The sequence below is a fragment of the Diceros bicornis genome, chromosome 3, assembly GCF_020826845.1.
Source record: "Diceros bicornis minor isolate mBicDic1 chromosome 3, mDicBic1.mat.cur, whole genome shotgun sequence".
Lineage (NCBI taxonomy): Eukaryota > Metazoa > Chordata > Mammalia > Perissodactyla > Rhinocerotidae > Diceros > Diceros bicornis.
In genome coordinates this window covers 48,163,923-48,442,118 of record NC_080742.1, presented here as the reverse complement: position 1 = coordinate 48,442,118, position 278,196 = coordinate 48,163,923, and the positions used below count along the sequence as shown (strand labels likewise).

Below are 278,196 nucleotides of genomic sequence, written 5' to 3'. Positions count from 1 at the left end.
GCGCTCAATAAATATTTATTAAATGACGAAAGAAGTGAACAAGCTTTTGGGACCCCTCTCCCTGGTCTATGCAAATATAACAAGCAAACTGCATCGGCTTTAAGTCAGTACAATAAAAACTCCTGCGGTATGGTAAGCAGCCATGCAGGCGGTCTTCACTCTGTGTCAATAAGGCTTTGCAACTCTTCACTTCATGACTGAAGAGACCAGCTGGAGAAGTCAGAAACAGGAAAAGATAAAGGGTCCCTAGCTCCTACATCCCCAGCTGCATTTCTTAGAGATTGAGGGAATAATTAACAACCCTGGTCCTTGCCTCCCTCCACACATAGATAACATCAGCATCCCAGAACTTGTTTGATGTATAACCAAGAAATTCTTGTTTATGTTATCTTTATTGTATAATCTAGAGAAAAACCAGATGTGCTCTATCTCTTTTGACATATGTGAAGTGTAGTTGTAAGATTTTGTTTTTCCTACATACACTGTAAAAGATATATAAGCTGCACTTAAACCCACACACCTCAGGGCAGTTCCATCAGAGCACTCTCTTGAACTGTTTTCTGCGGCTTGAGTTCCTCACTTTGATTATTGAATCAACTCCTTCACTAATATTACCTAGACGCTTTATTTCAGTCAACAAAGACTATCACATACTGCAAGTTAAAGGCTTATTACATGGAGCACAAGATTTGTTCTCTTGGGATTCATAAAGCAAAAATACACAGTTCCACTGGTGTCTCCTTGATGTAGAATGCCTGCCTGCTTAGGCTGATTTATTTCTCAGTGTTTGAAGCTAAGATCGGGTGACAGCTCCAGAAATCTTCAGTTAGGCTTCCTCAAATGTTCTATGGGAACATGAATCTCAGTCGCAAAACTTATGAAAATGATTTTTGTAACTATAATTATTCTTTCTAGTGTGTGGTAATATACAGGATTATCTGAAATTGTTCATTATTCTACATTATGAAAACTTTCTACATATCCTTTTAATTTTCTACCTGGATCTATATAGGAATACACAGAGACATGTTTTATGCAAAATAATTCACACTATTGAAGCATTATGCTTTCTCTTGACGAGGACAAACAATATAGTATAACTCAAATGAAAGAGCAAGTGGCATATCAACCTCCATTTTTATAAAAAAATAAGACATTTATGCCTCTGTGCACTTTATGTTTTTTTCTTTTAATCTAGAGGTTCTCAGATCTTCTATTTTAACTAGTCAATAATTTGAGGTTTTAGAGTGGACCCTGGCGATGGGAACCATTTATTCCTAATGAAATTAGAAATGAGGAAAATTTTGTTTACTTTGTTAAATGACCTACAATGCTGAAGAGTAGGACTGTATTTAAACGTTTTTTAATTGAAAGGAAGTGGAAACCTGTCTTCTAACTCTAAGGCCTTGGGAGACACTAAGGATCCATGAGTCAAAGGCAGAAATGTAGGTGATGGGATGGAGTGCTCTTCCGTAACAAGACAAAGGAAACAAGCAACAGCATCCTTCCTCCGTGATGTTGGAACAGTCCTTTCACATATTGCAGAATATAGAACATCAAAGGTCGTGGAAGAACCATAAGATTCAGAGCCTAAAGAGTCCATGGAGGTTCCACAGCACAGAGGTGAAGCATGAGGCTTTGCCCAGATGCAAAGTCAAGCACCCTCACTCTCTGGTTGTTCAACTTTGGGAAAAGTGCTTAACTTCTCTTGTGCCTCAGTCTCCTTATCTGTAAAAATAGAACCTACTGCATGGAACTGGTATAAGGATTACAAACATGCTTAGATTGGTGCCAGCACAAGACAAACAGTATGATTTTACTGAGTTAATGTGTATATTAACTATTATTATTTAATCCAGTATTTCCCTCAGAATACTAGTGGTATGAACCATTCCCCACCTCCCCCAAAAATAGGATCCCTGGGAATACAATTTTGGGAAATAAGTAATATGTCTTTCTTGGAGAAAATCACAAATATATTTGCATATTAATTGTTTGAAGAAGACTTGCTGTACCTACTGCTTGAACCTAATCAACTTTGCTGGGGTACATTGCCTTTCGAGGTGTCAAGTTAGGCCATTCCTATTTTCCATGAATTATTCAATACTCTATCCACTTATAGGATGGGGCCCCAAAGCTGCACTTGTTCTATGGGGCTTTACTTATACTTGGTATCAGCTTATTGCATCAAGATTGAACACCTGAACCAAAGAAAGCCAATTAATAAAGTGGAGTGAAGAGCATCAGATTCTCTCTGGAGACTGGATAGATGGACGCTGGTGAGCTGGCATGTGGCAGTTCTATGGGGAATATGTACAAGGGGCTCAGACAGTCGTCTTTGGATCATGTGCATAGATAAGCAGAGAAAGGCAGTCTGCAGAGACTGCAGAGAGAAAAGAATAAAATAGAAATGCAGAGGAAAGTCAGAGAAGAGACCAGGTGGTGTGTGTGTGTGTAAGAGAAAGAGAAAAAGATACAGTGAGGTTAACTAAGCTTAAAATGCAGGATCTCTAACTTAAACTGGCCCCTTTCAGGGCTGGGATCCTAGAAATGTGTTCACATGGTCATTTGGTTTTGTAAAATTTACAAAACTAAGATATATTAACCACAATACATTGAGTCTGTTATCTCATTTGACTCTGATTTGGCCTCTATCATACTTCTTTAACTATCAGGTGGTGTTGGAGTGGACATGGGTAATTTGGGAACTAATGAAGGACAAATTAGGTTGGGGGTACATTTTGTTGGGGTTTAGTAGGATATAATTTTGTAGATCATAATTACTTCCATATAATTAAAGTATTTTTAGCCCTTCTGATGTAGGTATGGCTTCCAGGAATAGTCCTTAGGCCCACTGTGCCAACTCTGTGCTGTAATGCAAAGATGCAGGGCCAGAGATCTTATCACAATATGCCCTACAGTGCCCAACACTGGAAGTATGTAAGATGTGGAGGAGAAACAAGTTTGAAATGTGTAAAGCCAGAAGCTGGTCTGTGGAGAATTCTTTCAATCTTCAGTTATGTAAAATTGTAAGTAAAAGATTTAGTAGTCATTGAATTCTAGTGAAAAGTGGAAGGCATATACTTGTCATGAATATATTTTACAATACAGCATATAAATTATAAATGTGACCAGAATGGCACATAAAAGCAGCAAGAACACTGGGAAATTGTCAAAATTAACATTTTCAGAATGCTGGAAATTAACTAAAGGCACATCCAACAATCCAATGAATATTGTTCTGTATTTTGTTTTATTTCCTCAATATTATGTTTATGAAGCCCATGTATATGATACTTGTAGCTCTAACCCATTCATTTGTTTTACTGCAATATAATTTTTTTACTGCACCAATATCCATTCTTTATCCATTTTCCTATTAGTGGACATTTGGGTTGTTTAGACTTTTTTCTATTACCAAAAATAGCTATGAACATACTATTCCTATATTTATCTCCTTGTGTATATATACAAGATTCTATGGTCTAGGTGTGGAATTGCTTAGATAGGGAATGTGCATTGTCAACTTTACTAGGTTTTATCAAATTGCTCTCCAAAGTGGCTATACCAAATTATATTCTTGCCAGCAATGGATAAGTGCTCAACAAATTCAGATCCCCAAACCTGTCCACATGGCTCATAGTCATAAATGGTAAGGAACTGAGAGATTTAAGTCGATAACTAGTCTTAATTATTTAGGCCATTTTTTCCTTTAATAAAATTAACAGAAATTAACATTTACTGCGCACTTACTATGTGCCAATCACTGTGTTACATGTGTTCTCTATATTGTCTCCCATCATCTTCACATGGCCCTCTGACCTAGGCACTGATAATTTGGACTTCACAAAAATTAAGAACCTCTCTTTGGAAGGTACTGTTAAAAGAACCAAAAGACAAGCTACAGACTGGGGGAAAATATTTGCAAATCACATATCTGATAAAAGACTTGTTTCTAGAATATATAAATAACACTCAAAACTCAACAGGAAGAAAACAAATAGACCATTTGGGGGTAAAAAAAAAAAAACAAGCAAAATATTTGAGCAAATACTTCACCAAAGAATATATACGGATAGGAAAGAAGCATATGAAAAGATGCTCAACATCATTAGCTAGGAAAATGTGAATTAAAACCACAATAGGATACCACTTTACACCTAAATGAATGTCTAAACTTAAAAAAACTGACTATATCAAGTATTGGTGAGGATATGGAAAACTGGCACTCTCATACACTACCAGTGGAAATGTAAAATGTATAACCACTTTGGAAAACGGTTTGGCAGTTTCTTAAAGCTAAACATATGCCCACTAGATGAATGAGCCATTCCACCTCTAGGGATTTACACAAAAGAAATGAAAGCATATGTCCTTACAAAGACTTGTAAAAAGTATTTATAGAAGATTTATTTGTAATAGCCCAAAACTGGAAACAAGGCCTTGTTCAATAGGTGAGGATATTAAAAGAAAGTGGTATATCCGTACAATGGAATACTACACAGCAATAAAAAGGAATGAACTATTGATACATGCAAAAAATGGATGAAAATCAAAATAATTTTGCTGAGTAGAAGAAGACAGACAGAAAAGAATATACATTGTATGATTCCACTTACTTAATTCTAGAAAATACAAACTAATCTGCAGTGACAGAAGGCAGAACAATGGTTGCCTGGGCTATGGGTTGGAGACAGAGAGGGACAAGAGGGAAGGATTACAAAGGGGCATGAAGAAAAATTTGGGAGAGCTTTAGAGGTGACATCAACAATATGGATGAATAAGACTTCCCTCACTTGTAGCTCCTTTTCAGGAGCATTCAGGATGAATGCTAAACAACAATTTAGCATTCATCCATGGACGAAAGTGCCTTTGCAGAAACTGTGGGATTCAAGGAGAAGATTGTAAAACTCCTGTACAGTCCAAGAATGAGGAGAGCTGTTTTGAGAAGACAGGCCTGTACCCAGGTGGCTGGCCCACCTACCATGGTCCCAGCTATAGACCCAAAAGAGCTCCCTACCCCTGAGGACTTAGCTTCAGCCCCATTTGGCTTTGGTTCTGATACCAGCACTATACACCAAGGGGTCTGGGAGGAGATTTGCCTACTGTGGGTCAGGTAATAAACATACAGACCTCAGTCCCAGCTGTGAACCCTGAAGTGGCCCATGAACTGGCTCCAGCATCTCTCAGGCACAGTCCAGGAGCTCCTGGAAAACACTGATTGAGACAATCACCCACAGATGAGAGAGCCTTTGTGGAACTCCAGCACACTGTTGGAGCAAAAAAAAAAAAAAAAAAAAAAAAAAAAAAAAAAATCCAAGATTGAATGCATTAGAGAGAGTGAAGGAAACAATTTGACTTTACCTGTGTCAACCTTCCTTCAAGGCAGTGCAGCTCAGGCCCAAGAGAGCCCTTCTCAGCCTGTGATTTCCTCTGTGGCAGAAAATGAAAGCATGTGAGTGAGCACCTGACTACCCTACCTGTGCAGATGCTGCCAAAGAGGCCCATTTCTCTCTCATCCCAATCCAGAGTACTGGGTCGTGAGCTGCACGACTGAAGGGTGGTGAGTGGCTGGGAGAATAGCAGCCAGGGTTCAGAATGACTATATCAAAGGGACACAGATCCTACTAACCATGACACCTTCATTGGGAGGCCTGCCCATGAGCCACTTGGGACACTTTGCCTGAAGATCCCCCCAACCAGCCCATAGGCACCCCCAGTACTCTACATGCCTCACTCACACACACCCCCAGTCTGTGGCCAGCTACCTGTGAACACTCCCAATGACAGTGAGAGGGAGCTTTTGCAGACAGCTAGGGAGCACATGCAGAAAGTTAGCCAAAATCTGTGAGCCTGAGAGAGACCACAAACTTGCGCATTTAGTACCACCCTTGGGAAAGCAAAAGGGAGGCTGTCAGGTGTTTTGCAGGATCCAGACAAGGCATACAAGCTTAAGAATTCTTCCACAAGAGGGAGCAAAAAGTGTGAAGCAGACATATCCATAGAAGATCTAAGAAAGACTCAGAATCCCTACCAGGGCTGATGGAACGTATCTCTCTGCCAAAGTCAGTCAGTAAATGCAAAGACAGCAACAGAAGACTTCAAGGAACAGGAAAAATCAAGAAAACATGACACCACCAAAAGATCACAATAATTTTTCAGTAACCAACCCTGAAGACATGATTTACCTGAAAAAGAATCCAAAATAACGATTTTAAGGAAGCTCAATGAGCCACCAGAAAACACAGAAAGATAATTCAATGAAATCAGGAAAAAAATACATGAACAAAATGAGAAATTTAACAAAGAGAAATCATAAAAAAAACAAAATAGAAATTCTGAAGCTGAAGAGTACAATGAATGAAGTGAAAAATGCAATAGAGAGCATCAACAATAGAATGGATCAAACAGATGAAAGAATGGAAGACAGGACCTTTGAAATTATCCAGTCAGAGGAGGACAAAGAGAAAAGAATTTAAAAAGTGAAGAAAGACTATGTGAACTATGGGATACTATGGGATCAAGAGAAGCAATCTGCAAATTACTGAAGTCACAGAAGAAGAGAGAGAGAAGGGAGGCAGAAAGCTTATTTAAAGAAATAATATCTAAGAATTTCTCAAATCTGGGGAGAAATTTGGCCATCCAAGTTCATGAAGCTCATAGGTCCCCCCCCAAATTCAACTCAAAAAGATCTTCTCCAAGACACATTATAATAAAACTGTCAAAAATCAAAGACAGAGAGAAAATCTTAAAAGTGGCAAGAGAAAAGAAGCTTGTTACTTAACAATGTAACCCCCATAGCCTATCAGCAGATTTCTCAGTAGAAATCTTATAAGCCAGTAGTGAGTGGGATGATATATTCAAAGAACTAAAGAAAAAAGCTGCCATCCAAGAATACTTTATTCAGCAAAATGGTCCTCTAGAAACGAAGAACGTAAATACTTTGTCAGACAAACAAAAACTGAGGGAGTTCATCGCCACTAGACCTGCCTTCCAAGAAATGCTGAAGGGAATCCCTCAAGCTGAAACAAAATGATGCTAATTAGTAACATAAAACACATGAAAATATATGACACACTGGCAAAGGTAAGTACATAGTCAAATTCAAAATACTATAATACTATAATATAGTGGTGTGTTTACCACATAACTCTAGTAAAAAGGTTAAAGAACAAAAATATTAAAAATAACTATAGTTACAATAATTTGTTAATGACTAAATAATATAAAAAGAGGAAATCTGTGACATCAAAAACATAAAAGGGGGCCCTGCCCTGGTGGCGTAGTGGTTAAGTTTGCCTGCTCTGCTCTGGCAGCCCAGAGTTAGCAGGTTCTGATCTCGAGCATGGACCTACTCACTGCTTATCAAGCCATGCTGTGGCAGGCATCCTGCATAGAAAGGAAGAAGGTGGGTACAGATGTTAGCTCAGTGCCAATCTTCCTCAGCAAAAAGAGGAGGATTGGCAACAGATGTTAGCTCAGGGCTAATCTTCCTCACCAAAAAAACAAAAACAAAAACAAAAACATAAAAAGGGGGAAGTAAAAGAGGAGAGTTTTGTATGCAATTGAAGTTAAATTGTTATCACTATAAAATAGACTGTTATATCTATAAAACGTTTTCTGTAGCCTCATGGTAACCATGAATAAAAACCTACAGTAGATACATGAAAGGCAAAGAAAGGGAATCAAAGCATACCACTACAGGAAATCGTCACTCCACAAAGGAAGACAGCAAGAGAGGAGGAAAGGAACAAGGGAACTACAAAACAGTCAGACAACAATGAATAAGATGGCATTAGTAAGCCTTGCCTATCAATAATTACTCTAAATGTAAATGGTTTAAATTCTCCACTCAAAAGGCATAGAGTGGCTGAATGGATAAAAAAGCAAGATCCAACAATATATTGCCTACAAGAGACTCAATTCAGCTTTAAGGACATACACAGTCTCAAAGTGAAGGGATGGAAAAAATATTCCATGCAAGTGGAAACCAAAAGAAAGCAGATGTAGCTATACTTATATCAGACAAAATAGACTTTAACTCAAAAGCTGTAACAAGAGACAAAGAAGGTCATTATATAATGATAAAGGGGCAAATTCATCCAAAGGATATAACAACCATAAATATATATGCATCCAACATCAGAGCACATAAATATATTAAGCAAATACTAACAAATCTGAAGGGACAAATAAATAATACAATAATAGTAGGGGACCTCAGTACTCCACTTTCAGCAACAGTTAGACCATCCAGACTGCAAATTAATATGGAAATGTTGGACTTGAACTTACTTTAGACCAAATGGACCTAACAGACATATACAGAACATTCCATCCAACAGCAACAGAATACATGTTCTTCTCAAGCACACACAGAACATTCTCCGGGATAGATCATATGTTAGGTCACAAAACAAATTAGCAAATTTAAGAAGATTGAAATAATACCAAGTATTTTTTATGACCACAATGGTATGAAAATGGAAATTAGTAACAGGAGGAAAATTGGAAAATTCACAAATATATGTAAATTAACAACATACTGCTGACCAACCAATGAGTCAAAAAAGGAATCATAAGAGAAATAAAAAAAAATCTTAAACAAAAATGGAAACACAACATACCAAAACTTATGAGCTGTAGCAAAAGCAGTTCTAAGAGGGAAGTTTATAGTGATAAATGCCTACAGTAAGGGGTAAAAAACGTCAAATAAACAACCTAACTTTGTACCTCAAGAAACTAGAAAAACAAGAACAGACTAAGCCAGAATAGCTGAAAGAGGAAATAACAAAGATCAGAGCGAAAATAAATGAAATAAAGACTGGAAAAAGAAAAAAAAAAAACAATAGAAAAGATCAACGAAACTAAGAGCTATTTTTTGAAAAGATAAACAAAATTGACAAACTTTTAGCTAAACTAACCAAGAAAAAAAAAAGAAAGAAGACTCGAACAAAATCAGTAAAGGAAAGGAGACATTACAACTGATACCACAGAAGTACAAAGGATCAAACCTAGATGATATGGCCTACTATACACCTAGGCAATATGTTACTAATCTTATGGTACCACTGTCATATATGTGGTCTGTCATTGACTGAAATGTTGTTATGTGGCACACGACTGTATATGACAACGAATTTGATAAACTAGAAGAAATGGATAAATTCATAGAAACATACAACCTACAGAGACTGAATTATGAAGAAATAGAAAATCTAAACATAAACAATCTAACAATGCACCTAAAGGAACTGGAAAAAGAAGAACAAACCAAGCCCAAAATCAGTAGAAGAAGGGAAATAATAAAAATCAGAGCAGAAATAAATGAAATAGAGACCAAAAAAACAATAGAAAAAAGTAATAAAACCAAGAGCTGGTTCTTTGAAAAGATCAACAAAATTGACAAACCTTTAGCTAGACTCACCAAGAAAAAAAGAGAGAAGGCACAAATAAGTAAAATCAGAAATGAAAGAGGAGAAATTACAACAGACACCTCAGAAATACAAAAGATTATAAGAGAATACTATGAAAAGCTATATGCCAACCAATTCGACAATCTGGAAGAAATGGATAAATTCTTAGAATCATACAACCTTCCAAAACTGGATCAAGAAGAAATAGAGAATTTGAATAGACCAATCACCAGTAAGGAGATTGAAACAGTAATCAAAAACCTCCCCCAAAATAAAAGTCCAGGACCAGACGGCTTCCCTGGTGAATTCTACCAAACATTCAAAGAAGACTTAATACCTATCCTTCTCAAACTCTTCCAAAAAATCGAGGAGGGGGGAAGCTCCCTAACTCATACTATGAAGCCGACATTATCCTGATACCAAAACTAGACAAGGACAACACAAAAAAAGAAAATTACAGGCCAATATCACTGATGAACATCGATGCAAAAATCCTCAACAAAATACTAGCAAATCGCATACAACAATGCGTTAAAAAGATTATACACCATGATCAAGTGGGATTTATTCCAGGTATGCAGGGATGGTTTAACATTCGCAAGTCAATCAATGTGATACACCACATTAATAAAATGAAGAATAAAAATCACACGATCATCTCAATAGATGCAGAGAAAGCATTTCACAAGATACAGCATCCATTTATGATAAAAACTCTGAATAAAATGGGTATAGAAGGAAAGTACCTCAACGTAATAAAGACCATATATGACAAACCCACAGCTAATATCATCCTCAATGGTGAAAAACTGAAAGCCAGCCCTCTAAGAACAGGAACCAGACAAGGATGCCCACTGTCACCACTCCTATTTAACATAGTACTGGAAGTCCTAGCCAGAGCAATCAGGCAAGAGAAAGAAATAAAAGGGATCCAAACTGGAAAGGAAGAAGTGAAAATGTCACTATTTGCAGATGACATGATTTTATATATAGAAAACCCTAAAGAATCCACCAGAAAACTTTTAGAAGTAATAAACGAATATGGTAAAGTTGCAGGATACAAACTCAGCATACAAAAATCAGTTGCATTTCTATACACTAACAACAAAGTAGCAGAAAGAGAAATTAAGAATACCATCCCATTTACAATTGCAACAAAAAGAATAAAATACCTAGGAATAAACTTAACCAAAGAGGTGAAAGAGCTGTACACAGAAAACTATAAAACATTGCTGAAAGAAATTGAAGAAGACACAAAGAAATGGAAAGATATTCCGTGCTCTTGGATTGGAAGAATTAACATAGTTAAGATGTCCATACTTCCTAAAGCAATCTATAGATTCAATGCAATCCCTATCAAAGTTCCAACAACATTTTTCACAGAAATAGAACAAAGAATCCTAAAATTTATTTGGAACAACAAAAGACCCCGAATAAGTAAAGGAATCCTGAGAAAAAAGAACAAAGCTGGAGGTATCACATTCCCTGATTTCAAAATATACTACAAAGCTGTAGTAACAAAAACAGCATGGTACTGGCACAAAAACAGACTCAGAGATCAATGGAATAGAATCAAAAGCCCAGAAATAAACCCACACATCTATGGATGTGTCCTTTGACAAAGGAGCCAAGAACATACAATGGAGAAAAGAAAGTCTCTTCAACAAATGGTGCTGGGAAAACTGGATAGCCGCATGCAAAAAAATGAAAGTAGACCCTTACCTTACACCGTACACAAAAATTAACTCCAAATGGATTAAAGACTTGAATGTAAGACCTGAAACTATGAAACTTCTAGAAGAAAACATAGGCAGTATGCTCTTCAACATCAGTCTTAGCAACATATTTTCAAGCACCATGTCTGACCGGGCAAGAGAAACAATAGAAATAATAAACAAATGGGACTACATCAAACTAAAAAGCTTCTGCACAGCAAAGGAAACCATCAACAAAACGAAAAGACAACCTAACAATTGGGAGAAGATATTTGCAAACCATACATCTGATAAGGGCTTAATCTCCAAAATATACAAAGAACTGATGCATCGCAACAACAACAAAACTAACAACCCAATTAAAAAATGGGCAAAAGACCTGAACAGACATTTCTCCAAAGAAGATATACAGATGGCCAACAGACACATGAAAAGATGTTCAAAATCATTAACTATCAGGGAAATGCAAATCAAAACTACAATGAGATATCACCTCACGCCCATCAGAATGGCTATAATTAACAAGACAGGAAACAGCATGTGTTGGAGAGGATGTGGAGAGAAGGGAACTCTCATACACTGCTGGTGGGAGTGCAAACTGGTGCAGCCACTATGGAAAACAGTATGGAGATTCCTCAAAAAATCAAGGATAGAACTACCATATGATCCAGCTATTATTCCACTGCTGGGTATTTATCCAAAGAACTTAAAAACACCAATGCGTAAAGATACATGAACCCCTGTGTTCATTGCAGCGTTATTCACAATAGCCAAGACTTGGAAGCAACCTAAGTGCCCATCAAGGGACAAATGGATAAAGAAGATGTGGTATATATACACAATGGAATACTACTCAGCCATAAGAAACGATGAAATCCAGCCATTTGCGACAACATGGATGGACATTGAGGGTATTATGCAAAGTGAAATAAGTCAGAGGGAGAAGGTCAAATACCATATGATTTCCTTCATTAAGTAGTAGATAATAACAACAATAAACAAACACATAGGGACAGAGATTGGATTGGTGGTTACCAGAGGGGAAGGGGGGAGGGAGGAGGGCGAAAGGGATAATTTGGCACATGTGTGTGGTGATGGGTTGTAATTAGTATTTGGATGGTGAACATGATGTAATCTATGCAGAAATAGAAGTATAATGATGTACACCTGAAATTTATACAATGTTATAAACCAATGTTACTGCAATAAACAAAAAATTAAAAAAAAAAAAAAAAGAAAATCTAAACAGACCAAGAATTAGTAAGGAGATTGAATCAATAATCAAAAACCTCCAAACAAAGAAAGGCCAGGACCAGATGGTTTCTCTGGTGAATTCTCCCAAACACTTAAAGAAGAATTAATACCAATCCTTCTCAAACTCTTCCAAAAAATAGAAGAGGAGGGAACACTTCCAAACTCATTTTATGAGGCCAGCATTACTCTGATATCAAAGCCTGATAAGGACACTATAAGAAAAGAAAAATACAGACCAATATTCCTGATGAATATAGATGCAAGAATTCTCAACAAAATATTAGCAAACCAAGTTCAACAGCATTTTTTTTTTTTTTTTTTTGGTGAGGAGATCAGCCCTGTGCTAACATCCGCCAATCCTCCTCTTTTTTTTTTTTTTGCTGAGGAAGACGGCCCTGGGCTAACATCTGTGCCCATCTTCCTCCATTTTATATGGGACGCCGCCACAGCATGGCTTGCCAAGCAGTGCGTCGGTGCGCGCCCGGGATCCGAATCAGCGAACCCCGGGCCGCCACAGCGGAGCGCGCGCACTTAACTGCTTGCGCCACCGGGCCAGCCCCTCAACAGCATTTTAAAGGATCATACACCATATCAAGGGGGTTTATCCTTAGGATACAGGATGGTTTGACATACACAAATCAATAAATGCAATACACATTAATAGAATGAAAAATAAAAATCATACAATCATCTCAATAGATGCAGAAAAAGCATTCAACAAAATACAACATCCTTTCTTGATAAAAACTCTCAACAAATTGTGTATGGAAGGAACGTACCTCAACCTAATAAAGGCCATATATGACAAACTCACAGCTAACATCAAAGTCAGTGGTGAAAGGTTGAAAGCTTTTCCTCTGAGATCAGGAAAAAACAATGATGCCCACTCTCACCACTCCTATTCAACATAGAACTGGAAGTCCTAGCCAGAGCTATTAGGCAAGAAAAAGATATAAAAGACATCCAAATCAGAAAGGAAGAAGTAAAATTGTCTCTGTTTGCAGATGATATGATCTTATATACAGAAAGTCCTAAAGATTCCACCAAAAAACTGTTCAATGAATTCAGTAAAGTTGAAGAATGCAAAATCAGCATATAGAAATCAGTTGTGTTTCTATATACTAACAACAAACTATATGAAAAATAAAGAAAACAATCCTATTTACAATAGCATCAAAAACAATAAAATTCTTAGGAATAAATTTAACCAAAGAGGTAAAAGATTTGTACACTTAGAACTATTAGACTTTTATGAAAGAAACTGAGGAAGACACAAGTAAATGAAAAGATATCCCTTGTTCATGGATTGAAAAAATTAATGTTGTTAAAGTATCCCTAGTACCCAAAGCCATCTATAGATTTAATGCAATCTCTATCAAGATTCCAATGGCATTTTTCACAGAAATAGAAAAAACAATTCTTAAATTTTTATGGAACATAAAAGACCCTGAATAACTAAAGCAATCTTGGGAAAGAAGAACAAAACTGGAGGCACCACACTTCCTGATTTCAAACTATACTACAAAGCTACAGTAAGCAAAACAGTGTGGCACTGGTGTAAACATGGACACATAGACCAATGGAACAGAACAGAGAGCCCAGAAATAAACCCTCACCTATAAAGTCAACTAATATTTGACAAGAGAGCCAAGAATACCCAATGGGGAAAAGATATTCTCTTCAACAAATGGTTTGGAAAAACTGGATAACCATATGCAGAAGAATAAAGTTAGATCCCTAACTTACACCACTCACAAAAATTGACTTGAAATGGATTCAAGACTTAAACATAAAACCTGAAACTGTAAAACTCCTAGAAGAAAACGTAGGGTGAAGACTCCATGACATTGGTCATGGCAATGATTTTTCTGGATACAATGCCAAAAGCACAAGCAACCAGGGCAAAAATGAATAAGGGGGACTACATAAAACTAAAAAGCTTCTGCACAGCAAAAGAAACAATCAACAAAATGAAAAGACAGCCTATGGAATGGGAGAAAATATTTGCAAACCATCTATCTGATAAGGGGTTAATATAAAAAATATATAAGAAACTCATACAACTCAAAAAAATGGGCAGAGGACCTGAATAGACATTTCTCCAAAGAGGACATACAAATGGCCAACAGGTACACTAAAAGATGCTCAACTAAACAACAGGGAAATGCAAATCAAAACTACAATGAGATATCATCTCATACCTGTTAGAATGGCTATCATCAAAAAGACAAGAGATAACATGTATTGGCAGGGATGTGGAAAAAAATGGAACTCTTTTGCACTGTTGTGGAAATGTACAGCAACTATGGAAAACAGTATGGAGAGTCCTCAAAAGATGAAAAATAGAACTACCACGTGATCCAGCAATCCCACTTCTGGATATTTATCCAAAGGAAGTGAAATCAAGATCTCAAAGAGACATGTGCAGTCCCATGTTCATTGCAGCATTATTCACAATAGCCAAGATACAGAAACAACCAAGTGACCATCTAAAGATGAATAAAGAAGATGTAATATGTGTATTATTCAGCCATGAGAAAGAAGAAAATCCTGCCATTTATGACAACATGGATGGACCTTGAAGGCATTATCTAAGTGACGTAAGTCAAACACAGAAAGACAAATACTGTATGATCTCCCTGTTAGGTGGAATATAAAAAAGCCAAACTTATGGAAACAGAGTGAAACGGTAGTTGTCAGGGCCTGAAGTGTGGGGGAAATAAGGAGATGTCAGTCAAAGACTATAGATTTCTAGTTATAAGATGACTAAGTTCTGGGATCTAATGTACAGCATGGTGACTATAGTTAATAACACTGTATTACATACTTGAAAGTTGCTAAGAAAGTAGATCTTAAATGTTCTCACCACACACACAAAAAAGGTAACTATGTGAGGTGATGGAGGTGTCAACTAACCCTATTGTGGTAATCATTTCACAGTATATAAGTCTATCAAATCATCACATTGTACTTCTTAACCTTATGCAATGTTATATATCAATTATATCTCAATAAAGCTGGAAAAAAGAAAAATTTTGATGGTTGGATACATTCATTATCTGTGGTTGTGGTTTTATGGGTGCATACATATGTCAAAAATTATCAAATTGTACCCTTTAAGTATGTGCAGTTTATTGTATGTCCATTATACTTCAATGAAGTTGTTTTAAAAAGACAACTATGAGGTCATGGAGGCTTTTGTACGTATATGAGCAATAACGCGGTTATTCGAGCTGCTTATACTTTTAAAAAGCGTCTAAGGATTTCACAGATTTGACTGTTGCAGCTTGTTTACAAGATTCAAGATATCTTCTCAAATCTAACGTTTATTGAGTGCTTACTCTGTGTGAAGAATCATACTACTATTCTCTTCATTTTATACATAAGAAGACAAGGCTTAGGAAAATTAGGAAACGGCAGTGCCAAGATTTTAAATGAAATTTGCCCAACTCTAGGGCTCAGGTGCGTAACAACCATGCTATATGCCTTTCTGAATAATATTTATTATTGAAATTTGTATACTGTGTGGAAGGTAATCAAGAAATGAACAAACATTTATCTCGCATTTTCTATGTGAAAAATACGTTAGGAGAAGTCCAAGAAATATAACATGGTTCCTGGCTCTCTTGGCCTCCTCCCAAAAGTTTAGATTCTAATTAGGACTGCAAGACACCTGAAAGCATCACAGGCCTCAAGGTAGCAAGTGAAAATAGTCAGAGGAGTGGTTTGTAAGACTGTATCTTTTTATCTATCTCTATCCTCTGCTGCTCTCAGGAGTGAGTGAACGAATGAACACTTAAAAGAAATTGGTTGGTTTTGTTGGAACCATATTGTTTTCTTAGCTTCCCTAAATGTCAGGTGACTTCCTCTGTTCCTTTTGTGAAGATAACTGATGAATAGAGGATCATTCACCTAGAGGGAAGAGTCCTAAGTGGACAAAGGAAGCTGGTAACAAGTTCGGAGACAGTGGAATCACCTTTTAAAAAGAGCTTTAGATCTGGATTATGATGGTGGAACCCTCTGTTTTGGAAACTTTTATCAATACGACAGGCAAAAAATGATTTTGCAGTGTTATTTTTAAATTTCCTAGTGAGATTGAAGATTTTTTCATATATTTATTGGCCATTTGTGTTTTCTGTGTGTGTGTGTGTGTGTGTGTAAATTGCCTGTTTATGTCCTTTGTGCATTTTTCTTTTGGATTTTTGTGTGTATATGTGAGGAAGATTGGCTCTGAGCTAACATCTGTGCCAATCTTCCTCTATTTTGTATGTGAGATGCCACCACAGCATGGCTTGACGTGAGGTGTGTAAGTCCACAGCCAGGATCTGAACCCGTGAATGCTGGGCCGCCAAAGGGGAGTGCGCGACCTTAGCCATCATGTCACTGGGCCAGCCCCTCTTTTGGATTTTTTTTTGCTTATCGATTTGTATGCATTTTTTGTTGAGGTGGGTTTTAGGCAAATCAAATCTGAGTTAACGTATGTGTAAAACATCCAGTAAATCATTGAAGATGCAGGACAAAGTCTCCAAGAAAAGAATATAAATGAGCAAAAGCAGATTACTGATCATAACTCAAGGAGGAAAAGGATCCAGCAGAGGCAAAGAAGTATTCAGAGTGACATGGAAAAACATGTCCTTGTATGATCCTTATCAGCCACACTTCCTTTTACTATACAGTTTAGTGTGGCATGCGTGACTGCAGGAAGCCCAGTGTTTTTGAGTTTTCCTCCTCAAGTCTATCCAAGAAGCCCCAGGGGTGCTGATCCATGTCCAGATGTTTGTCCTTGTAGCTATTATTTTTTCTTAGCAAAGCCAAGACTCAGTATGGCCCCTTGAGGCTAGGAGATTCCACAGAGCCACCCTGATGCTGCAACTCCAGAATGTGCTGCTGATGCAGCAGTAGACTAAGATGCCTGGTGCACTGCCTTCTGAAACCCGAGCAGTCTGAAGGCATGCCCTTACCAGGCCATGCTCCCGTTGCCCAGTGACCATCTGCACCATCACTACTGCTGCTGAAGATGAACCTCAGGATTGCTGTCTGCTGACCCAGGCCTAGCCAAGCAGCTGTGGCTCTAATAATGCCACCAGGGGATATTACAGATCCTGGCCCAGGCTATGGTTGTTCCTCATTGTTTAGAGGAGAAATGCGCAATTTGTTGTCAAGTGAGATCTACACCAAATGTGGACCAGCTTTACCACCTTCAAACTCGTACTCACGCAGGCACTTCCCTGGAACCTGAGCTTGTCTGTTCACTAAGGAATCCAGACTCAGGATTCACCTTTCCCAGGCTGATCGCTTCACCTATCGTTTCCTGTCCTCCTGGTAAATTAAACCCTAGGGATCTTGTTGCTCTTTCCTGTTTCCTAATTTGGGTGGCCGCCCAAGTCCATCACATAATTTTGATTCATTTGAACTTGAGAGGGAAAGAGACAAGTTCTCACTTCCGTTCCTCCCAAGAGCACCATTACACGTTGAGGGCTCTAATTAACACATCCTCATTCCCAGCAGCATCTAAGTTTTCAACAGCAATGGATATGTCTGGGGATGGGAGGGTGGTATCAAAATGTCCTGTTGCATCACAAAAGCACCTTCTGTCACTCTCTTAACCCGGCAAAGTTAACCTGAAATGTTGACTCCCTCAGGCGGGCTTTCTATGATGTTAATGATGCTTAAGTGTCACTTGCCCTGGCCCCTTCCAAGTGACAGGGAGGGCCCTTACAATGTATTCACATGCTCGTATATTTTGTAAAATTTGCAAAAGTAAGATATTTTTGTATCCTTTTTCTTAAAGAAGTTCTCTCTCCCCAGTTACATAAATTTTAGGCTCCACAAAACCTGAGTCCATCCTTGATCTTCGGTAAAATGTTGTGAAAAGTTTTTTGTTATTTTAACTTTGAAGAGGCAAAGGGGCACAATGGAATCAAGCCGACCTGATTCCGTCCCTGCTTCTACTTCCTACTAGCTGTGTAATGCTAGACACGTTGCTTAACCTCTCTGAACCCAAGGTTCCTCGGCTAGACAATAAGGCATGTCTTGCAGGATTGTTGTGGGAGTTAGAGCACTTAGTATGGTGTTTGGCACATAATAGGTCATCAAAAAGTGTTGTGTATTATTGTGGTTGTTATTATTGTTACTCTGTTAACTGCAAAAAGATCTTTCTCGGAGGAGTGGGAACTTATTTCCCATGTTTTCTACATATCTACTTATCCTCACTTCATACCTAGACCTGATCAAAACGAGTCTTGAACATGAAGGAAGAAGCAGACAGAAAAACGGGGCTGTGCTCTGAGCTCTCAACTCAGTAATTCAATTGCCAAGCACTATTTTCTTCTCTCCTATCTCAAATTTGAGGTTTTACGGGTAACTAGCATTGACCAGTTATGAGGTGGACTCTGATAGAGTTAAACAAAAAGAAGTTTATTTGGGCTTTGTTGGGACTGCAGCCTGGGAACACAGATTCAAGCAGCACTTGAACTGTGTTCCAGCAGTTGAAGGGAAAGGGAAGGTTTTATAGTCGTGGCTAACAAAGGCAAAGTAAAAAAGGGAAAGGAATGTCCTTTAACAAATCCCAGGCACAAGGTAATCACTGGAGTGAGGGTCGGTTGAAACAAGCCATTAAAACTTAGGAATGTGGGAGATGACTGATAGGAACAAGGTCTCTGTCCCAATAATCTTATTGTCCTTGGGAATGAGGTCTCTGTCTCGATAATCTTATGGTCCTTGAGAATACTTGCAGACGCATTTCAGGCATCTAATGAGTTCAAGAGTTCATCCTGAAGGAGGAATTTTTTCTTCTCCTCTTCATGTTTGCCGTGCTCCATTTTAGTGCCTTAACATGAGAGACTCTGTCTTTTTTTTTAATTCCACACTAGATTGCCCTGACATTCCCAATGTTATATTATGAAAAAATTTCACATGTAGGCAAGAAGGCTAGAAAATGTCTTTCAAAACTATTCACTTTTCATCTAAATCTCAAAGGGAATATCTGATATTGAAATTATAACATAAGGAGTCAACATTCTTTCAGATGCGATGGGAAAGGGAATAGTGGCGGTCTTCAACCTGTATGCCAATATGTCAATTCAACTGGCCATGCCCAGGAATGTAGAGGTTGTTTTTTTTACAATTAAAATGCCAAACTTATTTGGTCTTCCAAACTCATATGAGTCTTAAGGCAGTGGGTGAGGGTGGGGTGGGGAGTATAATTTAGTCACATCCTCAGTTAAAAAGATATGAATTCTTTGGCCAGCTCCGTGGCTTAGCAGGTAAGTGCGCAAGCTCGGCTACTGGTGGCCTGGCTTCAGATCCCGGGCACGCACCAAAGCACCGCTTCTCTGGCCATGCTGAGGCCGCGTCCCACATACAGCAACTAGAAGGATGTGCAACTATGACATACAACTATCTACTGGGGCTTTGGGGGGAAAAAAAGGAGGAGGATTGGCAATAGATGTTAGCTCAGAGCCGGTCTTCCTCAGCAAAAAGAGGAGGATTAGCGTGGATGTTAGCTCAGGGCTGATCTTCCTCACACACACACACAAAAAGATATGAATTCTATACATAGGTGCTCTAGTGAAAAAGACTCAGGAGTGAAAGACAATATCTCAAATACCCTCAAGGAATTATTTGGAACACAGGGGAAACCCAAGGAGATTGGTACATTTCTTATAATTGCTTAATTGACCATTTTGCTTACCGGCCATACACTAATTCTCTGTAACCACTGCTTATAACTGAAATGCTGTTTTAGTTAAGAAAACAACATGACAATGAATCCTTCTATGAAACGATTTCAGCCCAAGGCATTTAGTTCTGCCTTAGAACTCAGATCAAGCAGGCTGAAGGAAGCACGTTTTTCCTGAATTCCTTCCCACCAAGCTTCAACATCTTTGTTCAGCTTGTCTTGAATATCCGTCTGCTGCCTCTTTCCCCCAGCCTCCTCACCCTTTTAAGGACAGTTATATTTATCTTCCTTCTTCCTCACTGCCCTCCCTTCTATCCCACAAACACACATCAGAGTGACTCCGTAAGGTCAATGGCAATTCTGCTCCCCCACTCCCTTCTCACCAGCGACTTGCAGACTAGACTTTCTGGGTAACTCTTTCCAGCTTCTCTAGACTTATTTTCTATTTTCTTCATCTCCATATTTCCACCTACCTTTCCCCATACTCCACAGGTGTTTCCAACAATAGACAAATGGCAGTGACTTGCTAAATCCCCAAATAGGTTAAATATGTCGACTGAAATGAAGAGTGTAGGCGATATTAGTGAAGGAATTTATTCAATAATCAGCACGAGGAGTTCGAACACCAGGAAAACAGTTCAACAGAGGGCTCTGATGGAACTGCTCCAAGGGGTGTGAGTTTAAGTGCAGCTTATCTCTTTCACAAAACAGTGTACGTGCAGGGAAGAGGAAAAGAGAAAAAACTTACAAGTAGATTTCAAAAAAAAGGGATAGAGTACATCTAGGCTTTTCTCTAGATTACACATTGAAGGTACCATAAACAAGAATTTCCTGGTTATACGTCAAACGAGTTCAGAGATGCTGACATTATCTTTGTGCGGAGGGAGGCAAGGACCAGGGTTGTTAATTATTCCCTCAATCTCTAAGAAATGCAGCTGGGAAATGTGAGAGCGAGGTACCCCTTTACCTCTTCCTGTTGTGAAGACGCCTGTCCAGCTGGCGTCTTCAGTCATGAGGTATGGGGTTGCAAGGTCATTTTGACACAGGGCTGAAGATGGCCTGCATGGCTGCTTCACACTACAGCATGGATTTTATTGTACTGACTTAAACCCTATGCTGTTTGCTTGCTAGGTTAGCCTGTTAGACCAGGGTAGAGGGGTCCCAAAAATCTGTCCACAAACACAATTCCCAAGTATTCCGTTGCTGTACCAACATTCAAAATCTGTTGGGAAAATCTTTCATAATTGTGAACAAATGGTTTAAAAGGACCGCCTTTTGACATGGAAAGATAGCAGAACATATTGACAATACATAGAAAAACTGTCTGGAAACAAAATGATAAACCAAATTGCTAACAGTGCTTATAAACAGGAGATGAGAGAAATTTGAACAGAAATAAAAAAAAATTATTCTCGTAACCCCTCAACATAGGCTCTTCTTATTTTAAGTTTTACTACTAATTTTAGGCAAACAAATAAGGAGTAACGAAAATAGAAAATATAAGGAAGTTACAAATATTGCAAAGTTCTTTCAGAAAAGTCCCCCTGGCCCATTTCTCTTGGCGCAGAGCTTTGGTGTTTTATTATAGAAAGTCTTTGTATTTTATTATAGTAAGACGGTTATACTGATGAATCTAAAAGGTCCAGGTCAGATCCTTCATGGTGGCAGTCAGCTATGAGAGACCGGGAAGGAGAGGTCTGGGGGAGCTGCCTTGAGCAAAATATATATCTTTGTTGGTCACAACCACAAAGGCATCAAAACTATCAGGAAAGCAATACTCTGGCGTGGATGTTAAGATGGATCCCTCCTTCTTAGACAGGGTAGGAGCTAAGAAGAAAGTGACATTAGGTCAAGTACCTGTGAACTTCCGTCAGTCTTTGAAGGGCAGGTAGGTATCTCAGATAATGTGTAAAACAATCAGAGGTTTAAAAACAAAATTCTTGAACAAAGTTATTTGTTAGAATGTATCTAATTTTTCTTCGAATCATTAGTGAGGGAGTCAGGAATAAAACAATTAGACAAAAGAGTTGGTTTCTGTGGATGCTTTCACACACGCACTCACGCACACACAAATGTGTGTACAGTTAGCAAAAGAAAAAATTGCTAATTGAGATGCAAAACTGGTAAACATTCTACAGGGCAAGAAAACCATAACATATTATGGGTTAATTTCTCTGACAGCTCTGAAATCATAACACCTTATCAAATCCTTCAGGGTACCCTCCAGATTTACACGGCTGTAGCGCCTTTTGCCCTTTTATCAGTTGCGGGTTGTTAGTCAAATAAACTTTGAAAACAAAGTTACAAGAGCCACTAGAATCAGATGAGGGTAAACCAGGACTGCATGGTTTCACTCTGCCTTCCTGCTGGAGAGTTTCCTCTCAGTATTAACTCGAAAGTTCTCAAAATTTATCTTTGTAAGGGAGCCAGTATTTTCGTGTACCACTATTACTAGAATTGTGTATAAAGTAGGAATAAGTAGGCTCCAGGAGGCATGTTTAAGAATTCAACCCATGACTTTCAGTATTTGGAATGTGTGAAATCAGTTTTGGCCTCTCAGAAACCTCTTTTGCTCAGCAGCTAATTCCCCACTGAGGTCTCTTTAGGCAAAATGACCATTCCCTTTCTAGCTGCCTTCACATACAGTGCAGCTTCTCGTAAATGCAAGAGTCAGAGAACTGTCTGTAAATCCAGGACCAAGAGAAATCTGGGTGGCAGGGATTTATTCTCCCTCCTTACCTTTGTATCCTTTGTCCCAACACAGGGCCTGGCCCGTAGTAGGCATTCAGTAAATGAAGTAAGCATACACAAACTTAGCTAGATGACAAATACTTCTTGTCCATGAAGTTTACCTAGGACTGGAATGTGGTAAAATTGGATCAATGGAGTTTGTGAATTGTCTGTTCAAATTTCAATATCTTTTCAGAAAGTGTGGCAATCTGGTGTCCTGTAAACTTCACCCTCAGGTCTTTGATTATGCAAAATCTTTTATACATCTTCATCATCTTCATCATCCTGCATTTGTGAGGCTAAGTACCCCAAATTTGTCTTTCATAAATGCTTCAGAAGAGATAGTAACTTAAATGTATTCCCAAATTTGGTCTGTTTGTGATTTCTGAAGGATAACTTCTCTCCTTTGAGGCAATATTAACATCTCAGTGATCAGGAATGAACACGGCATGTTGTTGCTTCCTACTCCCTTGGCATTAACTGCTACTTGCTTCAGACAAAGAGGGAAGAAGCTGTTTTCGAGACTGAAATATAATAATAGCAGTTGACAGGCTCTATAGTATTCCCACAAAGCATATAAAAATTATTCAAGTATATTTTTTTGTCTGGTAATCTGTGATACAGTCTTAGGAAGAATCTTATTATAACTTAACAGCATGTAACTATTTCGTGTGTGCATTCTTGTGTGTGTGTGTGTGTGTGTTGTGTGTGTAAGGGAGAGAGAGAAGGCACTTAAATGTTTGATTAGATTGTCTTTGAGGAATAATCTAGATTTTTAGAGAGATGTCAGCCCCAGGTCACATGAGCTAAGGCACAACCAAACCATGGGACAGGAGCTGTACTCTCTGCCCTCTGGCTGCCTTCCAAGGGGACTGGGAGGATGCCGGAGCCCTCTAACACAAATGTGGCTGTATTTAACTCTTAGATCCAAGAATCTGACATTAGTCATAGTGCTAGTCCTCTGGGTGGGGCAGGATGCAATTTGTAGTGATGAAAACTGCAACTAAGGGGAGGAAACTCAGTGGGGAATTAGCTGCTAAGAGGAAAACTCTTTAGAAGCAAATGATACTTGATCTTCATGGACAAAGCAAAAAAACCCACAGGGGAAAAAATTGTATTTTCTGCTTTGGAGAAAGCTCCAAGGGGTCGTAATCCACAGTTTCAGTGTCCTTGGAGAACACTGACTTCTGTGACTGCTAAGGGGGAGGTTAAAGGAACATTTTACTTCATCCAGTTTGGGAATCCAGTCTGAACCCAGAGGAATGGAGATTGATTGAGACAGAATATTTGATTTCTTGCTCATGGTTCATATCTTGTCCTCATTCTGTTTTTAAAGTGATTTTCCCAAATCCTTGTGGTTTCCCACCCTCTTCCCTTCTCTGGTTATAAGTAAATAACTATCCATACAAGATATAAGTTAGAAATAAGTAAATTAGAATTAAATTGATTTAACTTAAAGGAAATTAAATCTATTTAATTTAAAGGACATAAATTAGAATTAAAATACAAACCTTTGCTTTGCAGCCCACCTCCAAACCCTTCTTCTTTGCATTTGGAAACCTATGTCTCTGTGCTTTTTTATGGGCCTAGCATCTTTTCCTGAGCAGAAACATGGTAGAAAGAAAAACTCCAGCCTATAAGAAAAGTAGGATATAGCAACTCAATATACTTGGAAAAACCAGTATGAACTCAAGACTTTAAAAATACATATTTTCCAGCTCTATGACTTCTCAAATCCCCAGCAACAGTAGCACTCATTTACCACCAACTCTCATGTGTACTTACAATGCCCAGATTTGGGTCTTTGATACTTTTCTCCACTAGAAGGAGCCTGGACTCCTTGGACTGTAGCAGTTTCCAAGATTAGAGGTAGGAAAAAAATTTAAATGGGTAGGAAATATCCTTCTATTGCCAGAAAACAAGGATTCTTTAAAAATACATTAGGGTCAGGGCTAAAAGAGCAAAGGAGCCAAATTACAAGGTGTTCCCATTGGCTAAATTTTGAAAAATTAAGAACCAAATGATTCTTTTTATTAAGTTCATAATGATTCTCAAAAGAAAAAAGGTAAAATAAAGTGTAGGAAAAAAGGTAAATATAAGAAAAAGGAATGGTAAAGATGAATAGATTTTTTCAATTTTTACTTATTAATGAAATTCATTAGTAAATAAGACAGTTGGTAGTTTTTTCTTTTCAATTTACATGTTGTTAAAAAAGAGACAATAGGCCTAAAATGGAGTCACTTGTGCTGTGTCCGCATCAGCAAACCAAGACTTAATACCTAGTCTAATTGCAGTTTCAACCTCCCAGGAATGTGACCTTTAACAGTCAGTCTGGAATTTTCTGGTCAGCAGCAATGAGGTAATTTGCCACATAGACCCTTTCCATTCCCAAAAGGAAGTTGAGGTAATCCGCTCTTTCCTTATCCCTTTCCCCTTCTACCTATAAAAGGCTTCCATTTTGTACAGCTCCTCGGAACTCCTTTCTATTTGCCAAATGGATTCTGCCAATTCATTAATCATTCAATAAAACCAATTAGATCTTTAAAATTTACTCAGTTGAATTTTTATTTAACAATGTCTTGCTAAAGGATAATTTTTTGAAAAGAGCGTGGTATCTATATGACTCTTTCATGTAGATATAAGATGAATCCATGTGAAAAATTTTATTTAACTCATTAATTAATGAGGGAACCAGCCCTATGTTACCACCTGGTCAAAGGAGAATTTAAAGAACCATATATATATAGGCAATAAGGAATGCTGAAATGAATTTACAAATAGATGCAAAATGGGTCTATCCACAGGCAATAATAAATTACATTCAATTGTTAATTTGCTTTTCTATGGACAAAAATCCTTTGTACTGTTATTAGTTTACTACAAGTTGCAGAGTTGTAAAATAGTTTGTAGTGGAGGAAAAATATTATTTTCTTCTACCTTTTTGAGTTCTCAGCTGAGACCTCTGTAACAAAAGACAGATTCACAAGAGAAAAGCATACAAATTTGTTTAGTGTAAGTTCTACATGACATGGAGCCTTCATAAAGAAATGAAGACCTGAGTATTTTAATGCTAGGTTTGATGAAGAGTGGAGAGTGGTGGAAAAATGCGATAGGAAAAAAAGAATATGAGCTAAGTACAGTAAACTTATAGGTATAGTATAGCAAGGCCTGTTTGTTCAGATTCCTCTTGGAATCTTGGAGATAAGGATGTTCCTTTCCTCCTGGTATAGGGAGGGCTCCTCTCACATGAGGGTTGTATAACCTGCTTCAGGCGAAGGTCAGAAAGTCCTTCTTGCACATGCCATTTCTCAAATTCCTTCAGCTTAAAATATTCAATATACCAAGTTGCCATATTTTGGGGTAGCATGTCCCGAACCCCACCAAGTTCAAAGACAATGACACCTGGAATTGTGTGCTAACAGGGTAGCCAATAATTTTTTTTTAACCTATTTCAAAGTCTTTCACAATTTTTCCTGACCATCTGTTTATAATATATTAATGTCCTTATTTCTATGTCTATATGCAGGAAAGAATATACACAGGAAACATCAGAAGAAGTAGATATTGTTCCAAGAAAGAGAGAACTGGTTAATTTCAGCAGACACAAGAAGTAACCAGGAGAATGGAGGTTTGACAATTATTCAGCACACACAATAGCTATGCAGGAAGATAATGTATTCCAAGAAAATAGAAGAGCTTGATATCCCAAAGAAGAGAATTAACTACATAGACTCAATCCCTCATCACCCAGGAGAAGACATCTCTACATCCTTGCTATGTGAAGTATGGTTCAAGAACCAGTAGCATTTGTATCACTTGGGAGCTTGTTAGGAATGCAGAATCTCAGGTCCTACTCCAGACCTAGTAAACCAAAGTCTGTAGTTTAACAAGATTCACAGGTGTTTCACATGCACCTTAAAATTTGCAAAACTCTGATCTAGATATTCCGCTAATTATAATGAGATACTTATAAAACAGAAGTCTCCAACTATACCTTCAGGCCAGACTATTATGCCATAGTGGTAAGACTATTGGTTAGATACTGCTAGACATAGAAAACATGAAAGAATGTATCATTTTGTAGAGAGAAACCATGTATCGAAAAATTAAAATCTATAGGAAAGGCAATTAATTAAAAGTTAAAGTGAGTTTTAGCTATAATAGAGGCTTAATTTAATAACTAGTGGTTTGGGGTAGAATCATTTTCGACTGTGTGATTGAATTCCAAATCCAACTGAAAAGCAATCATTTGACTACTCAAACCCTGCAGTGCTGGTAATCAATAGAATAGTTTGTGTGTGTTTTATCTCTATTACAAATAGCTTAAAACATTTATAAGAACCTGATATGTTAAATTTGTGATTTTAAGTAATTATCTAGAAAGTATAATTAAATAAATTTATAATCAATATTTAAATATCTGGGAAATTTTAACTTGTTAAATCTGTGATTTGGTTTATCAGTTGTATGAATAGTGTATGAATATTTAGGATAATGTTGATTGTTTTGTATTTAAAGACATGCTGTATGATCTCACTCATTAAGTAGTAGATAATAACAACAACAAACAAACACATAAAGACAGAGATTGGATTGGTGATTACCAGAGAGGAAGAGGGGAGGGAGGAGGGTGAAAGGGATAATTAGGCACATGTGTGTGTTGATGGATTGTAATTAGTATTTGGGTGGTGAACATGAGAACATGATGTAATCTACACAGAAATAGAAGTATAATGATGTACACCCGAAATTTATACAATGTTATAAACTCATGTTACTGCAATAAAAAAACAAATAAAAAATAAATTAAAAAAAAAAGAAATGCTAACTTCTTACTGCATCAGGCAGCTTTCTGCTGCAATATTGATGTATAAAGTGCAACCCCCAAATCAGTTGTTTCCTATTCCTAGCCTGTAGGTGGACTAGGGAGGGTCTCCTTCAGACTGTGAGTTGAGTTTAGGTATGTTCCATGTGTTTCTACCGTGGGACCAGTGGCTACTCAGGGCTCTTCCCAAGGCGGATGGCCCAAGTACAAGAGAGAAGAGTGGAAACATGTGACTACCTTAATTCCTTGGCTCAAAACTGGCAGGCTCTCTTTTCCACCCACATTCCATTGTCTAAAGCAAGTCACATGGCCAAAGCTAAAATCAAAGAGGGAGGGAAGAATGCTCTCTGCCTGCAGTGAACCATGACAAAAGTCAGGAGGGAAGGAAGAATTGTGAATAATAATATAATCTACCACACTTAATACATCACGAGATAAAAATATTGGATATTAACCAAAGCTCAAATAGTAGTGATCATTCTTCATGCACAAAAGCCTCTCATAAATAAAAGACTTTATAGCCAAGTTCGGAGTAGTGAAAGACTATTTATTTTTGTGGGGTCAAATGCAATATGATGTAAACTTAACATTATTTGATCTTAGTGTTTTTGTAGCAGGATTGCAAAATTACTCATGATGCAGAAATTTAGAAGAGATTTAGTTTCTTTATTTTGTCTGTAGCCGATTTGGTCTTCTGACCTGGTAGGTAGTGGGAAGGGAAAAACAAAACCAAACAAACTCAACTTAATCTGGGTTAAAATGTATTCCGATCCAGTAATTTAAACCACTTCATTAGGTAATTCTCAGGTTCTCCAATTTCCCACATTTTCACTCCTCACTGCCCTCTTATCTGAAAGTACACGGGGAAGGGGTATAGCTTACTGTATTCTTATGGTGTGGGGTGGGGAGAGGGGTCCCTATGGCCTTGTCCTGGTCCTTGATTGTGTATTTGTCAGTTCATCCAAGTTTTGGCTACAGACTTCAGTGGCTGCTGAAGTTGTCTATTTTTTTCTGGTTCTGTTAGGGCCTAGTCACCATTCCTAGTCACCCCTCTTCAGCTATCTCTGGCTGCAGACCCTTCTGAGTCTCCCCCTCTCTAGCCCCCAGCCAGGCTGTCCATCCTGAATATTTCCACTGTGGGATCAACTCTCCCATTGCCACAACAGGTCCCATGGCAGGCTGCTGGCTCTCAACTCTGTGTCCACGTTACCAAGGTAGGCTTTGGGGTGCAAATTAGGTTCTCTCTCTCATTCTCCCTCACTCTCTATCTCTCTCTCTCTTAGGACCTCAGCACTCCAGTCTCCTAATCATGCTGAGACAACTCATACTGAGATGAAGACACTCAGTGTAGCTTTCCCAGAATCCCACATGGGCAAGATGACCACTTTGGAGCATGAGTTTCTCCCTGTCCACCTTTCCCTTCCTCTGATCCATCTTTTCCTTCTCATCATCCCCTGGAACACAAGAGGAAGGTTTACTTTTACTTCTTTGTCACATCCTCTTTCTACCACAGAGTAGGAAGTTTCTTGGCATAGTTTTAAAGGCAAAGGAGGAAAAACTCTATGATTTGGCTTGCCAAGTCTAGCTCCTGATATGGTAAGTGGGAGCCAAAGGGATGTAGAAAATCTCTTTCACTTTGACAGTTTCTCACTGCAAAATCCTAGTTTACATGTCAGAAGCTGACTGTTACTTCTTTCATTCCTAATTACCACCCTTCCCCCAAAAGGCACCCAGATGGATGCTTTTAGCTCTTTAAAGAGAAGGTCATGACTAGGAAAAGCAAAAGAGAAAAGCATGTGAATTATTCAAAGTTTTGTTGCTGTTACATTGATGCTTTATATTTGTCAGGGCTCAAGTTGAATACTATTTCAGAAAACCGGATTTGTTTCCACTTTTAGGTCTATTATCTTCTTAGACAACATGGTAGAGAGCATCTAGGATATACACGACAAGAAGGTTGACATTCACTTGTAAACAGCCATTAACTTTAAGTATGTGTGTATTTGGGAGATTAGGGGGCAGCCAGAGGTGCTGAGGACTATCTAAGAATAGGAAAGAGAAATAAATTAGTCTTCTTCAAACTACCTATCAATACAAGCTAGGCAACAGGAATCCTTGTCATATTTATCACCCATCCTTAATCTCTGATCAAAAGAAGTCTCATTTGCATCGTCATGATTCCCCGTGCCATCTGTCTGTGGCCAGATTCCGGGATACACAACTTTAGGACAATGAGCTGCTGCTCTGTGGCATTCAGCATCTCAGAAGGAGATACCACCTCTTCCCTTGGTTGACAGCCCCCTGGGAAGATTAGGAGTGCTATTCTAGTAGGATACTTAACTTACAAAATTAATGCTGCTCCTGCTCTTCAGGGTTTTTAAGAAATGGAAACCACTTCATATATAACGAGCAGTTTATCAAATCCTATCCAGGGTAGAGTTTTGTAGAATCTCCTGGAGGAGATTTCAAACCAATCTCCAACTCCATCAGGACTTACCAAGATTTAGGAGATGAACTGATTTCTCCAACTAGAGAGAAAAGCCACATCTACTGCTTCTATTCTATTACTGTGCTGGCACCTGGGGCTAGCAGAGATATCCTGATAAGAAAGCACTTTGATAGCATCATGCCCTGTAGAGTGATACTCTGAGAGTTACAACCTTTTTCGCAGAAGATATTATCTCCCTTATATATCTCCCCAGGACTTTAAAATCCTTTTAAAACTCAGAATCATATTGATATAAACTTTATGAGAAAATCTGAACTCTTAGATTGATTAGCCAATCAAGAAGAGAGCAGCAAATATTTTAGAACCATTTTGGGCAAAGGGAGAAACAGCATTCTAGGGACCACTACTGTATTACTCACCGCTCTCTGCAATTTGAGCACAAAGCCAGTGAGGCTAATGTTGCATGTTCAGATCTCCAGGGTACAGTTGTCTTGACTCTGTTTCGTGGCCTTATGTGAGCATTCCAACCTCAAGCTGCTCCTGGTCATGGGGAAAGCAAATAACTGACTGGAATGATGTCTCAAAGTTCTTTAAAGTTTATTTAATATTATAATATAATTTTGGAACCAGATATTAAATAAACTTTTCCTATTATCTCAAAGTTTCAGCAGAAGCTTCAACGGCCAGAAATAATACAATAGGTTCCAAGTACTCTTACACCCTAAAGAAAAGGCTAGGCTACCTCAGGATGGCCCCGTTCTGCTGCCGTCAGCCCATGACCCACTCATAGACTCTCTCAGAGGATGGGAAGCATTAGAGTTTGAAAAGACTTGGAAAGAGGGGCAGGATGCTGTGCATTTCTTCTTCCTGCTCCAAGAGGGGGGGATGCAGAAGGGAGAGACTTAACTGACTTCATCTGAAGACAGGAGAAAATAGGCTTCAATGGAGCCATTTGGAGAACTTGGCATATATCCCTGGAGTTGGAGGGACATGAAGTTTGACTCACACCTGAAAAATCTGAAGTTGATTGGCTGCACTGAGTCTGACAAGGTAGAAAGCACTTCAGCAGGTCAAGATCACAGACATATTTCCCCTGGGCCTGGGGTGGACCCTGCAGATTAAACCTGGCATGAGTTTTGTTGTTGTTTTGAAATGGCCATGCCCAAGAGGAGCTCCTGATAAGGGTGAGGCACACAGCAGGAAGAAGCTGCAGATGAACCTTCAGATCCAGAAGCAGAGGCAGGGCAGCCTGAGGAGTCATCACCTACATCAAGGGAAGTGGAGACCACTGATCCAAGAGGTCAGAAGGTGCCAAGTGGGCAAAAGTTGGGGCTTCACCAAAGAACCCAAAATGGTGCCCCAGAGAGAAAGAGCAGGCATTTGGAAACTAGCACACCCAGATTACAACTGTACTGGTCAAACAGGACTGTTCCTGCCCCTTATGCTTCTCCTTCACCCCTGCTCCAAACCTGTAGGGGGTTCTAACTTGCAGCCAGCAGGCAGGGGAAAGGCTAACCCGAGACAGAGAGAAGAACCTGTGACAGGACCCCTGCAGGTCTCAATTCTAATTCCAGTGGAGCAGAAAGGAGGGAGATGAAACGTTCTCAATTGAGTGAGAGTTTAGAGTTTTGATATTTCACTGAACTAGATTATTTAAGACCTGGAAAAAAACCCCAGAACATTCCTTTATTACCCGAGAATGGCAAGAAAAGCTATGAGATCTGCCAAAGATATTATCCAAGGGACAGAAAAGAACAAGCAGAGGGGATCTGCAAGGGCAGTGGGGAGAAAAAATTTTGTCGTTTTCTGCTAGCCCCTCATGGAGTCTAGATAGTTTAATAAACTGGTTATAATTTTATATTTGGAAAATACAAGCCCCTATTGTTTTTCTAAAACAAACTACAGAAAGAGTTGAGATACTTATGTTTATTAAAAGGAGGCATAATATAGAGAATCACTAAACACTCTTCTTATAGAGAGAATATATAATACAAATATATAATAGTTATATTTATTTCCCAAATTGCTTTCTACAATACAGGTATCATATGTTTAAAACAAACAAACAAACAATAATTCAGCTCTCAGCTGCCAGGATTTGGGGATGATGATAATCTGGGAGTAGGATAGACTAATGATAATGATGACACAGGTATAACTTTTTTGCTTTTTGTAATATCCTCAAGTCAAAGGGTGTTTCTCATTTAGGTAGATGCTCAAAGGAAAGGACAGTCTTTTAATTCTCTTTGCATGGAAGAGTGTTTTGCATAGAATTTTATCTTCTTTTCAGAACACTTTCCTATAAGTCATTTTATTTTGCTCTGTAACAACCGTGTGAAATCCATCTATAAACTGATACTATTGAAAGAAAGGGAAGTGGAGTGGGTGTTATCATTCATATTTTTCAGATGAGAAAACTGAAGTTAAGTGAGTTGCCCAGGGTCCACCAGATGGTTAGTATAAACTTCTTGAAGGTAGATATAGAGTCTTAAAAATCATCATAATCCCAGCACGTGGCACAGGGCCTAATACAGGAGAGGTTCTCATCAGAGGTTTGTTGAATGAACAAACAAATTTATAACGTAGGGACAGAGAAGGAACTGGGACCCAGCTCAGCCTACTTCTAGCTCAGTGTTCTTCCTGCTCACCAGTGTCTGGACACACAACTTATATAGAACTTACATAGATCAGAGTTTGGCTGCAGACTTTAATGTTCTACACTTTTGGTGACCAGAGGGTTGTTTAAGGGACATCCTATACATAATGGCAAACAGGGCTGGGTAGATGCTGAGGTCATCTCTCCAGTATTGCAAGGTAGACAGAGAGAACTGAAGTACCTGGGACTTGGTGGCCTGGCCTCACCCAAAGCTGCTTGGCCTGTTTCAGGTGGGCGGGATGGTGTTAGGGAAGCTCGTGCCTGTGGAGAGCAGGGGGGCCTGTGAGCATGCCTGTCTGAATCCCTGTATTTGAGTTGTTTGGAATTCTTTCACTATTCACTTATTTTCTTCGTTTGGTAAATGAAGTTTACCAAATTGAGTATACACTGAATACCAGACACTGCTTAGGAGAAGGTGAACCTTCTGCAATTAGTAAATTTTTCTTCCCTGGATACCCCACCATTCTCATCGTCTCTAACTTAATTTTGGCCAGAGAAGATGGGGCTGGAGGTCAGAGACACAGGTCCTAGTCCCATTTCTGTCACCAGCTTCCTGTGAGATCGTGAGTCAGCCACTGTGCTGGATTTCTTTGAATATCCCCTGTAGATGTACTCTCTACTCTCTTCCACCTTGCTCCTTGCCCTGGGAGGCTACCTGGTGAACTGCATCAGGGGGCCCCTTTCCCTCTTGCTTCAGCTGAATTCAGCAAAAGCAGGGCACTGGCTGGAGATAGGAGGGAGGACAGTGAGGTCAGGAGGTTAGCTGGGTCCTCTGATTAGAGCCTTACCCAACTGCAGTCAAGATGTGGTCTCATCTGGAGGCTTGACTGAAGAAGAACTGCTTCCAAGCTCACTTAGATTGTTGGCAGAATTCATTTTCTTGCAGTGGTAGGACTGAGGGACCCAGCTACTTGCTGCAACTAGAGGCTATCCTCAGCTCCTAGAGACCATATAGTTCCTAGAGGCTGCCCACAGTTCCTTTCCTTGTGGACCTCCCAATATGGCTGTGTACTTCATCAAGCCAGCAAGAAGAGTCTCTGGAGGGAGTGTGCTGGCAAGACAGGGTCTTATATAATGTCACATGATCACAGAAGTGACATTGCATCACCTTGGCCTCATGCTATTAGAAGCAAGTCAGAGGTCTTGTCCACACTCAGTGGGAGGGAATTATACAGGGGCATGAACACTGTGAGGTGGGATCATGAGGGGCATCCTAGAGAATCTGTCTGCCACATTTGGGAGAGAAGGTAAGTCCTGCTGAGGGCTTGGATGTTGAATATGGTCAAGATTTAAAGGTTAGGGGTAAGCAGTATCATCCTAGGAGAAGGAAAGAGATAGGAAAGAAAGTGGAAAAAGGAGCTGGCAAGATAAAAAGAGGCAGCAATTAGGCAAAGCCAGTGAATATCCATGGTAGTAGACCGACCAAAGGGTCTTTTAAGAATGAGAGTGCTGGGGCCAGCCCAGTGGTGTAGTAATTAAGTTCATGTGCTCCACTTCAGCAGCCTGGGGTTCACAGGCCTGGATCCTGAGCACGGACATACTCACTGCTCATCAAGCCATGCTGTGACAGCGTCCCATATACACAGTGGAGGAGGATGGGCACGGATATTAGCTCAGAGCCAATCTTCCTCAGCAAAAAAAAAAAAAAAAGGAATGACAGTGCCTATGTTACCTGAGTGTAAACCTTCCCTGTCTCCCCTGAAATCTTCAATAGAATCTACTTTATTCTGGAATGTTGGGTGTGAGTGATTTTGTTTTTGATGTTGTGGAAACTGAAGAAGGTCCCAAGTTTGACACAAGAGGTAATGAGGTGTGGGGCTAGAGCAGCTCAAGAAGAGATGGAGACTGGAGCTGAGGGGTCCTGAGGTGGAGAGGCCTTTAAACTTCCCTTGGCCTGGAAAGTGGCAGGATATTTGAGAGGCTGGGAATGCCTCCAGCCATAATTGGTGTTGCCTGTAAAAATGAGAGATTTAAATAAGATTATCTCTAAATTGGTGAGGGAAAGAGATAGAGATAGAGACAGAGATAAGATAGAGATGAGAGAGAGAGAGAGAGAGGGAGAGAGAGAGAGAGGGAGAGGGAGTTGGGTCAGGGAAGAGAGTGTATTTGTTAAGCCTAGGATGACCATATGCCTTGGTTGCCGAGATCAGTCCCAGTTTAAACAACAAATTATTCAGTCACTGAGTTAAGGCCCTCCCATGTGCCCGAGTCTGCAGAGTCAAAAGAGAGATTAAGTAAGAGAATGCTTTCTATGTGTTTCTGTAAGATCCTAACCACAAATGTTACTAGGTAAGTATTGTTCTTCCTGTTTGACAAATTTCAAAAGTGAGGCTCAGAGGTGTTAAGTAATTTGCTTAAGGTCACACTGCTGTTAAGTGGCAGAGCGAAGATTCAAGTCCATACCTTTCTCATCCTAAAGCTTATCTTCATTTCATTCATTTTTCATCCTGATGTATGAGGGAATTTGGGGATATATAGCAATACAATATTATTATGAGCCTAGTTAAATTGTATACTGCTTATTTCCCCATAACATATCCCTAAGTTAGTAAGTAAGGAACTCTCCTAACTTCACACATCAATAATTTTAGTTTACAACCAAATGGATTATGGTTTGAATTAATTAGGAAGCTTTGGTTGCAAATAACAGAATATCTAACTAAACATGGCTAAACACAGTAGGGGTCTATTATCTAACATAAAAAGAAGTATGGAGGTGGGCGTTTCCAGAAAGTTTATGATCCTTGAGCTCTTGGTCAGCAAGGCTGTAATTCTCTTGGCTTTCTCCTCATGGTCACAAGGTAGCTGCCACTGTTAAACATTACACCCTCATCCGACAACATCAGCAAAAGGAAAGAATTTTCTTCTCACATGACTCTTTTATCAAGGAAGAAAATCTTTTTAATAACCCTCAGCTGATTTTCCCTTATAATTAATTGACTCGCATTGTAATGTAATGTAATTGACCCCCATTACCAATGTAAGTAAAGGGAAATGGGAATACCATGATTGATTTAGGCCAATTATGATTCATTCCCAGAGGCAGACTCGACCTTTCCTGAGCATATTGCTACCTGATACTTGAACAAATCTGACATTTTAGCAGCAGTGGAGAAGGGAAGAAAAGCAGTTGGATCCACAGTATCTGCTACAGGATTCTGTGCCAAGGCTCACGGCAGTGAACCTGCATGGGCAGAGCCACTGTGCTGAGTCACTGTGCTTATGTGTTGGAGAAGATCCTCCTTAATAACTAATGCCTCTCTGTCATCCCTGCCCCATGGCTTAATGCAAAAAGTTAGCTTCAAGTTTCTGATTTTGCATTTGTGGGAAATAACTGCCATTCTTTGGTACATGGTGTTTTAACATAAAACATATTATAGTTCCAAATTCTTACTACTTTGCTTCAAATGCTTTTGAAGAAAGAACAACATGAGTCATCTTTCACAGGATTGGAAACCTGAATACCTTCCTTTGGAAACAGCACACAAATATATAACCAAAAATGGCAAGTACTCTCGTCATTATGTTTTGCGTTCCTGGTATCATAGTAACACAATAATATAATTATAACAGTAATGATGATGATGATGATGATAATAATAGCTACTATTTATTGAATGGTGCCAACCACTGGGCTGAGAATGTTTATATACAGATACATTTTTAATCCTCATAACAATTACGTAAGATAAGGTTAAATATCCTCATTTTACAGACAAGAGAACTAGGAGTTAGAGAGGTTGTAGGACTTGCCCAATTTTACATGGCAGGGAGCTAGACTTTGAATCCTGTCGACTGACTCAGCATGAGCCTGCTGAATGGCTGTGGTGTGCTGCTCTCCCTAAGCTCATGACCTCACCTGCTACAGATGAAGAACCAGGGTGGGAAAAGGGAATGGGAGGAGAGATGTTTTCTAATGGCTGAAACTGACCACCATGGGAGAGGAATTCAAAATTTATTTGTAAGAAGACAAATCCTGAGTTACAGTTTTAGAGAAGCATTATTGTATTGTCAAGTTTACTCAGGGTCAAATCCAAGCTTTACCACTTACTAGCTGCAGGACCCTGGGCAAATTATTTCAGCTGTCACTGCTTCAGTGTCTTCATGTGTAAATAGGGATAACAATAGTACCCCACTTCACAGCGCTACAGGGAAGATTAAATGAGAATGAGTATAAAGCACTTAAAACAGTGGCTGAAACTTAATGGGTCAGTAAGAGGATGTGGAAATAATGTGGGCTTCAGGTCAGATGGGCTTGTGTTTGAATCCTGACTCTGCTACTAAACAGCTGTATGACCTGGGCCAAAATGCTAGACTCTCTGTGCCTAATACATGGTTTGTATTAATAAATGGGTTTTAAGAATATGACCTGTTTTAATATTAGTCTACAACATTACCCTTTCCCCTATAATCATTTCTTCCTATTTTTATAGGTCTAATTGATAACAAGTGACTTATTAAAGTCAGGTTGATGTTGCTTTGAGTATAACGACTCAGACTCCTCTACCTTAAAGATAACTAGACCTCAGTGTAATATCCCAAATTAATGGCTGGCCAAAGGAGCTCCACAAGTAAAACATTTAGTACTAAAAGAAGGGGGAATGTTAGGGAAGGTGGCAACAGTTATCCACTAGGTGTTTTTTTCCTCTGAATTTCTCAGCAAAGGAATCTGCATACTGAGTAGGAGGCAAAGATATGGATTAGTTACTATTGCTGCCTGCAATAAATACCTTGAAGCAGAAATGCTGCTGCTGCAGTACATTTGGGCAATCCCCCAAGTGTCCCAATTCTTTCTTCTTCCAAAATTATTCTTCTTCCCTATCTTTAATATATGTGTCAGAGTATATGATTTCTTTAGGGCCCTATTCTTGGCCAGATGCTACAGAAGTGGGAAATCTGATAAATGATTTCACCCATGGGTGTCAGCGATCTCTAACTGCAATTCACAGTGAGTGAACAGAAAGAAATGCAACTTACAAAATAAACTAAAGAAATGCATTTCTAACAAGAGTGTAGTCTGGGAGAGATTTGAGAGTAGGAGATACTCTAAGGCCCCTCACATCTCATGTGGTCTGCTCTCTCCATCAGAAAGGTCCTAGATGCCTTGGTGGACTAGACTTTAGTATAGGCACCGAGTTATGCCCCGAGCAAGCTAAGCGCAAGGTAGGACTGGAGTGCAAAGGTTCACTTCCTTTGGGTTTATGTCTTCATTTGGGGGCAGGGTCTTTTCCTTAGACACAAACCAAAACAATATCTTTCAACCTGAATAATATGAGCAGTTATGGCTATGATCTTAACTTACAATTATTTTTTCTTTTCTGTTAGCTAAGGTTAGGCCTGCTCAGTGGTGAAGGCAGAAAGTTGTAATTTTATGAAATTTTTATCATAACAGAACCAAATTCCAAATAACTCAAGCCAAAAGAAAAATTACTGTCTTGAAATTGCTAAAGCCATTGCCCTGATGTCCACTTCTCTTTGAGCTTTATGGAAATGGACTAAACATATTTCTACTTTGGTAAGCATCATAGGTTCAGATGAGGATTTACAGGAATCATGATTTGCTGAGCTGCCATTCTGCTTTTTGGGATAAAATGGTAATCAATTTTAAAGCCTAAGACTTTTTACAATGAAACTGACAGGCCAAAAGCAATGTTCGGCTTTTCACAAAGATCCAAGGAGTAGAACTCGCTACCATACTATTAAACGTTTCTTGGCAGCAGCTTGCTAGATGTGCCTGAGAGCTCTTGGCAGAAGCTATAATGGAATTGTCCTTCTTCCCTCTATCACCCCAGGAATTCACAGTCAATTTACTATACTTTCTGAGAAAGGCAATTCTCAGTCTTAAGGGACATCAAAATGAAAAGCACACCAAATGAAGTGTTTAATTTTATCAACCCAAGGATTAAGTGAAAAGTCTTTTTCTCCTTAGGGCTTATAATAGCAAAATAGCCTTCTGTTAGAGAGACTTGATTACATGAGCACTTACAAAATAAACTACTGACATAGATAATGTGTTGTTTAAAATTTTAGTAGAGAAAAACATGGAAATATAAACCTGTTCGATTCATTCCTTATGGGACCACATGCATTTTTTTTATTGTAATAAATAGATCCTACAAATGTGTCAATATGATAGAAGTTTATTTCTTTCTTTTTTTTTTCAGTTAATAGACTATTTTTTAGAGGAGTGTTAGGTTTACAGAAAAGTAGAGAAGGAAGTACAGAGTTCTTATATACCCACTCGCCCTCCTCCACCTCTCCCTTCTTCACAATTTCTCCTATTATTAAAGTCTTGCACTAGTGTGGTAAATTTGTTACAATTGATGAGCCAATATTTATCCATTATTATTAACTAAAGCCCATAGTTTACATTAGGTTTCCCTCTTTGTGTTGTACATTCTGTGGGTTTGAACAAACACATAATGACATGTATCCACAATTACAGTATCATACAGAATAGTTTCATTGTCCTAAAAATCCCTATTCATCTCTCTCTCCCTCCTAACCCCTAACAACTACTGAATTTTTTCTGTCTCCATAGTTTTGACTTTTCCAGAAAGCTGTATAATTGGAATTTGTATGTAGCCTTTTTAGACTGGCTTCTTTCACTTAGCAATATGCATTTAAAGTTCTTCCATGTCTTTTCATGACTTGACAGTTTATTTTTATTGCTGGATAATATTTTATTGTAAGGATGTACAACAGTTTGTTTATCCACTCTCCTGCTAAAGGACATCTTGATTGCTTTCAAGTGTTGGCAGTTATGAATAAAGATGCTGGAAACATTTGTATGCAGATTTTTGTGTGGACGTAAGTTTTCAACTCATTTGGATAAACACCAAGGAGCATGAGTGCTTGGTCATATGTAAGATAAGTTTAATTTTATAAGGAACTGCCAAACTGTCTTCCAAAGTGACTGTAATGTTTTACATTCCCACTGACAATAATGAAAGTTCCTGTTGCTCCACATACTTCCCAGCATTTGGTGTTGTCCGTGTTTTGGATTTTAGCCATTCTAATAGGTATGTAGCGCTATCTCGTTGTCATTTTAATTTGTCCACATGCATTTTAAAGTGTCTTAAAACATATTGCTACCTCCTGATCTGGGGTTCTTTCTTTCTTTCTTTATTTATTTATTTATTTTCCCCCCAAAGCCCCAGTAGATAGTTGTATGTCATAGTTGCACATCCTTCTAGTTGCTGTATGTGGGACGCGGCCTCAGCATGGCTGGAGAAGCAGTGTGTCGGTGCGCGCCCAGGATCCGAACCCAGGCCGCCAGCCGCGGAGCGCGAGCACTTAACCGCTAAGCCACGGGGCCGGCCCTGATCTGGGGTTCTTAACCTGGAGTTGAGAGATAGAATTTAGGACCTTCATGAAATTGTATGTAAAACTGTATATGATTTTTCTGGAACGTGGGATTTATTTTTATTGTTAGAATCTCAAAGAGGTTTATCAACCACAACGATGAAGAGCCTCCATTTTAGAGCATTTTATTATTATTACTTTTAATTTAAATAGTTTTTACAGTTTTGAACAAAAATTCTGAACAGATTCCATGCGTTTTAAAAGGTTACACTAGGGGCAATTACGTTCATGATCATCCAACGCATCTTTGCAGCATCTTTAATGTGACAAGCACAGTATTAGGCACTGGAGATGTAGAGCTCAAAACCACATGATCTCTGTTCTTAAGAAATTCAGTCTAGTGTAACTCATGTTATCAGCCAACAATCATAGAGGAAGACCCAAAGACCTCTCTGTCATTTTGAAGATTAACGTGGGGTGCTCAGTCCTGGTTGTACCAGTAGATGTCATTGTAGTGTAGGCCAGCTAACTGATCAGGAACCTGAAGGCATGAAATTCAGAAATGTCTTTTTTTTTTTTTTGTCTTGATGCATGATGTATATACATGTAGGCATCACGTAGATTTTTTTCTCTTACTGACACAGACAAAGAACTACCATGAGTATAAAATTTTGGTTATTTTAAAAGTTAAAGGAGATTTTGAAGCCTAACTAGAAAATAATTCTGCAAAAGGAATATGTATAACCAACAATATTATAACTCCTAATATATAATGTAGCTGGCAGCTTGAGTCTATTAAGATTTCAACATGATCTTGAGGTTTATTAAAGCCTTTGTGTAAAAAAAAAATTAACAATAACCATTACTCATATTTAATAACATCTGACTTTTTCCTATAAAACTCAAAGACAAATTGAATGCTTCTAGTAGCAGTGAAAGATTTCAATTTTAGCATTTATGACATATATGTTGTTTCAGAGAGTATTCTATTCTGAAATGAGAAGAATTTTGTTGAAGTAAAAATCAAAAGCCCTGTTTTAATTTTTAAAGTGCTCATTCATTTATTAAATACATTATGCTAATGCCCAAAATTTTCCAAGCCTTGTACTAGCATTGTGAATACAGAGATGAATAAGTTATATGCCCTGTCCGTACAGAGATTATACTCTAGTGAGACAGAATTTTATTTTTGTATTCTTTTGGAAACAAAAATTAGGGTAGAAATTACATAGACCCAGATTCAGTTGGATTTAACATGTGTTTTTTGGCTAGCCTCAAGCCAATAAGAGACCAGTGAGGTACCTAATATACAATTGCACTAAGGCTTAGAATTTTTTCTTTAATACTAGGGGGCTGGGGCTTTGGATCCAGTTACTGAACCAATGAGTATGTCTAGCTTACTGCTTGCCATTCACATCCTAAAGAAACTTTGTCAATGCGCAGTCTTTTTCATATAGGGAATCACTTAGAAGAGGCTATTTTGTGTTTAAATGTTCATCAAGTAAGTGAGTGAAAATTGAAAAGCTGTCTTATTTGTACCAGGAGAGTTGGCATGGAAAACTCATTTTATGAGGCCAGCATTATCCTGATACTGAAACCAGACAAAACCATTACAAGAAAAGGAATCTACCAACCAATATCCTACATAAATTTAGAACCCCAAATTCCCAAATAATATTAGCAAATCAAATCCATCAATATATAAAAAGGATAATATATCCTGACCAAGAGGGTTTATCTCAGGAAGGCAAAGTGGCTCAATATTGAAACTAAATCAATGTAATTCACCATATCAATTGACTAAAGATGAAAAACTATATGATTATCTCAATAGATACAGAAAAAGCATTCAAAAAATTCAATATTCATTCATGATAAAAACTCTTATGCAGACTAGCAATAGAAAGGATCTTTGTCTTAATAAGGGACATCTATGAAAAACTTATAGCTAACATCATACTTAGTGATGAAAGACTGAATGCTTTTCCCTTACGGTAGGAAACAAGGGAGGATTGTACACTGTCATCACTGCTATTCAACATCTTACTGGAGGTAATAGCCAGTGCAATAAGGAAAGAAAAAAATGCAAAGAGATGCAATGAAGAAATAAAACTGTCTCTACTTACAGATGACATGATTGTCTATGTAAGAGATCCAAAAGAAATGTACAAAAAAGTTACTGGAATTAATAAGTGAATTTGGCGAGGTTGTAGGTTACATTCTCAATACACAAAAATTGATTGTATTTATATATATTAGCAATGAACAATTGGAAATTGAAATAAAAAATGTGACTTCACAATAGCGCTAAAACCATTAAACACTTATGTATAAATTGTATAATAGGAATCCATTTTTCACATAGGAGATTTTAAAACAGGACAAATTTAAATTAGAGAAAGATGTCAATAAAAAAAAAAATTCTGGATCCTATACTCCTCTCCCCCAATCAAGGACATATTTCTTTGCTTCTTCTCATTCAAATACTGAAATGGAATGGAATCTGAGGCTTTGCAAACGGTGTTCAATTTATGCCTGAAATGTTTCACTAGTCATACAATGGTTACCTTAGAAATGAGATAAATAGAAAGTTGTTCCCTTTTGTGTTTCAAATAATTGTCTTGTTGCCTAGGAAGATAAGTTCTAACCTCAGGCTCTCTGTGAAAGGATACCACCTCTTCCTCTTTGTTAGTTCACTTCATTCTGCTTTGATATTTCCACTGAAATCTCAAAACTTGTTGTTCCAAGTTTTTTTGAAATGCCTACTTCTTCAGTATCTTGTACAATTATAACAATAGTTACCAAGTGTCTACTGTGTTTCAAGCACTGCTAGGTGCTTTAGAGATATTACTTCTTTTAATTCTCATTATCCCAATGAGGTACAAGTTAGTCTCATCATTTTAAAGATGAAGAAGAAGCTCTGTGAGTCTAAGAATCTTGCCCCAGTCCCCCTAACTGGTAAGTGAAAAGAACCAGTATTTGTTCTTGGGTCTACCTAACTCCAAAGCCCTTGAAATGTCCACTATGTTACACTGATTAGATCTATCTATCTGTATATACACAAACAAAACATTTTAATGGAAAATTTTAAGCATAAACAAAAGGAGAGCAGATAATCTAATGAACCTCTATGTATCGGTCACTCAGCTTCTCCAATTGTTAACACACAGCTGATCTTGTTTCCTTTACCCACCTACTTTTTCTCCACTCTCTCCCTCTACCACTGAATTATTTTGTAGCAAATCCCAGACATCATATCATTCTATCTGTAAATATTTTTGCTTGTAGCTTTAAAATATAAATATTCTTAAAAAAACCCTAACCATAATACCATTATTACACCAAAAGAAATAAGCAATACATTTCTTAATATCGTCAAATATATAGTCAGTATTTGTATTTTCCTGATTGTCTTATACATTCTTTTTAACAGTTGGTTGTTTGAATTAGGATGATTGGAGATAATTTTTACTTGAGGTACATTGTTTAAATTAGTTAAAACCCTACCTGATTTTGGTCTATCTATCATCGCATCTACACACACAGGAGCTAGGACAAACTCAATGACAAATTTTAAATGAACTACTGTTAAATGAACTACTGAGTCAGTGAGTGACCTGTGGGTTTCTACTTCTGACATAGACCAGGACAAACATGGCCAGAAGTCAATCCCATTTGCGATCTGTGTGAAATGAATGATCACTTTGGCACCTTAAATATTGTACAAAATTTCACAATGTTTGACCACCTTTGACAAATCAAATTATCTTGGCTTCCTCTGCTAACTGCTTCAGAATCAACATGAAGAATTAAATGAGCACAGAATTTGAATGTAGATCTTCTATCAGATTAAAATGTCACAAAATAAAAATATAAGAGATGTATATATTTAGTTTCTACACAAGATCTAGTAATATCTAGGTATCAGAATGGTGTTCATGTTTTTGGAGTAGGTGATGTTTGTCTCTAGTGCACTCCCTCTCCTTGTCCTTCTTCCCCAGCTCCCTTCTGGCTGGAGTCCATGTGTCCCCACGTCTTCCTAGAGACTCCTACTACAGCACTTAACTTTGGCCTGGTTTGACCCCAAATTCAGCCATTTTCTAAAATTGCCCATCCTTTACTTCATCCTCTAACCAAAACCCCTTTACCCAAGGACAAGTAAATGTAGTGGAAAGCCTTGGGCTTTGGAGTCAGACATACAGAGTAGAATCCCATCTCCACCACTCTGTGACCATGGTCAAGTTGGTTAACTTCTCTAAGCATTGGTTTGCTGACATAAAATGATGAGATTAGCCATTGGGTTGTTGCAAGGCTTAGCATTTATGTACCTTTCAACTTTCAGGTAGCACGTTCATCCAAGCTCTCGTTTATATGATGAATCACAAAGATTAGCTCAGTTCCCAAGCCCTGGAAGGGGGCTCAGTGGGTACAAAGACTAGTGGTGGAGGCTCAGAGGTGGCCAGAGAGAGAACATGCTGTCAACCAGTCTGTCTTTGTTTTCTTTTCTTTTGTTTTAAATAAAGACCAAGACTCATATGCCACTTGCCCACAACTACTTTCCAAATCACCAAAGCCAAGTAAGTAAAACTGCCTTCCCTTACTCCACACGCCCCTTTCAGGCCATATATTGCCCTTTCATGACTGGCAGTCCCTTTTCAGGTCCCTTGGGATGGTCCCTGAGGCCTGATTTGGAGGCAGGGGGACAGCAGGGAGGGGAGCACATGGTATGGTTTGCTTCTTTCCACCACTTATTAGAAAAGGCCCTGCTTAGAGCTATTCATACCGGGAATTGGGGGAGAACAATCTTCTAAATATCCACAGTTATTGGTGTTTCATAGCATGACTATGGGCAAGTAGAGATTGATCCAGGACTGCCTGGGTGGAGTTGCTTATTGGACAATTCAGCAGATTGTTCTGGGGTCTTACCTGTCCATTTGCAAGAAGCCTTCTTCTGGCAGCCAGTAAGTGAGACAACAAAGCTCTCTAGTGTCTGAGCGGCAGATTTTAAAATGGTGCTCTGGGAAGCCCTGGGGTTCTGATGATGATGAAGAAACGATAAGAGAGCGGAAGCAGCTTGAGGCACCCCACTTCTATTCTATGAGTTCTGCTTTGTTCAGTTTCATTTGTTGAGTCTGAAGGAAATGTCATTTGGAAAAAGAACAAAGAGCTTTGCTATTACACACACACACACACACACACACACACACACACGCACACACACCACTGTCTTGGACATTCTGCTCAAGAGGAAATTGAAGAGGGTTACCGGGGAGAGGGAGCAGGCAGGGAGCAAGCAGCCAGGCCCTCAAACTTGTCTAATGAGACTATATTACTAGGAGTAGGTGTTCCCGGTAAAGTTAAGAAAATATGTGTGTTCACGTTCATGTGTGGTTGGTAGAACCTTTTGGATGAATGCTTCTCAACTCTACTTGCACATTGTAACCACCTGAGGAGCTTAAAAAAAATAGTGGTGCTTGGGTTTCACCCTACAGAGTCTCAAGATCCTTGGTTATTAGCCCAGTTCTAGTGGCTAGTAATTAAAAACATATATCCATATTGTAACATTAGAACAGTTATATATTATATTAATATACACATATAAAATAAATTTATATTATATATAAAAATTTTATAGGGAGACTTGGCACAATTATAGAGTTGAATTATTAAGAATAACTATCAATAATGACATTTTTGGATATTTTCTCAATTTCATATTCTTCTCTGCTCATGAAGACAGAAGATAAATGGCCGTAGGCTTTCTTGGCATTGTGTTAGATAAAGAGAGGCTATAAAACAAACTTTTATCATTTTGTGTTTTCTGTATCAACCAGAGGGATAATAACATACATTCATCTTCACGATCTAGTACTGTCTCCTGGTTACAATAAAAGACATTTTAGAGAGTTATTCTCTGGATGAATTATCCGATGTCAAACACTTCCTTCAAAATACGACTATAAGGGGTATTGGTCATGGCCTTGGAAAACACACAGCTGTAAATGTCCACTCTGCTTGAATAATATTGCAAGAAAGTATAAGCATTAAACAACTTCAGAAGCCAGTCATTATAGATTTACTGCTGAAGTCTCTGTTATTCTTCAAGATGACAATATTAAACAGCCTACAACCAACTATAACATTAAAATTTAAAGCAAACATAGGAGCTCCTTAGTTTTCAAGTGTTTGAAAGGGCTGTGTTTCCTAATTTTGTTACTTTTCACTGTTAAAAATGATGTAATGAAAGAGCCATAAAACAATTTGTCCTAAATAATCCTTTAAACTCTATGGAAGTAAATCATGAAATATTTACAACACACACTCTTATGAGCTTGGGGGGTAAAATTATTCCTCCCTTGATGTAGCTTCTTCAACGGAAGCATTCTTTCCTTGGCTGCCATGGCCTTTGTTGTCAGGAACCAAATAGCTTTCCCAAAGCTCTGTCTGTGGGTGCTCTTGCCCCACTATTGTAGGGGAGCCTGTGAAAGGAGAGAGTGGACTCCTTACCCGATAGAGACTGTTCTACTTCGAGATTAACACAGCTTAAGAAGAATACTTCTGAAATTGGGAAATGGTCTTCCAAATTCAAATGTAGACCCACATACCCCACTTGAAAAAACTCTGGGAAGAGATCTTTAGGAGATCATGGATATGGGGGGACTGACAGAAGGTCTAGGGTTATTCTTGTCCTGGACAAAGTTCTGTATCTGAGTTCTTATATCTAGAAAAGTTTTAGCCAAGAAGTTGCAGGTAGAATTTTTCCATTCCTGGTGCTACTTATAAGGTCACTTATGAATGAAAAAACTTGGGGAAATAAATAAGTAAATAAATATTCTAAAATGTTTCTCCCTCATTTAGCAAATAACATTTCCCATGAGGCAAAGGGAAGGAGAATGAACATTTATTGAATACCTGTTATAGTCCAGGTGCTGTGCTAAGCACTATTGTGTTTTATCTCCTATAATCCTTACAAATGCCATGCAAAATGTTGTTTTATACACTGAAAATCAAAGTTTCAAAGAAGCTAAGTAACTTTCCCAAAGTCATAGATCAGGAGAGTGGTGAAGCCAAGATTCAAATTATAGCCTGAATTCAAAGTCCACTGTCTTTTCATTATACTGAGCTGTGTCTTTCCTAAAAAGCATAATGAGCTAAACCATATGAAACCAAATGAGTTATAGAATCATGAAGAGTTAGTTTGATGGGGATGGAAGAGAATTGGCCAGTATAGAGCAATGGCTTAGTAAATGGACTGTGGAGTCAGACAGACCTGAATCCCAGATGCTTCACTCACATGCCCACTGAGTTTGGGCAAGTTATATACTTCATAGGGGCTATTCTAAGTGTTAGATGATAGTGTGCTAAATAAGATCCTCCGCAGTGCACGACACATAGTAGGTGCTCAATAAATGCTAGCTACAATTGTTTTCATTTTCAGGAATTTATAGAGTCTCTGTTCCAATACCCGTAGGAAGTAAAAGCTGGGGTTCAGAGAGTCTAAGTAAATTTCTCGAAGAGGTGGAGTTAATTAATGACAGAATTAGAGTTGGAATTCAGCCCTATGGAGCTCTGATAGAGTCTCATTGTCTTTTTAAAACATAGTACACTCACCAGAGGATTTCAAGAGAGATTTTGAGATAGTCATCTTAACGATGACCATGTTTTGCAAACTCCATGGAATGAAATTTTTGAAACCAGTACTGTCAGTATCTCAAAATACATGACTTCCTCTCCCTCCTTCCTAACATAACCCTGATTTGGTCCAGATGTCCACTCCTTCCCCATTTGCAGGGGTGGATTCTGTTTAGTCTAAAGCAGTGGTCCTCAAACTTTAGAATACATGGAAGACTTGTTAAAACCCAGATTTCTGGACCCTACCCACAGCATTTCTGATTCAGTAGAGAGGGAGTGAGGCCCAAGAAGTTGAATTTCTAACAGATTTCCAGGTTCTCAGAAGCCTAAGCTGCAGTTTGAGAATCACTGGTTTAGGACAATCAATGTCATTCCTATGTTCTGGGGATGGTCAAGTGTAGTAACTTGGTGCAATCTGACTAAAGCCCAGGATTCATAGTCCTTGGTTGGAAGATTTACTCTCTCCTGTTGTAGACAGATAATGAACAATTGTTGGTTGCTGGCAGCCATCTTATTACCATGAGGAGAGAACCAGCCTTAGTAAAAAGCCAGTGCTGTTGATGGCAGAGCAGAGAGAGGGATAGAGCCCAAGCTTTTGATGACATCACTGAGCCACTGAATCAGCCGAGCCTGAGGCTTGATCTTCCTCTGTACCTCCTGGAGTGCAAGATTGTGCAAATTTCCTAGTTTAAGCTGGTTCAAATCAGAACTTCTGTTACTTTGGCCATGCTTAACTACCTAATGTCAGATAAATTCCTAAAACTCAATAAAATGAGAATAAATGTATTTGAAATAAATAACGTTTTTATTTAATGCCAGCTTTTCCTTTTCCAAATAACTGACAATTTTATCTTTCATTAATGAGATAATACATACATAAATAAAAATCTATTTCTGTACTTTAAATCACAGAAAGTGTTCAGTAAAATTATTCTTAATGCTTTCATGGTATACTGTGGGCAGGAAAAACAATTTTCCTTCAAAAGATTTGATGTGATTAGTTAGTAGTTGTCAGTGAGAAACATACTCCAGTACATTACTAAATTAGGAAACACTTTAAATTCTTAGACGAGATACATTCCCTCTGAGGAAGATGATCCACATAATCTTAACAATTGCAGTCTGTTAGAGCCTCCATTCTATTTTATAAGTCTAGGTTGGAGCAGAAGTGACGTAAATTAATTCACCTCCTTTATGTTTTATGTTGCTATTGTAAGTAACTGCAACTATGATAAGGATATTAAAAATAAAAAAGCAAAACTCTGAAATAACATATTAGCTCTTCCTTCTAGCATCACAGAACTGGAATATATATATGTTTACTCAGTTCATTTCTTCCTTGTAGAAATATGCCATTCATTGTTTATGACTGTAAGCAAACATTTTTGTCTGTGATTCTGACACATGTTCATGTAAGACTTCTCTGTGTGAAAGGTCATTTTATTGTGGCATAATCATTTGGTTATCTTTCAGAAAATGAATGTTACTTAAGGATAGATCCTATCTAAGTCTTTAAGTTGTTTTGAAGGGGGCCAATAACAAGTTTTGAGTTTTTCTGTTTCCTCTAAACCAAAGATCATGATGAATAGCAATAATAGCATTTGTTGCTACTTGCTCTGTGTCAGGCGTTGTGCTAAGTGCTTTACAGGGATTATCTCATTTCATTCAATCATTAATTCATTCAACAAACATTTTCGGAACACCTAACATTTGCCAGTCTGGTACTATAGACCATTTTCAGCTAGAATGTTTGTCAGGGTTGAAAAGAACAGGAGTCAGATTTTGGACCCCAGGGCAAGAGCCATATTGCTCAGGAGGTAGGAAATGGAGAAGATAGAGATCATGTTCTCTTCTTTTTATTCCCTGAGTTTCTACTCCCAGTATAATACCGTGTTTCTCAAAGTTGATTCCTTGATATTTGCACAAGAGAATGATAATAGATGTTACTTAAAAAGTTTCCACAACTAAAAATTTTGAGGGGAAACATGAGAATTCAACCATTAAACAGAATTCTTTACTACAGGAATTCTCAGTGCCTTTAATACACTCTGGGGCTCTCCAAGACGGTGCCACACTTTGCTCTATTTCCCAAACTCATTTGACAATAACACCCCCTCCTGTGTTAGAGTTCCATGGCACACACTTCAGAAAAGAATGATTCAAGCTATTCTGGCTTTTAAAAGTGTTTTCATTCCTTTCTCCACTTCAAAGCTCTCTAGTGCTCTAAAAGCTCCAGGTTTTATTCTCCACAATTGCAAACTTCCCCCTCCCTGCCAATCTTCTGTATCTTCAACACATCTGGTTTTCAGACCTCACAGACACTTCTAGTCAAATTCGAGATATCTATAATAGAAATTTAGCTTCTCAAATCCCTTCGTTCCTGGATGATATAATGGCCTTGAACCACGATGACTGAAGGAGAAGGGAAGAAGAGGACCTAGGGAGGAAGGTTATAACCAGAAAGGGGAAAATGTAAATTTCAGTAAATAAATGAAACTTGGCATGGCCCTTCTGAAAAACTGCCAACTCCTGACTGAAACCAAGATGTATGAAAATTAAAGTCGTGGATCATGTTTATCCTGGATGCAAAATAAAAGGGAAAACTTGGAAACTGCCTGCTTAATCTGGTCACGTTTCAAAGTCAAGTCCAATAATTCTTGTTGGAGGAGGTGTGGAGAGGGAGGAAATGGTCTTTGGAACTTGAATCATGTAATTTGGCGTTTATGTTAGCCAAATAACTTAATCATTTCCCAACCTGGATTTCTTTTGTGTGAACTGTGTAGCTGCATATTGTTGTGAATTACTGCACTGAGGAAGACCAGTCGGAAAATGACAGTGTAAGTAATAAAAAAAGGAAACCTCAACTCTGTATACATTTCCCTCCTCCAAATAAGTATATCCATCAGACCTCATCATTCTCTGGAAATGAGAAAAAGAGTAATAGTTAGCAACAAGTGGGGAGAGGGGGTACTTAGGGAGTTCTGTAATTCATAGCCTCTTTTTCGAAGAGGAAGTTTTTGTATGAGCTTGGATCCTGGTAGGAAATCAAATTCCCCACTCAAAATAGTTCAACGGAAGAGGTTTTAGTAAAGGGACCATTTACAGAGATGAGGGCATGGTTAAGGGAGCCAGCAAGGATGTTGATGTACCCAGGGACTAGTGACAGTAGGAAGCTATTACCATTAGCAGGTCTGAAGGATCAAGGAGAGCAAAGGTCTTACCAGTTGGAGGAGGGGCCACCCCACAGAAGCTGGACTTGTGACACCGAAGCAGGAAAGAAATCTCTCTCTCGTTTTTTCTCTCTCTCTCTCATTTTTAGCCCTCCGTTCTGCAGGTATCTCCCACTGGCCAAACCCAGACAGAACCAGAGAGCAAAGGACCCCAGGGGATGCAATGTGAGTGGTGACAGCCTCATGTGGACCAGAACCAGCAAGGCTCTGGGGTGGGGGTGGGGGTGAAAATGAAGAATAACTAAGCCTCTTTTGCCACACTTCTAACCTCTGGGTAAAAACTTTGAGCAAAATCACAATATATCGATTAAGGGAACATTTTACTTCAGATCAGAGTCCAACCCTCTTATTTTATAGAGGAAACTGAGATCCACTGAGCTTGTTCAAAGTCACACATCTTACAAGATCACTGTGAGGTTTCATTCCAATCCTGACCTCGAGTTCCACAGTGCATCTTTTCCACTCTCTCACTCTGCGTCTTTTAGACCCTCTGGGTCCACTCATTATCTCACTTCTGCCTCAAAATTCAGTCTCTCAGATCTCCTGTGTCTCCTAGAGAAGGAAAAAGAGGGATGCAGATTTCCTCTCCGCAGACATATGCCACCAACACTGGGCTATTCATTTGAATAAGGTGCAAATTCCGCAGAAATGAAAATGTGATTATATTAAAGCCCAGCTAGATCTTTTTAGGCAAGCTGGATAGATATGAAAAAACTAGCTCACCAGGAGAGGTCAACGTGATCCTTCCAAATGTACCACGGGTGTGTTGTATGGCAATCTGAGTGGGTAATTAAGGTGGCCAAAATACTGGGTCTATTATTAGGTTCAGTGGTGGCTTTGTCCACCCAGGGAACGCAGGGCACTTTAGATTTCGATACTTCAGGGCCAACCTTAGGCAAAATTGAGAAATGGTTGACCTTTGCCTTAAGTCACCTCATGCCCACTCCTCCTTCTAAGGTTCCTTCCTCCCTTTCCTTCCCTGTCACCAAGAGCTAGTTCCCAGCTCGGCCAGGAGCTGGTCTTCCCCCTCCACCCTCTCCTTGAATGTGGCCTAGCATTGCAGACTGTCCTTGGCTCTCTGCTCGGTGGAGGCCTATCTGTCCTTTAGTGTTTCCCTTTCCGTGAGATTTCAGCAAGAGATCTGCTAAACAAAGGTGTGTCTAACTGTTCAAGGTTGTTACTTAGAGTGTTAATGTGTTACCCTTCCCAAGCACTCTCCCTGTATTCTCATTCCTGGGCACTGTCTCAACATTTGCAGTATCTCAATCTGATACATAGAGCCTAGGATGGAATATTCATATACTCTAGTCAACCTGCGACAGAGGCAGCAGGGGGAAGGACATCTAGCACCAGTTCTTGGTTGAGATGCAGAGGAAGGTAATTTGCAGCATCTTTTTCTAAAACAGAAAAGAGCTTCTCATCAGCCCCTGTTGCCAGCTCTGGAAACAACTCTGCCAGGTGGGATTTGAGGCCAAGCAAACCTTTCTTTGGCCCTCAAAGAACATCATGTTAGAGGAGGTTCACCCACATTTTCAGAGAACCTGTTCTGTCTATGAGTCTTTCAAAGAGAGATCTTTTTAGGAGATTTTTATTTCACAACACCATCAAATACCTATTAAAGTTCACTTTTTCCTTGCTTATGAGGACTAACATTATCTTTATTAGTATTAATCACCATCCTATTTTATGGCCTATAGGTTAAACTATTTAGTTGTAGAAACTGTAAAGTTTGTAAACTTTCAAGCTGTAAAGCTTGAAAACCTAGCTAGTTTTCATTCTCTTATACCCAACTCCTTTTCCACCCCTCTGCCCCTGCCCCTGCTGGCACATTTTTCTCCCAGTAGTGTTCTCTCCACAATGTCAGCGACAATATACCGGAGCTAAACCAGCAGGAATGACCAGAAATCACCTAGTCCAGAAAAATCTCTCACCACCACCTTCAGGCCACATAATCAGAGGCAATTAGTACATGTAGTCTCAGACTCACCTTAGGAACTTAATAGATGATTGTTGATCTTGCAACTGGTAGACAAATAGGTCCTGGAGATCTGATGCACAGTATAGTGAATACAGACAACAAAATTGTATTATAATCATCAAACTCAGTAAGAGTCTAGATCTTCATTGTTCCAACCACAAAAAAGAAATGATAATTATGTGACATGATAGAGGTGCTAATTATAGCTACATATTACAATCATATTGCAATATATAAATGTATCAAATCAATGTTATATCAAATCAAATGTATCAAATCAATGTGTTGTACACCTTAAATTTACTCAATGTTGTATGTCAAATATTTTTCAATTAAAAAAATGATTGTTGATTCTGAATCAAAATGTGGCTGAGGTGTGATTTGCAAGGAAACAGACATGCACAGATGCTTTAAAATTGTGGAGTATGAAAAGTATGCATTAGTCATCAGGGAAATGTAAATTAAAACCTCAGCGAAATACCATTTCATACCCACCAGAATACCTAGAATTTAAAAGACTGGTAACACAAATATTGGCAAGGATGTAGAGCAACTGGAACTCTCATTTTCCACTGATGAGCGTGTAAATGATGCAATTACTTTGGAAATGATTTGACAGTATCATGTAAAGAAGAGCATATGCTGACCCTAGACCCAGCAATTCCACTCCTGGATATATACCACAAAAGTGCACATACCTGTGCACCGAGATTCTCATACAAGGATGCTTGAAGCAGCATTATTTGTAATAGGCCTCCACTGAAAATGTCCATCAGCTGTAGAATTATCAGATACATTGTGGCATATTCATATAGTAGAATACCATATAGCAATAAGAATGAATAAACTATAACTACAACAAGAAATATGTATGGAATCCACAAACTATACAGAGAGAAAAAAGCCAGACTCAAAAATATATATTCTGTACAATTTCACTTATATAAAATTTAATAGACATACATACATTAAAACAGTAGGAGTCAAAACAGAAGTTATCTTTGGGAGAGAGGGAGTGGTGATTGGGAGCAGGCCCAAGGCAGGTTCCCAATTGTTGTCAATGTTCTTTTTCTTTCTTTCGGTGAGGGAGAGTGGCCCTGAGCTAACATCTGTTGCCAATCTTCCTCTTTTTCATGCTTCAGAAAGATTGTTGCTGAGCTAATATCTGTGCCCATCTTCCTCTATTTTGTATGTGGGACACTGCCAGAGCATGGCTTGATGTGCAGTATGTAGGTCTGTGCCCAGGATCCAAACCTGAGAACTCCAGGCCACCATAGCGGAGTGCATGAACTTAACCACTACGCCACCTGGCCGATCCCCAGTGTTCTTTTTCTTGACCTGGGTCAGTGGTCGCAGTGTTCACCTGTGATATCAACTGAGGTAATCATATTTTTGTTTTCTCTGTGTTTCTATATGTATATTATACTTAAATTGAAAAAAAATTGCAACTGCAGAGCTGGCAGGAGTGGTCCAAGTCAAGGTAGCCTCCCCCTCCTTGACCTGTTGAGCATATTTGATTTCCTTCAAGGGTCCCCATGATTCTTCTCAGCTCCCGGTAGTGTCTTGCTGCCCATGGTCTCCAGAGTGTGCGACCTCCCTAAATACTATCCCAGACTCAGATATCTGCATTCCTTTCCTCTGCCCTCCCAATTTCCTTTCCTAAAGTCCTGCTCTTTCTTAGGGACAGGATCAATTAATCTTTGCTAATTTTTTGATGACTGATGTGACTTCTCTTCCTGGTAATCAATAACTCAAATGAAAAAAAGACTCAAGAGTGACTTTAAGGGTTAGTACCATGATTCAGCCGATAGAGGTAGAGGTTTATTAGGGATGACACCCTTTAAATGACACAGGGTAGCTGGGCTGGACATGTATCCCATGCCTGTGCTGAGGACTTGCCTCAGGTAAGCAGAGAAGTCTAGAGAAGATGTTGTTTGGTTCTGCCTGCATAATGGGAATCAATAAAGACCAGCTTGATAGTAGGCTGGGTCACTTCAACATGGTGGCGGAGGAAATAGGTGCCAGACTTGTCCTTACTGAACATTGATGATGCTGTTGAATTCACTCACTAAAACTTTTTCTTGGCATAAATATCAGGGTGTGGTGATGATGACTAAGTAGATGGGAACAAAATTGAAAAATGCAAGTATTAGTCATATTTGGACTCTCTTAACCCAAGAGTTACAGACCAGACTTACAACTCAGAGTCACCAGCCCAGAGGGATGGCAAAACTCTTTGAAAGTGTGCCTCTCCCTACCACTCCTTTTCATGTCTTTCCTTGTGCTGGGCCTCAAGGTCTTGGGCTCATCTACCCATCAACCAGTGCTTGTGCTTGTTGAATTGCTTTGAGGGTGCCACTCGGCAAGGAAACCAAGGAAGTGAGTGGCCCAGTTGCTGCCTCTGCTCTCTGGGTGAGAGGTTAATACATGGGAAACAATTTTGGAAGTATTCAAGGTGATACACAATGAAGTGTTACACTGAATACAGCTGAAATATCTTGCATCTGATGAATGCAGTGAGTGGTCAGAAAGAGGATAAATCATGTTTCCGCTTGGCCTATGGACTCTGGGATAGGTATGCAAACCTGAAAACGATTCATAATCCAAACGAAGACAGAGGAGGAAAACTGCCATCTTTTCAAGTTCTCCTTTAACCTGTGTTTCTGAAGTTCCTCTATGGACAGAGCACTTTACTATTGTAGAGGACCCAAAGATGACAAAACACAGTTCCACTTTGTCTGGGGGGGAGGGGGTGTCACTGTTTATCACAGTTATCTATATACTATTTTTTTCTGTTCTGTGGACCCTCATTTGGAAGAGAAACTCTACAGACAAGTTCATACTTCTATACTAAATACTCACTAGTGAGGTCTTTTGCTTGTCAGCAATAAGAGGTTCTCTGTGGGATTTATGAGAGCACTTTAAAGGATTTTGAATAATGCATTGGCTAAAAGTAAAAGGAAGAGTGTTTAACTGAGGTTCACTTGGGCAGAATTAACAATAAGTGACGTACAGTCTGCTGTCCCTTCAACTTAGAAAATGTGAACTTTTTTTTGGATTATAAAACAAACATCTGTTTGTTGTAGAACATTTGGTAAGTTAAAAACATATATGAAGAAGAAAATAAAATTCATCCATGATTTCTCCATGCTTACATGTTGCCAAAATATCCTCCAGACACAAACATTTACAAAATTGTGACCATGTCATATATGCAGTTTTGTATCCATCTTTTTCCTGTCATAAAATATTTTTCAAAACCATAATTTATAAAAGCTGCATAACAAGACTCTTCCAACAATAATTCTTCTAGAAGATATTGGTGTCTCATTTACCAAATAGAGGAAGATGGGCACAGATGTTAGCTCAGGGCCAATCTTCCTTACCAAAAAAAAAAAAAGTATGTTAATATACTTACCACTAAAGTAACATATTTTTCATGTTTTTTTCAAGACAAAATTCTCCTGACTCTTTCATTTAAAATAGTCATGTTGCATAGAAACAAAGAGTAGATTGATGGTTGCCAAGGGCTGGAGGTTGGGGAAATAGGGAGATGTTGGTCAAATGGGGAGATGTTGGTCTACAAACTTCCAGTTATAAAACGAATAAGTTCTGGGGATGTAATGTACGGCATGGTGACTATAGTCAACAATTGTATACTTGAAAGTTGCTAAGAAAGTAGATCTTAGATATTCTCACCACAAAAAAAAAGAAAAAAAGGTAACTATGTGAGGTGATGGATGTGTTAACTAACCTTACTGTGGTGATATTTCACAATATATACATATCAAATCATCATGTTGTACACTTTAAACTTATACAATGTCAATTATATTTCAATAAAGCCAGAAAAAAATGGTCATGTTACATAGTTGTTTTCCAGCTGACTTTATTAGAAATATAATTGAGCTAAATTTTTCTTAAACTTCCTGAAATAATATCGTAGGGAAAATGTTCAAGCTTTATAATGTTCAACTTGCATTTTAATAAACTTATTTGAAAGAAGGTAAATGCATTTTAATAGTTAATGTAGAATTTTGCCTACAGATATCAGAGACTAGAAAAGATGGGTAGGAAAGGTCTGGAATGTGCTGACTTTCACAAAGTAGGTTAAAAGCATTTCCCTTTTGAAACAGAATGTTCTCAGGCATTTTCCTGGTGCTTTGCTGCTAAAATATAAATGGTTATGTGTTAACCGTTAACTGCAGACTGTTATTGTTGGAAATTATTTTTATATGCACAAGTAGTAATGGAAAGGAGAGTGGATTGCAAACATAAATTTGTGTTTTGGTTGTACTTTGACTGAGAGGAAAGACAACTTAAATTGCCTTCTAGATCATTTTACCACTGCAAAACCGGAAGTGAAATCAGGCAATAAACTGCTTCCTGTCTTCTTGCAGAAAGGAAACAAATATATAAAAATACATAGACAGCCTTCAGTCTCTCTCTACTCAATCCGTCCAACGCCCAGTCCTGATTTAGCATTAGTAAAATGTTATGATGTCATTCCCTTGTTCTCAACCCTGGGTGTATGTTAGAATCACTTGGGAAGCTTTTAAAATAAACCCCATATCCAGGCTTCACCCCCCAATTTTCTGATTTATTTAGTGTGGATGTGGTTTGAGCATTGATGCTTTTGAAGGGCGTCCTAAGTAATTCAGAGGAGCAGACAGGAAGCCACTAGGCAAAAGGACAGAATCTGAACGTTTGAGTTTTCATTCAAGGCACTCTATTATTCATCCCCAGCCCAGCTTGCCGGGCTCTGCCCAGCCCAAATGGCCTCACATACCCACTGTACATTGCTTATGCTTCCCCTCTTCTCTTCCTTCTCTAGGCATTCCAAGAGCTTCCTCCTCACACTTTTTTTTTTGTCTTTCAAATTCCTGTCCATTTTCAAGACGTGGCTGAGTTTTTACCTCCTCTGTGAACCCTTCCTTGACCGACCTTGACTGGATGGCTTGCTCCCTCTTCTGAACTCACACAACAGTTATTGTCTAGAAAATCACCTGAACAATGAATCAATCCCGTACTGCTTTGTGTCATCTCTTCTATTGCTGTGTTAAATGATTAATCTTTGCTTCACTTTTCAGTTTGTTATCCAGCTACCCACACTGTAAGCCTCAAGCGTTCTTTTGTGTCCTTGACAAACCGAGAGCCTTGCATAGTGCAGGCAGTCAATAAATATTTGCCCTTCCCTTCCATCCCCACTTCCACAGGTGTGGTTCAGGCCTTCATCTCTCCTGGAGTCTTGCCCTGGACTCAATGGGGCTTCCTGACACCAGACTCTCAGGCTCTTAAATCAGGCCAACACATTGGTGGCCTACATGGACAATGGCCGGTAAAACCCATTGTGTGTGTGTGTTCTGCTCACTCTTGCTTCTGTCCCCATTTTATGATCTAGCTGACTCTTTGGCTTTCTTTCCCTCTCCGGCCCCTCACTTTCTTACTCCCTGTTCTGCTAGGACTTGACGGCAGAATTCAGTTCCTCGGGTTTTGATTGCTTGTGTTCTCTAAGATTTCAGGGTACAACATACTCTCTCGATCTTCCTCTCTCTATTTCTTTAGGTAAACACTTCCCCTCGCCAGACTCTGGCCCAACTGACCTAAATTATTCTACCAATCCTCCATCAATATCCTCGTCTGATCTGTCAAGACTCCCCTCAAAGAGAACAGACAGTCTCTACACTGTCTTTAGGATTCTCACCCATTAAAAGAAAACTGATGATGCTGTTTACATGATTAAAAGTTTCTGTTGTTCCCTCATTGCCTGTAGAATAAAGTCTAAACCTGAACTGACCAATATGGGAGTTATTAAAATTCAAATAAAAAATTGAATTCCTCAGCTATGCCATATTTCAAGTGCTCAGTAGCCATGTGTGGCTTTGTTTTTAGTGCTGTGGAGTTGGTTCTGACTCCTAGGGAGCCTGTGTACAGCAGAGTGGAACCCTGCCCTGTCTTTTTTGTGCCATCCTCTCATTTTCTGGCACTATATCAGACAATGCTCTGCTGCTATTCATAGGGTTTTCATGGCCTATTTTTTCGTAAGTGTATGGCCAGGTCCTTCCTCCTAGTCTGTCTTAGTCTGTAAGCTCCGCTGAAACTTGTCCACCATGGGTGACCCTGCTGGTATTTGAAATATGGGTGGCATAGTTTTCAGTATCACAATACACAGCTGCCACAATATGACAACCGACAGATAGGTGGTGTGGTTCCCTGACAGGGAAATGAACCTAAGCCGCAGCGTGAGAGCACCGAATCTTAACCACTAGACCACCACATGAGGCTAGTGGCTATCATATTGGACGACAAAAATATAGGACATTTCCATCATTGCAGGAAGCTCTGTTGAACAGCGCTCATCTAAATACCTTAGTGTAGCTTGTGAGGCCTGTTACGATCCCATCTCAACCTTTTGCTCTAGCTTAATTTTTGGCTGCTACTTCATCTTTCAGCCCCACCCACTTTCTCAATGTTCCCCAACCACTCAGTGACCTTTCACAACTCCATGCCTTTAAACATGCTGTTCCCTCTTCCTGAAATGCCCTTTGACTTTCTTCTCTGGCAAACTCCTATTTACCTTTTAAAATCCAATTCAAACATCACCTTCCTTGTGAAGTTCCTTGACTTTCCTAAACACAATAACAATAATTTCTTCCTCTATGTTCCCCTTGTTTGTTGAACCTAGCTCTGTTGCCCTTATCACTGTATTTTGTTATTATTTGCTTATAAATCTGACTATGCTCTTGGAAGGAGAAGCCTGTCTAGTGGTTCTATAGATCTGCCCTAATGATTACCTGAAATTGTTTGCTTGATGCTTTTTTTTTTTTTTTTTTTTTTTTTTGTGAGGAGATCAGCCCTGAGCTAACATCCGCCAATCCTCCTCTTTTTTTGCTGAGGAAGACGGCCCTGGGCTAACATCAGTGCCCATCCTCCTCCACTTTATATGGGACGCCGCCACAGCATGGCTTACCAAGCAGTGCGTCGGTGCGCGCCCGGGATCCGAACCAGCGAACCCTGGGCCGCCGCAGCGGAGCGCGCGCACTTAACCGCTTGCGCCACCGGGCCGGCCCCTGCTTGATGCTCTTTTGATATCAAGTAATGTATTTTCTTGTTTATGTGCTTGTTATTTATGTGTTTGGCACGTTTGAGAAGAGAATGACTTCCTGTCTTCCAGGTTGAAGGTCCATTTTTCTTCTAATTAATTCTTATTGGACTTGAGAGGGGTGTGGTAGGAGGAGCTGAGAAAGACAAAAACAGAGGGACTATATGTAGGAGCTGGTTCGGTTGTGTTTAGGTTCCAGTCGTTACACAAAATGTTTAGTGTGTGTTTGAGAGAAGAGTAGGGAGAGAAGATGGAGAGAAAAAGAACCCATGGAAAGAGAATTGGAGAATTGTGTTTGACTTTTTCCAGGCTAAGGCCAAAAGCAATGATATAATAAGGTGGGAAGCGTTTTTATTACCATTTTGCAAAAACGTACATTTTTCCTCCTAGGATTTGATAAGATTTTGATATTACTTAAGATCGAATTACTGGGAAGTAAATCCTCCTGACCAAGAAATTAAAACATCAGTTAGTTTCTCTTCTGTGATTATGGGTAACATCACTCTGAAAGGCTTATTTTCTTCTGAGAGGGCCATAAATCCTAATGGCTCAGAGTCTAAGAGACCTTCACTGATCACTGTCAGCTAGCAGATGCCAAAAATCTTACAGTCAATCATCTCCCCTTGGGCATCCGGACCACGCCCATTGCTCAGGCCACGCCCACCGAAGGCGCCCTCCCTCCCACCTCATGGAAGATTCTCATTGGCGGAGAAGTTGTTCTGGTCCCGCCCCAGAGGACGGCGATAGGCCGAACTGGCGTGGGGCGGTGGTGGTTGGCTGCCTGGGGACGGGTCCTTAGTTGTGCCTGTCAGAGCGGCTGGCGGCCGTGGCGGCTCTTGGGGCTGGGTTGTCAGTCAGTGAGCGGAGGGGGAAGATGGCTCGCCGGGACCCGTTCTGCTAGGAAGAAGGGGGGCAGGTGGTGCTGCTACTCAGGAGAAAGCCGAGCAGCGGCCGTCGCTGTCGCTGCGAGCTAGACAAGTGGAGGTTCTGGACGTGGAGCTCGGGGAGTCACTCTGGTGAGTCCGGCCGAGCCACCCACTCCGGGCCCCCAGGGCTGCCGGCGACTGATAACTTTTTTTGTCAGGGAGAAGCCGGGGCGAGGCGGCGGCGGGGAGGGGACCGGGACTTTGTCACCGGGGCGGCGGCTTCGTCGGGGTAACGGCTCCCGCGCGAGGCGCCGCGGGTGGGCTCGAGACGGCACTGGGCGAGGGGGGCGTCCGGGGGGCTCGAGCTGCCGGCCGGGTGAGTGGGCTGCGGCTGGCGGCTGCTGGCCCCGAAGTTGGGAGCAGCCCGCCTGCTGCCTGGGCGGCGGCAGCTTTGTGCGCGCGGACTCGGGACTGTCTCCTTCTCGGCGAAGAGCGGTCCAGACTCCGGCGTGACCTGGTGCAACCGCCTCGGCCCCACCGGCCGCGTCTCTGCGGGGTCGGCCTGGGGTGGCGGGGGGAGCCCACACCCCCACCCCGCCGCGGCTGATGCTCCGGCCTGGCCTCTTCCACCACTTCCACTCCCTCCCTCTCACTCCAGTCTAGTGGCCAAAATGGTCACCGTCGACCCCCCTCGTCTTTGAAAGCAGCGTTCCCCTCGGTCTTTGGTTCCCCGCGGGGCGGAGAGATTCAGAAAGCAGCCACGATTCCTTTCTTGGATATTACAGCCCTTGCCCCTTCTTTCTATGAGTTATTCCTCTCCTGAGGCTGATTTTAACATACTCGAGGATCGTCGGGGTTTTGTGTGAAAATTGTTGCATTCAAAGACCCCAAGTTTGCACGCTTCTGCAAAACTGGGTTATCTGCCCTTTAGCGTGCACATGTGTGCTTTGTACCCTCAGAGTTTAGACATTCCTGAAAATTTTAATTTTGCTCTAGTGGTTTCGTACTGTTCAGAATCGGCTCTCGGATACACTATCACACGCTGGGCAGCCGCTCCGCTCTTCAGGTAGGGGGAGTTTGTTCCCCCGGCAGCTGCTAGTTATCTCAGAGACCGTTCTACAGGCTGTAGGGCCAAGCGGTCCTTTTGCAAATTATTTGTCCTTTGGGTCACATAGTAGTTTTTGGTGCAGGTGTGCCACGTCTTTGGTTCATGTAACACTTCACAGTTTGAAATTTTCAGCGTTTAAAATCTTATCTGCATAAAGTCATAAGGATCGGGGTAACCTTGAGTCAACGCGATAGTCCTGGGAGCCTTGTTTTCGGTAAGAGCTTTCTCCTAACGTCCACAGACACAGCCCCCCCCCCCATTTCTAAGCATTTTTTCTTTAGGTTAATACATTTTAAGATTTACAAGATGAATATTAGTCCAAAGCACCATATTTTTGAAGTGCAGGGAAAGGCAAGAAAGAAAAAAAATCTTTAGGATCTGCTTGGCCAATGAATAGTAGCTTTAAAGTCAGTTTTTCAAATAATTCATTTAAACAAAGTGGCAAGGGGGAAAAATCATCACGTATTCAGAAAACAAATTCTGAATTTGGCTTATTTTATCATTTTTTGATTTCCTACAATTATTACCATAGAGGTATTATAAACCCTTTTAGTTATCAGCATTAACACTATCTAGATGGTGGAAACCCAGATGTAGCGTTAGCTAGGTCAGCATATTATCCCCGCTATGCTTCCTTTCTTTGTTGTGTTTCTATTTTATGAAATCTGCTCTTGGTTGCACTTTTTAGAGTGGTGTCATTTTGGCAGAGTTTAAATATATCTTATAGTCAACTGTTTTATTCAGGATCCTGTTGCCTGATATTTATTTTATAATGAAATTAAGAAATGTTTAAAAAATGTTATATCAAGACCATTTTGGGGGTATCAAATTTACGTTTTGTAAATAATTGAAATTATGTCAAACAAATTTATTTTGCACTGCCCCAGGCTGAATAGGTACTACAGGTACAGAAATGAATGTCATAGCTCTTGTCATCAAGGAATTTACTGTCTAATGTATAAGACAGATAAGTGAAGTAACAATTATAATACCATGTAATAAGTGTGAATAGAGATATGCCTAGTGTAGTAAGGGAGCAGAGTAGGAGATGGCTAACTCAGCTTGGATGTAGGTAGTGTCAGGAGCACACAGTAGAATTTTGAAGTGTGATATAATTTTGCCAAGTGCAGGAGGTGAGTGAATAACTTTCCAAGAGGAGAATGTAAGTGAGAAGGCAAGGAGGCTTGAGAAACCAAGGCAGTTTAGAGAAGTCATTGTCAATGACAAGTCCAAAGTCAATAACATGGACATTGACATGACTTGAATGCAGGAGTTAGATAGGCAAATCGTGGAAGATGAGCATATTGAGGGTGGTAGAAGGCCAGACCAGGGCATTGTATCCTTAGCTAAAGAGATTGGATCGAAGGTGATGAAGAAGAAGCCATTTAATGGATTTGTGTTTTAGACCCTCACTCTGGCAGAGTGAGGTAGAATGTGACAGGTCCTATCACCTTTGGGAAGAAAGAAGGAGAAATCATTACCCTGAGGATTTGACTTGGTTCCATTGATTGGAAATGAGGAACACAGAAATGCAGGGAAGATGATAAATTCTATTTTGGATTTTCTGAATTTGAGGAAGCTGTGGAGCATTCAAGTGAAGATGTTGATAGATGTTTGGATCTATGGATGTGGAACTTATAAAAGAAATCAGGATTTGAGAGAAGACTGGGGGTTGAATTGAAGCTGTATTGATTTGGTTATGTTGAAATGACTCAGGGAAAGTCTTTAGCACGATAAAAGCAGCAGCCAGAGAACAGACTGATAAAAAGCAGAAGTAGATAGAAGAATAGTGTGAAAGAGTAGTAGTTAGAAAGGTAGGAAGAACATCAGGAGAGATGCTAAGGGTGGAGAGATTTTCAAATAGGGAGGGACTGGGTCAACAATTTTGAATGTTGGATAGAGGCGTCAAGTAAGGAGAGGACTCCAGGGGCCAGTGAATTTGTCAGGAGTTCATAGGTGACTTTAACAAATACAGTTTTAGCTGAGTCGTGGTTCAGAAAGCAGTCTTCAGAAGATTGAGAAAGAATGGGTGATGATAAAGTAGACATGATTGAGGGAGGCATTTCAAGAAAACCGAAGTAAACAAGGGAGAAAATGATAGCTATAGAGCAGTGGTTCTCAATCTTAGCTGCAAATTTATAATCATCTGGGGAGCTTTTAAGAATCTTGATTTCCGGAGGGAACCCCCATACCAATTTGGGAATGGGATGCAACCCAGGCATCGGTATTTGTTTCAACAGATTTATTGAAGTATAATTGGCATATAATAAACTAAACATATTTAAAGTGTGCAGTTTAACATTTGACATATGTTTACACTTGTAAAGCCATCACCACAATCAAAATAATAGAATATATCAATCACCTCCAAAAGTTTCCTCATGTCCCTTTGTAATCTCTCCCTCTCATCCCCCAGGAAACCACTGATCTACTTTCTATTACTATAGATTAGTTGCATAGATATTTTTGGAAGTGGGTGCCCACGTCCTTCTTCCTAGTCTGTTTTAATCTGGAAGCTCTGCTGAAATCTGTCCACCATGGGTGACCCTTGAAATACCAGTGGCATAGCTTTCAGCATCACAGCAACACAGCAGCCACCACAGTATGAAAACCAACATACAGGTGGTGCAATTCCCTGACTAGGAATTGAACCTGGGCCAGGGCAGTGAGAGTATCAAACGTTAACCACTAGCCCACCAAAGCTGGCTGTTGCATAGGTATTTTAAAGATCCCTGGGTAATTCCAGTATGCAAGCATGGTTGAAAACCACTGCAGAGGGATACAGGTTGAAGAAATGTTATGTTCGTTTCTTTACATGCATTAGGAAAGCGAGAAGTAGGAAATTCAGGAAAGGTGAGGTATGTATTGGAACTAAGTCCCTGAGGAGATAGAAGTGGATGGAATTCAGAGCTTTGACCAATAAGAAAGGAAGACAATTCTGGAACATCATCTCTAACAAAGAATGTGATGGTAAAGATAGTATATTTCTTTGTTATCAGCATCAAAGTTGTCATCATGTTGTATCAAAATTAGTTCTCTGAAGTCCTCACAAAAATTAGAGAGCATCTTAGTATTGTAAAAATGGATGCCCCTCAGGAAAACCCCTTAAATGGAGCCTGAGACCCCTGGTACCAGCAGGTAGTGCTTTGTCATGTTTTGGAGGGGAGCAGATGGAATTAACAGTTTGACTCTTGCTTATTGTTCAGAGCCAAATACTGCCAGAGTCTTTTTGGCCCTCTTAGAGTTAGGCTGCATATCTGCACTGAGGAAAGAGAACATTTAACATTTGAAAATCTCCTGTTTAAAGCATCTTTGCTCAGAAGGAATCCTGCTTGCTTGCCTTTTGGGTGTATGCCTTTTAAATACATTGGAGGAGAAAATCATTCCTCTGTCTCCCAAATGAGACAGAGAAGAATTGTGATTAGAAGTTGTAGAAAGCCCACACTTTCTATCCTGAGAAAGATAATACCTATATTTCTCCCATCCACTTTTTAAAAAAGATTTGTGGCTCAAGATTTGGATGTAGGTAAAAGCTGAGCCATACTGGTTATGAGATCCAGGGCTTCTTCCTCACTCTTGATTCTAACCTTTGGCGGGGGGCTGAAAGCAGAATGACTAATATATAATTATTATTTGACTTTGTACTTGATCATAAACAAAGGTGGAGTGAAAATTTTTGTCTGGTTGTTTCTTAGAGTTCTGAAAATTTCTTCATTGTGATTAAAGTATCGAAGTATGATATGATCTAGAGCGGACAGGCGTCCCTAATTTTGGTGCAGCCTAAAAGAATGGAAATGTCAATGTTAGCATGATTTTGGATACTGTTGTTGCTATAGTCACAGCAATATTGTAAACATTCTGTATTTTCTTAATTACTAATGTAATACATAATAATTGTAGGATGATTTAGAAATTCAGGAAAGCATAAATGATAAATAACATTTATAATGCCTCCACCCAGAGATAATCATTATTAATACTTTGGTGAATATCCTTGTAGGCCCTTTTTGGTATTTACTTTTTTTTTTTTTTAACAAAAAGAAACTGTATTGTACACACTGATATGTTTTTTTTTGTCCATGCTGTTTTGTCACTAGTTTATTTTCGCTTAATTGAATGAATGCTCACCCAAGTCAATAAAATATTATTCTTTTACAACATAACATCATTTTAAATGTGTGTAATATTCCAGCATATGGATTTACCATTGTTTATTTAACCAGCGTTTCTTTTTTTTTATTAATAATTTTATTTATTTATTTTTCCCCCAAAGCCCCAGTAGATAGCTGCATGTCATAGTTGCACATCCCTCTAGTTGCTGCATGTGGGACGCAGCCTCAGCATGGCGGGAGAAGCGGCGCGTCGGTGGGCGCCCGGGATCCGAACCGGGGCTGCCAGCAGCGGAGCACGCGCCCTTAACCGCTAAGCCACCGGGCCGGCCCTAACCAGCGTTTCTGTTGTTGAAAATTTAGGCTCTTTCCAAAAATTTTGAATGAATAGTATAGCAGTTAGCTTCTTGAGAGATTTGTCACTTCCCATATCTTTGTTTCCTTAGGATAAGTTCTGAAGTCGAGTTATGCATATTTTAATTATTTTTGATAGATATTAATAGATTCCCTTCCAGAAAGGTTTAAGTAATATTCATTTTTATTAATTGTGCTTGAGAATGCCAGCAATCTCTCTATATTCAGCACAAGCAATTAAAAAACTGCCATTTTGACATGAAAAGTTGTATCTTCTATGAATTTTTTAATTTGATGGTGACATTAAATATTTGTATTTCTTTTGTGAATTGTGTATTAGTGTCCTTTGTTTATTATAATGTTGGAAATTTATAAAAACTGAGTTATGAGAGCTCTTTGTATATAAAACTGTTAGAACTTTGTCAAATTACATGGCAAATAATTTCTCCAGTTAGTTATTTGCATCCTAATTTTGCTTTTGGTGTGAGTTTTTCTTTTTAAACAGATTTTTAACATTTTTAGTGTAGTTAAGTCTATCAGATTTTCCTTTATGGTTATCTGCCTGCTTAGAAAGGCCTTCTCACATTCCCAAATTATATAACCATTCATCTCTGTTTCCTTATATTACTTTCACGGTTTTTAAAAACATTTTTATCTTTAATCTATTTGGAATGTATTTTACTGTAAAGTGGCAAGTCAATTATTTTAATACTATTTATTGAACAATTATCTTTTCCCAGAGGTTTTAAATGTCATCTTTATTATATACCAAATCATTTCATATATATATGAAATACTGTGTCTCTAATAATGCTAATGAACCAAGTCATTACATCATAATGATGATACACTTGCTCATGCACTTACAGTCCTGCGAAAACTTAAAGAACACCTTGTGTGTGAGAAAGGAAAGTCTCTAAAATGGCAATTTAAAAGGCAGGGATTTAAGAGTACCATGACACGATAAAAGAAACCATTTTTATTACAAAAAAAGTCTTGGACTGATAATAACCAGGGGCTGTTATATATATATAATTTTTTCTAGGTTTTCTATTCAGCTTTCATTGGGCTATTTATTTTTTCTCCAGTAATTCTGAACAGTCCTAATTACTGTAACTTTTTAATATATCTTACTATCTGGTTGTGTGAATTCCTATTATCTTTTTCAAAACATTTTCCAGTATTTCTCATATATTTTTTTTTTCAGATTACCTTTAATTCAGTTAAAATTGGAAAAGAACCCCACTGGAATTTCTAAATTAATTTTTTAGAGGTAGTTGTGATATCTCTATAATATTTTTGTCATTTCTTCAAGTCATCTTTTATGATTCATTGTTTTATAGTTTTCTTCATGTGGTTCTGCCTATTTTTAAAGTTAATTTTGAATATTTTAAAACTTGTTGCTATTGTGAATGAAATCTTTTTTCACTGTACCTTAAAGAAGATTACATCTTCCTGATGGAAAATAGAAAAATTGGTAGTTTGTGTATACTGTTTTCTAACTGGTCATCTTATGAAACTCTTAATTCTAATAGTTTTTATTGGATTTTGTAATAAGGCAGTTATAGCATTTGTAAATGATGATAATTTTATCTTTTTGCCAATATTTAATCCTTATTTCTTCTTTTAAATTACATTGATCAGAACGTCTAGAATAATGTTAAATTATCATAGTGAATAGTGAGCATCTTTGGCTCATTTCTAATTTGAATGAGAATGCCTTTAGGGTTTCACAGTTGTGTATTCTTTTTGACAACTTTTTTAGCATGTTAAGGAAATAGTCTTCTACTCCGTTTTTTTGGACTTGAGATTAAATTGCAAAAAGATATTAAATTTGATCACATACCCTCATAATATACATTGAGATGATCATATGGTTTTTCTTCTTTTACCTATTGGTTGATAAATTATATTAGAAGATTTCCTAGTAGATTTCACTAAACAATTGCTTTCTTTTGGATGCAGGCAACTTGTTAATAGCATACCTCTTTAAAATAGTGTTAGATTTGATTGCTCTGTAAGATTGAGTTTTAGTGTTCCTTTTCTATTACTTTCTTCAGGTTTTGGTTTCTGAATATGCTAGCATTGTGAAATTAAAAAAAAAAAGAGAGAGAGAAGCTTTCCATCTTTTTGTGTGCTCTGGCAATTAATCTCTTCTTTGAAGATCTGACATAGTTTAGCTATAAAAATGTCTAGATCTTTTTGGATTGAATACAATTTATTGATATTTTAGTGTGTGCTACTTTCTAAGTACTTTGCATAATTAATTTCATTTAATCTGTGCACAACTTTATAAGTGTTATTATCCTTATTTTACAGGTAAAGAAACTGAGACTCAAAGAGGTTAAGATACTTGTTCAAGATCAACAGCTAGTTAGGGGTAGAGAGAGAGTTTAAACCCAATTCCTACCTGTAGACGTAACTCATGTTTTTTAATCAGTACCTTAATTTTTTCCTAATCAGGACTCTTCCTGTATTCTCTATTACTGAGAAGTAAATTTAATCATTTTATTTGAATGTCTTATTAAGTGTTTTCCTCTTTGCCTAATTAATTTCAGTTTTTGGTAAGCCAATCATAATTTTTGCTTGTTTGTTCTGTGTTGATATCGTATCTTCTGCTGTTTTAACGAATACACCCAGTATGATTATGATATAAGATCCCAGAATGAGAATGGGATGCTATTTGTGTAATGCACTTTATATAATTCACATTTTAATTTATTTGGTGTTCAAGATCAATTTGCATTCCTGAATCCTGTTTGTACCTTGTAAAGAATGTTATGTTAAGTGCAACACATTTGAGAGATCAAGGAGTTTTGGAAACAGTACTTTTCCATTCTAGTTTAAATATTTGTCATTGTCAAGGCTTCATGTAGCCTTTTAGTAGTAAATGTTAAGTGGTATTTCTTTGGTGTGTGTTTTCTTGAACAAAGAGTCTTTTGAGTAGCTGATGAACATTAGTTGCTTTCTCATATAAATGCATAAGGATTCATTCAGTTATTTTCGCTTGACTTAATGAAAACATTGTATATGAGTTCTTAAACTGTACTATGAAAATTGACGTTTCAGCTGTTGAAATATTTGCATTTACTCTTTTACAGAGTTGACTTATAGGCTTGGAAATTTAAGAGAATAATGTAAGCCTTAAAAGTGTTTAAATTTGGCGAGCATTTATGAACTCTGTTTTTATCTTTTTGAGTTCTTCTGCGTCCCCCCCCCTTTAAATGTAAATAACATTTAGTTAATTCAGTTAGGGTATTGGTTCTAATCAACATACACATGCTGTACTACCCACCTCTGCCTATGAGGAGCATAAAAAGTTGCCAGCCTGGCCCCTGTAAACTTACCAGGCACATAGATACCCTTTTGATCTAAATTTCAAGGTTCCTGCTGATTTGTTAATCCATAGATATCCCTGTGGTGGACGGAGTGACAACGCAGCCCCCAAAGCAGTGTACACTTTAGTAATTTAGAACAGGGAGAGACTATTTTGGGGGAATTATGAAACTTAAAAGGAGTCCTGATAAGGAGACTGAAAGGAAGGTGAAAGTATTTTAGAAATGGATAGCGAGAGAAGTATCAACTAAGTAAAGAAGGTAGAAATGTGCAAATTGAATAGACTGTTAGAGAAGTACAGAAAGTCAGAAGAATGGTTCCATGGGTGATACAACCAGAATACCGAAGTCAGTGAGGTCTTCATAGTAAAGTTTCAGGAAGGAAGATGCTTGTGGCAAAGTTAAAGAGAAAGAATGAGTATTGAGACAGAGCCAATACATTTGTCATTTATAAGGTCATAGAGAGTATATGATGAGAACCAAATATATACTACTGTAAAGGGGGTTAAGCTGGGGAAATAATTGGAGGCAGTGGCAGTAGATTAGGCTACTAATCAGGACGTTAATCAGTGAAGAATAAATAAGGATGGAAATAACTGGAGAGCATTAGAATCTGATGAAGCCTCCCTCTCATTCCTCCCCCATTCCCTCTTTCAGGAACTGTAAGATTCTGACGTGCATTCTTAATTTCCAATTGATAAATACTTTGTTAATAATAATTAGAGCTATATGGTTATTGAATATCTATGGTGTGCCAGTGTTTTATTTGTATTAATTTTAATTCCTAAAATATTCCTGTAATGTAGATGTTATCACCTACTTTTGACAGTTGTGGAAACTGAGACTTAGAATGTTTAAGTAACTTGATGGAAAGTGGGCATGAGTTTTTTGGACTCTTTTTATTATGCCATGTTACTTCTATTTATTGAGCTGTGTTAAAACACTTGGGGAGGTTGTAAAAGGGAATAAGGTGGGATTCCTCTCCTCATAGAAAGGAGTAGGAGAGAAATTTTAGTTATACTTACTGTAATTTGTTAACTATATTTTCTACTTAAAATGTTTTATAAAAGGATCCATTTCAATAGGCTCCTCTACCATATGTGTACTATTTAATTTTTAACAATTACTTTTATTTGAAGATGAGATGTTCTTTTTATTCATGATAATGATAGGTTGAGGGGAAAGAAAGGTGATGGTCAAGAAAAGTAAGAGTAAAGCTTGTTCTTTTCGCTATGAGAACTTCGACTATGTTATACAATTTTAGGTAGCACCTCAGAAAGGCCAGCCTCTTCATGGAATTCCTACTGAGCTGGTCACAAGATGGTAGTCAGGGCAGAGACTTTTCATGTCACTAGATTATAAAGCTCCAGAGTTTATTGTAATGTTATTTTTTGAATTTGAATTCTGTCAATCAGGGATTAGTTATTGACGAAAGGAGTCAAACAGATATTTAGTTTTCTGTTATAAACACTTTTTTCAGAAACAATGCATAATTGAAAAACAAATGCTTGAACTACTTTAGGGATTAAACATTCTTACCGGACTTTCAAGCACTTTGGGAGGAACCAAGATAGAAATTTTTGCTGTACTAATTTTAGCTTCAAATTCAGCTGCAAAGCAATGTCTAAGTTACATTTTGTTATACTAGTATAAGACTTAATATTATTGAAACCTTTATTGTAAAAATAATTTTATATTTCAGCCTCTGCTAAAACAAATTGACTGTTACCCCAGTTAATATAAAGCAACATGATCATACTGAACTATTTATTTCCGCTCTGGTTACTATAATTTTTTAAATCAAGAAAAACAGCTGTATTAATAAGATCCACTAAGTTTCTGATTGAGAAGAATCAAGTAAAATTTTGTAGTACAGTCAAGATCTGTTGCTTTTATTATTATGGCTCTATCAGTACACGTTACCACCATTAACTGTGTTTACTTGCGTTTTCTCATTGCACCCTCCCTTTGCCCCCACCGTTTTCTAACTGAACATCTGAGCCTCTATTGGCAGACTTCATTAATGGTTGAGAGGCTCATTCCAATTTATGGAAGGGCAGTGACTCACCCTAAGACATCAACCCAACCTGCAAGTCAATTGGAATTTAGTTCTCTTAACATTTCTCTCTTCCCTTCTTCAGTACTTTAGACTGTAACCATATTTGGAGATAGAGTCTTTACAGAGGTAATTAGGGTGGGCCCTAATCCAATATGACTGGAGTCCTTATAAGAAGAGGAAATCTGGACATGACTTGTACAGATGGAAGACCATGTGAAGACACAGGGAGAAGATGGCTACAAGCCAAGGAGAAAGGCCTGGAACAGATCCTTTCCTTACGGCTCACAGCAGGAACCAACCCTGCTGATACCTTGGTCTGGACTTTTAGCCTCTAGAACTGTGAAAAAATGAATTTCTGTTGTTTAAGCCACCCAGTCTGTGTTACTTTGTTATGGCAGCCCTAGCAAACCTAATACAGGTGGCTTGTATGCTTGGATGTAGCAAAATCTCAAATACCTTATTTGCCTATCCCTAAGGAACAGTTTGCCAAACTCAGTGCCAAAACCTTAAAACTTTTTATGTTTCCTCCAGGCAAGACATGGAAAAGAGAAATTTGGATGGCTTAATGGAGAAGTAATAACTATTTGGCTCCTTCCACTTCCCCCACAATATAGGCAATGGCAAGCAGTTTGTCCATTATTTAGTTCAATTGAATTTGTTTGGTTTGGCAAGGAGAAAGTGTATTCTTAAGTGTTCAAGAGCCTCCGCCAATAGACCTGGTTACTTTTTCAAAGTAGAAAATGGAAGAGGAAGATTAAATAAAATACTTTTTAATATGATGTTAATTTGAACTAATTGCTTGTACATAATCTTAGCAACATTACTTTGCCTGTGTTATAAAAAACAGAGGCAGCACAATGTGTCTTTTGGCTCATGCCTATTGCTTTGATTGTTGCCATGCCCTCTGATATCAACCAGTCATACTGAGTTGCCACAGCCATTTTCAGTGTTTTTCATTACATACTTTGTCTATAAGCTAAATATATATGCATTTGTTACCATTTGTTTCTTCTTGTCATTTTTTAATTTGGGTCATGTATCAAATAGTGCTGTGTTTAGTCAACTCTTTTATAGTGTTTTGAGATACTTTGCTAAAAGAGAAAATTTTGAACATATACAAGAGCAGAACACTTGCTTTTTTATCATTTGGAAGTAGTTCACCAGAGTTCTGAGAATAGGGTGAACTAAATTAACTAGGAAACTAAATAAAGGTCTCAGTCTCAGAGTTAAAACAAAGATTGTTTTTGCCATAAAGCAAAACAAAACAAACAACAAAAACCTCTAGCTTATCGGCAAGTAAGAATTTTAATTTAATTTTGGAATTTAAACTTCAGTCACGTTCATACAGTCTGGAGCACCTTGTTAACAGTCTGTAGTCACTGTGGTAAATACCTCTCCTTTTCACCTCTTTTCTTTTCCTTCATTCCAGTTGTTGAGAAAAGTACTGAAACCAAGAGTTTCCTCAGAGTCATGGGCTAACAAGTGTCAGAGCTAGGTCTAACAGAAGACTTTCACTCCACTACCCTGCCATGTTCTTTCTCTAACCCTATAGTTCTCAACTTGGCTGCCCAGCAGAATCACCCATGTGATTTGTTTTCCCCTGCCAGTTTATTTTGGAATGAAAATATTCTAGTTTTTAATTTAGAATGAAAATATTAGGAAGAAGAAAAGAATAAAAGAATAAATTATTCATGAGACAGCACATTATAATCTTTGAACCATTATGTGCTGGAGGGTAGGGATTGTTGATAGCATGAATAGCGATTGAGAATGGGGACTCTGGAGTTGGGCTGCTTGGGTTCTAACTCTAGCTCAATGACTTACTAGTGTGTGACCTTGGACAGGTTATTTCTTTAAGCTTAAGCTTCCTTTTTTGTGAAATGGAGATTATATTAATTCACCAGTTAGGAAGACTCTGAGGATTAAGTGAAAATTCCCATAAAGCACTTAGCATAGCGCTGGACATGTAAGTGCCTGAGGAATGTTGGCCATTATCACAATATTATCCCTGGACATCTATCATTGCTGTGTATGACACATTTGACTCACACTAAGTGATTCCAGACTCTATTCCCAATGATGCCAGTTGTGTCTGCACAGTAGAGGATCCCATGGTCAAATACACTTGGGAAAATATTTCATTCTAAATGCCTTTCTTAGAAATTCATAACACAGATTTAGCATATTAAAGGCTCTCAGAAGTCCTTTTTTGACTATGGGCCCTCCAGGACCAGTTCAATTGACCCCATCTCTTATCAGCAGAGTGATTAAGAATTGCCTTTCAGAAAATTTGCAAAGTCGTGTAGCCAGAGCGTGTGCAGAAGAAGAAATCTTGACCTGAAATGACTGCGGGATGAAAGATTCTCCTCCCCACAGAACCAAAAGACTGGGATATGACTGGAATTTAAAAGTTGGACTCTTATCAGAAGTGAGGGGTCCCTCATTCAGGAAGATCCAGCATTAAAATTCCTTCCCCACCTCATCATAAATGTTTAGAACCCCATCATAAAAGTTTAGAACCTCATCATAAATGATTAGAGCCTTATCATAAATGTTTAGAATGTTACCGTAAATGCTTGAAGCCCACCAATCAAAACCTTCCTGCCAGCATTTCTGTGTGCCAGCCTATTCTCCCTAACCTCTTAAATTTCACCTCAAATCCTGAATCAGGGAGACAGATTTGAGGGCACATGCCCCCTGTCTCCCTGCAGATCGATCTTGCAGAACAAAGCTGATCTCTTTTCCCAAAGTCTGATGCCGTAATGAATTGGCTTGTTTATGTGTATCGGGCAAGAGAACTCCAATTTTATGCAGTAACACTTTGATTAAAAAAAGAAAGAAAACTTTAACTTTCTGGAATAGTTAAATTTTCATGGGGAATGCCTTTTCTTCTTCAGTACAAGTGTTAATATCTTTCAGAATAGTTTTCTTATACCATCAGTTTAGGAAGCACTACCTAAACTGTTTATACTTGCAATTACCTGGTTTAATGAAGTAATACAGTGGTCTTCCTATTTTCCGTGATTGTACTCTACAATGACAATATGATGTGTAATTGGAGGGAGCCAGGAGTTGGGATTCTGGTAGTATGTCTGTAACTAACTAAGAGAGTGATCTTGTATTTAACCTCTGTATATGCCTTGATTTCCTAGTGTGAGGTGGGTGGGCTAGATCTCTAAAGTTCTTTTTTTCTACGCCTGAAATTCAGAATTGTGGACTTTACAGAGATTTCAAAGAATAGATCTTTTCTTCTTCTTTTTTTAAGTAACAAAATAAGTGGGGCAAATGACTGTAAAGAATTGGTTACATTAAATTGAAACTTACTTGTTAGATCTGACTTTTTTAGCCTTAGGACCAACTGTCATACAACCAGCCTTGCAAATATGTTCTAGAAATGGGAGCTATGTTCCTGATCAAGTTCCCAATATCAAATTCATTATAGAAATAGTCATAAACAAAACTACAGAAGCGTTGAGAAATCTGGTTATGAAAAATTTCTTAAGCAGTTTAAATTCTGTGTATGGTAAGAAGTTGAGTTTTTTTTTACAAACTTAATTTAGATTACTTTGTCATACTCTCATAAGTTTTGTAGCCTAACAAATAAAAAATAATAAAATCTATCCTCAAAAAGAGATCATTTGTTAACTAGCATTTCCCCAAATCAATACTGGTAATGATACCTTATGTTCATTTATCATTCTACAATTTAAAGTGGTTTCACATGTTTTACTTCTCCTCCTAGCTATTATGTGTGGTAGGTAGGACAGCTATTATTTTTTACACTTCAGTGTCACTTAACAGTCAAGTCACTTAAACTTTCTGAGCCTTAGTTTCCATATTTGTCTGGTCACACTGGAATAATTGGTGGAAACAGAACTCTGGTGCCAGCTGCTGTTCTAGCTTTTCCCTGTGCTGTTCTTCAGCATCCTTGGAATATCATGTTGTGTTGTAGGTGTCACTCGTTCAACTTCCTTGTCCTAAATAACTCCTATTAATGCAGCCCAATGAGGCATTAACTTCTTTGGTGGTTGTGTTACATTTTAAAATCCTTAAGCACCTAAATTATTTTTTTCTGTATATAGTCATGTTTCCCCCATCCTTTTTTATCCAGTTCATTTTTTAGACTCAAGTATATGATCTTCATTTAATTGCTGTGCAGCTTTATCTTTTAAGATTAAGTGCATGATAACAAGCTGTCAAAAGAATGTGCTTGTATAGGTGTATAGCATGATTAAAATGTTTGTGCCTGTTTGAGTATGTGAGGGGTGAGGATGAATCGGCACACGTTATTTGTCTGTGGCAGTGGTAGTTCTCATTTAGTTATGAACTAAACAAGAAAATAGTTTTATTAGCTATTTAGGTTAATATTTTTTTCTGATTGGATTATTTTTGAAAAATTCAGGAATCTTTTCATAAAATAACATTCTATGAAACCGTTTGTCATCTTAGCAGCAGTGCTAATATCTCTTTATTATCATATCCATAGCAGAAAACTTTAAGACCTGTAATTTTAAAATGTTTGAAATGGAAAATATGATATGCCAACTGAATGGCAAAATTCTTGTAGGTAAGATTAAATTGGAGATTAACATTGAGGTAGAATAAAAAATTTAAGTGTCAGATGGGACAGTTATTTATGATTAATATGATTGTCTATCTAGAAAATTTAAGATAATAGACTGAAGAATTATTAAAACCTCTGGATAAGTAATTCAGTAAGATCATTAGAAGTTAAATAAACAGAATACCTAGGAAAACAATGGCCTTCCTAAATACTTGAAATAAGCAATTATGATTACAAAGAATGAAATATGAAGTATAAAAAAGAGATGAGCTCGTTTATAATAGCAGCATAAACTACACCCTATCAGACAACAAAATGCATTTGTAGCACAGACTGCTGGTTGTTCACAAATATTTGGGTTTTGCTTCTTAGGAGTAGAACCCAAATTTTTAGCTGACTGTGTGTGATGATTTTAGCTGACTGCTAAAGATGATTTTACTTAGCCTCCCATAATGCTGTGTGTGGCCATTAATACTAAATTTGGCCAATGAGATGTATGTATAAGTTTATAAGGTGCTTAGGGAAGGAAGTCTATTTAAAAGGAAGGAGGAGGGCATTCTTTTTCCTCCTATCCTCTTTCCTGGAATGTGGGCAGGATGGCTACAGTAGCCTTCTTGAAATGTGAAGTAGCCTTGAGGATGGAAACCATTTTGCTAGGATAGTGGAGCAAAATAGACAGCCGCCACCATATCAGCCCTGTACTGCCAACTTCTTCCCATTCATTTTTAGTGGGAAGGATATAAACTTTATCTTGTTTAAGTCACTATTACTTTGCATTTTGCTATAATGTACACTTAATTAAATTTCTAACCAATAAAGCACTTAAATTATGGTAATTAAAATAGTGTGGTACAGAGGCAGGAATAATCAAAACGATCATTGAAATAGAATAGAGTCCAGAAATAGACCCAACTATATGACAATTTAGTATATGTTAGAAGTACCAATTCTTATCAGTGGGAAATGATTCAATAAATGGTGTTGGTATAATTGGTTATTCATTTGGGGAGAATAAGTTAGATTCACACTGTGTGTGTGTAAAATAAATCCAGAAGTATTAAAGATCTATCACACACACAAAAAAAACTATAATAACTCTAGAGGAAAACGTTGGAGAAAAATTTTATGAAACAAAACTCAGTATTAAAGGAAAAGATTGTCAGACTTGATTACATAAAAATTTAAAACTTCTGTATAGTGAAAAGTACCAAAAAAAAAAGTTAAAAGACAAATGACAAAACTGGGAAAATATTTGTAACATTTTACACTTTAAAAGAAAAAGAAAAATAGGCAAAGTATATGAATAGGCAATTCCCAGAAGAAGGAATAGAGAATAATCAATAAACATTTGAAAAGATTTTCAAAGAAATGCAAATAGAAGTCTGCACTGTGGCTTTTTTGGCCCATAAAATTCCAATAATTAAGAAGATTAATAATATCTACAGTTGGTTAGGGCATAGGGAAATGGGCATTTTCATCTCCTCTAGTGAAAGTATAACATGATATAATCTTTTTTGGAGGGCAATTTAGCAGTATTTATCAAAATTTCAATCACAAGTAACCTTTGACCCAGCAAGGCTGTTTCTGTGAGTCTATCCTATAGAAGTACTTGCAGAAATACATGAAAGTTTGTCACAGCATTGTTCAAATAGCAAAAATTGGAAACAACCATGTTAAAGGACTAGAAAATGTTTCAAAAATGGGAAATAGCTGAGGAGTGACATCAGCATTATGGCAGAGTAAGCTCTTCCCTTAGACTCTCCGCCCTAAGATACAACGAAAAGGACATTCATAAACCAACAGAGGACATTCACCCAACACAATAGATGTCTGAGAGACCCACATAGCCATACATCTGAAGGGAGGTGCTGGACCCTCCAGTAGGCAGTGGAAGGAGATAAGGGGATATCCTCTCCCTCCCCCGACCTAGGGTGTGGGACCTTGCATGGCTGTGAGAGGAGAGGGAGGAGGGAGCAATCCTCTGTGGGAACGCCTTCGCTGTCCCCCAGCCTGTGGGAAAACTCCACATCGAGGAGGCTAGGCAATTGCAGGGATGTATTCGTGAAGCCGAGCAGCCCAGGAGGGCAGATAGCAAGGGCAAAGCAGGAGCACCCCTGGGATGACACGCGAAAGAAAGCACCCCTCCCCCTGCCTGGTGCACCAGTTCTGCCAGTTGCCCAGAGCAAGGGACCCCCACCAGAGTGCTGGCACATACAGTGTGTAAAGCAGTAGTGGGCAGCAGGAAAACACAGATGGGCTCTGTCAGCATAGCTTCCAAAGGACAGGTACAGCTGCCAGGGATCATGGCAGGCTCAGAATACACAGCTCCTCCCCCACCCCCTTGAGTGATGGTAGGTGGAGTCTGCAACCAGATACTACCACTATGCAAAGGCACAAATCCACTCCATCAAATAGTGTGAAGAGGTATATTAATACTCCAGACCAGAAGGGAAATGACAAGCACCCAGAAATCAATCCTGAAGGCACAGACATTTATAATCTAAATGACAGAGAATTCAAAATAGCTATCATAAAAAACTCAATGAGTTACAAGAAAACTCAGAAAGACAGTTCAATGAAATCAGGAATAAAATAAATGAACAGAGAGAATTCTTCACAAAAGAGATTGAAACTATAAAGAAAAACCAATCAGAAATGTTGGAGATGAAAAACATGATGAATGTGATAAAGAAAAATCTGGAGTCCTTAAATAACAGAGCTGATATTATGGAAGACAGAATTAGCAATTTAGAGGACAGAAATATAGAAATGCTTCTGATGGAGGAGGAGAAAGAACTCAGACTAAAGATAAATGAAGGAATTCTCTGAGAAATATCTGACTCAATTAGGAAATGCAGCATAAAGATTATTGGTACTCCAGAGGGAGAAGAGAAGGAGAAAGGAGCGGAGACCTTGTTCAAAGAAATAGTAGCTGAGAACTTCCCAAACCTGGGGAAGGAGCTGGAATTACAAGTAAAAGAAGCTAATAGAACTCCTAATTATAAGGCATATATTAGTAAATCTGGGAAAAGTCAATGCCAAAAAAATATATATATATATTAAGGACAGAAAGACAGAAGAAAATAACCTACAAAGGAACCCCTATCAGATTTTCAGTGGATTTCTCAGCAGAAACCTCACAGGCTAGGAGAGAGTGGAATGATATATTCAAAATTCTGAAATACAAAAACTTGCAGCCAAGAATACTCTATCCAGCAAAAATATCCTTCAGATATGATAGAAAACTAAAAACTTCCCCAGATAAACAAAAGCTGAGGGAGTTCATCGCCGCAAGACGCCCCCCCCCCACAGGAAATGATCAAGAAGGCCCTCATACCTGAAAATAAAAAAAAGAAAATGTTTACCAAGCCTTGAGCAAGGAGATAAATAGACAGACAAAATCAGAAAATTGCAGCTCTCTACCAGAACAGGTTACCGAACACTCAATTATAACATTAAAGATAAAGGGAAGGAAAACATCAAAAATATAAAGGGAAGGAAAACATCAAAAATAACTGTAATCACTGCATTTTAACCACAAACTCACAATAAAAAGTGGAATAAGTTGTGACAATAATAACTTAGACGGGGAAGAGGGAAGGGATGAAACCTGCTTAGACTGAGGAAATAAGAGGCTACCAGAAAATGGACTATCTCATCTATGGGATCTTTTATACAAACCTCATGGTAACCACGAAACAAAAAGTCAGAACAGAGACACAAATGATAAATAAAGAGAAAACTGAGAAAACCATCATAGAGAAACACCAGACTGAATTGGCAGTCAGAAATACACAGGATGAGAAACAAGGGAAGTACAGAACAACCAGAAAACAAGTGATAAATGGCAGCATTAAGCCCTCATATATCAATAATAACTCTAAATGTAAATGCATTGAATTCTCCAATCAAAAGATGCAGAGTGGCTGGGTGGATTAAAAAAAACAAGACCCAACAATATGCTGCCTCCAGGAAACACATCTCAGCTCCAAAGACAAACAGGGTCAGAGTGAAGGGATGGAAGATGATACTCCAAGCTAATGGCAAACAAAAGAAAGCAGACGTTGCCATACTTATATCAGACAAAGTAGACTTCAAGATAGAAAAGGCAATGAGAGACAAAGAGAGGCTATATATAATGATAAAAGAGACACTCCACCAAGAGGGCATAACACTCATAAATATATATGCACCTAACACAGGAGCACTAAAGTACGTAAAGCAACTATTAACAGACCTAAAAGGAGGTATTAACAGCAACACAAAAATAGTAGGGGACCTTAACACCCCACTTACATCAATGGATAGATCATCCAGACAGAAAGTCAACAAAGAAATAGTGGAATTAAATGAAAAACTAGGCCAGATGGACTTAAGAGATATATATAGAACACTCCATTCAAAAACAGCAGAATACACATTCTTCTCAACTGCACATAGAACATTCTCAAGGATAGACCATATGTTAGGAAACAAGGCAAGCCTCAGTAAATTTAAGAAGATTGAAATCATATCAAGCATCTTTTCTGACCATAATGCTATGAAACTAGAAATCAACTACAAGAAAAAAGCTGAGAAAGTGATAAATATGTGGAGACTAAACAACATGCTACTGAACAACCAATGGATCACTGAAGAAATTAAAGGAGAAATCAAAAAATGTCTGGAGACAAATGAAAATGAAAATACACCGTACCAACTCATATGGGATACAGCAAAAGCGGTCCTAAGAGGGAACTTCATAGCAATACAGGCCCACCTTAACAAACAAGAAAAACTCAAATAAGCAATCTTAAACTACACCTAACAGAATTAGAAAAAGAAGAACAAACAAAGCTCAAAGTCAACAGAAGGAGGGAAATAATAAAAATTAGAGCATAGGGCTGGCCCCGTGGCTTAGCGGTTAAGTGCGCGCGCTCCGCTACTGGCGACCCGGGTTCGGATCCCGGGCGCGCACCGATGCACCGCTTCTCTGGCCATGCTGAGGCCGCATCCCACATACAGCAACTAGAAGGATGTGCAACTATGACATACAACTATCTACTGGGGCTTTGGGAGAAAAAAAAAAAAAAAAAAGAGGAGGATTGGCAATAGATGTTAGCTCAGAGCCGGTCTTCCTCAGCAAAAAAAAGAGGAGGATTAGCACAGATGTTAGCTCAGGGCTGATCTTCCTCACAAAAAAAAAAAAATTAGAGCAGAAATAAATGAAATTGAAACTGAAAAAAACAGCAGAAATGATCAATGAAACTAAGAGCTTGTTCTTTGAGGAGATAAACAAAATTGACAAACCCCTAGCCAGACTCACTAAGAAAAAAAGAGAGAAGGCTCAAATAAATAAAATTAGAAATGAAAGAGGAGAAATTACAATGGATACCACAGAAATACAAAGGCTTATAAGAGAAAACTATGAAAAACTATATGCCAACAAATTAGACAATCGAGAAGAAATGGATAAATTCTTAGACTTATACAACCTCCCAAAACTGAATCAAGAAGAAATAGAGAATCTGACTACACCAATCACAAATAAAGAGATTGAAATAGTAATCAAAAACCTCCCCAAAAATAAAAGTCCAGGACCAGATGGCTTCTATGGAGAATTCTACCAAACATTCAAAGAAGACTGCATACCTGTCCTTCTCAGACTCTTCCAAAAAGTTGAAGAAGACAGAGTAGTTCCTAACACGTTTTACAAGGCCAATATCACCCTGATCCCAAAGCCAGACAAGGACAAGAGAAAGAAGGAAAGTTACAGCCCAATATTGCTGATGAACATAGATGCAAAAATCCTCGACAAAATACTGGCAAACCAAATACAGTAATACATTAAAAGGATCATGCGCCATGATCAAGTGGGATTTATACCAGGGATGTAGGGATGGTTCAACATCTGCATATCAATCAACGTGATACACCACATTAACAAAATGAGGAATAAAAACCACATGATGATCTCAATAGAGGCAGAGAAAGCATTTCACAAGATCCAACGTCCATTTATGTTAAAAACTCCCAATAAAATGGGTATACGAGGAAAGTACCTCAACATAATAAAGGCCATATATGACAAACCCATAGCCAACATCATACTTAATGGGGAAAAATTGAAAGTCATCCCTCTGAGAACAGGAACAAGACAAGGGTGCCCACTCTTGCCACTTTTATTCAACATAGTACTGGAGGTTTTGGCCAGAGCAGTTAGGCAAGAAAAACAAATAAAACGTATTTATTTTATAAAAATAAAATTGGCAATGAATAAGTGAAACTCTCACTGTTTGCAGATGACATGATTTTATCTATAGGAAACCCTAAAGAATCCATTGGAAAACTATTAGAAATAATCAACAACTACAGCAAAGATGCAGGGTACAAAATCAACTTACAAAAATCGGTTGCATTTCTATACTCTAATAACGAACTAACAGAAAGAACTCAAGAATACAATCCCACTTACAATTGCAACAAAAAGAATAAAATATTTAGGATTGAATTTAACCAAGGAGGTGTAAGACCTATACAATGAAAACTATAAGACGTTATTGAAAGAAATAGATGATGACATAAAGAAATGAAAAGATATTCCACGAACATGGATTGGAAGAATAAATATAGTTAAAATGTCCATACTACCTAAAGCAATCTACAGATTCAATGCAATCCCAGTCAGAATCCCAATGACATTCTTCACAGAAATAGAACAAAGAATCCTAAAATTCATATGGGGCAACAAAAGACCCCAAATAGCTAGAGCAATCCTGAGAAAAAAGAACAAAGCTGGAGGCCTCAAAATCCCTGACTTCAAAATATACTACAAAGCTATAGTAATCAAAACAGAATGGTACTGGTATGAAAACAGACACACAGATCAATGGAACAGCATTGAAAGCTCAGAAATAAAAACACACATCTACAGACAGCTAATCTTTGACAAAGGAGCTAAGTGCACACAATGGGGAAAGGAAAGTCTCTTCAATAAATGGTGTTGGGAAAACAGGACAGCCACAGGCAAAAGAATGCAAGTAGACCATTATCTTTTGCCATACACAAAAATTAACTCAAAATGGAATAACAACTTGAAGGTAAGACGTGAAAAACTCCTAGAGGAAAATAGAGGCAGTATACTCTTTGACATTGATCTTAGAAGAATCTTTTTGAATACCACGTCTACTCGGGCAAGGGAAACAATAGAAAAAATAAACAAATGGGACTTCATCAGACTAAAGAGCTTCTGCAAGGCAAAGGAAGCCAGGAACAAAACGAAAAGACAACCCACCAACTGCAAGAAAATATTTGCAAATCATATATCCGACAAGGGGTTGATCTCCAAAACATCTAAGAACTCACACAACTCAAGTACAAAAAAAAACAAACAACCTGATCAAAAAATGGGCAGAGAATACAGACAGACATTTTTCCAAAGAAGATATACAGATGGCTAACAGGCACATGGAAAGATGTTCAACATCATTAGGGAAATGCAAATCAAAACTACAATGAGATATCACCTTACACCTGTTAGAATGGCTATTATTACCAAGACAAAAAATAACAAATGTTGGAGAGGATGTGGAGAAAAGGGAACCCTCATACACTGCTGGTGGGAATGCAAACTGGTGCAGCCACTATGGAAAACAGTATGGAGATTTCTCAAAAATTAAAAATAGAAATACCATATGACCCAGCTATCCCACTACTGGTTATTTATCCAGAGAACTTGAAATCAACAATTCAAAGAGATTTATGCACCCCTATGTTCATTGCAGCTTATTTACAATAGCCAAGACATGGAAGCAACCCAAGTGCCCATTGACTGATGAATGGATAAAGAAGATATGGTATATATATATACAATGGAATACTACTCAGCCATAAAAACAGACAAAATCGTCCCATTTGCAACAACATGGATGGACCTTGAGGGTATTATGTTAAGCGAAATAAGCCGGAGAAAGACAAACATAAAGAAACACAAACACAGAGAAAGACAAAATATGATTTCACTCACATGTGGAAGATAAACAAATACATGGACAAAGAGAACAGATTAGTGGTTACCAGAGGGGAAGGGGGCTGGGGGACGAGCATAAGGGGTAAAGGGGCACATATACATGGTGACAGACAAATAATAATGTCCAACCGAAATTTCACAATTAAAAAAAAGTGGGAAATACCCATAGCTTAATAGGTTTAGCTAAAGTTGTAATATTCAGAAGTTTTTTCTCTTTTTCAGAAAGACCAATTTCTCTATGTGTATTCTATGGTGTTTTAGTTATCTGTTGCTGTGGAACAAATTACCCCAAAACTTAGTGGCTTAAAATAACAAAGATTTATTATTCTCTTGATTTTATGGGTTGACTGGGTTCAGCTGGGCAGTTCTGCCTTTGTATAGCTAAAATCAGTCTAGCTGAAATCACTTGTGCAGCTGCTTTCATCTGGGAGCTTGGCTGAGGCTGAAATCCCCAAGATGTGCTCTCGTCCTCCAAGGTCTTTCTCCATGTGGCTTCTTATCCAGATGTCTATCCTGAGCTTTTATAGCATGGTGGCTACTTTCTAAGAGGAAGTATTTCAAGAGGACATGCCCCGGGTGCAGGCTCTTATTAAGCCTCTGCTGGCATCGTGCTTAGTAAAGTCCATTGGCCAAAACAGGTCACGTTGCCAAGCCCAGCATCAATGTTGGAGAGGACTAGGCAAAGGTGTAAATAGTAGGAGAGGTTGTTTGTTGAAGGCCATAAATATAATAGGAATAGTTTGCCACACATGAAAAAAAAGGTCCAGGATATATTAGGTGGAAAAAGATCAAGTCTCAGTGGAGAGTGATTCCATTTCTTTTGGTCAAAAATCAAAACACAAAATTGTCTTATCATATCGTATCAGCTTCAATGCAGAAGCAGCTATGAGGGTCCAACCATGTTCTATTAAGCCAGGACATTAAAAAAAATTGCAAAAATGTGAAACAAAGCCACTCTTCTCAATAATTTTTTCTTTGTTTAGGAAAACTGTTATTTTTAATAAAAATATGTTATCATATTGACATGTAGTGGGTTTGTTATTATAATAAATGTTTAACATTTTGTCATTAAAAATTTCAAATATAAATATCAGTAAGTATAAACCATGAACAAAAGCTCTTTGGGGTTCTCAATTTTTAAGAGTAGAGAGTTTTGAGAACTGCTAATTATACAGTATATGTATAGAAAAAAGTTTGAAATAATACACGATAGTACAACAATGCTTTCTTTTGAAGAGTGGGATAGCAGCAGTGAGAAGGATGAACATTTCTTTTAATTATGGAAAAGATTTAAGAGTAGCAATTTTTTAAAAGTCTCCAATAAAGAAAAATATTAGTGGAGATGGGAGATTAATGTTCTACCAAAATGTTTATAGTTTTTTATTTGTTTTATTTTCTTTCTTAATGGAAATTTTATAATTTTTTTATAGTTGCATAATAAGCAGAACCCTTGTTTTACGCTCTATGTTACGGATTTTGTGTATTTCTGATGATTTTATCATGATTCTATCACTTATAATTATTCTTCTAGAAAATATAGGGTGCTACCTTGATTCCTGTTTCCCCTCATCTATCCTTCTCCCTTCCTTAGCCATCTGGATTACAGGCTCCTAGGGACACAGACCATATTTTAGTATTCTTTTGCTAATAGCTCGAAGTAATAAAAACAGTTTGCATTATACGCAGCAGGCACTGAAGGGCTTGTTGAATTATTAATGTTGCAATTTGAATATATAGTAATATTGACTTTTTGCATATATAAAAATATTGAATGAGTTATCCACATGACTTCCCATCCTATGTCTGTTTTTGCCTAGTCTTGTTCTCTTTGTTCCCACTCTGGGCCTGCCTGGCCTACAGTCTGGATAAATTGTATGAGCTAGACAGGGGATGAATAACCAATTTGTCAACTTGAGGTTCTGGTCTAGTGAATATGTAAAAAGGATTACTAATCACTGTACTACTTATTACTTATACAATAATCATGTCAATGAATGGTATTGAAATAATTTTTGTAGCTTGAAACTTTTACACTTATCTCTTAAAATCTGTCAACATAAACTACAATTTTGTCTTAGGATTTCATAAACTTTCATTTACTGAGGTAATACTTGAATCATTTAGTATATACTATAATTATATTTTGTAAAAGATGCTACAAGCATTTTGGAAAATCTTATTTCAGCCAATAATTGCTCTTGCAGATTTCTACCCAGTGTTAAATTTAAAATCATTCAATTTGTGATACTTTTATTTTTAATGAAATGTGTGACTTATATTAGTGGACTCTTTAGAATTCTTATAAAATTATAATAAGAGATTTTCTAAGCCAATGTCAATCAGTCAATTAATCTTTAAAACAATCAATCAGATAATGCTGTTTTGGATCCCAGATGCAGCGCCATAGTTCTCTCCTGACAGTTTGCCTTGCCAGCCCATAAACTTCATCAACATGGGCCTTGAGTTCTTCCTGAGTAGCCTGTAAAAAGCTGAGGAGTAAAAGGAAGATATAATAGAGAGGAAAAGCATAGACAAAGACATGGAGGTTGGAATGGCATAATGTATTTTGGAGAATAGCAGTAACTAAAATTTAGATAGGTAAATTATGGGTGTATTATAGGAGGAGCTTGAGGTGGAAGATCTGAGAGATATGATGTGGAAAAGTGTCATAGTATGTTTCAGGAGAAAAGCAGTGTTTCAGGAAGATTAGTCGGGCAGTAACGTGCACGGTGCTCTGGAGAAGCAGCAGGAGCAGGAAGGCTGTGTGAACTGAGCATGCAGAGGCAGTACAGGCCCAGGCTGAGGGTGTTGCTGTGGAGATAGAGAGCAGATGGTGAATCTGACAGGCGTTATGAAGGATAAAATTTATTCCTTTATTCCACAAGCATTTATTAAATACTTACTGTATGTATTTATGCTTTTAATGTCTGGACTGAACTTTACCTGTAATTACAGCACAATTCTAAGCTTCAAAATTGTGTAAACTGGTGGTGAAGTTCTTAATATTCTTTTTTCTGGTGATTTGTAATTTTAAAAATAATTCATCTTATAGACCTTTCTAAAATGAAGAGAAACATTTTTTTCTTAATCTTCCAAAATAATTTGTACTTTATTTGAAGTACAAAATTAACAAATTTAACAAATTGAAAGACAGCTACTTAATTATATATATGAGAAATCTTCTGGCAAGCAATGGAAGTTTCTTAACCAGAGGGCTTTATTTTTTAAGAAAGCTTACATTTATATTCATGAACGATTAAGAATGTTCTAGTGCATAAAAAAGTCTTTTCTTTACAGTCTTGTAATTTCAACTATCACTTTGTGCCATACTTCTAGCATCTTGTAAGTATGATTTCTACATCAAGCAGTGCTTAAAATAGGTTGTTAGTTTAAAAGAAACTGTAAAGTGCTTTAAGTTCAAGGTCATTTTCTGTGGTGAAAGACAATTACATGAAGTATGTATAAATTCACTCAAAGAGCCACATTAATCATTCTTACAAGATAAAAGAACATTTTTCTTAAGTAACGTTGATAATACTTAATAGTTTCCATGTTGGAATACAAGCATCAGGGCAGAGTGAGGCAATGGAGGTAAATCATCATGCTATAAATAATTTATACCTTAGTTTGCTGATGGGAAAGTCACCTTGAAATTTTCAACCTAATGGTATTATCTTCATTTAGAATAAGCTAATATACTTTTTTCTTCTTATCTTCATAACTGTGAATATACTGCCTATATCATTGCTTTTATTTTTCTCTCCATTAGATCCCAGTGAAAGCTTTCCATGATTTCCATGATTTCATTCCATTGGAACTATTTTGTTTTCTGTGTTGTCTTCCTATACATTTTTATTGCTTTCCTCCTTGATATTTCTCCTGTTATCTATTTCAGAGATTTCTATTTCATTGGTTTGTCTGGAATCTTCCTCAGCATAGACCCCTATTCCTTCTCCATGCTAAACATAGTAAAAATGGATTTTTACCATGGATATTTACTTAGATTGGAGGCTCCTATACTTAGCTTATGTCCAATTTAGGAAGTCGTTTATTGTTATTGCACTAATAATTACTTGTACATGGATGGCTTTACGATATATCTCTAGCTCTCATTCCTTACTTTTTCTCTAGTACAAAATTTCTTGCATTCAGTATGACTCTTATTGCATACCACGATGTGAGCTACCATGGGGGACTAATTAATAAGGTAAATGTGACATTAAAAACTCAGAATGTAATTCAGGGCCCAAAATAGCAAAGATTCAAAAGTTTGTTCATTTATTCATTCACTGGGAAAATGTTTATGTATCTAATTATGTGCGAGCCAATTTAAAAAGGCTAAATTGTAACTTATATTTTTAAGAATTGATTGGGTAAGTACAAGATAGGAGTGACCTGGTGTGCAAGCAATTTGTATGAAAAAGGTCTTGGGGTTTAGCTGACTCCAAGCATAATCTGACCTCTTTCTGTGAGACTTGATTGCTAAGGAAAGTAAAAAATTTTAGGTGTCCCTGACTGAAATGTTGTGTCCTCATATTCAGCTTGTTAGATTTCTCCTAGAACATTATATTTATAGTAGATATGAGATATGTTTATCATTTCTTCCCATGTAAGGCCCCTTCTCAATAAACCTGTATCTATGAGTCTATACCCTTGATCTCAGCTGTTGGAGCAAGGTGAGATATCTGTCCCAAGAATGGCCAATCTCCAAGCTGGCTAGTGAGTTGTAGTCAGGATCAAAATAAGAAACTGGCACAATCAGAGATTTATTTAAAGAATTTAGATTTGGGAAATTGAGAAATACAGGTTTGGTGCAGGGGAGAGTGTGTGCCTAGAGCAGAAAGGTCATGATAGTTAGGACTAAAATAGTCATAATAGGCCATAGGCAGGATGAGTAAGTTAGGAAGCCATTCAGCAAGTAAAGAATAGAACAGATGCACTGAGCAAAGCAGAGAAGTTACAATAGACTGACTGCTTTTAGAAGATAGGGATCTAAGTTCTAGTTCCTAGTTTTTAGGTTCAATTTCCTTAAGCCCCTTTTGTGCTACAGTTCCTGCCCTTGGATTTCTGCAAGACTCTTTGCAAATATTCTCCCTCTTTTTTTTTTAGCTAGCATTTAAATAGCCTTGACTAAAATAATGTGTAATTAATGACAAATTAGATTTCTTTTAGGTAAGAACAGCCAGGAGGTGAGATCTCTGGGAACCCCATTGCTGAGATGAGCACTTCTTGTTGAGATTAACATAACATATACCTCAGTGGTTCAACATTATTTTTAAGTGTTTATTTCATACTGTGGTTTGTGATGGGTTTTATGACCTGTGGCTTCCTGAGGGAATGAAAATGTGTTTCTTGGTGGTTTTATTATACAGTTACCATTTCTGTTGTCTCTGTCTTTTCCCCCCAGCTTTTGTAGAATGGGAGAGTTTGTAAGCTCCAATATTCAAGATTAGTTTAAAAGTATTTTACATAGATTTTTGCTCTGAATTTTGCTAATAAATTAATAAAAATCATCCTTTTGGAAAACATCAACACTATGAAAGCAACGTATATTCATCCTGTGCTTTGAGATAGGGGTATTGGACATAGGGGTTTTGTGGTCTTCTACCTATATCTCTTTCTGTAACATTAAGATGGTACATTGTTTGGAAATGTCTAACAATGTAATAACATGGTATTGAACTTTCTTTTGAATAATTTATTGTTATATATGGATGTAGGATGAGCAGGGACTTTAAGAATCTTCTAGTTTATCCCCTAATTTTCATGAGAGTTTTACTTAAAAAATCCTAGACAGATGAAAAATCTATCACAACCTCAAAGAATTTTGGAAATTGTATGTTTTCTCTCATTAGCCTATTTTATATTGAAGTTCCCAATAATAAGTGTTAATTATTTTATCAAATCTGAATCCCTTATTGTATTGTCTGACTTTTAAAAATTTGTATTATATTAATTGCCTCAAAGTTTGCAAAGATCTTATACTATAAAGCAGAAAATTGAGATGAAACTTTATTTTTTTAACTGAAAATTTAAATGAAATCATTTGACATCTCAGGAAAATAACTGAGGTGCTGGTATCAGGATATGTACAAAATAAGATTGTTTATACCTCATGAATAAAAGCAACTTTTATATAATATAGTGGAAACTGTGATGGTTACTGTGATATGTTGGTTCCATTGATTAAGCATAGCATTTATGATAGGATGGTTATTAGTGAGTTTTGTTTTGTTTAGTGGCTATGGACTTCTCCAAACTTTGAATTCTAGCCAACTATTTCACAATGTGTGCTGTTATTAATAGTAGAATCAGGCAAAAAATTATGCATCAGCAGAATGTAATAACATTTATTGGACATTCATAGATTATCTCCTATTTACAATAGGTATTACTACAAGTTTTCAGAGAAAGATCTGATTCCTTGATGGCAAGGACCATGACTTGGTCAATATTATTCTCTGATAGGAGTTAACACAGTGCCTTGCACTGAAAAGATATGCCCTAAATGTTTGATTAAGACAATGTTTTGGTTATCTATTGCTGCCTAAAAAACTATCCCCAAACTTAGTGGCTTCAAACAGCAAATATTTTTTCTCTCTCATAAATCCGAGGTTGACTAGATTTAACTTGGGAGATCTGCTCTGTGTTGTCAGCTGAAGCTTCAGTCGTCTGGAGGCTTGATTTGGCTGGAATGTCCAAAATGGCTCAGTCACATGGTTGGTACTTGGTCCTGACTCTCAGCTGGTAGCTCAGCAGGGGCCTTGGTTCTTTTCCATGCAGCCTTTGAAGACTTTCATGGTGGTTTGGGCTTCTTACAGTATGGCGGCTGGATTCCAAACGCATGAAAGTGTAAGTTGCAGATTTCTTAAGGTCTGGCCTCAGAAGTTTCACAGCTTTGTGTTCACTGTGTTCTTTTGATCAAATTCTTTTGACTCATAGGGCCAGTCCAGATATCAAAATGGTTGTTGACAAATAGGTTTTTTCTAACCTCTATTATTTGAGTTCAAATCAGATATCCTCTCCCTGGACAAAATATTCTTCTGAATTCCTGGAGGATTTGAAAAGAATAAGAAGATGGAAATGGGAAATGAGAAGAGGGATTGCTACCTTTCTTCTAATTGTTGTAGCTTTTCCAATAGAAACATACTGGCTTAGTTGCTATATCCCAACATGGTTTTGTCTTTGGGGTAGGCAAAAGATGCTTTAGTCACAAAACATTTCCCATAGTAAAAATCTCTGCTTCATTTTTGATAACCAGATACTCATTTTGTGATTTACGGGGAAAATAGGCCGAAGTTATGGGTCTTTGGAAAGACTTCCCACATCTCTCTTACTGGCCTATAAATTATATTCCTTCTCCCTGTGCGTTGAGAGGAAACTTTATTCACTTCAGGACGCAGGTAGGCAGTGAGGCAATCAGCAGCACTTCTTTTCAGGCAACAGCGCAGATACCCTACTCTTTCATAGGGCTCTCTTGTTGATTGGTCAGTTTCTAAGCAGTAAAATCCCTAAGATTAAATTAATTTTATTCTGTAACATAATCTGAACATTTCCTTCTGCTTTGTTTTCCTGAAATTCAACTAAGAATCTTGATAATCTTCTGGTGGTGCTTAATTTACTACAATGGCCTTATTTCATATGAAGTTTAAAACTTTGTGATATGTCACAATCCATTTATAGAAATTTGGTTGTTCTAGAGATTTATAGAAACTTGATTTCATAATGACATATAAAACAAATGGTTATAAAAGATTTGGTAGTAAATTATAGTTAATACTTCATAATGAAGGGGATGATGGGAAATAACTAAAAATAAGGAAATTTTTAGAGTTTTACTATGAAAGTTATAAATACTTTTTTTAATGTTCTTCCTTAATTGGATAATAATAAAGCAATTATAATAAGTTTTATGTTTCTGATGACAACACTTCTGTGGTATGCTTTCTGGAAAGCTTCTTGAAGAATTTGGGAATCGTTATTAGGGTTAAAATAAGTTTCTAATGTAGAGATTGAAGAATAAGACACTAGATTTAGAAAGATTTTATTATATACTGAAAATATAAAAAATTAATTTCACGTAGACTAACTCCGCTTGTGAAATACTGTATTGAAGAATCCTAGCAAGCTTTCCAATATAATTTTAAATATTCTTTTCCAAGATATATTTGAGAAAAATAAGAAGTTAGTTATTCAGCGAGAAACATCTATTTTAATTTTGTTCCTTTTGTCTTTGAGAAAGAGTAAAGATTTTTTTTTAAATCTGAGAGCATATTTTGAATATTACTTGAGATATCTAATTAGGTTTATAAAGCTGAAAAGTTACTTAAGACTTTGCCATAAATGTTAATAGGTTACATATTAGATATGAAATGTGGGGGTGGGTGTAAAAGTAGAGAACCTTTTACTGAGTGCTGGTAGAGAGAAACGGTTTTTAAATTACTGTTTGTATTTTGTGGTCACTTTGCTTCTTGCCTTACCTAGTCTTTAGTGGTGCCTTTAGTCATAACTGTTACTCATCTTGGAGCCTGAGGCTAATGGAAAGAAATTTTTTACAATGTTACAGTGTGTGGTAAGGACAAACAAAAGCTTCTATCAACTGGCAAACACTGTTGGCTTTTCATCTTCTATTTCTTTACTTATCCTACATTTTATTGAATTCCATTGTTCTCTTTCTCATATAATGCATTAATATTTCAGGTCTCATTTTTAATATTTATACATTTTCTATTTTTCTTAAGATACGTTTCCTTTTCTGAAATTTTAAAAAACTTGTCACTTGAAAGAATTTTGTAAGGTTTACCATATTTAGATTTGTTTTGAACTGGCATGACTTGGTAATTTAAAACTATATGGGGCCGGCCCCGTGGCTTAGCGGTTAAGTGTGCACGCGCCGCTACTGGCAGCCCGGGTTCGGATCCTGGGCGCGCACCAACGTACCGCTTCTCCAGCCATGCTGAGGCCGCGTCCCACATACAGCAACTAGAAGAATGTGCAACTATGACATACAACTATCTACTGGGGCTTTGGGGAAAAAAAGGGAGTATGATTGGCAATAGATGTTAGCTCAGAGCCGGTCTTCCTCAGCAAAAAGAGGAGGATTAGCATGGATGTTAGCTCAGGGCTGATCTTCCTCACAAAAAAAAAAAAAGAAAAAAAAACTGTGAATGTCATTTGAATTTTTCACTTCTTATAATTTTATGGGCTAGTTTAATATTTCAGTGAAATTATATGCTTAATTAAAAATATTTCTACATTTTACTGAAGATTTTTGACTCACTGTAAAGACAACTAAAATGCTTAATTATGTTGCTGTTCTTAAAAAGCAACTAATGACAAGTCAACATTATTTGAATTTTCATTCATGTTTGTAAATCAGTACTATAATTATTTTCCTTTTTTTTTAAGTTACAGCAACAACTACTGAAGAAATAGTACATCTCTTTTATAAATTAGTTTCTCTGTCGCCTCCATTTAGTGAGGAGAATAACGTATAATGGAAAATAATGTTCCCCGTAGGCCTCTGAGAAGCACTTGTGTAATCAAATATTATGAAAGTATTGAAATTGAAGCTTTGTATGCTCATATATTTTTAAAAATAAGAATGATATAGAATGTTATCAGAAGACATGAATGTCTTTGAAGTGATCTTAATCTCATTGTTGGAAGGTACTTTCAGATTACACTTGTGGCAGATAATATACTACATTATTCTATATCTGATAAAATAAATTTACCTTTAAAAATTAGAAATGTCTGTACTAATTTTCACTTCAGATCTGTCCCACGCAGGGGCTGGTATCTTTCCACAGATTTGGAAATGAGATCTGGGGTATGATCTTGCAGTTAAAACATTATGCAGACGTTAAGCATAAAGTAGCCATTAGAGAAGTGGAAATTTAGGACCACAGTGAGATATAAGAGATATAACCACACACCCATTAGAACAGCTAAAATGAAAAGTAGTGACTACCAGATGCTGGCAAGGATGTGGAGAAACTGAATTACTTATACATTGTTGGTGGGAACATAAAATGGTATAGCCTGCAAGATACTTTATTTGGAAAATAGTTTGGCAGTTTCTTAAAAAACTAATCATGTGACTATCACATGAACCAATGGTCATATTCCTAGACATTTATGTCAGAGAAAAATGAAAACTTATGTTGGCACAAAAACTTGTACTGGAATATTCATGGCTGCAATAATAGCCAAAAAACTGGAAACAAACCAAATGTCCTTCTGTAGGTGAATGGTTAAATAAACTGTGGTATATTCATATCATGGAATACTACTCTGCAATAAAAAGGAAGAAACTATTAATACATTCAACAATGTGGATGGATCTCAAGGACATTATGCTGAGTGAAAAAAACACTATCTCAGGGCCAGCCTGGTGGTGTAGCAGTTAAGTGTACACGCTCTGCTGCGGTGGCCTGGGGTTCAGATTCTGGGCGCGCACCGACGCACGCTTGTCAAGCTGTGCTGTGGCGGCGTCCCATATAAAGTGGAGGAAGATGGGCATGGATGTTAGCCCAGGGCCAATCTTCCTCAGCAAAAAGAGGAGGATTGGCAGATGTTAGCTCAGGGCTGATCTTCCTCACCCAAAAAAAAAAAAAAAAGACTATCTCAAAAGGTCATTTATTGTATGATTCCATTTATATAACGGTCTCAGAAAGACAAAATTATAGAGGTTTAGAACACATTAGAAGTTGCCAGGAGTTAGGGATGATTGAGGTGAAGAGGGTGGGTGTGACCATCAGCAGGTAGCACTAGGTAGATCTTTGTGGTGATGGAGTAGTTCTGTATCTTGATTGTGCTGGAGGTTACACAAATCTACACATGTGATAAAATGGCATAGAACTATACACTCACATTGTACCAATGTCAATTTCCTGGTTTTGATTTTGTATCATATTTACCTAAGATGTAACCAATGAGGGAAACTGGATAAAGGGTACATGGAATTCTCTACATTATTTTTTTTAATGGGGTAAAATTCACAGAAAATTAACCATTTTACAGTGTACAACTCAGAGGCATTTAGTACATTTATAGTGTTGTACCACCATTCCCTGTATCTAATTCCAAAACATTTTCATCACCCCAAAAGGAAATCCCATACCCATTAAGCCTCTCTACCTCCTCCCGTCCCCCCAAGCCCTGGCAACCACTAATCTGCTTTCTGTCTTTATGGATTTACCTATTCTGAATATTTCATATAAATGGAATCATATAATATGTGACTTTTTAGGTTTGACTTCTTTCATTTTTCATAATATTTTTGAGGTTTATTCGTATTTCTCATGTATCAATCCTTTATTTCTTTTTATGACTGAATAATATTCCGTTGTATGGATATACCACATTTTGTTTATCCATTCATCAATTGATGGATATGAGGTTTGTTTCCACCTTTTGGTTATTGAAAATAGTGCTGCTATGAACATTTGTGTGCAAGTTTTTGTTTTTTGTTTTTTTTTTATAATTTTATTTATTTATTTTTTCCCCCAAAGCCCCAGTAGATAGTTGTATGTCATAGCTGCACATCCTTCTAGTTGCTGTATGTGGGATGCGGCCTCAGCATGGCCGGAGAAGCGGTGCGTCAGTGTGCGGCCGGGGTTCTGAACCCGGGCCGCCAGCAGCGGAACGCGCGCACTTAACCGCTAAGCCACGGGGCCGGCCCAGCAAGTTTTTGTTTGAACATTTGTTTTCAATTCTTTGGGTGTATTCCTAGGAGTGGAATTGCTGGGTCATATGGTAATTCTATGTTTAACTTTTTGAGAACTGCCAAACTGTTTTCCATAGTGGCTAAAACATTTTACTTCTCTTCCAGCAGTGTAGAAGGGTTATAATTTCTCTACATCCCTGCCAACACTTGTTATTTTTTTTTGAAAAAAATTATTATTGAATATTTGAAAGTTGCTAAAAGAGTAGATCTTAAAAGTCTCATCACAAGAAAAAAAATTTTATAACTATGTACAGTGATGGATATTAACTAGACATGTGATGATCATTTCACAATATATATAAATATTGAATCATTACATTGCACACCTGAAATTAATATGTTATATGTCAAATATACCTCAAAAAATTATAGCCATCCTAGTGGGTGTGAAGTGGTATCTCATTGTGGTTTTGATTTGCATTGCCCAGTGACTAATGATGGTGAGCACTTTTTTCATATGCTTGTTGGCCATTTGTATATTTTCTTTGGAGAAATGTCTATTTAAGTCTTGAGTCTATTTTTTAATTTGGTTATTTGTCTTTTTGTTGTTGAGTTGTAAGAGTTCTTTATATATTCTGGACACTAGACCCTTATCTGATATATGATTTGCAAATATTTTCTCTCGTTGTTTGAGTTGTCTTTTCACTTTCTTGGTAATGTCTTTTGATGCACAAAAGTTTTAAATTTTGGTGAAGTCCAATTAATCTATTTTTTTCTTTTGTTGTTAATGCTTTTAGTGTTATATATAAGAAACTATTGCCAAACACAAGATCATGAAAATTTACCACTCTGTTTTCTTCTAAGAGTTTTATAGTTTTAGCTCTTATATTTAGGCCTTTAATCCATTTTGAGTTACTTTTTTATTTGGTGTGAAGTAAGGATCCAATTTCATTCTTTTTCATGTGGATATCCAGTTGTCCCAGCACGATTTGTTGAAGAGACTATTCATCCCATTGCACAATCTTGGCACCCTTGTTGAAAATCAACTGGACTCTTAATTCTGTTCCATTGATCTATATGTCTGCCATTATGCCAGTACCACAGTGGTTTGGTTACTGTAGCTTTGTAGTAAGTTTTGAAGTTGAGATGTGTGAGTGTTTCAATTTCATTTTTCTTTTTCAACATTGTTTTGACTACTTGGGGTTCCTTGCAATTCCATGTGAATTGTAGAATCAGCTTGTCAATTTCTGCGAAAAGGCAGTTGGGATTTTGAGAGGAATTACGTTGAATCTGTAAATCGATTTGGGAAGTATTGCCATCATAACAATATTAAGTCTTCCAATTCATGAACATGGATAGTTTCCATTTATTTAGATCATCGTTAATTTCTTACAATAATGTTTTATATTTTCAGTGTACAAGTGTTGAATTTCTTTTGTTAAATTAATCCCTAAGTATTTTATTCTTTTGATGGTATTGTAAATGGAATTCTTTTCTTAATTTAATTTTCAGATTGTTCATTGTTAGTGTATAGAAATACAATTGATTTTTTTAAACCTTGATCTTGTATTCTGAAACCTTGCTGAACTCATTTATTAGCTCTAGTAGCTTTTTTGTGTGGATTCTCTAGGGGATTCCAGGTGGCTTTCTATGTGTAGGATCATGTCATCAGTAAATAGAGATAGTTTTACTTCTTCCTTTCTAATTTGGATGCCTTTTATTTATGTTTTTTATTTTTATTTATTTATTTTTTTGTTTAATTGCTCTGGCTAGAACTTCCAGTGCAATAATGAATATAAGTGGCATTTTGTCTTGTTCCTGATCTTAGGGGGAAGTTGTCAGCCTTTCACCACTGAGTATGTTAGCCGTGGGTTTTTCATAGATGCCCTTTCTCAGGTGAAGGAAGTTCTCTTCCATTCCTAGTTTATTGAATATTTTTTTCATGAAAGGGCGTTGGATTTTGCCAAATGCTTTTTCTGCATCAACTGAGATGATCCTGTGTTTTTTCCTTCATTCTATTAATGTAGTGTATTACATTGATTGATTTTTGTAATTTTGAACCATGCTTGCATTCCTGGAATAAATCCTACTTGGTAATGATGTATCATCTCTTAAAATGCTGCTGGATTTGGTTTGTTAATATTTTCTTGAGGATTTTTGCATCTATATTCATAAGGGATATTGGTCTATAGTTTTCTTATGACGTCTTTGACCAGCTTGGTATCAGCGTAATGCTGGCTTCAGAGATAGAGTTAGAAAGTATTCCCTCCTCTTCTATTTTTGGAAGAGTTGGAGATGGATTGGTGTTAATACTTTAAATGTTTGGTAGAATTCACCGGTGAAGAAGGAGCTTTAAAAGCACTTGTTATCCCATGTGTCTCCTTTCCCAACCTCTTCCTTCCCAGGCTTTTCAGTCTGTCTATTACTTATGCTGACTATTATCCCTAGTTGAGGCTGCTACGGGCAATACTTTTGCCTTTAAATGCTTTCACCATATGCCACTCAGGAAGCTGCCCCAGCCCTGGAAATACTCTGTATTGGGCAAAACAAAAGCAACCCCTTGCAGCAGTCCTTCAGGGAACCACCAGACAGTTTGAAACAATTACAGTTCTTTGAGTATATGGTCCATATTGCTTCCTCTGTCACTAGCAACCTGCACCAGGAATGCGGGCTTCTGTCTTCATGGCCACTGCTGATCTGCGAGGTTTGGGATTGTAGATGGGCAATTTAAAAATGCCCCAGTGTTCTCTTACCACAGTGCAGCAGCTTCTTTCTTCAATAATCTTTCCCCTGGTTTTTGTAAATTTTTGACTAGATTACAGAGTTCTGCAAGAGTTGATTTGACAGTTTTTGCTAGCTTATTAGTTGTTTTGGTGGAGAGATGGAGCTCTGGAATTCTCTACTCCTCCATTTTGGTGATATTACTCCTGTACTATTTTTTGCAACTTCCTATAAATCTATGAGTATTTCAAAATAAAAAGTTTAAAAAATTATCTAAATTCTGTGACCTTCAGAGGTCAGGGGAACAAGGTGTGATGAATTCATAGAAAAGTACCCTGGTTGTGGTCAGACTTTAGCTGTAGAAAATGTTTTCTTCCTTCTTGAATAATTTGGTTTAGAATATGACAGCAAAAGAGGAATTAAAAGAAACAAGTAGAGATTATTGCCCTAATTTAAAGATCTCTCAATCTCACTCTCATTCTTTTCTTGATTTCCTAGTTCTTATTATACTCACCTCTCATTTTGGTGAGATCACTGTCAGTTTTCCTTGTGTTAATTCAGGCATTACCTGGATGAATATCCTTCTGGGGAGATTGAAGAGGTAGGTGTGATACAATGGAGTGGAATTTGAAGGATATTTTATGAATAGTTTCCATATTGAGAGTAGGATAAGTAGATATGAATAGCAAGTAAGAAAGGTGTAATTAGGATTTGAGTAGAACTGAACTCAATTACTTTCATTAGTGGTTATTGACTTTCTTTTTAATTTTTGATTCCTTTCCCATTTAACACTTGTTACTTCTTTGCAGAAAATAAAATAAAAACCTATAGTTATTTGCTTTGGAATTATCTTTTAAATTGTTGGTTCGGGTTGGAGTCAAGAAATCTGAGCAATTTTGAAAAGTTGTTCAACTTGCTCAACTAATGTGTATCAGCTTTATTATATTGACAATACCTATGTATGTGTATAAAATAAATAGATTTGTTTTAAGAAAGAGCTTACAGTTATATGTAAATAGGAGCCACTCATTAGCTTAAGAAATCTTTCTTGAATATCTCCTATCTGATAGGTACTAGATTAGGTGCTGAGAATACAATGTGGGCAAACTCCGACTTGGTTCCTGCTCTTAAGGCACATAGAATCTAGTTGGTATATTATTTACCTATGTTGCCAAAACAGACTGCCAAACAAATCTCTACCTCAATAATTTATTTCTTGCTTAGATCACCTGTAGATGATAGTTGATTAGTTGTGGCTCTGTCCACATGTCTCCCATTCCAGGATAAAGGAGCAGCCCTTATCTGGGACATTTGCTTCTCCCCTCACTCTCTGCACTCTAGCCACATAGATTTCTTTCTTTTCCTTGAACAAGCCTGATGATTTATTTTCCAGGGCCTTTTCCTAGAAGATTGACTCTGCCTGGCACACTGCACACAACACCTTCTCATCCCCTCTTCTTTTTGTCGTAGTTAACTCATATAAATCTCAGCTCAAGTGTCAGTTACTTTGGGAAGCTTTTCCTGACCCCGAAGTCTATTTCAGCCTACACTAATTCAAGGTGATCAGCTAGTAATTGAATTGATTACTACAACAAAAGTCAACACTTTTTAGAGGATTATAACAGAAACCAGAGTCTCTACAATATATCATCCACAGTATCCAGTATATATCAAAATTTATAGGTATGCAAAGAAGAAGGAAAATGAGACTGATACTCAAGAAAAATGAGCAGTCAATAGATACCAACCCCAAGATGGTCCATAAATTGGATTTAGCAGAAAAAGGCTTTAAAACAGCTGTTATAAATATGCTCAAAAATTAAAATAAGATATGTTTGAAGAGTTAAAGGAAAATAAGATCTTAATGAATTAATAAGGAATATCAGAGAAAAATGGAAAGTGTAAAAAGAGAACCAAATGGAAATTCTAGAACTGAAGAGTAAATAAATAAATGAAAAATTCACTGGGTGAACGTAACAGCAGATTGGAGATAGCAGAATAAAAAGGATACATCAATAGAAATTATCCAATCTAAAAAACACAGAGAAAAAAGATTAAAGAAAAATGAACAGAGCCTCAAGGATCGGTGGAAAAATATCAAACACTCTTACATATGTGTAATTGGAGTCCCAGAAGAGGAGAGTGACAATGGGTAGGAAGAATATTTAAAGATATAATGGATAGAATTTTCACAAATTTGATCAAAAACATTGATTTACTGTTCCAAGAAACTCAGCTAACCCAAAGCAGGATAATTTCAAAGAAAAACACATGTAGGTGTATCATAGAGAAACTGCTGAGAAGCAAAAATAAAGGGAAGTCTTTATAGAAGCCTATTTCAGATGTCCTGTGGCACCCATACGTTAGATGATTCACTAGAAGAACTCACAGGAGTCAGAGGCAGTTAAACTTACTATGCTTTATTACAATGAAAGTATATAATGCTGGGTCAGTAAGGGAAAAAGATGCATCAGGTAGAGTCAGGAGGAAACCAGGTACAAACTTTCAAAGTCGTCCCTCATGGGGGTCTCATGGGACACACTTCTAACTCTTACAATGAACTACAGCAGCACATGCAAAGTGCCTCCTGCCCAACTCACCAAAACTGACGTGAAAAGAAATAGAAAATATAAATAGCTCTACATCTATTAAAGAAATTGAATTCTTTGGGTAGGCAATAATTTCTTAGATACAACACAGAAAATATCAACCATGAAAGAAAAAATGATAAATTGGACTTCATCAAAATTAGAACATTCTGGGGCCGGCCTGATGGCATAGTGGTTAAGTTTGCATGCTCCACTTCGGTGGCCTGGGGTTCGCAGGTTTGGATCCCAGGCACGGACCTACGCACTGCTTATTAAGCCATACTGTGGCAGCATCCCATATAAAGTAGCGGAAGATGGGCACAGATGTTATCCCAGGGTCAATCTTCCTCAGCAAAAAGAGGAGGACTGGCAATGGATGTTAGCTCAGGGAGAATCTTCCTCAGCAAAAAAAAAAAAAAAAAAAGACAAACAAACAAAAACAACAACCCATTGTAAAAGGGCCTTGACCTTACAATGTTTGAGAACAGCTGATCTAGGTTATGATCATAGGATTGAGTAGCTGAGGACAATATTGTTGGAGGAGATTTTTAGAAATTAAGAGTTCAGGAGATGAGAAAAAAATCACTAAGAATTTAAATAGGAGTAGTTTGAAAGAGTGACAATGAGCCAGAGCTAAGGTCATCTAGAAATGAAGGGGAGGGATGGGGAGGATTGACTGATAGATGACAGCTACATGCATTTCAAAGCAGCATTGAGTGGATGATTCGAAGGGAGAGAGGGAGAATGATCTAGAATAGTAATAAAGAGGGAGGAGGACACTTACCTTACCTCTAGGCCTAGTGGTTTCTTCCAGGGTCATGTGAGGAAAAGCAGTCACTCTTTGAAAAGATTTCAGGGAAAGCAGTGTCTTCAGAGAAGAGGTACACTTCTTGTTAGAACAAGAAGACAGCGACAATCAGAGAACTGTTGAAGATATAGAGGATTTTGCTGGTAACAGATTGTCAATTCCAAAAGGCACGGCGAAAGAGAACCTCCTTCCAGAATTAGCGTAGGATGGGAGATGGGGGTAAAATAGGGGGTGTGCAGAGTTATGGAGATATAGTGTGCAAGGGCTGAGTGTAACCTGGAAGCTGTAGTTTCTTGTGGTTCCTGACATAAACAGAGATAAAGGGAATAATGACTTGAGTCCTGGTGTACCTGAGACAGATAGTGGTGGTGAGGTTGTGAAAGTTTCAGGGTAGGGAGGTGTTTTGAGGACTCCCTTTTGAGCTCTGCAGAAGGAGGCAAAGAAGCGTGGAGAGGAACAATTTTACTTTGAGCTTGCATACATGCTAAACTAGTGAGTAGTCATGTGAACTCAGCTATGCAATTGAGGGCTCCTATTTGATTTCTAAGTGGAAGTTAAGAGGCCTGAGGCTGTCTGGTGCTACTAATGTATAATAATCACCAAGAAAAATGCACAAATCATAAGTGTTCAGCTTGGTGAATTTTCACCAAATGAAGACACCTTTTGTAGCCAGCACCTAGATCAAGAAGCAGACTATTACCAGAAACCCAGAAGTAACTCCCTTAAGAGCAATCACTGTCCTAACTTTTAACACACTTGACTAGTTTTGCCTGTTCTTGAAGTTTGTATAAATGTAATTATATAGTATGCACTCTTTTATCTACCTTCTTTTTTCCAACATTGTGACATTGATGTAGTTATAGTTCATTGTCGTCGTATAAAACTCCATGTATGGTATACTATAATCTATCCTTTCTACTCTTGGTGGACATTTGGTTTGTTTCTACATGTTCCAGCAAAAATTGCTGCTGTGAGTATTCCTGAACACATCTTTCAGGGAACATATATCCACATTTCTGTAGGGTATATTTTTATGGGTAGAATTGTTGGGTCCATAGAAAATGCATGTGTTCAAGCTTATAGGATATTGCCAAAGAGTTTTCCAAGATATAGTACCAATTTACATCCACACCAGCTGTGTATGAATATTCTGGTTGCTCCATATCTTTTTCAACACTTGGTATTATCTGTCTTTCATTCTAGCCATACTTGCAAGTGTCCTTGTGTGTGTGTGTGTGCGCACGCGCGATGTATTTCATTATGGGTTTTAGTTGACATTCCCTGGTGACTAACAAAGTTGAGCACCTTTCATATGTTAAGTTTCCATTTGGATAAGTAGTGTGCTTATTTTTCCTGTTGGATTGTCTGCCTTTTTCTTAGTAATTTATGAGTTCTTTATACATTCTGGATTGCGAGACTTTTGTCGGATATATGAATTGCAAATATCTTCTTCTATGCCATGGCTTTGCCTTTTCATTCTCTTAGTGGTGTCTTTTGATGAATAGAAGTTCTTCCTTTTATTCCCCCAGCTTTATTGAGGTATGACGGACAAATAAAAATTGTATATATTTAAGGTGTACTTGATATTTTGCTATAACACAATCAAGCTAATTAACATATCCTCACCTCACGTAGTTTTTATTTCTTTTGTGTGTGGTGAGAACACTTAAGATGTACTCTCTTAGAAATTTCAAGTATACATTATTGTTAACTATAGTTACCATGCGGTACATTAGGTTGCCAGAACTTATTTGTCTTATAACAGAAAGTTTGTACCCTTTGACCAACATCTCCTCATTTCTCCCACTCCCCAGCCCCTGGAAACTACCATTTTGCTCTCTGTAACTATGAGTTTGACTTTTTTAGATTCCACATATAAGTGAGATCTTGCAGTGTTTGTCTTTCTGTGTCTGGCTTATTTCACTTAGCATAATGTCTTCCAGATTCATCATGTTGTTGCAAATGGCAGGTTTTCCTCTTTTTAAAGCTGAACAATATTTCGTTGTATATATATACACCACATTTTCTTTATCCATTCATCTGTCAATAGATAGAAGCTCTTATTTTTAATAAAGTCCAGTTTATCCTTTTTTTACCTCCTTATCATTAGTGCTTCTGTGCCTATTGTTTAAGAAACTTTTGCCTACCCCAAGGTTATGAAGAAATTCTTTTATGTTTTCTTCTAAAGCTTTATGTTTTACCTTTCACAATTAGATCTACAGTCCAACTGGAACTGATTTTTGCATATGGTATGAGCTAGTAGGTCCTGGTTCTCCCCACCAACACATCCTACCCTATGTAGCTGTCCAGTTGACCTAGCTCCATTTATTATAAAGACTATCCTTTCCCTACTGAATTACAGTGTCGCTTTTGTCATAGATCAGGTGACCATGTATGTATAGGTCTGTTTCTGGCCACTCTGTTCTGTTCTGTTGGTTTTTTTTGACCCTTATGATAATACCACCCTGGCTTAGTGACTACAGTTTTAGTAAGTTTTATAGTAAGCCTTGATATTTAGAAGTCCAAGTCCTCTAGCTCTGTTGTTCTTCAAAATTGCTTTGACTATTTTTGATCCTTTGCGTATCCCTCTTGATTCCTTTTAACATTTTAAAATTTAGTCTTAACTAGAGAGTTATTTTGAATTTTTGTAAAAATTTTACCTTCCCAATTCTCTGTAATTTGATGTAGCATGGTTCTAGTTGTGATAACTTTCCGTGCTAATTTACTAGATAAACAATGGAAAAATACAAAGAAAATTCATGTGTGTGTTTATATTTACTTTGCAAATATGGGTAATATAACAGGATAAAAATAAGTAGATCCAGGCAGAAAGAAAATAAGGGTAAGAGTATAATATAAAACAATAGAAAAGATTAATCCAGGCCTACTTTTTTTGTGGACAGAGTTCGGGCAGAAACTTTGACTCCCATTTTAGTAGAATCAAAGCAAAGAGAGTCAGTTATGAGATTCACAGTATCCATAATGTAAAAGCAAATCAGTTACTGTCAAGAAGAGTTTTTCCTGGTATTGAAAAATGCAGATGTGAATTTTCTCCTGTTAGATTTTAAAGGGGTAATGTGATCTAGCAGTGTTTTCAGTAATATTTTGGACATAATTCCAAAGCCCAGTTTATCTGAATAGACAGTTATATAAAATCAATAATATGGTACAGATATGTGGTTTTCTGATAGACTGACTTGATCCAAGGATAAAATTTAGAGTAAAAAAATAAAAGAGTTATTTTTTATTTTGAAAAATAAAATGCGTATCTCTCAAGTAATTCTTCATGAATGAATGTATATATACCTATATATATATTTTTTTTTCTTAACTATTTTTTTATGGGAATTAGACAACAGAGACTTTAGAATGTATTCTTTGGCAAGAATCTGTGTTGTTCGTTAAGGCGTATCTGTATACTCTGATAGACAGCTGAGCAGAGGCTATAAGAATTGATATTCTTCAATAATAATATTGCATAGTACTAATACTTGATTGCCAGGTACTGTAATAAGTGCTTTTGTTTGCATTTTTTCATTTAGTCCTCACAATAACCCCTGGAAAGTGGGTACTGTGATTATTCCTATTTCACAGATGAAAAAAGTAAAGCAAATAACTTGCCCAAGTTTATACTATAAGTAAGCAATAGAATCAAGATTCAGTTTCTGGCAGTTCTGCCTCAGTTTCTGCTATGATAATGCTGATGAAAATTAAGAAGCCTAATGCAGGATTTGTGCCTGAATTAGGAGGTTAGGAAATTCAGATAGAGCTAAGATTTTCCCTCAAGAAACAGTTTCTAAGTCTACTCTCATATAGGTGGATGGGGGAAGAAAACTACATTGTACTTTGACAGAAATTTTGCTTGAGATAAATTTGTTTTGCATTTTCCTTTAGCTTCCTTTTTTTTTTCGTTAATGCTTAAGTAAATCCCAGTCGTCTGAATTACTATTGTTGAATATGGCGTTATGTTGGATATTATCACTTTTACTTTTGTTTTATGAATATTAAACTTTCAGGGAACCAAGTGGCTTGCCTAGATAGATTGTTACTGTTATAAAGAAGTGAAATATAAGCAAATTAAATTACTTTAATGCTTTCTAAAAGGCAATTTTGGATGCATGTCTTTTTTATATTTTCACAGTTTTAAAATATTTTCTTAAGATGCATGACCTATTTGGAATTATTTAATTGAAACTAGGGGAAAATGTCCAGTAGGTTTTGCAGCTGGCATTTCTGAGAGCTAAATGAAAATTGCAGAACCAGTTGCATCATGTTATGATATTTACACTTTTGCCAAAATCCTTGCATTTTAATGCTTGTTTGTGCATGTTGGTTTTGAAATTACCCCAGTAATTTATGTTTGAAACTGCCTTAATTTCACAAAATAAGAAGTAACTAAATTTGATAAGATTGCTTCTATCCATAGTAATCTGACTACAAAGAAAATATATTCAAAATTTTAACATTTTTCTATTTTAATTTTCAGGGTGAAGTTTTAGAACAGATGTGGAAAGATGTTCACTTCAGAGAAAGGGGTTGTGGAGGAATGGTTGTCAGAGTTTAAGGTAATATTTACTGTTTTAATATAATAATTATATTCCAAAGAAGTTTTCCCTGGGGTTTAAATTTCAGTGTTTTTTTTTATTTTTATGACTGAAAAGCTAAATATCTGTGGAAGCAGAAGTATGTTCCAACATATCTTAATAAGGAATTATTTAGACATAGTAATGTTTTCTAAGAAATTGATTCCTTTTTTGTCCCAAGTGGTTCAAAGAGTTTGTTTGCTCCTTTTTGTGGCAATGCCACAAAGAATAAACTCTCCGAATGTTGATGTCACTCTCTCCAACCACCATCAGAGATTCAGTGCTGAAATGTTTCTCCCAATTTGGGGGGCAATGGGAGTGGGCATGATCAACAATGAGGAGAAGATGGGAAGCTATTTGCCCAACTTTCTACCAGTGGATCTTTCTCTACTTGACTAACCCAGTGCCTACATATGGGGTGTATGACTTTTGGTTAGTTGATGAAGAAAATAAAACTTCTGTTTTATTGTCTCATGAACTCTTCTCTGTGGTAGCAAAAATTGTGTTCCTTTAACCAGTTAATTACCTTCTCCTTGTCCTCTGAGTCTCATTTTACATAATTAGGTGAGCTTCGTGATCCTAAACCACAGGAATGAAGAGTTTGGGCTGAAACTGTCGCTTTTTTGTCTGGCTCAGTCAGCCCCAGACCTTCAGGACAAACACATAGCCTGACAAAGTCAGACTTACTGGCTTGTTTCCGTGTGGGAGATTACACAACAGGTACCATGTGGGCATCTCACCAAACAAAGAAAAAGATAAAATTCTTATAGGATTTGGAGGCAGGGTGGAGTTTAGATGAAATTTGAATGAAGCAGTTTTGATGGGCTCAATATAAAGCAGAACTGTGTGTAATGGGGTCAAAATCTGGTCTGGACTGTGGAGTGGACCCAGGTTCCTGTTGTATTGGAAACTACAAAGGTAACATCTATGTGGAATGTGTTCAGAAACCCTTTATCTGAAGCTCTGCACCTAGGCTGGAAATCGAGCCTGCTTCTCTGCATCAAGGTGACTTAGATCCTCCAGGCAAGAGTGGGATGTTTCATTCTTATTGATACATGTTAAACAGCAAGGTTTTTTTTTTTTTTTTTTATTGATATTTTAATGGTTTCTAACATTGTGAAATTTTGGGTTGTACATTTTTGTTTGTCCATCACCCCATATATGACTCCCTTCACCCCTTGTGCCCACCCCCCACCCCCACTTCCCGGGTAACCACAGTCCAGTTTTCTCTGTCCATGTGTTGGTTTATATTCCACATATGAGTGAGATCATACGGTGTTTGTCTTTCTCTTTCTGGCTTATTTCACTTAACATAATACGCTCCAGGCCCATCCATGTTGTTGCAAATGGGACGATTTTGTCTTTTTTTATGGCTGAGTAGTATTCCATTGTATATATATACCACATTTTCTTAATCCAATCGTCAGTCGAGGGACACTTAGGTTGCTTCCACTTCTTGGCTATGGTGAATAATGCTGCAATGAACATAGGGGTGCATAAGCCTCTTTGGATTGTTGATTTCAGGTGCGTTGGATAGATTCCCAGTAGTGGGATGGCTGGATCATAGGGCATCTCTATTTTTAATTCTTTGAGGAATCTCCATACCGTTTTCCATAGAGGCTGCACCAATTTGCATTCCCACCAGCTGTGTATGAGGGTTCCTGTTTCTCCACATCCTCTCCAACATTTGTTGTTTTTTGTCTTGGTGATTATAGCCATTCTAACGGGCGTGAGGTGGTATCTTAGTGTTGTTTTGATTTGCATTTCCCTGATGATTAGTGATGTTGAGCATCTTTTCATGTGCCTATTGGCCATCTGTATATCTTCCTTGGAGAAGTGTCTGTTCATTTCCTCTGCCCATTTTTTGATCGGGTTGTTTGTTTTTTTGTTGTTCAATTGTGTGAGTTCTTTATATATTATGGAGATCAACCCCTTGTCAGATGTATGTTTTGCAAATATTCTCTCCCAGCTGGTTGGTTGTTTGTTCATCTTGATTCTGGTTTCATTTGTCTTATAAAAGCTCTTTAGTCTGATAAAGTCCCACTTGTTTATTTTTTCTTTAGTTTCCCTAGTCTGGGTAGGCATGTCATCCAAAAAGATTCCTTTAAACCCAATGTCAAATAGTGTGTTGCCTATATTTTCTTCTATGAGTTTTATAGTTTCAGGTCTCACCTTCAGGTCTTTGATCCATTTTGAGTTAATTTTTGTGAATGGCGATAGCACATGGTCCACTTTCATTCTTTTGCATGTGGCTGTCCAGTTTTCCCAACACCATTTATTGAAGAGACTTTCCTTTTTCCATTGCATGTCCTTAGCACCTTTGTCGAAAATTAGCTGTCCGTATATGTGTGGTTTTATTTCTGGGCTTTCAATTCTGTTCCATTGATCTGTGTGTCTGTTTTTGTACCAGTACCATGCTGTTTTGATTACTATTGCTTTGTAGTATGTTTTGAAGTCAGGAATTGTGATGCCTCCTGCTTTGTTCTTTTTCTTTAGGATTTCTTTAGCTATTCGGGGTCTTTTGTTGCCCCATATAAATTTTAGTATTCTTTTTTCTATTTCTGTGAAGAATGTCATTGGGATTCTGATTGGGATTGCATTGAATCTGTAGATTGCTTTAGGTAATATAGACATTTTAACTATGTTTATTCTTCCAATCCACGTGCATGGGATATCTTTCCATTTCTTTATGTCATCGTAGATTTCCCTCAATAATGTCTTGTAGTTCTCATTGTATAGGTCCTTCACCTCCTTGGTAAGATTTATTCCTAGGTATTTTATTCTTTTTGATGCAATTGTAAATGGTATTATCTTTTTGAGCTCTCTTTCTGTTAGTTCATTATTAGCATATAGAAATGCAACTGATTTTTGTAGATTGATTTTGTACCCTGCAACTTTGCTGTAGTTGTTGATTGTTTCTAACAGTTTTCCAACAGATTCTTTAGGGTTTTCTATATATACAATCATGTCATCTGCAAATAGTGAGAGTTTCACTTCTTCGTTACCTATTTGGATTCCTTTTATTCCTTTTTCTTGCCTAATTGCTCTGGCCAAAACCTCCAGTACTATGTTGAACAGGAGTGGTGAGAGTGGGCAGCCCTGCCTCGTTTCTGTTCTCAGAGGAATGGCTTTCAGTCTTTCCCCATTGAGTATGATGTTAGCTGTGGGTTTGTCATATATGGCCTTTATTATGTTGAGGTACTTTCCTTCTATTCCCATTTTATTGAGAGTTTTTATCATAAATGGATGTTGTATCTTGTCAAATGCCTTCTCTGCGTCTATTGAGACGATCATGTGGTTTTTATTCTTTGTTTTGTTGATGTGATGTATCACGTTGATTGATTTGCGGATGTTGAACCATCCCTGTGTCTCTGGTATAAATCCCACTTGATCATGGTGTATGATCTTTTTAATATATTGTTGTATTCGGTTTGCCAATATTTTGTTGAGGATTTTTGCATCAATGTTCATCAGCGATATTGGCCTGTAATTTTCTTTCTTTGTATTGTCTTTGTCTGGTTTTGGTATCAGGGTGATGTTGGCCTCATAGAATGATTCAGGAAGTGTTCCATCTTCCTCTATTTTTTGGAATAGTTTGAGGAGGATGGGTATTAAATCTTCTTTGAATGTTTGGTAAAATTCACTGGAGAAGCCATCTGGTCCTGGACTTTTATTTTTTGGGAGGTTTTTGATTACTATTTCAATCTCTTTACTTGTGATTGGTCTATTCAGATTCTCCATTTCTTCTTGGTTCAATTTTGGGAGGTTGTATAAGTCTAAGAATTTATCCATTTCTTCTAGATTGTCCAATTTGTTGGCATATAATTTCTCATAGTATTCTCTTATAATCCTCTGTATTTCCATGGTATCCGTTGTAATTTCTCCTCTTTCATTTCTAATTTTATTTACTTGAGCCTTTTCTCTTTTTTTCTTAGTTAGCCTGGCTAAGGGTTTGTCTATTTTGTTTATCTTCTCGAAGAACCAACTCTTTGTTTCATTAATCCTTTCTACTGTTTTTTTGGTCTCAATATCATTTATTTCTGCTCTGATTTTTATTATTTCTCTCCTTCTGCTGGCTTTGGGCTTTGTTTGTTCTTCTTTTTCTAGTTCTGTTAGGTGTAATTTAAGGTTGCCTATTAGGGCTTTTTCTTGTTTGTTAAGGTGGGCTTGTATCGCTATGAGTTTCCCTCTCAGGACCGCTTTTGCTGCGTCCCATATGGTTTGATATGGCATGTTATCATTTTCGTTTGTTTTCAGATAGTTTTTGATTTCTCCTTTAATTTCATCAATGATCCATTGGTTGTTCAGTAGCATGTTGTTTAATCTCCACATTTTTGTCACTTTCCCAGTTTTTTTTTCCTGGTTCATTTCTAGTTTCATAGCCTTATGGTCTGAAAAGATGCTTGTTATGATTTCAATCTTCTTAAATTTATTGAGGCTTGCTTTGTTTCCCAACATATGGTCTATCCTAGAGAATGTTCCATGCGCGCTTGAGAAGAATGTGTAGTCAGCTTAAACAGCAAGGTTTTTGATATCTATGGTTTTAGATAACAAGGCTTCTCAGTGAGTAAGAATACAGTAGTTACTCAAAAAAAGAGATTATGACACTTTTCAGCTGCAGTGTGTCCTTGAGAGAAACAATGTTTCCTGTTAATTTTGCAGCTGGCCTTATCTGTCATTGTTATGTCATCCTGGTGAATGGCTGGGCAGATTTTTATTTTGTCAGCTTTTATAGTCATAAATTGAGTATTCTTCTATGGATGCCCTAAGTCGTCATAAAGTGATGGTAGAATATTATAAAAGTGCACTGTATATAGTACTTTCTACATATTTTAATAGTTTGATTAAATCTTGTGTGTGCTTTTTTCCTGCCTATGTTGTCTTTGTGAATAAATGTTCAAGGTGTTTTTAAGCTTTTTTTCTGCTTCAAGAATGTTTAATATGGTTCATTATATCATGATTTTTTTTTTTAAGCGGGTTGATGGAAATTGTCAAGTTTGACAGTTGAGTAACACTTCTAGGATATTCTTATGTTTAATGGTGAAGTCAAATTTGCGAAAGCAAATATAGCCAGTTAGCATTCTTTAATATAGGAGTTTGGAAAGAGGGCATGTTAAAGGATTTGGCAGAGAGGAGAGGGCAACTATTAAGGCAAATAATTGAAAATCATGACTGATTCCCTTCCCTTCCATCTGTTTGTTTATTCCCTTCCCTTCCTGGCTTCGATATGTTGGTACCCTAGGAAGTGTAGTAGTGATGGGTAAAGGGACAGTGCAGCAGTATGGGCAGCCATGTGCCCTCGTGTTTGAGGAAGTGGGTGGTTGGAGTGAAGGGTTGCAGAGGTGGCATGTAGAAGAGTCAGCAGAGCGGTTACATTGGTAGTTTGATTACCTTGAGCAAATAAGTAAACATGTGGAGAATAATGGGAGTTAGGTTTCTGCGTGTCTAAGAAAGGAATTAGAATGGGGAAAGGCAAGAAAGAACCCTAAGGTGTTGGATTAGAATCAGAAGAATCAGTATGAACTCATGGGCCTAAATATGTTTATGATGTATTTATATATGTGTATCCGTACATATATGCATACATATATTTCCTAGCTTTGTTAGCTGAAATACCAAGCAAAACTAGCAAGCAAAAACACCAAGCACTCGGATCTTGTTTTCTAAATACCATCTTCTAGTAAAAGAAACTAGGATGTGAATAAACAAAGTATTATCTAAGTAATATTTTATCAAAATTTTTTTTTTTTTGGTGAGGAAGATCAGCCCTGAGCTAACATCTGCCAATCCTCCTCTTTTTGCTGAGGAAGACTGGTCCTTGGCTAACATCCATGCCCATCTTCCTCCACTTTATATGGGATGCCACCACAGCATGGCTTGACAAGTGGTGTGTGGGTGCACGCCTGGGATACGACCCCTGGGCCACCACAGCGGAGCGCATGCACTTAACCACTAGGCCACCAGGCTGGCCCCTATTAAAATTTTTGTAAATTTAATTCAAGGGTAAGGAAACTTTTCCACTGAGAGGAGGGGAGTGAAATCCTGGACCTATGAAATAAAAAGTAGTTTAATTTAATTTTCCCCTAACTCCCCAAGATTAAATTTACCCAATTTTTAAGCAGTTTGATATAACCAATGTTTTAAATTATTGTCAGATCTATATTATAGCCAGTTTAAGGGAAGATATTTCTTATTCCTTAGTTAATTTGATAGGCATTCCTGAAAATTATTTTGAGAGAGTTATTCTGAATTGTGTTAATGTGTTGTTGAATTCAGCTCTGTTTGTGTTTGATAAAGAGATTAAGGCTATCAGGCAAAATCAGCAGCATACTAAATGTAATAGAAGATAGAAAGTTCTTGAGAACAAATCTCTTAAGTACTTTTAAAATTACAGTAGCTAGTCTTTTGAAATGGTTTGTGATGTTAATTACATATTTTGGTTAAAATATTTAAGAAAGGAAGTTTGGGAGTATACATATATATATATATATATATATATATTTTTTTTTTTTTTAAGAAGCCTCTGCTTGGTTGTTTAATTTAATAACCATGGTGCTAAGAAGGCCAAGGTTGTGATGATTGATGAAATGGTACAGAGTACATTGGGCTGAGAAGTCAGAAACCCTTTGATCTAATCATAATTCTTCCACTAGGTGGTTTTATGATGTTGGACAAATCACGTGCTTCTTTGGGTCTCAGTATTCTCATCAGAAAAATTGAAGTAGGTGGTCTGTGAAGATGATTTTACCTCTGCACTGTTCTATGGTCACAGTCTGAACTCTCAACCTCACATACCAACAAAGTGATTAGACTGGGATTTCATTATTTTAAGATTTCACTCTCAACCTCACATACCAACAAAGTGATTAGACTGGGATTTCATTATTTTAAGATTTCACGAATAGTTCAATCTCTGTGTTTTCAAAAATTTATTTGTAAAATATTATCTTTCAGATTGTATTGTATTTTTGTTAGTGCTATGTGTAGATTAATCTAGCAGATTTCCAGACTCCTAATTTTTTTGATTTTCTGATAGTCACTGAATCTCATATGTGACTCAAAATCCTGTCTTATGTGTGATGTTGTTGAACAGAGTTGTTTTATTTATTGATTCCACCCATCTGTCTGTCTTCATTAATTCTCTTCCACCCAACCCATATCACCTCCTCACATTTTTAAAAAACCATCTGCCAAATGATACTTTTATTAAGCATCTGTCTTTTTCAAATTTTGCCAAGACTAATTTCCCATTATTACTTTTTTTTCCGTCTCCAGTTCTGTCTTCTAAAAAGTGAGAAAGCTTAGCTGGTATTTAAGAAGGCCAGTACTTTTGAACTAGTACAGTGCAAAAAAATTTAAAGGTTTGCTGTAACAGTATTTAATCCATTAGGCTCTTTTAGATCTTAAGTTTTTCAGAGCACTTTTTATAAACACAACAATTATATTTTCTCTCCTTCTGTAGACAAAAGTTACTTTTCCCACATTCACAAAATGAAATAATGACAGAATTGTGATAAAATATAATACTTCACTGCACTAATTTCAGGAGACCCCACCTTTCATTTAGCAGTGGTAGCCCAAGTCTAGAGTCTTTTCTAGAGCTTGTCCTTTCAGGGAGAGAGCTGTCCTTTTGCCTTTGGCTGTTTCACAGAAAATATTTTACTTCATGAGGGTTAATTGGTACATAAACTGGAAATTGTAATTCACATTTTTAATGTTCCAGTTTTAGCCTAGAATAGTACATGTAATATTATAGTAGTCTTTCTATTCACTAATAATTTTTTTAAGATTTATATTTCAATTCACTTAGTATTAAATTTTATAGACACACAGACACACATATATATAATAATGTATTTTACATATATAATTCAGATGTATTTCCATTCAGGGGATTAGAAATCTGCTGTTTATTTGACTATTATTTCCTTTTGTATAAATTCCCCCACTATTAGGTTACTCTTGATCAAATAACGAAAATGGAATGTTGCCTGGAGATCTTTTGTTACCTGCTTTTGAAATATTGAAGAATGCCCTAATCTCCTCTTTATGTAAGCAGTTGCAGTGAAAGCTTTTTTTTTTTTTTTTTTTGCTCTGGAGAATGGTAGAAGGTTCCCAGATGGTTCACATTTACTTATCACTCTGGTAAACAAAACTATCTTATTAAATTAAAAAAAGAATCTATTCACTTATATATCCTAAGGTGAGATGTGACCTATTTTTAAAGAATCTATTCAGGTGTAAACAGTGACAGTTTTTATTTCTTATTCTATTCGTCCATAATAAATTCCTTCAGCAAAGTTTTGAGGCCTTGTGCTGAGTGCTGTAGATGGAGAGATGAAAAGATAGTTCTTGCCCTCAAGGAGCTCACAGTAAAGTAAAAATGAATCAAATATCCTTATTATAAAAATTTATGCTGTTTAGTTTTCTATGTCTACTTATGCACACATACTCCTACATACATTAACCATAACCCACTTTAAATCATGAAATGCTAGGATATGGGACATGTAAGAAATAGAGTATATCTTGGAATGACTGTTAGCAATATCTTGAGACATTATATCTACTACAGGATTAACATTTGTTGATTGATTGATTGATTGAAGGAAGTAATTTGCATGAGAAAGAATAATGACTTGGGAGACAGATGTTGTTAAGGAAGGGGTATACTCTAGAAGGATAGGTTTTTATCATTTGTTATAATGAAGTGTTTTGTTTCGTTTTCAGATTTCCCTACTCCTTTTACCTAAAATCATCTGACTTACTACTGGAGTTTTCTCTTCCCATTCCTCTCAGTCATGGTGTCCTTTCTGAATGGGTGGTACTGGCAAGCTGTTATTAGTTGTCCATATTTTAAATGGCATTGGGAAAACTAGTTTGTTGGTAGCATGACTATCTTTTTCTCCAGGTCTAAGATGTCTAAAATTTCCCAGTTCCATAAAGTACAACAGCCTTGCCTAACTTAACAGTCACAATATGTAACTCAGGAGTTACTTTGATAATCTGTGGCTTTAAGGTTTGAAACATTATTAGATCCTTATACAACATATTATATTAAGAAGCAGGATCAATACTGCTAATGAAATTTATAACTTGTATAATGCTACAAAAAAATAACTCTGGCTTTACACATGGTTTGTATTCTCATTTCTAACCCCAAACTATGATCAGAGATGAAGTATTGATATTAATTTATGTTTCTGTTGATGATAAGAAGATTAAATATATTTTCGTTTTATTTTTGCAAATTTTTTTGTTGAGATATAATTCACATAACATAAAATTCACTGTTTTAAGGTGAAAATACAGTTATCGTTAGTATATGCACAATGTTGTGCAACTAACACCAGCATCTAATTCTAGGACATTTCCATCACCCCAAAAAGAAACTCCATACCTGTTGGTCACTCCCAATTCCTCCTACCCCCAGTCTCTGGCAACAAATAGTCTACTTTCCATCTATGGATTTGCCTATTCTGGAAATTTCATAAAAATGAAATGTATTTTTTTAAATTTGTTTAGACACTACCAGAAACATCTTTACCAAATTATGCCACAAATTTGAAAGACAAGAGTTCTTTAGTTTCATCTCTCTATAAAGTTATCCAGGAGCCACAAAGTGAGGTAAGTACTCTTACAGTTTATTGTGCTAGTAGTATCCAGTTGATTATATATAAAAGAGTAAGAAAAAGTGTATGTTTAAAGAACTATAATATATGTTATGGAGTGTTTAGCTGATTACCTTTGAGAAATGAGGTAGAAGGTATAAGAGAAGAATACTCTATGTCAAAAAATGGCAGAGTGAAAAAAAAAACCAGAACTATAATAAAATGAACTCCAGTGTACTGTCCCCCAGGCCAAGAAATAGAATTATTACCATATTCCAAAAGCCATCTCTGAACATATTCCGCCTCCCCTATCTATCTATCTACCTATCTTGCTGGAGGTAGCCTAGAAAAGTCTGGGTCACTACATTCATTTATTCATTCAGCAAATATTTGTGTGCCCATTATGAGCCAGCTGCAATGCTAGGTGATAGAAAATCAAAGATGAATAACACATGGTCTTTATCCTGAAAGAGGAAAGGGGGAGAAAATAAGTAAACATATGCTTTCAAGGCAGTGCTTAACTGAGTCTAGATGGATATGCACAAGTTTTCCAGGTGTGCAAGGTGAAAGGGCATTCCAAGCCACAGGGATAGTATACAGAGGCCTGAGAAAATGCAAGGCGTTTAAGGAGTGGCAAATAGTTTGGTCCAGTTGGTGCTTTCCCCAGTCCTTCCTTCTTTCCTCTTGCCCTCCATCTCCTTTCCTTTTTTTAGATAGCAAATTTAGTTTGAAGATGATAAAATGGTCTATACTCTGGATTCTAGTGCTTATAAATCCCATCATTCATAGTAGAAATAGAAAAGGATTGGAAATAGTGTGGAAAATAAAAAGACATGGCATTTGGGTAACAGCACATAGGCTAATGCAGTAGTTAATCAGAGGATAAGACTGCAGAAGGAACTGAAGCTGGAAAGACAGGTTTAGATTGTAACCATGGTGGGCCTTGAATTCCGTCCTAAGCAGTTTACACTTTTTTTTTCCTGCACTGAAGGGATGGTTTGATTAGATTATTATTTTAGGAAGGTGCCTATTTTGAGGCTAGAATGGAGAATGGAAAAATAAGGAGCAAGAAGACTAGGAGGCTGTGACAATAGCCTAAGAGGGCGCTGCTGAGAACCTGAACTAGGGGAATGTCAGTGGGAATGGAAAGAGGTGGAGCAGAGGGGAGGGATATGAGGTGTGTAATTCTTGCTACGTACGTAAGGTACGTAATAATTTCTACGTCCCCTTTGAATCTGTCTTCATTTGGGTTTTAAGTGGGTTATAAGGCCTTTCGAGGGTGTTTTGATTAAAATTTGTTGTGTGTTCATGCAGACTATTGAATAAACTTTCAACATAAGGTTTCATAATTTTGCAAATACTTGTTAGACTATATCAATTGATTTAATCAAAAATACTTTCCCAGATATTTAGAGATGAGAGATGTTACACCACAATACAAGATTATTGACACTGGGCCACAAAGAAATTTTAAAAACTCTACCCTGAAAGCTAAACATTCCCCTACCAGTCTTTCTTCCTACCACCCTCAACCTTATTCTTTCAAATTCCTGCCCTAAAAACTTTTCTTGCTGTCTATGAATGGGGTTACTTTGCCTCTGACCCTCTAGTTTCCTGTTACCTTTGCCATGCCACAGTGGACACCTGTTGCCTTCTAATTACCATGTTGAGAGTGGAAAAAAATATTCCTTAACTGTCAGAAGTTAGATAATTTTTCAATAGGAAAGATTAGTTTGACTTAGTCAATGTTTGCTGAAGTGTCACTTTTGCTATACCTTTTATAAATAATACTGACTTTAATTATACCAAGTTTACTTTACATATTTAACTTATTTGAAATCAAAATATCCACTGTAAATTAGTTTCTGTTCATTAGAGTGGAAAATATGTTTAGTAAAATGACTTAAATCTATTGCCTAAGTTAGTGAAGTGAATGAATTATGGTTCATTGAAAATATAAGAGCCTGATGGTTTGAAAAATCAGTACCCTGTGAATTTCTTGACATATTTATTTCTGACTTATGTGTGATCATTGTATATACTTTAACATAATACTTACCTATAAGAGTCTCTCTTATCTTGACTTTCTAATTTTAAAAAAATGTCTATTTTTTGTCTATAAACATACAATCAGCTCTATTAACTAAATAATGCTGAGGGTGTGGTGGGAGAGGAAAAGGTTATAGATAACTCCAAATCATGTTTAAAACAAAATGACAGGGGGCCGGCCTGGTGGTGTAGTGGTTAAGTGCGCGTGCTCCACTGCGGCGGCCTGGGGTTCTCAGGTTTGGATCCCGGGCGCGCACCAACGCACTGCTTTTCAAGCCATGCTGTGGCGATGTCCCATATAAAGTAGAGGAAGATGGGCACGGATGTTAGCCCAGGGCTGATCTTCCTCAGCAAAAAAAGGAGGATTGGCATCGGATGTTAGCTCAGGGCTAATCTTCCTCACAATAAAAACAAAAAACCCACAAAATGACAGCAATGTTTACATTATCCAGGGGCAGTTAACCATGGTTACAATAGGGATTTAGATCTAGGGGCTCTATAATTATTCAACTACTCCACACACCAGGTATTGCGGTCAAATGCTGCCTAGTTATAAGCTCAGGAGGACGATATGACAGTAACTATTCCCATTTCAGTTTCTCCAACCTTGTAGCCAATCTATTTATATATTGGCGTGTTTTATCAGGAAGAAAGGATATTAAGGAAGAAACTTACAACCTAGCTATTTTAAGAAGTTAAAAAGATATGGTTTTAATAACAATACTATCTTAGAGTTATAGAATATTTTAAAATTTACAAAGTGCTTCCATATACACTTGCTTTGCACTGTTTGGCCTTCCACTAGAGTTCAAAGGTTTACTAAATAGCTTAGCAGTGAATAGTTTTGCTCCCCCCCCCAATGCAAACACATATATTTCAGTAATTACCGATCAGGGAAAACCTTTTATATTTCTTATATCAGTGTCATTCAAATACAGTGTAATCCTTGAATTAGCATTTCATCTTTCTTCCAGTTGCTAGAACCTGTCTGTCACCAGCTCTTTGAGTTCTATCGCAGTGGAGAGGAACAGTTGCTTCGATTTACTCTGCAGTTTCTTCCAGAACTGATTTGGTGCTACCTTGCGGTCTCAGCCAGCAGAAATGTGCATAGCAGCGGATGCATTGAAGCTCTTCTTCTAGGGGTTTACAATTTGGTTTGTATTTAATGTAGTTAACAAAATGTTTTATGGCAAAAGCAATTATATAACCTTTTCAGCAAAAGCAAATAACATAATAGCAGCTACTTTTCATTTTAGTAAAGCTAATATTTGTTTTTCGTACATCAAATGACTCATAGCTCATTCTCCCAAAATTAACTTTATGGAAGTTGAGGGCTATATGGGCATACATATAATTATGTAAATATACCTTTCTGGATTGATTGAAGACTGAAAATCAGACCATTTCAATTCTTTTATAGAGGTATCTGAAAATATCAATGTTGACTTTTAAATTTTTTAAATTTAGAATTCATTATCTATAAATTGTCTGTGACTTTCACAAAAAGTTTGGGAGAAAAGATCTAGTCTGATATCTCACTAATAATTTCATAAAATCTGTCTCCAGAGTTCACACCATTGATTTAACATATAGTTTGTGTTGCTAATTGTGTTTGTATATTAATTAGTATGACATTCTACATACTTGGGGTTTATACTTTTTAAAATGGAAAAGAAATTTAAGGGCCTTTTCTTGATATATTTCATAATTATATTAATGGATTTAGAAAATATGACTTTTTACATGAGAAAAATCAATGATTATGAAGATGTTACATCTGTATTTCAGCCATCCTTAAAACTATATGTTACTTATATTTTAAAAGTGGAAGGTTAACTTCTGGTATTGATGAATACCTGATAATGGATTATCATAGTTTAAGATTTTAGTTCATTTTAAAATTCCTTTCTTAGGTATTTTTTATTAGACTAACAATTTAAATTTAGCTTTTAAATTTATGTGTAAAAAATAGATATTTTAAGATATTTTCTTTCACTTTTATAGGAAATAGTTGACAAACAGGGACATAGCAAAGTATTGAGTTTTACGATTCCATCTTTATCTAAACCATCTGTATATCATGAAGTAAGTGACATTTTATCAAAGTAAGTGTATTGGTTCTAAGATTTGAAGTTGCTATAAATTAGGGTCTGGTTATTGAGGTAAAAAAATTTGATCAATGGGCTGGCTGGGTGGTGTAGCAGTTAAGTGCACGTGCTCCACTTCGGTGGCCTGGGGTTCACAGGTTCGGAACCCCGGGCATGCACTGCTTCACCAGTTGTCAAGCCATGGTGTGGTGGTGTCTCATATAAAGTAGAGGAAGATGGGCACAGATGTTAGCCCAGAGCCAATCTTCGTCAGCAAAAAGAGGAGATTGGCATCGAATGTTAGCTTAGGGCTGATCTTTCTCACACACACACAAAAAAATTTTATCAATTTATTAGTACCTTAAAAAGTATAAAATACCATACAAAGTATTTGCTATTACCAAAGCGAAATGAGAAATCAAAATCATTAAACTTTAAACAAAAATCTGATTGTAAGAGATCTATTGAAAGTATTCATTTTGAAATATTTTTCTTTCCTTCCGATGGATAAGACTAGTCCAATTTTTTCTTTGTGGCAATTATGTATTTCCGTGGTAGAATTTTTGAAGTTGAACTATTCTTTATTTATATTTGTGGTTTGGTTTTTAATTATTTGTTAAATCTTTGAGCAGAAAATTAGTAGGCAGTCTGAATATTTTTAAGATAAATGATGCTTACGACAATCATTCTTAGTGGTGTGTATATTCTAAATATCACATTTTCCACAGAATGGCTTTTTTTTCTTTAGCCTTCCAGCATTGGGTCCATGGCTCTGACCGAGAGTGCACTATCCCAGCATGGTTTGTCAAAAGTTGTATACAGTGGACCTCACCCCCAGAGGGAGATGCTGACAGCACAGAATAGGTATACTGTGGAGACAAAACCTGCTATCCTACTACACTGATTTTTTAAAAAATTATTTTAGTAGATTTATAAATAAGGTTTAATGAGTTGTGTGTAATACTTTTAAAAAATATTGAGTCATTTTATGCAAGAGAGAAGCACATCTTCCTGATTTATCAATTATACTGTGCTTCAGGTGTTATTTGGAACGTTGAATTTTTAAGGTAATTTTCATGACTGTTACTTGGGAAGTCTTCTTTTTACTTTTAGTTTTGTATTGTTATTGGTGTGATTACATTGTACAGGTCTGTTCTGTAACATAATATCTTTCCCCAATGCCTGCTTAGTTATGGTTGACTTCTTAGAATTCTAAAGATTTGTAAATATTCTTTTGGTTTATCTTTAGATTTGAAGTGTTGACATTCCTTTTGTTGTGTTACAATGCTGCCTTAACGTATATGCCCAGTGTTTCTCTTCAGTCGCTGTGTCAAATTTGTTCCAGGTAAATTAAAATTCAAATGTTTTTAATATTGAAATATATGAATCTGGGATTGCTAGTTTGATACATATCTAAGTTATTTCTGTTTTATTTAATCATTTGTTTAAATAAGTTAACATGAAGCTCAGCCTGGCCAACACATAATCCATAATTCCACCAATTATCATGGAATTGCTCCCTATAAATGATAGTCGCAAAAAACACAACGAAGAGGGTAAAGCTGAATAACGCTTCAATGGAATATTTAATCAGAAAAGGATCATACTATGTAATTAAAAGGATAGAACTGTTACGACCTTTCAATTTTGGGCATGTGGTTGGTTTCTGTTTTGTTTGCTTTTTAAAAAATTATTATTTATTTTTATTGTGCTCTAATTTGGTACAAGAAATAAGTATGAGATGCTGGTTTTTAAACTTTCCTTGTTTAAAAAAAATTTAGCTAAGATGTTGGTTAAATAAATTATGATAGTCCTTAGGTGTACTATCAAACATTTAAAAATTCTTATTTAAAAGAGTATTTAATGATAGTATATATGGTGTGATTTTAGCATTGACTGCATATGACCAGAATATTAACAATAGTTATGTCTAATTGGTGGAATTATGGCTTAATTTTTTTCCTGTGTGATTTTCTTTTATTTTCTAAATTTTCTATGATGAACATGTTACCTTTTTTAAAAAACAAAAGAAAACAAAACAAAAAAGACACAGAGAATATGCTTTTGGAAATTCAAGTAAATAAAGGAAAATATAGAAATAAGGAACTTGTAGAATAATTTAGACTTGGGGAGCTTATTTAGAAAATGCAACTTTGGAAAGTTAGTAAGAGAGAGGGTGCCTGGAGCAATACTTAGAAATCAAATTAGGACAGAAGAAGCAAAAAAGCAGAAATTGGTACTGAGTAAGATAGAAAACCATACAGGACCAGAGGGAGAAGGGAGGTAATAAGGCAAGGGGCTTGTTAGAGAAGATAGAGAAGTGAGAATCTTTCAGGTGATTCCTGAGTTGGATCATAATTACATTTCCTAGGCCTTTGAAGATGGTACTGATGTGCCATCTCTCCCACTTACTGAATCTTTCCAATGTGTTTCTTGTTTTAAATCTTTTAAAGGCAGAGGTGCCCAGAGTTTTGAATTTCACAGATCTGTAAAATTTCAAAAAAGCTGGGGCAGGTGGCGTACCTACATGATTTGGTCAACTTTTTATTTTTGCCAAGTCATTATATTTTAAATATCTGCCATCCACATTATAAACAAAAGGGAGACTATTTTAACACCAAAAAGCAGGGGGAGAGTAGAAGGGAAGCACAACAATTTATAAATTAAAAATGGGATGTTGGGGCCTGCCCCATGGCCTAGTGGTTAAGTTCAGCACGCTCCACTTCAGCGGCCCGGGTTCCTGGGTTCAGATTCTGGGTGTGGACCTACACTACTCGTCGGCCATGCTGTGGCGGTGACCCATATACGAAATAGAGGAAGATTGGCACAGATGTTAGCTCAGGGCTAATCTTCCTCAAGCAAAACCAAAAAGAGGAAGATTGGCGACAGGTGTTAGCTCAGGGTGACTCTTCCTCAGCAAAAACAAAAAACAAAACAAAACAAAAAGGGATGTTAAGCTTTCCTTGTTTCTCTCCTGTTTCACTATGGTCCAGTGAAAACTTGTTTTGGATTAAAATGAGTATAAGGACCAGTACTTAAGAAAGGTTGGTTTAAGGAGTAACTTGATGCAGCAACTTTCACCTATAGAACTTAAAACACACTAGAAAGCCCAGGTCCTACTCTGAAGTAGTGTCATAGATAGGTGGGACCCAGGAATGCATATATGTATATATGTAACCTTTAAAAACAAAGAGATACATAGATTATTTAAAAACTAGCTGTAAGATTTTGGCCAAGGAAGATTTTAGTAGAAACATATTAGATTAATTCTATCCCACAAGGAAAACTAATTCTGTATAAAGGTTCACTAGCTGTAAGAAAATGAGGGAGGCAAGAGATCTAAGTAATTCAAAAGACTTAAGCTATTTAAGTAACTCTTAAGCCACAGAACATGATATGAGAGGAACTCCATCAAATTTATCTTTCCTGTCTTTTTAGTTTGCTTTTGTTTTTTTTGTTTTAAATTCTCCATTACTGTATTCTCAATGGTTTAAAATCTAGTTATTCATTTCTCTTAACTCTTGGTTCCCTTAATAATTTATCAAATACTCTGATTAAGATGTTTTGTAAGTTTTTAAGATGAATAGAGAAGAATTAGAAAGCACTTGTTTCTAATCAAGCAAAGACTAGTCCATATCTATGGCAAGAACATTGGTTATAGAACTGTGGGGATAAGTAAGTTATAAATGGCTATGAGAGTTAAAGTATAAAACCTTCCTGATGATCTTAGTCCTAGTGCAGGTTTTCCTGAAGAATAAAGTGATCACTTTTGTTATGGCTAATCCAATCCTTTTGGCCATATGGCGGTTGTTTTAGATTGCTGCTCAACTTGGTTGATGATGATTATTCCAGAATGATTGACTGGGTTATCTAGGAGGAAGGATACATAAATAGGACCATAAAAATTTCATGGAATATCTGAGCTAGATTCAGTGACAAATGTGTCCCATTCTTTTTTCAACCTTCTGATCGCAATGAATTATGGAAGTAATTAAAACAATATTGGACACTTCCCACCCTCCACCCGTACATACAAATCCGTTCTGCTGAGCAAAAATCTGTTCAGTTACTATATAAGTTTTACTTTCCTGATTCAGACTGATGGCCAGCTTGGTGGCCTGTTTTCCTCCTACATAGTATGCATGGACCTCTTGAAGAAGAGATCTGAAAGGAGGCAAGAGCTAGACTGAATGAGTTTTAGTCAACAGTTTTTATTTTCTGCTAGTACTAAACATTATATATGGCCCTCCTAAAAGGAATATACCCACCAATACTATGAATGTTTTGCTAATATATACCAAAGTCCTCTAAATTGGGGCAAATAATTTTCTTTCTTTTTTGACTCTTGAACGTCTCTTTTAATACAAGATCTGTTTAACAGATCTTGTCTTTTGATGTGAAATATAAATATTAATGATGAAACTGTACTAAGCTAAAGTTAAATTCTCTTCCATTGTCTAAGTGACTCTCCTGATTTTGTTCACTGGGTGAGTCACCTAGCTAACTGACTTGGATATATACTGCTATGGATTCTCGATCAGTGTATTTGTTCCTGTGTATCCATAATGAAACTCTGCCCCTCTCCTCACTCCTAAATCAGCCTTCCTGACCACTGAGACAGATTTCTTCCTATTTTCTGTCTATTAAGGACATTTTTGTGTAAATAAACCATTTTGCAGATTAATTGTTCTGACTGATAAAAATATATATATATATGAATATGTATATATATATGAAGCACTTAACACTGTGTATTCCACTTTGTTATCATCCAATAGATGACAGCTATTATGTATTGTACCCTAATGATGAGCACACACATTCACTATGGATTCATAGCATCTCTTTCTCTTTTCTCGCCTGTTTGCTATTACCAACAGTTCTAGAGCATATCTTATACTACGTCATTCCTTGTTGAAAGAACGTACAGTTGACTTTTCATTGCTTATTATTTTATTTGTAAACTTCTTTTTACCTGTCTAAATCTTCTCCATCCTTCACAACCCAATTAAAATAATCTCTTCTCTGACAACTTGAGCACTATTTTTCTGTGGTATTCTCTTGAGGAAAGCAGCCTTTATTAGGCTCCGAATTTCAAAGAGCAGATGCATGAGAACAGAAAAGTGCTCGTTATTGTATGGCAATTCTTCCATTTTCTCTTTTCTCCCTTACTTCCTCTTTTTCTGCTCTCCTGGCCTTCTCCTCACCTTCCCTCTCTTCACTACTTAAAAAGCAGAGCAGAAAAGGAAGAGGTTTTGAAATTGTTTAGTTTTATTTCATAGTCTATATCTTATCCAGATGGATAGGAAATAGAACTGGACCAAATTTTAAATATTTCTCAAATTAAAAATTAGAAAAACAATTGTTTCCCTTTTTCTGGCTAGCTTCTACTCACTTGTCAGATGATAGTATTTAATCTATTTACTTTTGTACTTTGGGTTCTGGTATATTCATGAATAAATGCTCTCTCCAGTTAGCCTCACTGGAAGTGGGCCTTGTAATGATTTTGTGGTTTGTAACTCAGAATATATTGACAATAATCTCAAAAGTTTACTTTCAGTCTAAGAATGAGACAATGTCTCTCAATAGAAAATGAGAATCATGACAAGAATTTTCCTCACTTACAAATTGATACTTAGAACTTCTCCCAGATATGTTTTGACAAAACATGCCTTCCAAAAGGATTTTTATTTTAACACAGTTTATGAATTTGGGAGATAACTATATATGACCACAGAGTAAATTTAATACAGAAATAGGAATGATACCACTCAGCTGCTCTTTTTTAAGGTTGGGTCCTTATTTTTTGGAATTTTTGTAAAGGGAAATCAGATAACTTTAGGATAGTCCTCTGATGAACAGAGGAGTCAGGCATCCGTGTGGCATGTAGCTTTTTTGATTGTTTTTGTTTTGTTCTGCATTTTATTTAAATTCAGTGAATGATCTATGAGAAAAGAATATCCTTGAATAGAGAGATCAGAGAACTGAAGAATAAATCAGAGAATTCTTAATTATTAAAAGAAAGGAGTGGAGAAAAGAGGGTAAAGAGATAGCATTATCAGTTCACGATGCAACTGGATAGGACTAGCTTATTTTGGATCTCATCTCAAATGTTACCTCCTTGGAGAGGGCTTCCATGACTATTTTTTCTAAAGTAACATCTTCCTACCCCAGTTTATTTTCTTTTAGCGTTTATAACACTGTAATTACCTTGTTTGTTCAGTTGGAACAAATCAACTAGTCAACTGCTAGAACTTCATGAGGTCAGGAACTTTGACGCTTTGTTCACTGCCTATCCTCAGAGTTTAGAGAAGTGCCTCGCATACAGTAGAAACTTCATAACTATTTGTTGAATGAATGAATGATAGATGATCTCTTTCACTTCAGAGTTATGATCCATTATGTACAATTATGATTAAAGGAAATAATTCAGTTTTTACTTTTTAAAAATCTTTCATCGATAAATGTAAAATTCCTTCAGTCAGTTGCTACAGTTTGAGTAGTTTTAGTAGTTATGAAAAACGAACGTTATCGTCTGAATGTTTGTGTCCCCTCAAAATTTATATGTTGAAATCTAAGTGCCCGATGTCATGGTATTAGGAGGTGGGGCCTTTGCGAGGTGCTTAGGTCATAAGGGTGGAGCCCTCACGAATGGGATTAGTGTTCTTGGCCAAGAGACCACAGAGCTCCCTCACTGCTTCTGCCATGTGAGGGCACAATGAGAAGTCTGCACCCCTGCAGAGGGCCCTCACCCAACTGTGCTGGCACCCTGATCTTGTGCTTCCAGACTCCAGAACTATGACAAATAAATTTCTGTTGTTTATAAGCTACTCAGTCTGTTGTATTTTGTTATAGCAGCTGAACGTACTAAGACACCAACCCTTTGCATTTCTGAATAACGGTTTTAGTTCAGCCTCTAATAGATGACTGCTAATTTCCTTGTGAGTAGCTAGTAGAGAAAATGAGAGAACCTGGAGTCTTATTTTCCTTGTGGATCTTTCAAGTGTGTTGGTGTTTGAGAGAATTGTTTCTCTAGTTCTTACCTAAAGTAAATTTAAAAGTTGATTGACCATCCTAGAGCTATGACAAAGTTGTTTAAAAAAATTGTATAACAGCTTATTTTTCTGACTATATCCTCTTTCCTGAACCCTATAATTCTTTCCTTATTTCTAAACCTGTATATCCAATCCAGTAACCATCTCTATCAAGATGTCCCATAGATGCCTTGTAAAAGTTAGAACTCTTTCTGTTGCAACTAATTGATATCTACGTGAAACTAGATTATACCAAAGGGAAAATGTATTGGCTTTCTGTACCTGGGAAGAGCAGGGATGGAATTGGCCTCAGGGTCAACTAGATCCAGAGGCTCAAATGTGTCAGGGTATTCTCTCCCATTTCTCTCATCTCGTCTTCTTCATCTGTTGGCATTATACTTTCTTTTTGATGATAGGCTTCTTCCATGTGGTAAGAACAGTGACCACAGGCAGCTAAAAGCTGACATTTTCTACCTTTAGTGAACTCAGAAGAAAGAACATCTCTCCTAGCTTCGCTATGAAAAACAATCCAGCAAAAGGCTCTGACTTTGCCAGCCTGAGGCTTCTACAAACCCCTCTGGGGCCATGCTGGGTAGTGTTATTGGAAGAAGACTGTATCAGTTTAAATATTGGCCTAGCTGTTTTATTTTTATTTTATTTTATTTTATTTTATTTTATTATTTTATTTATTTATTTATTTATTTATTTATTGTGAGGAAGATCAGCCCTGAGCTAACATCCATGCCAATCCTCCTCTTTTTGCTGAGGAAGACCGGCCCTGACCTAACATCTATTGCCAGTCCTCCTCCTTTTTTTCCCTTAGTAGATAGTTGTATGTCATAGTTGCACATCCTTGTAGTTGCTGTATGTGGGACGCCGCCTCAGCATGGCTGGACAAGCAGTGCATTGGTGTGTGCCCGGGATCCAAACCCCGGCCGCCAGTAGTGGAGTGTGAGCACTTAGCAGCTAAGCCATGGGGCCGGCCCCCCTAGTTGTTTTAACAGAGATAAATAATGGTAACTTAAAGTAGATATTTATTTTTCTTTCACATAAAAATCCAAGCTGCTACATGGTCTGGGAGTGGATTGGCTGTGTTTCTAAGGTGTTTAGGCTCCTTCGTTCTTGGGATTCTGCCATTCCCTAGGGTGTTACTCTTGTCTGTATGGTGATGGATCACTACTATTACATCTGCCTTCTATCCTGCTGGCATGGAGAAAGAGAGAGTGGAAGGCATGCAGCTGCTTTTTGAGGGTACAACCTAGAAGTTGCACCACTTCAGTTAACAGAGCATTGCACAGAACTAGTCACATGGTCACACTTAGATGCAAGGAAAGCTAGAAAATGTGGTCTTTAGCAGGTAACCCTTGTTCTAGCTAAAATTGTTTGGTGAGGGGGGAGTGTGCTTTATATATATTATTAAAAGGAAAAAGGGAAAAATAGATATTAGGGTAGTGATCTCCTGTCACAGATAATTTTATTGGCAGCCTCACCATAATTACATGATTATACTTGATGATATAGAGGAAGACTAGTTCCTAAAGGTAAGAGGGACAGAGGTGCTATTAATGGAAGACATTGGGGGTCTGGGGAGAGGACGTGACAGACAAAAGTGACATCTATACCATATATCTAAAAATCAACATATCTGAAACTCAGCATCTTCCAAAACACTATGTCTTATTTATCCAAATTCATTTAATGACACTGCCATCCAGCCAGCTATTCAAACTACATGTAGGAATAATTATACACTCTTCTTATTCCTTCAGTCTCACCCCATGATTATACTTCCTAGATGTGACTCCAATTCCACCCTTCCTCCTTCTCCCCACAATTACTTCTTTAGTTCAGGCCCCCTTCATCTCACTCATGGGATATTTAGATACTCTCCTCTCCAGTTGCAATGAACTCTTCCAGTATAGCCTGAGTGATACTACCAAAAGACCAATTTGTCATGTAACTCCCTTGCTTAAAACAACAAAACAAAAACTTTTAGTTGCTTCCCATTCCTACATGATCAAGCCTAGCAGGTTATAAGATACTCCATGATCTGACCCCTAGCTAGCTAGCTTCTCTGTTATTTTCTAGTGTCCTGGCATTCTATCCTACTAAAATTTCTCTAGTCTCCTCTATGTCATGCTGTTTCACCCCTCTATGCTTTTGTCCTTTCCTATATTTTCACCTGGAAAATACCACTTTTTCTTCAAGGCTCAATTCAAAGGAATCTCTTTCTGAGAAGCCTTCTCTGACCTTCTACTTCTTCCACTAGAGTTTACCACTCTCTCCTTTTGCCACCTCTGTAACTTGTTCATGGCAAATATTTGTTTACTACACAGTATCCATGATTAGATTGTGAATCCTTGTGGGAACTACATCTTTCATCTATATCCCTACTGTCTGACAGCAATATAAATCTTTAATAAGTATTTAGTGAATGAATAAATGAAATAATTGAAAAATCCTATCTTTCATATATTGGTTCTCTATTCTTTACTACCATCCCTATCATAAAGGTGTAAGTGTAAGAAAATAAAATTTTTCTAAGTCTGCTTCCTTAGATAATAAGAGTATATTATAGGGGCCAGCCCGGTGGCTCAGCGGTTGGGTGCGCGCACTCCGCTTTGGCGGCTGGGGTTTGCATGTTCGGATCCTGGGCGCGCACCAGCGCACCGCTTATCAAGCCATGCTTTCGCGGCGTCCTATATAAGGTAGAGGAAGATGGGCACGGATATTAGCCCAGGGCCGATCTTCCTCAGCAAAAAGAGGAAGGTTAGCGTTGGATGTTAGCTCAGGGCTAATCTTCCTCACACACACACACAAAAAGAATATATTATATCTAGTTTGGATATAAGTTTTTGTAATATAAAACAAAATTTGAGTTGGTTTTATTTCATATACAGCTAATTTTTCTCAGTTTCTGCCTTAGTCATCTCGAGCTGCTATACCAAAATACCATAGACTGGGTGGCTTAAACAATAGGCATTTATTTCTCACAGTTCTGGAGGCAGGGAAATCCACGGTCAAGGTGCCAGCTGATTCAGTTCCTAGTGAAGGCCCTCTTCCTGGCTTGCACGTGACTGTCTTCTTGCTGTGTCTTCACATGGCAGAAAGCGAGCTCTAGTCTTTCTTTCTCTTATTATAAGGACACTAATCCCATCATGGGGGCCCGGTCCTTGTGACCTCATCTAAACCTAGTTACTCACAAGGGCCCACCTCCAAATACCATCATATTGGGGGATTAAGGCTTCAACATGAATTACAGGGGACACAAACATTCAGACCATAAGTATCCCTGCTCCCTTTTACTCTTGATTCTAAAGAGTTCTAAGATCCACTCAATATCAAATGAATTTATATTTATTCTTTAAAGTTGCATTGAATTAATGATATCCTCAGGGAGATATTTTTGAAATGATTTATGGTATACTTGGGCATGTTTAAGTGAAGGCTTTGATTTATTGAGTAGAGAAAATATTAAGTTTCAAGTAGTAATTGCATGGGTGGAAGGGGTAAAGAATTACAGTCTATTGACTAGCACTATGTTAAGTAAGGGTTGTATTATAGCAACCACAAAATTTATGAGAAAACAGATATTTCCAGTTTTATTAAAAATAGCAAGTTCGGGGCTGGCCCCGTGGCTTAGCGGTTAAGTGCGTGCGCTCCGCTGCTGGCGACCCGGGTTCGGATCCCGGGCGTGCACCGACGCACCGCTTCTCCGGCCATACTGAGGCCGCGTCCCACATACAGCAACTAGAAGAATGTGCAACTATGACATACAACTATCTACTGGGGCTTTGGGGGGAAAAACATATAAATAAATAAAAATAGCAAGTTACTGTTTATTTTAAAAGCAGCACCTGTTGATCATAGAAAATTTAGAAAATACATGTAAATATAAAGAAAAAAATGTCAGTAATCCCATAGCTCAGAGATAACTCTATGACTTTGTATATGATCTTTTTGCAGTGACATACACCATTCACCTATTTGTTTATTATAAAATGGGATTAGGCTGCATGTGTCATTTTGTGCAGTTTTTTCCTCTGTCGTTTAAATAGATTTTCAGAATGTCCTGTTTAATTGTTTCATAGTATTCTCTGAATGATTTATATAATTGGTCCCCTGTGTTGGATTTTTAGGTGGTTTCCTATTCACTATAATAAATACTCCTTAATTTTAGTACTCTTTAAATATTCTTCACTATAATAAATACTTCTTTACATTTCAATTTTCTTTATAGTAGTTTCTTTAAAAGAGTTAGTAAAATATATTGACCTTTCTTTAGGATTCTACCTTTAGTGTCATGTTTAGGCATGCAAAGAATATATAACTATTTGCTTATGTTTTATTTCTCTTATGGTTTTTTAACATTAAAAATTTCAATCTATCTGAAATTTATTAAGGTGTACTGTATGAGGTTTGAGTCTAATTTTAGAGTATTTTTTTGGAGCCTACAGTTTGTGACAAGAACTTTGTCAGGAATAGAAGTTCATGCCACAGATTTATTTATGATAAATGGTGCCGAGTTCCATGTAATAGGTTTTACAGTAACTGAAAGTTATTAATAATTGAATTGACCAAAATTAGTGAACCAACTCTGAGAATCTGATTCACTTACTATATATTAACACACCTCTAGCTTTATACATTTTTTCCCAGTCTAACTTACTCAGGAAAATGTTACAGACATATATTTTGTTTGGAAAGATTCTTTATTTCATAGCTGTTAGGTTTGTTATGAGAGCATACCTAGTACATTCTAGACTTATAAATGCTAAAAAATAAATTACCTACATTTTTACCAATTTAACAAATGTATTTATTTTGGTCTTTCTAGAATCTGTGTTTGTGGATATCCCCGGCAACATGTAAGAAAATACAAAGGTATAAGTAGCAGGATACCGGTTTCTTCAGGATTCATGGTACAGATGTTAACAGGGATTTATTTTGCCTTGTAAGTTTATTTCATATACATAAAGTAAACCTTTGGTTTCTTTGGAAAATTATAGTCTGTTTTATTGTTATTACATTATAATCTCAATAGATAAAAAATCAGAATATTTTTGTGAAAGAATATTAATCAAGATAGTTTTACTATTTAAAACATACCTTTTAACATTCTGAAGAATTTGTAATCAACTAAAACACTTCATCGTCTTTCTTTAATTCAAGGAACTAAATATACTCACATTCCTTTCTCCATTACTTTTTTTTTTTCTGTAATTTCCAAATAGCTTTTTTTCTCCAATGAATATCTTTTCCATTTCTAGAAATTTTCTCTCAAAAAACATCTTAGAGCCTCTTTGATCACAAATAGATTATTATTAATTTGCTATTAATTTCTAATATTGATGCTCAGTCTTAATGCTTTAGATACTAGTATTTTTCTTTGAACCCTATCTTTTACTTTGTAATTCTCTTACTACAGAAATCTTACTATACTCTGCATTATATTCACTTCATATTTTAATTTTCCCTAGTAGATTATAAACTTCTTGACTGAAGACAGAATTTATGATCTTTGGGCCAAGTCTGGCCTGCTGCCGATTTTTTTAAAGTTTTATTGAAACACAGTCACATGCATTTGTGTACATATTGTCTATGGCTGCTTTTGTGCTACAGTGACAGAGTTGAGCAGTTGTGATAGATAGAGACTATATGGCCCACAAGCCTAATATATTTATCTAGCTGTGTAAGAAAAAGTTTGTTGATTCCTGTGTTAAACTGTTAATATTATTCCACAGCTCTTGGATGCGCTGATCCATTTTATTTTCTCTTTTTTTTGCTTTTTGTTTCAGATTGAGTAATTTCTGTTGATCTATCTTCAGTTTCAATCATTCTTTCCTTGACTGTGTGAGTCTACTAATGAGCCCACTGAAGGGGTTCTTCATCTCTGTCACCATGTTTTATGTCTAGCCTTTTCATTTGACTCTCTCTTGTAGTTCCCATCTCTCTGCTGAAATCTCCATCTGTTCATACATGTTGTTCATCTTTTCTGCTAGAGCCTTTGATATATTAATCATAGTTATTTTAATTTCCATGATAACTACAATATCTAAGTCATCTCTGAATTTGGTTCTATTGTTCCTTGTCTCTTGACAGTGGGTTGTTTTCTTCTTGCTTTTTGTGAGCCTTGTAATATTTGATTGATCATCATTTTGTTCACGGATAGGACAGTAGAGACTGAGGTAAATATTATTTATGCCTGGAAATGGGCATGCCTTTTTTCTTCTAGGCTGTTAGTGGAGTTATTATAGGCAGGAGTGAGCTGGGATTGGATTTTGTTGTTGCTATGGTTACCTTCACGGCACTACCTATTTCAAATTCCTCTCATGTTACCTGATACTTAGGGTGGGAGCTGGATCGCTGGAGGGTTTTTCTTAATACTCTTGCTTCATCCTCAGCTTTCAGCTTTCCCTGTGTGTCTGCACCTCAGAGGGAGTCTCTCTCCGTGTTCTTGCCCCTCCTCCAGCGGTAGAGTGCTGTTGCTTGTTTCTAGATGTGTATCAGCCTGGTTGGGGCAGGGCAGGGGAAGAGGAAGTGGTGTTCTCTGTTGTCCTGGTCTGGCCTCAGTTCTAAGCAGCTCCTATGTCCCTGCATCTCAGGGGAGTATGGGTGGGGGCAGCTTCTTAGGGGTCCTGTCCCTCCTCCAGTGGTAAGAGACCTCTACTGGTCTCAGCATAAGGCCATTTTCTGATCCTCCCTGACAGGAAGAAGTTTCTTTTTCTTTTTCTTTCCCCACACAGCCACAATCTGTCTTCATCTCTTCCCTCAGGGTGAAAGGGTTTGCTGCTCCTTCCCCACAGGCTTTAAAACTTCTGTTCCAGGTGAGAGAAGGTCTGGCTGGATTTTCATGCCTTTCCTGCTCGGGTGGCCACTCTTCTTCAGGCTTGCACTACCAAGGGCAGCTTTCTTTGGTTGCTCTGGTCCCCTGCCTTGCCCCATTCTTCTTGTGAGTGCCTAAAGGTTTGTGAAGTAGAACTTGTGAGTGCATATGAGCTCCCCTTGTATCTACTCCCAGAGATTCTATACTCTCCTGCTGGCCCACACTTGGCTTTTAGTAATTTGTTAAAAAGTTTAGCTGAATTCTTCTTGTCCACTTGCATTGTGGCCTATCTCTCCTTAGAGGCACCTGTCTGCTCTCACGTTTTAGGCTACTTGGTTGACCTATGACCATAGCTCCTTGCTGGAGTCATGAACAGTTATGATTTTGTAAATTACCTGGCTTTACCTTGTTTTTAGGGTGGGAGCAATGCTCTTTCCATTTTTTTAGGCCTCACTTGTACTCTTGATGTAACTCACACTTCTTTATTTTGTTGGCAGATGACCAAGCCATTATTTCTCTGTCCATTTTCATCACTTAGCCAATTTTTAGGAAGAGTTTGGCCATATCTTTGAAAAATAATATACACACACACTTTTTTCCCAATATCTCTCTGATATTTGTGACATAAATCATGTACACTTCTAAATGACTCTCAGAATACAAAGAAGTAACTACTTAGGATACTGCAAGCCACAGTAGTTGTAGATTCTCATTAAAAACCGTGGGAGTAATTTGACCATCAAGTGTTCTGAACATTATTCTAAGGTATATAATTTATTATGCTCTGACTTGTTTTGTAAAAAAAAAAAAGTATAAAATGCTTTGAAATTGCCTAGCTTTTTTGATATCTGTTCTATAAATAGGAATGTTCTTTAGAGAAGAAATGTACATCTATAAAATTTTCTTTGTTATTAATAGGATTTCAGATACAATTGAAAAGAATTCAAAGATTTAAAAATATTTTTTTAAGGAGGGTGGAATGCTAAGCAATGTGCTAATATGATCTATTATTTTCGTCAGTAAAGATAAACAGTTTCTCATTATATTTCGTTTAATTATATAGAGTTAACTAAAGATAATTATACTTTCTTCATTTAATTTTACAGTTATAATGGAGAATGGGATCTAGCTCAAAAAGCATTGGATGATATTATATACAGAGCCCAGCTAGAATTATATCCAGAGCCATTGCTGGTAGGTGCCTCACTTATGTAAATTTTATAATTTAAAATTTCTCAATTTAGAACTATAAATTGAGAAGTAGCCATTCATGGTGCATTAATATGTCATTAATACTCAGTGATTCATGCTTCTGTTATACTAGGAAAATTTTGTACTTGAAAATGTGTATATAATAAAATTTGAAAATTTCATTAGGCTAAATTTTTAGATACCTGAGTAATAGTCTTTTTAACTTCTAAGAATGTTCTCCTTAACATACTAGAGCTGCATTTATTAGTTAGCATTAGGCATTTGGAAATATAATTTAATATTTTGGAATTTTTAATTTTGTCACTTATGTATTATTTTTAACCATAAGTTTCCTTCTGAGCTCTTACTCCTTATTCTAGAGGATTTATGCATCATCTTATGAAATACCCTGGAGAAAGTATTCTTTTTTAAAACCTGTTAAAATTTAGCATCTTGTTTTATTTAAGGGCATAATAATACATCTGTTAATATCAATCTTAAAGTATATGTTTCCTTCTTAGGTTGCTAATGCAATAAAGGCTTCATTGCCTCAAGGTGCCATGAAATCTAATAAGGAGGGTACAAGGTGTATTCAAGTTGAAATCACACCAACTTCCTCTAGAATATCAAGAAATGCAGTAACCAGCATGTCAATAAGAGGTCATAGGTGGAAAAGACATGGTAAGAAATAAAAAACTCTTCAAATTAGAGGATTGCTGATGCTATCACATTTTTCTATGTACTTACAACTCTATAACTTCTAACTTTAGTAAATAGTATTGTAGTGGCATGGAAGAAAGAGCTGTTGGATCACCCTTAACTCCTCATTTATTATCCATACGTGACAAGGAATAAGGAATTCCCATAGATTGGGAAGCAAAAAGCCACTTCTTTGCCCCAAGCAAACATATGTATTAGGGGTAAAACAAAATCCATTCTCTGTTTACTTCTTCCTATAAATTGTGATGACAATGGTAGCTCCTTTTGGCATATTTGGTTCCAGTTGTCTCTATGGTCTCTATAGAGAAAATGCAAAAGTGAGAAGAATGAGATTATTCATTGTGAAATAGAAAGTTGATGGTGAAAACAGTTGCCATTGTTTCTGTTCAGAGAATCTAGGAGATAGTAGGTCAAAAAAGAATGATGATGAAATTTTCCAGCTTAATGATCACTTTCAGTTTTTTTCTTTTTGAAAGTAGTGTGACAATTCTTAAAAGTCCTTTAGGAAGGCATAAAAGAGGTGGTAATGTTTGCCATTAGCAGGGAGATTATGCTACTACTTAAAACATACAGTCAGAGTCTAAACACATACTTCAGTTTCTTCAGTGAAAATTATGTGACTGAATGGGACTAAATTACAGGTAGAAAGTCATTTAATTAGATATGCTGGTATCCTAGAGATCAGTTTTCTGTTTTGGCATTAATAGGTGAAAATAGGCACAGAGGCAATGAACCAGATCATATGGGTCATTGTAGCCATAATCGCTCCCAAACTACCACTACAGGAAATGTAGGAATGAATTTTAATTCCTTTTCCACTTTCCCTACTTGCTGTTTAGGTGGACATATTGGGAACTAGGGGGAAAAATATAGGTCCTGCAGTTAAAAATGTGAAATATTGAAGTTCAGTTGTATTTGTGCATGTGTATGTGAAAAAGAGACGGTATGAGTATGTGTCCGTGTATGCATTTAACAGAGTAAGGTGTGTACTCTGCAATAAAATAGAAGCCATTTTACAGAAATATTTTATAGGAATAAATTACCAAAACAAGAGGAAAGTCTACTTGAATATATTGTATCTATTAGATTCTCACATATCTTCCATATTCCATTTTGGCTGCCACTTGAGGGGTTGGCAATGTGTCTTAGGGCTATAACCTCATTAAAGGAACCTTCCTTATCGCCTACACTCCTACAGTTATTCAACATTCACGACCCTAACACTTGGGCAACTCCTGTTTATGGTAACAAAAAAGTCACAGATGAGGGTTTAGAGAAGAATGAACTATAAAAAGCAAGATAGGTGCATGGAGTAAGTACAGAATATAGCTTAGTCTTGTTTACCACTCTTCTGTAGTGTGAATTCCCTTTATCCAATGCACTCTAAAATATTTCTAGTCTAAGGTCCTTATCTCTACAGGTAGATTGCATTCTCTCTTTGTAGGGTAGTCTTGGCTTTCCTTCCTAAAGCAGTATTTTTCATTGTTACCCCGTTCTGCTGAATTAAAAACATTTGTTTTCTGTCTTCATGGTCCTGATTCCTACTTGAGCATATTATTGTTCTGGGCTCTTTAGCTGACACTGGCTTCTTGTGGAGAAAATAGATATCTTAGCTATAGTTCTTAAATATACAGTCACATACTACATAACAATGTTTTGGTCAGTGGCAGACCACGTATACGGTCCCATAAGATTAGTTCCATATAGCCTAGGTGTGTAGTAGGCTGTACTAGGTTTGTGTAAGTACACTCTATGATCACACGATGACAAAATTGCCCAACGACACATTTCTCAAAACGTATCCCTGTCGTTAAGTGACGCATGACTGTATATACAATTCTCAAGTTATAAATGGATTTTTAAGTTAAATTTATACATGAATTATATTTATTATATTGCATTTATATATAAATTATAACAAAATGTAATTTATTTATACATTGCAGAAACAGTGTTAAAGTGCTTGTCCATTCCAGGGTGACCCACAAAAGCCTTTTAATGCCACAATGTTTCTGAAGCAGAGTCCTGTAGAATGTAGGTTTAGTTTATGACTGTGCGAAAACACATTTAGAGTTCCTTTATTTGATGGAACTCTAAGTGCGTTTCTTGTTCCACCTGTATCCCTACCATTCCCTTACCATACCAGCCTCTCTCCAGACTGTATCACCCAGTAGGAAGATGGAATATGCAACTTTAAGCCAGTGATGATGAGGGTTGGGGAAGGAGAAGGGACAAGAAACATGACTTTTAAGGAATATTCATTTTTTTTCTCCTTGCCTCTTTCTCTGTTACTGCCAGTGCCAAGAAAGAAGAAAGCAATTGGCCCTTTATTTTTCCTTTCCTTGGGTCTCTTGCCAATTTCTTCTCTTCTTTTATTTATGTCTTTTTAAAAAAACTGAGATATAATTGACAAATAACATTAGTTTCAGGTGTACAACCTAAGGACTCAGTGTATGTACATATTGTGAAATGATCACCACAGGTCTAGTTAACATCCGTCACCATACACAGTTACAAATTTTTTTTCTTGTGATGAGAACTTTTAAGATCTATTCTCTTAGCAACTTTCGAATATACGATGCAGTATTATAAACTATAGTCACCAAGCTGTACATTAACATCCCCGGGACTGACTTGTTGTATAATTGGAAGTTGGTACCTGTTGACCACCTTCGCCTATTCCCCACCCCCAACCCCTGCCTCTGGCAACCACCAATCTATTCTCTGAATCTATGAGTTTGTGTTTTTTGTTTGTTTAGATTCCACATGTTAAGTGAGATCATACAGTATTTGTCTTTCTCTGTCTGATTTATTTCACTTAGCATAATGCCCTCATGTAGTTGCAAATGACAGGATTTTCTTCTTTTTTATGGCTGAATAATATTCCGCTATGTATATACACATACCACATTTTCTTTATCCATTCATCCACTGATGGACATTTAGGTTGCTTCCATATTTATGTCTATTTATTGCCTCTTTCCTTTTTCTCCTTTTTTCAGCCTATCTGGGGAGAAGAGGGAGAGGTGTACATGAGGTTCTCTCATGGATGCACCCAAGCAGAGCTTTCTTTTTTGCGCTTTTTTTCTTTCCATCTCTCTTTATCATTAAGGAATGTAGATAATTAAGCCAGGTGAACATATTGGTGTGTTTGCATTTTGGAGTCACCAAAAATTACACATGCAAACAAATACATTAAATTGGAACAATTAATCACATTTATTCTTTTCTCTTATTTGTAACAGAAAAATCTCTTTATCTTTCCAGCCAAAACTTATTCATATAAGTCTTTTTAAAATTAATTTGGAACAGTTTTAATTATTTGCATTTAAAATTTTTTTTCTGAGCTCTTCTAGAATGTATTTCAGCATTCTCTGAAGCTTCACAGATCTGCCATTCTTTTCTTAAAGTTAAGAATTATCCAGAGCTTATATTTTAATGCAAAGAATTCTTTCAGAAGGTAAAAAATTACCTTAGCTTTAACATTTCCACACATTTCAGAACATGTATCTCTTGCCATGGTCTTGTTATTGTTGAATAACAACCCAAATTTCTAGAATTGTATTTTGACCAGTTTTATTATTTGCTTGGCCCTGTGTTTTTTTTAAATTAATATACTTGATTTTTTAGAGCAGTTTTAGATTCACAGCAAAATTGAGCAGGAAGTACAGAGAGTTCCCATATACCCTCTGACCACCCCCCAGCCTCCCCAACTATCAACATCCCACACCAGAGAGGCATATTTATAAGGCCCTGTAATTTTAATTTTGACCAGACAGTGCATTCTCATATTGACTAAATAGGGTGATTTTTAAAGAAAGATTGGGTTCAACTGAGGTATTATATTGGAGAGACACGTTTGACAGTAGTATATTTGCCTGATTTTCCCCACCTTTCACTTGATTATTTTAATATTGTACTGACATGGCTTAACTTAATGTTATGTTTTCAAACTTTTTAATGACTGTATAATTCCATGTCAATACAGATGTTTGGAAAGTAAAATCACAATGTAGAATTGCTGCTTTTGACTTTTGTGTGTGAGAAAGATTCTCCCTGAGCTAACATCCGTTGCCAATCTTCCTCTTTTATTTTTTGCTTGAGGAAGATTATCCCTGAGCTAACATCTGTGCCAATCTTCCTCTATTTTGTATGTGGGTCACCGCCACAGCATCGCTTGACGAGTGGTGTATGTCCACGCCCAGGATCCGAACCTGTGAACCTGGGCTACTGAAGCAGAGTGCACCAGACTTAATCACTATGTCACAGGGCTGGCCCAGCTTTTGACTTTTAAGGGTCTTAATTTCAGAATTAATAGCTTTATTTATGTATTGTTAATTCTTTTAAGCATATTGTGTTTCATTTAGTGTGTATTTTTTGAACCTAGATTTTCAAACCACCTACAGATTGAGGGCTATTTAGAAGTCATAATTTGAAAGTAAAATGCAATTAGAGAAGGAGAATAATGGAATAAACATTTAAAAAAATCATTAAATAAGCTAAGAGAAGAATGAGTAGATTATGACCATAACAAGAATCAAAATGAAAATACCAATAAGAAAAATAAAACAGTGAAATAATCTATTAATTTTTAAAATTAATAATAAAAATGCAATTTTATTTTCTTAAATGTTTATTTCCTTTAAAAAAATAAACTGAATAGCTGAAAGGAAAACAGAAAGTATTTCTTTACAATTATGCTTCAATTCTATAGTCATTCTTAAATGTTGCTTCTAATGCTATTTTCATCATCTACCATTTCAGCTATAAGAGCTCTTTTTCTTTTTCTTTTTCTTTTTTTTGTGAGGAAGATCAGCCCTGAGCTAACATCCGTGCTAATCCTCCTCTTTTTGCTGAGGAAGACCGGCTCTGAGCTAACATCTATTGCCAATCCTCCTCCTTTTGTTCCCCCCAAAGCCCCAGTAGATAGTTGTATGTCGTAGTTGCACATCCTTCTAGTTGCTGTATGTGGGATGCTGCCTCAGCATGGCCAGAGAAGCGGTGCGTCGGTGTGCGCCCGGGATCCGAACCCGGGCCGCCAGTAGCGGAGCGCGCGCACTTAACCACTAAGCCACGGGGCCGGCCCATGAGCTCTTTTTCTTAAATCCGCAAATGATTCTCTACTACTTCAAGATTTTATTATACAATCTATACTTATCTATTTCCTTGTACTTTTCCATTCTCTCTCCTCTTCCAGAGCAAATTTAATTGCTATTTTTTTGTCCCTTTCCCCACCACCACCACCAATATGACTCACTCTTCTTCCACGTTTTAAAACAATTATCTATACTTGGAACAATGTAACCAACTTTCCTCCTTTCTTTTAAAATAGTTGTTGAAATACCACTCCCTCGTTCTATAAAAGTTCCCTAATTAAGTTATGGTTGCAGATTATGAGTGCTTATAATTTTTGCTAACTATCTAATAAAAAGCCTTGTCTAGTGACATCCCAATTCTTTATTACTGCCCACAATTCTTTTGACTTGGGCATTTGTGAGATCATGAGACAAGTAAGTGAAAAGCTTTTGGTATACTTTAAAGCACCACATAAAGGCTGATTGTTAATCAATTAAGAACTATTTAATTTGTTTTATTAGCTACACAATAATTGTATTCTTGATAAGTTTTTATTAGCTAGCTTGCTATTTGAATGGTCCTGTGATTGATCAGCTCTTTCATAAAACTATAAGTTTTTGAAACTTATAGTTTGAATTTTCGCAATTTGAGATAAACGTGTTTAGTTTGAGTGTAGTGTCAAACACAAAAGGATACATATGTTACATAATACTAACAGTCAGTTTAACAATTTTTTTGTCATTTCTGTAGCCCTGAAGTACAGTGCTCTAACTCTATTATCTGACATTTATATCACCATTACAGTCAGGATTCTTTAGAATGTTGTTTTAATACCTGTTGTCTCAATTCCAAATTAACGTGAAAATAGAATAAATTGAACTTATATTTCTTATTTGTATATGGTTACAACTGTTTGCAACAGGTAAGTCAATAATAAAAGCAATACTTGTAAACTATAGATCCTTTGGATTTTGCCTACTAGTTTTGGTCCTGGTATATATTAAGTGGTTTATTTTTATAACATTGCATTTCATTATTTTGACTTAGGGGATTCAAGAGTACAAAGTTTTAAGTCGTGAAAATGAATTGAAAATAATAACTACATATATTTTAAGTCTTCTAACTTAGTAATACAAAATAAGTACCCTGAGAATTTTAGAGTATTGAATTAATTATATGGAATATTTAAATGAAAAATCAAACAAAATACAGTTTACATAGATTGAATCTAAAGAAAGTGAAGTTTCATATCGTTGCTGTAGTTTTATTGCATTTTCAGCATTGTTTGTAGTTCAAAGATGCCAAGGTATTTAAATAAATTTAAATGATTATGACAAAATTCGAAGAGACCTGTGATTATATTTTTAAAAAATGACAAAAAATGTGATTTGTTTCAATTTTATCAGTGGTTTAGTACTAACTTATTAGATGAGAAAAGAAAAAGAACAATAAAAAGATGCAATTCCTGTTGGAAAATAATTTATTTAAAACCGATTATTGGTTTTGAAAAAGTTAATAAATTTCTATCATATAGTGACATATTGATGAAACAGCACATTACTAGCTTTCTAACTGTTGCACAAATCTGAGTAATTATAAGAGGTATATTTCAGTTAAATATTTAAAAAATAGTTATTTATAAATATTTCAAAACATTTAAGGTAGTATTTTGAGATATTGCAGAAGATAAATGTCGTAAGTCTTGAGATGGAACATTTATTTTGTGAATCTGATTTTGTGACTTTATAAGAAAAGCATTTAGTCGAGGAGAAACAAAGTTGCTGATAGTTACAAAAGTGCTTTGAGAAATGCAGAAATGGTCATTTTAAACTCAAAAGTAGCAAACTTGAGAGAATTGGCTATTGGACTTTTATATCTGCAATTAGAAATTTATAATGCTTATGCTTTTATTTTAAAAGTTGTCCATACTTATTAAGGAAATTTAGGGGAAAAAACTCCTATCTGCCAGTTTCATAAAAAGGCTTAGATGATTTTAGTATCATTTTGAGAAGCTCCATTATTTTCAGATTCTAAAATGCTATTTGAGGAACAAATTTTCCTTTCCCAATACAGATGATAAAACATTCAGGCCAAAAATAAGCATTTCCTTCTGACCAAAGTTAGCATTGCATGAATTGTAACTGGCATTCTTGATATGGAACTTCATACTCATGGAGGACAAAATAAAATATTGGGAAATATTAGATGACTCAGAGGAAAATGACATATTAACCAAAAAGCTAGAATATCACATTGGTACAATGGACACACATGAACATTAGGTTTAAAGAGGAAAGACGGTAGTCTCAGAATTCTGGCTTAGCCAACTTTAGAAGAAAACAAAGTCTTAGTCTATTTCTAGGTAAAATAAAAGAAAATATTTTTCAACACAGAGAAGCAAGATATTTCAGACTTATTGGTCTTATGAGGCAAAAACACTTGTTTGTAAATTATTGTGTTCCAGATTTTTTACTAAGGAGGCCTTACAAATTTTTGCTGTAGTTAAGGAAGTTGTTATTTATTGTTACTTGTTATTGAGCACTATGCCCCACATTTTAGGAGTATTTGTAGCACATTGCACACAGAGCAAGAAATAAGCTTTTATAGATAGTTTTGTAATAGATGTTGCTTACCTGTTTTTGATCTGTCTGATTGTGAGCATCTTTAATTATCGTGCAGGATTCACCAGGTCCAGCAGCATCCATATGTTGCAATTCTTGCAGGGATTTTTTTTTTAACTTGAAACTTAAGATGACAAAAGAAGTTATTGAGAGTGACTGAATCTATCTTGATAAGGAGAATTGTATCATTTACTATGCACACAACAAAAGCTAAAGATTTGACTGTTCTTTACTTGAGGAAACTGGTAATAGACTCCTAACCACCGTGCCTATAAATAAATCGTTTTGGTCCATACTGCGTTTTTCTCTGTGCCCCAGGCTGCTCTTTTCTTTTCTGGAAAGTCTACTTCCCGCTTCAGGACCCAGATTTCTAAATCTTAGCCTTCGTTTATGTCCTTGCTCAGAGTGCAGCCCTTTAACTGCCAGGTCCTTATTCTGTGTTTCTTTGGCAGCTTTGCTTTCCTCTTATCTGCCTTGCAAATTACTGGTCCAGGCTGTGGATTGTTACAGTGCTGTTTTTTCTAACCCAAGACACAACTTCATGGCCGATATTTTGTGTTACACAAATGTGACTTCTGTTAATAAAAAAATGCTAAAAAAGTATGCAAATAGTTTACCTGTGTACCTGTCAATGGCTGCCCATTGCAGTCAGAACGAAATCCAAGCTCTGTACGATGGCATAGGCGGCCCTAGTGATATGACATCTTGCCTACCACTTTGACCTCACTTGAAGACCACTGTCACCCTCACTTCTAGCCCTTCCACATACTGGGCTGTTTCTGCCTTAGGGGCTTTGAACTAGTGGTTTGGGATATTTGAGCTGAGATTTGAATGATGAAAAAGTGCTAGCTTGAACTCTGTCCCTCCACATCGTTGTGTAGCCAGTGCTTTTTCATCATTCAAATCTCAGCTCAAATATCCCTTCCTCAAAGAGGTCTTCCCAGGCCACCCATCTAAAGTAGACTTTCTCCCCTACCACCCTGCTTACTCTTTCCCATTATTCTTATTTTCTTCACTGCCTTTTCCACTGTCTAAAATTCTCCTGTTGACTTAATTTTCGTACTACAGTGTAAGCTCTGTGAGAGCAGGGTCTTTGTCTGGTTGGCCATTGTAACCGCAGCACCTACAACAATGTCTGGCATATAATAGATGCTGAATAAATAGTAGTTGGATGCATGAATGAGTGAATTGATGGTAAAGAAATTTATAATATAGACTGAGCAATTTCTTCCTTCTTTTCTTGTTTTGTTGAAAAACAGTGTAACGACACAATAGTAAACTGTGTAGAGGGTTATTCTCTTCTAATTCCAGTACTTAAAGAGTTATCATATTACAGTTTTTTTCCATATGTGTGTATGTTTTTCATAGTTATGCTCTATTTAATTTTTTTTGATATTTTGCTTTTCTTCAGTTAACATTGTCAAATATTTTCCCAAGTTCTCCTAGTAAGTCCAGTTATTTTAATGGCTACGTAATACCACATTGAGTTGATATTCCATCATTTACTTAACCATTTCCTTAATATGTTAAATAATTTGTTTCTAACTTTTTGCTATTATAGATAACACTGCAATGAATAGCTAAATGAATATATGTAGCATTTTTCTTTCATTGACTAGAATAAATTATAAACATAAACTGATTGGATTAAAGAGTATGAAGTTGTTCAGGTATTTTATGACATTTAAAAATATTTATATCTTATAAATTGCAAAGGAATGTGTATGACTTTCTTTTGGGGTTTACTCCAAAATGCTTTTTGTAATTAATGTCAAAAATTGTATGATGCAGACATTTAAGGTATAGATTGTTTTAGAGCTTCAACTTATTTTATTATTTTTGCAAATAAATTTGTAAGTGCCTTGGGTCATAACCAGACTCCTTTAGACTTATAAAGTAGTCTGAGTACAGAGCTGTGTAAATTCTATGAATAGATAAATTGTTCCTTTATTTAAATTGTCACTTTTACTAAACAGGGCAGCTGTAAAAAATAAAAGCTAAAGCTAAGATAAAGAGTTTCATCTGTGACATAATGAAATAAATATCTGGGATTATAAAATTACATGAGAGAAATTACAATTTTTCATGATCAATTTTAATGATATTTGCAATTTGTTTCACCTTTTTTCCCCCTCAAAGCCAGAAGAAATTTTGTAGGGAGAAATGATTTGATCGCCTTTGAGAACCAATTTGGAAATGTCTATTAAAAGTATTCTTTAACTCTCCTCATTTTTGTATATGGAGAGAAGGTTACCTATTAATAGAGGTTATACAGATAAAATATTCTCTGAAAAGTTTCTCTTTGGATCTTTTTTGAACTTTTTGAATTATTTGAAGTCAAATGTAAGTATTGTTTTTTATAGGTATAGAACAATCATGACACCTTTTGCATAGATTTTTAAGTTCTGGGCTTTTAAACAGATTCTGTTTTCTTATGCTCTTGTATTCTCTTAAAACATCTCTTCTATAATATTCTTTTGTGTGTGTGTGAGGAAGATTGGCCCTGAGCTAACATCTTCCAATCCTCTTTATGTTGAGGAAGATTGGCCCTGGGCTAACATCCATGCCAATCTTCCTCCACTTTATATGGGACGCCGCCACAGCATGGCCTGACAAGTGGTGCGTCGGTGCGCGCCTGGGATCCAAATCGGCGAACCCTGGGCTGCCTCAGCAGAGCGCGTGCGCTTAACTGCTTGCGCCACCGGGCTGGCCCTCTATAATATTCTTAAAGAAAGAATTAACTTCCTCTCCTTAGCTATGTATGTTATCCTCTAGATAATAGAATAGAAGAACTATAGTTTAAAAAAAATTTTTTGACATTACTAAGCATTTTATTAAACCTACATTTAGAGGTGGCTACTTCACTTTTCCAAAACAAAGAGCCTTTGCTTTCCTCTGCCATCTGAAAATTCTTATTAGCATAAGCTGTATGTTATTTATTCCTTTTACCAAGTCAAGTAACACATTCCCAGCTTACCTTTCTTGTGTCTTCTGCATGTTTTTCCATCTTTATTTATTTTAATAATCATTTCATCTCATAACAGAAGATTCATTCAATTCTTCAAACAAATATTTATTGGGCACCTACTCTATGCCAGCTGCTTTCCCAGGTACTAGGTATATAGCCGTGACCCAACGAAAATCCCTGTCCTCACGGAACTTACATCTAATAGACAAGATAAATAAATAATTGTAGGTCAGGGAGTGATTAAATGCTAAGAAGAAACAAAGTAGAGAAGAGGGTATATGAAATATGAGGAATATTGAAACTTGATGGGATGATCAGGGAAGGCTTCACTGAGAAGGAAATTTTTGAGAAAAGAGCTAAGGGAAGTAAAGAGGTGAGCCATGTAGCTATGTGGGAAGAGCATTCCAGGCCTAGGGAACAGCAAGACCAGGAAGAAGGTGTGTGTGGGGGGTGGGGTCACCAAGTTATATGGGGGAAGAAGTTGGAGAAATAGGAGAGAGCAAGATCATGTAGTGTGTTTGTTTGAGTTCCCTAATTATCTTTCTTTATTCTATGATTTTCCTGAGAATTATGTTTCTGTTCTTTCTAGCTCTGTACAGAATTACATGCTTTTCTTTTTATGAATTTACTTTAATAAGCAGTTAAAAAATTTGCCATTTTTACCATTTTTGCGTGATCACATACACAAGTTAGTCAAAGATTTGTGCTTGTGGAAAAACATATGATGTCTTTTTTCTACTTGCTATTTAATTTCATGATTAAAAAAATTTAATATCATTGTTTCTTGGGCTGCAGATCTTTACCACTATCCCAGTAAAAGTGATTAGCAATCCAGTTGCCTAGTGCTACTTTACATAATATTTGTCTTGTCATTTTCTAGTTTTTCTCACAAAATTCTAAATTTTCACCCTGGCAGCACAGTTTTAAATGAATAATTTTCAATGGCATTTTTTAAAAAGTAAATCCAACTTAAAAAAAATAAACTAACCTTGAGAGTTATGCCTTGTTTAGGTTTTCTTAGACACTTTTATTTTCTCTTGCTCTCTGTTCAGCCAAAGTAAATTATTTGCTTTCCATGAAATGACCAGGAATCTAAGCAGATAAGTTAAACCAATTGAAGAATGTCAGAGGCTATTTAACTCAAATTGACTTTAATGAATTGATGAGTTAGAATTTATAGTATGTTAGAATGGGCATTTGAAATCAAAAGATTTTGCTGCTTAGCTCCCTCACTGAATAGTCGTGAAGCCCTTTCTGAACTTCAGTTTTCTTGCCTGTAAACGGAAGTCAAATTGCCTACTTCAGAGGCTCATCAACACATTGTTTTGAGAATATGATTGAATAATATATGTGAACAATCTCAAAAATGTAAGTAGTGTTGTTTTCTATTCTGTTAGACCACTTATGCTTATCTTTTAAAATTTTGTTAAATTTTAACATTCATTGGCTTTGTTACGTCTAGATAATGTCAACAGTTTATAATTTTTTTTGACTAATGGTCCCTTTAATGGATCTTTTGTGAAACTGCTCTTACAATGTAGTTGGACAAGTCTTGGTTGTCACCCAGCAGTGCTGTGGTGATTTTACTCTCAGTTGCGGTGGCCTCTGGCATTTACCTCAATTAGATTTTACTTGCCCTCGCTTTGAAGACAGCTGTTAGCAACACGGAATAGTGAGTAGTACCTAGAAGCAGCAGTGGGATACTACCTCACCAACCTGCTTTGGCCTGTTTGGAAATAAAAATTTCATTTAGAGAACCTTCAGTCAAAACTTTATGAAACACTAAGTATATGGGAAATTATTATACCAGCACATTGGCCCACCAGCCCAGGGCAACGTGAAGCTTTGAGGAGCTCTAGAAGTGCATATTGCTGCAAGGTCTGGAGTACCCAAGGCATCCATAATAACTTTTGTTTTAAGTTTTTGAAATTTGAAAGAATCAGAATAGAGCAATGCTTCTCAAACTTTGCTGCATATTAGTCTCCCAGGAGTTTGTAAAAACCCCAGTGCCCAGGTCATACCTCATACTAATTAAATTAAAATGTATAGAGTGAGAGCCAGGCATCAGTTCTTAAAGATGCCCAGGTGGTATCAATGTGCAGCAATGTTTGAGACCCACAGGAATACATGGCTCTGGCCTCCATTCTTTTACTACCCATTACTGTTTCACATGCTTTAGCACCATTAGTGAGAGCTTGATAATCCTTTCAGGAAAAACATTTGAAAGTAGTAGGTAATGTCCCTCAAGCAGATTTGTGGTCTACATTTTTTAAGAGTATGTACTGTTTTACATAGTCTCATGTTGCTTTGAACTTTAACTTTCATTAATGTCCATGGTAGATATGTTCATGTTATTTTTTCCCACTTATTACAGATATTTCCTTGACAACTTTAAATAAAACCATGCTTTTGTGATTTAAGACACTGAATAAAATGTCTACAAGTATTAACTACTTAGGAATTTCATTCCCTTTTTTTGTTGTTGTTGTGAGGAAGATCAGCCCTGAGCTAACATCCATGCCAATCCTCCTCTTTTTTTTTGCTGAGGAAGACTGGCCCTGGGCTAACATCTGTGCCCATCTTCCTCCACTTTATATGGGACGCCGCCACAGCATGGCTTGACAAGTGCGTGGTACGCACCCGGGATCCGAACCTGGGCCGCCAGCAGCGGAGCGCGCGCACTTAACCACTACGAACCACTATGCCACGGGGCCGGCCCCAGGAATTTCATTCCTTTGTTTTGATTACAATGGCCGTTTTCAGAATAAAGGACCAACAGCCATTTCGTTTTTCCAAATCCATTTTTATTTTTCTCCGGTTTAGTAATAAACTGTTACAAGCTGGCCTAAATTTATGAAATTAGTATGAGCCTGAAGGAATAGACTGTTTAATTATATCACAGCCGCATTAATATTTACTAATACAGAAGATGATTGGTGAGTGAAACAAATACTATACCTGTAGCATTACTAACCATGTCATAGGGAATAAGTAGTTTTCCGGTATGGTGGTTTAAGTCAGCCTCAATGTAATCTAATAAAAAATAGAATTTTAAGTGTGCAAGAGGAATTCCTGAGTGGCTTGTTTTCTCATGTTGACAAGAGCTAGAGTTTTGGCTGTACATCCTTGAGCATTTGCCTAAGGCTTGACATAAGTTCAAGTGGTCACAATATTATCTTAAAAACAATAGAAATTCTATTTTGATTTATAAAAAAATTTCTGTTTCATAGTCCCTGTCAACTGTGTGTGTGAAAAAATGCAGAACATGAATTGATGCTCTGTGAGTTTTTTCATTGTCATTTAAAATTGAAGAACATGACCCTATTGTCTCCAGTGCTGTCAAAGTATTGTAAATTATGGAAATTTTACAATGCAAATATTTGGCTTAACTCATAACATTCAGTCATCCAATTTTTGTTTTGGATATTTTGTTTTTCTTGTTTTGCATTTTTATTTTGTTTTGTTTTCAGCCATCATTATGTCTTATCATCTTCAATTCTAGAGCAACCTGACAACAATAATGATACTACTGAATTGGGCATCCTTGTCATTCCTGAGATTAGTGTCACAAATGTGGCCGGAGAGAGAACCGGGAATGGGGAAAAAGGCAGAACACTAGGAGAGATTGATGCTCAGCATATACAGGGTGTACAGGAAACAGCCACAGATCCTAGAACTGAGAGCAAAGGCTTGCCAGAGATCAGGAGGCAAAAATCTGTAAGAAAAATGATGGAGGATGGAATAAACTCACCTGGCAGAGTGCAGTTTTAGCAGAGCACTTTATAGCTGCACTCCAAGGTATCTCATGGCAAAGGGCCACTGCTGCATGTTTCAAGCAACAGTTGCACAGTTACAGAAATTTTGCATGTCACCTAATAATCAAAATGCATGAATTATGCACCACAATTTCTCAATGACTCTTAATGCTCTTTGGAATGGTCATACCTATATTGTCACTGAGTAAATGTTGTGAAAACTGAGGCAGAAAATTGCTTCCAAAATAATTTTCTGCTTATCTTTTGAGATCTAAAATTACTTTTTCATCTGTGTATTTTTGCCATCTTTGATATGAAGGATAATGTATATAGAATTTTAAGTTTGAACTTGAATACTTAATGTTCTATATTTTTTTATCTTAGTAAAATCTAAAATGTAGAATGCAACCTTTTTAAAAAAAAATCTTTAAAATATTTATTACCACTTTTTAAGAAGTTCCTTAGTAAGACCTTTGATTTTATATTCTTTGCTACTGGGGGAGAGTTTACCCCTAGTTTTACTGTGTGATATTTTTCCTGATTGTTTCTGATCTTTTGCATGAATAGTAAGAGAACTCTCTAAAAACACAATGGGGTATGGTTTATGGCATGCTTTTTGTTTAATACACTCTAAATTACTCTTATTTAATTACAATGAACTATTTTTGACATTTTATAGAATGTTTTGATTTATCCTTTGATTTTGGTCTATAATCTGTTGCTTTACGTAATTATGCTAAAGTTTAATTTATTTAAAGTATAATTGATTTGGTATTGATCATGAAAAAAATTACTTAAAATACTTAATGTTAATTAATCTTTGTTATTTCTTTGTTTAGGAAATACAGAATTAACAGGTCAAGAAGAATTGATGGAGATATCTGAAGTTGACGAGGGATTTTATTCCAGGGCTGCGTCTAATACCAGCCAGTCGGGTTTATCAAACAGTAATCACAATTCTAGTAACAAGACAAGTGTAGGAAAGACTCAGAGACGGTCAGGAGGAAGCAAAACTGGAGGAAAAGAGAAAGAAACTGCAGGGGAGTCTTGCAAAGATCACTTTGCTCGAAAACAAACTCAGAGAGCCCAAAGTGAGAATCTTGAGCTTCTGTCTTTGAAGAGACTTACGTTAACAACCAGCCAATCCCTGCCTAAACCTAGTAGCCATGGTTTGGCTAAGACGGCCACAACTGTATTTAGTAAATCCTTTGAACAAGTCAGTGGTGTCACAGTCCCACATAACCCATCACCTGCTGTTGGCTCTGGGACTGGGACAGATGCCAATAGGTTTTCTGCTTGTAGTCTCCAAGAAGAAAAGCTTATTTATGTTTCTGAAAGGACTGAACTTCCAACAAAGCATCAACCAGGTCCGCAGAGACCTCCTAGTATTAGCATTACTCTGTCTACAGATTAATTTGTAATCATTTTCTTATGTAACCAGTGAATCTGGAAATACGACTGCTTCTTTGTGAAAGTGCCCAGGGCCTTTCATTCCTGTTCCTGACAGGAGCCCTGATGGCTTAAAGTCTGACGCTACTTTGACTTTATGAAGGGAATAATGTCTAGGTGGCAGTAAGTTGAAATAGTGGTTTTGTTATTCCCCTTGATTTGAGTCTTTTTTCTGTATTGGTTTCTGTTGCCCTAAGATTGTCAGTGTGACAATACATTTTGGCAGATTGTCATATCAGATTGGTTACATCTCATGTGAGGTTGTTAGTTTTTTTTTTTTTTTTCTTTTTTAATAACTCCTATTTTGGTAGTGTATGTTGGGCCTTCAGAGTAAAAGGGAATCTCCATGTATGGGAACTGTTTTTTAAAGGACAAGGCAGAGGTGTAACTCCAGGAATTCTACAGCTGGCTGTTCCGCAAGCCAGTCTGAAAATCAGGCATGTGAAAAAGCAAAAATGATGTGTATGGAAAGTCCCTGATAAAAATGTTTGTAACCAGATCATCTTTAAGATCAGTAGAACAGTTTATGTAAAGCACTGGAAAATGCCTGGTAACTCAGTATGTAGATTATTATATGATTCCAGAGGATGGATAGATGGATTTCTGTTGTTATCTTTGGAACATTTTTATATCAAAAATCAGATTGCTAGTAGATGTGTTGTTTTGAAGTGTTTGATCTGGATTGAGCAGGTAAAAATCCCTTTCAATTCTTAAGATGTAATAGGCCATAAAGCTGACTTACCCTGCTGGTTGGCTTCAGAAATCCTAATTAGTTTGGATTCCTATAATTCAGAGAACACATCACTGAAGACTTCCTGGAAATCGTTGTAAACCTTGCAACACAGCTCTCAAGATACCAGTGTCAACCATGTAATATTGAATTGTTTGTCTGCAAATGAAGGAAATTAGGTAATTTTTTCATCTATAAAATGTCATGAAAGAAAATAAATATAGTGAAATATGGACAAAGGACAATTATGTATTAACTAATTTAGGGTTATTTATGTTTGTGTTCTTAAATTTAAAATGACAAAATATGGAAAAATCTAAATGTGTTTCTTGTTTTGTGAACAGGCCTATTTTAAATGTTCTTGTTATGACAGAAAGAATAATCAATGTAGTTACCCCCAATCAAAAAATAAAAATAAAAAAGACAATATGGCAGAAAAGCTAAACAAACTTGTATGTAGCTATAGAGAACTATGTGACCTCTAGATCAACGTACAAGTTTGGTGTTTGCTAGTGGTGGTCATCTGAGCTATGGTTGAGGTTCCTTGAAAATCAAGAATACATAGGTAATAATTCAGAGTGAGAGAGAAAGCAGGGCTGAGGAGGAGAGTAAGTTAACTGGGGAGGAAGGCCTAGGGGGCTGTCCACTTGGTCTCTTTCACTGTTAGTACATGGTGGTTTCCTTATTCACAGTCCCTAGCTATGGTCACACAGAGAAAATGCTAGTTTTCCTCTTGTACCTGCTTATGAAGAGCTCAAATATGTGAAAAATTTGTATGTCTTGAAGAGTGCTAACGCATGTACACTATGAATGCAGTTTTGACCATAACTGCTTTGGCTACCATTTTAAATCTAATTCTTCAAAAAACATGAGCTAATTTTCATTCATTAACCCTGAATAGAATATGACTTTTAACATAAGTGAATTTGATTTTTTTAGTTCCAGTGATAAAAATGGAATAAGATCTACTAGCATAAATTGTAGCAAAAAAAAAAGTAAGGCAACCAGACAGTGAAAGTTGATGTAGTATTAATTTAATAGGAATCCTGTGTACAATTTAAAATATTTGTAAAATGTCACTGTGAATTTCCTATTGTCTTTTTATAATCCTTTAACAAAGAATTTCCCCTAGGCATAGCTACTAACAGTATTAATAGTCTTAGCTAATTTAAAAGATTGGCATTTTAAGCAAGTTAAGGTGCTTAGGAAACATTGTAGAGTAAGTTTGAGGAAACATTAGCTGGCACAAGTGAGAGACCAGATTTTAATGTTTAACCACTGTAATGGAACCTCATTTTGGTAATATTCTAGATCATTGCTACTCCTGTGGTCTGAGGACCAGTAGGTAGCATTGGCGTCACCTGGCATCTTGTTAAAAATGCAGAATTTCAGAGCCACCCCAGATCTGCTGAATCATAATCTGCATTTTAACAAGATCCTCAAGTGATTTTTATGCACATTATTGTTTAAGAAGAGAGTATCAAAGTCCAAGCAAATCACTTACCTAATATTTAGAATTCTCAGTGGTCTCACAACCCTAGATCAAATGTTAGATATTAGATCATTGTAGTCATCATTGTTTTTAACAGCTAATTAATTTCTTAATAGTGTCAACGATACTTCTTAAGTCCTCTAATTCTAAATTTTTAATGATTCTTATTTATTTTTACAATAAAAATGTAACATTTTGTATTTTTCTTGTTAACCATAAATGGAATCAAAGCTTGTAAATGCCTACAATTTTAAGTATGAAAGGGGTACTACCCTTGTACACAGTGAACAACAAATCTGCATGTGTATATTCTTTTAAAAACTCTGAAGGCTTACTCAGTGGAGCAGCTCTGAATTTTTGCTCCAAGTAATTTACACCAGTTGATTTTCTGGAGTGTGGAGTTATGTTAACAGTAAAATTATTTTTTGGTACCTTTGATACTATGTCAAATAAGGATTATACATTTGAAAATTTTTATAGCAATTATAAATTTTGGATAATACTTACTATGGTAATAATTGTAATTATCCCTACTACTGTCTTTCCACTCATCTTTCCAAATTTGAAGGTTAGGGTGGCTTTTGTAGGTCATTTTCTCATGAAGAGGCTGATGTGACCATTTAGTCACAGACTGCCTATACATTCAGAATAGTCCCTTTTATCACAAGAAGGATTCTGCACAAAATCAGGGTCTTGTACCCCATAGCTCACAGGATCTGAGCAGAAGTTTTGGCTCTATTCCACACTTTAAACCTCTGGAAATTCTTGAAATTACCCAACCTCTTGTTCTTCAAATACCCAGCTGTCTGGGGTATTCTAGTGAAGCTGGATCCCAGAATTTGCCTTTTGAAATCCAAGTGGGGAGAGAAACGAAGTAGACTTTTCAGGGGAGTGTCCCAGAGGACCCAGGGCAAGTGAGTACCCTGGAATTCCTTGTACAGCATCATGGAACTTTTTAAGGCAGCTCTGTAGACTTGAAGAGCAGCAATTCTCAATTCTTAAATGATGGCAAATTGTGTTTTGAAAAAGCAAGAATTTCATTGCCCTTTTCAATTATGGAGCAACTGTTTAGCAAACATCACTCATTTAAAAACAAAAAGTTGAATTGAAGGGAAATATATTTTTAAACCAAAATAGATAAAAATGATCCCAGTTTTAAGGGATTTTGGCTATTTTGGAAGAATAAAAATGTTAAAACTTTTACATTTGAATTATAGAAACAAACGTACTCTGAGACATAATTTTAAACAAATGTTTAAAATAAGGCTGTTTAACACTTGAGTCTCTAGGCACGATAAATCTACACTTTATTAAAGGGAAGCACATCAAGGAAATATAGATGTTAAATAATGTAACTGAAAAAATATTTTTAAGAAGCCATTTAAAAAGAAGAATAATTTGATGGGTAGTTAAATTAAGCATTGTAGATAGAAATTAATGTATAATAATGTCTTCCCAATCTTTGGATAAAATTAAAACTCACTAGTCCTTTAATTAGCATGAATTTATACTTTTAGATTTGTTGCTTAGTAAAATTATACTCAGTACTTTGAGTTATTCACATTTATGTTTAATACTGTTAAATTCTTCATCAGAGTACATAAATACGTTGTCTTCTATACTTTGTAATTTGTGCATATCTAAAGAGACTAGCAGTGAACATTTTGGAAGATGTTTTTGTGTTTTTTTATAGTAGAGTTCTAGAGTATCTGTGTCTTGATATGAAGTTTCTACTGGTAAACTCAAGATCCTCTTTTGCACACTGTTGCTTTCTCTTATGTGCAGTTTATTGTGTACCTCTTATCTTTGCTTCTAATCGTGTAGTGATACTAATCTTTTCATAGTAGATATACTTGTTTCTAATTGTGTTCCTAGAGTTTACATTCCTAAAGGATAAACTATGACTTTGGATATTTTTATGTGCTCTCTACCTTTTTATGGCTATGGAAATAAACTGGAGTTTAGTTTTTCAAGTTTTGTATTTTTGTGTAAATGTTCTCCATATGCAATACTTATACAGCAGTGTTGCCTCTTGTTTTATTGAAATAAAAATTGAAAAAATATTTTTTTCCAGATCATTTTACTCATTAAAAAATCATCATAAGATTTTGCAGAAGTCATGATGTAGAGGAAGAAAGTAAGGGAGGAAGACTTAGGTGACTTGAGCCATTGAGAGCTTTGGGGAGTAAGCCGTAGGACAATGACATCTCGTTCCTGGCTTTATGTTTTACATGGCCTAAGGATGAGGAGTATGACAGGCCCATTAATGTCCATCCAAAAGAAGATGAGCTCCATGGGTCATGCACCATTGGCTGATTATTTGTCGCATCAGAAACACAGGCAAATTTAGGTAACAATGCTTTGCCTTTTTATCTTTAATATGAGTCTTTATCTGTTGAGTGCAGAGATTATGTGCTCCTAGTACCTAGCATAGGACTTTGTGCACGGTAGGTATTGAGACATTTAATGAATGAGTAAATTAGGTTGATGTTAGTTTGGGGAAGGAATCAAGGGTAAGGTCTCCAATGTATTATTTAATAGTAAAACTTTAGAATTTTATTTATTGGCTCTAGGAAATCTCCATGGCATTACTTGAATTGCACTACTGTGTGTGCTTAGAAACAAGACCCTCTTGGAAACTTGAAAGAAAAATCCCGGTGTGTAGTTGATGATATATTTGGATAATTCCATTTCATCTAACGAACTAAGTAATTTAGGAAATATTTTCTGAACTACTGTTAGAGGAGCATTTGTAGAGAACCAGCGCAGTGACTTTGTAAGCAGTATGTTAGCGGTATGAAATGTACATTCTTCTAGTGACTTTAGTAATCCCAATAAATCGTCAACTCACCTGACAGAGTCTGACTTTTTGGTAATACCAACATAATTATTTTATAATTATTAAGAAAGACTTTAACAAACAGTTCTAGTCATTTGGTAATTTCCCTTGCATTGTTATTGTAGTGGTAGTAATAGCTAATATTTATAATTAAAATTATAATCTCCTTTAATCTTCAAAACAATCATAAAATGAGTGGAATCCCCATTTTACAAAAGAGGACACTGCAGCTCTCAAAAGAGCAGGTGACTTGTCCAAGGTCACCTAGCTGCTGGGTGGCAAAGCTAGGGCTTGAACACAGTTCTTACGACTCTCACTTTTCTTTTATATCACTTGGTAAAAGAAGATACTTAGTAAATACTATGTAATGGACATATATTTGAAATTCACTCATCCCATCTGTCTTATAGCTAATAGAGTTAAGTTTTAAGATAAAAAATAAATGTTTTCCAAAAATAGATTATAATATGTTTTATAGAACTTTAGGTAATTTTGTTTCAGTGGTAAACTGAATGCTGGTTTTCTAATATTAAAAACATGGTAAAATGCAAATTATGATAATTTTTTTAACCTGTCAGATAAAGATTTAAAAGATTAGTACTAGTATTGGTATAGATGTGGGGAAATCATTATTCTCTGAGACCATTTGCAGGAATGTAAATTGGTACAACTAAATTGGTGAGCACTTCAGCAGGATCTGTCAAACTTTGAAGTGCACATAATCTTCTCACCTAGCAATCCTACTCTTCTGTGTTTATTTCACTCTCTATATTCTACAGAAATTTTAGCACAAATGTGTAAAGGTATTCATTGCAGCATTGCTTGTAATAGCAAAAAAAAAAAAAAAAAAGCAGCAATCTAAATAGAGGACTGGATAAATTACGGTACATGCATGTAGTGGAATATGATGTAGCCGTTAAAAACAGTGCAGATCTGTATGTGATGATTCAGAAAGATTATATAATATTGCCTGAAAAAAGCATGTCATAGAACTAAATATATATATATATAGTATGATCCCATTTTCATATGAAGTGTTTGGAACATTTAATATGAACGTGTATGTATGTATAATATGTTTATATATACATATATATGTAAGATATGTTTATATATATACATATACACACATGTATGTTTGCTCGTATGCAGAGAGTAAAGCATGGTTTCTCTAAGTGTGATCTAAAGACAGCCTGCATTAGGAAAAAACTGGTGCTTTTTAAAATAGATTCCTGGGCCTTGTACTAATCCCCCTTAATCAGAAAAATTGTGAGTGAGCATGGAAACCTATATGTCTAACAAGTTCCTCAGCTGATTCTTATACAAACTTAATGTTTGGCCTAGTAGCTGACACCAATGAATTGGTTATCTTTGTGTCTCTGGTAGTGGTTTGCAGTTAGAAAGGACAAACTTATTTATTTATTTATTATTGAGGTATAATGGACATATAATCTTATAGTATTTTCAGGGATACAGCATAATGATTAACTATTTGTATATATTCCAAAATGACCACCACAATAAGTCTAGTTAACACCCGTCACCATTCATAGTTACAAAACTTATTCTCTTGTGATGAGAACTTTTAAGATTTACTTTCTTAGCAACTTTTAAATATGCAATACATTATTATTAACTATAGTCACCACACTGTACATTCCATCCCCATGACTTATTTATTTTATAACTGGAAGTTTGCACCTTTTTTTTTTTTAAGATTAGCCCTGAGCTAACATATGTTGCCAAACCTGCTGAGGAAGATTGGCCCTGGGCTAACATCCGTGCCCATCTTCCTCTACTTTATATGGGTTGCCGCCACAGCATGGCTTGATAAGTGGTGCATAGGTTCGCACCCTGGATCTAAACCTGTGAACCCTGAGCCACTGAAGTGGAGCACGCGAACTTAACCACTACACCACGAGGCCGGCCCTGGGAAGTTTGCACATTTTCGACCCCCTTCCCCCATTTTGCCCACCTCCCTACCTCCACCTCTGACTTATTTCACTTAGCATAATGTCCTCAAGTTCCATCCATATTGTCACAAATGGCAAGATTTCCTTCTTTTGTCATGGCTAAATAATATTCCATTGTGTATATATACCACATTTTCTTTATCCATTCATCTGTCAATGGAGACTTAGGTTGTTTCAGAAAGGGCAAACTTCTTGAAGAGATCTTGTATTCTAACTGGTGCCCTCCCTCAGATAAAACCAATTAGTGTTGATTAACATCATCAATATAGACCTGTTAGTGAAAGATGAATGGGCCTGACGTAGAAAAATGATTTGACTGTATACTACATGCGAGTTAAATGAGCAATCCTTAAAAAAAAAAACTTTGTTATTGTTTAACTTTCCCAAATATCAACAGACAACCTGTTAATAAAGCAAAACTAAGTACTAAAACTTACTGCAGTAAGAGATTGCAATACCTTGATATGCTTAGCATATCAACATTGGAAAATTAGATCTTTGTAGAGCTTTGGGGTCTGTGCTCAAGTGGTTTATGGCATATCGGTCAAGACAGGAAACTGATTGGATCTGGCAAAGTTAATGAAATGATTGAGGATTGGTGGACATAGCAAGCAAGGGCCTTGAAGAGTCTTGATAAGTAAACTTATTTGATAAGCCTGTTGTTTGCAAACTGTTGTTGTTTGCCCAGGTAAGCAGATGATTGTCTCTATCCTGTAGGAACTTCCTTATGCAAACAAAAAATTAGAGATTGTTTCTGTTTGCTTTTTGTTTTGGTTTGTTTTGTTTACAATCTTATCTTTCCTGGGCAAAGGTTTCCTGGAATGAACAACTAAGTCATGTTGACATAAGTGGGCTACAATCTTTATCTAAGCCATAGTGACACTGATGGTTTCAGGTCTGTTTATCTCTCCCTATTCAAACATTCTAAGTCCATATTATAAATACAGCATATTGACAAGTCTTTAGAAACTTCCTAGGGTTCTACTGAAGATCTCAAAGATTTCTTCTGAAGCTTCTTGACCCCTATCACACTTAGCTCACGGTGGTTAAGTGCCCTAATATAATCCTCATCACATTGTACTGTGATTATCTTTTTATATACCTTCTCCCTTGCTAGACCATTGCCCTAGAGGAGCTTAGTATAATACCTAATACATGACAGTGAATAAAGATTTGTTTTACTAGACAGAATGTGAATCCAAGCCAGGAAATGAGTGGCAACATAGGAGATACTGTGTTTGCTCCCCTTCCATTCAAAGGAAGTCTGTGAAACTCCTTTGATTCTCTAAAGTACATCTGCATGGGGAAGATGAAGTTTGTAAAACTTGACTACTTTGGTTCTTTGAAGTGTATCTGCATAAAAGTTTTTTTAGAAGTCAATTATGATACATCATGTTTCTTTTTGCTTAATGTAGTGAGTAGCATGAAGATTTTTCTGGGCTAGTGTTTGACATTTATTTTTTTCTTGTTTTCTATCATATTCTCTTCTGAATGTCTGTGGTACACGTGAGTGATATCTAGACTCATCAGAAAATAAAGTAGGAAAGACCTAACTTCAACACTACGACTTCTCACTTCTTGCTTCACTTGCTTCCTTTTATAGAAGCTACAAGTATATTTAACTTTGTATCCCAGGTCCACTACTGCCTAATGAAGGCCTGTAGTGCATTTATCTTAAAACTTTTACTCTCTTCATTTAGCTGAGATGCTTCTACTTCTGTCTCACCCCCTGTGCTGTATAATTTTTACTAACATTTTCTTCTTTAAATGTCTTGAAATGTAACCGTCTGGAACAACATGTCACTACTACTTCTATTCTAATTCCACTCTGGTGTAGAATCTTGTTTCAATATTCATTTACATATGCCAAGTTGAATTTAATGAGGCAGGATATGTTTGAAAGAAGGAAAAAACAAGCAAGGAAGCTAACCATGAACTATATTTATAATTGGACAGAATATCATATTTCCCAGTTCACTGAGGAGGAAAAAGTTGAGCCTGCTTATACAAGCAGTACTGCACAGTATGCTGGTATAGCTAGAAGTAGACTATGGTACTATAACCCCACTCAACAGTGGTTGTAGAAGACAGTAAGGAAAGGAACTCTTTACAGTAAGAATAAATCTGAGCAGCATTTTTTGTTGTCTGCTCTGCGCAGAAGGTGGGATATCCCAAGGTACAGATCTGCACCATTTTATGACTCATGCTGGCCAGGTAGTAGAGAACATGGAAGTAATAAGCTTGGAAGATGAGTGATAAAATTTGAGAGCTAAATGTATGGTTGATCTTCTCAAAATGGGCTCTGATTGTAAGAATAATTGTTTCCCACGTAAATTCCAAACAAAGGCTCCACTGTGTAGGAGATGCTAAATAATCAGATGGTCAAGATGATGCTGAGGATGTCAGTAGATCTCTTTTTTTGATATCCCAGTCCTTGTTCAATCAGCTTATGAACAAAGTGACTATACTGGAAGGATCAGGGCTATCCATGGACTTCAACAAGATGGCCCTCCTTTTATCAAGGCTATCCTGATTACTGCCACTGCTAAGAGCCCAATCTGCCAGCAGAAGTGATCAACCCTAAGATATCATGCCCTAGGGTGACCAAATAGTTGCTTAGTGGCAGATTGACTATATCAAATCTCTTTTCTCATGGAGAGGCAGCTATTTGTCCTCATAGACTAGATAGTTACTTGTGAATCTGGATTTATATTTGCCTTCCCTGTATGCTGTGCTTCTGTGTGCAATAGTGAGCACCCTATTTGCCATCATGATTTTCCTCAAAATATTGCATCTAAAGAACTTATTTTATAGTGTAAGAAGTAAGGTAGAGGGAAATTCTGCTTCCAGTACTGGCAGACTCGGTAATTAGCATCAAAATTTCCATGGACAACTAGATAATCTGAACAAAATCTTTTTAAAATATGACAATCTAGAGAAGCAAGCCCAGCATTGGGGCCCTTTCTTACCTGGAGGTATTGGCTGATTCTAGCAGAAGCACTTAAGGGGATAAGTAGTGCTTTCTACTAACCCTCGGAGGCTAGGAGGACAAAAATTGTGTACTAGTACCTGCCAAGTCATAGAGAGGGCTTAGAAAACTCCCAGGCTTTAGTTTGGGACCCCAAAAATCTCCACCATAGAAATAAAAGTGAATTGAAGGTACATTCCCCCCCACACACATACACAGGGAATTCAGTGAAGCCTCAAATCATCCCAATTTCTTATATTGTATTAAAGTAATCCCCAAGGTGCCTGGTGATAAACAAACAAACAAACAAATACTACACGGAGGAAAAAAACCCATCATCTTAAGCCTTAAGTTCTACAATTTTTCAGATTAAATGTCCAGCAGAGAAGAAAAAATAACCAGACACTTCTACATTAGAGCAACACTCATCGGGAACAACTAGCAGCATTGGATAAAATTGTTTAAAACCTCTGTTTGAAGCCATTGAAGAACTTTTAGGCAGGTGTTCACAAAAGAGTTAACCGCAGGCCCAAGACACTACCCTTAGAAAGCCCTGCTTGCAAGGTTGGCCTTTGGCTGGCATCTGGGAACTTGGATTACAAGAATGTTCCCACCATTCCCTAGCTTATAAGATAGTTTACTCTGTGTAAACTCTTCGTACAAACAGCATGGTGTATGCTGAACACCTACTTCTCTCCTGGGAGTCTCTAACTATATGTGCTAGGCATAAGGTGCCTGTGTGACCAGCTCCCAACACAACCCCTGAGCAGTAAGTCTCTAATGAATGTCCCTGGCAGAAACATTTCACATATGTTCTCACAATTCAATACAGGGGGAATTAAGCACATCCTGTGTAATTCCATAGGGAAAGGATTCTTGGAAGCTTGTGCCTGGTTTCCTCTGGATTTCTCCCCATGTATTTTTTCACTTTGCTGATTTTGCTTTGTACTATTTTGTTTTAATAAATCATAGCCATGACTATGACTGTATTCTGAGTCCTGTGAGTCCTTCCACAGAATCACTGAATTTGAGGGTTGTAGAGGCTCTCAACACAGAAGATAACCACAGAAGTGAGCACTCTGCAGCTGCTTCTTCCTTTATGGAATTTGCCAGTTTTTGACACAAAGCTGGGTAGAAGGCCCAGGAAGAGAGTTACTGCTAAGAATCAGAGAAGCAAACAAATTATGGCAATTATGGACTGGAGAGACAAAAAGTTTAGGATTATCAAGTCAACCGGCACTTGAAAAACCTAAGATCCCAATAAGGTAGGAAGGTTCCAAGAAGTGAGCCTGATGCTGCTGGTCTTCTCCTTGAGTATTTGCTGAGTTTTTGCACTGCTTCAAACAGAAAGATTAAAAAAAAAAAAAGTCAGAAACCTGCTGACAGCCGAAGCAAAGGTATGTTTTAATATATATTGCATCATGGTATTGAAGAGGCAAAAATTGGATTTTAGGACCCATCAAGAGGGAGAGGCTCTAGTATATACCCCAGAATCTCATTCAAGAACTCTGAGGGCTACACCCTAGAAACAGGAGAGAATCAGAGTAAATTCAACCTTATAAAAATTGCAATCTAGTTTCACGTCCACTGAACTATAGATTAGATTAATAGGATCTGCCTGCCACCACTCTATCTTCTTACCAGGAAATAGGGTGATCCCTCTCTACATGAAGATAACTTCCAGAGACTTCCAGAGACTGCAGTGTATCATCTACAATATGTAGCATTAAATCAAAAATTACAAAGAATGCCAAAGAGCAGAACCGTGAAGAAAAAGGCAATAAAATCAGATCCACAGATGACCCAATTATTAGTGTTATCAGAGATGGACTTAAAAATAGCTTTGATTAATAAGTCAAGATGGAGAGCTTCATGAGAGCCAGAATCTGTTTTCTTTTTAATTAATTAGAAAATCTAGAAATGAAAAATGCACAACCTAAAATTAAGAACTTAATATATATGTTTAAGCCAATTAGAGAATGGATTAAACAATCAAAAGAGAGATTTTTAGACTGGATATAAAAAAAAGGTCAAACTATATGGTGATTACAGAAGATGTGCTTTAGATTCAAAGACACAAATAGGTTGAAAATAAAAGGATATGAAAAGATATACCATGCAAACAGCAACCATAAAACAGCCAGAATGGTTATGCTAATACAAAACCATTAAACTTTAAAACAAACAAAAAATATTACTAGAGATAAAGAGAGGCATTTTATAATGATAAAAGGGTCAATCCATCATGAAGATGTAACAATTATATATCCATTAGCAACAGAGTCCCAAAATACTTGAAGCAAAAATTGACAGAATTGAAGGGAGAAATAGACAATCCAATAATAGTTGGAAACTTCAATATCCCACTTTCAATAATGAATATAAAAATGAGGCAGAAGATCAACAAGAATTTATCCTAGTAATTCAAGGTTGGTGTATTAACTTCCTAGAGCTGCAGTAACAAATTACCCCCAATTCTGTGGCTTAAAGTAACAAATTTATTCTCTCACGGTTCTGGAGATTCAAAGTCTGAAATTAAGGCATCAGCAGGACGGTGCCCCCTCTGAAGGCTCTAGAGAAGAATACTTTTTTGCTTCTGACTAAATTCTGGTGGCTGCCTGAAGATCTTGGGTTGTAATTTCATCACTCCAGTGTCTGCTTCTGTTGTCACATGGTCTTCTTATAAGAACACCAGTCACTGGATTTAAGGTCCAACTTAATCGAGTGTGACTTCAACTTGACTAATTACATCTCTAAAGAACCTATTTCCAAATAAGATTACATTTTCAGATCCCAGGTGGACATGAATTTTGGGGGGTCATTATTAACCCCATATAGTCCTACACGTGACCTCCCGAAATTCATATCCATCCATGTGGAAAATACATTTACTTCATCTCAATATCCCCCAAAGTCTTAGCCCATTCCAGCATCAACTCTGAGTTCAAATTTTCATCTAAATACTATCAACTCAATAAGTCCTAAATCTCATCATCTAAATCAGGTGAGAATCAGAGTATGTACCATTCTGGGGCAAAATTCCTCTCTATCCGTGGACCTGTGAAACTAGAAAAGTTATCTGCTTCCAAAATACGATGGTGGGACAGGCATAGGATAGACATTCCCACTCCCAAAGGGAGAAATTGGAAGAAATAAAGGGGTCCTAGTTCTCAGCAAGTCCAAAACTCAGCAGGTTTCCAAGTTCCATTAGGCATCAGATCTAAGAATAAATTCTCTGCGGCTTGATACTCCATCATCTGGGCCCGCCGCAGTGGAGAGCCCAGCCTCTGCATTCATGACTTGAGTCTTGGAGTCATTCTTCTTTCATTTCATTCCATCTCTGTCCCTTTCACTCCAGACTATTTCCCCAAAATACCCTCTCATGAGGGTCCAAGTCATCACACAAGAGGGGCATTCACAGATCTTTCCTGGATAACCCCATCTCTATTCCTGGCTGCTGCAGAGATGGTTCATTATATCCATAAGTCACACAACTAATCTCTTCAGCAAAATTTTGTCCAACCACACTCTTGGTGTTCTCTCTAAATCATGCTTTCTAATCTTTTGCAATCTGGGTAGACAGAATTTTCCAAATCATCAAATGCTAGTTCTTTTTTGCTTAACAGTTCCTCTCTCAATTTATCTCCCTCCTCTCACCTTTTATAATAGGCATCAAGAAACCAAGTTGCACCTTACACGCTTTGCTTGCAAATCCCCACTAAATATCCAAGTTTATCACTTACAATTTCTGCTTTCCACCCAACACTAGAACACAGTTCAGCCAAGTTTTCTTCCACTTTGTAACAGTGATTGTTCTTCAGTTTCCAATAATATGTTTCTCCTTTCCTTCTCACCTGATCGGAAGCATCTTTAATGTTCATATTTCTACCAACAATCTGTTCATGATGATATATGTATTCTGTAAGATGATAGAAGCTTTCACTACCATCTTCCCTTCCTTTGAGCTCTCACCAGAAACACCTTTAACATCTCTATTTCTGCTAACAATCTCTTCAAGGCAATCTAGGCTTTTTCACCGTGCACCTCAGAATTGTTCCAGCATCTACCCACTACCCAATTCCATAGCAAGTTCCATAGTTTTAGATATTTGTTATGGCAGCACCCCACTTCCTGGTACCAAAATCTGTGTTAGCTCCCTAGGGCGGCTCTAACAAATTACCACAAATTGTGTGGCTTAAAACAACAGAAATTTATTCTCTCACAGTTCTGGAGGCCAGAAGTCTAAATTTAAGGTATCAGAAGGGCCATGCTCTCTTTGAAGAGGAGAATCATTTCTTGCTTCTTCCCAACTTCTGGTGGCTCCACGCAGTCCTTGGTGTTCCTTGTCTTCTAGCTGCATCATTCCAATCTCTGGCTCTGTCATCATATGGCTTTCTTCCCTGCGTATGTTCACATGACCTTCTTATAAGGACATTAGATTTAGGGCCCACCCTGATCCAGTGTGACCCATCTTAACTAACTATATCTGCAAAGACCCTGTTTCCAAATAAGGCCACATTCTGAGGTTCAGTCTTTCACCATTATGATGCTAGCTATGGGGTTTTAATACATGCTCTTTGAGGAAGAGGAAGGAAGATTGAGGAAGTTCCCTGATATTCATAGTTTGGTGAGTGTTTTTAACAAGAAAGGGTGTTGGATTTTGTCAAATGTTTTTTCTTTCTTTTTTTGAGGGGGTGTGGATGTTTCTTTATCTTTTTTATTTATTTATTGAGGTATGCATGTCATACAATAAAGCTGTACGTATTTAATGTATACATCTCAATGATTTTGAAGATAAGTGTATACTCATGGAACTGATACCATATACAATGCCAAAAACTTAACCATCACTTCTACAAGTTTTCTCCCTCCTTCTTTTTTATGTAAGTACATTTAACATAAGATCTACTCTATTAACAAATTTTTAGTATACAATACAGTATTGTTAACTGTATGCACAATGCTGTATAGTAGATCTCTAGGACTTATGTTGCTTAAGTGAAACTATGTGCCCTTTGCCCAACACCTCCTCCCTTCCCCTTCTCATCTGTCAAGTGCTTTTTCCTACGTCTGTTGAGATGGTTATGTAGTTTTATTCTTTATTCTGTTAGTATGGTGTATTACATTTATTTTTAATGTAATACCAACCTTGCGTTCCTGGGATAAAGCCCACTTGCTAAAGCTGTAAAATCCTTTTTATAGAATTTGTTGTGTTAATAACAAATATGTTATGCTTGTTTTATGGTCTAACATATGGTCTATCCTTGAGATTGTTCCATGTGCACTTGAGAAGAATGTGTTTTCTGCTGTTGTCGGGTGGAGTGTCCTACAGATGTGTGTTAGGTCAGATTTATGTGTAGTATTGTTTAAGTCTTCTATTTTTTGTTGATTGTCTGGCTAGTTGTTCTATCCATTATTGAAAGTGAGTTATTGAAATCTCCAACTATTATTGTTGAATTGTTTACTTCTTTTTTCAATTCTGCCAATTTTTGCTTCATGTATTTTGGGGGCTTGTTGTTATGTGGATATATGTTTATAATTGTTATAGCTTCTTGATGGATTGATCCTTTTATTATTATAAAATGTCACTATCTCCAGTGTTTTTTTTTCCATTTTAAAGTCTATTTTGTCTGATTTTAATATAGCCACTCCAGCTTTCTTGTGGTTGCTGTTTGCATGTGTATATTCTTTCATACTTTTACTTTCAACCTATTTGTGTCTTAGAATCTGAAATGTGTATTCTGTAGACAACATATAGTTGGATCTTGTGTTTTATCCAGTCTGACGGTCTCTGCCTTTTGATTGCATCATTTAATCATTCACATTTAATGTTATTATTGATATAGTTGGATTTACCTGCCATTTTATTTTTTGTTTTCCATATCTCATGTCTTTTTTGTTTCTCTATTCCTTCTTTTCTGCTTTCTTTTGCATTAAGTGAACTTTTCCTAGGGTAACATTTTAACTCATTTATTTTTTTCACTATAGGTTTTTGAGTTTTTCTTAGTGGTTGCTTTGGATCTCACCAAATACAGATTTACACTAACAATTCTATTGAGATATAGAAAAGTTACTCCTTTCCCTCTTCCCCCTTTTTTGTGCTATCATTGTTATATATACTAAATCTTTATATACTACACACCCAAGAGTACATTGTTATAATTATTACTTTATGTAATTTTATACCTATTAAAGAAGCTGAGAAAAGAAAGGAGGGAATGTATATATGTATAGCATTTGTTATATTTAACTTCTCATTTACCATTTTGGTACTCTTCATTTGTTCTTGTTGGTTTGGTTTAACATCTAGCGTCATTTTCTTAGTCCAATACTTTGCTCCAACCCACCTTCTTTGCACTGTTATTGCCAAATATATTACATTTCTATATGTGATAGGCCCAACAACACAATTATATACATATTGTTTTATACGATTGCTTTGCAAATCAGAGAAGAAACATGCATTTATACTGCAATATACTTTTATAATTACATTATTGCCCTTATCCATGTCTTTGTTTTTTTCCAGTGGATTAAAATTTCTACCTGGGTTTACTTGCTTTCAGCCTGAAGAATGTCTTTTAGTATTTCTTGTAAAGTCAGTCTGCAAGCAATGGATTCTTTCAGGTTTTCTTTATCTGGAAATGTCTTTATTTCACCTTCATTTTTGAAAGATATTTTTGCTGAATATGATTCTTTGTTGACAGTTTTTTCTCTTTTAGCTTTTTGAATATGACATCACATTGCCTTCTGGCCTTCATTGTTTCTGCAATGAAGTCAGTTGTTAATCTTGTTGGGATTCCTTTGTATATGATGAGAAATTTTACTCTTGCTACTTTCAAGATTTTCTTTTGTCTTTGTCTTTTAGCATCTTTATTATCATATGTTAAAGTTTGTATCTCTGCATTTATCCCACTTAGAGTTTGTTGAGCTTCTTGCTTGTGTAGATTAATGTCTTGCCTGTCCTGGCATGGTACCTCTGCCTTTTGAGTGAGCTGGATAAAAGGTAATTGGGGCCCCAGAATTCTTGGCCTGCTACATCTGGGGTAGAGTCTCTATGCTGTGGATGTGTGCTGAGTGGAGGAATGGAGCCCCAACCTCTCGGCTGCACTCTCTAGGAATTTTTCCTCTTGAACTTAGAGTAGGAGGAGATGAGAAATGTTGGTGGCCAGTCCTCTTGGTGAGATATATTGACCCTTGACTGGGAGCTGAGGGGAGAGGGAGCCCAATATTCTTGGCCATATCCACCTAGAATGGAGCTTTTGTCAAGGTGATCTGGGAGGCGTAGTGGAGGCAGAGTGTCATAACTCAAATCCCCCATACTGTTTCTGTTTTTTTCTGAGTTTTAGTGGATTTTCTTGAACAAATGTTTCTTTACTTGCTGTATGCCCTTAGGGCAATTTACAGAGACTTTAAATGGTTGTCTTTTAGATAGTTTTCACTAGCTGTGCTTGTATACTGGGGAGTAGGTCCTCAGAGCTCCTCATGCTGCCATCCTAGAAATGGAACCTTCACTTAAGTCTAGATGATGAAATGCCATCAGCATTGCCATCAACTTGCAAATGTTCTGCAGTCTCCTCCTATGAAGCCAATCACTATAATTTTATGATATGATCACTAGCCAATCTTCAAACACATTTGTCTCCTCTTATCTCACTATTCATTCATTTTGAAAAAAGGATGGATATCTTGCTTTGCCAAGTTGGGGCTATGTGACCAGAAACACTTAGCTAGAATACACTTCAAAGATATAGTACTAGGATGAGAAACATTTCAAAGAAGTTTGACTATAATGTAGATATGAGAACAATAAATGATTTCTCTCCAGGGACTATTTTAAGGGTATATTACCTTGCTCTCAAAGGCGTTGCTATAGTTTTTTTTTTTAAAAAACATCAAGACTTATTATCAAAGATTATCTGGTATAAAAATAAAACCAAACAGAACTCTAGTACCAGGGTAATTGGTTGTGATTAAAAATTAACAAATGAGGACCGGCCCTGTGGCTTAGCGGTTAAGTGCATGCGCTCCGCTGCTGGCAGCCCGGGTTCGGATCCCGGGCGCGCACCGACGCACTGCTTCTCTGGCCATGCTGAGGCCACGTCCCACATACAGCAACTAGAAGGATGTGCAACTATGACATACAACTATCTACTGGGGCTTTGGGGGAAAAATAAATAAATAAAATTATAAAAATTAACAAACGAGCCAAAGAAAAAACAAAAACAAAACATCGCAACCCGCATATTGCTGCTCTCACACACAAGGACCCTGTTTACCTGATACCTTCTAGGGTTAAGACCTCTAAGCAGCCATGAATTTGATGGCAACCACTAAGATCCAATTTCAGTAATTGTCTCCAGATGCTACCATACAAAGCCAAAAGATTATGAAATTCTTCTTCTGTTCCTGAAGCCAAAACCCATGTAAATGAGCACTACGCATGGTTATTAATTTAGCTTTTCCATGAAATGTTATTAGCTATAGGCTTTGATTGAACTAAAACTCATGTACTCAAAATGTAGAAGTCTAAACAGATAAGCCCTAATTGAGTAGCTACTTTAATATAATAAAACATAAGCATTAACATGAAATAATGAGAGCCACATAATTCCTGTAGATTTTTGCAAGATTTTTTTTTTTTTTGAGTGAACATACTTCAGAAAGAATAAGCACATTCTTGGAATACTTTCTTATAGTAAACTCAGTAGAAGTTAACTAAAATTGGTTGGCCAGGAAGATGTAATGACATATTTTATTTCCCAAAGTAATTGGATTACTAAAATAAATCTGCTTATGAATTTAAAATATGAAAATTTACCCATTTTAGTAACATTTTACACATCATGTTTGAGACCTCCTAATTCTGCAATCATCAACAGGATTCTGGTTCAGCAGGTGATGCATGTGGGGATTGGAACACAGGAATCTGCATTTTAACAAGTACATCAGTCTGGATCTACCTATGTGTCCTTCAGTCTGGATCTACCTATGTGTCCTTCAAAATGTTTTACACACTCACAATATTTCTTTATGATAATTTGTTTAGATAAACCCCGGGAAAACATCTGTTTCAATGAAGTGTCTGACACCTAGAAAGCCCACAAGAAATGTTTTTTGAGTAGTTTTTGGCTTTCCTGTTCTAACAGATCTTCTAGATTCAAGGGTCTAGATGGAGAGGCTGAGGGATTCTGTGTAGAGGTCACACCAGAGCGCAAAGGTAATGTGCTAGTCTCAGCCAATCTCTGGCTAGATGTCACCAGGTGATGATACTTTTTTTTGTTATTTTTTACCTTTGTTCATAATAAAAGTTTGTTTTTAAAAATCCAGGCATGTTTTATCTGAACCAAATAAGGAGACAAAAGAAGTTTCCCCACCTCTCTTTTGGTAGGAGCTTGGACCAGCCTTGGCCAGATGACTGACTTGCACACTAAATGTGAGAACCATGGCTTCAGCCCAACCCATCACATCTAGTTAAGAGCAACAAAACCAAGAGCAGTTAAACGACTTGTTCAGGGTTATAGCAATACTCTGAACATCCTGGTTCAAATTAATACTTGTATAGTCTTCTAAGTGGAATCACCAACTTAAAGACGTCAGTTCTTTTATGGCTCATTGCTAGGTAGATTTTCTGAACAATAAAAAATTTGAATTGCTGCAAATTATGTGTTACATCTATGCATTAGCATCTATGCATTACTCTCCCCACCCTCCAAACCCAACTTCCACCAGCCGTGCTTCCAATCTTGAGTTTTAACTCATTTTTAATTTTTAATAGGTGTTTGTGCCCTAAAATGTCCATTTCCTTATTAAAGAAATCCACCAAGGCTGTGCATTTTTCATCTTGGTAATTTGATGCCTGCAAGTCTGCTTGTGTAAATGGTTTTTCCATGTTGACTATAGGTCAAGTAGAATAAGGTACTAATCTTATATATTTGAAATTGTTGTTTGATAATTTGGGTAGTAAGCTTTTATCAATAGTTTATTACATACTTCTCTCTTTTATTGCTTTTCTTTTGATATTTTATACTCTTAAAAAATTTTATTATGCATGCATGAAATGGCATCCATTTTGTGATGTATCATTCTTCCATTGCTGATATAAATATACCAGTCTGTTTTTTTCTAGCTTTTAAAATAGTTTTTAATGTTTAATGCTAACCTCTTTGGAATTACTTTCAGATTTAGTACATCAGATTGTGACGTATTAAAAAATCTTCCATCCCTCCTCTTGAATTATTCCTAGCCCATATTGCTTTTTTGTTTATGTTGGTATGTGAATTTTCTCTTCTTGACTAAGGAGTCAGTGGAGATGGAAACAATTGATCTGAGTCACTGAGTAAATGTCATTCTGGAAAAAAGGGTACCAGCATTAAGATGATGATGATATTACTATTACTACTACTACTACTATTAATCATCATTATCACCATCATTATCATCAAATAATAATGGCACTGTATGATAATCTGGTTCACCAGTCTTTCCAGGTAAATTTCACTATTAATTTGTCAAGAGAGTAGGCTGGAGACTGTAACTGGTATTTAATTTAATCTAACAGTGAACATGTTAATATTTTACTTAGTCTTCTCAGACAAGAAGAGGGCATATGTCTTCAAAAATTTATCCTTTTTTTTGTGTGTGTGAGGAATATTAGCCCTGAACTAACATCCGTTGCCAATCCTCTACTTTTTGCTGAGGAAGATTGGCCCTGGGCTAACATCTGTGCCCATCTTCCTCTTCTTTATATGGGATGCCTGCCACAGCATGGCCTGACAAGCGGTGTGTAGGTCTGGGCCCAGGATCCAAACCTGAGTACCCCGGGCCGCTGAAGCGGAGTGAGCGACCTTTACCGCTACGCCACCAGACCACCTCAATAAATTTATCCTTTTTTTCCCCTTTATTAGAGTTTTGTATGTTCCTGTAAATAAATCCCTTTTATTAGATGGTGAAATTATTAATCATGTTAAACAAATCCTCCATAACTAATATATTTCATTTTTATTAAATAACATGTAGAAATGAAACATATTTGATGTTCTGTGTGAAAAATAAGAATGCATAATGCCATGTAAAAATACATCTGCATTTGGGAAAATATTAGAAAGACATATAAAATAGAAACTTATGAGATTATAGTACTTTTTCTTTTTGCCATGTTCACTTTATGTATATTACACATATAAATTATATTTCTCCTATTTTTAACTCTCTTTTATATTTGTTTTCTCTTTTCTGCTTTCATTAACTTGTTCTTCAATAAATATTTATTAGGTAGCAATTCATTCTACTAATTGGTGCTTTTTCTTCCCTTTTCATTATTTGAGCTAATAAGTTTTTCATTAATTTTCTTTTGCAGGATCAAATGTTGGTGTTATTAATGTTGTTTTCTCTTCTCCTTAGGATATATTTACTCTTAGTTTTATTATTTTCTTTCTTTCTCTTGACTTGCTATTTAGTTTGTTTTTTCTCAAACTAAAGTAGGAACTCAGTTGATGTTTCTCTTTTTATTTCTTAGTACTAGAAACCTCTGGAACAACACAATTTTCCTTAATGTTCTGCTTTTGCAATATCCCATAAATTTTGACATAAGGGATTTGTATGTTTTGTTATTTTGTGATTTAGCTAAGCATTATAAAAGCGTATGTAAACATACTTCCATTTGGACACCTTTAAGTTCTACAGTTGTCACATACAATTTTGTTGTGTTCTGAGTACCTTGTTTGCAGAATTTCTGCCATTGTGCATTTCCCAGTTATATCGTTTCCTAAAATACAGTTACTTTTTGTGAAAAACTTATGATAACTTGAAAAGAATGCATGTTTTCTTGCCTTACCATTAAGTTTTTTAATGAATTGAGTTATTAATACATTATTTATTATTTTATTCAACTTTTAATTTTTAAGAAGACATTTGTCTTTGTGCGTGTTTTGTCATATTCTGAAAATGGAATGTTGGATTTTTAATTATACTTTTATTACCTTTTATTTTTGCATTTCTGGCACTTTCTAGTTTATGTATTTTGTTGCTATATTGTTTAGACATATAATTTCAGTATTGTCAGGTTTTCTCTTTTTATTATACCTTATACAATAATATAGGGAGCTTGTTTACTTCATAATGCTTTTGCTAAGAAATATACTCTGCTCACTATCATGATAGTAATCCTTAGTTTTCTTGTATCAAGACAATTCAGATCGATTACAATTTAAATCACCCTAATTTTTAGCGCCTCTGTGTATTTTGGTTTTTATGATGCCCCTTGAAGCATCAGATTTATTGGATTTCTTTTTAATCCAGATATTTATCTTTTTTTAAATGGAAGTTTAGCCAAATCACATTTCTTATTTTAATCAGTTCCTCTGCATTCACATTATTCCATCTCTACATAAGCTTAAATATTGTTGCTATATTTTATTTTTTCTTTTCCTTAAAGGAAAACTAAACACGTTTTCTTGTGCCTCCTTATCCCTCCCTCTAATTCCATTCCTAGGTGATCATTGATCTGCTTTCTGTCACTAAAGATTAGTTTTCATTTTCCAGAATTATATAAATGGAATCATAAAGTACATACTTTTTTTCTTGTATCTTTCATTCAGCATAATTATTTTGAGATTCATCCATGTTATGGTGTAAATCAAATAGTTTGTCCTTTTTGTAGTTAAGGTAGCTTAATAGTATTCCAGTGTATGGATATACCACAATTTGTTTATCCATTCACTTGTTAATGGACATTTGTGTTGTTTCCAGTTTTTGGATATTACAAATAAAGCTGATATGAACATCTGTGTACAAGTTTTTATGTGGATATATGTTTTCATTTTTCTTGGATATATGCCTAGGAGTGTGTCTTAGACTGTTTGGGTTGCTATAACAAAATGCCACAGACTGGGTAGTTTACAAACAACAGAAATTTATTTCTCACAGTCTTGCAGTCTAGAAGTCTGAGATCAGGGCACCAGCATGGGCAGATGAGGGCTCTCTTCAGGGTCACAGACTTCTCATTGTGCCTTCACATGGTGGAAGGGGCTAGGGAGCTCTGTGGCATCACTTTTATAAGAACACTAATCCCATTCATAAGGCCTCTGCTCTCATGACCTAAGCACCTCCCAAAGGCTCCACTTCCTAATACCACCACATCAGGTATTGAGATTTCAACATACGAATTTGGGAGAGGACACAAACATTCAGACCATAGCAGAGTGGTATTGCTGGGTTGTATGGTAACTCCATGCTTAAACATTTGAGAAATCACTAAACTTTTTTCTGTGTGGCTACACCATTTTATACATCCTCCAGTAGTCTGAGAGTTGCAATTTCTTCACTTCTTTACCAAAACTTGTTATTTCTGTATTTTTTTATTCTAGCCATCCTAGTATGTGTGAAGTGGTATCTTATGGTTTTGATTTGCATTTCCCTTGTGACTAATGATATTGAGCATCTTTTTATGTGCTTATTGGCCATTTGTGTATCTTTGGTTGTTGATGTACAATTTATCATTTTTTCCCTTTATGATCCATGTTTTAGTGTTCCTATCTAAGAAATTTTGTTTAATCCAAAGTCACAAAGATTTTCTCCTAGAAACTTTATAGTTTTAGGTTTTATGTTTATGTCTGTGATATGGTTTGACTTAACTTTTGTGTACAATTTTAAGAAAGAGTGGATGTTTCTTTTTCCTCATATAGATAGACAATTGTTCTAGCACCATTTGTTGAAAGATTTCCTTTTCCCATTGAATTGCCTTGGCACTTTAAGAAAAATTAGTTAACCATATATGTATGGATCTATTTCTGGACTGTATTCTATTCTATTGGTCTATATACTAATTGGTATTCTATCTTTTAATTGGTGTATTTACACCATTTACATTTAATGTAATTATTGGTATGTTGGGATTTAAGTCTGCCATTCTAGTTTTTGTCTTCTATTAGTTCCTTCATTTTTCTTTATTTATTTTATTTTTTCTGACTTCATCTAGGTTGCTTAAATGTTGTTTTAGAATTCATGGCATATTTTTTTATGCCTTTTTCTTTCAAACCTATTTATTTCAAACCTGTGTCTTTTTGTTTAAAGTATGTCTTTTGTAGGGAGCATATAGTTGGGTCTTGATTTTTTATCCTTTCTGATAATTTTTGCCTTTTAAATGAAATGGTTATATCATTAACCTGGTGTAATTACTGATATGGTTGGATTTAGGTCTACCATTTCATCATCTCATCATTTGTACCCTCTGTTTTTTGTTGTTCTCTTCCCACTTCTTTTTTTCACTTTAAAATTTTTTTCTCAGTATTCCATCTTAATTTACCTGCTGGCATTTTAGCTATACTTTTTTTTGTTTTTTTTAATTTTTTGTTTATTGCAGTAACATTGGTTTATAACATTGTATAAATTTCAGGTGTATATCATTATACTTCTATTTCTGCATAGATTACATCATGTTCACCATCCAAATACTAATTACAACCCATCACCACACACATGTGCCGAATTATCCCTTTCGCCCTCCTCCCTCCCCCCTTCCCCTCTGGTAACCACCAATCCAATCTAATCTCTGTCTCTATGTGTTTGTTTATTGTTGTTATTATCTACTACTTAATGAAGGAAATCATATGGTATTTGACCTTCTCCCTCTGACTTATTTCACTTTGCATAATACCCTCAATGTTCATCCATGTTGTCACAAATGGCTGGATTTCATCGTTTCTTATGGCTGAGTAGTATTCCATCGTGTATATATACCACATCTTCTTTATCCATTTGTCCCTTGATGGGCACTTAGGTTGCTTCCAAGTCTTGGGTATTGTGAATAACACTGCAATGAACACAGGGGTGTATGTATCTTTACACATTGGTGTTTTCAAGTTCTTTGGATAAATACCCAACAGTGGAATAGCTGGATCATATGGTAGTTCTATCCTTGATTTTTTGAGGAATCTCCATGTTTTCCATAGTGGCTGCACCAGTTTGCACTCCCACCAGCAGTGTATGAGAGTTCTCTTCTCTCCACATCCTCTCCAACACATGTTGTTTCCTGTCTTGTTAATTATAGCCATTCTGACGAGTGTGAGGTGATATCTCGTTGTAGTTTTGATTTGCATTTCCCTGATAGTAATTTTGAACATCTTTTCATGTGTCTGTTGGCCATCTGTATATCTTCTTTGGAGAAATGTCTGTTCAGGCCTTTTGCCCATTTTTTAATTGGGTTGGTAGTTTTTTTGTTGTTGAGATGCATGAGTTCTTTATATATTTTGGAGATTAAGCTCTTATCAGATGTATGGTTTGCAAATATCTTCTTCCAATTGTTAGGTTGTCTTTTCGTTTTGTTGATGGTTTCCTTTGCTGTGCAGAAGCTTTTTAGTTTGATGTAGTCCCATTTGTTTATTTGTTCTATTGTTTCTCTTGCCCGGTCAGACACAGTGCTTGAAAATATGTTGCTAAGACTGATGTCGAAGAGCGTACTGCCTATGTTTTCTTCTAGAAGTTTCATAGTTTCAGGTCTTACATTCAAGTCTTTAATCCATTTGGAGTTAATTTTTGTGTATGGTGTAAGGTAAGAGTCTACTTTCATTTTTTTGCATGTGGCTATCCAGTTTTCCCAACACCATTTGCTGAAGAGACATTCTTTTCCCCATTGTATGTTCTTGGCTCCTTTGTGAAAGATTAGCTGTCCATAGATGTGTGGGTTTATTTCTGGGCTTTCGATTCTATTCCATTGATCTGTGTGTCTGTTTTTGTGCCAGTACCACGTTGTTTTGGTTACTATAGCTTTGTAGTATATTTTGAAATCAGGGAGTGTAATACCTCCAGCTTTGTTCTTTTTTCTCAGGATTCCTTTAGCTATTCGGGGTCTTTTGTTGTTCCATATAAATTTTAGGATTCTTTGTTCTATTTCCGTGAAAAATGTTGTTGGAACTTTGATAGGGATTGCATTGAACCTATGGATGGCTTTAGGAAGTATGGACATCTTAACTATGTTAATTCTTCCAATCCAAGAGCACAGAATATCTTTCCATTTCTTTGTGTCTTCTTCAATTTCTTTCAGCAATGTTTTATAGTTTTTGGTGTATAGATCTTTCACCTCTTTGGTTAAGTTTATTCCTAGGTATTTTATTCTTTTTGTTGCAATTGTAAATGGGATGGTATTCTTAATTTCTCTTTCTGCTACTTTGTTGTTAGTGTATAGAAATGCAACTGATTTTTGTATGTTGAGTTTGTATCCTGCAACTTTACCATATTCGTTTATTACTTCTAAAAGTTTTCTGGTGGATTCTTTAGGGTTTTCTATATATAAAATCATGTCATCTGCAAATAGTGACATTTTCACTTCTTCCTTTCCAATTTGGATCCCTTTTATTTCTTTCTCTTGCCTGATTGCTCTGGCTAGGACTTCCAGTACTATGTTAAATAGGAGTGGTGACAGTGGGCATCCTTGTCTGGTTCCTGTTCTTAGAGGGATAGCTTTCAGTTTTTCACCATTGAGGATGATATTAGCTGTGGGTTTCTCATATATGGTCTTTATTATGTTGAGGTACTTTCCTTCTATACCCATTTTATTCAGAGTTTTTATCATAAATGGATGCTGTATCTTATCAAATGCTTTCTCTGCATCTATTGAGATGATCATGTGATTTTTATTCTTCATTTTATTAATGTGGTATATTACGTTGATTGATTTGCTAATGTTAAACCATCCCTGCATACCTGGAATAAATCCCACTTGATCACGGTGTATACTCTTTTTAACGTATTGTTGTATGTAATTTGCTAGTATTTTGTTAAGGATTTTTGTGTCGATGTTCATCAGTGATATTGGCCTGTAATTTTCTTTTTTCTTGTGTTGTCCTTGTCTGGTTTTGGTATCAGGGTAATGTCGGCTTCGTAGAATGAGTTAGGGAGCTTCCCCCGCTCCTCAATTTTTTGGAAGAGTTTGAGAAGGATAGGTATTAAGTCTTCTTTGAATGTTTGGTAGAATTCACCGGGGAAGCCGTCTGGTCCTGGACTTTTATTTTTGGGGAGGTTTTTGATTACTGTTTTGATCTCCTTACTGGTGATTGGTCTATTCAGATTCTCTACTTCTTCTTGATCCAGTTTTGGAAGGTTGTATGATTCTAAGAATTTATCCATTTCTTCCAGATTGTCGAATTGGTTGGCATATAGCTTTTCATAGTATTCTCTTATAATCTTTTGTATTTCTGAGGTGTCTGTTGTAATTTCTCCTCTTTCATTTCTGATTTTACTTATTTGTGCCTTCTCTCTTTTTTTCTTGGTGAGCCTAGCTAAAGGTTTGTCAATTTTGTTGACCTTTCAAAGAACCAGCTTTTGGTTTTATTAATTTTTTCTATTGTTTTTTTGGTCTCTATTTATTTCTGCTCTGATTTTTATTATTTCCCTTCTTCTACTGATTTTGGGCTTTGTTTGTTCTTCTTTTTTCAGTTCCTTTAGGTGCATTGTTAGATTGTTTATTTGAGATTTTTCTTGTTTGTTGAGATAGGCCTGTATTGCTACAAACTTCCCTCTTAGAACCGCTTTTGCTGTATCCCATAAATTCTGGCATGTCGTATTTTCATTTTCATTTGTCTCCAGGTATTTTTTGATTTCTTCTTTGATTTCTTCATTGACCCAGTCATTGTTCAGTAGCATTTTGTTTAATCTCCACGTATTTGTGGCTTTTCTGATTTTCTTCCTATAGTTGATTTCTAGTTTCATACCGTTGTGGTCAGAAAAGATGCTTGGTATTATTTCAATCTTCTTAAAATTTATAGAGACTTGTTTTGTGGCCTAATATGTGATCAATCCTGGAGAATGTTCCATGTGCATTTGAAAAGAACCTGTATTCTTCGGTTTTTGGATGGAATGCTCTGTATATATCTACTAGGTCCATCTGTTTTAGTGTGTCGTTTAAGGCCAATGTTTCCTTATTGATCTTCTGTTTGGATGATCTATCCGTTGGTGTAAGTGGAGTGTTAAAGTCCCCTACTATTATTGTGTTACTGTCTATTTCTGTTTTTATGTCTGTTAATAATTGCTTTATATATTTAGGTGCACCTACATTGGGTGCATAGATATTTACAAGTGTTATATCATCTTGTTGGATTGTTCCCTTGATCATTATGTAATGCCCTTGTCTCTTTTTACAGTTTTTGTTTTAAAGTCCATTTTGTCTGATATGAGTACTGCTACCCCAGCTTTCTTTTCATTGCCATGTGCATGGAGTATCTTTTTCCATCCCTTCGCTTTCAGTTTGTGAGTGTCTTTAGGTCTGAAGTGTGTCTCTTGTATGCAGCATATATATGGGTCTTGTTTTTTTATCCAATCAGCCACCCTATGCCTTTTGATTGGAGCATTTAGTCTATTGACGTTTAAAGTAGCTATTGATAAGTATGTACTTACTGCCATTTTTTAACTTTTCTTTTTTTTCTCAGTGTTTTAATAGTCCTTCTCTGCTTCTTTATCTTCTATACAGAATTGATGGTCACTTTAGTTTGACCTCTGTCTGAAAGCTGTACTCTTTAACTCCCCTCCTCCCTCTTTTTATGTTTTTGATATCATATCTAACCTCTTTTTTGTGCATTTGTATCCATTACGTTCTTATCATGGAAATAGATAATTTTTCCTATTTGTGGTCTTCTCTTTTCCCCTTAAATCAGTCCCTTTAACATTTCTTGTAGCACTGGTTTCTTGTTAACAAACTCCTTTAATTTTTGCTTGTCTGGGAAATTTTTGATCTCTCCTTCCATTTTGAATGATAACCTTGCTGGGTAGAGTATTCTTGGCTGTAAGTTTTTTCCTTTTAGCACTTTAAATATATCGTGCCATTCTCTTCTAGCCTGTAAGTTTTCTGCTGAGAAGTCAGCTGATAGCCTTATGGGGTTTCCTTTGTATGTAACTTGACTTTCTCTTGCAGCTTTTAGGATTCTCTCTTTATCTTTAATTCTGGACATTTTGATTATGATGTGTCTTGGTGTGGGCCTCTTTGGGTTTATCTTGTTTGGGGTTCTCTGTGCTTCCTGTATCTGGATGTCTGTTTCCTTCCTTAGGTTAGGGAAGTTTTCATCTATTATTTCTTGAAATAGATTCTCTGCCCCCTTGTCTCGCTCTTCTCCTTCCGGGACACCTATAACACGGATGTTAGTGCACTTGATGTTGTCCCAGAGGTCCCTTAGACTGTCCTCACTCTTTTTAATTCTTTTCTCTTTTACCTGTTCACCTTGGGTAATTTCTTCTAGTCTTTCATCCAGCTCACAGATCCGTTCTTCTGTATCCTGTACTCTGCTTTTGAGTCCCTCTAATGAATTTTTCATTTCCAGTATTGTATTCTTTATTTCTGATTGGTTCTTTTTTATATCTTCCATTTCTTTGTTGACATTCTCACTGAGTTCATCTATTCTTCTCCCCAGATCAGTGAGCATCCTTAACACTCTTAGTTTGAACTCTCTGTCGGGTAGATTGCTCATTTCTGTTTTACTTAGTTCCTTTTCTGGGGTTTTGTCCTGTTCCCTTACTTGGAATGTATTCTTTTGTCTCCTCATTTTACCTCTTTCCCTGTGCTTGTGTCTACGTATTAGGTAGGTCAGCTAGGTGTCCTGCTCTTGGATAGGTGACCTTATGTAAGTGATGGCTTAGGAGGCCTGCAGTGTGCTTCCCTCAGTTCTCAATGTTCCAGGGGTGACCCCTATGTGGGCTACGTGTATCCTTCTGTTGTGGCCTGTTTGCTCTCCCTGTAGGTGCCCAGGGAGGCCGAGTTATGCTCCTGGCCAGCTGTTGTAATGCTGAGCTGCTTGTAGTTGTTGTGGGCCCTTCAGTCTCTTTATCAGGTGTGGGGAGCCCCAGCACAGTTGGCTGCAAGTTCTAATACCACATTTGTGTTGCAGTATTTCTTTTAAGTGAGTAGGCCCGCAGTGTGGCAGGTTGTTAGGCTCAGGGCCTTACAATTGCTATAAGCCTCTAGCCTATTAGGTCTCTTGTCAGCTCTCTGAGGATTGCAGCTGGGTGGGGCTGGCCTCAGGCACAGGAGCACCCAATTGTTTCAGGCTTTGGAAGGTGGGGCAAACCCCCTATGTGGGTCTTTGAGAAGCACAAGTCTTCTGCAGCTGACAAGCCCTGCCACCCACAGGTCCACACACACAGACAAGCCCTGCCACCCACAGGTCCTGCCCCGTGTGTGTGCCCCGACCTCCCGAAGCGGACCCAGTCTCTCCATGGCGGGAGCCCCACACACTCTGCCACCATCCCACACTCTCCACCTGCTCCTTGTGCACGCCCTGCCCCACTGAAGTGGGCTCAGTTGCCAGGCTGCAGAGAATCCAGTCACCAATCTATGCAGGCCCACAAGTTGCCTGAGGGCTTGTTGTTGGGTGGGGCCAGTCTCTAGGGTGGACTGCCTGCCCTGGCTGAGCTGGATTAAATCGGTGCTCTAGCGGGTGGGGCAGACCCTGGGATAGCAGGCCCCAGGGAGAACTCCAATGGCGTCTGTGTCAGCACGCCCACACCAGGCCACAACAATGGCCGCCACCAATGTCCCAGTCCCTGGAGAGGTCTCACCTCTCACCAAGATGCACTCAGGGCCTATTAGGTGAGTCTCTTTTCACCACAGCACTGTGCACCTTTCTTTCTGGTGATTTTAGGATGTTTTCTGAAACAGGTGAGTTTGCGTGCGGACCCTTTAAGAGCCGGTTTTAGTTTCTTTGTGAACCAGCTTTTCTGGGGGTACTCCCCAATGTTTTAGTAGCAGGCAAAGTCAGATATTATGCCACTCATCTTGACTGTGCTGGGTCCACAAAATGCCCACAGCGGAGGCGCTCCCCGGCTCAGGGCCCTGCGGCTCCAGGGAGGGCTGCGTACCTGTGTGCTGCTCCCGGGCGGCCGTGAAGCTGGCGGCTTGTGAAGGCGGCGTTTCTCCTCTCCAGAAGGGGGTCTGTGCCTCTTCTACCTCAGTTAGGATTGTCCGTTGTTGCAGGAGTTCCTCAGAGTTTTCACTTCTGTCTCAGGGGTAATTTTTCCACGAGTAGTTGTGAATTGGCTGTGTCCATGGGAGGAGGTGAGTTCCAAGTCTGCTTACGCCGCCATCTTGACTTCTCTCCAGCTATACGTTTTTGTGTTATTATTTTTGGTGTTTGCTCTAGGAATTACAATATGCATCCCTAATCAAAGTTTGTCTTTTTATTATTTATTTATTTATTTATTTGTTTATTGTGTGTGTGTGAGGAAGATCAGCCCTGAGGTAACATCCATGATAATCCTCCTCTTTTTGCTGAGGAAGACCGGCCCTGAGCTAACATCCATTGCCAATCCTCCTCCTTTTTTTCCCCAAAGCCCCAGTAGATAGTTGTATGTCATAGTTGCACATCCTTCTAGTTGCTGTATGTGGGACGTGGCCTCAGCATGGCCGGAGATGCGGTGGATGTGGTGCGTGGGTGCACGCCTGGGATCCGAACCCGGGCCACCAGTAGCGGAGCATGCGCACTTAACTGCTAAGCCACGGGGCCAGCCCCCAAAGTTTGTCTTTTTAATACAGTGAATTAACACCTATCTTGGAAGCCCACCCAGCAGTTGTCTACTTACATCCTATTGCCTAAAACTGGGTCTCATCACTACCTTTGTAGCAATCATTGTCCACAGGTAGTGACTGGGTTAGACAAATTAAGATTCATATTCTGGAAATGGAGGAGGAATCCATCTACACTGAAACAGAAAGATCTCTACCTGCTACCTGAATAAGTTGGTGTTTGTTAGCAGGAAAGAGGGGGAGTGAATATAAGGTAAATAACAGTCAATTCTGCCACAGTAGTGAATCTTATCTAATATACTGAGATAATTGACAAATTTTTAACCTCAGTACATTTTAACACAATCCTTTATTTGTTATTAATAATTTATTTTACTAAGGAAAACTATCCCCTTCAAAGAATTACACAAGGTCTAGCTTTTAGTGTTTGTTGCCCCTATACTTCCTATTCCCATTTTGTTGTTTATTTGGGCTAAGAGTGCCCTTTAGAATAAATTTTGAAAGTTTGTACAAAACTGGCCTACGGTAGATAATAAATATAATCTATTAGTGAGAGAGAGAACAATGAATGAATGCGTAGTAGTAGCTATTTTCTGACTACAAAAATGAAATTTGATTAAAGATCAGTTCAATTTTATTCTAGCAGATCAGAACTTCTCCCAATGAGATTATTTTGTGATAAAGGAGACAATCATAATAATTAAAACAAAGACAAAGCAAACAGAAAAAAACTTAATTTGTGCCATTGAGTTGTTTCCTTTCCCATTTTTAAAAGAAGGTGGGTGTCATAAACAATGTTCCTTGTAATTTTGACTTAAAAAGGCTAAGTAGCATTTTGCATATCTTTTACTTAATATGTTTTAGTACAATACGAATATACTTGGGAAAATATGTTCAATTAAAGGAAAAAAAGAATTGGCATTTGCAAAGTTTAATTAAATATAAAATGTTTGGTTTGTGAAAACCAGGCCTGTGATTTTGAAAGCACATTTCCTACTTATTCTCTAATGGGAGCTTGCAGCTCTTTGTTAATGATGATTGAATTATAAATTCTCTAGGGCAGAGGCTGTATTTTCTATCTCATTAGCAACTTGCGTGTGCAGAGAGATGGGGGTTGTTCAGCCTTATGATGATTTACAATTTAATAAATGCATATACAGGCATCAGCTTATTGAATTTCCTTAACTTCCCAAGGAGGTAGTCAAGGAAAATTCTCTCATTTTGTGAATAAGGAAGCTGATGCTCAAAAACGATGAATGAAATATCTAAATTCACGTGACTCATATTGTTAGAGTGGTTGCTGAGACCAGATCCTCATCTCAATGATCTTTCCTCTATACTGGCATTCCCAGGTCCCCCCTCCCCTGCTGCACAACTTCCTTGGAGTTGGGCTGTGTACAACTTGCATGGAGACTCTCCTGCCCCCTAAGTGTTTCCCAGTGGGATGGCATGGGCAGTTTGGGTAGGAAATCATTTATTGTGCAAAGTTGTCCCATTTAGCATCCCCAGACCTCACCCACTAAGTGCAAGCACTGTCTCCCTCTCATTGTGACATCCAGAAATGGCCCCCCACATTACCAGATGCCCCCTGGGAAGTGGTACTATACCAGAGCTCTCTACCACACTGTCTCTCTGCTGTCATAAATGCAGGACTTACAACCACAATGAATAACAATAGTCTTGAGAAAGCATTTTGACATCTTTGACCAGAAACATGAACCCTCTTGTATGCAAGGCTGCTCTAGGACACAGGAGGAAACATTTAGAGGGGATAAAGGAGTATTTGGAATCCCTCGAGCAAAGGGAGTGCCAAAGCTTAGAAAAGGAGCTACCAATTGGGGTAGAAGAATCACCCCAAAATGATCATGATGATAACAATAGTAATGCTAACACTGAGTTATTGCTTCATGCTAGGTGCTAAGTTAAGTTACTTACGTGTATTATTTCTCTTAATTCTCACAACAGTGAAACACAGTTGTTGCTACCATCCTCCTCACATTATAGGTTAATGAACCACCATCATCCCTTGCCACAGATTTTATTATAACCTCCTTTCTGGTCTTTTTGCTTCCATGGTTACCCCCACATAGTCCATTCTCCACCAAATGAACCTGAGCTATCTTTATAACATGAAATCAGATCATTTCACTCCTCTGCTAAAACTTTCCAACTACTTCCTGTCACTGAATAAAATCTAAAGTCCCACAGTGGCCCACAGGGCACGTATGCCCTGGCCCACAGACCCCTCTGACCGCATCTCCTAATCTGCCCCACACTGACCACACTCCAGCCACACTGGCTCCTTGCCGTCCTTGGAACAGGCCAAGTTGTTCCCATCTGTCGCTGTTCTCTCCCCAGATATGACTCAGTCCCTCACTTCAGTTAGTCTCGATCCAACCTCACACCCCAGAGAGCCCTTCCTGATGGTTCACTCTTCCCGTACCCCCTGCTTTCTTTTTTTCACAGTGCTTAGTGCCACCTGACTTTAGATTAAATGCCTCCTTGTCCATCTGCTCATTGTTTCTCCTTTCACAAGAAGGCGAGCTTAGTAAGTGTGGGCTTTGTCTTGTTCACCTCTTGGAAAACTGCTTGGCAAGTCGTAAATTAGTATTCATTGAATACGTGTGGCTTAGAGAAGTTAAGTCACTTGCTCAATGTTCAGAGCTAATAAAGGGTGGATTTGCACTCTGAACTCCCAGACCGACAGAGAAGACTCCTCTTTGGGAAGGAAAAAAAAAATACAGATGGCAGAGAAGCTTAGGATGGGAGATGGGAACAGAAGGCCTTTCTTCCCTCTGCCAGGGGATTCTCCGTGGAACTTTTTTGTGTGTGTGTGTGAGGAGGACGAGCCCTGAGCTAACCGATGCCAATCCTCCCTTTTTTTTTTTCTTGAGGAAGAGTGGCCCTGAGCTAACATCCGTGCCCATCTTCCTTTACTTTATATGGGAGGCCGCCACAGCATGGCTTACCAAGCGGTGCGTCAGTACGCGCCCAGGATCGAGTCTTCCAACCCGAGGCTGCCGCAGCGGAGCGCATGCACTTAACTGCTTGAGCCACTGGGCTGCCCCACCTTTTTTTTTTTTAAATCCATGCAATAACCAAAGAGAACGGTACAAAAGGCAAAACTAAGGTGCAGACACTTTCAGAGACTTCATCAAGTCAGGAGTTTGCAGGTAAACTGAGACCAAAGCCCACTTCTCTTCCTGGGCTGTGCGTTTTGCTAGTCAGCTATAGGCTTAAGGCTTGCTGCTTACTTGTCACATGAAAGGAATTCATGCCGCTGGAGAACTGTGTGCCCTTAAAACAGCTCTGGAGGGGTCATTTTGAAAAAATTAATTCAGGGTTAGTTTAGAAACAGCTAAACCAGACTTGCAGTCTGCCCATTAATGTTTACTTTATTTCCATTGCTTTAGAGTCATATTCAGGTTATGAATTTTCCTCTTCCAGTTCTTGGCGTGGTGTCTTTTTGTCCCTTTCTCCTTCTGTACCATATCTCCCAGGGAGCCTAGCTAGCTGTATGCTGAATACTTAAAAAAATTTTTTTTGAGTAATTATGAAAAATTTTTAAATGGTTTATCTTTTTGGCTAGGAGGAAGCAAAGGAAGTCGACAGAATAGATCCTCAAGCGATGTGGACTCAGTTTCTTGCTGGAATTTGCAAAGCCGATTTAAATCTGATCTTAGTTTTCAGAAGATTGTTTTTAAAATATAGAAAATCAAGAAGACAGCCTTTGAGAATGCAAATTTTGCAGAACTTGGAATCTTTGCTTTTTCAAATATAATATTAACCACAGAGCTTGTCTAGCTGGATATCACAGTGTGTACAACACAAGGAAATCACAGTAATAAAAACAGCCTCTCTGCCTTGCTGGTGTTCGCTGCTATCTTTGCCCTACACGGTTTCCTGCATGTTATCTTATCGTTTAGGGAAATAGCAGTGCGCACGAGAGATCTAAAGGGTGGAATATTAAATTACCATGACTAGCTGAGAAGTGATGAGTGGATTTCAGCAGATGCAATATGATGACTTGCAATATGGAAATGACGCTTCCAAAATTTTTCAGGGTTGTTTGCCTCACTGTCGGGGGCAAAATAAGGTTGATGTGAGGAAAAAAGTGATAAGAATGCCTGAAAGTCACATAGCGGTTAAGACAAAAATGCAAAGCAGTTCACAGGGAGGGATAAAGGTGAAAGGAAGGCCTTGAACTTGAGATGGCTCCCATGCCTGCGGAATTCAGGGGTCTGGGCTCCCAGAGCGACACTCGGTGGGTTTCAGAACTTGTCGGGTTTTTCTCTAAGACTATTTGCATAGCTTTTAGATTTCTGTAATTTTCCCCAATACCTCTGGAGATGTCTTGGCAAGATAACATTTACATATAAACGCCTCAAATAGAACTAAATTTTAACAGAGTCTGGTACTGTGGAAAGGGTTGCAAATGAATGAAAATGAGGAAGAAAGGACCTTAGACCTTTTATTCAATTTCACATATTCTTCTTTCCACCTACTAGAATGCTCTTAGTCATAGTGGAAACAAAATAGAATTCTAAAAAATTTATTAAACACACATACACACACAATATACACGTGCATTTTTAACTCTTTATGTAAAATGAAATCTGTTTTCAATAATTCAAATATTTTCACTTAAAAGGGAAATTTCAAGATTAAGCCAGTCAAAGCTTTTTCTGCCATCAAATTAATATAAATGGAATGATTTATCAGAAAAGGAGTGTATGTATACATGAGCAGTCTATATGGAATATTTTTGAGAATCTCAGCCTAACACAGACATTAGTAGATTTACTGACTGCTTTTTAAAGTCCACAGTATTTTTGCCAAAGTGTGCATATAATCCAGTTTTAGTTTACTGATGATTAGACTTGTTTTCAGTTTACATAAAAGATAATTTATATGTTCTAATCTCTTGTGTTTTGCTGAACTGTAGGCAATTTCATTCCCTGATTACAGCCCTCCAGTTTTGAGGATGAAAAGAGATTTTAGGGAAATTCATTCATAGAATAATGAATTTCCATTCTTACCAGGGCAATGTGGGGAGATTTAAGGTGCTTCAGAAAAAACTTATCACCTAAAACACTCTAACCCCCTTTCACGTGGTAGTGTCTGAAATATACCATTTAAGACAAATGTGGGGTTTTTTTTGTGAGGAAAATTCAGCCCTGAGCTAACATCCGATGCCAATCCTCCTCTTTTTGCTGAGGAAGATTGGCCCTGGACTAACATCCGTGCCCATCTTCCTCTACTTTATGTGGGACGCCACCACAGCATGGCTTGACAAGCGGTGCATCTGTGTGCACCCGGGATCCGAACCTGCCAACCCCAGGCTGCCGAAGCGGAGCATGTGCACTTAACTGCTGCACCACTGGGCCGGCCCCAGAGACAAATTTTTTAAAACATTGTCTCCAGGGACCCTCTTATACGATGTCACTCCCTTGGGAAGTATGGGGCAGACATCTATTCCCAGGGCTCAGAGATGAGGAGGATGTATGCATCGATCCCATCCTTTTCTCTGTGGTCTGGACCATTAACAAGGACCCTGGGAACGGGCACTGTGATGACTGGTGAGGCTGAGAAGGTTCTCCTGCAGTGGGGAGCCTGGAATCAGGACCCTTGGCATCCAGAGGCAGTGGGAGAGCACAGGGGGAAGTCACTGCAAAGGAAAGGGAGCAAAAAACCCAATGAGACTACCTTACAGTTTTACTTAAGACCACTAGACTTTGTCTCTGCAGGCTCTAAACTGTTGTGGTTAGTGTGAGGAGGCTTGGGGGTGGGTGGTGGTGGGAGATGAGGCAAGGGAAGATTTGCTCAGCCCTTCATGGATTTATGTTTAGCATCCTATGAAAGAAAACTAGGGTCTATTCCAATGTTGGCTTTACTATAACTCTGTTTGATGCAGGTAGGCAGGGAGTCTAAAGGCTGGAGACTGCAGATTGACTTCTGTAGTCAACTAGAGAACCCGATGAGGCTGGGAGGTTCTGTGCTTGTATCTCTAATCCCGTAGACAAGGCTAATCCTGGGAGTGAAGTAACAAATAAATTTTGGAGCCCCTAAAACTTAGAGCTCTGGGATTGCTTCTGTGGAGTGGGAATGTGGTTTCGGATGTGAACTGTTCCGACAGAATGTGAGAGTGTAGGGCAAAGGAGTGGAACTTAGCTTCTCCGAAGGCTCAGCAGCAGGGAGTGTGGGACAAGAAATGCTATGGACTCCCCAAGTCTTTACAACCTACCGCAGTTCAGAGAGTAAAGGGAAGAAGGTAGGTGAAGGTTTGCTGGGTCTCCATCTTCCCCTCGTCCAACATTGCAACCCTCACATTCAACCTCCCCACACACACTAAACCTCATCACTGTTCATCTACACCATAATAGGTCCCGGTTTTCTATTTTTTGATGAAAGAATGTTTCTTTTTGGTCTCAGTAATGATAATTTAAAAAATATATTCCAGAAACACTGTTAAGAGTATTAAAATGGTTATTGTTAACCACCCCTCTCTCCTCTATTGATTAAAACATTAATGGTGAGGTTGAAGGGAATCTCATTAAAAAGACGTGCTGACAAGTAGCTCTTCAAGGCTTCATCTGAACTCTCCAGCAGCAGAGTACGTTGGTGATGGATTGGGGAGCAAGAGAACTACTCCATAATGCAGACAGCCTTTGGATGGAGAACAGGCAATGGCTGAGATTTTGGAAGCACAAAGGCTAACAATCTTGGTTCTTTATTTTAATATCTCCACCACTGGACATAGTGGGCATTGAATAAATGTTGAAAAAATAATTGAACGAACGTTTTTAGGGCACTGCAATCCCTCCCTTTTAGCACTCACTTTCCCAAATTTGCGCTCTAACGCCCTAATTGCATCCCCCAATAAACAGCCCAGCTGCAATTACTTTCAACTAAATTCTACCAGAAGAATTTGTGCTTCTGTGACTACTCAGGAATATCTTGACCCTTGTGATGCCAAAGCCCTCATACTATTGAATACAATGTGCACATTAAAAGAATGAGGTAAGCCAGACTTTAGTTTATAAATGGATCTAACTTTGTGGAAAGCACATACCTATTTGCAGGAATAACCTCTTCAAAAATCATCAGCTTTTTCCACTCACACAACTTTCTTCATTCCGACAGCTGGAGGGAGTAGCTTTTCTGTCTCAATACCCAAAACCCTGATTATTGTAGCTGCATGAGAACTTAGAAACCATGTAATCCAATTCTCTCATTTAATAGATAAAGGAACTGAAGTGCAGAGTGCCTTAATGATTATCTCAAGGTCTCACTTCTAGTTAGAAGTGCTAGAACCAAAGAACAAATCTCCAGACTCCCAAACTGGTGGCATTTCTCCCACAAAGCAACTGCTTCTGGAACAGACAGAAGGGCCAGGGATGGATACTCATCAGACCTATTGAACCAATCCATTCGATTATTAGGAATAAGCATACATTGAAAAGAATGAATAAACTAGAATTATTTATATATATTAACATGGAAACATCTCTAGACATCATTGAATGAAAAAAGCAGTTGCCAAATATCATATGAGTCCATTTATGTGAACCAAATGAACAGTGTATATTTTCTATGGACGAGGTCTGAGGGTTGCATTCCACCCTGATGACAGCGCTTATATCTGGGGAGGGCTCTAGAATCGGGGATGGTGGTCAAAGGAAAGTTTGTCCTTATCTATATTGTTCTAATTTTTATGAGGAAAATCTATTTATGCCCTAGTTATTTAAGAATTAATTTAAAAGAGTAAAACTACATTTTTTATTGTGCTCTATGTCACTCTGATGGCTTTGTTCCTATCAGTATGGATCATGTTCTGAGGGACTCAGCTTGTTACCTTAATCCCAGGGGAATGCCTAAATTAATCCCAAAACTTTAGGGATGATGGGCTGGCATAGAGAGAAAGGAGAGAAAATGTTTGGGGGTTTAATTTTATCTTCCCAAAACTACTTATTATCTTCCCAAAACTACCCCTCATGTTGATTGCCATTTCACACTTTTACCTCAAGTCAGACCAAACTCCTTGAATGTAATAATAATGATGATGATGATGATAATAATAATAATTGAAAATGCAATACTGCTAATAATAAATGGCAATAGCTATGCTCTTTTGAATACTAACTCCACCCCAGACACTCTTCTAAGCACCCTTGTGCATTATCATTCCTGTTTAATCTTCATAACCCACTCTGAGAGGTAAGTACTATTATTATCCCCATTTGAGAGGTGAGAAACTGAGGCTTGAAGAAAGCAATGAACTTGACTGCAGCCACACGGCTGGTGGGTGGAGGAGCCTGGATCTGAACGCAGGCGGTTTGACCGAATCTGTGCTTGGGCCCAGGTGTCAGCAGTTCCTGCGCTGGGAGGAAAGCTGACCAGTGTCTGTAGGAGGAGTGCGGCCAGGCTGGGAAATAAGACTGGTCTGAACTGGGATGTGCATGCCTCTGGGGAGACCTTCTGTCTGATCTGGTTCCCCATCGCTTCCTCCTTGTGCTCCTTTGAGCCATTTAACTTAAAGTTTCAATTGCCGCAGGGTTACTAAATCAAGTGTGAAATTCTATCTGGCAATGTGTAGTGAGGGCAAAATTATTCTCCTTTGGAGAGTGAAAACCCGTCTACTACTATGTACGAGCCTCACAACAATTTCTCAATTCCCAATTCCTCTTACTTAAAACAACAACAAAATAAGAAATATCTTTTAAAAGAGAGAAGGGCTGGCTTCCCCGGGGCCAGGGAATAATCCCCTTTCTCTTCTTTTAATATTGACTTCGGATATGTCAGTTTTGTTCCTTAAAGGTATGGAAAGCATAAAGTGGTAAGTTTTGAAATGATTTTTATAGTTTATGTAGAGAAAGTTACTTTTAGGATGCTGGTTGTCTTATGCTAAATAAAGAACAGAGTTCTTCCCGTCCCCCGCTTCAGTCCAAACTTTGGGAATCATTTCATTATTTCTCTATTCATGATCAAAGTATCTTTGATTTATTATGGAAAGTTTGAGGTAGATCACAGGAATTTTTGTTTAAATATATGTACTGTACATATACTTACGTACATATGCATGTATATACTGTGTATGTATATGCATATAGATACATCTATAATATAATGTGTGTGTGTGTGCCATTTGATAAGTACTGCAACATTCTTATCCCATTCCCAAGAACCAGCAAGTTTCTGCCTAGTGTGCTAAACTGGCTTTTTTGACTCCAGCCTCATCCTGCTTAGGGAAACCGCCTGCAGCGTCAATGTTGTGTTAATATTTCCGTATATTGTGAATATTTTCCTTTTGAAAAGAACTACTCCACCTGCTCCTTTTTTCCTCCACGTGGCATTACACGTGTGTACATCAAAGATGAAGTGGCCACATATCTTTTTTATTCTTTGCCCTACAGGTCAGGCCTGGTGATATTACTATATTTTTACACACGTAAATATAGCAAATGGGCTCATTTCTTGAGTGCTTGCTCTATGTCCAGCCCTGTGCATGGGACCTGATATAGGGTGGTAAATAGAGCAGGTGTGTGCCCTGCCCTCATGGGGCTTATGTCATTCCCTGCCAGCCCCCCAGTCACCAGGACTACAGCACTTTCAGATGGGAGAGGAGCTTTGACAAATGTGGGGTATCATACACATTTCTGCAAACATGACCATTTATTTTAGGCTAAAGCATTTGCAGAAAAATTTAAATAATTTATCTGGAATGTGTCAAATTGAATGTTTTCATGATGTCTTTTTGGCTTTCTTTGGTAGAACATTTATTATGTAAAAGCTTTCTTAGATTTCTCAACTAACTCTCTGCCGTTAACTGTGAACAAGATGCAGGGACTAAACATGGAGGCAGTCTTAAGAATCTGAGCCTGTCTGAGAGAAATATTTTAGGTCATTATTGAAGTCAATCAGGGCCTCAAGGATCCTTTACTCATTGTTCTAAGGTTTTGGGACAGAAAAAAGAAAGATTTGTTGGGCCACAGCTGCTACTAAGTGTTATCCATTATGTTATGAACCAAAGAACTGGAACCATCCCCAATCCCACCCTCCTCCACCCAAGAGAAACTACTGATTCCTGAAATTCCTGTAAAAAAACTGAACACCTTTTTGTTAGGTTTACATTGCTCTTCGAAAGAAGGCCGATCAACCCTGGAGGACCAGCCCAAGACTTTTGCTTGGCATTAACCTTTAGTAGGAGTCATCTGTTCAGGGCCTGGCCAGTACTGTTTGCTGAGGGAATGCGGCGCCGCAGATGAGCATCAATGCTTCAGGGCCTGGAGGGAGAAAGAGAAAGGTGCTGGGCAGCCAGCCGTGGGAAGGCCTGGGGAGCCATGGTCCTAAGGGGACACTCTCTAAGCAGGGAGGCCATCTGGAGGTGTGTGGCCACTCTGGCTGTGCAGAGGGCCAGCTCTTGTTTGCCGCTAAGCAATTTCTGACATATTTCAAAGTGCAAAATGAAACTTTCTTCTTTAAAAACCTTAACGAATGCTTCTGCGTGTGTCCTAGGTTTTTTTAAGACAGGGATGTTTTGGACATCTCTTGCCCTTGTCCATGTTGAGGCAAGAGAGGCGATGTGTCCTCTTTTTCCAGTGCAGCGACCTCCAGGCCAGAAGGGCCCCCACCAGAGCATATGCTGTGCCGTGAAGTCACTGGCAGCAGAAACTGCTGGCCTCTTTCTACAGACCACAGGAAATATTTGCACCTCCAGCACTTGCTGTACAAAGTGGTAGCAACGCCCATGTGTGTTCAGAAGCCGTTCCCTCATTGCTTTGTAATTCATCTTTCTATACGGCCTCTGGGGGTCCAGCGAAAGATCCAAGCCTTCCTGTTGTCTATGCTCGGTAAGCAAAATGTTAAATTTTTAGAAATTCCTCTTTTTAATTCCATTTAGAAGTAAAATAGTCGTTAGCAGAAGCAAGCATTTGCTTCTCAGGGATACATGTTCGTGAAAACATAACAAAGATTTTATTTATGGCTTGAATTAGTTATACTAAGCTTAACAAATTTGCCCTTTTGAAAAATTAAAGTTGAAAAAATAACATGTTAAAGAAGGATAAATTACTTATACCATTGTTCTTGGGTTGAAAGGTAACACAGATAATTTGGTCAAAACATATCTTTAACCATTTTTTTGTGTGTGATAAATTTGTGAGTCTCTGATTATAGCTAGCTGAGTATTTCTCCCAAAATAACTGGTTTTGAGCATAATAATAGGCCTCTATCTGTCAACAGATATGTTGATAGCATAGCATGGGAATGCTATGACTTTATTCATATGCAATAAAGCCCTGATAATAAATTACACAATTAACTTTCTGCAGTTGAAGTAAATGAAATATTAACAGTTTTAGAGGAATCCAATTGGAATTAAGCTAAAGTACATTGACTTCTTCCAGTTTATGACCATACTAGAGTAGTTTAAATATATTTTTCATTATTTAAAATCTTTTTCTCCTAGCATTTGGTAATGGTGGGAGAATTAAATGAAGGTGAAAATTCTGGAAATGAAAAAAAAAGACAAACTAAAACCACAAGAACCAGGTGAATAAAGAGAGAGAAAAGTGGTTTAGGTAAATCTCTGGTCAGACATTACCCTAGAAAGCTCTACTTGAGAAAGGGGGCACATGGCCTCTGTGGCTTTGTGGAGCCCACACTGCTGCATTCAGATCATCAATCTGAAATTGCACAGTTCCTCTGAGCACTGTGGTTTTAAGTAAGTAGAATGGGCAGTTAAAGAAATAAGCAAAGATAGGCAACATTGGTCCTTTTACATAACAATATTTTACAAAAATCTCAATTGATTTCACTAATTTAAATGTCTGTCACAAAACAATTAGCTTTGTTTTCTCATCTGTCTCTCCTCCAGAGTGTGGTGGCATCTTAATTTTTCCTAATTATGTCTATAAAGAGTGTTGACTATTCAAATACAAAATTAGCATTATAATTACTACAACCGTGGGTTAAAAAAATGTCATCTCCTGTTCCTTTTTTCACACTGTTACACGTAAATTGTGGAGTGGGATGTGTAGGGTTGTTTGGGGAGGAGGGATAAAGTAGGCCTCCAAATTAGAGAAACCTGCCTCCCAGAGATGATGCTTTACTCCGCACTGACTGTTCCCAGTCCTTTGCCCTGCTGTCTAATGGAGAAGCGCATTAGTACACCAGGAGCTCAATCCCAAGTAAGTTTCCAATGGGAATTCTTACAATACTTTTGAAAGATATGTGGCTGAGGCTATCAGGTGATCTGTGACAGTCTTAACTCCAAAGCTTTATTCAGATCTTCCCAGGGGCTCTCCTGGGCTCAGAAGTCATAATGGCCTGGAGAAGGAAACTTTGTTGTTACGGGAGGAAGGAGTGGTGAATTTTCCTTTTTGACTAAAAGAAGAAGAAAAAGTAAAACAAAATCCCAAGTCCCATTTGTACCATTTAAATGGAAGTTTTCTCTAACCACAAAAAGACGTTTGGGGCATAACATGGACTAGGTCTCAGATCATATCAGAGAATTAGTAATATTTTTAGGAAGGATAATGGCATTGTGGTCATGAAGGAAAATGTGTTCATTTTTAGGAGATATATGCTGAAATGTTATGATGTCTACAACTTATTTTCAACATATACAAAAATACATGTACGCACAGAGATAAAGCAAATGTGGTAAATATTAACAATAGTTAAATTTAGATACTGGGAATATGGACAGTCGTGGAACCAGTAATTGAAGGTCTGTGTATCTGTTGGAAATGTTTCTGGCTGCGAGTAAAAGAAAAGTCAACTGACAAGCGCTGAAACTTAAAGAACATTCATTACTTACTAAATAAGAAGTCCAGAAGTTATCCAGTCAGGGTTGGTTCAGCAGCTCAGCAATGCCATCAAGACCCTGGCTTGTTCTGCCCATCTGCCCTGTCACACTCAGCCGATTGGCTTCTGACACGGTCAACTCATGATTGCAAGGCGGCTGTGGCAGTTCTAGGCATCACGGACACATTCAAAGGCAAGGGCCTGGACGGGGAACAGCAGAAGCAAGCTCTTCTCTTGCACTTGCCTCTTTTATCGAAAGCAAAATCTTTTCCAGAAGCCCCCAGGAGACATCTGCTTACTTCTCAGTTGCTAGAACAGTCAGAGGCCAATCCCAGCTATAGGGCATCTGGGAAATGGCATCGCAGTAAGTGACTTACATCCATTGTGATTCATCCCCTTGGGCTATGGGTGCACTGTCTCCCTGAATAAAATTGATGTTCTATTAACAAGAAAAAGAGAAAATGGCAGCTGCTTTCCATTTGCTACATAGATGTCCTTTTTCTCTAGAGGGGAAATTGTTCTTTTTCACTAGGTAACAGAAATGATTTTAAACGAAAGTAAAACTAAAACTCATTCTTCACTATATCATGTTGCTGTTTAACAGAAAAGAGAAATGGTGCCTGTGATGCTGTGATTTATAATAAGAAATATATATTTGGTCTTCATTCCCATTTTGGCACAGAACTCCTAAAACCTTTGGAATTTCCTAAATGATGAGAGTGATAAAGGCGTCTTTTGTTATGTTAATGAGGTAAGTTTCGGAAAGCACCTAAGGGTGGGGTCTGGTTGCCAGTGGAGCCGACCATATGATTAGATGGTTGGAACTTTCAGTCCCAACCCCTAACCTCTGGGGAGAAGGGAGAGGGACTGGAGGTTGAATCAATCACCAATGGCCAATGACTTAATCAATCATGCCTATGTAATGAAGCCTCTATAAAAACCCAAAAGGACTGGGTTTGGAGGGCTTCTGGGTTGGTGAACACATGGAGGTGCTGAGAGAGTGGCTCACCCTGAGAGGGCGTGAAGCTCTGCACCCTTCCCCATAACTTGCCCTGTGCATCTCTTCCATCTGGCCACTCCTGCATTATATCCTTTTATAATAAACTGGTGATCTAGTAAGTAAAATGTTTCTCTGAGTTCTGTGAGGCGCTCTAGCAAATTAACCAAACCCAAGAAGGGGGTTGTGGGAACCTCTGATTTATAGCCGGTCGGTCAGAAGTACAGGTAACAAGCTGAGCTTGCAACAGGCATCTGAAGTCCAAGGAGGGGGTCCTTGGATCCTCCAATCTGTAGCCGTTGGTCAGAAACACAGGTAACAGCCTGGGCTTGTGACTGGTGTCTTCAGGTTGTGGGGTGGGGGGACAGTAGGACTGAACACTTAACCTGTGGAATCTGATCTATCTCTGCGGAGATAGTGTCAGAACTGAGTTGAATTCTTGGACACCCTGCTGGTGTCTGAGAATTGTTTGTTGGTGTGGGGCACTCCACCACCATATTGGAAATCGGGTGCTCAGAATACCGAGACAGTGCCCCAAAAGAGACTTGAGGTTTCTTGTTTTCCTGCACCTGGTCTCTTTAGCCCAGTGAAATGGAAACTTTTTAACCATACATGAAATTATCTTTTGTTTCACTTTCCAGTTTGGTAATACATTTCAGTATACAGTTTACTTTTAAGGGTTGTTCTCATTGTGAGAGACATTATGCAGCAGAATAGAATATGTACTACTTGTCATCACATTATTACCACAGTTGATTGAGTGTTTTCTATATGTGAGGCACTGTAATAAGTGGGCTGCATGTTCTCTCATTTATGCAAGGAGGATGTGCCTGGCTGTTACAAAAAGCTCCAATTCAGTCTGAGTCATCAGACTTAATAAAGAAAGAGAGAACTGAAAGCTTTCAGCAGCTGTTCTAATTTTTACTTTCTCCTCAGCCTGTGTGAGGCCAATATAATAGGATACTCTCGACATCTGGGATCTTTAAACAGAAGCCCATTTATTGATCACGGCAAGTAATAGTCATAACTCGAGTTCCCTCTTGTCCTCTTCCCTATCCCTTGGTCCAAGAGGAGGCTTTCTTTTAGAAAGGATGCTGCACGCTCATTGTAGATGTATTGGAATGAATTCCCAGACCAATAATAGCCACCAAATCATCACTGAGGGCCATAATCATGTGTCCTTGGAAGGTACAGAATTGCATGCCTGGGCTCAGAAGGTCTTTGAGTGTTCAGAAGTCCTTCACCACCACAATGGGCCATTTGTCTGATGATTTGGCATTTGGTGTTGATTGCTGGCATTGTTCTCGTGTATATTATGGCTGGCTGTCCCATTTCTGAGTAACATCTGGGACGTGACTGACCGTGACATTGACTGCTACATGGAAGATCTATTGCAGGGCTGGCTTAGAGCAGGCCTAAGAACACCCCTTCTCTACCATGTCAACCAGGCCCACCAGGCTCCCTGACTCAAGTATCTTATTGGGGCTGCATCTGTAACCTATTGCTCTGTCTCCCTGTGGTGACCCTTTGGAGCTGTCCTATCACTGATAGAAGCCATGTGACTGTTCTACCTTCAAATGTAGATTTCACCCTTAGGATAAATATTTTAAGTGATTTTCCCCAGTGTTTTATATGAAATATTTCCTTTTGATCTAACCTTAATATAATAAGGATATATCACTTATGTATACATCTTATATATCAAAAAGAATTGATATACTCCTGAAGGAGGGGAGAGAGGTGTGGTGAGGAGTTGGTTTTGTTGTAAGTGGTGCAGACAGGTGCCCATCGGAACAGGAAGGAAGGCAGAGCACAGTTGTGGGTAGGTGGGCAGGTGCGATGATGGGAACTCAAGGAAGTCCTCTTCCACTGCTTTTATATCTTTAGTGACATAGGAAACAAGGCCATCAGCTCAGAGTGAGGATAGGAAAGATTTCAGGAGAGAAGAGAAGTCAGTAGAGTGGGAAAGTAAAGGGATGAGAAAAATGCAGTCTGAGGGCGGAGTAGCCTAAGGACCCACTTATGGTTAGTGATATGAATTTGAAGTGAGATTAGCCAGGGAGGGGTAATATACCCCTTGCCAGACCCTCCCCACTGGCTGGGCCAGATGGAAGATCTGGAAACAGTCCAGGGAATTCCTGATGTGAGAGGCCAGCTCCCAAGAAGTTCTTGATACCAGCTGGGGACCAGTGGGGCTGACCTGGAGCAGGCTGTGATACCCGCCAAAGACCCTGCTCTTCAATGCAGTGCCTGTCACTGGAAGATTTGTCCAGTGCTGGGCTGTGACATGAACAGCAAAACCCTGATGCCTCAGGCATTGCTGAGGCGGTAAAGAATGGGGGTGCGCTGGGGAGAGGCCACAGGGTTGGTGATCTCTACAGGTGTGAAGGACTCAAGGCGCTAGTCTTCCAGCTTTGGGGTGGGTGGCTGGGTAGTGCTCCTGTATCAAGAGATGGTATGTCCAACTTTGACGTCCTTCCTCAGTGCCTTATGCTGCCCTTTGGGTTCCAGAGGGCCTCTTAAGCGACCTGCCATGGTTCCTCCATGACTGGCTTGTGGCGTTACCGGGTGGCACCAGCCCCATCTAACATGAAACTCATCACACTGGGTTATAGCTCATTGTCTATTGTCTGTTATCCCTGGATAACAGAAGAGTAAGAACCCTGTCTATCTTTTTTACCACTTTACTCCCAGTGCCTGGCAAAATACTTGAAAGATAGTAGACGCTCACTAAATTTAGAATGCATGAATACATAAAGGAGAGCATGCAGGCGTGAGGAAAGGAAGGAAGGAAGGAAAGAATAGATGTGGAATCCCTGCCACTATAGTAGGGCTGTTCTGGATGAGGGTTGCAAAGATGGATCTGACTTGGTGGTAGCCTCTATAGAAGATACAGGAACACAAGTAGATGGAGGGTGGTGGGAGCAGATGAAGAGGACTTTCAACAGGGATCTCTAAAACAAGAAGGACACACTGGAGGTTGCAGGAGGAGACCAGGAAGACTGGGATGGCAGTGGCTGGCACAGATGGGGATCAGGAGTCATTTTGGCGAGGATGTCAGGAAGGTGAGAATAAGGAGTGATGGTCAAGATGGGCAGGAGGGAAGCAGGAGAGGGTTCCTGGGTGAATACCTGAGACAGAGTCTAGCCCACAGCTCCACGGGGAGAGTGGGTATGTTTTAAAGGCCAGAGATGAGGCCCCTGCAGCTGGGAATCCACACAGGGGCACAGTGGCTTCATGATCCACCTCTCTTCTGTTTCTTCTGGGAAAGAGGGAATCCTCGTTTGGACTTGCTTCCTCCTCCCTCCTTCCGACTCCCTCTAACTTTTACATCCCAACCTCTGGATTTTCTTGTTTGCAGTTATGCTTTCTCTTTTCTCTAGACCTTTGAACCCGTGGTTCTCCCAACCTAGAAAGCTATCTCCACCTCAAACCGCCTTGCTAGCTCAACTCCCTCTTGGCCCTCAGATGTTCCTCAGGGGTTACATTCACTCAAAGCCCCTGTCCTGCCTTCCCAGGTTGAGTTGCTGCCATTTCTGTGTTCTTCCATCACACTTTGGGCTACATTTAAAGCATGTATTGCAGTGTAATGGTTTGCTCACTTCTCTCCCTCCATCTCTAGACTTGAGAAGAGGAATATGATTGAATATTTCCCTAGTGGTCACTCAGTGACAAATGAAGACTGCTTTGAACCAAAGAAAAACAAAGCAGAAGCCCTGAGAATCCCCTAACTTGTTGAGCAAACCCGTGTGCTTTATTGTTGCCTGTGTTTTTGTTTAGCACCAGGCTACTCTCTAAAAGCAAATTAGCGCTAGACAGGATTTTACTTCCTCTGAGTTAAAAGGCAAAATTTGCTTTAAAGAAATACATATTTTTTTACTATTTAATAATTAATGGATATATGCATTTTAGGAGCAACTCTGATCTACCTCATTAGTCCAAGATTTTTGATTTATATAAATTGTACCTTATCAATATGAGAAAGATGAATCAAAATGAAATTAATGTATTTTTAATAATTAAAAGAACTCTAATAGATAATTAGAATGTCTCAAAGTATTCAATGCAAAATGTATGTATATTTTTACTATAAAATATTTTGGGGGGCCGGCCCAGTGGCACAGCAGTTAAGTTCGTGCTGTCTGCTTCGGCAGCCCGGGGTTCGCAGGTTTGGATCCCAAGCCCAGACCTATGCACCGCTTGTCAAGCCATGCTGTGGTGGCGTCCCATATAAAGTGGAGGAAGATGGACACAGACGTTACCCAGGGCCAATCTTCCTCAGCAAAAAAGAGGAGGATTGGCAACAGATGTTAGCTCAGGGCTAATCTTCCTCAAAAAAAAAAATATATATATGTATATATATACAGACACACATATATTTTGAATTACCAAATAGAGGAAAGTGCATAAAACATATACGCGTGTAAGGAATGATTATAATAAATAATTATAAAGCGAATACATGAAACCACCAGTAAAGTCAAAAACTAGGATGTAACCAGCACCCAAGAAGTCCCTCATGGGGCCCTTCTCAATCACAGCCCTTTCTCATCAATGAGGGCTGGCCAGGTGGCGCAAGTGGTTAAGTGAGCACACTCTGCTGCGGCAGCCCAGGGTTCGCCGGTTCGGATCCTGGGCGTGCACCAATGCACCGCTTGTCAAGCCATGCTGTGGCAGCATCCCATATAAAGTGGAGGAAGATGGGCATGGATGTTACCCCAGGGCTGGTCTTCCTCAGCAAAAAGAGGCGGATTGGCAGATGTTAGCTCAGGGCCGATCTTCCTCACCAAAAAAAAAAAAAGAAGTAGCCATGAACCTCACTTCTGTGACATTCACTTCCTTGCTTTTCTTTATAGTTTTACTACTGGTTTAGGCATCCCTAAATGCTACAGTTGAGTTTAGTTCAAGTTTAGTTTGAACTTTCTATAAATGTCTTGGTTCTTTTGCTCAACATTATGTTTGTAATACACATGCTGTTGCAAGCAGCCCTGGGTTGGTACTTTTCATTGCTGTACAATATTTCATTGTATTTGTTGCTAGTGCCTTCGAGTCACTTCTGACTCCTAGACACCCTGTGTAGAGCAGAGCAGAACCCTGCCTGGTCTTTTCGCACCATCCTCTCACCTTCCAGTGCCATATCAGACAATGCTCTGCTTCTATTCATAGAGTTTTCATAGCCAATATTTTCAGAAGTGGGTGGCCAGATCCTTCTTCCTAGTCTCTCTTAGTCTGGAAGCCCTTCTGAAAACTGTTCACCACCGGTGACCCTGCTGGTATTTGAAATACCAGTGGCATAGCTTTCAGCATAACAGTAACATGCAGCTGCCACAGTATGACAACTGACAGACAGGTGTTGTGGTTCCCTGACTGGGAAACAAACCCAGCCTGCGGTGGTGACAGCACCAAATCTTAACCACTAGACCACCATGGCTGGCTATTTCATTGTATAATAAACCACAATTTATTTTATTAGTTTTTCCCAAGAGCCAGATTTTGGCTTTATTAAGCCTTTCTATTGTATCTCATTTTTCTATTTCATTAAATTTTGCTGTTACCTTCATTATTGCTTTTCTTCTGTTTTCTTGGATTTAATTTGCTGTGCCCTTTCTAACTTCTTAATATATATAGTTAGCTAAATTCAGCCTTTCTTTTCTAAAATATACATTTAAGACTATAAATTTCTCTTTAAGCAGTACTTCAGCTGTATTTGACAAGTTCTGATCTGCTTTGTTAAAAATATTTTATAATGTCCTTTATGATTGCTGCTTTGACCTATGGATTATTTAGAAATGAAGTCCTTAATTTACAAACATATGAAGAATTTCTGATTTTTTAAAATCAACTTTTAGCTTAATTGCCTTGAAGTTAGAGAACATCTTCTGTATGGTTCGATATTTTGAAATTAAGATTTGTTTTATGATCCATTGTCTGGTCAGTTGCTACAAATGTTTCATGTGCTTAAAAAGCACGTGCACTCTGAAGTTGTCAGGGACGGTGTGTTTTATGTAAACTTTAAGTAGAACACACATCCATCTCTCTATATAATATATAAAATACATCTAAGTATGCCCTTAATATGTATCTATATTTTTTGCTTGTGCTGTCAATTACCAAGAGGCAGGTGGTGAGTTAAAATCTCCCACAATGATTGTCTATTTATTCTTTTAATTCTACACATTTTCAAGTCATATATTTTGAGCCCTTGTTATTAGATACATACAAAACTGGAATTTTTGTGTCTTCCTGATGAATGGAGCCTTTACCATTAATAAGTGATCCTCTTTATTTCAAGCAATGCTTTTTTTGCCTTGAAGTTTACTTTGTCTGACATCAGTTTAGTGACATGGATTCTTTCGGGTTAGTGTTTGCATAGTATATCATTATTCCTCCTTTTACTTGCCATCTTTCTTCTTTTGTCTTAATGTGTTTCTTGTAAAGAGCACCTAGTTGTATTTTCAAATCCAATTTGTCAATCTTCATCCTTTAATCGGAACATTTAGTTCATTTAAGCTTAATGATAACTAGTGATATAGTTAAGCTAAATCTACCATGTTATTTTGTGTTTTCTATTCGTCTGGCCCGTTATATTTTTCTTTTTCTTCTTTTTCATCTTCTGTTCTTACCCTCTTTCCCTCAATTTGTCTTTTTGTGTTTTATTGTGAGTTTTTCTTCAGACATAGCTACAGTTAACTGACTTTTCTAATTAGAATCTGCTAGAGAACCAATTTAATTTTTAATTTTAATTTCTATGGCTATATTTCTCAGCCCTAAAATTTATATTTAGTTCTTTTTCAAACTGACTATGTTACTTTTCATAGTTTCCAATTCCTTGCTCAGATTGTCAGACTTGGCATTTATTTCTTTAAATATAGTAAGCATTATTATTTTACAGCCAGTGTGTGTTTCTATTGTCTGTTATTTATTGCAGAGCTTGCTTATGGTGCTTCATTTCCTTGTATGACTGGTTATCTTTGACTACATGCTGGGCATTGTGTTTTAAAATTATTGTAGGAGTATTTTGAAGCCTAAGATGACAGTATCTTCCTTTAGAGGGGATTTTAATTGGCTTCTACCAAATGCGTAGTGGGCACTAGCCATTTGGGACCAGTTTCATCCAAGTTCAAGGCTTGAGATTTACCATCAGATGAGGTAAGCTGGACTATAAGTCCAGGCAAGGGTTGGCTTACTTGTAGTTTAACCTTACTTACCCTGCGGGTGGAGTTATGTGGGATCTCAGCTTAAAGTGGGAACTATTTTATCTTTGTCTCCTCTTTGATGGGCATGGACTTCAATCATCTGACTTTCTGAGGCCACCAAAATTGTAGCTCTGTTTCACAGAGTAACAGCATTTACTCTGTTACATTATAGGTGCCCCCATCCCCGGCACCTGAAAAAAAATTTTTTTTTTATTTCTTTGGAGTCAGCAGATATCTCAGGGTAGCCTGGGTTTACTTCTTGGGGTTCTGAAGTTCTCACGAGTGTTTTTCTGATAGTTTCTCATGGGCTTCTTGGCTCTTTGATGCTTTTAAGATTGTAAAACATATTGTGTCCAGCTTTTTAAAGTATGACTACGTTGCATTAAAAAATGTTATAGCTGTATTGCATAAAAGTATAATTTTGACATTCTGATTTTAAATCCTGCATATTACATGTCCTTTGGGAGAAATGTACCTTTCTGGATTCTAACTTTGTTCTATCTTTTTGGTCAATGATTGAAACATGCTTTGCTTCTACTGCCTTGCAGGGAGACCAAATGTGAAACTTTGCCATGTCTGTGTTCCTGATAGAATTATATAGACACAGGGATTGGCTTAGTAGTGGCTGGATCTGTATTAGTATTTGGGGTCTTAATTGGTGATTGGATTGACAGGAAACCAAGAAATAAAGGTAGTACTCTTACCTATGACATACATAATTATGTGGTAAATTATGATCTCACTAGCTGTTCTGGCTTATTTAGTAAAATAAAATACAGATATGAACTTACCAGCAATAGAATACAACGTTTAAAAACTAGAAAAAGAGTTATACAGCCATGTGTCTTTCTCTAGTACTACATTTAAAATATTTTATGGTAGATTTTAGATTCTCACTCGTTACATGTTTTTAATATTAAATTCCTGAAAACATGTTTTCTTTTTAATACCCTGGTGTTATCTACGTATAACACACTAGTGTTATTTTTATTAAAGAAAATTTCCATGTGTAAAAGATATCTTTTCTGCCAAGTAATCTGTCTAAAGTAGGAATTAATATCTGGAGACTTATTTGTTCAAATGTAGATCCACTTTCAGCTTTTGGCTCTACTATCTCTTTAACTCTCCTTTACCCAATAAGAAGGTAGAATTTCCTAAGTTTTTCCTATTCTTTTGATTATTAGTCAACATGATTGTTTTCATTCCACCTAGGAGGCTTGGAAAGGCATTCTCTGAAGCCCCACCATTGAAAAGGCTAACATTTAAAATCTAGTCTGTTGGTCCTTAGGCCATATTGATAACTTCAGTCATAAATTAAATCCTGAAGAGTGTGATATGTCAGTAAAAAATTTTAATTTTTTTGATTTGTCTATTATCTCACTTTTTATGTATCATCCTTCTCTCAAAGTATGTTTTCATTTACTTGCAAACCCCAGCTCTTTTTTTTTCTTTTGGTTGCAAAGGCTTTGCCTTTAGCGAGCACATGAGCCTGCTCTTTGCCTTCTACTCAAGGCTGCGATTGCCGATGGAAACGATAACCCTGGTTGGCACAGAGATTTGGTCAAATGCTGTTACTCTGCATTAAATGATGATGTAGCTGCAAGCTGTCACTTAAAACCAAGAGTAAATATTGTTTCTATTCACAGTTGCTTATGCCTCGCTCTTCACTCAGAATGCCTCTGTCACCGCCTGCTGTGTTGTCCTGGTGCTTGTGTTCTCCTACAAAAGGGAGATGGAACAAGTCTGGCATGCCTGGTTCACTGTGAGTGTCCTCCCCCCGTCCTGCGCCATGAGAGTGAACGTCAAAGTCAAGACCTGAATGCCCTTCAGTGTACGGTTCAGTGTACAGCAAAACCTGCTCGCCGGTTTTGGATCTGGCTAATCTTTCTCCAGTGTTCTCCTCACCCCTAATTTGTGAATCAGAGCCTAAATCCCACAGACATGAAGACAGTAGAACAGCAGAGTCTGTCTGCAAGGTACAAATTAGCATCAGATCTGATGCTAATGGGATAGGAAGAAGAAAATGTTTAGAATCAACAAATTTGGCTCCAAACCTACATTGAACCTCTTTCTCTCAAAAGTCTGTGTGTTCATTTAGATGCTCCTCAAGCTGTCAGATAAATAACCGGATGTACCACAATGGGCTGAGAAAGTCTATTCCTGGGTTCCAAACTCCTTTTACCCTCCTTCTGTAGGTGGCCTGCTCTGCAGCCGTGATCACCCTGGCGGCCTTGGCAAATCTGCCCAGCACAGCGCTGACCATCATCATTCAGAGGGACTGGATTGTGAGCTTCACAGGTGACAACAGAGGCCAGCTGGCTGGTGAGCTGTGCCACCGCAGGGTTCACAGGTCATCACGGGTTACCTACTCAGCTGAGAAGTAGGCCTGGCTTAGTGAACAGAGTTGATGAGCCAATCAGGGCTCCAAGCGAAGCAGCCAAGTAACCTTTAGGAGAAAGGTATTTGGAGTCAAACAGACCTGGATTTGAATCCAGCTAAAACTAGCTAATGCTCTTGCCAGCTGCAAGTTACTTAATATCTCAAGACTTTACTTTCCTCATCTGTAGATTGGGAGAAATAACGACCACCCTCCCTCTCCCTGCCACCAGCTCATTTTTGCAAAGGATTCTGAGATATGAGAATTGTAAAGCACTTGGCTGGTGCTACGTCTGCTCATAGGAAGCACATAAGAAATGGATGATATTGTTATTATCAAAAGGATATATAGACTGTACTTTAGGGAAAGAAGCTACTCAGAATACATTATAGAAGTTCCTTGGTAATTTTAGACCTGGAAAATAAGTGAATCAAAAGATTTCTTAGGGGCCGGCCCCATGGCATAGTGGTTAAGTTCGGCACGCTCCGTTTTGGTGGCCCAGGTTCCTGAGTTCGGATCCCGGTGTGGACCTACACTGCTCGTCAGCCATGTTGAGGTGGCAACCCACATACAAAATAGAGGAAGACTGGTACAGATGTTTGCTCAGGGCTAATCTTCCTCACACACACACAAAAAGATTTCTTAATTCTGGCCAGGGATAAGCTTCTACTTTCCTCCAAATATTCATCCCCAAATGTGACTGTTGATTATTACTTATCACTGATAGTGGGAGGTAGATTTTTTTTCAATAATGGAGCTAAATGGAAGAATCTGGCATCTTCTTTGTTTTTTTCTTCCGTTTATAAAACTTGGACCATTCACACTGTGAGATATTCAAATTGCCAACTTAAAGCTGGAGATCTTGTCCTACCCTGTATTTGTGCAATTGGTACTCTCTGCTAGAAAATGTTCGTGAGTTTTGATAGCCAAGATAAAGGAAGCTATTACAGAGGAGTCTATTAAAATATACTCCTTACAAAGAGTAGAAGCCCCTTATAATCATGTTTTCTTTCAAACTACACTTATTTGCATGTACTGTGGCTTAAATAACTACCCAAAATAAAACAGCTATGTGGTAAAAGCTGGATGACATGGTGTTGAAAGTGTCCTCTGTCTCTGGGTGAAAGAAACTCTTCCTAGTGTCTGTTAGTTAATTTTAAAGAAATCTAAAATAAAATACAGATTCTGGTTTGGGGTTCATTGTAATTTTTAAAATGATCTTGTAAATATATTCTTCAATGATGGTGGGATAGTTAAGAGAATAAGCTTTGTGGTCAGACTGCCTGGGTTTGAAGCTCAGCTCCACCGTTTACCTTCTCTGTGACCTTGAGCCAATAACCTTACCTCTTTCTGCCTCAGTTTCCTAATTTGTAAAAGGGAGATACTATTGACCTCTTAGAGTTACTGTGAGGATTAAGTGAGATGGCTCTATGTAGAAGGCTTAGAATCATGCACCTGGCACAGAGGAAGTATCCAACTACTTCTGTCCTCTCTGTTTGTTACCTCTCTCCTCTGTCAGCATGTTAGTCATAATAATGGCTATGAATATTATCCTTGTTAAGACAGTGAGATGTGATAGAAAGAGCACTGAGATAGGAGTTGCAACAATTAGCTCCAAGTAACCTAGTCCCTCTAGTTCTCAGTTTACTCATCTGTCAATTGTTCAAGTTCCAACAGAACTGATCTCAAAGGTCTTTTCCAGGTTGAAAATCCTATAATTAATCCAGAGTTAGACTGAAAGGGATAATTCTTGTTTTTACCATCATTCACCCTGTGTATGGCAAGCAAATCTAGCAAATGCATGACGTTAAAGTCATCAGGAGGACAGACATCCACTAAGTTGCAATATTTCCTTCCTCTCACTTACAAGGATGAATGCAGCAGTCCAGCAGCTGGACCAGATCATCAATATATTTGCTCCCCTGTCTGCGGCCCAGGTGATGACATGGGCATCTCATGTGATCGGTTGTGGTTTCATTCTTGGCTGGAACTTGGTTTCACTTCTTGTAGAGTTTCTGTTTCCATCCAGTGTTTTTCAACTAATTCCCCAATTGGCAGTAAAACCCCAGCAACAAACAGGGGAGCACTTCCTAGAAAGGCAACAGGAGGCTGTGAACATTCAAGGTAATGCAAACTCAGAGACAGCTCTTTTTCCTTCTTTACATCAGTGTTTCATTTCTTCTTTCCAGAGCTTCCAGTGTCTAATTATAATCTAAACATTCTGTCTGCAAACATGCACAGGAACAGTGAGAAATGAGAAGGCACCAATTGTGCCACTGGTCATGCAGTTCATATGGCTGATCTCATTGGTGGGGGCAGGTCTGCCATGCACAGTCACAAAGGTTGTACACTGTATAACTCCAGGGTATCCATCCAGAGAGACTCCAATGTAAGTAGCACTCCCATGGGACTGTGCAGTAAATAACCTGCACAACCTATTCCGTGGTCCTAGGGGAAAATTATTGCTTCTTATCTCACTGATATATCTCCTCCCTAAAGATGGTAGGCTAGAGAGACAACCATGTCAGAGAATACGGGCTGCTCTTTGGTCAAGACAATATGATGAATTGGCCATCCCTGCTATCAGCAGTTTGTTTTTTCTTTTTAATCATAAATTCCCTAACATTAGAGTGAGGATGGCAAGAAGGGGGACCTGCCAATAAATATAACCTCATTCTCCCAAGATAAGAGCCATCCCTGCCTATTGATGATGTTGCCCATCTGCCTGGTACAACACATCCCAGACATTGCTTCTGACCTCAGTTTTTCTTTCTGGACTTCTTATAATTAATTATCTTTTCTCTCAAGTTTTTCTGTAGTTAAACCCCACCATATCTCATTGTATGAATAAAATATATGTATTTATAGAGATAGATAAATAGATAGATATACGTATTCAGATGACGGATGGATAGATAGATAAGTAGATAGATACATAGATAGATAGATAGATAGATAGTGCTGTATCTTCCCATCTGTTACTTATTAGCCGTGTGACAATGCAGGGTTAATTTATTCAGAATCTCCGTGTCACTCTCTGTAAAGTAAGGACAATAATAACAGAACTGATCACAGAGATGTAATTAAACAAGATAGTCTATGTAAAGCCCTGTTTCACTCCTTGGCATATATTAGCTATATATCAATATTAGCTGTTGTTTCATTGTTATTATTATCTTATTTTTAAAAAATCTGCTCCGGCAATAAATTCTTTTCTATAACCAAGAGCTTCGCCGTTCCCGCAGTTCTTAGGCTAGAATGGATTTGGCCCACCTGATCCTTTCTCCTTCCTCCACAGCCACATTTTGTTCTTTAGTCCTTTTCAGAGCTTGTCTTAATTTGTGCTAAATACCTCTCACAAACAGATGTAAGTATATTTTAAAAATGTGTTTACAATCTTTGCCTATTCTATCCTGGAAGACTGACAGGTATTTATCATTTTCTTTTAATAAGTTATCTGTTTCTTCAGACAAATAACCCAAGGAAATATCCATCACTATTTCCAATAGTTCATTACCACGTCTCAAGCATGTGAAATGCTGTCTTTCACCCTCCCCTGTGTCTTCCCTTTCCTGTCAACACCCACCTTCTTGACTTCATTGTGTCTCTTAGTGTGGGTTCTTTCAAGAGCAATCCTTGAGACAATGATTTGGGGAGAAAAATAATCTGTTTGGAAGGCAATCCAGGAAGCATGGTGAAGGAATGGGAAGTGAGACAGGGAAGGGAGGATAGCCTATAAAGTGGGTATTAATGTATGGGTTACTGCCAAGGGGAATTGGGGCTTAATCCTGCTGGGGCCCTCTAAGAAACTGTGTAGGACATACCTCAGAATTGTCCCACCAAGGACCAAGGAAACTGGGGTGTTTCTCCACCAAATCTTGTCACTCATCGGTCGAGGGTTGTTCCCAGGGGTGTTGACTTATGGGCACCTACAGGCTGCTGTCTTGTTCCTGTGTCTGGAGAGAGACCCTCAGGTAGACAGACACAGGTGCTTGGGATAGGAAGCCATTGGTGCACACAGGTGTTGTCCAACAAAGAAGCAGATGAAGTTGGGGATGGGCTGAGGGCATTAGGGCAGGGCACTGATATAAAGCTTATTTGAATTTTATTTTAGGTGAAATGGACTCTTGGGAAACCAGTTATGGATTCATCAACAATTCCAAAACTTTGGGAGAGCCAAAGGGCCACAAGTCTAACCTTGAAGGACAATAGACTACAATCATAGGGTTTCCTCTCTGGCTTCAAAACACTTTAAGGCTGCTTCACATGTGCCATCAGGAGTGGGAAACATACTGTAGGCAGACTGTCTTCTTGGCTGGCTTGGGCTTGGCCTTCCTCTACACAACGGTGCTGGGATTCCACTGCATCACCGTGAGCTATGCCTCAGCCAAGGGATCAGAGCCTCCCTGCTGGGCGTCCTCATGGCCCTTCTAGCTTTGTCTGGCCTGATGGGTACAATTCTCTTGACCAGGCTCAGGGGGCACTATGGCTTGGCCACCATAGCAATCATGTCCAATGGGCTCCACCCACGTAGGTTGTCTGATGCTCTGGGTGTTTTGTATCTTTGCTCCTGGAAGTCCTTTTATTTTTTTGGTGAGGAAGATTAGCCTTGAGCTAACATCTGTTGCCAATCCTCCTCTTTTTGCTGAGGAAGATTGGCCCTGGGCTAACACCTGTGCCCATCTTCCTCTACTTTATATGTGGATGCCGTCACAGCATGGCTTGATAAGCGGTGCGTATGTCCACGCCCCAGATCCGAACCTGCGAACCCCAGGCAGCCAAAGCGGAGTGCGCAAACTTAACCACTACACCACTGGGCCAGCCCCTGGAAGTCCTTTTGATCTGGCTATTTCCCCACTTCTGTTAAGCAAAAACTCTTCTTCAAACTATGATTGCTAAAAGAGGACTAGGTTCACCTTTATTCCTTTGAAAGAAATGTGAACCGACTTATCCTTCTGGACCACTCCTCCATCCACTGGACCAATAGGACGGTTCTGTTTGAAGGCGAGCAGGACACCAAGCATCTTGAGTCTTGCATCTCCACCATCTTACTCTTCTTGGGTGTGATCCTGGCAAGAATCGGTGAGCAGTGGGTCATGTGTGTTGTGGGATTCTGCAGCCTGTGATGTTGCTAAGCAATCTTAGAAGCATTTGATGGTCTTACCACTGTGTCATTGTAATTCTTCATCATTCATTCAACAAGAACTTGTTATGTGACAAGAGCTGTCCTAAACACTGGGGATACAAGAGTAGTTTAATCAGACAAGGTCTTAGCCCCATGGAGCATACAGTCTGGATGGGAGACCAGTGAGTATGTATTCAACAATAGTCAATGATACAAAGTGATAGGGGCTATGTTAGGAAAGGACAGAAGGATTGGGAACGTATAGGAGGGACACCACATCTGGTCCTGGGAGTTGGGATGCCTTCCTAAGGGAGGCACAATTAAGACATCCATGAAAGGCAAGCTAGGCAGGTGACACAGAGAGGGAAGAGTGCTGTAGGCAAGACAGACAGTTGTACAAAGGCCAAAATGTGAAAATGTGGAGATTTGGGAAAGTGAAAATAGTTATTTCCTGGGTGTCAAGTACGTAAATGCCACAAATGGCATCCACATTATAGGAGTATTTTGACCTGGATCCTTTCTCTGTAGAACTGGGATGGGGAGAGGGGAAAGAGGGCAGTTTGGTGGGGCCAAAGCTTTCCTTAGTGGCCTGAGGGAAGGGAGGGAAATCCTTTCCCAGAGACAGAGTGCCTAACTTCGAGGGTCTACAAGTTTGTCTGCCCCGAGAACTTGGTCCTGGAACTCTGCCACCAACCATATGTCATTCATACCTGGCAGTGAGGATATATCTGATTTAGTTAGAGTGTTTAAAAAACTTTTTTTTTTTTTTACATTTTGGTCATTTGATGCCTGATGAATCCAACAGTGACATGTTGAGGATCAACAGTGATGGCAACAGCAATCACCTAACAGCACATTGGCCTGAGTGAGTAGACCTGCAGATTCCCAGTCTGGGAAAGGTCTGGGCCTTGCTCCTGGACATGGAATCCCTGTGATCAGGTTTCCACCCAGAGAGCATCATTTCACTGCCCAAGCCCTGTTCTCTCCCCCAAATCCAAAGTCACCACCTTCAAAATCCCTCCCTGAGGACATAGCTCAGAGCCGGGGGGTTCCCTACTCCCAGGTCAGAAATGGGGGGAGTGGAAAGTGTGATGGTGTGTGGTGGAAGGATTGGATCAAAAGCTGAGTGTGTCTTCCTCATTCATTCAACAAACTTCCCTGCACGCTTCCTCTGTATGTGTCATCCACTACTCCACACACTGGGCTTTAGCAAGGTCCCTGCCCTCTTGGGGCTCAGAGCTTCACCGTCTCACATTTGGGGCCACACTGGGGTGGGAGCATGGCGTTTGGGACTCCTGATTTCTGCCATGGAGATCCAAAACCCCTTGGTCCACAGAAGCTTTGGGACTGGGAGAGGGGAAATGAGAGTTTAGTAGGGCCAATTCAGGTTGGACCTGGAGGTTATAAAACCATGGGCTAGCCTGGGAACCTCCTTTCTCTGATATAATGCATATGTATGTTTCTTTCTGTTGTGTTCCTAATTCCCAATAGCTGATTAGAAACCTGTTCTTTCATCTGGAGATTACCTCACATCTAAAATATTTTAAGTGTAGTACCTGATGGGTGGATGATCTTTTATTAGGGTATTTGGCTTGCACTTCCAGCCTTTAATTGCACAAACAACTGAGAGCAGATTGGCCATTTAAGATTTATGCAATTCATATTGTATTATGAAAATAAAGTTTTTAGTTCAAAGAAAAAAAAAGTACACCAGTGACTCCTGTCCACCGGATAACTTGACTCTTCCTGACACAAAGGAAATGATCACACTTGGAAAAAGTGAAATCTCATGGGCAATGCTTGCAATCTGGAGAAGCATTCATTATGAAAGAAACTTCAGGCTTTTCTCTGCTGCAATAGCAATTCTTTTTGCTGATCCTTGATAAGGATTCCAGAGACACAGAACACTCTTGATGCTCGTGAGGGAGACAGCTCAGGACATAGAGCCAGGCTGCCTGATGATGTTGGCAAGTTACCTGCGCTCCCAGTGTCACTGTTTCCTTATCTGTAAGGGGATAATAATGATAGCACCTACTCGTTATGGAAGTCCTGAGGATGCATTGAAATAATTCCTGTAAGTAATGTGTTTAGCATAAAACTTGCCCAAGTATAGGAGCTACTTGTTAAAAGTGAATATTAACTCTCGTCTTCAGTCTTCATCATCATTATATTCTGGGTGTAATTTTGGTGCTTTCATGAGCATTGTTGCGTAAGGGTGGAGTGTGGGATAGCTGGTGAGACAGAGAACCATGATGCTGAGTGGAAGGGATGCTGTGTGACTCCCGCACTCCCAATGCCAGCAAGTGCCATTTATATTTATTCCTAGCAGGATTATGAGTGACCCTGGGGTTGGTGGTGTGGGGTTGAAACTGCACACTTTAAAAGCACCAGTGCCCAAAAGGCTATATTGTGGCTTGGTTAGCGTGGTTAGCATGGTCAGGCCTGGTGGCTGTGATGAGTGCTCCTCTCACCGGGACCAGTGGCCTGTGGCCTGCCTTTGTGTCTACCACGTACCCCCAAGCTCAGAGCGCATCCTAGGCATTTGCTCAGTAAACAGTTGTTTGCATTCTGATGCAAACTAAGTTACAGAACTCTGGCAACAACAAGATTTGGCACATTGGCCAAAAGTCACTTTGCTTTTTAAAATCTAAGAACTGTAATTCTTTATGCCTTCAATTTAGAAATAATTCTGTCAGTGCAAATTAGCCTTCACTTCTTTGAGTGCCGCACACTGTTCCACTGCAGCATTTCACAAATACTCGCCGACTCTGTAAGCACTGCTTGTTAAGGGCCGGGTGTGGGGATTTTACAGGTGAGCTCCAGGTCAGAGTCCAGTGCAGGGCCCGGCCTTAGGCAGGCCAAGCCCGAGAGACTTAGAGGCCATGCCGTGTGGTCAAGACAGCCCAGGAGGATGGGGGGCCTGGTCAGGGTCCCCAGGTGGAGGTCACATCAGGGTGGCAAGGCCAGCCCAGGAGGACAGAAGGCCTGGCCAGTGCTCTGCAAAGGCAGACAGTGGAGAACATAGCATATTCAATCCAAGTAAATCTTGAGTTCAGAGCTAAGTCTGGGGATCAGGACAGAGGCAACCAGGAGGCCTCTGCAGGGCCAGAGCTGGATCTCAGGGAGAATCCAGAAGTCCAGCTTGCTGGAAAACCAACCAGGCAGCCATAGCTGAGAGCAGGTGCCCATGGAGGCAGGCACCAGAACCCCAATGCTGTCACTTAAGGACAGCATTGTTATCACCATGGCTGGCTTTTGCCCTACTTGATGCCTGGATAGCAGGTCCTGAGGATGCTTCTGAAGTGTAATCAAATGTGGCCTCTTCATGTAGTTGAAAGTAGGGGCTGTGGGGAGAAAGGAGGCTGATTCCTTCTCTGCTAAACCAAAAGCAAAGAGGAAAAATCTGGAATTGGGGCTAGATTTGAAGCTCAAGACTTTGCTCTCTGTCCTCAACATTTTTGGAATGAAGTGGAGGCATAAATAAATACATCCACAATGAAGTTATATTGCTATCTAGTGATGATGGTGGTGATGGTGATTCAAAAAGATAATTGTAATACCACAAATTATGACAGTAACTACCACGCACACAGGGCCAGGCATCATGCTACACATTTCCCAATACTATCTCATGTTAGCCCCCCGTGAAGTAGTGCTCTAAATATTCCCATTTCACAGATGAGGAAACTGAGCCCCAGAAAGCTTCGTTTACTCAACTCCACAATGCCAGTCAGTGCCAAAGGTGGAATTCCTCACTGAGGTCTATGACATCTATTTACATTTATTCTTCCCTAACACTGCTGCCCTGTAGGTCTCTGGTCCTTTGAACTCACTGTGACCCAGTTTCTTCAGGAGAACATTCCATAAGTGGAGACGGGTGGTGTGAACAGTGTGCAGTGCTCCCTGAACTACCTCACAGATCTCATCCACTTCATGCTTGTCATGCTGGTCCCGCAGCCACAGCAGTTTGGCATGCTGTTCTTCATCTCCACACTGTTTGTAACCATGGAGCTTGTGCTGTATTTTTTTTGTGCAAGAAAGTGTAAGATTATAAATGCCCACGCTCAGAAGACAGTGAAGAAAGGCCCTTTAACCTGAGAGGTAGGCAGTACCTCTGACCACTCAGAGCTCTAGTAACACTGGCCCCATCTCACACTGTTTCCAGTGACTTCCCTGCATTGCTCCTGGGTTTCTACCTTGTTCTGCTGCTACATTTGAGAGCAACTGTGTCATCCATCACCTTTTGCTGATAGCATCAATTGCATTAAATGCATTTTTGCAGTGATAGGTACTAGCCTGAGTTGGAAAGGGTTCTGACTCACAGCAAGCCTATTAACTAAACTGGATTCCACTCCAGACAACTTGAAGGGGCTTGTTTTAATTTTGCCAATATAATAATTCAACATTTTCAGGTTTCGGGTTTTTGTTGTTCTTCAGGTTCTAAAATTAGTCAGAATCTTCTGGTCAATGTTGAAATAAGAGAGGTGGAACATGGTCAATGATGTTTGGTCTCAATTCCTTGGGTGTGGGCTTTTGTTCTACTGCTGGTTCATGAATGTTCTTTTGATGTGTCAAGTGCCCCTCATGAAGATTGAAGCTATTTGTTGGAGAAGCAGATCCTGGCTACAACCTTCGAGTGGTTTCTAGACTCTAGGGCCAGGCCAGAGATCTGACAGTCCCTCAGGAGACTTGGGCAAGCTTTACCTCAGCGATCAAGCTAAGACCTCCCTTTTGACCAACTCTGATTAAGAAAACCACGGGGCTGGCCCAGTGGCATAGTGGTTAAGTTTGCGTGCTCCACTTTGACAGCCCAGGGTTCGCAGGCCCGGACCTACGCACCACTCAAGCCATGCTGTGGCGGTGTCCCACATATATAGTAGAAGAAGATGGGCACAGATGTTAGCTCAGGGCTAATCTTCCTCAGCAAAAAGAGGAAGATTGGCAATGCATGTTAGCTTAGAGCCAATCTTTCTCACCAAAAAAACCCCCCCCAAAAACCCCACTAGTTTGTGATGAGCAAATTTTGAGTTCAGGTCACTTATAAACAACACTAAAACTAGCTTTTGAGGAGCCTAGAAGAAAATCCAGGTAGCTCTTTGCTCAAAATAATAATGAAATGCTATTTTGTAAATGCTCTAATATATAAGTTCACTTAGAAGAACGAACCATGATGCTAGCAATTAAGCCCACTGAGGCCTTAAAGTAGAGAACTTTTCTGTGTGTGGGAAAGTCACATTTTAGGAATAGTCTGTAGCTTATTCAGTGGCACCTTAGCAGGTTGGCCTTGTTGGAAATGACATTTTCTAAGACAGGGTTTCTCAACCTCTGCACTATTGACATTTTGGGTCAGATAATCCTTTGGTGTGGGGGCTGTTCTGTGCATTGTAGGATATTTTGCAGCATCTCCAGCCTCTACCCAGTAGATGCCGGTAGCATCCCTCCCAACCCAGTTGTGACAATCAAAGTGTCTTCAGACATGTCCCCCAAGGAGGACAAAATTGTCTCCCCTCTAGCCATTCTTAAGAACTAGTGCTTAAGAGAAATTGGAAACTAAAGGAAGAATCCATTTACTAACGAAAATGACAAAAATTCATTATTACAGTCTTGTGTCGCTTAACGACAGGATACATTCTGAGAAGTGTTGTTGGGTGACGGTGATCTTATCATTGTGCGAACATCATAGAGTGTACTTACACAAACCTAGATGGTACAGCCTACTACACACCCAGGCTGTATGGTACTAATCTTATAGGACCAGTGTCGTATATGCGGCCCATCATATGTGGCGCATGACGGTGGTAGTAAGGACACTACAAAAAGGGGATTTTACACAGACTTGCTTTTTAGAGCTAAGTGACAATGAGAGAAGGAGAGAATTTTGTGGAACATTTTGCTTAACATAAGGTAGTTTTAAAAATTATACTTTATATACGTTCTTGTAGTATTTATGGTGCCACTTCCCTCAATCTCTCCCTTCCATAAAAAAAACCTGAAAGACTACATTACTACAGACACAAATACATACACACACACCCCAAACTAACCAGGTCAGGGAACCAGAACTGTTCTTCATATGGATTCTTCACTAAGGAAGTTGTATTTTGACACGATATGGCATACCAAGTCCCTTGGCCCTTGATTATTCTAATGAACACACGAGTACTTGCAGAGCAGGCACAGAACAAGAGTGTTTAATAAATACATTCTGAAGTCTTTTATTTAGAATCCCCAGAAGTGCTAGCAGTGTGAGCATAGAATTTATGTCAAGTCTTCTAAGTAGCACTGGCTGCCCACACCTGCACCTTCTGCTCACCTGTAAAGTATGCATTTTAAGCGCTAATTTTACTCTTACTTTTCCTCAAGGTCCTATGTAGAAGGAAAGTAACCTCTCTCTACTGGATTGTGGAACCACTATCTGCATGCTTCCACGATCATTTTGATTCATGTTTTAGACCAGTGTTGCTCAATAGAAATGCAATGTCTATCACATTTACATAATTTTAATAATATATTTCATTTTACCCAATATATTCAAAATATTATCTCAAAATTGAGATATTTCACAATTTTCTAATGTATTAATTCTTCCAAATCTGATGTTTTTTATACCTAAGCACATATCGGTTTGGACTAGCCACATTTCAAGTGCTCAGTCGCCACAGGTGGCTAGTGGTTACTGTATTGGAGTGTGGTTTTTGAGTCTGTGGTTATTCCCAATGTTCCATGTATTTCTCCACTATAGGAGGTTGATAAATGATACAATGGGCTCTATTCTGCCTTAAAGAGTGGAGGTAACATGCCAAGGCATTTGTCCAACTGGAAAATCAATGGTGTTAGGCTGCGTTCCATCAACTACAACATTCTGCTCTGTTCCCACAAACAAATCCCGGTGACATACATCAAACTGATTTGACTGGATTTTATCTTTTCATCTCTGAGACAGACTGATGTAGAGCAGTCCTTCAGGAAATGCAGATGGCAAGGATTGAGGGTACCTCAAGACAACTGGCCCCTTGCAATACACATAAACTCCACTAGGGGGCCTCTAGTCGTGATTGCATAGTCCCCGATTGTGATAAATCACAACTTTATAACAAAATATCTGAATCAGAACTTTTCAGTTTATGCATACAAGGTAAATTTCAGAAAGGGGACCTTTATGAGTATAAAATAAAAATAAGCCTTTCAAACACATCTCTGTTTATCTGTTCATACAATCTAAATATGGCTTTTCTCTCAAAAGGTGTTACCCCTGGCTTTGAGTATGCCCAGGCTCCCAAGGGTCACTGGCCAACTGACCTCACTCCTCCAGAGCCAAATGCATCCGTCTCCATGATCTCTAGATCCCCGTTTAGTTATCTGGACACCTTCTCTGTTCTACTTCTCCCTTCAAGGTACTTGAGGTCAAGAGGGGAAAAATGTATCTTCTCACTTGGGATCCTGGGAGCCTAGAATGCAAATGAGCCCTCCTCTCCCTTCTCCCCCTCCATTCTAAAGTTCTAGTCAAGTACCAAATTACAAATTTGGCAGCTAGCTCTTTCCTCTGGCCCCTAGGAGGCTCAGAACCAAATTGGCAGAAGCCTAAAACCCCAGGTCCAATGGCTTGGTTTTCTAACCCTGCTCTCTCCTCGCTGAGCTTTTACTCCCTCTTCTAATTATTGTATTGTTTGCTATTTGTTTATAAGCCACCCCAAATCACTCTGGGAACATGGTGATGTGGGGGATGTAAACCGATATAATAGTCTCTTCACAGTTTACCCTAAAATTGAATCTTCAGATATTAGGTGAAATTCCTCATAATAGAAGTCGACTGAGGCATTCTAACTGGCTCCATTTTACATAGCAATATGGGTAAGTCACACCGTGTAAGCTCCATAAAGTCAGGAATCACCCACCATGGGACTTAACACATAGGAGAAAGAGTAAATATTTGCCAAGTTATATGATTAAATATTTAAGGTCTTAAGAACCTCAAAAAATACCTAGTTTAGTTTGGAATATTCATTTGAACTACAAAGATTTGCCTGGTTTTAAGAAAAACTACTTGTATCCAAGTGCTTAGGAACACTACTGTACCTCAAACAACAAAGGGATATGCCCATTCTTGAAATCCAATTATGTGACTCAATTTACCTGAACTGACATAGCAACAGCATAACTGTGATCCTGGGCAGGTCACATCAGGAGAGGTTAGCGACTGGAGTCCTCAAGATTTCATATTTTCAATGAAATCATAACCATTAGCATAAAATTGTATTCTGATCACATTTCCTTTCTAGTCATAATCAGATATTCTCTTCATGACCAAGCTCCTCCCTTGGAACTAATAAGTCCTCCTTGAAAACACTGCATTCAACTCCAGATTTGCTTCACTTCTCTTCAGGGCACTCAAGCACAAAAGAACGGCCTGGTAGTTTAACAGTCAGGTTGGCATCTTTCCATTCCTGCTTTAGCTCTGCTCAACATGTGAGTGTGTGCTGTGCCAAGGAGGGCAAGTTGACTCTGCAGAATCGTGTGACTGGCTGCAATTCCTCATCCCATTTTCTTTGGTGATGCTAGATTCTACGTAAGGTATTGTTCAATTCTATGCTGCGATGGTATAGGGAAGGGGATTTAGGGGAGATGGAGCAGGGAATGTATCAAACCTGGAACCACATGGGGGCATCTGAAGGACATTATTTGCTCCTACAGGCAAGATGGCACAACTTAGCTCATCAGAAGTACCCATGGTCATGGGGGCCGGGCTCAACAGGCTCTGTGTTCAGACCTATTACCTACAGGAAAGAACAATGACTCACAAGCAATACTTGGCCCATCCCTTTCAAAAGCATCTTTGAATATCCCAAGAGAAACAGGGACTGAGTTCAGACTGGTTTTTTCAGGAGTAAACCATGTGGCTTATGCATCAAGCTTTGAAATCAACCCAAGCCCAATTATTCAGCACCTAGAACCTCACTTCATTTCCCCAATTCCCTGGCTAGTCAGGAACAGCCAAGGCCATTCTCAATTTTCCTGGAATGGAAAACTGCCAGTGTGAAAATGCAAGGCTGCAAGGAACCCAAAGTAGTACTAACAAAGGTACAGGGCATATGGTTAACAGAATTTCCACACTCCATTTTCTGCTGCCATGTGGCCACTAGAACGGATTGTCAAGAGACTGAGGGAAAAGTGCCATGCCACAGATGAGATTTAAAATGCAGCTGTTAAGACAATGAGGAACATGTTGTTACCTGAAACATCCATAGAGAAATTTTATATCCTCGATGGGTGGGCCAACATGTACCCTTTGGTCTCGTTTCTCAGGTATTTATTGTGTGCATGAGTTATTTATGTGACTTATACCCCAAAGCAATTTTTATGTTTTTGCCACTTTTAACATCTCAGTAAATCACTGAAATGCTGACCCAAGATTGTTTTCCCATAGATTTCATTGGAAATGTCATTAAGATGCCAGAAAGGATAAGTTTTTAATGTCACATTAGAATATAATTTACATTCAGTAAAATTCACCCCTAAAGCTGACCAATGCAATCACTACTATAAGCAAGATGTAGAATACTTCCCCCTACAACTCCCTTATGCCCCTTTGCAACCAATCCCTCCCTGATCCCTAGGGATCCACTGATTTGTTTTCTGTCAAGGGTCAGATTTAATCATTTAAATGATGTATTATGGAATAATTTATAAGGATACAGAGCCAAGTTTTTAAAAAGACACTTTGAAAAAGTTTTCTTTAGTATACCAACAAAATGAAGGCAGCTTCATGTTTTACTCCACATATGCAGGATCTTTTGCCCAGTGCAGAGATCTCAGGCAGAATTAAGCCAACATTGTCATATATATGCCTCAAAAGTAATATTTAAGTAAGAGTACACCACAAAAGTACATATAATCTTTAGTCAAAAGAATAGGATTTAAAAGTAACGTTTGTGAATTAAAGCAGTTGACAAAGCTATCTTAAAATAGTTGTAGAAGAGCTAGTCTAGCTAGTTACTGTGTCCAACTTCAGGCTGGGGCCAGTTGATAGAAAAACTACTTTAAATGGAATTTAATTCTATGGAAATTCTCTATAGGGCAGATATATATTCCTACAGATACTTGGCACCTACCTTCTCAAAATTCACCCCTGCTACCACCATAGAAGGGACAAAGAAAAAAAACCTCTATTCTGTGTATATCAGTTGTCACATGTTCAAATACTCCTTATCTACTTGAAAAGCTTCTTTCAAGCACAATTCTGTCCTTCAAGCACCAGCCCTGTAAAAGAAGTATCACAGAGGTAATTAGATCAGAAATTACTCAATAAAAGATTTACTATTAAGAGAAAGACAGTGGTTTCTAAATCATATTTACAAAAGCTGTGCAGACAAGTAAACAGAATTCCCCGATGTGCTGCTACACATTGCCAACTCAGACATAGTGATGTTCCTAACAAAAAACAAATTTTTTACTCAAAATCCTATCTTACTAATGCTAACAATTCACCTCAGCCTTCCATAAGACTCAAACTCAAAAGCTTCTCAAAAGACGTTAATTTACCAAAATAGCCACCATTGAAAAAGATAAACATTTTGAAAGATTAATGTCAATCACTTAAAAATCCACCTTTTCTAAAATAATCTTTTCCTTGGCATAACAAAGTATTATGTATTTACCGGAGACTTTTTTTTCTTTTTATTTAAAACATACTTTTTAAATGGGGGGGGGAGGGGATGTGACTGCATGTAATAAATTCCTCCCTATCAAGTTGGCCTCAGGTAAATCCTTCAACCCATCAGAGCAGAAGCATATCCGATCAGATTCGAGTTCTCATCCTTGGCCAAGACTTCCATTCAACTATTTAGTAATTCAAGCCAAATTCTTTCCCTTTGGTCCATACCTTAATTCATCAGTATCTTGAACTGCACTGAACCTGGTAGAAAAGGGAGAACAATGTTAAGGGTATCATGCAGTTAACTTTTCATGGTTTTTTTTTTGGAAAGAGTGGCTTTTATTGTGGCTATCTACTAGCTACTTTTGATGAATAAGTAAAAAACTACCTTTGAATACAATTCCCGTAAAAAAGCTACATTCTCCAAATTTCCTTGGGAATCACCTATAATTTCCAGCCAAGAGTAAAATGAATAATGAATTAAATTCCTATACTCAGGGAATCCACTTAATAGAATATCAGTAGTCATAATCTTTCCAACTTTATCTCTTTGTTACATTAGCATGGAATAGTATCAATGCTAGGAAAAAAAAATACTGGCAACAGGAGGAAGATGGGCACGGATGTTAGCCCAGGGCCATCTTCCTCAGCAAAAAAAGAGGAGGATTGGCGGATGTTAGCTCAGGGCTGATCTCCTCACACACACACACAAAAAAATACTGGCAACAGTATTTACCTAGGAAGAAGTGAAACAAACGTTTAACATTTAAAAACCAAAGGAAGCCTGAAACTTGTTTACCTCTCAGAGGTGGAAGCAGAGCCCAGAGGCCGGGAACAGTCCTCAGCACCTGCTCAGTTTCCATAATCCTCAAATAGACGCTGGCTCAAGCCGCTTCCCGGTCATGCTGCCTGGCTCTCTCACATGGAATTGTTTAGTTTGGCTCAACAGGAGCCCCCACACCTAAAGCAGTCGTCAAACAGCTTGACCGTGGCATTTCCGTGTTGTACACTACTGACCAGATGGAGCATTAGGGGCAGGGAAAGCTGTCCACGGGCTCTGGGCCCATGTATATGGCTGGAAAAAGGGTGCCTAGAGCACAGCCTGCAACACGACACTTATTCCTCTGTAAGAGCATGATAAAATTGATATCCCTTTTGGTTTCCTAATCAGTAAAATAGTCTCTCACAATTCTGAGGAGAACAAGTAAACCCCACGACGCTCACATTTCAAGAGGTGACTAATAAGTGGTACCTATGACAGCTTCATTCACTCACTTTAGATATTTAAAAATTTTACTAAATTCGGAGAATAACCATTTGTACAGTAATGTGTACCAGTCAAGAACACTTAAAATGTTGGATGAGGGTCCTGCGGCGCGTAACGCACTGGTCACTCCTAAAAAGGTGAACCTGGGGGAGAAAATTGCAGGCTCCCCCATTAAGGCTCACAGCAGTTATCCGCTCCCGCAAGACTCACTACCAGACGTTTTGAAGCCCAACCACCGTGCAAAGTGGCAGCTGAAAGGCATTTGTGGCGGAGTGGCTGTGTGGGCGAAATCACCTCGGTTTGTTGCTAACACCGGAATTATACTGTTCGCAGGGAAACGGAAAGCGCTTCAGATCTATAACCACATGCGCTTCCTAAACTGGCTGTGTGCGGGTCAGGGGAACCGCTGGACAGGCGGGAGCCCCGAGGGCGCCAAGGACTCGGACACCGTCCCGGGCTCTGCGCCTCTGCCCCCGGTCAGTTTGATTCTTGAAATGTTATCTTTTCATTGAAAAAGGAGCTTGAAGCTCCCTGTGGCCCGGATCCCTTGAGCGTCGGGGCCACATGCACGAGATGCTGCAGGCGCCCCGGCCACTGGGGAGAGGAGGGGCCTTAGGCGCCACGAGGGTGCTTCCCGGGAAGGGCCCCCGGCACCACGAAGACGTCCCCACCCAAAGGGGGCCCTCACAGGGCTCCCCAGGGTGATCCTTCCCCGGGCCTGGGAGGGCCTCTCCCGAGGGGACACCGAGCTGAGGCCGAACCCGGGTCCCGGCCGCCCGGACGGGGCGGGCACGGGGACAAGGAGGGGCGCGCCTAGTAACTGCCACCGGAGAGACCCCAGGCCACGTGGCCGGCTCCGGCGTCGAGCCCGTCGGAAGCCACTTACCGAGTCGCGGGCCGCGGCTGAAAGGGGAGGGCGCCGAAGAGACCAAGTTTAAAAGGGGCCTGGGCCGTCAGGGCCCGGCGGCAGCCAACCAAAAAGTTGCCCAGGCGCCCCTTCCGGCCCAGCGCCCGCCCCGCCGGCGGCGCCCGGAGGCCCTCGCGCGCTCCCTGCCGGCGGCCTGGGGACAGCGGGGCGGGCGGCGGCCCGGGCTCCCCAGCCCCGGCCTCGGAGCCTGCGGACTCGGGAACATCTGCCCCCAAACATTTCCCTGAGTGTGGTGTCCACTTCCCTCGCCCGGCTCACATAATGTTAGGTATCTCCGTCCCCCACCCCAACCCCTCCTCCTAAGTATCCCATGCCGGTGGCGGTCTGCAAGCCACAGGACTCGCAGTCCCCAGCCTTGCTCTTACATTTAGTTTTATCCTTAATCTGTCCTTGGAATTTTGAGATTTGGGGCTTACCAGAAACTGGAGCACTTGAGATCATTTTGGTTGGAGGGACAGTTTAGCGCAACAGATATTTATGGAGTGCTGACTTTGTGCCAGGCACTGTAATCCGTGCTGGGGAGTCCTAAATTGAATGAGAAACTGCCCCTACCCTCAAGGAACACAAAGTGAGGTTCACCTGCTGATGGAAGCGCACAGTGCGCCAAGGGCACAGCACAAAGCCACGGAGCCCAGCCTGCTAAGAGGTCAGGGAAAGCTACCTGGAGGAGAGGGTACCCACGCTGAGTCCAGCATTACCAGCAGGAAGCTGACAGCACATCAAATATAGGAGAGGGAAAAATCAAAGAGACCAAGCGAGTTATAAAAAGAATCATAGAGTACAAGGGACTTTATAGATCATCTAGATTTCTTTCTGGTGGAGTAGAGCCCACCTTAGAGTGCTGTCCAAAGGCAGAGTTGTCTTGATGGTGGAATGTAAGTTCCATGAGGACTGTACTCCATCCCCAGAATTCAGCATAGTGCCTGAAATATATTTGGGTAGAGGGGAAATGGCTCCAGGGAAAGAGATTCGCTGTTTATTCTCCCAAAGCAGTTGAGTATTCATACACTAAAACTCTTCAGGGCTCATCGTAGGGGGGTGGGGGGGGTTCTTATCTCAGGCTGTAGCATTTCTGGGTCACCTTGAGTGTGAGGGTGAGTTTATCTCTGCATACCCAGTACATGGCCTGGGTTGGTGCACTGTAAGTGCCTGATAAAACCTGCTGATTTCCTTTCTTGGTGCGTATTTGGCGTGCCTTTCACACAGGTGATGAACCAGTTAAAGAGCAGGCATCCTGGGGCCTCAGGAGGCCTTTGGCACTTCTCTGGCTAGTATTGCTGCTGCTAGAATGGAGCCTTCCCCCCACCCGCCCCCACCCCGTTTCTCCGTGGAGGAACTTCTGCTGCATAATGCCAGATAATGTGGAGGAAGTTCTGCTGGATAATGCCCTGAGCTTCTGCCCACCCTTTCCTCATTCCTTTCCAGAAAAGGAAGGAATTTCAATAAAATCCTGTGCTAACAGGAATTTGTAGAGCATGCAAACTGGGGTAGGCTCGTTGGCTTCCATCCTCCGCCTGCCCTGTGTTCTCAATGGAACAGGCTAAGATTCTGATCTTCTCTGAAGGGAGGGGGAGACAGAGGATAAGAAGTGACCACCTGGAAGCCATTGAGGGTTTCTTGTTCAGTGTACAGTCAGTTGGGTACAATATGTGTGTCACTACCTTTATCTTTGTGCTTTTTCGATAGTCCAAACCAAATGAAAGATAGTGTTTCTCATTAACCTTGCAATAACATGATCCTGCATTTTACTCATTTAAAAATTTTGGCCCCCACATAAGTTATGGCTGGTGACATCCAATGGCTCATCTTTCTTAAAGAAGAGCAAATCCATTAGAAGGTTGTAAGCTGTGAGGATTCATGTTCTTTTTTTTCCCTCATTGCTCAGCATCAGTATAAGGCAATGGTGACCCAAGGTTTAAACTGGGACCGGGGTAGAACACACTCAGCTCTGAAGAGATGATCTTAGTAGCAAAGCTAACACTTTAATTTCCATTCTATGTCTTATGTATGAGTGGGTTCTGGATGTGGAAGGGGAAGAAAGCACATTATTTCTCACCCTTCCCCAGCCCTGCAGTTGCTTGATCCCTATTCCCAGACGACCTTAAGACTTGTTCTCAATGGACTTACATCAGACACAGATCTAGGACATTTGCTTTCGCAAATTAATTGGCCCATTCATTTACTTCTGTCTCTGTGTTTAGTGCACATTTTATTGTGTTGTTGTAATGTAGAGTCAGAAGATAAAGCAACTGCAGACATTATTTATGATTTAAATGATCACTCTAGTGGGGGAACGTTTTAATTGGCGTCATTGGGCCATTTGCCACATGAAGGTCTCTGCCCAGCAGGCTGCCTTTTCCAAGCAGCTGTGGGCTTGTTTTCCAGCCAAGAGAGAACGTCTGCTCTCACTGAGGCCTGTTGGTTTCATCTGCCTGGCTAAGCCTGTGTGGCTGATTTCAGCACTTAGAGGGTGTACAGGTGAGTGTCCTGGAAGCCCTGAGACGCAGATGCGCTTGCTTCTGACCCCCACATGGGTACAAAACAGACTATTAAAAAAATCCTCATAACAAACCTGAGCATCATTGTTCACAATGCTTCTAGGAAATACATGACTAAAGGTATAAAATAGAAGTCTATTTAGTTACATATTCAATATGTCAAATATATCACCTTTATTGATAAGAATGATCTGGTTTGTTGTAAAACAAATAAAATAAAAACATTCTTTAACTCTACGTCCTTCTGCAACTAACCCCTCATTTGTTTCTCTTTACAGCAAAACTCCTCAAGAGTGTTTTCTATATTTGTCTCCAGTTTCTCTCCTCCATTCTATTCTCAATCAGATCATGTTGGGCAGCCTCTGAGATGGTTCCCAATGGCCACATCTCCTGCTATTCATGCCCTTATGTTACCCTCTCCCCTTGAGTGTGAGCTGGACCTAGTGAATTTCTTCCAATGAACAGAAGACAGCAAAAGTGATGGGATGCATATGAAAAGATGCTCCACGTCACATGTCATTGGGGCATTGCAAAGTAAAACAACAATGTGATACCGTTATACATCTATTACAATGGCTAAATTCCAAAAACTGATAACACCAAATGCTGGTGATGATGAACTCTCATTTGTTGTTGGTGGGAATGCAAAATGGTACAGCCACTTTGGAAGACAGTTTGGCAGTTCCTTACAACACTAAACATTCTCTTACCATATGATCCAGCAATCGTGCTCCTTGGTATATACCCAAAGGAGTTGAAAACTTAAGTCCACACAAAAGCCTGTACCCAGATGTTTATTATAACTTTATTCATAATTTCCAAAGCTTGTAAGCAACCAAGATGTCCTTCAACAGGTGAATGGATAAACTATGGCACATCCAGACGATGGAATATTATTCCACGCTAAAAAGAAATAAGCTGCCAAGCCATGAGAAGACACGGAGGAAAGTTAAATGCATATTACTAAGTGAAAGAAGCCAATCTGAAAAGCTTACCTACTGTATGATTCCAACTATAAGGCATTTTGGAAATGGCAAAACTAGGGAAGCAGAAAAAAGATCAATGGTTGCCAAAGATTTGGGGGGAGGGAGGACGAAGAGGTGGAGCACAGCATCCAGCATCTCATCTGCATTCCAGGCAAGAAGACTGGGAAGGGTGAAGGGCAAAGGCAAATGCCAACTGAGGTAGGTCTTTTAAAAAGTGCTTTCCCAGAAGCCCCATTTGGTGATTTCCAGTTATATCTCATTGGCCAGAACTGTGTCACATGCCCTCTTCTAGCTGCAGGTGATACTGGGAAATGCATTAAAAAAAAAAAATGCTGGGCACATTACCACCCTGAAGAAAAGTGGGGTGCTTTATAGAAAAGAAGTGCAGAGTCATGGAAATTGTCCAGGTGTCCAACAGTGTGCGACTCTTCCTTTTGCACAAGAAAAGCAACTTCCCCACTTTTCAGTTTTAAAAGAATGTAGCCCCGACACCAAGATCCACGTTTCTACTTTAATCTGGATGGAGTTTCAGGTGGTGAGAACAGTGTGCACAGAATTCCTGAGTGGACACAAGAAAGAGCTGGATCTCAGAGTGGGCATGTGGGATGCAGAATAACCACGGATGTGCTTTGTTCAGTTGTATATTTAGGTAATTGTTCAGATCAACACCGCCAAGTTTCAATTTCAAGAGGGTAGGGATTATGACTGCTTAATCTCTGTACATAAAACCCAGGCTGCCTGGACCTCATGGAGGCAGTTGCTAATAAAGGCCCTTCATAAAAGGATGATAAATACGTGGAGCCGCTTGATTGTATTGTCCTTTTTGATTAACGCATCTGTACGACCCACATTTGGAAGCCTGGAAATAGCTGCCAGGCCCATCCAAATTTGTGCTGGGCGATTGAATGCAGCAGTGCCACAAAATGGCTTCCCCGGGCCTGCCCCGTGGCTTAGCGGTTAAGTGCGCGTGCTCCGCAGCTGGCGGCCCGCGTTGGGATCGGGGCGCGCACTGACGCACTGCTTCTCCGGCCATGCTGAGGCCGCGTCCCACATACAGCAACTAGAAGGATGTGCAGCTATGACATAGAACTATCTACTGGGGCTTTGGGGGAAAAAATAAATAAATAAAAAAAAATGGCTTCCCCTAAATCATGCTTTAAGCTTTAGAAAAATTATAGTGAAGCAATGAATAATCCTTTTGTTCTCTCCAGAGATGTACATATGTGTGTTTTGTTCTTGACTCTTGACATGACTAAACATCTGTGCACTGTGACTATTCCACCTTGAAGGAGAGCAACAGGACCTGTTTAGCTTCTCTTGCTACCATCCTGTGTCGTTTCCCCTCTCCACACCAAATGTAGCCTTCAAGTTGGGGCGGCAGCTCACAAATGCTGTATCGAGAGCAGAGTTGTTCTATATTTTTTTCCGTTACTCCCTTAAGAGCCCGTGTTCTGCTACACGGGGCGCGAGGTGCCTACAGGGCTTTACATTTTAGTGGAGTCAAGTAAACTTATTCAGATTCAATGGTTTAAACAGACTTTTGAGGTAAACTTTCAGTCTATTTTGTAAAAGGTCCAGTCTTTTGGATTTCTGCTCCCCTTGCCTTCTCCTCTCCATGGTACCTGGTGAATGACTGTGGGAGGTGCTTATGGCACAGGATGGGAGACAGGCTGACACCCATCTTCTACATTCCAACTGGTCTTTGCTGCAGTGGGGGCTGCCCTTGGACAGTGACCACTGAGATGCGACTGTTCCCAGGCCTGGGTCTTCTCTGGGGTTTGCTGCTAAAACCTGGGACCTGGTCACTCATAGTCATACTTGCTCAGGTCTTGGGAATCTGTCGCCTGACCTGGCCACTCTATCCAAAAAAACCTTCCTGCCGTCCCCATTGCTTTCTATTTATTTATCTTGCTTTCTTTATAGCACTTATCCATCTATTCATCCATCTGTCTCTCAACTGGCATCCTCTAGTAAAACTTTAAGTTCCTTTCATGATTATTTACTTAGGGATCTCCTGTCCTCTGGGAAGGTGGAGAGTTATATCCTTCTCTATCTCTGTCTCTATCTCTATCTCTATCTCTATCTCTATCTCTATCTCTATCTCTATCTCTATCTCTATCTCTATCTCTATTTCTTTCTGTGTCTCTGTCTCTATCTTTTTCTCTGTCTCTGTCTCTTTCTCTATCTCTATTTCCATCTTCATGCCCATACCCATACCCATATCTATATTAATCTATATCAATTAAAAACATGGACTCTAAGATTCAAATTCCTGGGTTCAAATTCTTGTTCTGTTACTTATTAGCTGTGCATACTTGGACAAGTTACTTAGCTTGCCTATGCCTCAGTTTCCTTATTTGTAAAGTGGGGATAATAAGAGTACCTACTGTATAGGTTGTGATAAAGACAAAAATGAGTTACTACATGGAAAGGGTTTAGAAGAGGACCCCACACATATAAAGCACCAGGTAAGTATTTGCTGCCATTTCTATTACTGACTGCCTTCTTGACTAGAATATAAAGTCTATGAAGGCAGAAACTTTGCCTATCTTTTTTATTGTTCTATCTCCTGGTCCTTAAGCAACGTCTGACACAGAGCAGACACTTAATAACTATTTTTTGGCTGAATGAATAAATGAATGTATGGAGAAACAAAAAAGAGAAAAATACAATATATTTCAAAACATATTACCACACTTTCACACTTCGTCTAGTAAAAGTTTATGTCCCTCTCAAGATTATTTACTCTTGTTTAGGGTATTCCTATCCTCTAGGAAGGTAAGAACTAAGTTTTAGTCTTTAATGGAATTTTTTATCCCCAAATCTACCCTACCCCAAGGCCTCCAATCTTGTTGGGTAACCTGGTCATGGGGAAAGTCACACCTCTTGATACTCAGGGGTTCCTACTCGTTCCTTCCAGAGTTTTGGCTACATCCTAACACTGACACTACCGTTATTCTCTCCTACTCCCAGGGGGGTGGGAGTGGGGTACTTAGAGTCATCATGCCTTGTTTGCTCATGTCTGTGTGTGTGTGTGTGTGTGTGTGTGTGTGTGTGTGTTAGTGAGCGAAGGAGACAACAATGACTGAACAGCTCTCATTGTTTATCAGCAGCTATTTCCCCACCATGCTGATGGAAATGAGCTTCCCTATTTGATAAGAGGCTCAGAATTTGAAGCAATTTCTTTGAATTTGAACTGAATTTGAATTGTGATGAATTCTGTTATTACCTCTCTGTCTTTCTTCTGCTGGCTTTCTTTTCTCTGCTTCTGCCAGGCACACCCCTTTGCAGGACTGGGTTCAAGATGACCTGGCTATTTAGTTTTTAAACTAGGGGTTTGTAATCAGCCCACAGGGCATAGTAGTGAGCCCCACATGTAGCAAGGGAGGATTTGACCACTGTCTGGTCCCACCCAAGTGAAGTGTTAGGACTCCATCCCTTCGGGTATTAAGCATCCGATTCTGTTCAGGGGTGTCCTGGGGCACCAAAGATGTGTTCACACTTGACAGTTTGGAATGGCTCAGCAAAGTCTTGGGGCATGAGTGGGCTTTCTTCTGCTGGAAAAACTGTAGGCATCATGCAAGTCCCTATTGACAGAAGGCCTTCACCCCACAGCAAAGAAAGGAACAACTAAATCAACTTTTCCATCCCAAGGGCATAGGCTGGTCTGCAGACATTAGCATGGTGTTTAGGTTCATGTGGCCAGAGACGGTGAGAGCTCGTAATCTCTAGTGAATTAATTAATTCATTCTTTCTAAAAGGCAATGAGAGAGGGATTCTCTCTGGGAGAAAGATACACAAAATTTTCTGCAATTTAAAAATATTTTTCTGTTCTGAGGGATTATGCATGCTTGCTACTGTGAAATATTTCTTTTAGAAGACAGAGTAATGGTTACTTAATAAGATGTTAACCATGATGGCTTCTTAGCCCTCTGCTGAGGTCACTTTTGTTTCAAAAGTCTGAATGGTGGTGAATCCCTGCTCTCCATCAGTCTTAGGAGGGGCACACGGAAGGTCTTCCGTGGTAAAGCTCTGTGATGTGACCCAGCCACAGCTTCCCAAGGGATAAGGTGACCCAGCCTTCTCTTTTAAAACCAAAGTTACTGTCGGTGATGACATCTAATTTCAACTTTCCTGTTTTCATCTGGGTCCTGGAGGGGAAACTTCTACCTTCCAGTAGACACATTACCCTGTAGCAAGCACGCAAAATTCCTGAGAAGAGAGAGGAATGTATACGTGATAGTGCAGAACCTCTTGTATTTTTGTTCCTTTCCCTTATCATTTTCACTAGAAATAGAAAGTAGGATCATAGGAACTCTGCACGTGTTAGGAAGGTCAGGAAAATCAGGGAAATGGACTAGAAAGAGGTGGAGAGAGGAGTTCCTGTTTCAGACAGGATGGTCAGGGGATGCCCCTCTGAGAGGCCACATTTCTGAAGAGACCTGAAGGAAATGAGGGACTGAGCCGTGGGAAGAGCATTCCAGGCAGAGGGAACACAAATGCAAAGGCCCTGAGGTGGGAAGGCGGGGAGCATGGTGATCTCCCAATATGATCCCCCAACCTGGTGCACGGAGCAGGCCCTCTTTTCTCCAGGTCAGGGCTCCTGTTCCCCATCTCTGACCTCCTTCCCCACCCCTCAGCCCTCCCCCAAGTCTCCTGGGGGCAGGGTTCTCTTCCTCTTCTTCTCTCTCCCAGACTCCATTGCTTTGTTGTCAGCTCTGTAACATACTCCCTGGCTCCTCCCCACATCTGATATTTTAATTTGCAAAACCACTTGTGGAATTTTTTTTTCCTGGGGAAGATTGGCCCTGAGCTAACATCTGCTGCCAATCTTCCTCTATTTTGTATGTGGGTTGCCGCCACAGCATGGCTGATAAGTGGCGTAGGTCTGTGCCCAGGAACCGAACTGTGAACCCCGGGCCGCCAATGCAGAGTGCACTGAACTTAACCACTAGGCCACAGGGCTGGCCCCTGGAAATTTTTTTAAAAAGCTGAAATGCTTTCCATTTCTTTTCATCAGCTGTAACAATCCTGCTTCTCTTTGAGGCAATGCGAATGCCTCTGCCTGACTATCTATAGGCACATTCAAGGCAAGGGGTGGGGGCATGGGACATAAAGAATAATAGCTTAGTATCTTGACTTTTCACCAACACCCCCCTCCTTAGTCTCTGGAGATGTAGTTTGTATGCCTTCAATTTGACAAAATCTTCTTCCAGAATTGTGACCTGTGACTTCCTAATTTCCAAAAGCAATAGCTTTGTTCTCAGTCCTCATCTTATATGATTTTTCTACAGAATCTGACACTGTGGGCCACATAATGCTTCCAGAAACTGACTACCTCACCAACTAACTGACTAACTCATTAATTCAAAGTGAATCTGTTGAGCGCCAACCATGAGAGATGCTGCTGCAGATGCTGGGTATGGAAGTGAAACACACACACTCCCGTTCTGGGAGGAGTTACAATCCAATGGGGGTGACAGCCAACTACAGGGCAGCTGAGCAGACTGAGGGTGCTAAGGGAGTGCACAAGAAGGGCCCCTGGCCTGGCCTGGGGCTGGGGCTGGGAAGGTTTCCCTTGGTCTCTGAGCTTGAGTGTGCTGGGACTCCAATTGTACGCAGCCCGGCTTCTCCTCCTGCCTGTCCTTTCTGGCCCACCTGGTTGCCTCTGTCTTCTTGTCACGCGCTCTCAACTGGGCATTTTATGTGAGTCCTTCTCTGGCCATGTTCTCTCTCTGCATTCTCTCCCTCGCAGATCTTATCTTTTCTTATGACTTCCACCCTGCTGAGTCCCACATCCTTGTATTTAGTCTCTGCTTGTCTTCAGAGTCAGTCCCTGTCTCACCTGCTCTCTCCAGCTCCTCACTCTTGGACTTCTGGAGTCTCCTCCCTTTTGACTTAATTCAGCCTCATTTTTTAATCAACTCTGACTAAAGTTCTCATCCTGGCTTAAAAGTGCTGTTGGGAGAGAGACTCTGCCATGGGCCCTGGGCATCCCTGTGTGTTTTTTCAAGTATGCCAAGAATGCAAGGCCCTGATGGTTCTTTGCCCACACCGTTATTTGGGGTTATGTGTGCAGCAAGCAACCTTCAGGGAGAAGGTAATGCCTCCTCCCAGACAAAGAACTGCCTTGCTTCTGCTCATTACAAAAACAGTGAATCCCTCCAGCTCAGTGTTCCTCTCCCATAACACAACCCTCTGCATGGACAGGCATCCTAGATGGGTCCTTTCTGTCATCATTGTGGGATTTGGGGGGTATGGGGAACCCCTGCAAAGCAACACAAAGCTCTGGCTACTTCTTTTGCCACATATAATAAAATCTTTGGTCTCTGACCCAGGAGTCTCATGTCTTTTGCTTGAGTCCGTGAAAGAGTAACTTGTAAGCTTGTATGTAGGGTAAAATTTCAGGCCCTGCACAGTTGTTTTTGTTTTTTTTTTGTTTTTTGTGAGGAAGATCAGCCCTGAGCTAACATCCATGCCAATTCTCCTCTTTTTGCTGAGGAAAGTCTTCCTCAGACTGGCCTTGGGCTAACATCTGTGCCCCTCTTCCTCCACTTTATATGGGACTCTGCCACAGCATGGCCTGACAAGTGGTGCATCGGTGTGCGCCCGGGATCCGAACCCGGGCCGCCAGCAGCGGAGCGTGCGGACTTAACCGCTATGTCACAGGGCCAGCCCCACCCTGTGCAATTTTTAACAAGTGTTACCTCTAAGACCCTAACTCCAACATACCATTTGATATTGCTACGTAACCGGGTTTCTTCCTATATCTTGAATGGCTTTTGAGCACTGTTTTTTTCCATTATATCCTTCCCCATCCTGACTACCACCATTGTTGGCCTGCTTCAGTTCTCTTCTAGGTTTAAGCTGAGTATTCTCCAATTATTTCCTGTCCTGGTATCCTGCCCTTTAAACTTAACCTTGAACTTTCTCTTGGAAACCCAGTGTGAGCTGTTCCTCAGATTTCACCTGATCTGTTTACTCACCCACTTACATGTCCAGGGCCCGATGTGGCTTAGTCTGCCTAAGTGGACTCTTCCAGCCTTGCCCCAAACATCTGTAAGACATCCTAATGCCTTGACCTGGAACCAGCAGCCATGGCAAGTAGTCCTGCACTTCAGTTGGCTAATAATAAGGGCTGACATTTATAGAGCACTTACTATGTATTGCCTAAGACTATAGTAACACATCCAAGCCTACACAGCTAGTGAGAGCTGCGAAGCTAAGGTTTGCACTTGGACTGCCTGACTCCACCATGCAACAGTGCCTCCTGCTGGGAGGAGCTTTCATTTATATGTCTTGCCCTCATCGCCAACTTTTGACCTATCTTGCATAGAAAGGAAAACATTTCAAAACGCTGTTTGGTTAGTTAGCTGAACAACTTGTAAACCTTCATCATCACTTATGAAATCAATACCCTTTAATAGCAATGCTTCTCAGAGAAGAATTTGATTATAAAATGAGAACTAAATTTATTAATAGGTCATCAAGAAAAGATTTACATATCAAACCAATTAGACTGTGGCTTTAATAAATTTTTTGGTTATTCTTATGAAACAATGGACAGGATGATGTATGTAGAGTACACTGGACTTGAATTTTATTTATTTATTTTTTTAACGATTTTTTATTTATTTATTTTCCCCCCCAAAGCCCCAGTAGATAGTTCTATGTCATAGCTGCACATCCTTCTAGTTGCTGTATGTGGGACGCGGCCTCAGCATGGCTGGAGAAGTGGTGCGTCGGTGTGCGCCCGGGATCCGAACCCAGGCCGCCAGCAGCGGAGCACATGCACTTAACCACTAAGCCACGGGGCCGGCCCTGGACTTGATTTTTAAGCACCTGGGTCTGCAAAATCTTAGCTAGACGACCTTGAGTGGGTCACTTCACCTCTGGGGAGCACAGATTTTCCATTTGTAGAATGAAAACCTGAAGATCTCCAGGTTTGTGTTCCGATATGATTCTATGCCTCACAAAGCAGCGTTAACTGTCCCACAAAGCACAGCCCTTAATCCAGGGATGTTATATTCTTTTCCTTTCATTTCTTTTCCTCTCCCGTCCCTTCCTTCTCCATTTGTGTTAATAGCATCAAAATACTCATAATCACTCAAACTTGAAATCTCATAGCCTGTTTGAATTGCTGCCTTCCAGTCAACATTTCCTTTAATGGGTCATTTACATCCTTACTTTCATTTCCATTTCCTATGCCACGTTCAATTTCAGGTATTTACCATCTCATATTTCCACATCTATCTTTTGTTTGTTCGTTTGTTTCTTTTTTCTCTTCTCTTCCAGCCTTTAAATATATTTAAACATATTTTTATATAATTGTAACCCAAGATCTCATAAAATTTTGTGTTGTCCTTGTATCAGTTAACAACCCTTTAAGCCTGTTGCTACATGGTCTATGTAATGTGTGTTTTCAAAGGCTGCACACCTGTGTATGCCAGCATCGATAATGATTCTTCTGCTGCTGAACACTGAGGTTGCTTCCAAGTCACACATCATGCTGCAATGAATATCTAGGAAAGCTATTTTCTAGTTACATTCTTTAGTTGCAAGAAACCAATTCAAGTTACCTTCAGCCAATTGGTGAAGTTTTGGTGATGATAGAATGGGTGTCACAGAGAGGGAGGAAAGACAAAGGGCCCTGGGAAAGGACTGGACTCACTAGCTAGATGAGCCTTTTCTGGGCGCTTTTTTTTTGGATGTGCTTCATTTCTCCCATTGCCAACCAGCTTCCTGTTACTTAGGCGGTGGTAGTGGGAGAAAATGGCTCGCTTCCCTCTTTCGACATTATATTGTTGTCTTTCAAAAGCCCATTTTAAACTGAAGTAGAATCTCTTTGTCCCAATTCCAAACTCTGGGAAAAAGATTCTGATTGGCTTTTTTTGAGTTGGGAATCTATGCTTTGTTCAATCAACTGTGGCCAATGGTGTGGTCACAATGGTGAGCCAATTGTGAAGGAGCTGCTGGGGACCCAGCCCTATGCGTGAGGAGGGCAGTGAAGATGATCATAGTGAACTGACACCTTCCTCAAAGTGTCCATCATTTCCTTAGGACAAATCCTGAGAAGTAGAACTCCTGGATCCACGGGTATAAGCGTTTATCTGGTTAATACCACCAATGCGGGGCTAGTGAACAGCTATGAAGATTTAAATAAGCTGTTCTTCTCACTGGGCTAGCGGACACCCACTTGGAGCAAGATATGTGCAGCAAGCAACTCTGCAGGAGGAGCCAAATATTTTCTTAGAAAAAAAGGCCTTGAATCTTTCCAAGTTCTGCACCATAGAATACTGAAGAGAAAATGTTTAGCTTGAAAAAATTTAAAGGCAGGTATTGGCTATGTAGTTGTCTTGTTTTGGAGAAATTCAACTTGAAGTTCCCTTTGGGAAAAAAATAAAATCTGCACTCTGCTTTCCAGCCCAGCTGAACCAGTGTGGATGTGACTTTTGCATGCCATTCTAATTGGTGGAAGCCAATATTTTGATTATCACTCCTGAGTGAGACCCCTTTGGAATGTCTGTTTTTTAAGTAAAATTGTTTCTTGATGTGTCCAACAGGATGATTTGCGTGCAAAATGTACTATTACCTAGGAGTAAACCTGTCGGATGGGTTATTAAACTGTACTTTTAAATGGCTATTAAATGAAAATGTTTTATTTATCACTATTACTTTGTGCCACCTTCTGACAGTCATTAGTGACTGGATAAAGAAACAGAAGGGCCCAGAAAGTAATTTTATTTTAAATGAAAAATAATACGGATTAGGGTGCAGCTCTCTGACACTCTTTAAACTGAGATTAAATCTGGCATGAGATAACTCCTACTATTTCTGATTGCAGATAGAGGATTATGACACAGGCTCCAGGTGACAGTCATACTTGCCAAACCTTTTGTTTGCACAGTGGATTCAACTTAAGTAAGTAGTGTTCCATCTGTCATCTCATATAACCCTCAAGATAATTTAAAGGTAACCAGAACAGGTAATCGCAATGTCACAGATGAGAGATCCCAGACAGGAGGGTTAGGTGACCTGCTCAATGTCAACCAACTAGTGAGCAGCAGACTAGGATGAGAACAGGATTCTCCTCATTTCCCAGCCACTGATTTCCCACTAGAATCTTTATTGTGGTTACATAGTTTGGTACAGAGACCACTCTTAACCACGGAGTCAAAGACCAAGCACACAGAGATGGACACTGTACCAATTTTGAGGAATTTAAAGGAAATCTGAAATATTTTGCTTTCGTAGGGGACAAGTTAAATATTTTATTTATTAAAAGTACTACTATGCATCTATAAAAAAGGAAGCTATTTATGTAGTGATACGCAATAATCACTAAGAAATATTCTTAATACTTTTTGTTTTGACATACTTTATGACTTACAAGAAGTTCCAAAAATTGTACACAGAGTTCATGTGCACCAGGAACTCTCTTCACCCAGCTTCTCCCAATGATAACATTACACATAACCATAATACTTTGTCAAACCAAACAATTGACATTGGTACCATACTATTAATTCAAATAAAGACTAATTCAGGTTTCTAAGAAATATTTTTAAATAAAAAAGAAGGGTGAGATAGTGTATAGTATGCATCTCATTTGTTTATTTCAAAAGAGAGGGAAGGATGTGTGAGTTTGTGTTAATTTGCTTCCATATGCCTAGAATATGTCTGGAAGGATATATAAGAAACTAGACACACTGAGTTGCCTCCAGGGAGAAGAATTGGGCAGCAAATTGTAAAAGAAGTAGAGAGAATTTGAACGTATGTTCTTTTGTACCAATCCATCTATTTTAAAAAAAGGCCATGAGGAAACTTTTTATGTGTTCATGCAAAATAATCTCTAAGTTATATTTTGAAGTGACAAACCCAAGGTAAATCAGTGCATATGCATCCTATTTACAAAAAAAGATGGGGAGGAATGTGTGTCTTTGCTTCCACGTGCATAGATATCTCTGGAGGGAGATAGAGGAAACTGGTAACATTGGTTTGCCTCCAGGGATAAAAATGGCTCGGCTGCAGGGGACAGAAGTAGGAGGGAGACCTTTCACTATATACCCTTTTGTGCCTTTTAAATTCAGACTCTGTGAACCTATTTCCTTTTCAACAAAATAAAGAAAATTGAAAAAATTGAACTCTAAAAATAAATTGCTTACACCTTGTAATTTTTTTTCCCTCTAAAATATTCAGCGGCTTTCCAGCTACACTCTGGCTAAAATCCAAATTTCTTAACTTGACATTTAGGTTCTTTTTATAACTTGGTCTCATTATTTCCTGCCTGGAGCTTTCTGTTCCACCTAAAGTGTTTCACTCCCTCTCCTCATAATCATGCACTTTCTGGCATTTCTTTCTTCTTCTCTTCCTCTTGCCCAGCCACCAGAAATCAGCTCAGGCTCACTTCTGTGAAGTTTTCCCTGAACAGTCCAGCGCTCTGTGACTTCTCTCTTTTCCCAATTCCTATAACAATATATAGTCTTCCCTACATACTTGCCCTTTATCCCATACCCTCTTGTCTTATCAAGGTTATGTGCAGTCTGTCTCCAAAGAAAATTACCAAATCCTTGTGGGTAGTGGCTGAGGATAATAGTTTGCTGAATAGTTTTCCCTGCAGAGCCTTACATTTGGTTGATGTCCCAGTGATGCTTTTTGACTAATCTCTTCTTTGCCGATATTTTATTCCATGCATATGCTTGCCTGATGTGCTTAAGAGTCCCAAGCTGTATCACGGCAATAAGAAATTGTGTATCCACCCAAAAACACCCTAGCAGAAAAAAGAGAACAAAGTAAGAGTTAAAACTCAAGAAAGCACATGGTGTTTGAATATTGATATATTTTTAAATATAACATTTCTGAAAAACAAGATGCATGATGACGTTTTTCCTTCTTTCTCATCTTGGCTCATATATTTGGCTGTGTTTTGGAAAAGAGGCCCTATCTTCCTGGTAACCATGGTGAATTAATTAGCTTTTCTGCGTTATCAACTGGTTCTCGAGGTTCTCATTTTGAGTAAATGGCAGAGTTGGATTCAAATCTTGGCAGGTCTGGTCTCAGAACAATGTTCTAAGCCTATATTCTTCTCTTCACAGCAACAGATATGTGTTAGGTTCCCTCCGTTCCCTCCATTGCATAGCATTGTACTAAGATTTAATGGAGATGTATATTCCTCCAGGAGCTTACACTCTATTGCGTATTGCATTAGTCTATCTGTTGCCCACTCTATGGCAGTGTATGTGGTAGGTGCAGCTGGTTCTTGGGAGGCTCCTGATGGGTAGCCTTTTTTTTTTTTTAATTTTTTGTTTATTGCAGTAACATTGGTTTATAACATTGTAAAAATTTCAGGTGTACATCATTGTACTTCTATTTCTGCATAGATTACATCATGTTCAGTCCTGATGGGTAGCCTTAGAATTAGAAAAAAGACTTCTGAAAAACGTCTGATCTCTGAAACTGGAACTGGTAAGAATGAAGAAACAAACAACAAACAATCAAACTATAAATCAATAGCTTACTTTGATTGTCTTTACTTAGCTAGGCATGTATTTCAGGCATATTATCTCTTTATCTTTACAGTAACTGATTGAGGTGGGTGCTGTTGTTATCCTCTTTTGCAGATGAGAAAAGAGACTCAGAGAGGTTAAACAACTTGACCATGATCACACAGCTAAGTGACAGAGCCAGGATTCAAATGCAGACCTTTTGCCCTCTGGGTCCCTGTTCTTAATCTTGACTTTATGTTATCGTTTTTCTAAAGATTAGTCACATGGACAAGTAACTTATTAATATACTTGTCTTACTCTAACTAGATCATAAAATCTTTAAGTGGAAGACTGCACCTCATTTTCTTGTTTCTCCACATGTAATGATCCATAGTGCAGGGAGGCGCACATTGTCAGTACTCAATATTCTAGAACGAATAAATGCATAAAAACAATTACGGCTTATAAAAGTGGCGTTAATAAGACTCTGATGTTCAGATTCGAAATTCAACAAACCAACTATGTACCAGGAAGTGTAAGGTGGTGAAAAGAGCATGAGTCCTGGAAGATTAGAGATGATGTACTTGAAGTGCCTGGCACACGGAGGTGCCTAACACATCTTTTTTTTTTTCCCTCAGTTCTTTTTTTGTTTTTTTATTGAAGTAACAGTGCTTTACAACATTATATAACTTTCAGGTGTACTTCTTTATATTTCGACTTCTGTACATGCTACATCGTGTTCACCACCAAAAGTCTAGTTTCCATCTGTCACCATGCAAATGTCCCCCTTTACCCTTTTCACCCTCCACCCACTCCCTTCCCCTTTGGTAACCACCAATCTGTTATCTGTATCTATGTGAGTTTTTTTTAATCTTTCACATATGAGTGAAATCATACAGTATTTGTCTTTCTCCGTCTGACACATTTTGCTTAGCGTAATACCCTCAAAGTCCATCCATGTTGTAGTAAATAGCAAGATTTCATCTTTTTTATGGCTGACTAGTATTCCATTGTATATATTTACACCACATCTTCTTTATCCATTCATCTTTCAACGGGCATTTAGGTTGTTTCCATGTCTTGGCTATTGTAAATAATGCTGCAGTGAACATAGAAGGGCATATATCTTTTGGAATTAGTGTTTTCATGTTCTTTGGATAAATACCCAGAAGTGGAATAGCTAGATCATATGGTAGTTTTATGTCTAAATTTTTGAGGAATCCCCATACTGTTTTCCATTGTGGCTGCACCAATTTACAATACATGGTACTTTTATTAATACATTTACATTATCTGATTTAATTTTTCTCACACACAACCCTGTTAGGTAGTGTATTAGTCAGCTCAGGCTGCCATAAAAGAACACCACAGACTGGGTGGCTTAAACAGCAGAAATTCATTTTCTCATGGTTCTGGAGGATCAAAGACCCAGATAAAAGTAAAGGCAGGTGAGGCCTCTCTTCCTGGCTTGCAGACGGCCCCCTTCTCACTGTGACCTCACATGGCCTTTCCTCTGTGCATGCACATGGAGAGAGTGCTGTGGTGTTTCTTTCTCTTCTTATAAGGACAACCCTTATAAGGACGCCCCACCCTTATGACCTCATTTAACCATAACTACCTCCTTAAAGGCCCTATCTCCAAACCCCTCCACTGGGGGTTGAGGCTTCAACATATGAATTTTAGGGGGACACAGTTCAGTTCATAACAATTAGTTACTCCCTTCCCATTTTACAGATGTGGAAATAGATATTCAAAGGAGTGGTTCCTGTTCTTCTGTGAAGCCTAGCTGTGCTGTCAGAAATGTCCACCACCCATATTTCCATAGGTTTCTTTCCTCCTTGCAACCTAAAAGAGCTCAACCATTTAATCCTCTCCAGAGGCATTTTTTTCCTAAGAAAACAGAGTCAGCAGCATCTTTTCTTCAGATGGTGCTGGTGAAACCAAACAGTTGATTTTTTTCCCTGCGATTCTCACCTTTTTGCCTTCGCCTCTCGTTTGTTATTTTATAATTAGCCAAGACCATGAGGATTATAATGTAATGGATTAGTTCCACTTTGTTTTACATCACAGAACAGGAACCACGGCATATCCAGGTTTACCAACTTTGGAACAAAGCTGGAGAATGGAAGATTGTTCAGTACACAGCAAACTCTAGGTGGGATTATCTTGCTTTCTCACCAGAAACCATGTTATTCTTCATCCAAGGACTTTGATATCATTATAACTCTACTTCATGGCTTCTGCCTACTTGTGCCTTCCACTGCTTCTTGTCTTCTATTCTGTCTTACCAGCTTCAGTCAAATTGTTATTTCTTTCTGTCTTGAGTTCAAATATCACTTAGAGAGGACCTCACTGGTTCAGCCAGTCAGCATCCCTTTAGGTCACTGGCCAGCTTTTGGTCTAATCTAATTGCTCCAGTACATCGGAAAGAGTTCTTTTATCTATCACAGCCTGAGGAAAATGTTCTTTGAGAATTTACAACAGCTTTTCTTCTAGGCCTGTGTTTATTCTCTCCTATAAGGCAGTCTAGTGCTATTATCATAGTCTACTCTATGTGAAAGGCCATGAGGACCTGAATCAGGAGGGCATATCAAGAGTAAAAGGAGACCTGATATCAAGAGTAAAAGGAGAGATTTTCAATCTTTTTCCTTCAATAACAAATGTACCCAAGCAACATAACATACCTGCAATCTTTACAATGTTGCCTGAATCCCCAACCCTATATGTAGGAATCACTGTGGAGGTGAATCTATATAACTTAGACTTTGTGGAGATTGAGGAGTGAGACTAACTCAGTAAGTTGCACAAGTTCAAAACTGGGCAGTCATCCTTAACCACCTCTTTCAACTTTGCTCTCCACATTCATTTGGCCAACAAGTCCTGTTGATTTTACCTCGTTAATGATTCTCAAATTTATTTACTCTTTTCCAATTTGACTGCCATTGGCTTCATCAAAAGTTCCTTGACTCCTCTAGGCAGTGTTAGGTGTCCTCCATCTGCTTTCCCATCATATTTTGTGCCTAACTTTATTGTGGGACTTAGCACATTTACATTGCCTTGGAATCATCTGTTTAGTCACATCTTTTCCACTCAAACATGATATTCTTAAGGGTAGTACCTTTAAAAAAATCTTATATCTCTAGTGCCTAGCATACACTAAGGCTCAATGAATGTCTGGTGAAGGCAAATGACCTTGGTTTTGTTCAGCCCAATTGACAGACATGCATCCTTACTATGTATCAGGCATTTGGATAAAAAAGATGAAAGTGTCCTGATCTGTAAAATAAGGCCTATAATATATACATTTTATTCCTTACAAGAATCAGCAAAATAAGCTTTAATGCAACGCAATATTAAATTCTTTTAAGGATTAAAAGGAACTATTGTATTTGAAACACTTAACACAGTGACAGGCATAGTAGATATAGGTTGTTATTATCACAAAGATGAGGGGCCGGCCCCATGGCTTAGCGGTTAAGTGCGCATGCTCTGCTGCTGGCAGCCCGGGTTCGGATCCCGGGCGCACACCGACGCACTGCTTCTCTGGCCATGCTGAGGCTGCGTCCCATGTACAGCAACTAGAAGGATGTGCAGCTATGACATACAACTATCTACTGGGGCTTTGGGGGAAAATAAATAAATAAATAAATAAATAAATAAAGAAAGAAAGAAAGAAAGAAAATTATTATCATGAAGATGAGTCAAGTACAGGAACAGCCATAAAGCCAGAGGAAATTTTTAGGTGCCATTCGGCACTTTAAGAATTTAATAGAAAATGTCATCACCTATCTTGAGGATGAGCCAGGAAAGGCTTCAAGGTCAAAACCTTAGAAATCTCTTACAGCCTTAGAAATCAAGAAGTCCTAGACCTGGGGTCAAAAGCTCAAATACCAACAGCAGCCAGGCAGTTACCAATCAGAAGTTGGGAAGTCTGACTACACATTAAAATCACCTGGGGAACTTCAAAGGCAAACCAATGAAGGGTCAGGCCTCATCCCCAAACTAATCAGAATACCTAGGAGTAGGGCCCCTGCAGCAGTAGGTAAGTCCCCAGCAGGAGTACGCCTTTAACTCTTAATGTGTGCTGCCGGGGGTGAGAACCACTGCAATTCCAAGCCAAGGAGGGCAAGATGGGTGAACAGGAGTGTCATTTTCCACTTACTCCTGTTGATTGTTGCAATGGGATTCGCCAGATTCTCTGAAAAAGTCCACATTTTCATGTGAAATTTTCCAAACTTTAAAATATTGGCAAGTAATTTAAAATGTTAAAACCCAAAACAGACCGACCAAACACTCTGGGAGTCAAAGAAAACACGGAGAGGGGCCCTATTGGGCGTCAGTTCAGAATCTCGGAAACTTCCTTGCAGTTACACCTTCGGTATGAAGAAACAAACTGACCCTGAGAGAAGTTAAATAACTTGTCCAAGATTAAACAGCAAATCAGAATAAGAGTGGGGACTAAAACCCACTCCTTTTGAATTTAATGTTCCTTCTGCATCAGGCAAGGAACACTTGGAGATACACTTCAAAAAGTGGGTGTGTTTCGGGAAGAGAGAGGGCCTTCCAGGCTGAAGGACCCCCATGAGCACTTCCTCAAGGATCCTGCAATCACGAAACCAAGCGATTCCTAAAACTTAAGGAAAGTGAACTTGAAACTCCGAGCGAGCAGAACCAACAACGGACCACTTGACCAGCGGCGCCGCACACGAGCGAAGCAAGTTAAGGGCGACGACTTACGACCTCTGCTGGCGACACTCACGACTCCTGCCGTAAAGGTCCGCGTGGGGCGCATGCGCATCTTCTTTCTTTTTTGGATTCCCGAGGCCCTGGCTGGTGTTGTGGTTCCTCGCTGTGTAGTCCCGGCCGTCGCCATGGTGAAGCTGAGCAAAGAGGCCAAGCAGAGGCTGCAGCAGCTCTTCAAGGGTGGCCAGTTTGCTATCCGCTGGGGCTTTATTCCTCTCGTGATTTACCTGGGTCAGTGAGAGAAGAACCTGGGAGCTCGAGAGGGGAGGGAAGGGAGTGCGGAGGCTGCGACTCCATTTTTGTTTTTTTCGTGCGGGAGAGAGAAACGGGACCACGCTGTGCGCGTCCTTTGAGGCTGGCTGTTCAAGTGGGGTGGGTCTAACCTGAGTTTGAGTTCCTGTTCTATCCTTTACTATTTTTATGGTGTTTAACAAATCGTGTAATCCTTCCCATTTCTGTTTTTACATCTATAAAATGGAAGTAACCTGTTTGTCAGGATTGTTGGGAGAGTTAGACGACCTGGTGTATGTGAAAGCGACTAATTCAGTCTTTGGCACTAGGTGGGTTTTCAGGGCGTTTGTCCTCACCTCTCCAGGTGAGCCTAAGTGGAAAGAGTCCTATAGACCTTGTGGATATGCCATTGCCTTGAAGCATGGTTATGACAGTAGTTGTTGGATGCCTCTGCTTTCTCACCTGTATAATGAAGGGTTTGGATGACTTTTGTTATAGATCTCATTTTACAGGTGAGAAAACCGAGTCGTAGAGAAGTTTTGTTCGGTGCTGAAGGCCGCACAGTTGTTAAGTCGGGGAGCTATGAACTCAAGCAATAGGGCATTAAGGCCTGTGCTCTACTGCAAAGGTTTACAAGTGCTCAGGCAAATGTTTTCACCTAGGGGCTGCACACTGGGACTCTATCTTATTTGTAGCCTTGGGTGGTTTTTTCTTTTTAATCTTATTACCGTACTCAGGCAATATGGTGGAAAGGAAAGAGCCTCAGCACTGTCAGTTTGAGCATCAAGTTCGACGTTTTCTAGAACTCAGTTTCACACTTTAAAATCCTATGATTTTAACAAGGTGCTGCTTCGTGTTTGTTCTAGGTGTCATGCATTGTCTCAAAGTACACTCATTCTTAGTCTTGACAGAGCCTTTGATTATGTTGGACATTCTCCAGGCAGCTGTGGCTCCTGTTTCCGCATGAATTGCAAGCCTGCTGATAACCTGGGGATACTTCAGTATACAGGACTTAAAAAGATTTTTTCTATCCTTATTTTGAATGCAATTTAAAAAAAAAATATTACCTTCCTAGGTTTTAGTGACTTTGTCTAGGTATCAAGGAGTAGAACAAATAAGACAGCCTGCTCTTATGCGTCCTGTTGTTCCCCCCCTTCCTCCCAAATTTCCCGCCTCCCAGACTTTCACTTAATGGTAGAAACGCCGAGTTTGGCTAGTCAAATGCTGGGACTAGTTCTCCTTTAGCTAAGAAAGGTATGAAGGCTTTGATTCTTCCCCTTCTTTATGCCGCTTCCTTTTCCATTGTTGTGTATGTGGGAACACATACAACATATTTTAGCCTGCTCTTGCTTTCTTTGTCACTGTGGTTTCTTTGCTGCTCTATAAGTCTTTTCATCTACCTTTCTCTCCTCCTCTCCTTTTTGAGATTCCTTTTCCACTACCAGAAAGCTGTAGCTGGTTGCTGCAATCTGTGTATCAAGGGCTTAGGTCTGAAAAGTAGATAATGCTTTCCTCTTCTACCCTAGCGTTTATTTTCCTTTTTGTGCACACTGGCTGTATTCTCTTCCTTAGGACTATTATTATGGTGTTTTTCACCCTAGCATCCAGCTCAGGTTGAGATTGATGTTAAGGCTACGTTTTTAGTACTTCCTTGTTAGTCATTGTCTTTTGCCTTACACTGTATATAAATTTAATTTTATGTCTAACCTGGTTCCCAGGTTGTTTCATTTACTTCTCCACCTCAGCTCTCACTAAAACCTGCAACTGTAGCTTGAATTTCTTGTGTAATTTGGGTTCAAACATACCTTTCAGATCTTCAGGGAGTATAGTGGGAGTATAGTGCTATAAAATAGGACAGACAGTGACATGATGATAATCTGTTTGGACATTTGCCAACAAAAAGATTTTAATGAGTCATCTGTTGGAAGACAATTCTCCATGGTCTCTTGAATTTCTACAAAAATTGTGAGCAGAGGCTGTGACCATCTTTTGTTTCATCTTATCTTTTTAAGGATGTTTGTAGAGTGAATAGCCTTGGAAAATAGTACCTTCTTCCAGAGCAAAGGAGAAACATGCTTACTGCCCATTATAAAAGATTCTGGTTCCCTGAACTTAGGGTTCATCTCCTAAATGATGACACTCTGACTACAGCTGTTGCTGAGAGTAATAAACTGTCCTTCGTTTCTTACTCGGAATCTTGTGTCTTCTACCGGCGTCTGTGAAATTGTTAGGCTAGTTTGTTGTCTTGAAAAATGGGGTAAAATTTCATACTCCTCACAGTTCTTGATGCCAACTCTAATTTTAATCAGTTATTTCAATAAATTAGCGTATATGTCATCCAGTTAATTAATAAATATATTTTAAATGGTAAAAGGTTTATTTAATCATACTTGTAATAAGAGTGTTGACTTAATTAGGTTGTTAAACAACAACTTGAATGGTTTTTTCTCTCTTTTTTCTATCACCAATCTTTGCTTTATAAAAAGAGATTTATGGGGAATAAAATAAGATACTGTCCTCAATTTTTTTAAAAAAAGTTCAGTTTTTTAAAAAAATCTTTTTGCTCTTGGTGGTCTTTCATCCAGTATGATTTGCTATTTGTGTTATCTTTTTTCTGGGTAATGACTAATAATGAAAGATAGTGCATGCTAAGGGCTACTGTGCTAATTGTGTATAATAGGAATAAGGTAGTTTGTACTCCCTACTGATTAGTCCTGGACATAATCTCATACCCTAGTCAAGATTCAAGACCGTTCTGTAGCACAGGTAAATCCAGATAGTGCTGGTCAATGTGGATATCATTCTAGCTACCCTAGGTTGATTTAAAAGAAAAAAAGTCTTAATAGTAAATTTTTTGTCTGTTAGGTTTTTAATTAGTATTTATTCTCTTTCTCTCTCCTCCTTCTGCTTCTCCCCCAGGATTTAAGAGGGGTGCAGATCCTGGAATGCCTGAACCAACTGTTTTGAGGTACTGCTGTTACAGTTAAACATTTCAGGGGAATTGTTATTACTAGTACTGAATCATGGGGAAGCAAAAGACTACTAGTGGAGGCACTGTTATGGAGCTTTACCAGTCAGGATAGTTGTGGGCTGTTGGAAAACTGCAGCAGTTTGCAGACCAGTCTAGCTTATGTTATCAGGTAACTGCTTTCTTTCCCCTTCGTAATTTTTATTTCCTGTCCCATATTATAACCATAATGAAGCACATTTTAAAAGAAAAAGAACTAATTTATTATCTTACCACTTTAAAAGGTGAAGTGTTGTTAATTTCCCATATTCCCATCTTATCCTCATTGAGATAAATACAATCTTGAATATCATTCTCACAAGAATACATAGGATTTTGTTTTCTTCACCTAAAATTACAATTGATAGCCCATATATTTTCCAGTTGTTGATCACTTAGGTTTTTCAATTTTTTAGTGTTTTACATAACAATATAATGAACATTTTTATGCACATAGATTTTATAGGTTCTGATTATATCCTTATGATAAATTCTCATGAGATTAATAAGTCAAAGTGTATGAACATTTATGGCTCTGAAAACGTACTGTCAAATTCCTTTTTCAGAAATAACCTCACCAGTGTTGGATAACTACTCGTGAAAACTTCACACGCACACGCACACAGTATACATAATCATATACTCACACATATATGTATATATATGTATACTTGTGAAAACTATACATATATATGTGCAAATTTCATATGTATTAAGGCAGAATCTGGAACAGGCAGGTTTGCTCTGTAGGAATGACTAATATTCATGGCACTGTGATGATCAGGACCCTTGCACAGGTGCTGTGGGATTTCAGCTTGATCCTCTGTCTTATAGACATTTCTTGTGGATTTCCCTAACAGACTTTTCACTGGCTAGTCTAGGTCTTCAGTTTCTTCAAACTCCTACTCTAAGCCACTTTTTTTCTAGAATGTGCAGAAAATAATAATAGTAATATTACTGACAGTCACCTACAATGTGTCAGCCACTGTTGTAGATGCTTTATATACAATATCTCTAATTGTCACTTCAGTCTTTCAGAACAGGTCAAGCAGTCAGTAGGTAGTGAATATGTCTGTCTCCAAGCCTATACTCTTTCCGCTGGGCCACGTGGCCTTCCCAGATCATCTTACTTTTTACTTAGCACAGTGCCATCTGATATGAATTTCCTCCACTTGCTCTGCCTTGCCAGCCTCTCCTTTCTCAGAGGAAGGGGTTTTTCTTCTCAAAGGTTACTGCCCTGTGTGCCCTCAGCGTGTCCATTTCTGCATTCACTCTCTTTTCCTTGATAAAGTTCTTTAATAAATGATCTTCACTCACTGCTTCCTTTCCTCACTTCCCTCTCTCCCTTTAACCTTTTATGGTATGGCTTATTAAAACTGTTTTCAGAGATCTCCACTAAGTTCCTTTTTTCTTAGCTTTTACTCTTTGAACTGTCACTTTCCTTTTCTGTAAAATGGGGACTTCAGGTAATATCTAGCTGATTGACCTTAGATCAGTTATTTCCTTATGGAAACATTACCGTAGGAAACGTTATCAGAGATAGCACTACCTGGTCAAGTTGTGTGAACATTTTCCAAGCACTGGAAATTGTCATCAAATACCTTTCCCCAAGAGGCCATTAACCTTTCTAGGATGAAGTTTCCTCATATAAATTGGGCATAATAATCTACTTTATAAGGTTGCCACGAAGATTGAATAAGAATATTGTATGTAAAGTATTAACAGTATTTGTCAATTAATATGTGAGCAAGAAACTGTTATAGTAATTTTTAATCTTTTCTATGTCATCTCGTTTACCTCACTTCTTTCTCCTATTAGAACTATGCTCTAGCTACAAGAAACTGCATGCTAATCCCAGAATTAACTGTATATTTTCATGCCTTTGTCCATATGCTTGTGTTCCTTCAGCCTGGAATACTCTTCAGTTGCCACTTGATGAATACCTGCTTCTAGAAAAGCCCAATCTCAGATATCACCTCATCCCTAAATCTTTTCCCTCATTCTCTTGGCTGAAATCACTCCAGTTTTTCTGTTCCCACAGTGTCCTTTTGTGTCTTGTCATTTTCTGCTTTGTTATACCTGTTGCTTATTTACATTCTATTTTGTCCTGTAAGCACCTAAAGTAGCTGCCAGCAAGTGTTGAGTTAACTTTTAAATGACCCTAACCTCTCCGTGGCCCTTTGGACAGGAGTCAGTACAGCACTGCATCTTTTGGTATGCTTTTTAGACTGGACCTGCATTTTGGGAAGTAGCATTTTTTGTGCCCTAGGTGATCTAGGATCCAGAGGTGGGGATAAAATGTGCCCTTCTGTTGCACTTCCTTTTGGTTTCAAGTATCCCTCCAAGAGTTGACCCTTCAAAATGGCAGACTAGATGAAGCAACCACCTCCCTGCTTTTTCATTTCTTCACCTTATTGTCTTCTCAGTGTTCCTCTCCTTTCTGGTGCTGGCTCTCTCATTCTTTTCTGTCATTGGGGACATCTTCTGGTTTCCTTCCAGAGGTATTTGCAATTTAGGAAAGAATTGATTGAGTACCTGAAAAGAATTATCCAGTTATGGAATTTCATATACTATTCTGCTTGCGCTGGGGAGACTGATTAGAGAGGTCTTCCTGGATTGCCTAGTTTGTACCCTGAAAGAAACAGAAGTGTATTTGCTAGGATTTTTATTAATGTAAGTGTTTTATTAATATAAAGTATATTGTTGATTACTATAAAGTTTATAGTCATGTGCCACTTAACAGCGGGGATATGTTCTGAGAAATTCATAGTTAGGCAATTTTGTTGTTGTGTGAACATCATAGAGTGTACTTAACACAACCCTAGATGGTATAGGCTACTACACACCTGGGTTATATGGTGCTAATATTATGGGACCAGCATCATATGTGCGGTCCACATTCCCTCAAATGTATAGCACATGACTATGTTGTTTATGTATAAATTTATTTCTATAATAATACTTACGTGAATAATATAGTTATGATTTACTGGTCTGTTTCCCTTGCTAAGTTGTTGGGTTCCTTGGGATTAGAACCACGTTCATCTTAGTATCTTCCTCTTTCACCCGGATGGTACATTGTGCATGGTCAGCAAATGTTGGTTGATATGAATGCCTTATTCAAAATGCAGTACTTTAATGAATAAGGGTCAATATCTTAGTAAAATACTATTTAGGAAAAATATATGAATACTAAGTTTAACTAAGAGAATCATTGTTCCCATTATCTGTATAAGGCCAAGGAAGATTTTCTTTTCTCTGTTTTGGGTGCTCATTACCATTGAGGAGGAGACCTTAACATATGAATAATTTATTTTCATATCTTAACTATGCAAAAATGCTTGGGGTTAAATGGAGATTTTAACACGTTTGAAAACTGGAAATAGATGCATGTTGGTTTTTTTCCCCCAGACAAAGGGAAAATACTTTTTAAAAATAAACTTTATAGAATGCTCAAATTGTCATTTTGTAATGCAGTTTTATTTAAATTGACATACTACAGAAATCACATTCTTAATGAACAAGACTGAGCAATAAAACTCTTGTCTCCTTCCTGGATCCTGTTGCTTGTCAGCAAATGGTTTGGGAGTTTGGGCTAGTTAATGGCAGGGATATTTGGGTTAAGAATTAGTTGAGGTGGAAGTGAAGGCTGATTGCTCCTGGGATGTGTGTGAACTAATGATTAAGATCACCTGGGTCCCATCCCGCTCCACCACTTAAGATATGTAACTGTCTCAAAGCCTCGGTTTCTACATTTTTTTTTTTTTATTTTCCCCCCAAAGCCCCAGTAGATAGTTGTATGTCATAGTTGCACATCCTTCTTGTTGCTGTATGTGGGACGCAGCCTCAGCATGGTCGGAGAAGCGGTACGTCAGTGCACGCCCGGGATCCGAACCGGGCCGCCAGCAGCGGAGCGCGTGCACTTAACCGCTAAGCCACGGGGCCGGCCCTCTACATCTTTAAAATACGGATCCTAACTGGGAGTTGTGAACTTTCCGCACAGTGTCTGACCCATAGAAATCATTCAATAAATGTTATTTTTAGTTTTACTGATGTTCATCTAAGAATGATACAGCTTTATTTTCTGGGTTTATCTGTCCTTCATGTTGATGAAATGGTTAATCATTTATCTTTTGACTGACTTCAACTTCCATTTTCCTTTTTGTTTATAATAGGTAACCACACTCAAAAGTAACAAAACTGTATTTCTTTAAATATAGGTCTTTCATGTTTGATTTTTTTGCTCAATGAGGTTGATCCTTGTTTTCTAGTAACTCTGAATTTGATAGATGAGTAAATACAAATGTAAGTGTATAAAATCTTCTAGTTCTTAAACTGTTTAAGAGGTTTTTAGTTTGGGGTTTAATTTATTTCTCCTCTTCACAAACATTTTAGCTTACTTTGGGGATAAAGGACCATTTGGTCTTCTGGATTTGGAAGCAGTCAATGGACAGGAACAACATGGAAGGTGTGCGCACTGGCTGGGATAAGAGACGAGACATCGTTCCGACGTTCACCAGTTGAATGACACAGGGCTCTTACTTCTCAGATGCATTGTAGCAGAGTGGAACCTCTACTGACTTATTTATGATAGACTATCAAAATAAATGGTTTTAACAATGTTATGTCTTGAGTTTTTTTTGAATTGAACATAATAGGACTATTAGGTAAAAATTTGGTCCTTTGGTACTTTTTCAAAATAGGGAATTTATATACGTGTCTAGATGCTACCTTAAAAAATAAGAGAATTTCCAAGTTAATTCCTGGCCATTCACTTAACAAATGGATTCCAGTTTCCCTTTGCATTGAAGCAGTAACTCCCTCTGTGATGTTATGCGGTAGTAAAAGTATAGACAGCTCTCAGTTTGTGAGAAATTGGGCCCTTACTTCCTGCACTGGATTGGAGTAAAGTTCTGATTGAAAGAAATATGGGTTCTGTGGTTCTGTTGGTAGGTGATGGGAATGGCCTTGGGGAATTGTGTGTCTGAATTATTTGTGAGTTAAATGTGAATCTAAGATTCCCTCAGTGGTGTTTGAAAAATAGAGCTGGCTGGGCAAGAGCTCATGGAGAGCTACACAGAATAGTAGTACTGTTTTCTGATAGAAGAAAAGGCAGTTAATGGGAACTAGTTTTCAGTTCTAGGTCCTTGTTTCCTGGGATCTTTACCTGTATTTGAAGCCTATTTTTATTATTTAGCTTTTTCTGTAATTCTAACAAAATAGCTCTTTTTTACTTAGTTTTGGGAATTGTAATTAATGTAGGAAAGTAGGCCTGAAACATGATATGATAACAGTTTGGGAGGAGCTTATTGGGTTGAATGTTTTAAACATTCAGTGTTTAAGTAGAGAATGATCATGAGTGTAATATTAGGTGACTGGAGCTATCATTACCAGAAAGTTCTTCCTTTCTAATGTAAAACCCTCTTACGTATTTAAGTCTATTTCCTCAAGTTTCGTTGCCTTTACCGTGGAGGCATAGGAGACTGTTATGGAGGCTTATTGCCTAAGGGGATTTGAAAGTGGAATTCTTGAGAGCTAACTACAGGAAAATCATTTTTGGTAAGCACTTAATGTAACTGCTTCAAATCTCCGTGAACCCAAGCACGTATGATTTTGCTAAAAAACTCTTAGCAGTTTTTAAATCCCATAGAATTGCTTAAGGTTGTGGCCATCCCCTCCTCCACTGCCCACCCCCCATGCCCCAGTTTTTTCTGTAAATTTCAGTGTTGGCAGTGAAGCTTTTGTTCAGTTAGTATTTTGGTGTACATTTTCTTTCCTTTCTTATTCAGGATTTCCAGAAATTGAGAGAGTAAAGCTATGGCAGGTGTCCATTTTGATAAAACACTAACATGGATAATAAACATATTTGGTTTTGTGTTCTTTTAGGGGTTAACTTGTAGCTGTCTATAAAAACCCAGTAGATTTTAAAGTAAGGAATCCAGAATTAAGCAGTTCCCTGCTCTCACATCTGAGGAAGCTAAGGAGCAGAGTTGAAGCACTTGTTCATGGCACAGGATAAGAGCTGAGGCTAGTACACACTTTAATGTGTGTGTATGTCTTAAAAGTTTGTGAAATATTTACAACTAAGCTACACTTTATTGAATGTCAGTTTTCAGGGCAGTGCAATCCAATTCAACAAGCATTGGTCTCTTCTGTGCTAGACACTAGAGAGTCCTTACAATTAAGATTATTCCTGACCTTGATTTACTTAGGCAAAAACTCTGAGCTGATAGGACCTAATTTGAGTCCTGGCCCTGCCACTTAGTTCGTACACCTTTGGTGGAGAAGTCACCTAATTTTTAGGCTCAGATTCTTCCACAAAATAGGAATAATAATACTTGCCCCAAGGTATTATTTCGTAAATTAGTGGGTCTCATAGCTGATCCCAGACTAGCATAACCTAGAAACTTGTTAGAAATGCACATATTTAAGTCTGAAAACTCAGGGTGAGACCCAGCAATCTGTGTGTTTTAATTACTTCAACCATTATTTTAAATTACACTTGTTATTTTGAGATAATTGTGGAGTTGGATGCAGTGTAAGAAATGATACAGAAGGATCCCTGTATCCTTTACCTAGTTTTCCCAGATGGTGATATCTTGTAAAACTATAGATAGTACAGTATCAGGATATTGACATTGATACAGTCGGAACTTTTCCATCACTGCAAGGATCTCTCATGTTGCCCTCCTATAGGCAACCTTCCTCACCCACACCTCACCCCTGTCCATAACACCTGGCAACTAGTTATCTGTTGTCCATTTCTATAACTTTGTCATTTCAAGAAAGTTATATAAATGGAATTGTATAATAAGTAACCTTTTGGGATTGGCTTTTTTCACTCAGCGTAATTCTCTGTGGATTCATGTAGGTTGTGTGTTTCAGTTTGTTTCTTTTTATTGCTGAGTAGTATTCCATGGTATGAATGGACATGGAGGACATCTGTGTTGTTCCAAATTTTTAGCTGTTATGAATAAAGCTGCTATGAGTATTTGTGTGATCGATATGTGTTTTAACAAGTCCTCTAGGTGACTGATGCACCTCAGCTTTGAGGGTTGCTGCCCTAGAGGTACAGTAGCCCTGCTTTTTCCCCCTCCACATTAAAGTCTGTTTTCCATGTAATATCCAGAGTGATCCTTTTAAAAGTCAGATCACATTACACCTTAATCAAAACTTTCCAGTGACTATCCCTGGGAATAAAATCCTGAATCCGTACTTTCTGTGACTTACAAGACTATATAATCTGGCTTCATGTGCCTTTGTTCTCTCCATTGCCTAGGACTCTTTCTGCCGTGTTCACTTGCACTCTTGCTATTTTGATCTCTTGTCCCTCAGAAAGGCTGGGCACGTTCTCACCTTGTTGTCTGAGTTAGCTCTTCTCTCTGCTGGAACTCTTCTCCCAGATATCCACATGCTTGGCTCCCTCCCTTTAATCTCTGCCCAAATGTCACCTTGATAGAGATGGCTTCTCTCATCCTTATGTGTAATAGCAAACCCTACACCTGTCTTGTCTCTCCATCATTCTCTCCCTTAACCTCGTCTTACTTTTCTTCAAAGAACTTTGACCCACCTGATTTTATGTATGTATGTAAATAAATAATCTTGACTCTCACTTCTAGAATGTAAGCTCTGTAATTGCAGGACTGTGCTTGTATTTTTAGAGGCCAGCAAAGGTCCTGGCACATGGTAGATGTTCAGTAAGAATGAATAAATGAATTACAGGATTGTATGTATTAAGTATAAAATACTTTGAGAACTGGAAACTTGCATAAGTGAATCATTGTAAAGGGCTGGTATTTTTCTCTGCGTTAGTCATAATTGGTAATACAATCCTAGCCAAGGGCTTAACAGCAAAGATGTTGGGAGGATGTGAAGTGAGAAAGGAAATGCTGACCATGACTTTGCACTTTACTCATCTAGTCACCACAACAACCCTGTGAAGTGGGGCCTTATCTCCATTTTGCAGATGAAACAGAGGCTTGGGTCATTGTCCCCAAATCACAGAAAGCTTGGATTTGAACCCAGATTTGCTAACTAAAAGCTTAGGATCTTATTACTGATATATGCTACATTTAAAAATAATTTTTACAGCTGATGAAATGGTGTAACAGACAATTACAACAACTACAAAATGTTAACATTTTAGGTTCCATAGAGAGGGCCCATCTACTTTACCCAATATTCAGGGCCCTGTGCACAGCAGCACACAGAGTAGTCAACTTCAAATCATAAATTTAATTTATTTGAAATTATGCCAGCTATAATAAACTCTAAACATTTCTTTTTATCTTTCTTTGAATAGTCTACATTTCTATCAAGGTATATTTTACATGCAATAAGATGAACAGATCTTAAGAATACATTTTGATAAGTGTTGTCAATTGTATATGTCCTGTAACCACCATACCAAGATGGAGACCAGGATCTCCTTGAACCTAAGATCCTTAGTGCATCACATGGTAGGTGCTCAGCTAATGTTTTTGAATTAAATGTAAAAAACAATTTTTTGAGGTTGACATAGATGAACCGTATAGGGAAGTTTGAATTGATATTCTTTTTCTTTCCTGTAAGAAACAAAGATATTTAAAGTTAAATAATAACAATCTTAGAGTTTTACTCAACACTGGGATGATGAAAAAGAAAAGTACTACAGCGCTTTCTCTCTTTCCTGTTGCATCAAGGACAGTCCAGAAGAGGAAGTAAGGAAAAGGGCATGGAGACAGGAAAAAATACATTTTTTTCTGAAGAAAACTGAGACTTGTACCACTAACAGAAAGTGAGCTATGAAATGTCACCAGCTCCCTGGTGTTCCCTAATGCCTATTGAGGATAAGGCCAGGGACAAGAAAGAACCTCCTAGAGAGTAAAACTAGAGGCCCCAGAAGGAGTTTCTTAGAAAGCAGAACTGAAGGCCCCAGACACTGCCAGGAAAGGAAGTCTCTTTCTGCCCTGAGGAATTTCATACTGCTATAGACAAGTGACCACTGCAGGTTTTCCTTTCTCCCCTTTGCTGAATCACAGTTTTAATGTGGTTATCTTGCTCCTACTCCACCTTTGTATATTGGGTGAGTTGGGGGCCATCTGGACCAGATGCGAGATATACATTTCCCAGAATTCCTGAACTTTGACCTGGATGCAATATATAGATGATACTTGAGAATTGTATCCCTGGGAGAGGATTCATTGTGTTCTATATGTGAGAGTTAGTATGTATGAATATTTGGTCAGCAAAGAAGTAGACATGTCAGAGAATGTTAGTTGCCTATCGAAAATCCATTTTCTGTTCCTCTTTCAAATTGTCACATTTAGCTGCTCATATTGCAGCCAAGCTAAAAGGTTCCCAGATTCCTTTGCAGTTAGGGGTGGCTCTGTGACTAATATTTGACAATTGAGATATAAGCAGAAGTGTTATATGGTGCTTCTGGGAAGTCTTTCTAAAAGGGAAGTTTGTTTCTTAGAATGGACATGAAATGACTGGATCACAGCTGTTTTGGACCATGAGGATAAAGGCCATGCCCTGGGAATGGCAGAGTGGTGTGCTGTTAAGAGTCTAGGTCTCTGAAGACTAATGAGAAGCCCCTGTTTCTTCACACCTTCACTGACTCATGTGTTATCAAGTTTTCCCGTCTTTCCCAACAGATGAAATATGGTGTCTTGTAGTTTTAATTAGCATTTTTCTCATGAGTGAGGGAGAGCATCTTTTCATATATTTAAGAACCATTTGTGTTTTCTTTAGCCCATTTTTCTGTTGGAGTTTCATCTTTTCCATATTGATTTATAGGCACTTTATATTTTAGGGAATCATATCTGTGATAAGAGTGGTAGATATTTTTCCCACTTTGTCATTTGACTTTGCTTATGACTGTTCTTGCCATGCAGAAGTTTTTGAATTTTGTTAATCAAATTATTGACTTTTTAAAATGCCTTATGAGGTTTATTTCATACTTACAAAGTCTTTTTCTCTCTTGAGATTGGAAAAAATATTTTCTCAATGCTTCCTTTGGTATATTTTGGGTTACATTTTTATATTTTGTTCCATTTGTAATTTATAACTAAGACAGTTTCTCATTTTCCTTTGCCACAACTTTTCTTAATGATCTTATCTACTACCCTGACTTTAGGTTCCAGGGAGGAGATAACATCAGATAGATCTTATCTAGAGTAGATAGGATCAACTAGAGAAGGTGTAGGTGAAGTGAAATGAGAAGAGGTTTTAGTAGTATTAGTTTCTTGTGAGAGTCATACTCTTTTCCCTTTGGGCCTCAACAAATGCCCACGAATTCTTCCTCACTATCCTGCTGCCTCCCTCAACCCTCCCCATTTACCTAGCTTTCTCACCGTAAGGGCAAGGACCTAGTTGATTTGTTCGCTGCTATATCTCTAACACCTAGAATATTGCATGGCATGTAGTGGGCTCTCAATGTTTGGTAGGCAAGTAGACATGGCATAGAATATTAGTTGCTACCAAAAATCCATTTTTGTGCAGCCTCTGAAATTTCTGCTCAGCTCAGTTCTCTGGTGTCCCAGCAACTGTTATGTGCTGGGCGTCCTGGAGTCTCACTCTGTGCTCATACAGCTCAGGGCCAAGGATCTGAGAAAAGTTTCTATCAAGATTCATCGTTGGATGCATTTTTTAATGAGCAGTATATCCAAGAAACAGGAACTGTTCTGATGTGAGGAGAACTATATGTGAGGGGCTATAGTTAGAGAGACGTGGATAATTAGATGGAAGCAGATAATTGGGAGTCTAGAATGTCAGAAGAAAGAGTTTTGACGTCTTCGGATAGACAATGGAGAGCTATTATTATGATTTAGTTGAAAACTAAAAAGAAGAGCTACAAGTGCATTTTATTAGAATTAGAAAAAAACTTTATGAAATGCTTTGTGCAACAAGTTTATGATTAAAAATTCTGTAACAGTGTGTACTTACCATCTTTGAAGAACTCTACCCTTGTGATATCATCCTCATTATCATTATTATTATTTAAAATAAAGTTTCTCTATTTTAAAGCATTGCCGTCTTCGCTGGCATGTCTTAGAGTACCAAATTCCAACCTCAGTAATTCACTCCTCTGCGTTATGTATTGTATTTCCAGGATTACCATGTTAAATGATAATCTATAGGGGCTAGCAGATGAATTGCGTTATGTTCATTGGTATATTCATTTGCTCAATACCCAAAGCTTGAGTGAATGGGACACAGGATGGGCACCTTTTCAAATGGAGGGTCTGAGACCCAATTTTGGGAGAGGAGGCAGTCTAATGGAGATCCTGAACCTGTTGAAGAGGAGCACAATGGTTTGGTTTCTGGACTTTGGATGTGGAAAGGGTGAGGGCCTGGAAAGGGGGAGATTTAAATTGTCCAGACATTCTTTCTGCTTAATTTTTTTGCCCAAGGCTAATTCTTAATTATTAGGTCGATTATAATAATAATAATAATAGTAAAAAAGTTCAGTTTATGGCAGGAAGGCAAAGTCTAATATCGACTATTCTGTCATGGCTGAAACTGGAAGTCAAAGACAACTTTATTTTTTTGATTGACAGTTGTCAATGAGAGGTGGAGTTGGTGTATATGCTTGGCTTATTCTTATTTGTCTTTTGTTTTTTTGGTTATACTTCCTTTTAAGTAAAAGGAGGCTCTAATTAACAGTGTTGATGTGGGTGGGTAGCTAGATTATTAGAATTTTCAAATGCTTTGAAGGGAACTCCTACAAGTTATTTTTCATTGAAAGGTCTCCAAAGAACTATTAGTTTAATTTCTTTTTCTTAAAGAGTAAGACTCCTTTCTGAAAGGCTGTAGCTGTAGGAAATTCAGCGTATGTCAATCCTTTTTTAAAACTCAGTTGGAAGAAAATATATTACTGTGGTTTTGCTTTCTGATGAGAATGCCTAGGGTACACATAGATCTAAAAGTGGTGACAAACAAAATAGGTCTAATCTCAAATAAAACAACTTTTTGATATACAATCAATTAGGACACATGGGGGTGAATCTAAAAGTCTTTTTAATGTTCTGCACTCTGCGAACTTAAGTTTTGAATGTTTAAGAATGTTAATTCTAGAAATTGACATCTTTGCAAGTGACTGTTTAAATCACAGCGGTTACAGTTTCCTGAATACAGATTTATTTAAGATTCCTTAATAGGCGTCAAGATACTGTTGCATAATGGAGAGTGCCAAATGTGTCCTTTTCTGCAAAAGCAGAGGATCCTCTTAAAAGGTGATTGCATAAAAGGGCCTTGACAATAAACTAGTCCAAGATCCTCTGTGGCAGCTTCTAAAATGGCTTCCAGTGATCCTGGACTCCTGGTATTCATGCCTCTATTATTTTGCTAGGGCTGCCATAACAAAATACCACAGACTGGGTGACAAACACAGAAATGTATTTTCTCACAGTTCTAGAGGCTGAAAGTCCAAGATCAAGGTGTTGACAGGTTTGGTTTCTCGTGCAGCCTTTCTCCTTGCCTTGTAGATGGCTATCTTCTCACTATCTTCACAGGGCCTTTCTTCTGCCCACACATCCCTGGTGTCTCTTTCTCTTCTTATAAAGATATCAATCATATTGGATTAGGACCCTACCCATAAGACTTAATTTAACCTTGTTAGCTTTTTAAGGTCCTATCTCCTAATATGGTCCCATTCTAAGGTACTGGGGGTTAGTACTTCAACATAGAAATTTTTGAGTGACTCAGTTCTGTCCATAGCAATGCCCTTGTGTAATCACCTCCCCTTGCGTGTGGGATGGACTGAGTGATTTGCTTCTAATGAATCAAATATGGTAAAAGTAATGATATGTCACTTTTGATATTAGGCTACAAAAGACTGTGACTTCTGTCGTGCTCAATCTCTGTCTGGCTCTGCTTGTTTCCTTGTTCTGATGGAAGCAAGCTGCCAGGTTGGGAGTTGCCCTCTGGAGAAGCCCAGTTGCAAGGAACAAGGGTTGTCTTACAGCTAGCACCCAGCAAGGAACTGAGGCCCTCTGTCCAACAACCTAGTAGGAACTGAATTCTGCCAAGAGCCACATGAGTGAAGCTTAGAAGCAAATTTTTACCAACTTGAGCCTTGAGATGACTGCAGCCTCAGGTGACACTTTGGCTGAAGTCTGGGGAGAGACTGAGCCAGAGGACTCAGCTAAGCTGCACCTGGATTTCTGGCCCATAGAAACTGTGAGATAATAAATGTTGTTTTAAGCCACTGAGTTTTGGGGTAATTTGCTGCACAGCAATAGATATACTCTTTAAAAACTCTCTATAAAATGAGAGCAACTAATATACTCTCATTTTATTATTGTTGAGAACAAATAATAGTTATTACTTATGGATACTATTGTGTAGTACAATGCTGTTTCTCTTCATATATTATCTCCTTTAATCCTCACAACAACCTGTTTTTATCCTCAGTTTACAGAAAACAGATTTAAAATGGGTTAGATAATATGCCTTAGGTCATACTCCTGAAAAGTGGTAAGTGGGGATTTGAACTCATAGGCCCCCTCCAGACCTGGCACCAAGACAGGCTCCATAACTTGTGTGGCCCTGTGAAAAACAAAACTGTGGGACTCCTGGTTTAAAAATTGTTAGGAATTTCAAGATGGTAACAGCAGAGCATGAAACAAAGTTCAAGGTTCTTTTCAGTATAGGGTTCTGTGTGACCACGCAGTTTGCTTGTTCCTTAAGCCTGCCCTGGCTGGCACTCTTACCTACTATGCAATATTGCCCCCTACCTCTAAGTAGGAAAATATTACTGATGAGGACCCTGAAGCTAGTTAGACAAAATGACATAGTTAGGATCAAGTGTCCTCATTCTCAGCCTATAATTCCTTTCTCTACAGCACACTGCCTTCCTAGGGCAGTAATCCCGTGTTCTACCTAACACCTTACCTGGGCCTTGAAGCCTCTGCGAAGTCTTCTTCCCACTGATGGACTCGTAAGCAAGGATGATAAGAACACTGATACCCTTCCTGCTTGACTGGCCATATTCTAGTATGTGTTCTACTGAGGGCACATGGCCTGCATGGGAAAGGGGCACACAGAACTAAGGAGCTCTGCATTCAATTCCAATACCATCTGGTGAGCTTCTTCCTATCTAGGCAACAGTTTCCTTGATGGCTTCCTATGTAGTAAGGGGTTAACTCATCAGGCCTGGGTTGTCCAAACCCCTTACGTTCCACAGGTCGTTAGGACTGGTCCTTGACCATCACCTGAGAGAGAACCTCTAAGCCCTTGGAATATCCTGTCTGATAAAAGTGTATTTGTATACCTGGGGTCTTGGGCCATGCCAGATAGTTTATACTAACAATGTGATTTATGATGAGCATCTGTTTTTATTTACCTGGGACCCTGGACCACACTGTATCAGCCTGACTTCTGGAAGGGACTGGAAACTGAGTAGCTAAGGTTAGTCATGTGGGTGCTCCATAAAAACCCTGGATATCAACCCTTGGGTGAGCTTCCCTAGTAGGCAACACTTCACACGTGTCACACATCATTTCTGAGAGAATTTAGCACTGTCTATGTGACTCCACTGGGAGAGGACAACTGGAAGGTTGTATCTGGTTTCTCCTGGACTCTACCCTATATGCCTTTTTCCCTGGCTGATTTTAATCTGTATACTTTCATTGGAATAAACCATAACCATGAGTATAATAGCTTTTCTGAGTTCTGTGAGTCCCTCTAGTGAGTCATGGAACATGAAGGTGGTCTTGGAGACCCCCAAAACATTTCCTGATTACATTTCTTTCAACAATTTAAATATTTCACTCCACTCTCTTCTTGCTTGCATGATTTCTGAAGAGAAGGCTGATGTAATTCTTATTTTTCTCTGTAGGTATTATGTTCTTTTCCTCTGGCTTCTTTCAAGATTTTCTACAGTCTGAATGTGTATGTGCCTAGGTGTATGTTTTTTGGTATTTATCCTGTTGTTTTCTGAGCTTCCTGGATCTGTGGTTTGGTGTCTGTCATTAATTTTGAAAAATATCTCAGCCATTATTAATTCAAATATTTCATCTGCTCTTTCTTCTCCTGGTATTCCTATTACATATATGTTACATCTTTTGTAATTGTTGCATAGTCCTTAGACAATCTGTTCCATTTGTTTCATTCCTTTTTCTCTTTGATTTTCAGTTTGAGAGGTTTCTATTGACATATCTTCAAGCTCAGTGATTCTTTCCTTACCCATGCGCAGTCTACTGATAAGCCCATCAAAGGCATTCTTCATTTTTGTTACATTTATAGCTTCTATCTTCAAGTTTCCAACTCTCTGCTTACATTACCCATTTGTTCTTACATGCTGTCCTTTTTTCCATTAGAGCCCTCAGTGTATTAATTATAGTTATTTAAAATTCCCTATCTGAAAAATTGACAAACCCTTAGCCATACTCACCAAGAAAAAAGAGAGAAGGCTCAAATAAATAAAATCAGAAATGAAAAAGGAGAAATTACAACAGATACCACAGAAATACAAAAGATTATAAGAGAATACTATGAAAAACGATATGCCAACAAATTGGACAATCTAAAAGAAAGAGATAAATTCTGAGACTCATACAACCTCCCAAAACTGAATCCAGAAGAAATAGAGAATCTGAATAGACCAATTACAAGTAAAGAGATTGAAACAGTAATAAAAAACCTCCCAAAAAATAAAAGTCCAGGACCAGATGGCTTCTCTAGAAAATTTTACCAAACATTCAAAGAAGATTTAATACCTATCCTTTTCAAACTATTCCAAAAAATAGAGGAAGATGGAACACTTCCCAACACATTCTACAAGGCCAACATCACCCTGATACCAAAGCCAGAAAAAGACAGTACTAAGAAGGAAAACTACAGACCAATATCCCTGATGAATATAGATGCAGAAGTCCTCAACAAAATATTGGCAAACTGAATACAGCAATACATCCAAAAGATCATACACCATGACCAAGTGGGATTTATACCAGGGACACAGGGATGGTTCAACATCTGCAAATCAATCAATGTGATACACCACATTAACAAAATGAGGAATAAAAACCCTATGATCATCTCAGTAGATGCAGAGAAGGCATTTGACAAGATCCAACATCAATTTATGATTTAAAAAACTCAACAAAATGGGTATAGAAGGAAAGTACCTTAACATAATAAAGGCCATATATGACAAACCTACAGCCAACATCAGACTCAATGGGGAAAAACTGAAAGCCATCCCTCTGAAAACAGGAATAAGACAAGGGTGCCCACTCTGGCCACTCTTATTCAACACAGTACTGGAGGTTCTGGCCAGAGCAATTAGGCAAGAAAAAGGAATAAAAGGAATCCAAATAGGCAATGAAGAGGTGAAACTCTTGCTGTTTGCAGAAGACATGATCTTATATATAGAAAACTCTAAAGAATCCATTAGAAAACTATTAGAAATAATCAACAACTACAGCAAAGTTGCAGGATACAAAATCAACTTACAGAAATCAGTTGCATTTCTATATACCAATAACGAACTAACAGAAAGAGAACTCAGGAAGACGATCCCATTTACAATTGCAACAAAAAGAATAACATATCTAGGAATAAATTTAACCAAGGAATTAAAAGACCTATACAATGAAAACTATAAGACATTATTGAGTGAAATCAGTGATGACATAAAGAAATAGAAAAATATTCCATGCACTTGGATTGGAAGAACAAACATAGTTAAAATGTCCGTACTACCTAAAGCAATCTACAGATTCAGTGCAATCCCAATCGGAATCCCAAGGACATTCTTCATGGAAATAGAACAAAGAATGCTAAAATTCATATGGGGCAACAAAAGACCCCGAATAGCTAAAGCAATCCTGAGAAAAAAGAACAAAGCTGGAGGCATCACAATCCCTGACTTCAAAACATACTGCAAAGTGATAGTAATTAAAACAGCATGGTATTGGTACAAAAACAGACACACTGATCAATGCAACAGAATTGAAAGCCCAGAAATAAAACCTCACATCTATGGGCAGCTAATCTTTGACAAAGGAGCTAAGGACATACAATGGAGAAAGGAAAGTCTCTTCAATAAATTGTGCTGGGAAAACTGGACAGCCACTTGCAAAAGAATGAAAGTAGACCATCTTCTTTCACCATACACATAAATTAACTCAAAATGGATCAAAGACCTGAAGGTGATACCTGAAACTATAAAACTCCTAGAGGAAGATATAGCTAGTACACTATTTGTCATCGGCCATAAAGGAGTCTTTTTGAATTCCATGTCTACTTAGACAAGGGAAACAAAAGAAAAACAAGTGGGACTTCATCAGATTAAAGAGCTTCTACAAGGCAAATGAAACCAGGATCAAAATGAATAGGCAACCCACCAGCTGGGAAAAAATATTTGCAAACCATATATCTGACAAGGGGTTAATCTCCATAACATATAAAAGAGTGCATGCAACTGAACACCAAAAAAACAAACAACTCGATCGAAAAATGGGCAGAGGAAATGAACAGACACTTCTCCAAAGAAGATATACAGATGGCCAATAGGCACATGAAAAGATGCTCAACATCACTAATCATCAGCGAAATGCAAGTCAAAACTACACTAAGATATCATCTGACACCTGTTAGAATGGCTATAATCACCAAGACAAAAAAACAACAAATGCTGGAGAGGCTGTGGAGAAATGGGATCCCTAATTCACTGCTGGTAGGAATGCAAACTGGTGAAGCCTCTATGGAAAACAGTATGGCTATTCCTCAAAAAATTAAAAATAGAAATACCTTATGATCCAGCCATCCCACTACTGAGTATCTACCCAATGAACCTGAAATCAACAATCCAAAGAGGCTTATGCACCCCTATGTTCATTGCAACATTATTCACTATAGCCAAGACATGGAAGCAACGCAAGCGTCCCTCGACTGATGATTGAATAAAGAAGATGTGGTATATATATACCATGGAATACTACTCAGCTGTAAAAAAAGACAAAATTGTCCCATTTGCAACAACATGGATGGACCTGGAGGGTATTATGTTAAGCGAAATAAGAGAGAAAGAGAAAGACAGATACTGCGTGATTTCGCTCATATGTAGAAGATAAACCAACACGGACAGATAGAACTGTTTGGTGGTTACCAGGGGCAAGGGGGATGGGGGGTGGGCACAAGGGGTGAAGGGATTCATTTATATGGTGACTGACAAACAATAATGTACAACAAAAATTTCACAATAAGAAAAAAAAACAATAGACATAAAAAAAATTCCCTGTCAGATAATTCCAAAATCTCTGTCATATCTCAGTCTGATCCTGATACTTGCTTTGTCTCTTCAGACTGTGTTTTTGTGCCTTTTAGCCTGTTTTGTAATTATTTTTTGATAGCTGGACATGAAGTATTGGATTAAGGGAACTGGGCTTAATAGGATTTTAGTGTGAGGTTTTATGTTTATCTGGTTAGGAGTTTAGGCTGTGTTTACTGTTTGCTGTAGCTGTGTCAGAGGCTAAAATTTCCTCTAATTTCCTTGTCTTTGTCTCCCTTGTCTTTGGGTTTCCCTGGAGACTCCTTCTCAAATAGGGTCTGAGTTCTTTCAGCTGTAATCTCCTATTATGATACAGGATCCCTATTCATGTGGTGGTAAGATGGGAGGGGGATGGGAAAGGGAAGCATTTTATAGTCCTATGATTAGGTCTCAGTCTTTTAGTAAGCCTGTGCCCCTGGGCTGTGACCTTCACAAGTGCTTCTCAGCTTTCTCTCCTGCACCCTCCCTCCCCCTCCCAGGTGAGACAGGAAGGCTAGAGGGGACTGGAATTGGGTATTTCCCTTCCCCCAGACTGGTTAGGCTCTGGTAAGATCCAAGTTGGTTAAGCCCAGGTAAAATAGTTTCCCTTGGAGGCAGGCTTTTGTTAAGGACAGCAGAATTCTCTGTGTGTATTTGAAAATGGTTACATTTCCTCTCCCCCTGCTGGAAGCACTAGGGAAACCTCTCCAGTCTTCACCCTGAGAACCTCATGGGGATCCTGGAGGTAAAACTCATGAAAGTGTGGGGGCTTTCCTAAGATTGGGACCCTCAGAGTTTTTAACTCTCAAGCTTATCTACACTGTGCCTCCCGCTCATCAACTATAGTTTATGTATTCCTACTGGTACTGGCTCCAGCAGTGGGTTTCTCCTCCTGGGCTTCTGTTCCTGGTAAGCTGTGATTCTTTATATTTGCCTGTCTCTCTAATTTTGGGAGCTGTGGTTTGCCCTGTGACCTCAATTCTCTGAGGGATCTCCGGAGGGTTGTTGATTATCAGTTTGTTAAGCTTTTTTCTTGTTGTGAGGAAGGGAGTGATGACTTCTAAGCTTTTAAATGTTGGACTTGAAACTGGAAATCTCCATTATACTTCTAAATTAATAGATTCTTAGGTTGTCTTCTTAAAGCAATTTGAATTCTGAGTGGACTTTTCCAGTTTTCAACAGTGGGAAAATATTTGTTATAATAATAAAAATAAAATAGTAGGATAATATCTATCTATCTATCTAAACTATGATCTTAACGTGCTTCTTTAAAAAGCACAAAAAAGGACTAAAAGGAAGTATAACCAAATATTAATGATGAATGCATATTCATCATGGAATATTGGATGATGCTCATTATTTCTTTTTCCTTATTTTCTACATTGAGCACATATGACATTAAAGAAAGTCTTGCAAAAAATTGAAAAGTGTGTTTTCCTGTGAAGATGTTATGGAATAAACAATGAGACATCTTAATTTGGGGCATATGCTAAATGAGATGGTTTATTTTAATATCTGTTAATTATCACTAACATGTTAGATAATAGCCTGAAGAAATAAGAGCCTCATCCTTGTTGTTATATGTTGACCATTCCATATCGTGTTTGTCTTTGTTTTCTCGATTTAGTGAGTGGGGTGAATAATATTTGATGAAGTGAGAATATTTGATTTGCATTAGTTGTTTTCCAGTCTACCTGGAAAAAACAGCAAGGTAACCTCCTCATTGTGCAGGATGTCGTGGAGAGCCATAGGCAGGTATGCTGCTGCTCTCAAGTAAACCTGTTTTAAAAATAACATAATTTGTAAGACATTATTGAACTTTTAGTCAAAAGCAGATATCAAAGTATATGTTGACTGAATACATATTGCTGAGATTTATTTCTGAAACTTACCTACTCAGATGCTAAGTAATTCCACCACACCCCATACTTGTGCCCTATTAATTCTTCAAGTCTGTAAGAGAAGGGCTTTATGACTTCATCTCACTGCTTCTGTCTTTTTGTAGATTACTCAAGAACAGGACCAATTTGAGCTCATGACATCTTTCTGATATTTTTTCTTTTGTATATGTAAAACCAAGTGATGGTATGTAGCTCTCTGTCTTAAATACTATGATTGTAATTGCCTTCCATTTATATTTGCCCCTTCCTTTTAATCTTTTCTTTCCCCTGCCCTTGCTGAATTATTTCAGGCCCTCATCTCTGGCAATCATGATTCTTTCCTGTATTCACCTTCATGTCTCATGCCATCCTTCACATTGCCTTCAGTAAACTTCCTCAGACACACTGCTCACAAACCTCAGATGGCTCATCATTACCTGACTATAAGCTTCAGCCCGGCAGAACACTATAGTGTCCCAAGCTGTCTTTCTAAGCCTGTTCTCCACTGTGGCATCTCCTCCCGTGCTGCAGCCAAACTGGAGTTCTTAGTGTCCCCAGAACCTTCCATTCCTCTGCATCTTTGCTCTCACTCTTTCGTGAGTCTGGAAGGCCCTCCCCTCATTTCTGCTGCCCCAAGTCTTACTCGTCTTACCAAGAACCTGGTCCAGTGTGAACACACTCGTGAAGCCATCTGTGATTCTTGTCCTACTCTCCACCTCAGACAAAAACCAATTTTTCTTTCCTCTGTGATCCCATTGTTCTTTTTCTGTAAAACTAATATGCCACTTAGTATCTGCTTTGAAGCGTGGTTATCCTTATGCATGCTTATTTCATCCACAAATTTACAAAACTCCACAAGGATCGAAGCTAGCATTGTCATCTTTGTCTCTTCAAAGCATCAGGCGGGTGTTGTTGTCACTGACGAATTAATTAGCATAGCACCTCCTGGTTTACAAGGTGTTTTGACACACATCTGTTCTCTCATTTGGCCCAGCCAACTCTTGCAGGTAGGCTGAGCAGGTATTATCGTCATTTCATAGATGAAGTCATGGGGTGCCAAGAGCTTAGGTGCCATTTGGGGGGCACAGGAGAGACAAAACAATTGAATGCCTGCCACAGGCCAGGCACTGTTGCGAGTGCCATCACATATAATTCTTACAGCAACCATATGGGATGGGTATTATCATCCACATTTTATAGATGAGGAGACTGAAGCCCAGGAAAATTCAGAATAACTTTCTTAATATCAAGTAACTGGAAAGTAAGAGAATGGGGACTCAGATACCAGTCTGACAAGTGGTTTATGCTTTTTTCCACCGAAGGGTATTCCCTTTCTCTAATATGGCATTGAATTTAATGAAATGTGATTAGTAAATGTGGCTTCTCTTTAATGTTTAGTCTGTACATTTTCAGGCACGAATGGGTGTCAGATCAGCCTGGGGCTGTGGACTGGGGAAGAGTTGCAGCAGAATCTAGATGTCCAGCAGGGGGAGGGGGAGAGCAGCATCTGCCTGGTAAAAAGGTCTGAGTGGCAGACGCTACAAAATCAATGTTGTTGCCTTTGCTGTCTTAGTATTTTACTTGGCTTCTAGCTTGTAGTTCAAGATCAGTGCTTTGCCTTTGTTTTCCTTTTGTAAGAGAATTGTCAGTGCCACTGTTGTTGGCCTGTCTTAGAAGGGGCAGGGATTGATGTCATAGAAAAACACTGTCTTTGGACCGTCCCCATTATGCTTTATAGAGCAGATAGAAGCCCTGTGAGAAGCCCCATGAGTTAAGAATTCCATCTGACAAAACATGGTAGGATCAAAGTATATGTTATCTTAAGTCCTTTCTGGAACAAGGCCAGTCATAAACAAAAACAGGAAATAGGAGACAGTATAAATGAGTCCTTTCCTGGCACGTTACATGTGAGGAGACGGCCCCAGGAGGCAGAGTGTAGAAAGCAGATGGTGGAGATGGGCCAGCAAAGCTGTATTGAAGGGTCAAGAGGCAGGCTGATGAAGCCACGAGGGTCCAAGAGAGTAGCAATGGGCTAAATGACTAAGCAGTTGGTACTACATGCCTTGGGAGCTGGTAGATCAAGTTTGTCCTGCAGAGATGAGGTTGGAACAGAGTTGGTAGGGACGCAGCTGTGGTTGAAAGCTAAAACTAGCTGGGTAAGGATGCAAAGGTCGACCAAGCTCAGAACTGTGGCTGGAGTTGGCTCTGATGTTAGGAGTAAGAAGTCTAGAGAGATGAACTGAGGTCTGGTCATAAACTTGTCAGAGTAGGGATGGGGGAATATTTATGGAATATATTTAGGGGACTATTATGAGATATTTATGGAATGGCCAGTACCTGGATGGAGGGAGCAGACACATATCCATAACAGTCATATACATTATCTCACAGAGGAGGTATTTTGGGATATGCTTTACACCCCCTCAATGGTGCATTTCTAAATATCCTGATGACTCAGAAGACTGTCATATGAAGCAAGGGCATCCAAAATACCTGGTGGTCATCTTGAATTGTCTCCCAGGAAGATCTATTTTCTTTTTTATTTTACAGTCTCCTGCACAAATACGTTCTTTTCTTGACTTGTGGCAGGTTGGGGAGAAATGATTAGGTTCCTGATTCTTCTGTTCTTGATTGGGATTCAGGCATAGGTTTGAGCTTCTCTTGATGACTTGGGGAATGGTTCTAGTTATTTAGTGGAAGTGAAGCAACTATTTCAACACATGAGTTCCATAGGATTTAGGGAGGCATAGTGCCAAGAATTCGTCTCCAAATAGTTGGTGAAACCATTAAGCATTTTTGATTTCTGATGTTAAATTAAGAAACTCATATAAGCCCAGATTTATCATTATTGACTTGTTAAAATAACAGTTTTAAAAATTCAAAGTATTGAAAAAAAAATTTTTTTTTTTTTGCTGAGGAAGACTGGCTCTGAGCTAACATCTATTACCAATCCTCCTCCTTTTCTTTTCCCCCCCAAAGCCCCAGTAGATAGTTGTATGTCATAGTTGCACATCCTTCTAGTTGCTGTATGTGGGATGCGGCCTGAGCATGGCCAGAGAAACGATGCGTTGGTGTGCGCCTGGGATCCGAACCCGGGCCGCCAGTAGCAGAGCGCTCGCACTTAACCGCTAAGCCATGGGGCCGGCCCGAAAAAAAATTTTTTTATTAAAACAAAGTTGAAGAAATATGTCTAAAGGAATTTTTGTGATACAAAACTCCTGGTATGTTTTTAAAAATGACTTATTTTTCTAATTTTAAAAGTGGTAGATGCTTGTTGAAGAAAAAATTGAGAAACATAAAAGTACAAAAAGAATAAAGAAAATATCACCTGTAATCTTCTACTTAGAGATGACCACTCAACATTTTAGTGGGTTCTTTCTTGGCTTTAGTTTTTAATGCAGGTACTGTATAATTTACATAGTCAAATTTGTGCTTTATAATCAAATTCACAATCCGGTTTTTGTTTTTTCCCCTCACAATGCTATATGGTGACCATTTTTTGATGTCATTAAGATTATTTATAAACATTTTTAATGGCTGTATAATCACTGTATGAATTTTTTGTTTTTTAATTATTTAATTTTTAAACTTTTAAACTTTTCATCTTGAAATAACTTGTCTTAGGGGCCAGCCCGGTGGCGCAAGCGGTTAAGTGCGCGCTCTCCGCTGCGGCGGCCCGGGGTTCGCTGGTTCGGATCCCGGGCGCGCACCGACGCACTGCTTGGTAAGCCATGCTGTGGCGGCGTCCCATATAAAGTGGAGGAAGATGGGCACAGATGTTAGCCCAGGGCCGTCTTCCTCAGCAAAAAAAAAAAGAGGAGAATTGGCGGATGTTAGCTCAGGGCTGATCTCCTCACAAAAAAAAAAAAAAAAAAAAATAACTTGTCTTAACAAAAGTTGCAAAAATAGTATGAAGATTTTCAGAATACTTTTCACCTAACTTTTGCAAATGTTAACATCTTACATAAGCATATACAATGGTCAAAACCAGAAAATTAGCTACGATACAATAATGTTGACTAATCTCCAGACCTTATCCAGATTTCACTAATTATTCTGCTAATGTCCAGAATCATGCACTGCATTTAATTGTAGCGTCTCCTTACTCTCCTTCTGGCACAGCTCCTCCATCTTTCTTTGCCTTTTATTATCTTGACTTATTTTGTAGAATGTCCTTCAGTTTGGGTTTGTCTGACATTTTCTCATGATTAAATTTATGGTATGCATTTGGGGTAAGGATACCACCAGTGATGTTGTGCCCTTCTCAGTGCATCAATTCAGAAGTGATGTACCATAATTTATTAAGACATACATCTATAGTTGAGCACTTACGTTGTTTCTGATTTTTACACATAATTCTGCATCTTTGGATCTGATTAGTTCCTAAGGAGTGATTCTTAGAAACGGAATGATGAGTCAAAAAACATCAATATTTGTAAGGCTTTTGACGCCACATTATGAAATTGTTTTCCAGAAAGGTTTTTCCATTTAGTCTTGTGTTAATAATAATAGAATCTTTCCCTTTCTGTCCTTGCCAGCACTGAATGCTGTTAACAACAAAATAGAACAAATAGTCTGTTAATTTGGTTACTATTGAGGCTGGACAATTTTACATATATATCCTAACCATTTTTCCTTCTGATTTCATGACATATCTCTCTAGTTACTCTCAAGCCCTTTGACACAGTGCTAAGTGCTTTACATGTATCATCTTGTCTAATCCTCCTAATCACTCCCTTATTATTATTTACATTTTATAGATTAGGAAACTGGGGCTCAGAATATTTAAATAATGTGTTCAAGTTCAGGCAGCTATTAACTGGTGGAGACAGAATTAGAACTCAGACCCTCTGACTTAAAAGCATATGCATGTAACTCTAATGCTACCCTCTCTTTTTGGGTTACAAAGTATTTTCTTTAATGGTGACAGATTTTAGTTGTAATATTTCTAATATCTTGCAAAATAGTAACAGAAAAATCTGTGGTGAGTGGTTTAATTCTTAAAATGTAAAAAGCTTTAATAAAACAAGAACTCAGGAACACTTATTTTCATATAAAATCTGTGATTTTTTTGACTTCTAAAAATTGATATTGGATCCTTTAAAAATTGCAATAGGGCTGGCCCAGTGGCGTAGTGGTTAAGTTCAGGAGCTCCGCTTCAGCGGCCCAGAGTTCTCAGGTTTGGATCCTGGGTGCGAACCTACACACCGCTTATCAAGCCATGCTGCGGCAACGTCCAACGTATAAAGTAGAGGAAGATGGGCATGGATGTTAGCCCAGGGCTAATCTTCCTCCCCCACCCCCCAAACCCCCCAAAAATGATTGCAATAAAATTGCTCTTTTAGAACTTTGTTCTTTTTATGATTATTTGTTTTAAAAATGAAAAAACACTTCTAATTTTGCCTCCTTCAGTTTTAGGAATTATATTCTTATCGAAGCAAAGAAAATAAATGGCTTGTTTTTTTCATTATTCAAAAGTGTAAGAGACAATAGTAACTCCAGACATTGGTTTGCCTTTTCCATTTTCAAAATGCTCATAGTTAAATTACCTACTCTATGAAAGAGGTGAGATTTCTATCTCCATGAGGAACTAGAAGCTAAGAGAGGTTGGGTGGCATCTCCAGTTATATGGCTAGTTTGTAGCATATTTGGTACTAAAATATAGGATACGTGAATTCTAGCTCTTTTCACTAGACAAAACTAATTTAGGAGTGAGATGTGAAACATTGACATTCTGAATACTCCTCAATTTTTTATTTCTTTTCTGAGTAAGAAAATCATATCTATTTTGAATATCTTTATTTTGATATCCCACAAGTATATCTTAAAAACAACATGTCAAAAATGAAACATATTTTTCTCCCTAAATCCTATTTCTCCAAAATGTCAGTAAATGCCTCCACCACCTTTCCATTTGCTTAAGCCAGAAACTTGGAAGTCATTTTAGCTCTTTTCCTCTTTAATCCAATCCCCATGCTCTGTGGTTTTACCTCCTGAGAACAATCTAATCCATTACCTACCTTAGTTTAGGTTAATACAGTGTAGTCTCTTTCCTGAATTTTACAACAATTATTTAATGTGATCTACCCCTTCAATCTTGTCCCCTAATCTAATCCAGTTCTTCCTTATGCAGTGTTCAGAATCGTTTGGCTCTAGGCCAATAGCACTTGCCCACTCAATTGGGATTTGGGTAGAGTAGCTCTCAAGTGGCCACACAAGGTGGATACTCTATGGATGGGTATAGAGAGCTTGGGTGTGATTGACTTCTGCTCACTGTGAGATTCTTTTCAATTATAACCAACTTCATCATCATGTCTTTTCATACTAAGGGGGTTACAAATGGATCGATGGATGTGCAAGTGGGCTAGGGTGGGTTTGACCGTCTCAATCAGGCTTAACCAGGTCCTAGCAAGGCAATTATTTAATGTCTTGTTAGTTAAACAGCTCTGATCTCCCTGGAGCCTGAATCAGAATAGAAGGGACACCACTAATTGTGATTAATGTTATACTTAGGGTTTTGTGGGGGGGAATGCGTGTGTGTGTTGTCTTAAATAATGCTTGGTCTAATATCTGAATCCTGTAAATTTTGTGCTCTGTTGCCACGTAGAAATTCCTTAATCCATTTGGGAATAAAGTTGTCCAAATAGATGAATTCTCTGGAGGACTGAGGATTTATTCCTTTAAGCTCAAAAACTGTGTATTAGACATTTTGAATCCAAAATGTGTTACATACCCTGCCTGGTGGCCTAATCAATGTAACCAGTATAATTGTTTTCTTGATTACTTATCATTTTAAATGTAAGTGGGTGCAGTGATGCTTCCAGGGCCTATTGAGAGGTATTGGACCATTTGGCCCCTAATTAAATAGCCCCAGATAGCTATTCTTTACTTTTTATAGTTTTCCTGTCTCCTCCCTAGTTGACAATCCATGCTGTTTCCAGTGAGCTTGCCTGTAGCAGCTCTTGTCCCCACTTCCAATTTAGTTGGATATTGGGGAACCAAATCGAGCCTGAGAGATATGTATCTAAAACAAGGGTAAACAGGCCCAGAAGGAGAAGATAGGGGCTCAGAACATAGGCTTTGTGACATCCACTAGGTTACACCATATGAAATTGCCATTCGAAGGTCAAAATGGTCAATTATTGTCAGTTTCATCTGGTTAAACCTAATATTTTGATTTTTTGTCGTACTTGAGTAAGCTAGATCAGTGTTTCTCAAACTATTGGGGTGAAGGATCAGGTTTTTTTTTTTTTTTTTTTTTTTTTGTAATTTCCAATCCGTCACAGACTAATACTTTTGTAAAAGACGATAAAAATGAATTGTTAGAGAGGCCAGCCTGGTGGCATAGTGGTTAAGTTCACGTGCTCTGCTTCAGCGGCCCGGGTTTGTGGGTTTGGATCCCTGGCATGGCCCTACACACCGCAAGCCATGCTGTGGCGGTGTCCCACATACAAAATAGAGGAAGATTGGCACAGATGTTAGCTCAGCAACAATTTTCCTCAAGCAAAAAGAGGAAGATTGGCAAGAGATGTTAGCTCAGGGCCAATCTTCCTCACCCTCCCCCCCCAAAAAAAAGAATTGCTAGAAAAATGAAATTAAGAGAATACATACAAAATACAAGCCCATTTTTTATTAAATTCACAGACATAAAATTACATTTTAATGAAAATAATCAGAACGACATCATACAGGAAAAAAGATACAAAAACTGAACACACTGAGCCTGTTCATGTAGGTGATTAATATAGAAATTGCTGTATGCTCATTTTTGTCTTCTGCAATCATAACTAAACAAAGTTATGAGGGAAATAGTGATTCCCTGTATGAAATGCCTATGTGAACACTTTGAATGGACACATGTTTATCAGCATTAAAGTTTTTAGTTGACAAATCCAGGTTGGATTGCTAATAATGTTACAGGAGATAACGTATATCTAAGCTGTGTCTGTGTTTTGTTTTAATAACATTCATAGTAGAGTGTCTCCAAGGTATGTTGACAGAAATGGAAGAAGATATTTTAAAACAATTTCCACATACTAAGATATTCATTTTTGACACAATGAAGCAATGATGTATTATTTTCAAAATGCATTTTAAGTCTTTCATTGGTAATGAGTTCCAAGAATTTATACTATAAAATTATTGTTAAATATAAATTATATTTTGATGAAAGAAACAGTTTCTGGATCCATGAATTTCTCATATGTGGATCTTTTTTTGATGGAAAATAAAAAATCAAAATGTATCAAATTCATAAGGCATTTGATGATAACTTTTCACAGATGTAAAATATCATTTATTACTCTCTTCATTGATAATTGTTGTTAACTCGTAGAAACTATTTTTTTAAAGCTTCCAGTTTTCCTTTTTGACGTTTAGTGCTATGTGCCATCAAAAACATGTCACATTTCTTCTTTGCATAGAAGTAGGAAGATCATTAAGGATATTGAAGATATCAGACAAAAAAGGAAATCTGACTATCCAATTCACATCTGTAAAATGTTGTGGCCAAATTGATTTTTTTATCTTGCAACTGAGAACTTGTTCATAGCTCAAACATTCTCCACGTTTCCCCTCAGCAGCTATTATACCACTGCAGCAATAACACTTCTTTGTGATCACCTTTCATATTCTCACATAATAAAGAGATTAATATCGAATTTAATGCATTAGACTTTATATGATTCAAAATTTTCACTAGGTCACTAAACATATTTAGTTCTGCTGACGTTTTTTTAAAATTTTTTTTGTAAGGCAAGCAGTGCATTGATTGACGTTCTGTGCAAGCTCTTTAGTCTGGATTAAACCCCTGATGCTTTCCTGTCATTGCAGCTGTGACATCAGAATATATTTCTCCCTGAAACTTTAACTCCAAGTCACGTTTGTGGACAATGTAATCTTTCATAGTTTTATATAGTTCAGGGCTAGTTATGTTCGTTGGCAATGAAGCTGAGAAAAAGAATTCTTTCGTATCACCATCTTGCTCAAATTGCATATTTATTAAAAGACTTTATGTTAAGTGTTCTTATCACAAAAGAATAAAGACGGTGAGAGGAAACTTTTGGAGGTGATGGATATGTTTGTGGCGTTAATTGTGGTGATAGTTTCATGGGTGTATACTTATCTTCAAATTCAT

General features: G+C 38.3%; 2 protein-coding genes, 3 long non-coding RNA genes and 1 other non-coding gene across 13 annotated transcripts; 3 read left to right on the top strand and 3 right to left on the bottom strand.

The window, feature by feature from the left end:
• Window positions 1-60,816: 60,816 nt before the first annotated feature.
• On the top strand, window positions 60,817-156,413 carry HYCC1 (hyccin PI4KA lipid kinase complex subunit 1). Of its 2 annotated transcripts, XM_058527094.1 has the most exons (12): window positions 60,817-60,989; window positions 106,651-106,729; window positions 116,273-116,374; window positions 119,382-119,561; window positions 120,412-120,492; window positions 121,243-121,358; window positions 121,744-121,839; window positions 132,366-132,482; window positions 135,461-135,548; window positions 136,067-136,226; window positions 150,433-150,728; window positions 151,525-151,587. In XM_058527094.1, exons 2-11 carry the CDS (start codon window positions 106,679-106,681, stop codon window positions 150,699-150,701), a joined length of 1,260 nt encoding a protein of 419 aa, XP_058383077.1. In that variant the 5' UTR covers window positions 60,817-60,989; window positions 106,651-106,678; the 3' UTR covers window positions 150,702-150,728; window positions 151,525-151,587. The 2 variants fall into 2 exon arrangements, with proteins under 2 accessions (XP_058383077.1, XP_058383068.1); XM_058527085.1 differs by lacking the exon at window positions 150,433-150,728 and having other exon boundaries at window positions 151,525-156,413.
• LOC131395204 (uncharacterized) lies at window positions 101,599-224,980 on the bottom strand. 5 transcript variants are annotated; one of them, XR_009216290.1, is made up of 6 exons: window positions 223,499-224,976; window positions 222,253-223,374; window positions 210,843-210,974; window positions 196,462-196,649; window positions 193,754-193,924; window positions 188,254-189,309 (listed from the first exon to the last, which is right to left on the bottom strand). It is a non-coding gene; the product is annotated as an uncharacterized LOC131395204 (long non-coding RNA). The 5 variants fall into 5 exon arrangements; XR_009216293.1 differs by having other exon boundaries at window positions 188,255-189,309; window positions 193,837-193,924; window positions 223,499-224,975; XR_009216289.1 differs by lacking the exon at window positions 188,254-189,309 and having other exon boundaries at window positions 193,687-193,924; window positions 223,499-224,973.
• On the bottom strand, window positions 136,414-148,001 carry LOC131395222 (uncharacterized). Of its 2 annotated transcripts, none has more exons than XR_009216306.1 (3): window positions 147,919-148,001; window positions 143,975-144,086; window positions 136,414-136,563 (listed from the first exon to the last, which is right to left on the bottom strand). It is a non-coding gene; the product is annotated as an uncharacterized LOC131395222 (long non-coding RNA). The 2 variants fall into 2 exon arrangements; XR_009216307.1 differs by lacking the exon at window positions 136,414-136,563 and adding an exon at window positions 139,101-139,272.
• LOC131395216 (uncharacterized) lies at window positions 194,391-208,522 on the top strand. Of its 2 annotated transcripts, none has more exons than XR_009216304.1 (3): window positions 194,391-194,491; window positions 197,053-197,199; window positions 206,288-208,522. It is a non-coding gene; the product is annotated as an uncharacterized LOC131395216 (long non-coding RNA). The 2 variants fall into 2 exon arrangements; XR_009216303.1 differs by lacking the exon at window positions 194,391-194,491 and adding an exon at window positions 196,602-196,812.
• Window positions 222,892-222,965, bottom strand: LOC131400769 (small nucleolar RNA SNORD93). The gene has a single exon (XR_009217449.1). It is a non-coding gene; the product is annotated as a small nucleolar RNA SNORD93 (small nucleolar RNA).
• Window positions 224,981-245,767: 20,787 nt separating the features above from the next.
• On the top strand, window positions 245,768-253,564 carry TOMM7 (translocase of outer mitochondrial membrane 7). The gene is made up of 3 exons (XM_058527072.1): window positions 245,768-245,932; window positions 248,852-248,900; window positions 253,335-253,564. Exons 1-3 carry the CDS (start codon window positions 245,830-245,832, stop codon window positions 253,348-253,350), a joined length of 168 nt encoding a protein of 55 aa, XP_058383055.1. The 5' UTR covers window positions 245,768-245,829; the 3' UTR covers window positions 253,351-253,564.
• The last annotated feature ends 24,632 nt before the right edge of the window (window positions 253,565-278,196 follow it).

Bases quoted from the DNA above. Each gene is read 5' to 3' on its own strand.
- TOMM7 (XM_058527072.1), top strand. From the start codon at position 245,830: ATGGTGAAGCTGAGCAAAGAGGCCAAGCAGAGGCTGCAGCAGCTCTTC. The intron at 245,933-248,851 runs GTCAGTGAGAGA...CTTCTCCCCCAG, and splicing joins TCCTCTCGTGATTTACCTGG to GATTTAAGAGGGGTGCAGAT.
- HYCC1 (XM_058527085.1), top strand. From the start codon at position 106,679: ATGTTCACTTCAGAGAAAGGGGTTGTGGAGGAATGGTTGTCAGAGTTT. The intron at 121,840-132,365 runs GTAAATTAAAAT...TGGTCTTTCTAG, and splicing joins CTGTGTCAAATTTGTTCCAG to AATCTGTGTTTGTGGATATC. The intron at 132,483-135,460 runs GTAAGTTTATTT...TTAATTTTACAG, and splicing joins ACAGGGATTTATTTTGCCTT to TTATAATGGAGAATGGGATC.